The sequence below is a fragment of the Agelaius tricolor genome, unplaced genomic scaffold (assembly GCF_023055355.1).
Source record: "Agelaius tricolor isolate 1412-34295 unplaced genomic scaffold, bAgeTri1.0.p SCAF_17, whole genome shotgun sequence".
NCBI lineage: Eukaryota > Metazoa > Chordata > Aves > Passeriformes > Icteridae > Agelaius > Agelaius tricolor.
The window spans coordinates 9029803-9310856 of NW_027269277.1; the positions used below are offsets into that span (position 1 = coordinate 9029803).

The 281054-nt window shown below is 44.0% G+C and overlaps 15 protein-coding genes, 2 long non-coding RNA genes and 1 other non-coding gene across 36 annotated transcripts; 7 read left to right on the forward strand and 11 right to left on the reverse strand.

Annotated features, from left to right (window-relative positions):
• Positions 1-650: 650 nt before the first annotated feature.
• On the reverse strand, positions 651-10075 carry NKRF (NFKB repressing factor). Its single transcript, XM_071442367.1, has 3 exons — positions 9728-10075; positions 5184-5305; positions 651-3169 (listed from the first exon to the last, which is right to left on the reverse strand). Exons 1-3 carry the CDS (start codon positions 9928-9930, stop codon positions 1182-1184), a joined length of 2313 nt encoding a protein of 770 aa, XP_071298468.1. The 5' UTR covers positions 9931-10075; the 3' UTR covers positions 651-1181.
• A 961-nt stretch (positions 10076-11036) lies between these two features.
• On the reverse strand, positions 11037-37488 carry SEPTIN6 (septin 6). The gene is made up of 10 exons (XM_071442368.1): positions 37355-37488; positions 31119-31233; positions 24020-24215; positions 22722-22908; positions 22318-22479; positions 19858-19954; positions 19422-19590; positions 18357-18489; positions 17634-17824; positions 11037-11550 (listed from the first exon to the last, which is right to left on the reverse strand). The coding sequence occupies exons 1-10, from the start codon at positions 37379-37381 to the stop codon at positions 11541-11543; spliced, it is 1287 nt and encodes a 428-aa protein (XP_071298469.1). The 5' UTR covers positions 37382-37488; the 3' UTR covers positions 11037-11540.
• On the reverse strand, positions 13003-17627 carry LOC139597268 (uncharacterized). Its single transcript, XR_011681563.1, has 2 exons — positions 15692-17627; positions 13003-13974 (listed from the first exon to the last, which is right to left on the reverse strand). It is a non-coding gene; the product is annotated as an uncharacterized lncRNA (long non-coding RNA).
• Positions 37489-37544: 56 nt separating the features above from the next.
• On the forward strand, positions 37545-42044 carry SOWAHD (sosondowah ankyrin repeat domain family member D). Its single transcript, XM_071442369.1, has one exon. The coding sequence runs from the start codon at positions 40158-40160 to the stop codon at positions 41154-41156; it is 999 nt and encodes a 332-aa protein (XP_071298470.1). The 5' UTR covers positions 37545-40157; the 3' UTR covers positions 41157-42044.
• Positions 42045-45352: 3308 nt separating this feature from the next.
• RPL39 (ribosomal protein L39) lies at positions 45353-47336 on the reverse strand. The gene is made up of 3 exons (XM_071442396.1): positions 47184-47336; positions 46884-46987; positions 45353-45657 (listed from the first exon to the last, which is right to left on the reverse strand). Exons 1-3 carry the CDS (start codon positions 47184-47186, stop codon positions 45609-45611), a joined length of 156 nt encoding a protein of 51 aa, XP_071298497.1. The 5' UTR covers positions 47187-47336; the 3' UTR covers positions 45353-45608.
• LOC139597530 (small nucleolar RNA SNORA69) lies at positions 45774-45901 on the reverse strand. The gene has a single exon (XR_011681633.1). It is a non-coding gene; the product is annotated as a small nucleolar RNA SNORA69 (small nucleolar RNA).
• On the reverse strand, positions 47326-54477 carry UPF3B (UPF3B regulator of nonsense mediated mRNA decay). 2 transcript variants are annotated; one of them, XM_071442377.1, is made up of 10 exons: positions 54225-54471; positions 53888-53994; positions 53669-53775; positions 52840-52938; positions 52405-52515; positions 51676-51719; positions 50901-51089; positions 50255-50406; positions 49251-49563; positions 47326-48418 (listed from the first exon to the last, which is right to left on the reverse strand). In XM_071442377.1, exons 1-10 carry the CDS (start codon positions 54402-54404, stop codon positions 48272-48274), a joined length of 1449 nt encoding a protein of 482 aa, XP_071298478.1. In that variant the 5' UTR covers positions 54405-54471; the 3' UTR covers positions 47326-48271. The 2 variants fall into 2 exon arrangements, with proteins under 2 accessions (XP_071298478.1, XP_071298479.1); XM_071442378.1 differs by lacking the exon at positions 49251-49563 and having other exon boundaries at positions 54225-54477.
• Positions 54478-54606: 129 nt separating this feature from the next.
• NDUFA1 (NADH:ubiquinone oxidoreductase subunit A1) lies at positions 54607-55574 on the forward strand. The gene is made up of 3 exons (XM_071442395.1): positions 54607-54915; positions 55101-55190; positions 55477-55574. The coding sequence occupies exons 1-3, from the start codon at positions 54814-54816 to the stop codon at positions 55495-55497; spliced, it is 213 nt and encodes a 70-aa protein (XP_071298496.1). The 5' UTR covers positions 54607-54813; the 3' UTR covers positions 55498-55574.
• Positions 55575-56780: 1206 nt separating this feature from the next.
• NKAP (NFKB activating protein) lies at positions 56781-74916 on the reverse strand. Of its 4 annotated transcripts, XM_071442380.1 has the most exons (11): positions 74663-74916; positions 74219-74299; positions 73792-73865; positions 73456-73575; positions 72832-72877; positions 72335-72450; positions 72110-72185; positions 71502-71651; positions 65224-70201; positions 59296-60302; positions 56781-57069 (listed from the first exon to the last, which is right to left on the reverse strand). In XM_071442380.1, exons 1-9 carry the CDS (start codon positions 74914-74916, stop codon positions 70027-70029), a joined length of 1092 nt encoding a protein of 363 aa, XP_071298481.1. In that variant the 3' UTR covers positions 56781-57069; positions 59296-60302; positions 65224-70026. The 4 variants fall into 4 exon arrangements, with proteins under 4 accessions (XP_071298481.1, XP_071298482.1, XP_071298480.1 ...); XM_071442381.1 differs by lacking the exon at positions 59296-60302; XM_071442379.1 differs by having other exon boundaries at positions 56781-60302.
• Positions 66196-68966, forward strand: AKAP14 (A-kinase anchoring protein 14). 7 transcript variants are annotated; one of them, XM_071442391.1, is made up of 6 exons: positions 66196-66411; positions 66541-66661; positions 66727-66818; positions 66975-67154; positions 68092-68185; positions 68518-68966. In XM_071442391.1, the coding sequence occupies exons 1-5, from the start codon at positions 66196-66198 to the stop codon at positions 68176-68178; spliced, it is 696 nt and encodes a 231-aa protein (XP_071298492.1). In that variant the 3' UTR covers positions 68179-68185; positions 68518-68966. The 7 variants fall into 7 exon arrangements, with proteins under 7 accessions (XP_071298492.1, XP_071298488.1, XP_071298490.1 ...); XM_071442387.1 differs by having other exon boundaries at positions 68133-68185; XM_071442389.1 differs by having other exon boundaries at positions 66766-66818; positions 68133-68185.
• A 73-nt stretch (positions 74917-74989) lies between the features above and the next one.
• Positions 74990-84988, forward strand: ZBTB33 (zinc finger and BTB domain containing 33). Of its 4 annotated transcripts, none has more exons than XM_071442372.1 (2): positions 74990-75123; positions 80009-84988. In XM_071442372.1, the coding sequence occupies exons 1-2, from the start codon at positions 75096-75098 to the stop codon at positions 82048-82050; spliced, it is 2070 nt and encodes a 689-aa protein (XP_071298473.1). In that variant the 5' UTR covers positions 74990-75095; the 3' UTR covers positions 82051-84988. The 4 variants fall into 4 exon arrangements, with proteins under 4 accessions (XP_071298473.1, XP_071298475.1, XP_071298477.1 ...); XM_071442374.1 differs by lacking the exon at positions 74990-75123 and adding an exon at positions 77914-78515; XM_071442376.1 differs by lacking the exon at positions 74990-75123 and adding an exon at positions 77914-78511.
• A 1006-nt stretch (positions 84989-85994) lies between these two features.
• TMEM255A (transmembrane protein 255A) lies at positions 85995-111376 on the reverse strand. 3 transcript variants are annotated; one of them, XM_071442386.1, is made up of 9 exons: positions 111352-111376; positions 106804-106946; positions 102308-102370; positions 97653-97742; positions 95818-95880; positions 94713-94801; positions 92033-92195; positions 90674-90817; positions 85995-88692 (listed from the first exon to the last, which is right to left on the reverse strand). In XM_071442386.1, exons 1-9 carry the CDS (start codon positions 111359-111361, stop codon positions 88534-88536), a joined length of 924 nt encoding a protein of 307 aa, XP_071298487.1. In that variant the 5' UTR covers positions 111362-111376; the 3' UTR covers positions 85995-88533. The 3 variants fall into 3 exon arrangements, with proteins under 3 accessions (XP_071298487.1, XP_071298486.1, XP_071298485.1); XM_071442385.1 differs by lacking the exon at positions 111352-111376 and adding an exon at positions 110951-111241 and having other exon boundaries at positions 92033-92192; XM_071442384.1 differs by lacking the exon at positions 111352-111376 and adding an exon at positions 110951-111238.
• Positions 111377-115826: 4450 nt separating this feature from the next.
• Positions 115827-123859, forward strand: ATP1B4 (ATPase Na+/K+ transporting family member beta 4). Its single transcript, XM_071442404.1, has 7 exons — positions 115827-116017; positions 118655-118783; positions 119596-119700; positions 120371-120567; positions 121202-121258; positions 121890-121985; positions 122465-123859. The coding sequence occupies exons 1-7, from the start codon at positions 115918-115920 to the stop codon at positions 122624-122626; spliced, it is 846 nt and encodes a 281-aa protein (XP_071298505.1). The 5' UTR covers positions 115827-115917; the 3' UTR covers positions 122627-123859.
• Positions 123860-124658: 799 nt separating this feature from the next.
• LAMP2 (lysosomal associated membrane protein 2) lies at positions 124659-138597 on the reverse strand. Of its 2 annotated transcripts, none has more exons than XM_071442398.1 (9): positions 138396-138597; positions 137233-137351; positions 136507-136720; positions 135717-135878; positions 134807-135060; positions 134167-134286; positions 133819-133897; positions 132883-133050; positions 124659-127055 (listed from the first exon to the last, which is right to left on the reverse strand). In XM_071442398.1, the coding sequence occupies exons 1-9, from the start codon at positions 138574-138576 to the stop codon at positions 126913-126915; spliced, it is 1440 nt and encodes a 479-aa protein (XP_071298499.1). In that variant the 5' UTR covers positions 138577-138597; the 3' UTR covers positions 124659-126912. The 2 variants fall into 2 exon arrangements, with proteins under 2 accessions (XP_071298499.1, XP_071298500.1); XM_071442399.1 differs by lacking the exon at positions 124659-127055 and adding an exon at positions 128887-131690.
• Positions 138598-141905: 3308 nt separating this feature from the next.
• LOC139597282 (uncharacterized) lies at positions 141906-146072 on the forward strand. The gene is made up of 2 exons (XR_011681564.1): positions 141906-142024; positions 145698-146072. It is a non-coding gene; the product is annotated as an uncharacterized lncRNA (long non-coding RNA).
• CUL4B (cullin 4B) lies at positions 144599-169907 on the reverse strand. Its single transcript, XM_071442397.1, has 20 exons — positions 168718-169907; positions 165960-166075; positions 161371-161474; positions 160392-160461; positions 159836-159909; positions 158679-158841; positions 158489-158578; positions 158134-158216; positions 157039-157106; positions 155844-155962; positions 154835-155027; positions 153673-153777; positions 153269-153379; positions 152422-152507; positions 151752-151859; positions 151390-151503; positions 150371-150476; positions 150124-150296; positions 149434-149586; positions 144599-148314 (listed from the first exon to the last, which is right to left on the reverse strand). Exons 1-20 carry the CDS (start codon positions 169247-169249, stop codon positions 148219-148221), a joined length of 2664 nt encoding a protein of 887 aa, XP_071298498.1. The 5' UTR covers positions 169250-169907; the 3' UTR covers positions 144599-148218.
• Positions 169908-172851: 2944 nt separating this feature from the next.
• MCTS1 (MCTS1 re-initiation and release factor) lies at positions 172852-179180 on the forward strand. Its single transcript, XM_071442403.1, has 6 exons — positions 172852-173011; positions 173621-173773; positions 174483-174580; positions 175648-175781; positions 176808-176875; positions 178727-179180. Exons 1-6 carry the CDS (start codon positions 173001-173003, stop codon positions 178806-178808), a joined length of 546 nt encoding a protein of 181 aa, XP_071298504.1. The 5' UTR covers positions 172852-173000; the 3' UTR covers positions 178809-179180.
• A 2288-nt stretch (positions 179181-181468) lies between these two features.
• Positions 181469-183374, reverse strand: C1GALT1C1 (C1GALT1 specific chaperone 1). Of its 3 annotated transcripts, none has more exons than XM_071442400.1 (2): positions 183311-183374; positions 181469-182856 (listed from the first exon to the last, which is right to left on the reverse strand). In XM_071442400.1, exon 2 carries the CDS (start codon positions 182849-182851, stop codon positions 181895-181897), a length of 957 nt encoding a protein of 318 aa, XP_071298501.1. In that variant the 5' UTR covers positions 182852-182856; positions 183311-183374; the 3' UTR covers positions 181469-181894. The 3 variants fall into 3 exon arrangements, with proteins under 3 accessions (XP_071298501.1, XP_071298503.1, XP_071298502.1); XM_071442402.1 differs by having other exon boundaries at positions 183258-183320; XM_071442401.1 differs by lacking the exon at positions 183311-183374 and adding an exon at positions 182975-183249.
• Positions 183375-281054: the final 97680 nt, after the last annotated feature.

Consider the following 281054-nt stretch of genomic DNA (forward strand, 5'->3'; position numbering starts at 1 on the left):
GACAGAATAACCAGCATCTCTAGGCATGCATCACTCCTGGCTCTTCCAAGGTCAGCTGCTATCCTTTAAGCTTCCTAAGCACGCAGGGAGTGTTCTCCAAGGCTCACAGAGCACCTGTAACCCTGCCAGCAGAGCAGTGCAGAGGGCAGTCAGAGGCTGCTTCCCCAGAAAGGAGGGGAGTGCTCTGCCCTCACAGTGACATAAGCTCTCCAGCCCTGGAGAGCTTCCACACTCACACGTGGGCAGAGTAAGGCCAGAAGTTTCCTGGGGAATCCCCCTCACCAGACACAAGCAGCAGTACAGGGATGGAGCAGAGAAATAACCAGGCACAGATTCAGTTTTGTTCAGGATTAAAGAGCTGATATTCCAAGTAAAAAAATAAGTTATGTAACAGTCCCCACAAGCTACATGAGCATCTTTGAGCGTGGGCTCTGCATTTACCTCCAGTTTTTATATTTCACACTTCACCATGGTATCTGCACATGTCAACCGTTCTCCAAGGTAGGAACGCTGGAATTCTCTCAGTCCCATTCGCTGGCAGTGAAGGCGCCGTCAGTGACTCTCAGAATGGGAGACTCAAGGTAGAAATCTATGAATAAAACTACCACTAAACTGGTTAAGGTTTAGATACTGTACATAAACACAGCAGAGACAAGACCTTGATATATGTATTTCTCAAGAATAATCAGTTTTCACACTTTTTTAATACAAAGTGTGACAAAACCTTTTTTTTCCAGAAATAAAACTTTATTTTTGTTGTAATTAATACCAATTTTACATACAAGTTTATGCCCCCAGACTGCATTTCCTTTGCTTTTTAAATTTTTTTAAAAAGGTTTTTTTTTCTCCTTTCTTGCTCAAGAAGAGCAAGGGACCTATAATTTTAAATTATGTCAGATTCCTTCTCGTTGGACATGTGTGTTTGCTATTACAAAACTAGTAAAATGTGAAGGAACAAGTAATATTAAAGACACATACAGGAACAGCACTACTGCTTTTGGGTTGTGCTAATGCGCTTGAACAGAATTTGGTCGGTTCTAAACACCTAACAACATTTTAGAAATTATATTGCCAAAGTAAAAGACTTTAATGTCATTATTACCCACGAGAAAAATGCAGCATCTCTTTCTTTAGTCGAGTGTCCAGGAAACTCAGTCTCTGGTCTAAGGGGACACCTCACCTCAGTTTGCTTGGGGCATGATAAGCTCGTAATGCCCAACCTGGCCTTCCTGCTTCAGCTGGTCTAACAGATCTTCCTTGCGCCGCTTCCTGCTCACCACCAAGTATCTGTTGTGTCCCTGCCCATGGGATTTACTTTTAAGACCGTATTTTTGGGCAATTTGATGTATCTGCTTCCGCTCATCCATGGTCAGTTCTCTAGAGAAAGTCAAGTCAATGTGACTGTCTGAACGTGCATAGTTTCGAATGATCTCTTCAATATCTCTCTTAGCGATTCTATTCACCCTTTCCACATCAAGCCCAAGTCCTTCCCTTTTGAACTGCTCCTTTACTGAAATAGGCTCCCTAATCCCTTCACCATCCTTCCCTAGGCCACCACCTGTCCAGCCCATCTTTCTTAAAATTTGGTTCCCAATGTTGTCTTCTTTGATCTTCTGTTTGAAAGCCTCTTCTGCTGATCGACCTCGAATCTCATTTCTGGAGATGACGTCTTCAACAGTGCCTTTCTTCAGGTTATTAACAACAGTTGGCTGAGTCTTTTTGAGGATTTTCACGGCTTCCTCTGCTGCCTCATGCTTGACAGATTTCTTCACTCCAACTGCTTCTGCAATGAATTCATCTTCAAGCATCACCTTGCACTTCCATCGCATGCCTGTCATCCTCTCAAAGACGTACTCCACCGTCATCTTGTTGAACTGGGCGGTGTCGTTCAGGGTACACACCGGGTTAGTGGAGTTCTCGTAGATCACCAGGTCCTTCAGGTCCTTCTTCCTCCCGGAGCCCCGTGATGAGCAGCCCACTTTCTGCACCTGGGTCACTTTGAGGGATGCTATATTTGACTGCATCTTCTGCAGGATTTTCAGTGCCTCCTCAGCTGCCGCGTGCTTGCTGGTCTTTTTTGTGCCAAATCCCTCGGCCAGGCAGTGATCTTGGAGATACACCTGACAACGCCACGAGCGGTTGGGCATTAATTCATACTTATATTCAACAGACATTTTGTTATATGAGGCAGAATTGTTAAGTATTCCTATTGCATCGCTGGCATTCTCTGTGAGGACAAAACTAGTCCAATCTTTGTTGGCATTTGCAGAACCCTTCATGGATTCAGTACCGGGCTGCATTGGGACACAGTCCCTGTTGGCAACTACGAACTCCTCGTGAGGTTTGAGAGCGGGAGGGAAATCTGGGCGACACACACCTGCCTCACACACCACCAGGTCCTCGTGATAGGTGTGCTTGAACTTCCGCTGAACAACTCGAACTTCCACGGATTTCTTCAGCAGCTTCACTGCCTGCTCCGCGGCTCGGTCCCGGGATCCGTTCTTGCTGCCCGCGTAGCCGGTGGCCAAGTACACGTTCTGACACCGCACCTCGCAAGCAAAGCCGTCTGTCAGGAGCTTCTTGCTCTTGGGCAGGTCAGCAGGGGCAATCTCTTTCAGAGGAACATAAATATATTCAGGGTTTGTCTTGCATGCCTGAATTGAACGCGTCAAAAGATACGTGAAGTTAATTTTATCCGTCCCAGTGTTTGCATCCGGATTAGTAAGGTTTTTCCAGACAGCTGCTGACAGTTTCTCCATAAAGCTCTGCTTCAGCATTATTGCTGATGGAGGGAAAGTCTCTGATGCAGATGGGGCAGTTGAGGGGGAAACAGAAACCTGCATGGTGTTGCTTGTGGTAGAGTCCACACTATTCACAGCCTTCTTGGCTGCTGCTGCTGGGCCTGTAAAGCCAAGCCCAGCTGAGCTGGAGAGCTGGGGATTCGCCTCTCGTGCATTCACAAAAGAATTTGTACAGTTTTCAGCTGGCTGTGCCATGCTGTTTGTATTTGCCTCCTGGTTCACCTCCTGCCTTTGGTTATCCAGAGAATTGTCCTTCTTGCCATCCTTCTCAGCGCTGGTGACAAAATGTATGGGCTCAAAGCGTGGTCGCACTCGGAACTTGGGGACCACCTTTTTGGGTGGCTCAGGAGTCTCTTCTGGCTCTGGACCTATGACATGGAAGAATATTACACAGTTACCAATATGTCAGGGAGACAGTGTTTTCAGAAAGTGATCTTCAAGAGGAGCCTGCAGGCTCTGAACACAGGATTTGCATTCCTTAGTCAAAACCCAAAAGGTTTCCTTCCAAAAGACATTCACAATTCATCAAAGATAACCAGTCATTCTTGTGCAGGTCACTACAGTGGTATTTCCACTTTCACAGCTACCACACAAAAATCTCTACATATTTGGTCACATGACACTGCCTTCCAGCATTGCCCACTGACCCATCTGGTCATTTCTGAAGTTAATCCCTTCAAATCTACTAAAGTAAGTAAAACTATGGTCAACAAGACAGAACACCACAGCAGGACTAGTACCTCAGCTCTGACTCTGCTGCAGGGTTGCAGGATGATGTCAGATAAACTACTTTATCATCCTGTCTCCTCATCTGAGGTGGAACACAGTGGTACCAAACCCTCCTTTCCAAAACACACAGGGCTGTTACTGCCTTAATAGAAGGACATTTTCTCTCAGTGTAATTGCTTTGGGCTAAAGGGCAGCAAACATGAAGAAATCTGCCTGAGCCTCAAGGGACAGCTGCAGCAACTGAGGGCCCCAGTACTAACTGACCTCTTGTTTCTCCACCAGAAGAAATGCAAATGAGATGGACTATCCTGGCGTGCATGCAAAGAATCAAATAGCTGACAAGCAAATATGTTACATCTAAGAGATGGTTACACAAGGCTTCTCCTGTGGAAGATTCAGCACCCACATGCTGACGTGGTCCATGTGTGTAATTTCATCGGAGGAGCAAAAGGCCAGCTCAGTGCTGAGAAGTGCTGCCTAATCCAGTGCCAATGTGTTGGCCTTGCTGTAGGTCAGGCTGTCTAGAAATCAACCACCACAGCACAGGTATCACCACCCAGCTCACTGCAAGTGAAAACAACACCTGCACACAGCACAAACAGCCCTTCCTTCCTTCCTGCTGATATCAGGTGAAAAAGCTCTTATACATTAAATCCTTTGCCCATCAGTTTTGATGAATTATGGCAAGGTTTGCATTTCTTCCCCTGTCTGTTTTTGATGGCTGCACTGCAGCAGCACCTAAAGGCTCTTGCCAGCAGAACAGCTCATTGTGCAACAAGCCCTGGAGAACGCTCAGGGTGCTGCCTGTGACAGACAAAACACAGAAGAACAGCATCTCCTCAGCTTTGCAGCTGGCCCATGGAAGCACAGAAAGACTGCTGGCTGGCAAAGTAAGGGAAGCAACTTTGGCAGAGCTAGAAATTCTACCCAAGCCCAGAGGAGTCCTGTGCTGCCTGGCCATTTGTGCCTCCCACAGGCACTGCTGACTGACACAGGGGCCTGCACAGTTCCTGCCCCTCTCCAGAGGGAGGGCAGCAGCTCTGAAGGTGCCATGGAGCAGCCAGCAGACGGAGCCATGGAACTGCCAGCACTCCCTGCCTGCTGCATGTCCTCCACTGGAAAAGCTACAGCTGGAACACTGATCCCTAAGACCATGGACTGGGCTGACATATACAGCACTCCTCCAGGCACAGCAGGGGGGAAAAAAACCTCCAAAATTACACATCGCGTCTACTCTCCATTCCCTCAAAGCTCCAGGCAGGTTGTAACTCAAAATCAATGAGCTGAACGTCATTATGTACATGTACAACCCTTCCTAGGGTCAGAACATCACACCTCACCAGAGCAGACAAAGCCAGACAGGTATTTGATTCCAGACACCAGTCCTAGAGGAAACCAATTACCTGACAATTGAAATGAAAAATGGTATTTTCCTAGGCAAAGACAAAACTGTGTGTGAATCATGCACATGGCAGAGGAGGGGGAACTGCTCTGCAGTCCAGCAGAGCCCACCACGGGCACTTCCCCCCATTTTGCTGTGCCAGCTGTCCCAGAGGCAGCCCCATGGCACACTGGCGTCCCCCTGCTCCCAGAGCTGCCCCCCAGACAGGGACAGGGACAGGGAGGGGTCACTGACACTGCAGATGTACTCACTGTCTGATGGAGAGCGGTATCTCTTCAGCTTCTTGCTGGGCACCAGCTCGTAGCACCTCGTTTCCCCGATGTCGATGCCTTCAGCCATCTTGAGAACCTTCTCCATGACCTGCACACCGTACCTGTGAGGGGCCAACAGCAGGACACCTCAGAGCCAGCCCCAGGGGCAGCACACAGGCACACACAAGCTTTTATTGTAAAACAAGAACTAAAGCTGCCTGAGACACAGCAGCTGGTGCAAGGGAGATGCTCCTCTGCTCCTCCACTGTCCCCCTGCCACAGCTGCTCTGGCACAGGCACACAGCCACACACTGTGACCTGGCTCTGCACGAACCCACTTCTCATTAAACCATGCAGCCACCACACTGACAGTGTGCTAAACTGAAATTTAAATACATTATCTGACAAAATACAGAATTTGGCAGAGCTGCCAGGAGCACTAATGAACACTGGGGTGTGAAGGAGGAGCAGCAGCTTCAGTGAATCAAGCACAGGAGCTCAGAGTGGCAGTGGAGTCCTGTGTGGGGCAGCAGCCAGAGCCTGCACGTCACCAACACCACCACAACTGCCATGTCAGGTGACACAGGCACTGCTCAGCCTTCATCGACCGCTCTTTGAAAAGCCAAACTAAATTCTGGCTGGATGCTGTAATTGAAATGTTTTAGGTTCCTGAACCACAAGAGAGGTGAGGTGGGTGTGACAAGCTCTGAGCAAACCCTGACCCAGCTGCAGGACCCACAGTCCCACACAAGCAGGACATGCAGGGCACAGCCCTGTCCCATCCCTCTAGGCCTTCCATCCCCCACCAGGTCAGTTTTCCATTGCTCTGGGGATCTGTCACAACATTTTGAGCCATTTGCATGCTGAAGCTGAACAGGAAAGAAACCCAAACCTTTCTATCCAAGGAGAGCCTACAAACACAACGTGACACCACCCTCTGACAGCTTCACACCATGGTTCAGAGAGGAGGAAGAGCAATGCTGCACCTCTTCCATGGTATGCTCACCTTCCAAAGTCAGAAAGCACCTGTGGGCACTGCCCACAGACAGGAGCCCACAATGTCCCAACAGCCAGGGCTGCAGTGATTTGCACCAGCTTCTAAATACTGGTCTTCCAAGGACCCTGGAAATCTACTCAAGCTCCTGATTTAAAGGACCAGGCAGAAATTAGATCCATGCAAACTCCTGGGAGAACTCTTGAGCATGGACTACTGCAGTCCCTGCTTCACCAGCACAGCTCAGCCTTCAGTGGATGCAGTGGAACCAGGAATGGGAATGGGAAGAAAATTCCAGGAGGGATCAAAGGGAGATGAGATAGTGGTGATACTCTGCTGGGGGTTAGGATTTTTCCGTTTGTTTCTTTCTCTCATGGAATATTGTCCCATCTGTTACTAAGAGAAAATAATGACCAGTATTCAAGAGAGACTAAAGAAATGGGCAAGGTGAGGGAAGTGTGCAGCTTGCTACTCTCTTACCTGGGGTTTTTTCTCTTTGGAAGGGCAAAGATACCATGAGATTCTGGCCAAGGGTGAGGGGCTGGGCTCAGCTCCTCTCCCTCTCTACCTGTTGGCATGGGAGGAGGACTGCCCAGCCCCGGTGTTTTCCGCACTGCCTCGGGCTTTTTTGCTACACTTTAACCCTGCACTCCACGTCCACCCAACCCCGAAGCTCCTGCTAAGGCTGCACAGTTTCTGTTACATTTTATTTTATTTTGTTTTGTTTTCTTTGCCTCCCGGGGAACCATCGCTCCCCTGCCGGCCGGGAGCCAGCACCGCCCCTGCCGGCCGTGCCCGGAACTGCACCGAGAGCGGGAGGGGCTGGCTCGGGCTCGGCTGTTGGCAGCGTCACACACGGACACGGTGCGTGCACATGGGGACGGACACACGGACACGGGGCGTGCACATGGGGACGGACACACGGACACGGTGCGTGCACATGGGGACGGACACACGGACACGGGGCGTGCACATGGGGACGGACACACGGACACGGGGCGTGCACATGGGGACGGACACACGGACACGGGGCGTGCACATGGGGACGGACACACACACGTGGGGTGTGCACAGGGGATGGACACACGGACACGGTGCGTGCACATGGGGACGGACACACGGACATGGTGCGTGCACATGGGGACGGACACACACACACACATGGGGTGTGCACATGGGGATGGACACACACACACGCGGGGTGTGCACACACATTCGGGATGTACAGATACATTATGTGATGTACAGATACATTCTGGGGTGTGCACACGCATTCTAGTAAAGAACTGCTGCTCCTTTCCCCATACCTTTGCCTGAAAGCCCCTTAATTTCAAAGTGTTAATAATTCAGGGGGACAGGGGTCATATTTTCCATTCCAAGGGAGGTTCCTGCCTTCCTGCAAACCAGGACACGCCCCCACCCTCTCACAGCCAAAGGGGAGAGCAGTGGGAATCTGTTTCTCTCCCTGACTTACAGGGACAAGATGACATTACCTGTGATGGGCAATGTCCATTTCCAGCAGGGTGCCAGAGCAGTGTCAGATTTGACACCTGTCATTCTTCACAAAGGATAGAGACCTTTGGGGCTCATATTTCAGCTGGGGGCGGGGAGATCAGCCAGTCTCAACATGTGTTTGTCTCATCTGGCCAGAGGAACCCAGCGCCTCCAACACCCAACTGGAGTCTCCCTGCTGTGACTTTCACAGGTTACCCCTTACCCTGATCCCTGTAACTCTGCAGCATAATGATTTCCTGCACCACTGCCCCCATTCTCAGCCACCTTTAACACATCTGGGAACAGGAGCACCTTCTCTCATCCACACCTAAACTAATGAAGCCTTTTACTTAACCCCTTCCTCGCAGACCACGTGTTCTGAGCCTTCTGGATGCTCTCCCCATCATCTCCCAGCAGAACACTCAGTCAGATTTCATAGCAAAGACTCTGATCTTTTCTTCCCAGAGCCACAGAACAGACTGGGTTGGAAGGGTCCCACAGAGATTATCGAGTTCAAGTCTTGGTTGAATGGCCCATACAGGGACTGAACCCACATCACTGTCATTATCAACACCCTACTCTAACCAGCTGAGCTGCTCTGACAAACAGCTGGCAAGAAACCAGCATTAGGAAAACAAAACAAAACAAAACCCCAAATCAAACACCAGCCAAAAAACCTAAGGGAAAACAACAAAAATCCCTCAAACTTTGAAGCTATTTACTTGACAAATCAACAACATCTCTTCCCAAACACCAAAGGCAGTTCCAGGGAATGCTGCAGGTCCCTTCCTTCCCCAGGCAACTGTAAGCTAGAATTGTTTTAACAGCACAGAACATTCCCTGCAGTGCTCCCAGCCAGCCAGGCACACCAGCTCTGGGGAAACATCTTCACTGATAATGGCTCCAGACTGCATCCTGCCCAAATCTCATCTCCCCTGAGAGCTGCAGGTGAAGGAGTCCATCACAGAAAGTATGTGCACTGACAGGCTTAAACTGCAGCAGTTTTTGGGATTTGAAACCTTCCCACAGAGGTTTTCACTTGTATTAGCAGCACCCTGTAGGTGATTATTGCACCATTCCCAAAAGCCCTGGCACAGAGAAGGTCCCCATTAAGACAGCACACAAACACATTAGGATGGACCACTGTATATGACTGTATATGAAGAATACATATATATTCTCAATTTTAACATACTGCTCAAGCTTTGAAATTTGAAACTGTTTAAAATCTATGTTAAATTTTGGTGCTTGCAGGGCAGAACAGTTTAGTACTTGACCTGGGGGGGGGGGGGGGGGGGGGGGGGAGGAGGGGGGGGGAGGAAACAGGCAGATGTGTATTTAAAGATATTGATTTTGCTCTGTAGAGATTACACAAAATATTCCCCCACAAGGCTGCGGGATGGAGCATTATTAAAAGTCCATCTCTGTGCCACAGTTTGCAGAAGTTGGTCGTTAAGCAATTGCTTCCGTCCAGTTAAAAACAAAACAATCTCATCATTAAAGGCGTCTGTGAACGTGGGTGACGTTTCCGCAGATCTCCACAACCTGGCTACGGTCGGTACGGCGGATGAAAGGATTCCCCTTCCCTTCTCCACGAAAAGCTGAGCCTTCAGGGGACTGCACAGGCTGCTTTGTGCTCCCAGGGAAGCTCTCTGCTCATTTAAATGACACAGCACAGCACCGCAAGCTTAACGAGTCCTGGGGGCGGGACATCAAGAACTACTTGCAAAACACCCATAAACTTTTCCAGCGGCTTGCTCCCTTCCACATACAAACACCGGCATACTCGAGCCAACAAAACCTGCCAGGGACAGAAGTTCTCTTGCCTCAGCCCCTTCCATCCCAGCTGTTCTGCGGCTCCTTTCTAAAGCGCATCTGGGGCCGAGATTTGGCCACCACGGGAGCCTGAGCCCGTTCTCCCGGCGGGGGCTCCCGTCCCGCCTGACTTCACCGGCTCCTGCCCGCAGCACGGCCCGTCCCGCCGAGCGCCCCGAGCCCCGGTGTCCTGCGGGCACCCCGGCTGAGAGCGAGCGCCGAGAGCCCGCCCGCAGCTCACCTGCAGCCCATGAAGACGTGGTTGGTCCAGAGCACGGAGAGCGCCAGCAGCTGGTCGATGGCGCCGCCGGGGTACGCGGGGAGGTGGCGGAGGATGAAGCGGCGGCGCAGCGCCCATTGCCGGTCGGTCTCGTTGTACTGCCGCCACTGCTCCAGCGCCGGCTCGGCCTCCGCCTCCGGCTGCGGCTCTGCCGGGGGCGGCATGGCGGGCAAAGGCCGCGGGGCCCAACCCCGCCAGGGGCGCGCACCCGCCGGGCCCGGGCGCGAACCGCGGGACCAGGCCCCACGTGTGGACCAGGCCGCGGCTCGCTGCGGGCCGCCGGGAAGCGCCGGCCTGGCCCAGCCTCAGCTCCGCCGTCACCTGCCCCGGCCCAGCCCCGTTGCCTGGCGGCCCCGCCCCGCAGGTGCCGTCCCGGTTCCGCTCCCGGTTCCGCTCCCGGTTCCGCTCCCGTCACTCGCGCGGGGCCGAACGGCGCGGCCCGGCCGGCGCCGCGTCACGTGGCCGCGCGTCACGATCGCGCGAGACGCCGCGAGAAAGAGCCGCCATGGCGGGGCCAGCGCGGCAGCCTCAGCGCCCCCTGGCGGCCGCTGCTGGGAGCGGGGCCGCGGCCGGAGCGGCCCCGGGGGAGCCCCGGGCTTCACGGTGTCCTCATGGTGTTCTCACTGTGTACGCCGGGTTCCCCCGGTCCCGCCCTCCCCGGGGATCTGCCCCAGGCCTTGCCGAACAGCCGCGGCTGCCCCAGGGGCGGCGCTGCGCTGCCCGGGGCCGGGATCCGCCATCCCCACCGGGCTCCGGCCTCCCCGTGACCGCCCGGAGCTGTGCGGAGCGCCGGGCTCAAGGGCAGCGCACACAGGCACACACACACATACACACACACACACACACACACACACAGAGACACACATACACACACACACATACACACACACACATATACACACATACACACACACATACACCACAGCAGCCGCGCTGGCTTTCGTGGTTTTTATTTCAAATGTACATGAAAGTTAGGTGACAGCGGAACAGTGCAGGCTCCTCAGCCGTTGCTGTGTGTACCGAGCGCGGTGCCGGTGCCGTTCTCTCCGTGCGTGCAGAGCAAACGAGGCCGGGCCGGGGCTCGGGGGCAGCGGGGCCCGGGCGGCCCCAGCTCCGCTCAGGGCGGGCACGGAGCTCAGCCCGCACCGCCGGCTGCCCCTAACTTTAAACAAGAGCAGGTGGGGTAAGGAAGGGGAGAACACCACTTGACTCACGTCCACCAGCCGATGGGGCTCTGTTAACAGGATGGTGAGACACAGCAGGACACCAGTGAGAACACACAGTTCTTACTTTATTTCTTTGATAAAATTAAATATTTTGTGGCTGCCAACAGAGCAAGTTGCACCATGTTTGTATTTGCTTTGACTCTGAATGCAAGGTTTCCAAAACCAATCAAACCACCAGCATACTGAAAATATTTCTTAGGCTTCACACCTCAGGGAAGCCCATGACATTTATATTATTAAAGACAACATTAGAAAAAACATATGCCCATAACAACGTTTGAAAATGTATTCGCTACATCATTAGTCCCAACATCACATTTCTGTAGCTCTTCAAAATTCCAGGTCATCGGTTCCCCCCGCATCGCCCTGTCTTGTCACACAAATTACAAGACACTTCAATTTTAAGTATCATGCAAGTCAGTAAAAGAGCTTCTTTCCAAGTCACTAACACTGAAGATTTGTTCCCCCCTCCCCAGACATAAGACCCTTAGACTCTTCTAGAAGTGGCAGTCTTCTCCCTCAGACACAGTGCAGCTGGCGAAGACAGATTAAAAAAAGCTACAGAGAGAGAAAAGGGGAAAAAAGAGAAAAAACAGAAGATTAGCAAAAAAGAGAAAGACATTCAAAAAGCAAGAAAAAGAGATGCAACATGGAAACAGTTGAGAGAGGAGAGATGAAACCTCCTTGTGGTATCTCAAGTACTTCAGCAAAATCACACAAAACTTTTCTTTCTTTAAAGTCTTTAAAAAGATTTCACATAACTTTAAATAACATTCTAATAAGGCAAATGGTCAGGAAGAACAGACAGTGACCTGCAGTATGGTAAAAAAATGTCACATTCATTTGTCCTTTTAGCAGATAATTAGAAATCATTGACAGATTAATATTGACTGGTTTTGAGAGCAGGGAAACATTCAAAAGCAGAGGAAGAAGAAAATATTGCTTAAAAAATCCCAAACAAACCACAAAGCAATCAAAGAGCTCTATGAGAAATGAAATGGTACTTATGGTGAAACAGAATACCTGAGAAAATAATTGCAACCAAGAGTTGGGGCTGCCCTGACTGCTGGGAAGGGGGAGCCGTGGTTTGACCTGGGGCTGCTGCTGTGAGCAGGAGCCAGGCTGAGCCGGGGCTGAGACTGCTCCTGAGCCTGGCACCACAGAGCTCTGCTCAGCAAAACCCCAGCAGGTAAAACCTCAGCAGCAGCTGGCACTGAACAGCATCACCACCAGGGCTAGGCCTGAGTGTGCTCATCTTCTGAAAGATCTGGGGGCTGTGGAGGCTGGCAGGCAGCACACATCTGATCTTTCAGCAGGGGCAGGACAGGTGGGTTCAGCACACACAGAGCTCTGAAGGATGGGGCCACAACAAACAAGTCTGAAATGGGAACCAGGATTTACATGCTAGTCTTCAGATAGCATGAATTAGTAAAAGAAATAAAAAGCAAATTAAAAAAGACAGATGATGTCATGAAAATGACAACAAATAGAATGAGAAATGAGTGTTTTATCTCTGAACTATGTGATAATTAAACTAAGATGGTGTTGTCATTTTAATGTCATCAATAAATATATTTAAACTGCGTTGTTATTTTGCCAGCAAAAATAACTCACAGAACTTATTTTCATATCCCTTATTTAGCTGGGTGGAACGAGACCAGGAAAAAGGGGAATCCATTAATTGTAAGGGGGGGGGGGAATAGCAGGATTTAAAGTTGTAGCATCCAGAACCTTGTTATGACTAATTTTACATTGTTTAATAAAAGCAATAACCACCAGTACATAGTAAAGACAGAATCACAACGAGGACATAGGAGAGAGCAAGGAAAACACCCTGGAAAGGTCACAGCTGAAATGCTGTCATGTTTTATTAGACCCTCCGATTTAACAAGTAAATGAAGGTCCATTCCAGGCCTTGTATTCAGGGGTAATTACTCAGTACAGAGCCATGGGTTACTGAAAAAGAAGGGCAAAAAAACAAAAAACAAAAGAAGTAAATGTTAACCAGAATTCACTGTCCGATGAACTCTTTATTTAAAAACAAAACTCAGCCAGAAATACAGAGCAAAGACACTTGCAGGCAAACCACAGTTGCACTTGGCCAGAGTGAGCTCCTGGCCCAGTGAGCAAAACCCCCTCCTTTTTAGTGCAAATCTTGCAATAAAAACAAGGCTTTTGCTGAATAGAAAATATGAGAAGAAACCTGTCAACATCTGTACAGTTCTAAAGAGATATCAGATAAAAAAAATATAAAGGTATTTTTGCATTAAAACCAGGAATTGTTGGAATCACTGAGAAGAAAGTCAATGAAACAGCATGGTCTATCTTCAGAAACACTGATATGTACAGCAAGGTGACCAGCTTTCCCTGAGATTGGATCCAGGATGTGCATCCAGGTCAGCACACTGAGAGGGAGACCAGGCAAAAGATCCTTCATGACCCCTGCAGCATTCAGAGAACACTTAGTTGCAAACCATGGATCCAAATTTGAGATTTCCTCAAGCCTGGGAACTAGAGGTTTGGACTCAGGCCCATGCCTGTGAGGATGTCAAGTTTTGCAGAAAGTCCTTGAAAGTTATTTGAGTCACACATGGCAGCACAGGGGGTAATGAGGGCTTAGGAACAGCAAATTACCACGGGGAGAGGGCAGCCAGTGTCTGGAGAGAGCACATCCCACCCCAGCAGGAGCTAAATGCACCCCCGAGCAGCTCTGACAGCAGGAGCAGGGAAAAGCTGAGCAATGGGACAGGGGACCCTCGGCCAGGAGCAGTGGGCATCTGCTGCTGCCCAGGGGCAGGAGGAACCTGGCACAACCCCCCTGGCCAGCAGGGTCCCTCACAGGAACAGCTCAGCAGCCAAGAGCTCTGGTTTGAGCCCTTGGTGAGCGCAGGAGGGGCAGTGGGAAAGGTGAGCAAACAGGCACAGCCGAGGGTGGGGCATTCGCCTCTGGGGCCAAGGGAAAGGTTCTACAGGAAACCCGAACTGAAAATGAAAGAAAAAGGCAGGTTAATGGTTTTATGGATTAATGACAAAAAAAACAAAATAAAAATACAAGTTTTTCTAATGGGCACACACACACAAAAAAGAAAATGTTGCTAAGTGTTAATAAGGTTTAATCTGACTACAAAACATGCTTTATGCAGACACACACACACATTCTCAGCAGTGGGATGAACCAAATTTATTTTCTAAAACAATCCTTTCACAGTTTTGCAAGCTACAGGACTCATCAACTGTGACTTGTTTGTATCCTTGCAAAACAGTGAAGCCCTGCAACACTTTATGGATCAATATGGAGAGTATTTTTCTAAATCCTGGAAAAGTACCACATATACATATTTAATTTAGCAATGACAAATGCCCATTGAAAAAGGCACTGTCTGCATTTGTGTAGTGGGAACAAAGAACTTCATTTGATTCAAAGCCCAGCACACAACAGTGTACAGTTACGAGGACTGCCAAAAGCAATCCAAAACCAACAAAAATCAGTAATGTTCACTCTAGCTGCACTTTAGCTGTGCCTTCGTACTCAGCACCAGAATGAACACTGTTATTCTTTGAGCTTATTTTTCCACATTCAGAGCCTGATAAGCAGAGAATTGTTCTTCCCATTGTTCTACGGTTACCGTTGGCAGCAGAGACATTCACTCAACTGGGCAGCTCAGGACGACTGCAAGCGCCAGCTCGAGGCAGTGCAAGACCCTTCTGAGGCTCTTCTGTTAAGTGGAAGGTCCCATTTAAATTACATTCAAATGCCTCTCACTGGCAGCATAATGTTTGCTTGCTTTGCCATTTCCCTTGGTGGAGTTAAGAGGGAAGGAATCCTGGAATCAGCTTCACCCAGTTTAAGGGTAGACTGTAATTTAGTTTGGACTATCCAGGAGAGAATGTAAGTCTTAGCTTTGTCTGCAGGGCAGGGTGGACTCAAGGATAAGTTTTTAGGGTGTTTTAGAGTTTATTTCCAACAGGGTACCTTCTCTGAGAGGCCTGTGCCCCTCAGCCCCTGGGGCACTGTCTTGGATAATGAGTATTGCTGCTCTGTCAAGAAGTAAGACATTCCTGTGGGAGGTTTCCTCTTCCTCTCACCAGAGAATCATCAGCAAATTAAAAATGCTCAATTAAACCCACTCAACCTAGCTGTAAGTAGAGCACTGTCATTAGCAGTTTAACTAATAACCCTAATGAGGATGACAGAAACTAGTCTTGCATCTACCTTCACTGTAACCACAAGTTAACATTACAGCTTGGAGAGTGGGAGGGAAGGAGGAGCAAGGAAAGACAGAGACATTTTCATGGCTAGCTGGGCTGTATCATCAGCACCACATCTCCATAGCAATTGTTGCCATAGTGTCAACGTGGCCTGTGTGATTAAAGAATATAATTTATTTTTAAGGGAGATGGAATAAAGAGAACAGAGCCAATGAAGTGCTGGGAAGATTTAAAAGGAAGAAGACATAATCCTTAATTTTCTATGTTCCATATCCTAAGTCTCTGAATTAAACTTTGCAGAATATTTAAAGATAATTACATACGTTTTCTACAATTGCACATGTAGAGAGTGACTGGTAGAGCATGTATAGTGGGGTGAAAGCAGGGGAAGACAGAGATAATATTTATAAGCTTCAGGACTTGCACAGGGTCTGCTTTTTTTAGGAAAAAGTGATCCCACTGTGAGGCTCTATGAGTTAATGACGCTTACCAGGACAATGTGCCTCATGCACCATGCAGCCAAACAGCAGCTAACTGTAAAACAGCACACATGTGAGGCCTGATAATGATGATAATGATGTAACAACAACAACAAAAAAATAACTGAGTCATGATTAGTGCAAATTACAGAGCTTGGGTTTAAACAAGTCACCTGTGAAAGAAAAAGGTTATTGTACTGCCAGCCAGTAGTAAACAAGCTACAATTAAGCTCCAGCTTGCAAAATTCATGGATTGTTAAGAAAAAAATATGATCCAAGTACTGAAATCCACTATGAAGGATACTCAGAGCAGTTACAGAGCAAAGAAAGCAGCACCACTTCTAGCACAGCAATTTTCCCAGAGGCCAAAGAAGCTTCCTATTATCTTCTCAAGCCTTACTGAAGCACTGACCTATCTCTGTCATGGAGTTTTCTGTGCCCTTAACTGATAAGGACAATACTAAAGCTTTTCCATATCGACATGCTTGGTGTCAAGGAGATGTTCTGAGATGAGAACCACTTCAAGGACCAAGAGTCTGACTTGGGACATAGCAACTAATTGCTGATACTATAAGGCTGTTGCCTCCTTTTTCTGCATTCCTGACCCTGACTGATCTCAAGGCTGAAATCTGCAGTCCTGAGTGAGCAGATGTGTAAGGGCTCTAAGCATGAAAGAACTCAGCTAGGTATTCCTCACACAGTCCAGCCTGGGGAGAGAAGTCTGTCCCCAGTCAGTCTCAGACTCCTCAGTATGAAAATATATTAAAACCCCCTGAATGTGATTCAAATGAACAAATCAGGCAGTGGAAAAAGGAATGGGCAAGTGAGAAAAGTGCAGCACTAATTGCTCATCACAAAGAACATTCATGTTGAAGCAGCTTCAGCTTTAAACTAAAAGACTAAGCCAGGATCTCATTCTTGTAATGGGGTCTTTCGTCCTCTGTCTCATTTGATCCCAAGCTTAACAGTCACAGGTTTTTTTCCTGACAAACAGTGCTGCCAGCACTTTGGGCATGCCCTATACTTTCCAGTTTAACAGCACTGCTTCATGCACTCAGGACTGTACAGAGCAGGCAAGGACTGCCTCAGGGCTGTGCAGAGGGGAGATTATGGCAGTGGTACAAAACCGGACCCCTGTTTGTCTGCACACCTGCACAGGTGGCACAGTGCTCCTTTTGGGAAATGTGCCACAGTGAGAAGGAAGGGAACATCTCAGTGCTGGGACAAGTGTGAGATCTGTTTCACTGTACTGCTGGCTGCTCTTGAGCAATTGCAGAGCTGCAGGAGCCTAGCACAGGCACTGCAGACAGCCCAGATCCCTGAACGAGGGGCTGGATCCTGTCACACCAGTCCCTGGCACTGGGATCCCCTGCTACAGCCATGCAGTATCTCCCACTGCTGCTGTGGAGGGCAAAAAGCTGATTTAGGACAGCAGAACAGTACCAGTGCTAACAAGGTGCTATGACCTGTCCCCTCATTTTGCAGTCTCACATTCTGCAGATTCTGGAATTCAAGACTGTTAGTCTGCCTGAATAATTTCCACATTTTTCTCAAGCTAAACAAGTAAGAACCTGAGCTAAAACACACTCCTCTCTGAGGGTAATGGGACACCCCTGCTACCCACACCCTAGCCTTGGCAGCTAGTATGGTTCCACTTCTTTACAAGCACTGAGAGAGCAAGGGAGGAGCACAGAATCCTGGGGAATAAACACAAGTTCATCCTCTCCCATGCTGCCAGAAAGCAAAGAGGGAGGTTAGTACTGCTCCCTGCTCTTCAGGATGACAGCAGATGTTACAAGCTTCCAGATATTGCTCAGCCTTACTGGGGTTTAAATCTGGCTGCAAGCCTGCCCCTGATAAGGACTGGCTCTGTTGGATGGAGATATGAACACCCAGAAAAATAGTAAAGGAGAGCCATTACCAAAAGTAAATACCTCTGGGTTAGCAACTTACTTTTTCCTTTCCTTATCCCTTTTAAGAGTTTGTGATCCTCCAGCCTGCTGAGCTTGTGACTGAAGCAATTCAGCTGCTGTCTTCCTTTGTTTAAATGCATTTACTTCATCATCCAGAGACTTCTTCTTATCCTCCAGCTTCTTCTTTTCATCCTGATGCAATTTCTTCAGGCGATCAAACTTTTCATGCAGCTAAAAGGAAAGGAGAGAGGTGAGCAGGACGTGGCACTACCTGACAAAGGGCAGGGAAAGCCTCCTTCCACAACAACTTACAGGCAGTGTTCAGTAATGCATCATTGTGCAGACTGAGAACAGAGGATTGGGTGAGCATAAGTGTAAAAAAAACCCCTAATCCATCTTCAGGGGTCTCTGCCTTATTCCTCTTTATAGGTCAGTAAATTAATGGATTTTTCACAATGCTAGGAAAGTTGTATGGTGGGTGCGTTTTTTGTAAAACAAGTTCATCTCAAGGGCTGCTTCTCTCCTTGACTTTTACCACACTGCACCTCTCCATCAGAATCAAGACTCTGGTCCTTTCCTGGTGCAGTAAGTTGTGCAGAACAAGCACTGTGATTCAGTTTTGTCCTACAGACTGAACACCTTAACATCCTCATCCAAGTTAAACCTTAGACTTCTTGGTAAGAAAGTGCTTTGGCAACAACTACCTACTTGGGAGTGAATCCATCACTCACAGCCATGAAGACACAAGTACTGCAGTCTTTACCTCTTTTTCAGCCTCCTTCAACTCAGCCTCTTTTTCCTTGACCCTCTGGACAAACATCTGTCTCATTGCCTCTTCCTTTTTCTGCAGTTCTCCCAGAAACTCATTTCTTTTGGCTTCATAAGTTTCTTGTAAGCTGAAAAGGAAGGAAAGGCCAGTGATAAGACTTGGGACAAACTGCTTTCCCTCACCCTCTGATATCAGGCCCTCACCATGACTACTGCTTTGCACAACACATTTGCTACTCACTACCCACATGTAAAGGTCTTCTTTATCCAATGACTTTTGGCACTTCTCTGTACGTTGAATGTTGGGCAATTCAGAGACCAGCTGGCAACAAACACTAGTTCAGAGGAACACTGCCTTTGATGCCTTAAGGTTTCAGCCTTTATATTTTTAAATCCTGTACTGCATTAATGCGTAATTCCAAACTCCATATAAAGTGTTAGTTAACTGTCTTCACATTTTGGTCAGACAAAACAATCCCTCTGGGCCTGAGATCCAAGAACACCCTATAGGCCCCAAAATGTAAAAACAAAAGTGAATTGGGGAGGAGCAAACTGGGGGTTTATGACTTCATTACCTGAAGCCATAATTGGAGGATTAACACCTGATATGTAAATAGACCAAACTTGTATCTGTCTGAAAACCTCATGACCATTGTCCATTTTGGGTGTAGCCCCTTGGGGAGGCTTCGTCTGCCTTAGTGTACCTGGAGGCCCTTCATTAAATATATCCACTTTTATCCTTTAAGTTAACAGGATAAGTTAAGTTAAAAGGATGTCTGGCCTCTGTTTCTAGGTAAGCTCAAAATAGGCATCACTGCCTCTCTGCAGCACAGACATTTCTCTCCCATACTTGCAGATTCACAGTCAGTCCTGCAGATCCTCCCTGTATTTTCACCTTCTCCCGGTCAGAGTTTTGCTGAAGTCTGGATTTATCTGACCTGGCAGTTTTTCTTGCTGCATTGGTTTTTTCTGTGCTCCCCCAAGGACACACACACACAGAGGCACACAGTGCACCCACAATGCCTCTCTCAAGCCCTCCTGTCTCCTCCAGGGATCTCACCTGAAGGGTTTGCTGTCTGGATCAGTGTCCTTGAAACCCATCTCTTCCAGTTTACATCGCCTGTAGAGCTCGTAGTGGCGAGTGTGGGTCTGCTCACGAAGGTCCTCCATGTTCACGCGGATCAGCATCTCCCGCAGCTTCACAAAGTCACAGTGAGCTTCGTTCTCCACTGCAGGAATGCACGGGAAGGAGGAAAATGGGGGCAGAAACTAAGATCTCTTCTCACATTCCTCAATTGTCTACTCCTCCAACAGGTTTAACAGCCCTTCCAAGCAGAGAAAACTGGCACTATAGGCCTGACACAAGGATTTAACACAGGATAATTCCCCATGGATAATCACATCTTTTGCAGGCTTTTGCTCTTTTTATGAATGCCCACTGCCTCCTTACACAAGTGTCACCATTCATGCCATGAAAATCCCGAGGCTCAACTCACCCTGCACTGTGCCCCAAGGGTACTGACGAGCTTTCATCATTTTGTTTCCTATTTTCAGCTCCTCTGTACTCCCGATCACTGCAAATGGCAAGTGGGCCTGGAACACATTGGATGAGATCCACGTTAGTCCCTCTCACACCTGGCTGAGCAGCAGCACACAGAGATGAGCACAGCCACTGAGCAAGACAGTCATTATGCACATGCTAATCTCAGGGAGTCTAGTCACTGGCCACTAGTCCAAGACAAGGGGTAGCAGGGTGGATCCTTTTTTGAAAACCTTGTTAGTGCTACCACTCTATATCCTCTACCTGGCTGATCCTCCCAGCCACAGAGTCCCAGGTGAGATGCGCCAGTGCAAGACTGGCATCAGAGTGCCAGCTGGAACAGAGGGCTGCGGCTCGGACTGCGCTGCTGTCCCAGGGCTTGCCGTGCCTGAGGAGAACATCTGCACAAGCACAGAAGCAGTAAGAGGTCTTGGAGCCTTCTTGATTTCATCCCCCCACCACTCCTTCAGCTCATGCTGGAGCACAAGACACCTTGCTCCATCAGATTACGACGTGGAAGTCCATCCTTCACTCCTGGAGTAACAGCTCCTTCCTCCCTGCTTGCTTCTTCCCTGGTGAGGAAGGGCTGAACATGTCCTCAGCCACTGTGTCCAGTGTCACCCAAGGTCACACTCTTCAAGCTGAGATATGCACTCCACATTACAAAAAGGCTGACTAAGAACAAGAGGGATTTTCTTTTCAAAAACTCAGAAATCAGAAACAGTCACTTCTTAGTAAAGATGATCTCTGCAGAAGGCAAAAAGAGACTTGCCCAGTGCAAGCTCAGCAAAATTGGAACTGAAACCCTCCCAACACCTATCTAGGCTCTGAAGATCTCACCTTACAGTCCTCTCATTTCCAAAACTCAGGCAGCCAAGCAAACCCCCCAGACATTGCCATCGTACTTTGCTGCACTGGGGGAGTGAGATTTCTCCCCACCTCCCTTGCTCCTGGAGCTATACTGCATTCTGCCAAGCTGCAAGGAAGTCAAGTGCAAAGCTTCAGCACCTTGAGTTCCCAGCTCCTTGCACCAACCCTTTCTGCTGAGTTTTATGAAGTGACATTTGTTAAGCAAAGCTTTTAAAGTGCACCAAATTCTGGACAATTGAAAGGGCCTCAGGAAGCCAACTCCATGGAAGATCAGTGACCCTGGATGGCTGTCAGGAGCAGGAAGTGAATTCCACAGGTTATCCAAAAATTTGGACAAGTTCATGACAGCTGGTACAAGCAAAAGATTTCAGAGATGATGTTTTTGCTTTCAGAGTGTGGCTCACACAGTCAAACTGCAAACAAAGCAAAACTGCCAGAAAGAACTCACAGAGATGGGCTCTTCCACCTGTATTCCTCAGCCCCCTGCTCTCACATGTGACACGCACAGAGTAAGAATAATATCTGTCTTATGTTTCTAATAATATCAGTATTTGGATACAAGTTTTCCAGACCTGCAAAATTGCCTTGGTCAAATTCTGGCCTGCTTAGTCCCCATAAACCTGGTAATTCTGACTGTAATAGAGGATGTAAGAAATTATTTGTCTGTGCAGCAAATGACACAGCCCAGAATGTCTGCAACCCAAGACAGCAGTTCCCTCCCAGGAGACAAGTAAATGGCTGAAAGGAAAGGCAAGCAGAGGTTCATTCCACCCTCAGAAGGGCTAACACTGAACTGCTCTGACCAGGAAACCACAGCTCCTACATCAGGACAAACTTCATGTTTCTTCCAGACTTCTCCAGAACACTCTACAACTATTAATACTTTATCAAGAGGTGGCACAAATGCACATCAGCTAAACCTCTACCACACCCACAGCAGTAAAGCAATCAACTTCCCCTACTCGATTTCCTTTGAAAAGCCTTCTGGAAAAAGGCACCATGGTCAGGATATGCTGCCAGAAAAGCAAGGGACAGTTTGTTTCATCCTCAGGGAAACACAGACTGGCACCCACGATGCTGGGGAGGCCAGAGCCAGCTGGGAACCTGCAGGCACCTCAAGGCATGTCTGGCCCAGGTTGGGTACTGTTTTTCACACCCTGTTGGTTAAACTGTGTAATTCCTTGCCGCTGGAAGTTTACTGGTGGGAGGCCATCAGGAGATGTACAGGACAGGAATAATGACAAACCCTTGAGCTGAAAAGGATTTAAACACTGATTTCTGACATGTCCCTCAACAGATACACACAAGGACAAGGAGGGTATTAAAAGTCTGTTTTCTGACTAGAAAAGCCCACCAGAGAGGCAGCAGCCTACCACAAAGCTCTCCTAGCTAGGATGACACTACAAGGATGAGATTCTTGTGAAATCCTCTGTTTTAAAGAAACAAAATGAAAGGCAAAGTAGATTTAAGAAACATCCCAATATGGCCACCAACCCTTACACTGACAGTGCTGTTCTGGGAGAGGAGGAAGAACTGAGGCACTTACATTCATTGTCCCATTTATCTCTGCCACTGATTCATCATCTGTTGGGAACTGGTAGATCTGCACCCCATTACTGACCAGCTCACTTGTGATTTTAATTTTAAACTTGGTCAGCTCACTCTTGGAAATGGCATCAGATTTGGCAATGATGGGAATGATGTTCACCTAGAAAAAAAACATAGGTAAGAAGTAATCAACTTTGCTCCTGGGAGTTTCTCTAAGTTTGCAATACAACCTTCAAAAACTTGTAAATGCTCAGTAAATCTACAGAATTATCTGTAGAATTATCTGCCAACTCAGCCACTTCCACCAGAAGGGCTATCCAAGGTGGGGAGATCTCTGGAAAAGCAGCAGCCTTTCCACTATGCAAACAGTAAATCTGCCCAGTAAGAGTTCCTTGTGCCAACCTTGCTGTCGAGCTTCTTCATGGTTACCAAGTCCAGGGATTTCAGGGAATGGCCGGTGGGAGCGATGAAGTACAGGCAGGCGTGGATCCGGGTGTCGTGGTAGTTGTGCAAAACCCTTTTGATCTTCAGCTCTTCTTGCAAGTAGGCTTCAAACTGAGCATCAATGAACTCAACAATGGGCTTGTAGCTTTGGTGAAAGGAAAAAAAAAACCCTAAAAAGTCAGAGAGCTAAACAAATAGGACAATGCCCCTGGCTTGCTTTTAAGAAACAAGCTGTTGATAGATTTCACTTTCCATTTTTCACTTTCTGAGACCAAATCTCTCTACCTCCCTTGCTCCCCACCTGTAAGAAATTTTAAAGTTGCACTGCTAACAAGGAGACATGGTCCTACATCAGACTCTAGCAGCCTGTTTGTCAAAACACAGCACTGGGATTTAGCAGAGGACAGCAGATGCACCCTCCTCTCCAGGGAAAGCAGACTCCCATATTCTGAAATGTGAGGGTGAGAGACTTTCTAAAGCAAGTCTAATGGAGACTCATTTGCAGCACTCAGGGAGTGAATGGCTTGCTGCTCTCAGAGTCCCAAGTGCTGCTGGTGGAGACACAGCTTCATTCAGTACCACCTTTGCCCAGCGCTCTGAGGCAGGAAATTCCTGCAACTCCCTTGCAAGGCCTTCAATACAGAGCCTGCCAGAGCTATAATGTAAGTAAAGGACATTTTAAACAAACTTAAAAAAAATATCTAGCAGACCGACAAAAAAGCAATCCCATCAGCAATGTCTCTGCAGAGCACCTTGGAGACTGTCTGGTGTAACTGCACATCCCTTAACCAACACTCTGGGATCTGAGCTGCCAGAGACACTCCCCCAGGGTATCTCACTGCTCATTTATTGTGCTTCCTTTGGCTCTTTTCATGGAAGAGACCTGCCAAAAGTGGATATTAAGCCAAGCAGACACTAAACCACACTAGTGGTTTGGTCAGCAGCTTGAGGTCAGCACAAACCAAAACAAGCCCAGATGCCCTGGAGCATTTCAGTCTCCCCACCAGATGAATTTGGGCAGAAGCTTGCCAGCAGGGCAGAAATTGCTCTGACAGCATGATAAAAGCTGCTTTATAGCTGAAGCAGTGCTGACACTCCAGAGCCTTTGTCCTCTCTTCTACGTGCCCCAACCCAAAGAGGTGACAAGGACAACTCCTAAGAAGCAAGCAGGAAAACTGCAGTGCAGTCAGGCCCAACTAGGGCAGAGGGAGAATGAAAAGCCAGGTCACAATAGAGCCTCTCTCCTCCATACTCACCTGTCCTCTTTGTTGATCTGATCCCCAAAGCCCACAGTGCTCACAATAGTCAGCTTGAGGTTGACATTGCTCTCCTGCAGGTCATAGGTACTGGATTTCAACTGGACCCCAGGCTGTGAGTGAGATGCTGGGTCACCTTCAAACTTGGTGTTGAAAAGGGTGTCCATGAGGGTGGACTTACCAAGGCCAGTTTCCCCTATTGGAGAAAAAGAGAGTTGAAACATTCTGTTGAATATTAATATGGGTTGGCCTTTGAGCTTCCAAACATTAACAGGGGTGAAATTGTAGCAGATGAAAGTAGATCTCATGCTCCCAAGGGAGCGTCTGGTAAACAGAAAGCCATGAACAATGGGAGCTCTGTATTCTGGGCAAATTACATTTCACAGTCTAATGGCCATTAATGTCATTAGAAAATAGAGATGAAAAGCAAGAGGTGAAAAGGCGAAGGGAAAAGCATCGTTCAGATCCTGCTTAAACCCACAGCTACACTACAGAAGATGCTGTTTTCATTAAAAAACAGGAGAGGAAATGGGGCTCACTGCCATTTCCAAAAAAAGCTGCTCCAGATCAATGTCTCTAATAAGCAGCCACAGAAATAGCTTCCTTCCATGCAGAAACCCTGAGAGCTGGTTGGATCCCACAGCAAGTTGGGCAGTTGGTTTCTCACAACAAGTTGGACAATCAGCCTTCTACACTGGGATGGGGCATTTTCTGTAATAATCTGGTTTTGTACCTTAGGGGCTACACAAGCTGTAAAATATTGCAAAATCCGCTTCCAGAAGTTCTTCTAGTCAGTATTCTGCTAGTATTCTATCAGTACTGTACTGCTATTTGGATTTCATTTATCAACAGGCAACTATTCCCTTGTCTGGAAGGAAGAGACAAATCCCAGAGACCAGTCTTGAATTTGTTTTAGATACATCCCAGGAAGAATAAAACAAATCCCCTGTGCAAACATTCCACAGGGCAGCCTCCCTTACCAGGCTCTGATAACAGAGCCAGCTCTCTGAGCTCACAGGACCTGACTTCCTACACAGTCTGGTCTGCTGCCTTCTGAGGGCTGCTGTGTTTTGGGGAAACAGCAATTTCTGAGCTGCCCAGATGACTTTTGGAGAAACTTCAGGAGCAGCTGAACCCCACCCTCTGTGAAGGCTGCTCCTCCATCCCGCTGTGGGACCACAGGCAGACTGTGTCTGGCTGCAAGAGCATTCCCCTCCTTCCTCCAGCCCTCAGCTCCCAACCAAAACAACTTCACCATTTTCCCACTTTGCTCAGAATAAAAGAGCTTCTTATTTTTGTAGGTTTAGACCTCTGTAACAGATCCAAACTTGCATGAAATGCCCAATTCAAGAAAGGGAAACTCCTCCCCATCCTCCCCCGTCCAAATGTCCAAATCTCCAAGCCTCACTCCTGCAGGCAGGCAAATTCCTCTTCTGGCCTCAGAAGGGATTTTCCTCACTCAGAGCTGAAGTACATGGCAGAGCAAGGCAAACACAGAATTATAAAATCACAGAATGGTTTGGGTTGGAAGGAAGATTGTCTAGTTCCAAGCCCCAGATCCCCTGCTCTGGGAGCTGAGCAGTCCCTGATCGCCAGGATGTCATCCAGAGGCAGCAAGATCCATTAATATTTCAAAGTCAGTGTACACCTTGAGCTGCAGAACTGCCTGGGAGTTAGCTGAGAGCTTGTGCTCCATCACCAATCAACTCCAACTACAGCCAGAACAGTCACCAGGGCAGTTGCTCTTTGCACCCATCTGGCTTTCAATCCAAAGGGGAGAAGAAGGAGTCAGCAGCAGGAGCTGGTATGGCTGCAGTCCCTTGTGCCACCTCAATGCATCAGCTGAAGCTACAACAGCTCTGGCCAGAGCAAGGGAGGGGGACCCAGCAAAGCACAAGGTTACCTCTGTCACTGGAAGAATAAGCTGCTCCTACAAGCCCTTCACTGACCTGGAATCTCATTGCCTGGACTTGTCAGGGACCATTGGCCTCCAAAACAGAGCAGGTGCACAAATCAGGCCAGAGCACTGCCATGGTTTGGACAGGGATTTTGAGAGTTAACAGCAACAGCCTGTATGACCTCCCAGGCCGTTCTCAGGGATTCCAGGAAAACAGCAGTGTAAAAACAGACAAAAATCTAAACAGCCTGAGAAGGCTGCAGCATTTCCAAAGCCCCTGCCAAGGGATGGGTGAGACAGAGCAGTGAGCTGGCTGCTTGCCTGTGAATGCCAGGAACCCTGATGGCACATCTCAGCACAGGGGAGCCCCTCAGCCCTGCAGTGCAGGAGCATCACCCCCACACAGTCCTGCAAAGGCTCCTCCTGGGGCACTGCCCCACAGCCTGGCAGGCCCTGGAGCAGCTCCCAGGCTACAGGACAGGGTGACAGGGGAGCAGCAGCAGTGACAGGGCAGGGAGCTGCTCTCTGCAGGACACACAAGGTCATCTGTAAACCACACTGACTTCTGGGCAGACAGTAAATCACCTCTCATTTTTGCCTCTCTCCTTTTGGGTGAAAGATGTTCACATGAGGCCAAGTCTATTGTTTAAACACATCCTGAACCTGTTAATAATTGCCTACTTAAATCCATCTCAAGTGTTTTTTCCAGCAGGAGTGACTTTAACTGTCAGGGAAGAAGTGTTTAAGAGATGCAGAACATGCTTCTACACCCCACCTCATGCCAGCAACACAGGGCCAGCAAAGGCAACCTTGAACTCAACCACTGAGTTTTTCCTTTTGGAAGGGGAAGATCAGAACTGTGGCATTTTTCCACAGGTGGGAGATGCCCATCCAAACACCTTCATGATTAAAACATCCAGGCACTAACATGGCATCTTATGTGAAGCCTGCACTCCCAAATTTACATTGAGCCAGCAGATACCCCTGTCCCTGCACTGTGTAACCCCACTGACCTGACACAGAATTAAAGCCTGCCAGGGAAGGCAGAGTAGAGAGGAAAGACTGTCTCAGCTGAAAGAATGTTAGCACTGACAGAGTGACATGAAATAGTAAAACACTGAAGACACTAATAAAGTGTTCTGCTGTGTTAAATATGAGCAGACATAGGGAGCAGTGCTATTTTGAAGGCCAAATTGACAGAAGGAAGAATTTTTGAATCTTCTGTGAGTTTCTGCCTCACACAAAGGCAACTTTTTGCTGGCTGAAAGAAGTGAATGGTGCCAACTGCTTCTTGTAAGGACAGGAGTCCAGATGGAACAGATGGTCTGATAAAAAGGACAAGTGGTCTGTGCTTGTTGCAGCCAATGGCACTGGAATCTTCCCCAAAAAAACAGGAATGATGAACAGGGATTAAAAGAGGCAAAATTACTTTGAAAAAAAGCAGCAGTGTACACAAACTGAGTGAGAGGCATCCCTGGCAGGGAGATTATTCCCTGATGTCAGGCTTATGGACACATGTGATTTATCTCCAAAACCGTACTTAGGGATTATGCAACTTGACAGGGTCTGCTGTCCCAAAACAGGGCAGACAAAGCTCTCTGGGGAGGACAGGGCAGAGAGAGTGACCTTTACTGGTGGAGTTCTGCACCAGGAAGATGTGACAGCAATGGAAAAGCTTGAGTGTTGTACCTTTCATCATGGGATGGAGTTTTGCTGTTAAGACTGACAATTTTCAAGGACATTTAAAAAAAAATGGCCAGAGCCACCACTGCAGGTTCTGGACAGGCAGCAGCCCTACATCAGTGCTCAGAAAGCACCAACCACTCTTCATGCCCAACAGCCTGGCTGTGCTGGGCTCCCCACACAGCCTCTCCTTCTCCTGAGACGTTCCCTGCTCCAACTCCACGTGCACGTGGTACCTTCACTGCTCTGGGGAAGCCTCACCAAATCCCACAGCGATGGAACAGTGGTGGCACCACTTGCAAACCTACAGCTGGGACAAGCTCCTAACTCCCCAAACCAAGACAGGCATCTTCCTGCTGAATGAACTGTCATGGCTTCTTCTCACAGAACTTTTAGCATCCTAAGCAGCTGCAGTGGTGAGCTGAATTATGCACCACAAAAGCTGTACCTCCTTCTTCTGTACCTGGAAATTTAATTTGCTTTTCTCTAGCATGTGCTAAGTGAAACAAGCAACTGCTCACTGCCTCCCTTTCCCACAACACTCAGGATTTAAGAGGCCCCAATCACATCATCATCAATCGACTCTGTGGGAGGACAGAGGAGTCCTTGGAGTATTTCCCTGTTCAAAGGCAGGAGCAGCTTTCACAAGAGCTTCCTTTCATGAGAGAGCAGCACCTGCCCCTCACAAGATTAACAACTGTGGCTCCAGATATCGAATAATTCAATTTTAAAGAAAATGTATATGCATGCACAGCCTTTTCATGTGTAGAAATGGGAGGTAATCCAATGTAGCAGGTTTGCTGAGACAAGCCCTGAGGCAACTCAGACTGATAAGGCCATCTCTCAAGGAGAGAGGGGAAAATGGTTTGTTCCATGTGACAGGCAGGCAGAGACACCACACAATTCCCCACAGCCAGGCAAAGGCTGGGCTGCAGGGGCAAGGAGGGCAACAAGGGCTCACAAAATACACTGAAACAGCAGCTCAGGGGAGCACCCAGCTCCTGGTGTCCACCCCAGGGCACTGGGCAGGAGAAGGCTGAGGCTGAGGAGACAGATGGATTTTTGATTAGAGAAACTGTTCTCTCCTCAGCTGGGTGCACCAGTGACCACAGAAACAAGCACTGGGCAATTTCCAGGCTGTACAGCTCATCACCCCAGAGAGCTGCCTGCTGGAGAGCACCAGGAATCCTGTGCACATCCCTCCCTCCCTCCCTCCCTCCCCAGGGTGAGAGCCCTGCACATCACAGGCTCACTCCTTTGGAGAGACAGACCTCAAACAGTCCTGGGGGAGAGAGAAGTATTTCTGCCACAAAACAGCCTTTCTCATTGCACTGAATAGGCCAGTTAGAACAAATTCCCTGCAAATCCTGGGAGAGAGGAAGAAGCAAAATCCTGCTTAAATTGGGATACTAGTTTAATGCAACTACAATCCACCCTGGCAAAAACTGAGAAAGTTTACATCAAAAACCAGCAGCCTGTTCCTCCTCTTTTCCCCCTATCTCACTGAGCAATACAGTCAGCACAGAAAGTCCCAGCCATTAAACACTTCTCTAGCCTTTGCACTGAACTAAGAGACAACTAAAAATTTATCATGCAAGGTTTAGGAAGAAAATGGTGCTGAGAAATAAAAGAGCAGAGAAACCATCTGCAACCCCTAACATCTAATGAGAGGTTTTCTCATTCATTCTAGCTTTGGCTCTAGGCTCACAGGGGAGACAGCTTTCAGCATGGGAAGAGCTAAAAACTGCTCCACTCTGGACATGCTGCTGAGAGTCATTTCTGAAGCTTTCCTTGGCTTCTCCAGCAAGAGCTGCAGGAATCAGTGGCTCAGATCCAGTATGACAAAGAGTAGAATTATCACTGGATTTTTCCTCCAACAGATGCCACACACAGCTGAAAAAATGGGGGGAAAGAAGTCCCTTTCTGTCATGCTTAGTGGGCTGTCTACAGGATCCTCATCCAATCTTCATTTGCTTCCTTGTTCTTTCAACTTTTCATCCCAAACTCTGCTGTACAAGTGAAATCCCACAGAATAAATGACAGATGAACACTGGGAATTTTTGGTTTTTATTCTCCAGCATGTTTAAGTGTGGGGGTAAAGATTTGCAAATCTTTTTCTAATGAAGTTTATTATATTTTTCTATAAAGTTTCTTTATTTCAAGATTGTGTTATTAATATTAATAAAAAAACTGACATTAGTAACTAATGTACATTTATCTTGGCGAGTCCTTGTTATTCACCTCAACAAGTGATTAATGTATTCAATTTCTGCCCTGCAAAGAAGAAAGCACAGGCATTCAACTCCTCTCCACACATCAAAGTGAAGATATAACTACAGGAGGCACCCACTGCTATACCTAGAACTTGTAAAAAAAACATTGCAGCCCAGTAAGTGGAAAAGGAAACAGTTTTAGACTTCAGCCCTGGGAACAGGAGTTTCCTTAGGTCATATCACATTCATGTACTGTGGAAATCACCCAGAGACTCAGCCTGACAGTGACCTCCACTTGTCAGCAAAGTTTATCATCTCAGGGGAATGTAAGATGTGGCTGTAAGGAAAACTGTCTTCTCAGCTCCATTTAACAGGGCTCAGCTCTCCTCTCCTTGCTCCACTACTCTCGTTTCAGACTTAACCCTGTTGTGGGCAAACACCAGGTCCATCCCAAGAGCTGCATCTCTCATGGGAGGGGACAGAAAACTCTGTGTGGATGCAGGGCTGCCCAGCAGCTGAGTCCCCAGGAGATATCCCCAGCTGCTGCTCTGCCCCTGCACACAGGCACTGCTGGGATCATCTACAGCCATGGCCATACAGCCTCCTGCTTCCCAGGGCAGGGCATCAGCAGCAAACCCATCAATGATTAATTCACCATTTTTAACTTCCTAATTAACCTTCCTAAAGTACGGTACCAAAGCCATACAGGGTTTTACTTCTGTTACCTAAGAGAAGGGATTATTTGGGATCTTAACCCTGTGAGATGGGCTGCAGGGACAGACACCAAGTCCTGCTACAGTGCCAGGCCCCAGCTGTGACACACACCACATGGCAGCTTGGATAATTGTCAGAAGAGTTAAGACTTGGCCAGACACTATCTTAATTCAAATATGCACAGAAGGGAGGAGAAAAAAATAGCTTTTAGTGATTTAAGAGAAGCATGATTAGTATTTTGTTAAAATAACTATAATAATAATTCAATACTAAACCAAACAAGACCTCATGACAAAGTACTCTGGCATGAGTACTTATTTTCTTTTAAAAATGTGAAATTCAAACATATAAGGAAAAGAAAGATCATAATAACAGCCTGTGATTTTAGGCATTTTATTTCACTGCTTTGTAAAAACCCATACTGCAGAACCCCAGTAGGGATTTCCCAGAGCACCAGAAAATCTTGTTACTGAAAATAGAACAGTTGGGGAAATTGAAATCAAAGCTAACTTGTTAGTGCTGTAAGCTATGAGCTACATCCAGCTGCAGAAAACTTTTCAGCAAGAGAACTTCCCAAAATGGAAATACTCACCCACACACAGGATGTTGAAACAAAACCCATGATTAACTGACTTATTAACCAGCTGGTCAGGCAAACTATCAAATCCCACGTGTCCAGAGAGCGGGACAGTGCGACAGCCTTCACCCTGAAATACAATGAAATACTTGTGTCACTTTCAAGCAAAATACACTTCTCTGTATAAACCCCTACGACCTCCCAAGTGGAATCAATTGCACAGTCCAAGCAGAGATTTGCACAGATCTATCAATCATGTCAGCATGCTTCACTCCTCTCTAAAACAATTCCAGGAGGCACAAATAGAACATTTCATTTGTCAAATGTTTGAAGGTAGCCGAGACAGAATAACACTAAATTGTGCAAAACGTGTACACAAACACAGCTGCTGAAATGGTGAAAAACATTTGTTTCTTCAAAAAATATGCAGAAACTCAAGTCTCACCTTATACTGAAAACAAAAAGAATCCTGTGTGCAAAGCAATGTATTAATGACACCTCCTACAAGCCTATTACCATTCACTTTATGTGAATTGGAACTCACATGTAATTCCCATTCACAGCTGCAATTATAGAAATCAGGGAAACTGCACCTACAGGAAAACCAAGCAGAGTGTCCAGAACTGAGCTGCTCACAACCCCACAGGCCTGAAGGAGCCTGCAAAGAGGGTTTGGGAGTGGAGGTACTCAAAGCTCCTGCTGGGAGCAAGGGCTGCTCCTGCCCAGGCACCCAAAGGACTCCCTGAGGAGCTGCTCCTGCACTCTGCTCTCTCCTGTGCTCAACACCACCAACCTGGTCTCCAGAGCCCAGCAGAACACGGGTGCTCCATGCCCAGAACAGCCGTGGGCTTTGGAGGGGGTGAGGAATGTTCACCTGGCCAGTCTGTGCCAAGGCAGCCAACCCTGCCCAGCCAACAGGAAAACACAACACACAGAGGCTCAGCCTCAGAAATGGCACCAGACAAAATGAGGAGCCCGTGCTGCACCCCTGTATTGGTGTGTACTGGAGAGCTGTCCTCCTGCAGCCCCAAAAAGGTATTTCCCTCTCTGAAGCAAAGACTCTTCTGAAAAATGTATTTTAGCGTGAAAATCAGAAAATTCTCCTCCAGCCTTCCATCAATTTGCAAAAAATACTACAGCCAAAAGGCAGTAGTTTATAGGGTGTGATTTTGAATTTATTCATTCACAATCATTCTTTCACATATCTTGAAAGCCTGTTTATAGGGACAGGAGTACTGGTTTTCCCTCTTCTGCTAATGGCACTGGTATTTTAGGCTGGGAAAACATCCCCAAGGAGTACATTTACTACAGTAGCCTGTCAGTATGTTTTCTTGTCATGTTACTGTTTTGCTGTTGTGGGTTTGGAATGTTTTTTTTTTTCAGATATGAGGCTCCAAATACACTTCAATAATTAACCACATTTACCAGCCTGAGATGTGTAAATATGTTTCCCCTTAGCCATATTTTGTGTATTAGTCTGACTCTTCTTGACAAGATGTTCACCAAATATGGCACTTCATTAATTCCTGAGCACCTTCCCTCCCAATGACATGTTCATGAGGAAGGCACTCAGGCTGCCCAGCAGATTCTGGTTTTGCCAACTGACAGTGCAGCTGTGAGGCCCAGTAATGCAGAACCAGATAAAGCAGAAGAAAGTGAGAGTGTCAGACACACAGATTTTGTGACTCAAACCCTCCTAAACTGCATTCACCCAAACAAAACCCCAGCCCTGGGGAATCTCATGGCAGTGTTGGATCTGCAGTGACAGCCCCAGGTCCTGGTGAAGAACAGAGGGAGGGACAGAGCCCACAAAGGTGCGAGAGAGAACGACCCGAGACACCTCCTGGGGAAGGAGAAATATCAAGTGTATTTGAAACACCCAGCCCTAAAACCACACCACTGGAAGACTGTTTGAACACTACTCTCCCCAGGAAGCGTGGGCAGGAGTGTGGGCTCTCATTAAGAACAAATCATCCCCTCATCCCTAAATATAAGTGTGATCCAGATGGAACAAAATAAATTGTGGAAGTTAAACCGTTCTCAGCTAAGAGGAGGCATTTGCCATCACACAGAATTCAGCAAGCAAGTCATTTCCTGTAGGTTCTTTTTCTAGTCACCTGTGGTTTTACAATGCAGCTAAACCACAGTTCACATCTGGTACAGGCCAGGAAACAACTACTGCAAAATGGGATTTCCAGTCACAGCAGCTAAGCCTCCATGTTAAGTACACAGCCATGACGTAGATTGTGCTACTCTGCCTAAAAATCTACAGCCTCCTTGGCCAAGGCATCAAGAGACTGGATGCAGTGGGAAAAAAAAAAAAAAAAAAGAAATAACATTTTAAGATCAGATTTTAAGATCAGCCTGGTTTTGACACTCATCAGAAAGCTGACAGTAATTACCAAACCAGTGGAGAGAAAAGAAACATTTTCTGTGTGATCCACCAAGAAACAGTGCAAGTCACCAGTCTTCGAGCACCAAGTGGTGTCTCTGTACAGGAGCACTGCTATATATAAACAGCACCACCATAAACAACATATGAACACACTGATTAGTCATCCTGGGTGTATATTAAATGTAGGTTTGGATCCCCTTGTTCAACACTGAAGGAGAATAAGTTAAGCTTATAAGCTTTTTGCTGATAAGGTGTTCAAGACAGTCTTCCATCATTCATCCAAACCAGATCAAATTTAAAACATATAAAGAGGTACCAACAAGGTAAGCAAAGTTTAACTACTGCATGCCTGAAGGCTTTTTCCAGGAGCATCAGTGAGTGCTGGATGGCTGAGAGTCCTTTGTGCTGTCTATTTTAAGGTTACATCTTCTTGGAATGAAGACAAAGATGGAATCTCTGGAAAGCCAGTGTGAACACTGGCACCACACCAAGATACCAGATGCCTTTTTTTCCCCACACACACAGAGTGCCCCCTGCCTAGACAGAAGGGGCTCTTGTTGCTTGGGAGGAAGTAAAGCGTGTTTGTCACAAACAAGATTAAAAAAACAAAAAGAGCAACACATTCTCTTGCTGTATTACCAGGCAGGGCTATTGCAGAGTGAAAGTAAGGAGAGTAAGGAGCAGCCACTTGGATAAGCTATTTTACTTTTTCCTTTCTTTGAAGGATTTATAAAGCCTTTTGTAAGGGCTTCTCCATGCCACAGAAGCCACCACCACCTACTCTAATTCTTACAGGAAACTATCAGAATCGTATGGAAAATACAAAGATGTTATAATGAATGGTCCCAAGCCTGAAAGCACCATCCATTAACCATCAGTTTACATTAAAGGGGCAAGTTTTAGTCTTCAGGTGTTTCAATCACTCCAGGGTCCCTGGGATGAAAATACGATTAGAGGGAAATCTTGCTGAATGCACAACTGTGCCCTGATCTGCTTAGCAGGACAAGCAGGTACAGCACTGTCACCTCCTGTCCCCAGAGCCCTGAGAAGCCACTGCCTCTTTGTGGAGCTAAAGCAGAGCACAGGCAATGGGGCTGCTCACTGCAAATGTCAACACTGCACATTTGGGACTGTGTCTGTGCCCAGGTCTAAAGGAATGATGAGAAAGAATTCCATGGCAAAGGCAAGGCCTCCACTTGGTGTTATTCAGGCAGAGCACAGCAAAGAAAATAAAGAATGTTACAGCTCTGAACCCAAGGGATCCAGTGTCCAAATGAGGCCCACACAGCACAAAACTGCTCTCAGAGGTTGCAGAACAATATTTCATCAGTTGAGTGTTTCTGTTTAGGACACTGACAACTGACACTTAGTACTTCTCAAACAATTTCTCACCTCTTCCCACTTCAAACCCTGAGGCCTTGGAGACTCCCTTAGAAAGATTTCCAGACTGCCACAACCAACACAGCAGCACCATCCTGCAACAAAACCAAATAAAGCAACACTCACAGAGCTCCACCACTGCTGCCAGGGCTCACAGCAGCCACCTCCTGCCCCTCTGCTGCCCTTAATGCTGAAACCTGGGGCTCAACCCCAAACCTGAGACAACTCTTGCACAAGAAGTGAAATGGCAAAGCAAGGCAGAACCTGAACTCAGGTTTCCACACCACAGTTTTTCACATTGTCTTTAAGCCAGAACAACATCAGATCCCTTCTCGTGACCTTGGAGTTATGGCATTCACTTCCCCAGACTGCATTTGGTTCTGATTAAACAGCAAATTAGAGCAACACTTGTACCAATTATTTCTCACTTGTACAAGTATGTAATTCTCCTATGTAATGAAAGAATTATCCAGCAGACAGTGTAAACATCCTCTACCCTCTATGAGATAAATGTAAATCAGGAATGTAAAGTCTAGATAAAGACTTTGTTATTTTTCCTTGCTCAGCTGATAAAAGATCATCGAGAACATAAAACACCAGAAAAGTGGGAGGGAAATAGTTTTGAATCAGGCCCCATGGAGAGTAAGAAGTGTCTCACCAAAGGTCCTGACCATCAACCACCCTCTCCAGACCCACTGCATCACTCAGCCATTCAACATTCACAAACAGTCAAGTGCTTCCGAAATCTCAAATTCTGACAGCTCTTAAGATTACACTTCTTTATGCCCCTGACAAAAGGCTGCAGAAATGCCATGCAGTTTGGATACATTCCCAGGAGAAGTCAGCAGTTAGAAGATACATATCACTATCAGCAGTCTCAATCATGTTTCTGACCTCTGCTGGATACGGGGAGCTGGACAGTGCCTGGCAAGAGGCTCCTGTGCCCCCATCCTCCCCGCTGGCAGAGGACAGAAGGGACTCAGCTTGGTGGTGACAAGGCCACCCTGCCCACCTGGGGAGAAGGGGGTTTCACTGACTATCCCTGCAGTGAGTGTGGGTTTGATCAAGGGTTCTCTGGGACAATGGCAGGGTGGTAATTCCAGCTCCTCCCCAGACCCAGACCCAGCTCTCACACCTTCAACCCTGTTGGCACACACAGAGCCCTCTGCACCACCAGGACATTACTGCTCCACAAACCAGACATGACCAGATGCCCAAGACCTTGGCTGACAAGTTATCTGTTTGTAAAAGGACTAATTTCAAGTCTGTCTGACAGCCAGCTTTCCCTTTTGCCTCCAAAGCAAGGCTGTGTAGAACCATAAATTCATTCCAGGCCACAAGCAGATGTCTCAAACTCCTGTACATTATCTTAGGAAAGCATAACACTCAATTTCTCTAAAAGACAGGGGAGCAACTGAGTCACTTTACATATTTTGGCAGTCACATACAAGGCAATGGGTATGTCCAGGAGGAAATAACATCACAAACTGGCAAGGAATGGCTACATCTACCCGTTCAGCAAGATTAGGACCATGCTAAAACATACTGCTTTGAAGACAAAACTGGAAAGCATTCACCTCAACTATTACTTCTGTATTAACACACGGACATGAAAGTTGGAAGCCCATCAAGCCACAGACAAAACCTTTCCACATGCAAACGCGTTACAGATGCCTCCTTAACATGTCTCTGACAAGCGCAGAGGTGGCTCAACTCCCTCTGCTCCTCTTCTGGATAATTCTCCTAATTCTCCGCACACACACAGGGATCTTGTGCCGCGCTAGGCAGGCGGGCGAGCCCGGCAGCGGCCGGTGGCACGACCGGGGACCCTCGGGGACAAAGCGCAGCGGGGACACGGGGCTGGTGTTTGGCTCCCGCAGCTCCTCCGCGGGACACGGAGCCAGACCGGAGAGCTCCCTTTTCCGCATCACCGAGCACGGGCTGAGGGTTTCTCTGGGAGGAGAGCAGCATCCTCGGAGAGGCAGGGATGCCATTGCCGTGCCGAGGGGCGCCCAGCCCTGGATACGGGATGCACGGCCCGGCCTCCCCAGCGCTGCAGCCCGGCCGGCGCGGCAGGTCCGGCCGTAGCCGGGCCGGGCCCGGGGCACCGGCGGGGCAGGACCCCCGGCCCGCCGCGCTGCGGGCAGCCCAAGGTCGCCGGGCCGGGCTGCAGCGGGGGGGACCCCAACATCCTCTACCCCAGGTAACCCCAGCTCCCCTCGGGTCGGCCCCCAAAGCCCGACCCTCCGGGAGCCGCCGCCGCCGCCGCTCCGAACCGATTCTCGGAACCCGCGGGAGGCCCAGGCCGGTGTCCTCGCAGCCCGCCCGGCGCCCCCTGATCCGGCCCCACCGCCGCGGCCATACCCGGCTCTCCCGCCCGCCGCCCCGGCACTGCCCGCTGCCGGCCCCCGCTGCCGGCCCCCCGCCCCGGTACCGCCCGGCCCCCGCGGTTCGGCGGCCCCGCGCCCACCCGCACCTGCCGCGCCACCTCGGCCGCCGCCATCGCTGCCCGCCCGCCGCACGTTCCGCCCCGGCCTGCGGGCGGCTCCGGGCGCGCCCACCGCGGCACCGCGCGGGGGGGCCCCGCCGCGCCCCCGAGCCCGCCCTGCCCGCGCTGCCCGCCCCGCCCCGCCGCCTCCCCGCCCTGCTCGGCCCCACCGGTCCCGCCGGTCCCGCCGCCTCTGCCGCCGCGTTCTGTGAGGAGCGGGGCCGCCGGTCCCTCCCCGCAGCAGCCTGCGATGGTGCAGCCCGGGCTGCGGGCGGGGCGGGCGGAGGTTTGGGGCGGCGGCTGAGGGGCCAGGCGAGCGCCGAGCCCCGGCCAGGGGTCCCGAGCCCCGGCCCACCGGGCCCTCCGCCTGCCCCGCGCGCTGCCCGCTCCCAGCGCGGGGAGCTGTTCCCCGCCGCTTCCTCGGGCAGGCCCGGGGGGACCCGTCCCGTTGCCCTGCGGCCCCTTCGGTAACATGGGCCGGGGCCGAGCCGTGCAGCCCCGAGGCTGGGCTGGGGTTCGCCGTTCGGGTCCCCCAGGCTCAGCAGATAAGCTGCTGTTTCAAGCGGGATGTCCGTGCGGTTCGCACTCGCCCTGCCCCAGGTCCCAGGACGGTTCGGGTCCCGGCTGAGTGCGGCTGGGCCCGGTTCCCTCCTGTGGCACCGCCGCTCCTGCCCGGCCCCGCTCGGCCCGGCGGTGCAGCCTCAGCTCCCGGCCTGTCTGAGCACAGCTGCAGCTTCGAGGCTGTAGCTGGTGCCGCTTGGGTTTCCCTTCATTTGATGGCAGCACAAGCACCAAACGAGGCTGAGGGAGAGGAAACTCAGTCCTTCCCCAAAGTAACTTTCCTGGCCCCTGGACTCCCGAGGTTGTCACCCTGATTTTATCATGGTCAGAGCTCACCAGTGAGTCCGGTCCTTAATGCAGGCATGACCACAGTGGCCCTGAATGGGAGGCTTGCTTTGCACCATTAATGCCTTCATACCCCAAGCTCGTTATTTCCCTCCTTGTTTTCCCCGGATGCCACCCAAGTGTTTTCAACTGTTCACCAGGATCGCATGGCTGTGTGGTTCAAGTTTTCTGCCTCCCTGAGCCCACAGAAGCCACCAAAACCCAGTGACAAAATCAGGCAGCTCCAGAAAGGGAACAAGGGGGCAATTATGATTTTACCACCAGTTGTTTGGGGTTTGAGACTACGCCAACTCCCCACACATCCCAGAAAAACTGGTCCAAGTGGTTGGAAAAAGGCAAAGGCCCTCAAGGCTGACGACCAGCTCAGGGCAAGTCAGAGCAGGGCTAAAGCTTAGGGCACGCAAAGAAAAAAGCTTCAAGGGGCTGTTGTGGCTTTTAGCTGCCTGACCAGCTGCAAAACCACCTGGTGACAGTTCAGCCAGGGGTGTGTCAGAGCAGTCATGGATAAGAAACTTCTGGAGAGAAACTTCTGAGAGCTTTTGGGGCAGAAGAATTAGTCCTGATAGATAACAAAATTAGGGTACAGACTACTGGCTGCAGCTGCCAGCAACATCAGGCATGGGCTGTGCTACAAAGGGGATTATGGCAAGAGGAAGACCAAATTATCAGTGGGATGAAACAGTGGGTGGCAAGGAGCCAAACAGTGTCTCAGGCTGGGCTTCCCTTACATCAGAGAAGCCCACCAGCCACTGGGACATGGGCTCAGGGGGCAGTAACCTGGGCCTTCCTGAGCACAGCATCAAGGAGAAGCATTGCAGCCATGGGGGGCTGCTTCAGGGGGCTGTAAGGCAATTGCTTCAACCTTGGGGTGCTGCTGGGGTCAGAGGAAGTGTCCTGGGACCAGTGTCATGGATTTACACACACCAGACAATGTAACAGGGTCTGACCCTGCGAAGAATGCTGGGTTCAAGTGAATGTTTCCAATGAGTCTTTTGTTAGTTCTTTGGTTACAGCTCAGGCTGGTGCTTCCAGAGAGGAACCCCAACCCCAATTCACACCTCTCACTTATACCCCTCATTACCCAATCCACATCAATCACTAAGTTCTGGTTGGCAGTATCTTGATTTCTTGCTGGGTTTCACTGGAGCTGGGCTGGCTGCCTCCTGATGTTACCTTATTCTCCTGTGATAGTCTCCTTAGCCCTTATCATCTCCATTCTGCTCATATCTGCTGCATTCCAAGAGTTTTTTATTAGTAGCATCATTTTATCAGAAGTTTATGTCTGGTCAGCTCTTACAGCTCAAGGCTTTGGCTGCTTCAGGTGCTAATGCTGAGCCAGCAGTGTTAAACGAGAACGTTCAGGCAGGAGAACATAGTCCAGCAATTTCTGCTGTAGCGTCAGCACTGAGCTGCCCAGGACCCCCGTGCCTCTGTCCGGTCCTGCGGTTCTGCACGCTCCCTGTATTCCCTCTCCCTCCTTGTATTCCTACACTTTCCCTGTATTCCCACACACTCCCTGTATTCCCACATGTTCCCTGTATTCCTGCACGTTCCCTTTATTCCCGCACACTCCCTCTGTTCCCGCTCCTTCCTTGTATTCCCGCACGTTCCCTGTATCCGTACCCGTTCCCGCAGCCCGGAGCGCTCGCTCGGTGCCGGCTCGGGAGGGTGGCGGTCCGTGGGGGCAGAGCCGGCCGTGCTCCAGCCGTGCCTCACGGACACAGCGTGAGCGAGCAAAGGTCACCGCACCGCCCCGCCGCCGCCATGCCCCGCCGCCGTGCGGATCGGTTCCTCCTTCGCCCGGGACCGGCAGGGGAAGCGCGGGGTGAGTGCCGGGCAGCGTGAGCCGTGCCCTGCTGGGGACAGCCCTGCGAGAGGCACCGCCATGGCCCGGCAGGAGCGGGAGAAGGGCGAGGCAGAGCAGAAAGTGGCTGGCATCTCCGGGAGGTTCTCCTTCCTGGATGGCGCCCAGCCCCGAGCGGGCGGCCCGGCCCGCAGCTCCCATCTCTGGCCAGCCACGCTGGAGCATTTCCATACGCTACAGAAGACGGACACCAACAAAAGCATCAACTGGGGCAGGCACAGCCTGGGGAGCTGGGGTAGGACTTCAGGCAGGTTCTCCGTTAGCCCCAGCAGTACCCGGAGGAAGGAGCTGAAGGAAATCCTCCTGCAGAGCAACAGTCCTGGCAGCACCATGCGGTTTGCCACTGCCCAGAAGACATCCAGCAGCAGCAGTGTTCGGCTGCACCAAGAGCAGAAGCCTGAGCAGAGCCCTGATCTGCTGCCCCTTGTCCTTGACCCCCTGGAGCACGCGTGGCTGCTGACGGTGGCCGAGGGTGATGCAGACAGCATCATCAAGCTGCTGGACCTGGATCCCAGCCTGCTGACCAGGAGAGACTTTGTGACAGGCTTCACTGCTCTCCACTGGCTTGCCAAGCATGGCCACCATGAAAGCTTCATCCAGGTGATCTCCCACGCCCAGAAGAAAGGCTACCCTGTCAACATGAACATCCCCACAGCCAGCGGCGGGCTCACCCCTTTGCACCTGGCTGCCTTGCAGGGACACGAGGTGCTCATCAAGGTGCTGGTGGGAGCTTACGGGGCAGACACCACCTGCAGGGACCACAACGGGCGCAAGGCTTGGCAGTACCTGCCAGCACACACCTCCAGGGACCTGAAGGAGCTGGCAGGGGCCTTGGAGGAGGACTTGGTCCAGCTGCACTCTCACAACACCAACAACAACTGTAAGTCATCCAGAGAGGCTGGGGCAGGGCAGGACTGTGTGGACTCTGGGGCTGAGGGAAAAGCTGCCCAGCACTCCTGGGGCCTGTCGACCCTGCGAGGCTTTGTTAGACAGGCCTTTGCTTTCTTCCATGAGCGCTGAAGCTCTCCTGGCTCCATTCACCAGTAAACCCATGCTGGATAGCAGCTGGAAAAGCCTGCAGGGAGCTGAGAACTTGGCTACTCAAAATCCTGCCCAAGAGGGGGTTAAGCCATGGCACCATGGCCACCCTGGGTCTTGTGGTCTTTTGGGGCTACTCCAGTGTGTGTGTGGAGCACCATGGCCATTGGGAGCAGTACCTTGGGACAGCCCTTCCAAAAAAGCCTGTCTGCAGATGGGTTTGTGCCCTGTGCCCCTGTGGATGGGGACTCCTTGCTGCATCCCAGCATGGACATGGTTGGGGTTCACGTGTCAGCTGTGCTGTGGGGAGCTGCTCCAACACCCTGCATGCCCACAGGAGGATGCTGACCCACCATGTGTGGATCTCATGCTGCAAACGCCTTCCAGCTCCCTGTGAGATCTCCTGATCTCTGCCATAGGCACCTTCTCTGGGTTGGTGTTTGTTTATGACAGCTGATTATAAAGTGATTCTCAGTAGAGTAAGAGCTAAGGGCCCTGTTAGAAGAGTTCAGGCCAAGAGAAGCCTTTCAAACTGCAAAACCACTCACACTGGCAGCCCTTCCCTTGAGATCTCCATCCCAGGAAGACTGAAATGCTCAACCTCATTAGGAATGGGGGCCAGAGCAAAGGAGGCAGGAAGGACACAAGGGGGGCAGCATGTGGTGGCTGCTGTGGGGATTAGAGTTCAGGAACAGCTCTGGAAAGATGATTCATCCTCAAAAACTGTGGAAAAGGTATGTGAAGGCTGTGAGATTGAGATTATTTTTATTGCTACTGAAGTCATGCTCAAAAATGAAACTGATGAACATTGCTGCAGCAGTGTAACAGTGCATGTATGTCTGAGTCACTGCATTAAAAGGGCAAAGCCTCTGCTCCTGCTCACCTGTTTGTGTTTTCTTCACCAAATGAAGTTCTGCCCTGATGATTTCAACTTGCTTTTTACATTCTCAAAGGCCAGTACTGCTTCAAAATATCTTCAGAAAAACAACAGCCCCTTCCTCTTTCTCATCAGCATGAGACTATTCCTACACCCTTAAATAGCAGCTGTGTTTGAGAAATGCTTCTCAGACAGGAACTGGGGAGTTTCTGTTCCCCAGGGCAGCCCTTGCAGGGACAACTCCTTTAGGGGGGCAGTTGTGGTTTTCTTTCTTTCCAGCTGCCTTTCAGGGGGCCTGCAGGGGTGACTGAGGGACTCAAGGTGATCTGGCCTGGCTACACAGGTGCATTTGCATCTTGATGCAGAAAGATACACAAAGACACACAGGTGACTTCCTCTGGGGAACTGGAGCTGGGGGGGTTTCACAGATCCTGAGTAAACTCCAGTTATATTCAGACTGCTTGGACACCAAACCAACCCAGTCCTCAGTAATGACATGTGGAAGAGCAACCTCCACATGAATGAACAGGGATCCAGTGACTGGATAATGCCCAGTCCAGGTGCCTGGGTGGATATATAGATGTGTCTGGATGTCTTAACCCCTGAGGTCAGCAGCAGATACATACAAAACACACTAGAACTAGATTTAATGCCTAATCTACTACAGTCTTGTAATGCTTTAGCTCTAATAGATTGAAGATGTTGACAATGCAGCTCCTTCTGAACTGCTGTGGCCACGTCCATGCCATGGGAGAGCAGGCTGGCTTCTCACAAGTGTGCTCATGCCAGCACAAACTCCATGAACAGCACTGGTGTCAAGCTCTGGTAACCGAAGTGCCATTGATAAGACAGACAGGACTGACAAAATATTTTTTTACCTATTAGTCTTCTGTTACCCTTTTACAGCTGTCAGGGAAGGGGCACAGGATGGCTCTTACCTCCTCCTCTGAGTAAGACACAGAGTAAACAGTGGAATTGAAAATTTCCTTGAAGGAGCCATTTCCTTGGCAATAGTACCTGTGGCTTAGTCATGCTCCACCCAGAAACATGGACTTAAATGTTCCATTTGAAAGTAAAATTTTGCTGACAAATGCTGCACCTAAATACCACAAAATGATTTTCAGTTATTACCTCCTCTTGAGAGATAACCAAAACCCTCTAAAGACAGCTTGTGCCCTCATCTTTTGGTCATGGGTTTGACCCAGTATTCTGTGCTGAGACATATTAGGTGGGGACTTCAGAGCAAGACCAGAACTCTGCTTCTCTAGATGTATTACAACATCCTCACCATGTCACCCCCTGCCCTGGGTGGGTCCCTTTCCACTGAGAAAAAAAAAAAAAAGATTTCCTTCCAGTGACCCACCCCTTTGTCTCGCTCGGTTCATTTTCATACCTGCAGCTGATTTGGATACAGAGACATGTTTAGAAAAATATTCTTCAAGTATACAATCAGCTCCAACTTTGCTTTTCACTCAGAAAACAAAACATGTCCACAAAAATCAATGGATTAAATAGCCAAATATTTTTTCTTTAAAGCTTCTGTTGATGTCTCAGTTATCATATGTTAGCTCAGTTCTGCAGAGATTCTTGATCCCCTCTCACAGGGAGGAGAGGGCAAAGAGAGCTGCCACAGACAACAGAAAACATTCAGACCCAGAGATATTTGTTTGGTTAGGGTTCTGCAGAGGATTGACTTTAACCTAACTTTAATTTGTACTCAATTTACTTTGTGCTATCCCTTAATGTCCAGCTTGAAAAGCAGATTCAGTCATATAGGGAAAATAATACAAGGAGTTATTTTCCAAAAGTTCCTTAATAGAAGCTACTTCCACCTAATAAAAATATTAGTCATGATAGTAATAGGGAGACTTTCTAATAAAAAGTAATAAATTGTCCAATCTGTTGCTCAGGAAAGTTTTCCCACAAATGCCATGGAAAAAACTGTCTCTTTCCATTCTCAAGTCCATAAAATTGCTGTTTTCCTCCTCAGCCAGATCCCCATAGACACAATTACAGAGAAACTCTATGAGCAGCTTTGCCTGCCAGCAATGATGTGGAGAGGCTGGAGGAGGTAAGCTGGATGCCAAGGCAGAACTCCAGTTCTCAGCAGTGCTGTTATTTCCTGAACACTCACTTCAAAAAGAGTGCAGAAAAGCTTTAAAAATCATTGAGGTCAGAGTGGCTGCAGCACATGAGCCTCTGTTCAAACACCTCTGGCACTGCTGTTTGCTGCTTTCCTGCTGCAGTGACTTACTGCTTCCCCCTGATGATGGAGTCCAGACTCTTTCCAGACAGGATATGGAGCTAGAGGATACCTCTGAAGTATCTTGAAGCTGGTAAAAATCCCAGCCTTGCTCACCCTGACTTACAGAACCCTGCAGTACACCTTAGGAAGGAGGCACCTCATGACCCCTGAGTGAGATGTGTATTTCTGAGCATTTACCTCTTTGGCACATGCTGTACTAGAATTATTTTCTCAAGATTGCAATACAAAGGAGATAAATCTATTTCCCTTCAGTGTGAAAAGCAGCAACCCAGAAGGTATGGCAGCCTGAGGCTTCCTCAGGAAGCTGCCTCTCAGGACAGACCCACGAGCTGAGGCTGAAGCTGGGAATGAAGCAGCACCTTGGCAGCCCTCAGTGTGAGGATGGCTTGGCCACAGCCCAGGACAGGCTCACAGCAGCAGGGATTTCCTGCTGACCAGAGCTGCCACCCCAGCTCAGAGCAGTGAACAGAGAACTGGGTGCAGAGCCACAGCTCCTCCTCCACTCCCCTGCAGTAAATTGGTTTCACAGGCCCCAGCAGAGAATACCAGCACAGGGGAGCTGGAGTGCCAGAGACCAGAGACCCTTAATCCCCTTTTTCCTCTCCCCTTTTTTAAATAGCTGCAAACTCTCCTTTTGAACCCCATCTTAAATTTCTACCTGTCTGCTGAGAATGTTTTATACTAAGTTGCACCTTGGTGTAGTTGGTTGGTGCTGATTTATCAAACCAACACAGACTCCTCAGCAAAACTCATGTTAATATTATATAATTAATAATATATTATATACACAGACATGCACTGCACTCTACAGTACTGCATTTTGTAAGAGATTTTCTTCAGGTCTGATTTTGACTTTTTTTTTAATTGGTGCTTTGCTCCTGAAGGTTTACAGTCAGTGAAAAGGAAGACAGAGCCTACTCTACCTAAAAAGAGCTGCCAAGGTTCCTCATATTAAGTGAGAACATAACTAACATTACCATTAATTTGATTGCTACAATCCCACCACATACATATGAAATAATTTCCAAACCCAAAGTCATTCAGGTCCATATTTATTAGTAAGCCTGTACAGTGCCAATGCTCACGGTGATGCCTGAAAGAACACTAATAGAACACAGTCTCCATGTTTCAGATACAAAGATTTTCCCAGTTAACATCAACATCCCAGACCAGCTTATAAAAACCCCACACTGGGGAGTGCACTCCAGCACCACAGAAGGAATGACTTGAGGCTGTTATGGATCTGACACAGAAAGACCAATGTTCATTAGAGCTCCTGGGACAGTCTCTCTTACAAGCCCAGTTTGGTCCTCCTCCAGTGTCTCCTTTTGGAGTTGTACCTAAGACAAAAGCAGAGTGAATTAGCAAAGTGCACACACACATTTGTTAAACATGAAAGCAGAACAGCACATGGAAGAAGTCTCTTCCATGAAAGCACACTAATTTGTGAGCATGTACTTGTCCATGTTAAGAACAAATGCTTTCACCAGGGTGTGGGTGAAAGCACAGTGTTAACAGAGTTGCTCTCAGCAGGAAAATGGCAGCACTCCCACAGCAGGAAGCACTGCAATTGCAGCCTGCTTTAACACAAAGCTTGGACAGAACCCATGGCCCAGCTACTCAAGCCAGGAAACCAAGATCTGTGATTTTTTCCTATGGTCAAGTATTTCAGAGTACTGTGATTCAGCTGAAAGAGAACCCAGCTGTAACCTGGCACACAAGGATCCAACTGAGTGCACACACCATTGATCCCACCTTAGAAACAAGCTGGGAGCAGCTACAGGAACAGAACCCAGCAATGCTGTGCTGGGCCACTGCCTGAGCCAGCCAGTGCTGCTGCTGCTCTCCTCACTACTTAGGACAAAGAGAGAAAGAGAAGAGGGAATTCTGTTGCCTTAAGAAGCCCAGACGAAGGAGTGTATGAAATAAAAAACTATGCTGCAAGTTTTCAACCAGAGGGCTTGGACAGGCACGACCATGTGCATGGCCCATGTGCCCCCAGTGTGTCAGAGCACTCAGCGTTTTCCTAAGCACAATGCTCGAGAACAAACACAAGAGGAAAGCAAGGAACTATGACAAATTAATTCTACAGTCAGGTGCCAGCATTTCATACTATCAATCTAACTTCCCATAAATCCAACAAGTCCTTTGCTTCCTTTGCTCCCTGAACTCCAGAGCATCCATGCTCGGGAACCATTCCTTGAAAATGCAGGAGCCCAAAGAGGCAGCTATGAGAGAAGACAGGTATTGGGAAGGGGAACGTCAGGAACAGAGAAGCTACCAGAGAACAAAATCTGGAATAAATCATCCACACGTACAGTTCAGGTTTTCACTTTACGTGTACTACTGCTGAACGTCTGTGGGCATTTGCAGAGAACTGGCGCAAAACCACTACAGAAAAAAATGGCACGGAAGCCTCGGCTTCCCTACCATCCCTGCCCGGCCCTCCCGGGCACAAACCGCGCCTTGGCGGCACAAACGCCAGCAGCTCCCGCCCTCAGCCCGGCCCGCCCGGCTCAGCCTGCGCGGCCGCAGCTCCTCAGGAAGCCCCGGCCGAGCTCCTCACCTGATCTTGTTGCCGGTTTTCATGCGAATCCACTGCGGGATGGGCCTGTTCTGCTTCTGCTTCTTGGCGAGGAAGCGTTTGATCTTGAATGTCTTGTGCGACGACTGCAAGAGAGCGCAGCGGTCAGTGCCTCACCCAGCCCGGCACAGCCGCCAGGCCTCGGCCAGCCGGGAACGCCGCCCCCGGCTCCCTCCCGCTCCCTCCACCCCGCCGCCCGCCCGCGGGACCCCCGAGCACGGCGGCCTCAGGGAGAGGGCTCGGGGCGCGGCGGGAGGGCGCGGATGGCTGCGGATGTCTCACCATGGCGCGGAGCGGCGCGGCGTCCCGGCGATGGCGGCGTCCGAGGAGGCGGAAAGGGCGGAGCGGCGGCGGCGGCGGCGCGGGCGCAGCGCCCCCTGCCGGTCCGGCGGCCCCGCACGCACAGAGGGACGGCGGCGGCCCAGCGAGTTTGTGCGAGTTTATTTGGGTTTAGTACAAAAAACAGCTATGGCTAAAATTCGCTAGCTTGGGAGGACCTGCTACTGGCGAAGTCTCGTTCTGGACTGTAAAACAATACTTCAAGTTATGAGGGAAGAGGAAGCAGTTCCGAGAGGGCAGGAGTTCAGAAACATTTCAGACTTGAGTCAAGGGAAGATGCTGGAAAAGAACAGGATGCCCAAACCAGCTACATTTGATGAAAAATAAGCATTTCAATGTAGGGAGACTTTACATGAGAATTTATCAAGTCATATTCAACTATTAAGCCAGCTTATTCATACACTCCAACTTAAGTTACTTTATCCAGAGAACCACTGAAGAGGACGGTCTCTCCCTCCCTAACATGGTTACTGCACTGCCAGATGTTCTGCTCCTTGTGTGCCAAAAGGCTCCTATCCACTGGTACCTCAACAGCCCCAGCCTGTGTATGTGTCTCAGTGCCAGACTGACACACTTCAGCTTTCACTGCCTCACGCAGGAGCACCACAGAACACAGCAACACCTGTGTTAACTCCAGGCAACTCCAAGCTTGCTCTGCTTCAGTGCATCCAACACTGGCTCTAATTGCCTTAGAGTAGAGCTCTGGCTTTTGATCCAGGTGTCATTCCCTCCTGACCACAACTGATTTATTATCAAACTTAAGGCCATAAAGTCTTTCTATTTCGCAAGGATTCTCTTCTCTGCTGTAGTTAGATGCTGGGAAAATAAGTTCAAATAACTGAAAATATTACAATGAGAACACATTTCAAATTTGGAATCTACAACTGAGTTTCTTTAACCAGAAACATCCAACAGCACAATGCCCCCTTGTCTTCCTTTGTTCCTTGTTCGCTCCGAAGGCACTTCTGGATTGCGTAGTACATGCTCTTTGGCTGCACAGACAGTCAGAACACATAAGGCTGGCACGTCAGTCACTCCTCTTCCTTCGTGTGACTGCTCTCACCCTCTTGTTTCTTATCCACTCCCTGATCTGGGGGCTTTGCAGCACTGTCTTCATACTGACACAATCTGCTCCGGCTTCGGGCCCCGGGCTGGTACAGCTGCATTGCTGGGCGATCCTGAAATAAATCAAAACTATTTAGATTCTTTCATAACTCCCTGCTCTCAGGGTTATTATGGCATCATTTCTATGGTATTAGAAATGGCTCAAATTCAAACTTTTCAGGCTAAGTTTAATTATTCCACAGTGGTGGCAAAGTAACTTCAATTGTCCCAAATCAAGGTTGTCTCTGTTGAAAAGCAACGTCCCTGTTCAAACCACAATGAACACTGCTCAGAGTTGAGGTTATTTGTAACGAGTTTCCTGTTGAGTTCAGTTAACATCCTCTCAGAAGAGAGGCCAACTTCGAAGTTTCAAAACCTTGAATTTCATTTGTACCTGACAATGTCTTAAGTGATACAGAAAACAAGCACAGAGATACTGCAAAAACAGATTTTGTAGAGTACATAAAATTACACTCAAGACATTATTTCCTGAACCTAGAGCACATGTCATATTCTGCAAGTTGCAGTTTCCTATTTTAAGGAACCTGTTCAATCACACTCCCACTCTGAGATGCATTTTCAGGCATCATAAGATCAGCAGACACAAACAGATTACTGATACTCTACCAACACCTTAAAGACACAGCCTACGGCACAAGTCAGCAAATAAAAAGGGATCAGTGTCTTACAATTTAACCCATGTTTTCTTGGATTAGTTCTTACACAGTGACAAGAAATACCACTGTTAAGCAAATTTTAGTGCACATTTCTAGCAATGGCAGAGTTTGCTGCAGAACAGGGAGAAGTTTCAACAGAGAAACCACATGGTTCTTTCCTTGAAGTGCTTTTATCCTAAAAACCACAGATCCCTATGAATCAACACATGAATTTAAAGAAATCCAGCACCTTGTTTCTGATACGATCCCTCTTAATTGTATCCTCTTTTTTATCATCTTTGGTTACTTTCTCAGATTTGTCCGTGCTGCTGGTAAAGTCTGTAAGATCACTTTTCTTTCCCTTTTCTCTGAGTAAGTCTCTCTCCTTTTTCACCTCTTCCTCTTTTCTTCTAAAAACCTTCTCTTTCTCATAGCGCTCTTTCTGCCTCCGACGCTCCTCTTCTTGGCGCCTCAGTTTCTCTCTCTGTGCTCTCTCATATTCTCTGTCTCTGTCAAAATCTCTATCTCGGTCCCTGTAGTCCTTTACACACTCATCTTCCGATCTGTATGAAAACAAAACTGAAAATTAAGCTCAAAAGATTCATCAAACAGAGTTGGGAGATCAATGTAATAGTGGTGTAAATGTGCAATAGGAAGATGACACACTGGCAGGTACTAGGGAGCTCTTGGGAGGCTGTGATAGCCCAAGTCATGCATGACAGCCAGAGAGGACACTGACCACTAGAGCTTCCCAGCCTAATCTCTTCTAGCTTTGAAAAAACATCTGAATTTGTCTGTCTTATCTGTATTTCTCACATGGCAGAACTGAACCTCAAACAGATCATGGAGCTGTTGAGAATTACACTTTCCACTTTGACTTTTTACAAGACTTAGAGGAACTGGTAACTGGAGAACACTTCTCCTCTTGCCATGGTTATAATAATTATCTCATTGCAAGGACAGTGCTCACAGCCTGCTGCATTCACCTACATATGGGCTTCCTTAGTGGAGTTCCTATAATGAGTTGTAAAAATATTGAAATCTGTCCACTAATGAAGAATTTCCAGGTAATTCACAGAGCTTTCTGTAATCATGGGGATGTGCACTGGCACAGCGAACACAGCTCATGCCTTATATGAGAAAAAGCATTTGAAAGGAATTTCAAAACATGGTCATGGCAGAGCAGCCTAAGCCTCAGTACAATCAGGAAACAAGTTATAGATACATATATATTTATAGCAAGTACTAGAATACTTTTTTGCCTTCTCTTCTTTTGTCTCCCCATCAGATCGTTTGGCAGATGCACTACTCGCATTTTTTTCCTCCCTCAGAGTCTCTCTTTCCAGTTTCTTGGATTTTTCTTTTCTCTCCAAGTCTTTTTCATCTTTTTCAGGCTTCTTAAGTAGCTACAAAGAAAACAGAAGTCTCAACTAAAAAGCTCACTCTAACACATATTGTCTGGCACAACACCGAAATTGCATCAAAGGAACCACAGGCCAGTAAGAAGTAAACATTAAAGAAATATTACTGCAAATCACAGTATTTCTAAAAGCTGGAGTGTATGAGTAAGCATTATTCACACAGCAGACTAAGATTTTTCTCCTAAACCAGGCTGTTTTAGAAAGCTTAAAAATAGTCTCCATTCCATAGTGAATTCACAATCCTGTTTACCGCAGCATGTACAACAGTCACATGACAAAAACTTTAAATATTACTATGAAACATTACAGCATGTAAACCTTTACAATGCCTATTACTGAATATTACAAAAAATTGGTCATTTACTAACACCAAACTCATATGATTCTTCACACAATACCCAAAGTACATTTTGAGACTGATATACAAATAATAGGGGAAAAGGGAGTGTAACAGTTTATAATAAAGAACTGTTCTAGACCTTAATCTTTGGTTCTTCTTTTGATCTGTCTCTTTCTTTTTCTGGACATCTGTCTACTTTCTTCAATTTTTCTGCTTCTTTTCTCTTCCTTCTCTCCTCTTCTTTCCATTTTCTTCTTTCTTCTTCTCTTTGTCTTTTTCTTTCTAATTCTCTCCTCCTCCTCTCCTCTCTTTTTTCTTCTCTCAGTCTCTGTGTATGCAAAAACAAAGAGAAAGTGTCTCTCCACAGAAGAAAACATCTCTTTAAGCCATCAAACAACTCACCTCAAAGCTGCCTCTATTATAAAAGGAAAAAAAAAAAAGTCCTGTCATCTCTGTTGCTGCTGTGAACCTGAACATGTTGCAGCAGTATTTTTTTTTACTCATAAGCCTTAATTTGTACTTAATTTGTCTTAAAAAACTCAAATACATCAGTGGCCTCAAACTTTATCATTCCAACTTTAATTAAATCTGCCCCACCTCTGCTTTTCTCCATTGCTAAAAGTTAAAATAACATCAGGAGAAGGATCACTTACAAGGACCTCAGCCATACTGCACTAAAAATGGAAGCTCTACAATGAATCTGTTTTGTCAGTGCAAAAAGAGGTATTTTGCTGTGAGCAGAATGTATCCAAAGCACCATCATTTCAACATTCTACTCCTTTAAAATATATGAACCAGAAGTTGACAAGTCAGGTCAAAAGCTCCTTCTTCAGAAAGAAGGGCAGAAATGTATCAGCATACAATGACCAAACTGTACTTGCAAACAACAAGAAAATTCTGGAGGTAAGTCTTACCTGTTTATTTTTCAAGAAGTTCAATAAAGGAGTAGTCTTTTTAGCTGGAGAATAGATAAAACAAATGTAAATATCTTGCCTTATCCAATACTGTAATACCTACAACAGAGCTCTGTATAAAGTGACAGAGCCTTACACATCCCCCTGCCTGTCATATACATTTCCCTTCTCTCATATACAGCAACACAGCAGTGAAAAAAGTATTCCAAACCTATCTCCAAACAGTGGCAACTATTAGGATTCTATAAACTTCTTTAGGATACTAACAGGATTTTCCTTACACCTCTCTCTACATTCAGTCTGCATTAGGCTTTTCCCAGACACTCTCATTTTTAAACAGATCCCTGTAAGACACTTAAAGCAACCTGGCCATTTTTAGTGGTATTTTACCCAACCACACTATCTCAACTTGTGCCTGCATGGAACATCATGATCACAGCACTGTGCATTAAACACCATCTCACTGAAATGCAGCCACTCCACAGCCTGCTCTGGCTAACATACATCTGCAACAGGAAGGAACTTTGTCATCTAAAACCTATGCCTACAGAAGAATTTAGAGCATTGGAACAAAACAAAACACAGAATAATATTAGCCTAAATGTTTAACAAATAGTAAGCAGGCACACAAAAGAATTCAGTCTCCTCCAGGCTGAGCTTCAAATTACAAAACACGTTTGTTTCTTTGTGACCTAGGAAAATGTAACTATAGTACATAGATTTCCATACCTATTAGCTCTTTGTTTCTTGCCTCTATTTCCTCCAACAAAGTTTCAGGAGTGGAGGTTAATTTTTCATCATCTGCACTGTAACTTTCCAAAAACTTCTTGTATTCTGGATCTACACAGAAGAGAAGGGAAAAAGGGGGGGGAAGAAGTGATACTGTAGCATGAAAAGTATTTACATCATGCACTGCTCAGTTACATTTACTTCAGCTGGGTTGTTTATATGCCACCTTTTCACAAGTTAGCAGCTCAAATGAGCTGCTGTTTGTCTGGGACAATCATATTTAATAGATTTCTAGCTGACAAAGCAGTGCTCATAAACTTCACATATAATTAAGCAAACATCCTATTGGTGGAACTATAGTGTCATAATAAAAACATTACATTCAAATGAGTTTCAAGTCTACACATGCAAAAACAAACTAGTTTGCTGTTATACCATCTTCAATAGTTCCAGTTTTGGCATCCTTTTTCTTACTCTTCTTTTTTGCAGCTTTTTGGAAAGGTGCAAACTCAACTATGGCAGCATATTCCTGACCTGTTGAGAGAAAAAAATACATTAAAATAAAGATGAAACAGATATAAAATAGATTATATTGTCCATATCTAAAGCAGAAAGGTGAGTCTCACAAGAAATATGCAATACTAGAAGAGACTACTTACACAGCATAAAAACATTATTGTATTTAGAAAACCATTTAATAAAAAAATAAACCACTCTACAGACAGCAGAATTCATTACCTTAACACTGTCACTATACTAATAAACCAGCAAACTCACAGGCTGACAAGAAGGACATACTAGATTTAAGACTGCCCATGACTGTCAGTTCCACCACCTCAGCAGCACTACACCATGTAATGGCCTCATCCTACAGACTCTGCATTCACTGTGCAAGAAAGAATATTTTAAGCTAATACAACTGAGGCAAATCTCAATTTTTGACAAAATATCGCAGAATGCAACACAAGACAAGCAGGCTTTAAAGCTTTATCTTCTGACAAGAACACTACATTTATGGCTGCACGAATCCAGCTGGGTATGGCAAACACAGTGTGCTGTGACACTACAAACCAGCTCATTTAAAGGACTTAAATGTTATCAGATCTACGTATGTACGTATTTCTAGAGGCATTGGAACTGGTTTTGAGGCACTAAACACAAACAAGTCCGACGTGGCTGCTCACACACACACCTCCAAAGCTCAGGCAGCACACGGCACAGACAGCAGGGAAGCAGCAACATCCATCGAGTGCCGTTCACTTACCTTTGTGATCGACAAAAACGTAGCCGTCGAAGCGATCCCTGAAGAGGACTATGTCTTCCTGGTTCTTGAAGTTGATGTAGGCTCTGGAGAACATGTGCGGGTACAAGCTGCAGAGACACAAACCGAGAGCGCTGCGCTGACGAGGCGGCGGCGCCACTGGGGCCCGGCTGGCGGTAGCGGCGGCTCCCGGGAGCGCCCGGACTGGGCAGGCGGCCGTACCTGGAGTCGTTCGCGAAGAACTCGAAGTAGTCGTGCTCGGGCAGAGGCTGCAGGTGCTCCTCCAGCTGCTCCTTCGTCAGGCTGGGCGGCAGCCGGCGGATCACCACCTGCGGCACGGCAGGACCGGCGCTCAGGGCGGCGGCAGCGCCGGGGACGAGTCATTACCGCGCCTCCCCCGACACGTCCCGTCCCAGGCGGCCCCCGCAAGCGGCCCGTTAGCGGGGGAAGGTCCCGTTACAGAGGGGGAGCCCTGTTACCGGAGGGAGGAGGGGCCCGTTACAGACGGTGAGCCCCGTTACCGGGGAGGGCGCCGTGCCCGGCGGCGCGCAGGCCCCACCTTGCTGAGCGTCTCCTTCTTGTCCTTGGGTCGCTCCAGGCGATCGAGCTCGGCGGCGCCGGTTCTGCCGTCCGTGCCGGCGGCGGGGCCCGAGCCCGGTCCCGCGGGCAGCAGAACGCCCGGCCCGGCGGAGGCTCCGCGCCGCTCCTTGGGCCTGGCGTTCTCCTTGTCCTCCTTCATCCCGATCCCGATCCCGATCCTGACTCCGGCCCGGGCTGCGCCGCGCGCACCCAATCACCGCCGCCTCTCGCGAGACTGCGCCTTAAAGGTGCCGCTGCCTCTGCCGGACTACCACTCCCAGAGTGCACTGCGCCCGCCACCCCTGGTCCCCGGCGGGGTCAGCGGCCGCGACCGGCACCGAGAGCGCTATCGGGCGAACCGGGACACGGACACGGCCTCACTTCCTGCCAGGGACTGTTCCCCGGCAGCGCCGTCCCTCCCGCTGCCCGCTCGGGCCCGCTAGGCTGTGAGGGGGCGCGGGGCAGGCCGGGAAGGGCGCGGGGCAGGCCGGGAGTGCCCCGGCACTCGGCGCAGGGGCAGCGACAGCGACAGCGACACCGACACCGACACCGACACCAGCACCGGCGGGATGTGGTACGAGATCCTGCCCGGCATGGCCATCATGGGCGTCTGCCTCAGCATCCCCGGCATGGCCACCATCTTCATGCACCGCTTGTGTAACGGCGGCAAGGTCAGCGCAGGGCGGGGCGGCAGGTCCCGGGATCCGGGACCCTGAGGCTCCGCTTCCCCAGCGGAGCCGCCCTGATCCCCCAGTCCCTGCATCCCTGTGGGGTCCCTTCCTCCCGGGGCTCCCCTTACCCCGCCTTCCCTCGGGAGTCCCTGCCCGACCCTTAACGGGCAGTTCTGTGCCTGCAGGAGAAGAGGATCGCCCGCTATCCCTACGAGTGGACGCTGCTGGAAAGGGACCGGCGGCTGTCGGGTGTCAACAAACACTACGTGTCCAAGGCAGGTTTGGGGGCGCTGGGCAGGTACCACGGGGGAAGCGGGACCCAGGGCTGCTCCCCCATCCCCGAGCTCTGGCATGGCCGCTGAGGTGGGCACTGGTCGCTCTTGTCAGATCTCACTCGGTGCCTGCAGCTGGCCTGCCTCTGGGGATGTGCATTTTCATTTTGTTCTAATTAAGACCTGGGTAATTAAATATAGTTTGAAAATCTGCATTTTCAGGTATGCCCTATTGCACACTAGTGGAAAGAATGACACAAATATGTAGCTGTTATTTTTTCTTTTTCAGGGTCTGGAGAACATAAACTAAAGGTGTCAACGCTGTGAAAAATTCATCTGTCTATAGAAAATGATTTAACTCTTAAATAAAGCTATACATGTGTTCAACCCTTGTATTTGTGTTGCTGTGGTGGGGTGACCCTTGCTGGACACCAGGTGCCCACCAAAGCCACTCTGTCGGTCCTGTCAGCTTGACAGGGGAGAGAAAATACATTGAAAGGCTCATGAGTTGAGACAAGGAGAGGGAGAGACCATTCATCAGTTACTGTCACAGGCAAATGAGACTCGACTTAGAGAAATTAATTTAATGTATTGTCAGATAACAGCAGAGTAATGAGAAGTTAAATCATAAAACACTTTCCCCCCACTCCTCCCTTCTTCCTGAGTTCAGCTTCACTCATGATATTTTCTCCCTCCTCCCTGCTGAGCTGCACAGGGTGATGGGGACTGGGGGTTGTGGTCAATGTCATCCCATGTTTTTGTTGCTCATTCCTCCTCTGGGGAGAACTCCTCACACTCTTCCCCTGTTCCAGCATGGGGTCCCTCCTATGGGAGACTCCTTCACTAACTTCTCTATTGTGTGTACTTCCCCGAGGCTGCGGTTCTTCATGAATTGCTCCAGCATGGGTCCCACACATTCCCATAAGGTGCAGTCCTTCAGGAACCAGCTGCTGCAGCAGGGTCACATTTCCTGCCAGCAAACCTGTTCCAGTGGGCTCTCTCCACAGACACAAGGGTCCTGCCAGAGCCTGCTCCAGCATGGGCTTCCACAGGGTCACAGCCTGGGTACATCCCTCTGCTCCAGCATGGGCTTCCACGGGGTCACAGCCTGGGTACATCCCTCTGCTCCAGCATGGGCTTCCACGGGGTCACAGCCTGGGTACATCCCTCTGCTCCAGCATGGGCTTCCACGGGGTCACAGCCTGGGTACATCCCTCTGCTCCAGCGTGGGTCGTTCCTGGGATGCAGGTGGATCTCTGCTCCCTCATGGACCTGCCAGGACACAGCTCACCGTGGTCTGGCAACACAGGCTGCAGGGCAATCTCTGCTCCTACCCCCTGCCCCACGGCCTCTTGTCATGCTGAAAGAGGAACAGCTGGGAATAGGGTGATCTGCTGTGGTCTGCTAAAACATTTCTGGTTTCTCCCGCACAGTCCCAGTGATCCTTTCCCTCTGAGGGGCTGTGTGCTGCCAGCGCTGCTGTTCGGAGCCTACAGCGCCTCAGCGCACCGGGCTGGACAGAGCCTCCGGCAGGGCACAGACTGGGGGCTGCTTTAGCTCCCAAATGTTATAAAATTGACTCAAAACGAGTAATTTCCAATCAAAGAATTTATTAATTATTGAAACAGTTATACTACGTAAGCAAAAGGCTCAGCGCTGGGCGACAGGGGAGTTTCCGCTCCACCAGCTGCCGCGCCAACTAGTTTCTGATTCAGTCCTTTTATCTTCTCTCTCCTTCAGGAGTCCACGTCATCTCGGAGTACTCTGCGCCTGCGCTGGTTTTTGCTAGGGGGGTCATCCTTCTGCCTCCTGGTGGTCGGTGATGAAGGCTGCGGAGTCTTCCTCAGCTGTGTCTTCTTCACCCTATGTCTTTATTTGGTGACTTCTCCGTGGAAAATTACCAAGATCTTATGATTAACGCAATATGTTCCCTATTAAGCTTAAGCAAGCAAATATCCTGCCTTGCAAACTGTTTTGCAAATCTTTTGCAAATCTGCCCCTGCCCCTTCCCCAGCTTTTCCCTGGTCGTTATTTCTGTGAGTTATCTGCTTGTACCATTTGCTGGGTGGGACCATGTGTGGGCTCCTGCAACCCCTTCCCTGGTATCCTTGTGGCTCATATCTCATGAAGTAGTACAGAAATAGTCAGCAGACAACTCTTGTAACACACTGGTCTCTTTCTCGTGACGAACAAAATGTAGTCTCTCATCTCAATCCCCCCTTTGTTTTGATACTCAATTTTGTTTGTCAAAACGCTCTAATTCTCTTTTGCTGAGCTCTAGGGATTCTTCTGGATCATCCATCTCCTTCAAGGTTTCGTATTTTGCTCGTATGAGCATAAGGTGAGCAGCTTCTAATCTGCCTTTTACAATGCTAATCAATTTATTAAAAATACAAGGGCCAAATGTGAGTCCCAATAGTAAGAGAAGTAGTGGACCCGCTATCGTTGATAATAAAGTTGTTAGCCAAGGAGAATAGTTAAACCAAGATTCATACCAGCTTTGGTGTTCTTCCCTTTCTCTTTGTCTTCTTTCTAGCCCCTCCCTTAGTTTTGCCATTGAGTCCTGTATAATTCCGCTCTTGTTTACATATGTGCAGCATTCTTCTCTTAAAGCAGCACATAGTCCTCCTTGTTGCAGGAATAATAGATTTAACCCCCTTCGATTTTGTAAGGCTACCTCTGCTAGGGAATCTAATGATTCTGTGAGGTCTTTGATGGAGGTTTCGATCCTCCTGAGGTCTTCATCTACAGAGGCTCTTAGTTCTTGGAATCCTCGGTGTTGCTGTATGAGTGAGGCTATTCCTGTTTTTGTCCCGGCTGCACCTATTCCTAGTAACATTGCTACAGTGAAGGTTGTGAATATTTCTCGTTTCACTATGTGGGGTCCTATATTTTGATATTGTTCATAAACGTACTCTACGGGGTGGTAAAGGACTCTGGGTACTATCAATACTTGAATACAAAAGTCACTGGATTCATTAAATCGGTCTATATTTATACATGGGGTGACTCCGAGAGTGTTACAGACCCATTTAGTATTTGCTGCTGGCAGTATCCAGCTGGCAGGTTTCTTAGGGTCACTCAAATTCTCCATAACCTGACATAGATGTCGTTTTTCCACCGGTACTCGTCCTATACATCTTCCTCTCCCCGTTACCCTTGCCAAGGTTATTCCTCTTGATTCTTCTCCTTCTTTTTTCCATAGGCACCTAGCTGGGTTGGTCCCATTTACTCGTCTGCTTTTTGCTGTTACCCCTATGGCTTCATAGAACGGGGGGTTTATGGTGTAACACAGCCAACATTCCTCAGTTAGATTTGGATGAGTCTCATTCAGGACTTGGAAAGTGGCCTGTAATATTTTCCACAAGTCTCCTTCTCCTGGGTTTTCAGGTCTTCGGGTCGAATTAGTAAAGTTTTGCTTATACATTTCTGGAAAACTAGTGGTTGGGGCTATTTCTGATTCATTTCCATTATTTTCTTCTAGCATTAGTTCTCCAGCTATCACATGGTTTGGTCCAATTGGTTCGGGGTCGTGTGGCACGGTTGTCTTTTGGATCATAAAGTGCCCCCCTCTGTCTGTCCCTGGTTCCCATAATCGGGCTCCCCACATTTTCCCTAATAACCAGACTTGGTCATGTGGATTTGTCACATTAATGTAAATCATATTGCATGTTCCATCTAACCCTCCTTGTTTCAGGGTATATGTGGAAGTGGGCTGTGCACACCCGTATGGACCCCATCCAGTTCTGATAAACCCGTCCTCGTTCCCCCCAAAGGAGCTTACTGATACACAGTCCCAATAAGCACAGTAAAAGTGTCCTGGATAGTTACAATACCCTTTTCCCGGGTTTGAGCTTGGACAAAAATAATATCCAAACTGATTTAAACATGGATTTACAGGTATTAAATCACACAAAGTACATAAAAAGCTGGGTGCGCCAGACGTGATTTTGGTCTGGATAACATACTGGTCTTCCCATCTAATCAGTGACCATTTGAAGGGTTGATGTGAATACCCTTCTGCCCCTGAACTTGTTACGATGCACCAGAAAAGAATTAAGGCTTGTAATTTGGGGCTGTCATTGTCGGAGCTCAGGTTGAATTTTACCTTTGGTTTCCCCAGTGGTGGGTTACCAATCTTGGGGCAGGGCGGCCAACATTTCCTGGACATCCCATATGGGGGTCGGGGCTTCCGACGGACTCCACTGGTTATTACCTCTCTGCCTCGCCCGACGACTCGGTTGCTGCGAGCCTCGGGGTTTACCATCTTCTCGGCAGCAGGGGTATTCGTCAGGAGCCGGATAAACGTCCCGTTTCCACTTTTTAGCACTGGCGGCCCAGTTATTAGCTTTTATTAATGGGAGGTCACGCCGCAAATTGGGGGCTTTCTTCTGACACACCACTTCCAGGATGTCCAGGAGAAAGGGGATCGGTTCGTTAGGGTGGTAGCAGAACCGATCAGGATTTACCCTTTGGAAAAGGTTTCCCACCACTCGTCAGATCCAAGCTTTACCTGCCCCGTAGCAACTCTGCTACTAAGAATGATAGAGGTTAGTCTCCTCTCTTTCTCATAGCACGGCGTGCAAATTCCCCTAGGTGTTCTACCAGTCCGACAATGAGACCACCAAGGTTCGTGACACAATTTACAGGAAAAGCATACAAGGGGGTGACAGTCACAATCTAACCAGTTACACTTCAACTTAATATTTTTGTTCTGTGCTTTTTCTCTCTCTCACGCGTGCCCTTTATGTTCTAATCTCGGAGACTTAAAGTAGGGCTTTCCCAACTCGTCCTCTAAGAGTTTGCAGTATCCAAGAGCCTCCCGATTCCCTATTAGGTGGGTTTGGAGATAATGGTTATCTCCAACCCAGATTTTTATCCAAGTCATTTATTAGTTCGTTTCAGCTTTAATTTGGTTTCTCCCGGGAGACTGCAAACCTCTCAGCTGTGAGGGGGTTTTACCGGTCCTTTTATGCGACTAGCATGAGTCCATCCTTTTTCAGCGGTTCGTATGGCTGCTTCTGTGGTGAGGAGTACTTGGAACGGTCCTTCCCACCTTGGAGTCAAGGGGTTTTCTTTCCAGCTCTTCACGAGCACTCAATCTCTTGGCTGTACCTGGTGTAAGATAAAATCTAAAGGAGGCTGTTGTGCTAACATACTTTTTTCCCATAATGCCTTTCTGTATTTTGTCAATTCTACCAAATATTTTTGCGTACACGTGTCATTAATGACAGGATGTTCGTTAGGATTTTCTAGGTTATACAGCATCCCATACATCATTTCAAAGGGTGATACCCCTAAATCAGCTCTAGGTCTTGTTCTTATATTTAGCAACGCTAGAGGAATACATTTAACCCAGGTCAAATTGGTTTCTGCTACCAGTTTGGTCAATTGCTTTTTTATTTCTCCATTCATTCGTTCAACTCGTCCAGAGCTCTGGGGATGCCAGGGGGCATGTTGTTCCTACCGTATGCCCAGAGCTGTTGCTAAGTTTTGGGTAACTTGGGAAATAAAATGCGGTCCTCTATCTGAGTCAATGACTTCTGGGACCCCGTATCTCGGGATTATCTCTTCTATCAATATTTTCATAACTACTTTGGCTGTTTCTCTTACGGTTGGGAAGGCTTCCACAAAATGTGTTAGGTGGTCCACCAAGACCAATAAATATTTGGTTCTCCCTACTTTGGGGAGCTCGGTGAAATCTATCTGAATGTGGGAGAAAGGCCTTTTCGCTAGCGGTCGGCCTCCTTCCGGTAATTTTCTCAAATTTTTTCTATTTACTTGTAAGCAAATTAGGCATCCTCTGGTTACTTGTTTGGCAATGTCCCAGATTTCCACACTCACATACTTTGCAGCAAAATAATCTACCAGTCCCTGTGATCCCCAATGTGTTTTTTGATGTATCTTAGTCAGTAATCTATGTGCCAGTGCTCTAGGTATTATTTCTCTGCCATCTGGTAATTTCCATGCTCCTTGTGCATCCCTTTTTGCTCCTAGTTTTTGTATTTTATTCTCTTCCTCTATTAAACTTGATGTCGGGGTCAGGTTCTGGCGTTTGGGAGTGTTCTATGTTTTCCTGCAAAGTGAGGAGTCTCAGGGCAGCCCGTTTAGCCTCCTGGTCAGCTGCATTATTTCTCCTACTTCTCAAATCCAGTCCTTTTTGGTGACCTTTCAAGTGAACTATAGCTATTTTTCGGGGTTTTCGTAGGGCACTGAGCACATGTAATATTAATTTACGGTGAACTAAATCTTTCCCTTGTGAATTTATTAGTCCTCTTTCCTCCCATATCTTGCCAAATGTATGGACTACCCCATAGCTATATTTCGAGTCCGTAAATATAGTCCCGTCTTTTCTTGTTAACCATTTCAGGGCTCGTAGTACAGCATATAGTTCACATGCTTGGGCGGACCAGGATCCACTAAGGGGTCCCGATTCTATCACTTCCAGGTTGGGTCCCCTTATGATAACATATCCTGATTTTCTCCTTCTCTCAACTACTCTGGAGGATCCATCCACAAACAGTCTTTCTCCTTTTTCCAATTCTTCTTCTTCCAAATCTGGTCTGATTTTTGTTTGTTCTTCTATAGTCACTATACAATCATGTGTTAGTGCTTCTTCTGGTCCTCCATATAAGAAGGAAGCTGGATTTTGGATATTAGTAGTTTCTAGAGTTAAATTTGGAGCCTCAATTAATATTCTTTCATATTTTAAAAGCCTTGCATCTGAGATCCATTTTTCAGCCTTTTGCTGTAAGACTCCCCGTATGTTATGGGGCGACAGCACTTTCAGGCTGCTATTAAATGTAATTTTCCAGGCTTCTTCTACCAAAAGAGCACATCCTACAATTGCTTGTAAGCACGCAGGCCATCCTCTGCTTACTGGGTCCAAGATCTTTGATAGATAAGCCACCGGTTTCCTTTTCTCTGCCCATTCTTGAGTAAGGACCCCATACGCGACCCCCTTGTCTATGTTTATGAACAAAAAGAAGGGTCTATTAGTATTAGGTAAACTTAATACCGGGGCATGGATTAGGCTCTCTTTAAGTTCTTGCAGCCTTTCGGTGTCTTCCTGATTCCATTTTAGGAGTCCCTCTTGAGTAAGTTTCTGATACAAGAAAGTCGCCTTACTACTGTAGTTTTCAATCCATTGTCGACAATAACCAGTTAGTCCAAGTATTTGCCTGATTTGTCTCTTATTTCTTGGAATTGGTAATGCTAAAATCGCCTGTATTCGTTCGGGGTCTATTCTCTTCTCTCCTTTCTTTAGATAATGACCTAGGTATTTTACTTCTTCTTCGACAAATTGTAGTTTTGCCTTGGCGACTTTCAATCTCTTTAATCCTAAAAAGTTCAATAACTTAATACTTTCTTTCCGTACATTCTCTTCTTGCTGCCCCGCCAGGAGTAGATCATCTACGTATTGGATTAGTGTAACCCCTGGCCCCACTTGGTAATCCTGTAAAATTTGCTCTAAAGCCTGCCCGAAGAGATTAGGGGACTCAGTGAATCCTTGAGGGAGTACCGTCCATCTTAATTGTTGTCTCCTCCCCGTATCGGGGTCTTCCCATTCAAATGCAAAATAATCCCGGCTTTCTTTAGCCAAAGGGCATGCCCAAAAGGCATCTTTGAGATCTATAACACTGTACCATAAATTCTCAGGCCCCAGTTTAGTCAAGAGGGTATAAGGATTTGCCACCACCGGGAACCGGGCTACAGTTCGCTTGTTTATTTCTCTTAAGTCATGCACCAATCGATAGGTGCCGTTTGGCTTTTTAACTGGTAGGATGGGAGTATTGAAGGGAGACATACAGGGTTCTAACAATCCATTATTCAACAACCTTTCTATTTCTGGTTTTAATCCTCGTCTCCCTTCTGGGGATAATGGGTATTGCTTAATTCGGACGGGGACATCCGGATTTTTGATAGTTACCAAAAATTGAGTGATTTTTAGCTGTCCCACGCTCTCAGGCGTGTACCAGACTTCGGGGTTAATTTGCTTTTCATCTTCTACCCTTAAAGGGCATAATTTAATTTTTAATTCCTTATTATCTACACCTATACTAATCCCTAATTCTATAATCATGTCTCGCCCGAGCAGATTATAATCTGACTCGGGTACCAATAATAAATTTCCCATCCCTATTTTGGATCCTGATTCTATAGTCACATTTTTTATGATTTGTACTTCAAAAGGTTCCCCTTTCGCCCCTATGACAGTGGCAGTTTCTTTAGAGATGGTACATCCTTTTGGTAGGTTCTGTACCGTGGATCTTTCTGCCCCCGTATCTACCAAGAATTCTATTTCTTGGTTGTGGGGACCCACTTTAAGTTTTATCAAGGGCTCTTTATGATTTTTCCGGGTCCCCACCAAATAGAGCCCCTGACCCCCCTAGTCCATTTGGAACTGCTTCTCATCTCTGATTCGGACTCTACATTCTTGCTTAAAATGCCCTTTTTTCCCACAATAAAAACACACCTTCACCCTTCTGACTCCCCTATACCTTTCTCTTTTTGTTCACTCGAACCTCCCTTTCGCCCTTCTCTTTGATACCTCCCCCCACCTGTTGCTGCGACCATCAACCTTACTTGTCTGCGGTCTCTTTCGTCGTCCCTACGGACATATACTTTCTGTGCCTCCCTAAGCAGTTCATCCAGCCCCCTGTCCTGCCAGTCCTCTAACTTCTGAATTTTCTTCTTTATGTCGTCCCACGATTTTAAAACAAAATGGACTTTCAGCATTGACTGTGAAGTTTGGCTATCGGGGTCCATTCCGGAGTACAATCGTAAGTTCCACCGTAATCTCTTGAGCCATTCCGCAGGCGACTCGTCCTTCTTTTGCCTATCGTTGAATGCCTGATCTATATTTTGCCCCCTCGGGACTGAGTCCCTAATCCCCTGAATAATTATGGTCTTTAAATCCTGCATATGTGTTCTATGTGCCGCATTTTGGTGGTCCCAATGGGGGTTCTGTAGGGGCCATTTAGTGTCCGCAGCCGGGCCTTGGACATGCTGCGTGTCCCAAATACGCATTCCTTCCCTTCTTATCATATTCCGTTCTTCAGTAGAGAACAGAATGCCCAAAATGGACTGCATTTCTTCCCAGGTATAGAAGTTTGGTCCTAAGAACTGGTCGACCCTCTCGGCTACCCCAAAAGGGTCCTCTAATAGATGTCCCATGTCCTTCTTAAAGTCTCATACATCTGCCAAACTCAAGGGGACAGTAATAAATCCTATACCCGCCTGTGGTCCACCCATGGGCATCTCCCGTAGAGGGAATAGCCCCGTCTCAACCCTACTGCGGCTCCTTGTAATCGGGCCTTGGTAACCGGTTTGGTTAACCTCCCCTTGGTTACCCTCCTCATCATTGTTCGGTGCAGGTGGTTGTGGAGATGGTGGGGCATTGGGTGCTGGCGGTGGGACATATGGGGGCGGTGCTATAATTAAGTCGCCCAAATGATTGTCCCTCTTCCCCTTTTTGTCCGGATCCCCTTTTCCTTCTCTTAATTGGAAAACATACACTTCAGGTCTTACTACCCATATTTTGGCATAATCACTCTCCTCTTGCGAGAAGGGCTCTTTAGAATTTACCCATAGGTTCAAGTCCTGTCGAACCCAGTCTTCAGATGATCCAAACACGGGCCAGAAAACATTTTTGGAAATCTCTTTCCCACCCCATACTTCCATGCAATAATGTATCAGTCTGGCCTTATCCTTAGTCTCGGTCCCCGGGTAATGTTTCCATTACTAAGCATGAATCCTAGGGGACTGTCCCTTGGAATGGGGGGGAGTCTGACTTGGGTTGGGGGCTTGCTTTTGCCCTGCCCCATTCCTCCGGAGTGCCTTCTTTCACTCTCAAATTCCTTTCACTTCCCCTTTTTCGTGGCCCGAGCCCTTCGCGGGTCTACGGGAACCGCACTACTCAAGGGTCCGCACTCACTTGGAGAGTCCGGCTGCCGGCCCTCCTCTCATTCACACTTGTCCACCGCCACACTCCGGGATCCCAACCCCGCCCGAACGGATTCCCTTTTATACTCACGCCTCCTGCGTCTTCGTCCGGACTCCGTGCACAGATTATTAAGGGGTTCACCGGTATAATTTGTCCCGTTTGCTTACTAGTATATATTTTAGGGTCGTCGGTGAGAGTGGCGGAGGTTCTCCCAGAGGGGCCACCCAGAAAGCACTGGATGAGACGCCCCCCACTCTGGGTAGATCTACCCGATCCAAACTCTCATCCGAGTCACAGCACCAAATTGTTATAAAATTGACTCAAAACGAGTAATTTCCAGTCAAAGAATTTATTAATTATTGAAACAGTTATACTACGTAAGCAAAAGGCTCAACGCTGGGCGACAGGGGAGTTTCCGCTCCACCAGCTGCCGCGCCAACTAGTTTCTGATTCAGTCCTTTTATCTTCTCTCTCCTTCAGGAGTCCACGTCATCTCGGAGTTCTCTGCGCCTGCGCTGGTTTTTGCTAGGGGGGTCATCCTTCTGCCTCCTGGTGGTCGGTGATGAAGGCTGCGGAGTCTTCCTCAGCTGCGTCTTCTTCACCCTATGTCTTTATTTGGTGACTTCTCCGTGGAAAATTACCAAGATCTTATGATTAACGCAATATGTGCCCTATTAAGCTTAAGCAAGCAAATATCCTGCCTTGCAAACTGTTTATCTGCCCCTGCCCCTTCCCCAGCTTTTCCCTGGTCGTTATTTCTGTGAGTTATCTGCTTGTACCATTTGCTGGGTGGGACCATGTGTGGGCTCCTGCAACCCCTTCCCTGGTATCCTTGTGGCTCATATCTCATGAAGTAGTACAGAAATAGTCAGCAGACAACTCTTGTAACACACTGGTCTCTTTCTCGTGACGAACAAAATGTAGTCTCTCATCTCACCAAATTGTCCCGAGTGGCAAAAATACGACAGGCAGAGAACCTGCCTGGATCCCAGAGCTGTTTTCCTGCTCACACCGCCCTCCCTCCCCGGGAGGCAGTGGCTGCCGGGCAGGCCCGGCCTCGCCATGGTGACCGCGCGCCGCCCGTGCCCGCGGGGCCGCGCACAGCGGCGGGGACAGCGCCGGGCCCGGGCCCAGCTCCCCGGGCTCCCACACCCACCCCGGCACCGCAGCGCCCCGGGGCCCGGCCCCCGCCGCGCCTGGGGACCCCCGGCCTGGCCGGGCAGCGGGGGAGAAGCAGCCGCCGGCCCGGGAGCGCCAAGCGGGGTGAGCAGGGCCGGGGTACGAACAGGGGCCGTGAGGGGCTGCCCGCGGTTGAGGGACTGCCCGCTGCTGCCCGTGTTCCTCAGACGGGGCCTGCAGCTCTCAGACCACTGCTCGCTCGATGTTTGTGCGTTTATCTCTCTAAAGGTGAAACCAATGGAGGAGGAAAAGGGAGAAGCTGGCAGTGAGGAAAAAGATCACATCCCCCCGGAAGATGAGAGCAGCAGTACAGAGGAATGTCTCCCAGAGGACGAGGAAAAAGAGAAAGGTATTGTGTTTGCTCTACTAGAACGTGCTTTTCAGGAGGATTTGTTAGCATTTTATCTGTTTCAGAAAGCAAGCATGTCATCAAAAATATCCCATGGACTACAGCTAAGAACTTCACAGTGGAGATAGGACAGCAGCAAATTGAAGAACTAATTTCTGTGAGTCACAATTCCATCCACTCAGGAAGGCCACACTTTCTCACTGTTAAGAAGTATGAAAAATAAAAACAGAGCACCTCTGTTCCTTTTTAGCACCACACTCAAGTCAGCTCTACTAGACATAGGGAGTCTTAGTGTGATGTGTTTGTTCAACAGACATGGGACATTCATGAAAGCTGGCTTCACCACTCAGAATTTCTCGAGGAAGAAGAACTGAAGGACAGCAAGAGGTACCATTACAGAGCTTGCTGGGGCCTCCCAACACGCAGAAAACCCATCCCACGAGCAACAGCGAGTGTCTACTTCGTTATAGTGATCTCCAAACTCAAACCTGACGTAAGTACTCAGCAATGGTGGGGATGGACTAATCCTTTAAGGGACAAGAGTACAGTGGCATTCCTGAGGCAGGGAAGTGCCAGGACAGTGGAGAGGCTGGCAAGGAGCCAGCAGCTCTTGTGAAGATGCTGACAAGGCCTGGACATTGCCAGAACAATGGCAGGAGATTTAGATGTAGCCTAATAGAAACATGGCATTGGTTGGCAAGGGGAGCAAGGCACAGAGCAGGAGGCTGGGTTAGTTCCCAAATCATTGACTGACAGAACTTGACAAACAGAATCTGGCAGGATCCTACATCTGCCTTTCTGCTCTTACCATCTTCTCTTTCCAAGCCACAATTGTTCTGGGCGGTTGTAAGAAGTGCTAAGGAGAGGTGAGTGAGTTACAGAATGAGGGCTCAGTAGAGGAGTGGCGCTTCACTCTTCAAGCTGTCTCAGAATCCTTTTCCTGATCAGCCTGAAGTTTGCACCTGTACAATGAACTCTTGCAACTCAAGAGAAAAAAATGCAATCAATTGCACTGAGGAGACTTCTTACCTCCAGGCTTAAGTCATACTGAACCTTAGTGTTTCTACTTAACAGCTATGGATCCCCAAATAATATTCTGTGGTTTAACCCCAGCTGGCAACTAAGCATCACAGAGCTGCTTGCTCACTCCTTCCCCACACCATAGGATGGGGGAGAGAATTGAAAGTGTAAAAAAAGTGTAATAATATTAAAAAATAAATAGAATAATAGTAACAAATTGAGGAAAATAAAAACAGAGAAAAAAGCACTATGAAAGACAAGTGGTGCCAATGAAAACAATTACTCACCACTCGCCAACCAATGTCCAGCCAGTCCCTGAGCAGCATCTTCCCTTCTGCCCCAACCAAATATCCAGATTATTTTTAAAGTAAACAGTAGCTCTCACTTAATTACAATGTCTGCATTTTGAGGGGCTGTACCTGGCCTCTGCCCTGTCTCTGCTGTATTGCAGACTGCACCTGTGGAGGTGTTCTACAGACTGGAGTCCAGCAGGCTGATTCGGAGGTAAGTGTTATTACTCTTCTGATTTAGCAAGCTTTCCCATTCCAAAACCAAACAGGGGGCTTGATGTAAATAAGTTTGCAATAACAGCAGAGGAGTGGAAGCTGTCAAAATCTTGCTCCATGAAGACCTTGCTTATCACTAGCCTCACCCCCAGAGGCATGAATAGCTACCCCGTGGGCATCTGCACTCTCAGAAATTTGTCCTGCTTTACATGGGTCTAGGTGGGGGGCAGCAGATAGCCTTACATGGTGGATAAAGGCCAGCTCTCACCTGGCCAAATCTGGATTCAGTACTATGCTTACAATCTCCCTTCTTTTTATTCCATTCTCCAGGCCAGAACAGTGTGAGTTTAGAGAAAAGTGGCTTCAGGACATAATTGAAAATAAAACAGTGTGTGCAGAAAGACTTGCTTCCCGATGAGCAGCTCCAATTCACCATTACCAGTCCTCTGTTGTGGAGAACCAAATAAATATGATGGGAAAAAAAAAAAAGCTCTTCCTTAGCAGCATTTCTACTTTGTGGATAGATAAGAAGCATTGAACCTGTGCAAAATGAGCTATGCCCTGCCATGGCAGCTGGCTGTGTGTGACAGTCCCTGGTGGGGACAGCAGGATGGAACCAGGTTCCACAGTGTGAACGGGAAGAGGTACCTGGGCAGGATTTGCTGTTTGTGAATGCCAGGTCTGTGGAACTCCAGGGAAAACATTATAGGACTTTTATTTTCTTGATACAAATATGCAAGACATCTCTGTTGCTAGACTTAGAGGAAAAAAAAAATAAATTAGGAGAACAAAAAAAGAAACAACCCATCTCTAAAACCCATTTTGTTTTAAGAAACATTTGAGAAAAAGAAGTTTCAGGAGATATGTTTGGAAATAGGGAGTTGAATCAACGATAACCATCACATAAGCACTGCCTGAGCAAAGCCTCCAAGCACAGTTTAAAGCAAGCCATGTAATACTGCTGAAACAGACCAAAGTAAAATACTACAGGAGTTAAAACAAGGGTTTAATCTAGAACACTTCCATAAACAAAAACATTTCAAATAAATTGAAAGATACATCCTTGTTACCACCTGTGTACATCCAGGGGTTCCAATCACTGCACCCCACTGCACTGATGCCTATGTATAACATAGGAGAAAAAGAAGCAAGCAACTCAGTTCTTCACCATGTGTTTCAGTGATTGAATATCAGACCCTCCTACTACTGTTACTTTACACCTCAGTTGCCATCTGCTTCCTCTAAAGTAACTGAAGCCCATCTGTATTAAATTACAAACTAATTTACAAAATATGTACATGTCTGGTTTGAATCACAAACCAAACTAAACTGTTTTGAGGAAAAACCTAAATTTAAAAGACTTGTGAAAAAATAGTGGACTGTTCTGGATCTTAAAACAGGAACTCAGGAGTTCCTTCATTTTTGCTACTGGTGCTAGTAGCTTGTTAAAGGTCTTTCCCAAGCTAAATGATCCTATGATTAATAAAAATACATGGAATAAAAAAATCACACTTATAGACATTAGGTAACAAAACCTTCCCATGGGATCCTTTGGCTTGTCAGATTCAAAGCGCGTGCAGAACATTGACACCTCTGATCTTCCCCGCCTGTTCCTGCCTTGTAGCCTTTCTCTTTACAGGGCTTCCTTGTAGATGGTAAACAAACCATCCAAGAAAATCTGATGAAAATAACTCTGTTTCCTTGACACAAGTAATCCACTCCTGAGGCTTGGCCCTGTTGGGTGAAAGTGCTGCAGCACCTGCAGCTTTCTTCAAATCACAGCTGGACTGCATTAGCTGCCACGCAGTGCAAGCTATGGTGTACAGCTCAAATGAAGGATTATTTTTCCTCTTTGCCTTTAGTCTTTCTGTAGACCATCTCTCGAAAGCTTGCAAGGATCTTATTCTCTCGTTTCCTCCTCTCCTCCTGGTTGAAGGATGCCAGAGCTCTCTTCTCATCTGCGCTGTAGATCTGGTTCTCTTTCCGCAGCCGCACAGCTTCCATGCGCCGGTGCCTGTGGGGGAACAGGGGTACATCAGCTGTGCCCTGGCACAGCTTCCAGCCATCAACAGCCCTGAATGTGTTCAGGGGCTTTAAATAAAGATACTGAAGTACCAAGGGCCTGAACAACAGGTCCTGAGCCAAAGTTGACCTCTAGATGAACCTCCCAACAAAATGTTATATTTGTATCCACTCACTAAGGTAATATCCATGATCATTAGTGAAACATGCAGTGTGATAAGAATATACTTGTCTTTCTGCATTTAGAAACCAGACAAAGGCATGAAATCAGGCATCTGGCCTTGTTTGAAGGTATATGATCAAAGCCAGCTTCCTTGGTTCCTCCTTGAGCCCTGGCCAGGTTGTGGGTGGAACCCAAGAGGAGGATGAAACCAGATGTTCCTGCACTAGAAGTTGTGTAAGCTTGTTTATTCTACAGTCTAAAAGCTGGGCCCTCTCACAGTAAAGATGGAGGCCTTGCCTACAGGTGGACACACCATGTAGGAATTCCCAGGAATGGTTCTCCAATCCTTTGCTGTGACTGGGGCTCACCAGCTCATGTGCAGACTGAATGATGGTAAAGTATTAGGGTAACTGGTGATGTATCTTTCTTAATCACTCTAGGCAATCTTTTGCAGTAATGATTAGGTGAATTACTTAGCTTATCCTTTGTAATTCTTTGCAGTTTTGCACTGTAGAAAATTCACTGTAGCAAATTATACTTAGTCCTTGAAGTTGGTATCTGAATCTTTTGTGCTGACCCTGCCAACTGGCAAAACAGCTAATCTAAACTAGATAATCCAAACTGCACACTAACCTTCCCAGGAAGGAGTGTGGCACTGCAAGGAACTGATTTCTGGGGATGTCTGTTCTCAGGCAGTCAGCCAGAAGCTTCCCCTACCCCCAGGGTGTCAGCTGCTGGCTCACTAAAATTTAAGTGAGGTTCCTGCTGGTCACAGAGAAAAAAGTGCAGCCAACCTCTCACACATTGATTTGTCTCCTGCTGAAGGGCCAGCGCATCCCTAGGGCTGTCCAAACAGAGCACTTTTGAGCCACCTGACACAAGCACCTCTTCATTTGAAATAATTAGAAGAGTATTGGTTATAAAGAACTTTTGCTCTTGAGGAGAAAGTGTCTTTGAAAAACTCACTATCCATCCCTAGAGCAATGGGGAGCTTAGTGTAGATTATTGCAAGTAGAGCACCTTCTCCTCCATGCTTGCAAGCAGAGCTTTGAAGCAGTCTTCTGTTCAGCCAGCAGAGAAAACAGCTCTTGAAAATTCCACTGAACCATTGCCATCATCAAAAACATACCTGCTGCCACTCATGACATAACCAGAGCTCTCAAACGAAGCGATCTCTTCACTGGTCAAGCCGATTTCGCCTCTGCGGGGAATGCGCTTCCCTGCTTTGACGTACTCTGCCATGGCTGCACCTTCCCCGGGCAGGAGGGCATGGCCATAGCTAAAAAACAAGAGTGGTGATGTCAGTAGCTTCAGATAGAGAGAGCTTGAGCTAAACATCCAAATTCCCTCTTCACTACTATATACAGCTGCATTTTTAAACACTTTCTTATTCATTCCCACATATTGACCTGTTTCTTCCTTATGGCAACACTAGCAACAGTATCTTACATTATCAGCTCATTCTGATGACACTACAAAGTCACAATACTGCCGACCTTTAGAGTAAAGGCACTTACAATTGATTTTTCTAGGAATCAAGGCTAAAAAGCATAAACCAGACTCTTCTACCCCAGTTCAGGCCAGGGGAAAGCCTAGCACCACTAGAACCAGCCTGTGAATTTCTGGCACAGCATTTCTCCCTCTGCATGCATTATTGTTGCAACAACCCTTTTGAACAGTAACTTTCACACTTGATTTACTTGACTTGATCAAGTACCATTAGAGCTGGCTACTCACTTCAAAGGCCTATCATCCTGAGATGCGTGAGTTTTGGGAGCCTCTGGTCCAATCAAACTATCAGCTTCAGTATTTTCTGCAACAATCAAATAATGAGGAAGATTAATCTTGTGTCCATTGTTCTTTGTTATCAGAAGGGTTGCACAGGTCAGCAACACCTAACAACAAATCCACAAAAAGGACATCAAGAAGTTTCCACCCAAGTTTAAAGTCAGGTGAACCTACTTGACCTCTCTATCCAGAGATCATCCCCTTGAAGCATTTCATCATCGGAATCTTCACTGCTTGAATCACTGGATTCCTTCCTGCTCTTCTTAGCTTTCTTTTTCTTATACTTTTTCCTGCGATAAAGCCAGACAGACATGCTATTTATCAAAATTTAAGATTAAAGAAGGTGCTTGGAATCATACTCAAATAATTAGTTTCTCAAGGCAACTTCCACCTATAGGAAGAATGGCTGTCTGCTGTTTCATACTTTACAGCAAAGCCGAGACAATATATATGTTCTGTTTTAACTTTCACAGAGTGTTAGAAAGTGGCTCTACAGGGAGTTGTTTGTGCTGCACAATTGTGTAGATTTAAATAAAATCCATCAAATTAATATTATTTGCCAGCTCTTGCAAATTACCCAAGGTCCTCAGGCTCCCTCAGGTCCTGTGAAGAAAACTGAGCCACCCTCCAGCCAACAACAGCCAAAATGACACAGCAACCATGACACTTACTTTTTGTTCTTCTTTTTCTTCTTCTTGCTTTTCTTTTTATCTTCATCTGAAAAAAGAAAGTGTATATATTATCAAAACGAAATTATTAGTTTTAACTAAGTGGCTTACTGCCCTGTGAATAACATGTCATGCCTTTTACAGCCCCACTGTTCATGGAGCTGTGGGCTCTTTGACTCTTTCAACCCTAACCCTAAGCCCTAGCCCTAACCCAAAGTCAATAATATAGGTTTTCCAGGTCAGAAATATGTAGATGTAGAATGCTGGGGCCTTGCTGGGATTGCCTTGGCATGCCTTTTCCAGTCCCAGTGCTCTTGGAGCCGAAGGCTCTTTTATTCTCTCAACACTAAGTCTAACCACTCCCCTAACCCTACTGCTAAGAATTACACTAACCACTACCCTAACCCTGAGCCTATTCCCAGCACTAACTGCCTCCACCAGAATGCCCCAGTACACCCCCTGATAGGACATTGTTATACTGGAAAAGCGTAAGTAGAAAGCTCCCTACAGTATTGGTTGTATGAGAACATATCAAACAGATGTCTGGCATGAGAGGCCCAGTGGATGCTAAATTCAGAAATCCCCTTTCCTGAGGTCAGACTGCAAGCTGAAACCCTCTTGTCTTACCACTGGAGTTCTGCTCAGACTCTGAGTCACTGTCGCTGTCCTCAGAATGTTTCCTGCGCCTTCTTTTGGACGCTTTACGTTTCTTCTTTTGTTTTTTCTTCTTCTTTTTCTTCTTTTCCTCTAGAATGTTTTCAAACATAACATTAGAGAACAAAGAGCATCTAGTTCCATATATATTCCCCAATCTTCCCCAAGCAATGCTCTCCTTTGAGCTGGAGCCCACCCCAGCCACTTCCACCCATCTAAGCCAGGGAACCTCCTGCAAGCAGCAGCAGCAGATTCTAAACCACAATAGCTTCCCATTTTCAAAAAAGCTGTGCAAGACAAACAAAATACCTTCTGAGCTGGAATCCGAAGAACTACTCTTAGATTTTGCCTCTTCATCTTCTACCGGTGTGTGCTCATCGGAACTGGATAAAAGAACGGTTTGCTACTTAAAATCTGTTTTGTTGTACTCAAGATCAAAGGTATACATATGGCCAAAGACATTTTGAGTCAACCTTTGCAAGGGAGTAAAATATTAAAGAGCTAATTTAGAACCACAACACAACAGTCACCTGATCTACGATAAATCACATACTGCATAATTGGTATGTTGGAATTATTTGGTTGAAAAAATACTAGTCTCATTATGTTGCTTCAGAAAGGAACGGATACAATAAGTATTGTGACACCATGACTAATGCAGGGATAAAGCATTTTTATAAACTGAACTGATACGTCATTAATATTATAAAAAACATGAAGAAACAATATGCCTTACTCTGGGTCAGGAACTTTTGGTGACAGTCCCCAGACTTCAGGTGCCCCCAGTTCTCCAATTCTCTCTCTCTCATTGAGTCTTCTGTAAAGGAAAACACCGTCACTGGCGCCTACTTTGTAATACCCAGCACACAAACATTTAAAGTCCTACACGTCAGTGTATCTAATCGCCTGAATCAGCGGCAGGAAGGATAAGAAACAACTCGCAGCAAGGAGCAAGCTCGCAGGGGCGGTCTGGCAGCAAAGCTCCGCGCACTGCGGAGGATCGGCGGTAGCAGCTGTTACCCCCTTCCAGCCGAGCTCCGTGCCGTCCCCCCGGGACGGAGAGCCCGTGAGGGGACCGAGAGTCCGTGACGGGGCCGTACGGAACCAGGCCCGGCCGCACCCGCGGCACCTGCCCCTCCCGGGAGCGGGGCCCGGCAGGGCAGGCCCGACCCGCGCTCACCTCTGCCGCAGGATCTCCTCCTTCTCCTTCTCGTAGTACTCGGGCCATTTGCCGTGGTGGTGGTGCCCGTGGTGCGTGGAGGAGCGCGGCGCGCCGGGGCTGCGGGAGCGGCTGCGGCTCCGCCGGTGGCTCAGGCGCCTCGGGCCATTGCGCTCGCGGGACCGGGAGCGCGACCGGGAGCGGGACCGGGAGCGGCGGCCGCGGCGCTCGGAGCTGGCGGCGGGCGGGGAGCGGGAGCGCGACGCGGGCGCCATGGCGGAAGCGGAGGCGCTTCCGGCGGCTTCCGGTGCCCTCCCGGCCGGGCGGGAGCGGGGCGGGAGCGGGGCGGCCCCGCCCGCGGGGTCACCGCCCCACCCGCGCGGCCGGCAACGCGGCGGCGGTGGCGGCGGCGGCGGCGGCTCCTTTTGTGCCCCGCGGCGGCCGCCCGGCAGCGATGGACGCGCGCACGGCGGCGGCGGAAGGTGAGGCACCGACGGGGCGCAAGCCGCGGGCGGGGGGCGGTGGCGGCGCGGGCCCGGCCCCGCCCCGCTCCGCGGGCACCGGCGCGGGGCCGCGGCCCCGGGAGCTGTCCAGGGCGGGTCGGCAGCAGCACCGCCCCGCGGACAGCTCACCGTGCCCGGCGGGGTTCCCCCTCCCTGCCCGGGCCCGGCGCCGCCTGACACGGCCCGGCCCGGCAAGGCCCGGTCTCGGTGTTCGGGCGCCCGGCGCCTCCCGGCGCGGCCTGACACGGCGCTGGCGCCGTCCCGCTGCGGCGGCTCGGGGCAAAGCTGACAGGACGAGAGGAAACGGCCCCGAGTTTAGGTTGGGTATTACGAAATTTTTTTCATGGGAAAGGTTATCAAGCACAGGAATAGGCTGCCCGGCGAAGTGGTGGAGTCAGCATCCCCGGAAATGTTAAAAACCCTGTGGAGGTGGCAGTTAAGGACATGGTTTGATGGTGAACATGTGGCTGGCGCTGGGTTCACGGTTGGAGTTGATGATCTTCAGTCTTTTCCTTAACCTTTATCTACAAAGATGATACAAATTATGTATTCAGATAAGACACCCACTCTTCTGTGAGCGCCCTTCCCGCTCAGGTTTGACCACGTTGCCACGGAGCTTTCTTAAATGAACCCGAGTTTGTGCTCAGCTCTGGAAGTGCAGTGTAACACGGCTGGGTTTTGCCAGCTCGGGTAAACGGGACATTCTGGACAGCTGCTCCACCCTGGGAAACCCATGCTGGTTTATGCTGTGTAGAAATTATGTCAGGGTATGCCAGCTCTTTTTCACAAATTAAACAGTATTTTAGCTCCCAAACCTACCATAAGCAGCATAAAATTTTTTGCAAGATGGAAGAAGCCTATTTAAATTGTGTATTTTTTTGGGTGCAAAGAACCACATGCATAAAAGATTTCCCAGAGATTGTCCATGTGTGTGGTGTTACTGCCACCTGTGTCTATGTGGGCACAGCCCAGTTTCTCCCTTCTTGGGATTATTTTGACAAACTAATTTTAAATGATTTTAGATCTGACTAAATGGTAACTAAAACATCTGCCTCAGGAGCACTCTGCACCTGTGTTAGCTAATATTGTTAGGTGACTTGAAGTGCACAAGTTATAATGTCATGCAGTACATAAGAGCATCTACAACAACCTCTAATGTCAGTAAAAGGATCACTGGACTCTTAATTCAGTTATATGAGGCTTTATATAATGGGATTGGCAGGAGAAATACTTTCAGAGATTTCTTCAAGGCACAAACAGTGGAAATTTGTATTTTAGAGTCAGAAGCAGTGATGTTTTATTTGAAATTCCCACAGTGGAAGAATATTTCTGTCCTTAAAGGTAGTCTTAGGTAGGATAATATTGAATTTCAATTTTATTGAAAACCCTTTACTGTTCTGCTTATAAAGTTTAATTTATTTTAATGTAAAATACATGTTTTCATGATGAAGAATGTTACTATGTTACTTTGTTTCTCAATTTTTTCAGCTCTTTAAAAAAATTTTCTATTCTCACAAAGTGGATTTTTTAAAAACAAAAGAGCTTCTCAAACTGCTTAATTGAAAACTTGTTACTGAATTACAAAACAGTATGCAGTAACATACATAACAGTATGTTACTGCATACTGTTTTGTCTTCTTGCAAAAGCCTGCACATAAATTTCTTTAAATTTGTACTTCATATTTTCAGACCCTCCATCCCAAAGTTTTTTTGATCACTTCTATACATTAAGATAAAAGTTGCTATTGGGTCTCTTATTTTTTCAGTTCCAAAAAGACCACATGTAGTTCTGTATCCTAGATGTTTCTTGTCAGTATCTTAGATAAAATGGTTCTTTCATATTGGTATTTACATTGTAAGATTTTATGTGACTTGAATCACCAAACACTTTCTTGGCTTATCTAAACATAAAAGTGGAAAAAACAGCCTCTAAAATAGGAGATGCATGTTGACAAAAAAAAATGCACATTGAAATTCAGCTTTGAGGTGCAGCAAGATGGTGACAGCTTCAGTCAAACTGGCTGAGCTGGGGAGAGCATTTTCTGTGCCCTGACTGCAGCACTGTGACAGGGGGTTCAGATTTTATGTCTGACAGAAGGAGTTGCCATAGAGAAAAGCTGCTGTGAGAAAGGTAAAAGCCAAGGAGATGGTGCAGCTCTCCCAGCAGCTTTTAAATCAGGCAGCATTTCTGTGCCTCAGAATAAGTGGTTCAAACCTGATTTTTGAGATCTGGTGATGCTTCAGGAGCAGGGATCCTTCCAAGTCAGTGCTCATCTGTAGATGTAAATTTTCCTGTTAGATTTTTAGTATGGGAAGAGGCAGTGAGAAGAAAAGTCCTTAAAGCTGGAGGATGAAAGGTTAAGAAATTGTTTAATTTGGGCCATCACACATTTTTGGAGGAGGAAAAAAGCACTGGATTAAATATTAAAACAATTATAGTATTATTTTCATTTAATGTAGCCTCCTGTTTAAAAATTATGAAGAACCTGTATCAAAGGAGAAGAGAATTGAAGGGTCATATGAGGAAGAAAAGCCTATGTTTTTCCTGATGAGTGTGTTCTATTATTTATCCTCATCCAATTGACTCTCTGGTAAAACCTATAAATAAACAGAAACTGCTTTTGTAACATTTAAAATCTGAAGGCTCACCTCAAAAAGGAACTTTTGTTACTAACTACACAAATACAGGGAGCCTGGCAGGTGACTTTCTTGCTAGAAGAAAGATTATTATGTATTTCTTGCTCATAAACCTAGGCAGGACCATTTCATTGCTGATTTATGAGGTGAAGGATTGCAGTCATGTCTACCAGTGGCTGTGGCCTGTTACGTTTTTCGTTGAACTTGACAGGATATTTGTTCTTGTCAAAGTTTTTGAATCTTAAGAAAAATAAAAATCAGGAACCCCTGTGGTTCAAGTCTACAAAATGCATAGGGGAAAAAAAAAAGGAACAAATCAGTAACCAAAGACGCAAAATATCTTTTATGATCTTGGTGTTCTTGGAGCATTCTTGAACAGAAAGAGTTTCCAAGAGGCCGCGCTGCGGATGTGTCACTTTGGTGGCCACGTGTCGCATGGGCATTTGAGTCATTTTGGTCCAAGGCACTTTGTGTCAAAGCCGTGCATGTCCGTACAGTGCTGGCAGAGTCTAACACGTGTCTCTGTGGCGCAGAGGATTCCAAACAAATGCTCCCGCAGCAGGAGCAGGGGGGGCTTTGAGCTCAGGTGTGGGTGTGAGCTCCCCTCGGTGCCAGGCGGAGGTGCCGGCTGCGTCAGCGTTGGCAGAGCAGCGCCGATACCCCCGGGAAGGAAATGACACTCAGCGGCAAATAGCGTCTGCACGGCCCTATCCACACGCTCAGCCGCAGGGCAGGTGCCGGGCTTTGCCGCCGCCGGGACGCGGGGGAGCCGGGAGCCCGGCGGGAATTGCCGAGGCCGCAGCAAGGCCCGTGTGCGGGACCCGGGGCGTCCCACGGCCTGCGCTGGAGCGGGGTCGGGGCCGCACGCTCGGCACCTCGGCAGGCGGGGGGCGGTGTGCGGGCGGTGCGTCCCAGGCGGTGTCCGGAGCCCCGCGGCCTCGGGGCTGCTGCCGGCGGCGGGAGCGCGGGGTGGGCCCGGCCCGGTCGGGAGCGGCGCGAGCGCGGCCCGGCCCCGCCCCGGCCCGACGGTTCCCGAGGCCGCTCGGGTCAGAGCCGAGGGCAGCGCCGGCAGCGCCCTCCGGCGGCGGTGCGGCGGGTCCGGAGGTGCGGGAGGCGGCGGGGCCGCGGCCGGAGCGCGGCACAGGTAACGCGGGCTCGACTGCCCCTCTCGCCCCGCTGGGGGCTCAGCACGGCTCGGGGAGCAGCGGAGGGGCCGCCCGTCAGCCCGGGCCCGGTGCTGCCAGGCCGCTCCCCGGGCCCGCCGCTGTCAGCGCCGCCGCTCCCGCTCGGCCTCCGGCCGCGGACCGGCCGCTGCTGCCCCGGCGGCGGCTCCGCTCGGAGCGCGGCTCTCACGGCCGGGCCCCCCGGGGTCGCGGGGCAGCCGGGCGGGGCGCGCTCCCCGGGCTGGCGAGCGGCGGCCGCGGGACTCCGGCATCGGCGTCTCATCCGGCCCGGCCCGGCCCGGCCTGGCCTGCGGAAATAAAAGTTTTACGGGAAAAATTAGAGCCCGTGGCTCGCTGTTCTGTATTTTGATGTTGCTTTTTGTGGCTTATTGGGGGGCTTTGATTGGGCAGTGATAGCAGATAGGTTAGTTTGACTTAGCAGATATGTTTTGCTATGGTGCTGCTTTAGTGCCTCAGTTTGACATACATAGCCTTGCAAATATATGATATGGGGTTAAAAAAAGTTTATTTTTCTGAGGAAAGAAAAGTTTATTTTTCTGGGGAAGGAAGTGCACTATCCATAGTGTTTTCATTAACTCAGTTGACTGGTAATATGCAGACACACAGATAGATTCTGGTGTCTGGCCATAAATAACTTCATGGTATTGGGCTTTCTCATAACAATCTATGGAATAATTCACAATTAAAAATAAATTACTAATAATGTTTAAAGCTGCTTTCGGGACCCAAAGCTTCCATCTTCTTGGTTTTACAATTAACCTTACTTGCTGTTGCTTAGGATGAGGTGTTGTTTCTTTGTTCCTCACCTTGTAAGAGCAGAGGATATATTCAGAATTCCACTTACCTTGTGGAGAAGAGGAAAGGACAAACAACAATAAGAAACAAATTTGCGGAGTGCAGTAGCACATAATCTTCTGAACAGTATCTCAGATTTGTTTTTTCCTAAAGAATGAGTAGACAGTAAATATGTGAATGTTGTTATGCGGTTAAAACTGTAAATCTGCATTTTTACTAATTTGATATCTTTTGCTTTCCTTTTGTAGGAATGGAGGGGAAAAAACTTATTTCTGCAACAGACACACAATATTCTAGTGTGCTCCTTCAGTCTTTGAATGAACAACGTGGCCATGGACTTTTTTGTGATGTTACAGTCATTGTGGAGGACCGGAAATTTCGAGCTCACAGAAACATCCTTTCAGCCTCAAGCACATATTTTCACCAGCTTTTCTCAGTGGCTGGTCAAGTGGTTGAACTGAGCTTTGTTAGAGCAGAAATTTTTGCAGAAATTCTTAATTATATTTATAGTTCCAAAATAATCAGTGTCCGGTCTGATTTACTTGATGAACTGATTAAATCAGGGCAGGAGCTGGGTGTTAAATTCATAGCTGATCTGGGCATCCCTCCGGCTGAAGGCAAGAATGTGCCCAGCGAGGTCAAAGACAGTGCTTCAAAAACTTCAGCTTCTAGTCCAAATCAAAGAGATGCTGAAACACAGGTGACTGTAATCAGGCCAGAGGGTCAAGAGGCAGCAGATGGGATGCCAGTTATAACACAGTCATTCTCCTTACATGGCATAGAATATGAGACTACAAAAATTACAGTGAGCGATTCAGATGAGGAGGATGATGATGTCATTTTTTGTTCTGAGATCGTTCCTCCAAAAGAATGTACTAAAGACAAAAATGCTGCAAGCCAGAACCAGCCTTGCTCAAGTCCAGCTGGAGCTTCTGACCAAAAATCCTGTGGCAGTGGTGGCTCTCCCCATTTGACAAACAGCACAGCAGCTCAGAACCTCACTTTGTCTGCCACTCAGCTGAGCCCGAGCCAAACACAATCAGGTACTGAATCATTTGCCTCGGCAACGCCGCAGCATTTTACTCCTAATATCATCGTGCTGAACAAGCCTCTGCTTAACTCCTCACTCGGTACCAGCTCCTTGCATCAAACACATGTGACTCCTACAATTAATTTACTTGAGGAGAACCAGCAGCCATCCAATAATGGCTCTGTAACTGAAGTGGAAGCAACGGCTGTTGATGATGAAGAGGTTGTTGAAGATGATGTCGATATCATCAGCTCCTCTAGTCCTGGTTTGGTCAGCAACAGCTCTTTGGTTCAGCAATCTTCTGTTCCTAAGGCAGGGAGCACTGAAGGATCAGGTGTACAGAAAAAACAGGTTGTTACATTTTCCCAAGAGTCATCTACTAAAGCTGGAGAATTGAAAATAAAAATCTCAGATGTCCTTTCTGGAAGCAACAAGGAATTAAGTTCGGGTCTAACATCAAAGAATGTGGCAGATGGGCAGAAAATCATAACATTAGATACAGCAACTGAAATAGGAGGCTTATCCACAGGCTGTAAGGTGTATGCAAATATTGGCGAGGACACCTATGACATAGTCATCCCTGTGAAGGGTGACTCTGAGGAAGGGGAAGCCAAGCCCGATGACACACCCAAAAAGTCTGGTGAGGAATCTCCAAAGGGGAAACGCATGAAAGTGAAGCACGACGACCACTACGAGCTCATAGTGGACGGCAGAGTCTACTACATCTGCATCGTGTGCAAGAGGTCCTACGCGTGCCTGACCAGCCTGCGCAGACATTTCAACGTGCACTCCTGGGAGAAGAAGTACCCCTGTCGCTACTGTGACAAAGTCTTTGCCCTCGCAGAGTATCGCACCAAGCACGAACTGCACCACACCGGGGAGCGGAGGTACCAGTGCTTGACGTGCGGCAAATCTTTCATCAACTACCAGATCACCATCTCCCACATCAGATCCGTGCACAGCCAGGACCCCTCTGGGGACACCAAGCTGTACCGGCTGCACCCCTGCAGGTCCCTGCAGATCCGGCAGTACGCCTACATCAGCGACCGCCCCAGCAGCGTCCCGGGCATCAGCCAGGCGGGAGTTGTCTATCGGGTTGGCTCAGGGAAGGATGGCACTGAGGGAACAGCCTCCAACTCTCCAGCCAAACAAATCACCTGGGATGACATTTTCGTTCCACAGGGAAATGAAACGATTTTTAAACAAAACCCGTCAGAGGGAAGTACTGAATTTGAGTTTGTGATACCAGAATCTTACTGAAATCTTTGAAATGCTGGAAAAAAGGGTTCAGTGCAGGAGCATTGCAGCTGTTTTAACTGAACTGTTGAAATTGTTGTAAAATCAAAGGTTAAAGTCAAAAGAAGTTGTTCTACCAAGTAACCAAATGGTAACACTTAGATGGACCATGTTAACTGCAGTGATTTGTGGAAGCAATTAATCAGAAAACTTACTTGAATAGAGAGTGAGACATTCTAAGGCGCTATCAGAGTTTTCAGATATGTTAAATTTGATCAAAACATGAGGACTTGTGGCTTGAAAATGTACAATTCCTTCTAAAGAGCTAGAAATATTTCTAAACTAATTGAGGTATTTCCTGTACCCATATTTACCATGTAAATCCTTTCTTTCATGTTAGCACTTTAATGCTGAATTCTGTTTAGATGTTAACCAAGAAAACAGTAAGATTTTTTCATCATAGTCTCTTGGTCATGGAACCATTTAAAAAAAATAATCCCACAACTCACATTTGTGAACAAGGGGCCAAATACACGATCCCCTACTACACTGGAGTAGTCTGTTTTTGAGCTAGCATCCTAATTCTGCTTTTATAAATATTATGAATCATCTGTCTTCATGCAAAAAGTCTTGTCAACAAGCAATACTCAGTTAGGGCTAACTTGAACAAATTTTACTTACACTTGGCAGTGTGGTGAGCTAAGTATTCAGTGTTCTGGACCTTGTTATTTTACTCTTTTTGCATTGGGAAAAAACCAAACCCTACAAAGCTGAATAGTGAAGAAGCTTAGAACACTTAGGAAGGAGATAATTTTACCTTACAGCTTGAGAAATATTGTTGCATTTTCTTACTGCTGGAGAAAATGCCAGTAATTAGTTTGATATAAAGTGCTGTTCCTTTTTTTTTTTTTCCACTTCAAGATGAAGGGCTTCAGTCCAGAATTTTGAAATGATAAAACTATTATTTGTTTTTAGCTGAAGACTTCTCAAAACTATGAATTCATGGTTTAGCACTGAGGCTGCTGAAGATCCTGTATGCCTGTTTGGCTAGATCTTCAAGTGTAACAGGGATTTGGATTTCACCCCACACTTGCCCCCATTTATACATTTTGGAAGATGAGGACTAAACCAACAACCAGAAAATACCCTTTATTCACCATGACCCAAAGTATAATTTCTTTGCAATTGTCTAGTTGTCAGGTGTTTCCAGGTTTGGGTTTATTATGTTGCCATTTTACTCTCCTTTCATTTGGTGCCTGTTTAAACAGTTAAAAGATGAATTAGATGTCCAACTTGATCAGGAAATGGTAGAGAAAAACAGCTGTTTGCTGGAGTCCTAGTTTAGCATTTCAGAGTTAGTGACTTGTTGAATTTTTGTAAATGGTAATATGAAAACTCGAGTTCTGGAGGTGACTGGGAAAGACTATTGTGCATAGTACTAGTTATGGAAACCTTTAATTGCTTAAATTGCAGTTACAGGTTTCTCTTTTCTTTTTCATGTTTTAAGTTAGTATCTTGATTTTATGACTCTCAAAGGTTTTAGACACACAGTACTCTTCACAGAAAGGCACTTAAATGGGAAACAGTTCAAATCTAAGTTGAGCTACAAAAACGATACCAGAAATCCACGTGAGCACTGATGGGAGGAGGATTTGTTTATGTGGTGCATGTGATGCTGAGCACTTCTCCTTTGTCAGCCAAGAACATGATATACCTGATGATTTCCAGATCATATTGCAGACCCCTTTGGATACAATGGGTCATGCTTTAAATGCGGGGTGTAACTGAGGTGGCATTTCTGCAGGCACACATTTTCCTCATGGATGTGAGTGTGGATTGCCTGTGTTGCACAGCTGGCTGGTGCTGTGATGGGACTTCCTCAGCTTTGTGGAGACAAATGCAATGTTATTTTTGTTATTGATATGACACATGTTTAATCACAGAATAGTCTTGAGTTGGAAGGAACCCACAAGGATCATTGAGCCCAACTCTTAAGTAAATGGCCTGTGTTGGGATCTGGAGTTAAGCATACATTACAGAGTACAGAATTAAACATAATGGCTATCACTATTTGCTGCTGATATATTTAAAACCTTAAATTAAACTGTGCCTAGTAAAGGTCTCTTTTTGGAGGAAAACTGGAAAATTAGGGCTTTGTAACTATTTTTGCTAGAAGACTCGTGCTTGCATGTGTCTCAGGGTCTTCAGTTTTCCTTGGAAGTGATTTTAATATCCAAAGTCCAGAGGTATGTAAAGCATTTCTTTAATTTCACTTCCAGTATTTATTGGTTTGGAAACATGTTAAATCCATTCTTTGAAAACTTTTTATGGGGCCATGAGTAAGCTTTTATATTTAGATTTCTGGCTATTGCACTTACATTTGTGTTTTTGTTTGTTTTTGTAAGCATTTAACTTCCAGTTTAACTTAATGAAAAAACTTATGTAAATATTAAGAAATTGGCTTTGGGATGATGGAAGAAAAAGGTTGAATCTGACAAAGCATTTATATAGAAATGAAAAATTTCAACAGGCTAAGGTAGCAAACCTCTCAGTCGTTTATTATGCATATAAAACCATTTACAGATCTGCTGCAGAATATGGTAATGGTGGCTGCATCCTCACTGTCTGGTTTCTTTGGGGATACATACCATAACATTCCACTCTGTGAACTAAATAAATATTGAATAACATCTACTGCTTATTTATTTTGTTCTGTTAAGGCATGCAGCTTATAAAAAGATGCAGAAGCTGACAACTATATACATTGAATTCTGAGATCTACAGCTGTTGCCTAGGAAATGTTCCATGTGAACATTCCTTGGTTTCCCCAGTCTGTGGTGTATATAGTTGTACAGTCTTTCCTTAACATACTTTTTAAAGTTGTGTTCTACTTTTCATTAATCAACACGTGATATTAGTTTTAGAGCTTTCTATGGCAAAAATAAAAAAGTTTAATTCTCAAGGTGAGCACAGTATGTTTCTTTTCGATGGCAACTCTGTTTCTACAGTCTAACACTTTTGTAGCTTCCTTTTCCATGTCTTTGGGAAAAGCAGGGAACCCACTGTGGGGGGGAACGGGGCAATGTGGTTTTATTTGTGCTTTAGTTTTGTTTGTTTGTTTTGATGCTGTTTAATTTGTTCTGTTGAACACTTTCCAAGAAGGCAAATCAGCTCAAGAACCCCAGTGTGCTGTGAGCTGAGTGCTGTGATAGATGGGGTGGATGGGAACTCTGAGACTGTGCAATACTCTGACCAACTGTGGCACTGCAAATGAGCTCAAAGGCAACAAAACCCTGCCTAGGGACCAGTAAAACCTACACAGGGACCAGTGCTGTGCTTTCAGCTCACTCGTGGTGTGGGCTCTCCTTCCCAGCTGGTGAAAGGTTGTGATTTGTGAGAGTTCCATTGTTGGTGACCTGGGGCCAACAGGAAATAGTCACTTGCTTTGTGTAGACTTCTTATTGCATGTAGGAATGCAATTTAATAAGTAACATACCAAATTATGTCCTAGATGCCTTCATCTCTGTGGCATAGGGCTTCTGCCTCACTCTGCTGACATCATCAGGACAGGATATGCCCAAAGTAAGCAAAGGAGACACCAAGACTGCACTGGTTGGATTATTCAGATCTGTGTTAAGTGAAAAATCAGCAGTAATAATGTTAGAGGGCTTGAGGTCAGGGCACCACGTTATGGTAAAACTGCAGAATTATCAAGTGCAGGGGCATGAGTGCCTTCAAAAACAGAACTTAAGGAGTTTTTGGCTAATCCTGGTAGAAATATGTCTCAAATACAGAGAACAGAGATTGGTTTGGTTTTGGTTTTTTTTGTTTGTTTGTTTGTTTGTTTTTGGTTTTTTTTTTTGGGGGGGGTTTCTTTGATTTCTTTCAATTTTATTCACTTATTTTTAAAAATAACCTTAAAGATGCTTGTAAAACAGGAAGGTTGCTAAAATGTAAAATAGAATTGGTAAATGTTTACAAAAGTCACACAATTTTATTTTACTTTGGCAAAGTAATAAAAGGGTACATATGAGTCACAAACTTGACATTCTCATAAGAAATGACAAATACAGTGCAGAATGTTGCAGTTACATTAAATGCTTTGTTTTACTCAAGCAGAATGAAACAGGTAATTCAACAGAAAATACCACCAGTAAGTTTTTAAATGTGAAAATGTACTTGTCCTTTTATAGTGAATTTAAAGCAGCAATGTAATTTTTGTTGAAATATTCCTTAGAAAAAAAAAAGAGAATTTGGATAATTTCCTAAGGTTAGTATTTTTCAACTCAAAACCAATGACACAATTCATCTCCTAATTGTTTCTCTGCCACTAAGTTATGTTCTCTTCAGGATGTTCAGTCCTGTCCTGTGGTGTCCCTAAGTCCTTCTAGCCCTATTGGTTGACAGGCACAAATGGTACAGTGTTTGTCAGAAGTGGGACAGGACTCTTGGCTTTTATTTCAAAGATAAAGCAATAAAATGTTTTCTGATACTAAATTAATGTGCCCTTCTGATTCTAGTTTTGTGGGGAGTTTTATCAAGAGAAGTACTGTCTGTTTTGAAATTGCCCATGATCTCTTTATCAAGAGATTCTTTATATCTCTTTAACTCAATAAAATGTAATATAAAATGGAGGATGCCCCAGTTTATAAATTTATATCCAGTACACAAATTATAGGAGCTGCACTTCAACATTCTATAGTAAAACAAAATGCCACCGGGATATGTTCTACATACACTACTGCTTTAAATCCTGTGTGCTGCATTCCTTTCTCCAGCTGTTTATTTCCCTTCTTACTGGAGAAAAGTCACACTTGCTTCTGGATAAAGTGTCATCCTTTAATGAACTAATATACTGATTAGTATTTGACAGTGGAAATGATAAAGTTAATACATAGTCTAGCCTAAAGGCTTTGCAAATGCATAGGATTAAAAACAGCATTATAAAGTGTGGGTGTACTTTGAAAAGTGAGATCAGAGACTTCAGTGTTTGTTTTTCATGTTGACAGCATTTGAATTTTTTTTATAGATTAAAAGTAGGTGCCACAGTTTAAAATCCAACTGGGTTCTCCCCCAACCCACCAGCATGTATTCCATTTTGATTCTGAAAGCCAGATTTAACTTTTAGGTGCCTTTTTGTCTGCATCAGTTGCAAGTAAAGGAAGGCAACTGAGGATTAGGGTCAACAAACTGATGCCAAGGAAATGAGGAGTAAAATGTTAATGTTGCTTTTATCCCTGAAGTAAGCAGTTGAGAACGCTCAGGTTGAGCAGGTCAGATCTGAACACTGTCATCTGAAATCACTTCCTGGAGTAGAACCACACTTTAGAGGTCAGTGTGTCACATATCAAAGCTGACCTTTTGTTATGCAAGATGCATGCAAAATCTGCTGGAATCTAAATCAATCAGCACAGTCATCAGCTGAAGATTAAATGAAAGTCACAACAGTAATTGCAAATTCCTCAGTTTTGTCCTATATTACAGGGTGTTGAATTTCATCCATGTGAGACTTATATCTTGGAGAACTAGTAGTGGATATTCCTTATGTGCAGCCCATAATACAGCTACTAAACCAGTGCTTATTCAGGGTGCTGATTCAGTCCATTAAAAAAGTTAAAAGTACAAGCTTAAAAAGAAATTCCCAACCACAGGAAACGTAAACAAACAAACAAATAAATAAATAAATAACATTTTTACTGCACTGTTTCAGTGATTTGTAGACGGTTCCTGATGATTTATATAGGAATACAAGGACAATTTAGGCAGTGCAACCACCCAAACTGTTTGACTTCAGCATTACCTACACAGAATTCAGAGAGACAACTCCATTTCATCTTTTAACTTAAGAAGCAACCTGAAATAAAAACAGCTTGCCCCCCTCAAAAATGCAATATTCTGATTATTTTGCTACACATGCATGAGGCTATCCTATGATGTTATCCTTTTCAACAGGGTTACATTTTGAGGCACTGTCATGGTTCCCCCCAAAATTTTTCCAGTGTGTTGGGCCAGCAAGTAATGTGAGCTAGGTCCTGTGTCCTCCCAGCCAGAATCCCAGCAACTGGAGCCCAAAGGCCAAACAAAACCAGTGCTGAGTGGTGCTGTCTGCAAGCACCCTCACCTCACACAGACTGATAATCTCTAGCAACTACTGATCTTGGCTACCCTTACTTCAGCTTGGCACAAGATGGAGTAAGGCAGACCAGAATCTGTCATCTGTGTTGGATCACTAGATTAAAAATCAAGGACTACATGAACCAAAGAGGCTGAAATTTAGGTCATCTGATGCTCAGTGACTCATTAAAACATCAGAAGTCTGTCCCCTTTGTCTCAGGCCATCGTTAAAACTTCTGAAATAAGTCTTGCAAAAAAGGACAGTCCAATCTAATATTTTTATTTGCAATTATCTTCTGGATTCTCCTGCTCCCTCCCACAGTAAAATATAAATACAAAATGTTCACACTTATTTTGATGGCAAATACGTTTTTTTCTTCTTTCCCACGTTCTTTATGGCGTGTAAGGTGGTGGCTTCTCGAAAGGCGGGAAATAGGGTGGTGAGTAACGAGGGGGTGCATTGGAGGCCCACATATAGCTGGGGGATGGTGACAGGGCCTGGGGGTCATCCGAGAGGCCAGAAGGAGTGGAGGCTGGAAACACGCTGGAATGCTGCAGGGAGACGGCAAAGGATGCAATGTAACCATTCCCTAATGGAAATTATTGTAGCAAAGTGATACTTCATTACCAAACAGTTCAAAATGAACATTTCAAGGTTCACCACACACAAATAACACTTCAGATAACTTGTTGCATTCAAAGTAAGCACAGCCTGTAAGTAATGGTTTTGAAAAATGAGGCTCCTTAGATCCAAAACTGAAGATTTTTAAAAAAAATTCTCATCACTTCTGTGTGCCTGCTGTATTTCACAAGGACTGGACAACTGAAAACTCACAAATTCCTCTCAAATCTTGGGTGTCATACATTAACCAGTAGCAACAGTGAATGAGCTGCTCCAAAAACCAGGGAACTGGGTCTGCCATTTTAGAGTTGTGAGTGAAAGCCGGGTTTTTGCAAGGGCCCGGGCTTCCTCAGGAATTCTGGTGTGTTGTTTTTCTCTTGTGAAAAATGTGTGGAATGAGTGGGAGGCATTCAGAGGGAGTGCATCCTTTGGAAGGGGTTTGAGAGGCAGGGCTTGCTCCACCTGCTGTGGGGTGTGAGGGGAGAGGGGCCAGGGTGGTTCAGTCACTGCTTGGAGCAGAGTGGGGCTCAGAGCAAGGGAGTCTGCACAGCAGAGGCTCAGCTAATGCTCCCATGCAGCTCCCAAGTTCCCTGCAAGATATGCAAAGCTCAGACTTGGAATTTCATGTTAAAGAGGGACTTGGCTGTATTAAATTTAGATGAGTTGAATTTATGCCCAGCTTTTGTGCCATCTCCTGAGCCAGCACCTGTGCTCACAGCAGTGAGACCCAGACACTTTGATCTGTCTGGCTGAGCTGTGCTAGCAGAGCCCAGCAGTATTTCCAGTTACAAAGCAGGGAAATCACCCATGCTGAGCTCTCTGCAGGTGCTGGGGCTGCCACACTGGCAAGCTCTGGGTCAGACAGAGCTTAGAGTGCTGAGAAACTGAGAAAAGGACTTTGTAGCAGACCTTGGTTTGGCATGCACTGAGGTTGGCATTTTTGTAACTGCAGGAAGTTATACAGCACCAGTGACTGTCCCAGGTTTCATTAGTCTCAAAAATGAGTCACAAATACATCCCAGAAGTTCCGACTTAAGTGTTCAATTATATTTAGGAGCCCTGACAACAGCACTGTCCAGTGGCACTAACAGCAGACCCAGGAAGGTTTAGATTTCGGTTTCCTCTAATGATGAAGGATGTGGTGGCTGTCACAGAGCACACCTCTTTGTTGATGACTGAGAGCTTAAACTCTTCTCAATTAAAAAAAGAAGTTTCCTGTCGTGGTGGTTGTGTGATATGTTAATTAACATCACCCCTGTGGTAACATCCACCTGCCAGAAGAGCAGAGGAGGAAATGTCCTCATCTGCTTCAACAAGTGAAAGCTGATGTTGACAGCAAGGTTCACATGAAATCCCCATTTCCAACAGCACAGCTCCATAGCTCAAGGAGGAAGGGATGCATTACAGCAGAGGGGATGTTTGCAGGGACCCCTCTTAGGCCAGCTGAAGCATGTGGAAAATAACCACAACAAATCAGCTTTTCAGGCATCATGTGTCTTCAGGAGCTCAAACAGCTTGTTTCCAAAAGCTCTTCTATTTCTCTCAGACACAGCAGTTGGCCTAATAAAATCTAGTGCCTGAACACCTGGCTTTGCCTCTCTCCTCAGTGCCAGAGGCAGCCGAGGCAGTGCCTATGTTTAATGTGATCTCTACTAGTAAGTGATGGGCAGGCAGGCAGGCAGCAGGTCCTCCCTCTTGCCTTCACTTCAAGGACAGCTTTCAGGAAAACACTGCCTTAGTAACAGAGAGCACTGCCAACGACCAATACCTAGCAGGAAAAATTTGGTATTTTCTGCAGGAACAAGAAAATTAAACTGTGTGAATGACAGGAAGACAGGCCCCCAGAGTCCTGCAGACTGCCTGGATTTAACCTTGCTGCTAAACAAGGAAACATCCTGTAAAGTTGCCCACCTGAAAGTCATAAGCAGAGTAGGGAGGCAGGTGAGGAGTGCTGTGGTAGTAGGAGTTGTAGGATGTCACCTGTGGCCTGGAGTAGTAGGTCACTGAAGGGTGTGCATTCTCAACACTGCAGTTCAGCGTAGGGAGGGAAGGAGTCTGTCAAAACAGAAAGAAAGAGAGTATGAGGCTGCAAACCCAGTCACAGAAAGCTCAGAGCTGAATGAAAGCAGAAATTATTTAAAGGAGCACTGTGTGTCTTTAGATCTCAGCTCTGTGGCATTAGCAACTGGCAATCCAGTTCCCTCTCAGGCAGCAGCTACGTTCCAAGGTCACTTCATTCCACAGCCTCTGATTGTTTCAGATTCCAAACAAGCTGGCAGCAGCCCAGTGCACACCAGCACTCACACAAAACAGATTTACTTCCTCACAAGTAGGAGAAATTATTCATTACTTCAAAATTACTCTGTTATTTGGTGCATTGCTATTCATTTCTATAAATCTTTGTTTGCAGAGGCTTTCTGGTGTGGATTAAATCTCAAAGGGCTGTGATGCACAGCTGGGAATGTGTCTCCTGTTTTATTTGGGAAGATATTGGTGAGTCTGAAAAGAGTTCAGAGTTCTGAAACAACGTACCCTTAGTGCAGGGCCCAAGATTTCTTTGTAAGAAAAACATATAGCCAGGACAACAAATCTCTTTTCTGTGTGAATATTTTTGTGTTGTTCCAAATTGGTCACAAGCAACTGAAAAAGCCCCAAATGTATATGTTGAACATCCAGCTCTATTCCCTCATTTGTGCTATTTAGAACAAAACCGTATGGAAGGTAACAGGCAGCCTGGTTAAGTGAAGGTATTTCAAAGCTCACATTGTTAGAAAAGTATTTTTTTTTGTTATCTGAAGTTTGGTTTTGATCCCCAGTTCACCCTTCTGCACCATGATGAAATTAGATGGAGAGTTTCAGCCTAAAACAGTCTGTAAAGCTCAGACTGCTACTATAAAATCATCAATTAATGAGCAACTGCCACACTTTTCCTTGTAGAATGTGAACACTATGAAAAGGAAGATCAATTTTTAAGAGAGAGCTTATTTTCAATCATCCTGATATTGCCAATGCCTCTCTGATGGTTCCTTTTGAAAATAGAGTCTCCCAATTCTGTTAATATTTTCTAACTGTGCTCAGATGGTGACAAAATCAGAAAAGTGAATCACTTCCACTTTTTCATTATAATTATTTCTTGCCCTTCTTCCCACCCTGACTGAAGTAATGCATAGATCATTTGCATTGAAACACCAATAGTTTCCATGATTATTTTTAAAGGCAATTTGCCTGATTTGTTTTCTTTAATGCACTGAGAAATTGATATCCTCTTACCATGTCTTTAAAGCCTCCAAGTATTGCTGCTGTAATGATCCCTAGGAACAGCCCCACTATGTTCAGAATTGTTGCCGACCAGAGCAAGTGGTAAAGGTGGATGATGTCCTGGCAGCTGCTGACATCAATGTACTCATAGTACCCTCCAGAAATCTCTACTCTGCTAGATTAGGGAAAAAAAACAACAGTAATGATAAAAAACTGCACAACATATCATAAAACCTAAGCAGTACTGCTGGACAGTAAAATGCATTCTGCAGCTCAGTGATCACCTGGGCCCTGCTGCTGAGGGAGTGGGGATAAACCCTCCTGGATCCATGCTTGTGGCATCCAGCTCCCTGCACAAAGGGAGCTCTGAAACAAATTGCTCTGTTCTGAAACAAATGACTGTGTGTCTGAACCTGCCTGTTATTTCTTTCATCTGAAATCTCCACAGAGGTCCTGGAGGCTTACCAAGGACAAACTGGTCATGGAATTACCTTGGGAAATCAGAGTGTGCCCGAGGAGCAGGAGCTGCCCCCAGAGCCCCAGGAAGGGGCAGCTGGGTGGGATCCAGGGGCCAGCACAGCTCCTGCCTGGCCCGCAGGGCTTGGCCACCAAGCAGCTCCAGCTCCATGCCCTGCTCCAGCTCCAGCCCCTCACTGCTCTACAACAGCCTGGGCTGGCTGGAGCCCGGCACCTCGTCCTTCTGCACGCACTCTGAACCTTTTCCACACACAGAAAAGAGAGAGAAAGCTCGGTCAAATCTGGTTAGGTCATTATTTTGGAAAAGGAAAAGCAACTCCTGCAGCACGTGGGCTGAAGTTTTGCAGCAGAATTCTTCAGGAATGACCCCTCTGACTGCTGGGTGGGGAACAGGCTTATCAGCACAGCTTATCAGATGTAGTGGCCTGCAGCAAATAGCCCTTCAGAAAATATTTATCAGGGACAAACAGCACCAAGAGCTCATGAATGACTTATCTCCCAGCTCACATGCAGGGTTAGGCTCAAAGCACATGAGAGCTTTGGGGAAAGGGGGAAGAACTGGCTCATATTAAAGGTCAAGAAGCAGGAGATCCAGGTTCAGCAGACTCCACAAGGCCTGCAGGATAGTGCCCCTTTCACAAGAGTCACCCTCCTCTGCTGATTACTCAACTTCTGCCTCTTTACCCTTTTTACTCCCACATTTCATTTAAGGAGGCCACTGCAGGAGATGAGGAATTCAAGCAGAATCGAGGCACCACAGGTTACAAAAACCGGTGTATTGGCTGGCACAACCTCTGTGTAACCCGAGCTCTCCGTGACCCTCTAACAAAGCCTGCGTGCGCTGTTTGCAAGCGCTCGCTCCTGAGGAGATTGAGAGCATCCCGCACTGTTCAGCGGGTCCTGAGCAGCAGAAGAGGCTTGTCCCTCTGCCAGAGCCAGGGTTCCCAGCCTCAGGAGCAAGGCTGGATTGCTGACACGTTTGCCATGATTCCCATCCTTTACATGTGCACTCACCAGCCTGGAATGTGGTGCCTCTCTTACTGAGACACCATCCAGCACCTCCTCCGTGCAGCATGTTTGTGTGGTTCTAAGCAAGATTAAAATAACAACAACTGATATCTTTCATCAGTAGAGGGGAAAATGGGTCAGGGGCGGGTCCCAGAACCGGGACTGGGAAAAAAAGAAAACCAAAATACCAACAAAAACAAAAGAAATACAGAAAAGTTTCAAGCTTTTCTATTCCAATCAATTCTCTCTCCAATCAGTATCCTCTCTTCAGCTATTAAAAAGGGATTGTGATCTGTAAACTACCCAAGGAAAGCAAGAGCTTCACACCTCTTTCACACACACAAGTCCTGCAGAGACCGAGACCACCCTTCCCAGCACAGGGAGCCACCCACCCTCTCCCAGCAGCAGCTTCTGATCTTCCTCCACCACAATCAACGATTTAAGTGGAGGCCAGCCCAGCTAAGTACTGAGAGAAATGCCAAGCCTGAAACAGCCCCAGGCAAGAGCCAGCAGTAAAAAAAATCAATTTATTAATGCCTTGCTAACACACATTGGACACTCCACAAGGTATAAGCAGCACATGCTGTACATTAAGCTGGCTTAGGCCAGATCTCAGTGGTGTGATCACTCTGCAGTGGTTCTGGATTGGGAACCACCTTCTGCCTCACTGCACAGTGCTGGTTCACCTTCCATCCCTGTGAGAGCATGGCAGACACTCCCTGGGCAGGGAGGACACTGGTTCATGAAGGCACAGATGGCACCAGCCTGTTAACTCCTCTCTGCCAGCAGGGTGGGGGGTGGAATGGTGGCAAGGTAAAGAACAACAGTGTCCCGGGTTTTTTGCACCTTCGATATTGTCAAAGAAAAAACCAAAACCCAGTGCCAAAAGAGAAGGGAGGTGTTAAGCAACACTCAACAAGTGGAAAACTTGAGGAGGACACCAAGCATGAAAGTAATGGCAATTCCTGTGCTCTCATTTTTCCAGCTGGGCTCACCCATAGCCGGGATGGCCTTGGTGTATTTCACACCCACCTTTACTCGGTTAGCTTTTGTCTGGGACTCCCCCTTGCTAACAAACACAGTTCAAGGTCCCTTCCCACAGCCACTGCCATTAACTGATACTATCCTGCAAACGAGCTGCAAGCTATTGCCAGGAGCATGACCACTGCTCCCCTTCCCACGGCCAGGAGTGGCATTTTTGGCTTACTTCCCACAGTTGTACAGGTCACAGCAGAAGCAGGTGTTGGTTTTTATTTTCGGTGTGCAGGGGGCACGGCGCTGTGGGTGACAGACCGCCTGTGTGAATACAGAAAAAAAACCACATAAAGCGCAGAACGACAATCCCCAAAGACAGTTTCTGCTGCTATTTGGCCTGCTCTACATGTAGAATTCTCAGTGATCTCCACATTAGCCCCAGGCAGATTTTTCTTTCCTTATCTTGCTCCCACAAAGCCCTCCTATGGGAACAGAGATGCTCTCGGCTGGAGCAGAGCAGTTTCCTTTTGCTATGGGGAGCTCACAGACAAGCAGGTACCTGCAGAGGAAGGAGGTTCTGCAACTCCTGCAAGCAGCCAGGGCCTTGCTGAGCTAACCCACCTCACCCCAGGGCAAGGCAGAGCAGAGAGCTGTCAACAGCATGGCCCAAACTGAGAGCAGATTCCAATAGTGGTGCAGAACTGACCAAAGTGTTAATTGTGCATGCCTGAGGGTGGTAACACCCGAGTCCACATGGACAGTTATTGATCTGCAAAGAGAGTGGACCACTCCCACGCTGCTGTGTAGCATTTAGCTTTGCACCCTCAAGCAGGCCTTCTTATTTCGTATATAATGGCTATTCAGAACTACTTAACTACCTGTGGACTTGTGAGGAAAACTCTGAGAGACAATCAGTGCTCAGCAAAGGCAGCAGACATCCATATACACCACCAGTATGTGGCAGGATCATCCATCCCCAGCAGGCTTCTCTTTGGAGAAGACAGCAGGAGAGGTGCTGGTACTTGTTGCTCGAGTACACAGAAATTATTGCTGTCTGAAACCTTAACCCACCACCCAGCTCCTAGGGGTGCACAGCTGAAAACCTAGAGAAACTGGTGAATTTTCCTATCCTACACCCCCTTCTGTCCATCTGCTCTGTCACTACTGGGCAGTACAGGGAGAACCCAAGTCCCGAGTGCTCCAGCACCCTGCTCCCACCCCAGGCCCAGCCTCTCACCCCCTCCTCACTGTGCAGACCTCCAGGACACTGGAGCAGGTTCCTGCCCCTGCTCCAAGCAGCTGGGCCCTTGGCAGGGCACAGCAGGAGCTGCTCTCACCTCAGGTGGGGTGGTGCTCTTGGAGTAGTACTGACAGCGCCCCGCGTACAGCGGCCGCAGGTCCTGCCAGAGAGAAAGCACCAGGCTCAGCCCTGCAGCAAAACCAAACTCACCAGAGGGGCTGGGAAAGGGAACACACTTTAGAGGGACCCTGATCTCACACCAGCACCCTAATGCAGCAACAGCTCTGCAGCCCCCACCCCAGTGCCCTGGGTGATGTTTAACCCTGGACCTTGGAGGCATGGAATTGTTATAGCCAGCATGGGAGATGCAGTCTCTTAAGCTGGGCTTGTTGGGTGACAGTGGCCATCCTGACCTGAACAGACACATGCCAGGTCTGTTTGGCCTATTTCTGAGGGCTCTTCTTGCTGAATCAGCAATTTATTATTAATTCCTCACAAATTTGTCCTTCCTGTGCTCTTCAGTGTTTTGCGGGAAAGCTCTGGAGGATCATCAACATTCCAGCCTGCAAACATGCATTAATGCCCCCCTTTGTGGCAGTTTTATCTCCAAGGCAAAACCTCATGGAAAGCAATGCCAGACGTGTACCCACATCAGCCAGCCCTTCCCAGGAGCAGCCAGACTGGCTCTCCAGGTGTCTGAGCCAAAGCTCAGGCTGGCAGGGCAGTGGCAGCAGCTGGCAACAGGAAGAATCCTTTGGGCTGGCATGGCAGGAGCACGTTTCAGCAAGGTGGTGACATTTTAGGACTGTCAGGTGGTAAAGTGAGGCCAAAAGCCCACCTGTTCACCAAGAGGCAGAAACCAAAGCCTCTCTCTGTCACCACAGCTGCTCAGCTCTGGCCTCAGAGACGCAGCCACCCCCAGAGCCAGCCGGGAGGAGCTGCCAGCTCATGCCACAAACCAACCCATGGGTCACACCCTCCCAAAGGGGGTCAGAGATGGCCCAGACTTGCTGGCTTCATTCAGACAGACACACAGACACCCATCACACACGTGAGAGGAGCTGCCCTTTGCTCTGCCAGCAAATCCTGCCACCAACCACCTTCCCACACTGGAATACTCAGGGGCAGGAAAGAAGAGCCAGCTTCACAAGGAGAATAACCAGCCAGCTGACACAGGGAGTTTCCATTTCATGGGTAATTCTGACCTTCTGAGATTCCTTTCCATTCTGATACAAATAAACTCCAAATCTGTCTTTTCAACCCCCTTTTGCCAAAAATTTCGAAAAAAGTCATCAAACTGCAGAGTTGCAGAACAAAAAACTGTTTGCAGTTACAAATTTCAATCAAAAAGCTGAAATGGAATTGTGTCTTTTTATTTCTATAATAATAACTAAAGCTTCTGCACATCCCACTGTACTAGGGATTGGTCATGACAGCAGTAGCTCCTAATTTTTTAAGTCACCAAATGGAAACTGAGAACCTACTGCAAATGTTTCCTGTTTATACTGTAATGCTTCAGTGAGCTTCGTATCAAATTGCTTCATTCTACTACAGCATCCAGTGATTCCCTCTGCATTAAGAACCAGCTCTGCCAACATTTAAAACAAAATAGATGCTACTGCTCATATCTTGTCCCTTGGCAATAGCTGTAATTCACATTACATCTTAAGTGTTCTGATACTCAATAAACACATAAAGCCAAAAAAAAAAAACAACCCAAAGCAAAGCTTTAAGATCTTAGTGCTTTCCACTAATTTAAAAGTATTTTTAAAAAAATGATACAAATTTTCTAAAGCTTGTGATTTAAAGCAGCATTCAGCACATGATACATATTTGCAGGGTTTGGTGTGGGCTGATACAGGCTTGCAGACCCATCAGTTGTTTTCTCAGAGTGCAAGCACTGCAGGACTGTGTTTCCCTGGCAGCACTTACGATGTGTCTGGCAGCAAAGACGCCGTCCACAATGGCACAGCAGAACGCGGCGATCACACCAAAGCTGATGAAGACGATCGATGCAACCAGCTGAGAAAGGAAAACAAAGCAAAGTATCACCTGCCTCTCCACAAGCGAGTGATCAGTGCCCTCTGCACAGGGCTGTGGAAAGCACAGCCCATGGGCCCTGGAGCCATCGGTGACCCAGAGGTTGGCCCGGGCTGCACAGCCTGCCCTGCATGAAGGCACTGGGTGTGTGCTTGCCCTGGCAGTGTGGCAGCAGAAGAGCATTGTGCCAGACTGGCTCTCTGGGGACTTGGTGGAGTAATGCAGTTTCATCACTCCAACAGGCTAAACTTGGGCTGAGGATACACCTCCTCTTCTGGCTGCTGCTGTCCTTAACTCTCCCCTGGAGAGACAGAGGAGTTCTCCTCTCCTCACCCTGCAGTGCTGTGGGGAGCTGCTCCTGTGGGCACTTCCCGAGCTGTGAGGATGCAGGAGAGTGCAGTGTGTGACCCTCTCTGCTGGCACTGTGCCTTCAGGGAGCAGCACCTGGATGAGGCACGAGCACAGAGCCCTGGGAGCAGAGGGCAGTGCCCGTGCCGTGGGTGCTGCCCTCCCTCACAGCAGCCAGGCTGGGCTCCTGGTGCCAGGCTGTGCCAAGCACAGAGCATCCAGCTCCCGCTGCAGAGCCTTCCCTCCACCTGCAGCTCGACAAGGGCAGTCAGACAGGCACGATCCTTTTCCAGTGGCCCCATCCTGCCCGCTCTTAAAATTAGGGTGAAAGCATTCAGCAGGTAAAGCAGAAATAATCTCCAATCCAGGTATGAGAAACAGGGTCTATTCCCACAATGCCACTTCAAACAGCACCTCTGATAAGAGCCCTGCTCAGCTGGGGGAGCCTGCCCCAGTGCTGACACAGCCTCTGTCACACCTGGACTCAGCTCAGCTGCTGCCCCTGGGCTCCTGAGCAGCTCTGCACACACAGAGCTCCCAGCACTGATCCCCGTCCCCTCTGCCAAAGTACACTGGGGGTATCAGCAGGGCTGCAGGGGGAGGGCAAGCACAGCATTCAGACAGCCAGGGTCACCAAATGCAGCCTGGGGAACACCTTTCAATATTACTTCACATATATTGAAATATTTTATTTCAATATATTGACAGTATTTCGGTGTAAAGAACAGGGAGGTCCCTGGTGGCTTTCCAACTCTGGTGACTGAAACCTTCAAGTGTCAGCTGCTGGCAGCTGTTAAGAACTGTTTCTCCATGAGAACAAAGGTGACTCTGGTCATAGGGGAGCTGTAAGCAATAGTAAAAATCTTTACAGCCCAAATACAAAGCCAACAGTTATCCCTGCCAGCACTGACAGATACCTCAGGTCTCCTGACTTGAGGATGTTTGTTTTAAAGAGCCAGGTACTAAGTTTGCTTGAAAACCTTGGCTCTTGCCACTGCCCAAGGCTCCAGCTCTCAGAAAAACAAGCCGACCCCCCAGGCAAATACAATCCAGAAGGATCCTATGTGTGTTTTTAAAGTACCTCAGGATTTTTAGGTTAATCACACTGGTGTTATCTACATCTCCCTAGGTAAAAACAGATCTTGTTCCAGTAACCTCATGTACAGACCAGATCAGTTGGACAATGACCGGAGACTCCAGAGGGTCACTTGGGGCAGTGGAAATGGTTTATTTAAAAATGAGAGAAGATAAAATGGTTTTCTAGATGAGGCAAGCATTCAAGGCTCAGCATTCATTGGACCTGCAGCAGCAGAGAGAGCAGGCTGTGGAAGGATCCCAGGGACCCCGTGAAGGTGCCATGACCACAACAGGCTGTTCCTGCAATATCAGATGCTGTGCTACAAAGTACTTGCAGATGGCAGCAGGTGACAAGTTTTCCAGGACCAGATCCCACACTGACCCTGTTTCTGTCAGCTGTGAACTCCTGCATTTCTTCCCCACTCAGCCCCACCCTTTGCATGTCTGGATCCCAACTCACACCATCCACTACAGGGTCGCACTGTCTCACTACCAAACCAGGGAAACCACCCAGGCACAGAAAGTCCACTTTTGGTGGAAGACATGGGGTTTACTGTCTTTTGTTTCATACACACATGAAAGAGGATATTTGCCCTAAATAGCATGAGCCTTAGAGATGGGAAGCGAGCCAAACACAAAATATATACAATAGGGAATTTGTCAGTCATCTCTGCTCACAGACAGGAGTTGCTAATATGGTGGTTTAAAATAAATACAAAGGTAATGATACTTTCATAACAGCCCTACCAAGAGGTATCTGATGCTCACTTTATTTACACACAGTTTTCTCCCTCTCAGATGTAGAAAGAAAAGCCTGAAAACCAAATGCTGCAAATTTATGGTAGAGGAAAAATCAAACAGCAAATAGAAACATACAAATGGAAAGGAATGAAAAAGAAGAAATGCCTTTTAAAAGAATGTTTTTACAAACAAACTGTAGGCCTGATGGTAGATAAGGCCAGATATGGAGAGGAGAAAGAAGCAATGGGGAGAACCATAAATTCCATAGGAATTCCACTAATTGACACAGACTGTTACTCACTGGAGACTGTGTTGAATCTCTGGATTTAGAGAGAAAGAACAGAGACACAAGAAAAAGAAAAACAGGGGGGGTATACATTAGAAGGGATTATTAGGTGTTTCAGGAAGTCTGTACCTCTCATGTACCTCAGCCAATGGGGAAAAAGAGAGGGAAATGAGGCTGGGAAATGAGGATAAAAAAGAGGCTGCATCCCCTAAAAAATTTGAGAGACTCCAGGAGAAATGACCCATGGCCTCTCCCTTTATTCAATAAAGCTACAGGACTCCTCTGTCTCCTTTTGGACATAAATCTCTAGTGTTTGTGGATTAATTTTCTTGACAAAATTAATTTTAAAAATCCCAGTTTTGAACTTGTCAACAAGATTATTATTTTTGATTTGGGGTTGATAATACTGTTACAGTAGCAAGCAGAAGTCCCTCTCTGAGCTGTGAGATGTTATTGACTGATCCTCACTTGTGTAACTCCAGATGAGGTCAGCCACACCAAGCAGCACTCAGACAACAAAAGACAAACTTGGTTTGGACAGGGCAGGAGTGTCCTGGGCTGAGGTTCCCTTTAGGTGATGGTACAGCCCCAGATGAGCTGTGAAGGGGCTGGTTCTTACTCTTCCATGGCACAGCTGACTGCCATGAAGGTGTGTAAACTGCTGACTCCTCACGTGGAAGCTGCTGAGTGGGCAATGGGGTGTGTGCCAGAGCTGCCTGGGCACAAAAGCTCTCCCTTCCCTTCCCTTCTGGGCCATGGCATGGAAGTCAGTGCACCTGGGTGGGAAAAAGCAGAGAAAACCCAGAGAGGTCTGCACTGTCACAGCCTGGGGGAGTGAGGAGTGCTCCTGCAGGTGAGCTCTCCCATCAGCCACACTGGCTGGCTCCACTCCTCACACCCACCAGAGTCAGACAGATGTTCTGTCACCTCACAGACAGGAACCTGCACCAGAACACAGCTGCACAAGCTGCTTGTGGCTTTTCTGCCTTCAGCTGCACAACAAGCCAGGCCAAGGCTGCCTTTTAGCAAACCAGGACACAGGGGAAATGCAGAGAGGTTGAAAAAAATAAATCCTCCATAGCCAGTGGTATCACAGAAACATGCAATGGACAAAGCTGCCACTGTGAAGTGCTCCTGGGTAAGGAGGACATGTGACTAAAGCACAGGGACAATCAGTGACAGCTACTGCATGTCCTCTCTGCCGTCAGAGTGGAGACAGCTCGCTGCCAGCCCAGGCAGCAGTGATGCAATCCCTGCAAAGCTGGGTCATGAATGTTTTTTAGGACACAAAATGACAGAGAGATTAAATGAATAAGCTCAGGCCACCCAGGGCTCTTCAGAATAATCAAACAAGTCAGAGCCACACTGTCACTCGTGGGCACTCCTGTGAAGAGTCCAGGACTGGCACAATGTGGTCATTGCTCAACCAGACACTGACATGCTGCCAATACATGATGAGCAAGAGGCTGAAACCCTGCTAGGACAGAAAGAACAGGGGTACGTTGCTCTTGCAGAGCCAGGGTGAAAACAACAAAAATATCCAGTGGGAAACCCACCTCCCCTGCACCCTGTCTGACTGTGGGAAAGGCAAATGTCATCTCCTGCAGGGTCTGCCTCACCCTCTCCTCCTGCCCTGCAGGGAGCATGCTATGTGCAAAGCAAAGGCAGACTCTGGGTTTGGACAGGAATTTTCCCCATCTGCCTTTGCAGAACCTGCCTTGGCCTTGGCCAGCAGCACACGGGGCTAAGCTGAGCCCTGAGCCCCCTCCAGCCCTGCCCCAGCAGCTCAGCAGGACAGGCTGCAGGCACAGCCCCAGCCCTGGGCCCTCTGCAGCCCCAGGGCAGCAAGGCTGGAGGGATCTCACTGCCAGGGCCTGGGGCAGGCACCCACCAGGGGGGCTGCAGCTGCTCCCCAGAGTGAGACAGGAGGCACAGTGCCCTCAGGGGCTGCTCCTGGGCTGCCAGGAACCAGCCCAGCTCTCAGGAGGTATGCAACACTACCCTGGAAGAGTTAGGAAAAGCTAAAATAATACTCTTTACACACAGTATTTGAGTTACTGCCATTTTTTTAGAAAAGTTTTTATAAAGAACTTACCATTTGTCTTTTGTTTTCTATCAAGTTTGATCCAATTATTCCAAGGAACGACCCAAAACCAAGCTGCAAAACAATGTAGTGTTAGCATTTAGTTCAGGATGATACCCAACATATTTTACAAACAGACAAAACACAATTAAATCCAGAAGCAGCAAAAGAACATTCTGCCTATGTGTGAGCTCTTTTCCTTCAGCAAGAAATCAGTGGAGTCTCCCACTAGCAGGAACTATCAGGTGTAACCCACATATGACACTAAAAGCGTGTGTAAAACCAAAAGGATGAGTTCTGAATTCCATGCCCCCAGAGGTGCTGAGGAATGGCTGGTGGATGAGGATGTGCATTGCTGTCTTGGAGCAACCCTGCAAACACTCAGTAGCCTCCAGGTGCAAACCTAGCAGCACCAGTGCACGAAAACCCCCAGGACCAGGATTCTGTGACTGAGCTTGTGAGCAACCACCTCAGCTCTCAACTCAGAGAGTTCCTCAATGTGAAGCATGAAATAGGAAATTTATACTTTGGAAGTTGTAGCAGTTTTCTGTCTTCTCTTACTCCTCCCTCATTTCCAGGGATGAGGATGCAACAACCAGGGTGTTCTACCAGAAGAGCTCACACTGGCCCAACAGAATAAGGCACTGCAGCAAAAATATCATCTTTTCTGGCTGCTGTGACTCACAACACTCATTTCAGCTCAGTGAAGTCAGCCAGGAGAGCAATTCCCCCCCTCCTTTCTCCATAGCCTTAAGCTACACTAAGAAGTTTCTAGGACAGAGCACACCTCAGACAGGACAGAAACAGAGAATTCAAGCAGGAACCATGGACTAAGAGGGGAGATGCAAAAATAGAATTGTGTCACACTGGTTGGTGTAGAGGACATTCAACCCCACTTCCATGGGCTGGCAAAATGAGAAATACTGGAAAAGTCCTGCAGCTGGATCTGTCATACTAAGGAGGTGCAAATCCAGACAACAGAGCAAGGGCCAGTGAAGATCCATGGGAGACTGCCCAATAACTGGCCAGCTCCCCAGGAAGAAAAACAAGGCATGAAACAAGCTGTAGAGATTAAAAATGAGTCAACTAACCTGGAATCAATACTTTGAGATGCAGGAATAGAAAACAAAGGTTTGATGAATCCAGTACTAACGGGCAGAGGCACGTGCAGACATCAGCAGACACAGATGGGATGTAAACTTGGGCTTCAGTCTCCCCTGGCCCTGCTTGAGCCCAGCAACCTTTGGTGCAGTGCTGCAGGCAGGGAGGGCAGCTGGCTGAGCAGCAGGGGTTAAAGTGGAGCAGCTGATGAGGCTGTGCTGCCCCCCTGCCTGGCTGGCACTCTGAGCCCCTGAGACCCCTGTCCCCACGGCAGGCACAAGCTGCCATGGTGGGAAGCACTGCACTGAAGCCAGGGTCTGCTTTCTGCTGGGGTGGGCAGAGACCCAGGGCACTGCTGAACTCCCCACACTGACCTGCCAGTGCTTCTGGGCTTATTATTTAGCTCAGGCAAACAACACCCCCACCTTCCTAAAGTAACAGATTTATAGTTCAATTCCAAGCAAAAAAGATTGGGAGATCCAGGCATTAACAGTGATGTGGATTCAGGTGTAATTTTCAATCTGGTGATATTTAGCAGAAGGAACTTGTGTGGTAACACACACCTAAGGCGAATGCTCGAGAAAAATGTTTTGTGTCCTTGGAGCTTTAAGAGAAATAGCCACATGGTGTTTCAGAGCAGCCTCAAAACAAAAAGTGAAATGCTTTAGATAATTTAAGATAATTCAAAAAGAAGAAATTAGAGTAAGTCTGTACATCCAGCAGGTGAAGACCAAGTAAATTGATGGATTCTAATTAACAGGAATTCTCATTGCACTAATGGAAGAACTACTAATTTTTCCATGGATGGGACAAATTGATCTCAGTAATGTTCCTCAGTTACATCATTTATTTGCTGGTGGATGTGATCCCCTGGGATATCTCTCTGAAAGGAGGACAGGACACAAAGTGAATGTGCTTTTCCTGAGTAAAGCCCCAAGCCAACATCCTTGGCAAGGAACCATCACAGAAGAGGTTTGCCAGTGCAAGCCCAAGAAAGGTCAGTAATTCACACAGATTCTGGCAGCTGCTGTAACTTGGAGACAACACACACAGACCTCAGTCTCACTTCCACAGGGCTCCTTGTCTTCTGCACCTGAGCATTACTCTTGTCTGCTGAACACCACTGCTGTGCTCTGGGCTCCCCTGTGCCAGCTCGCTCATCCAGCCACAGGTGAGGGCGTTTCCCACACAGACACAGCTCAGGTATTCCCTGATGCAGCTGGGAAGGTGTGCGTGGTCATGGAGGAGAGTGAAGGCACCCTGGCCACAGGACATTCACTGAACCCTCTGCTTCAGCTTCTCCAGTTCTATCAATGAGGAATTGAGCTGCTTGAGAAAAAACAACTTCAAACCCTCAAAAAACCCAACCAAACAAAATCCTACTGATGTGTGGAAGGTCTCCAGTGCCTGGTTCTGTCCTTCCTTGGAAGCAAAGGCCTGGGAAGATAATCCCCTGCATTGAAGGACACATCTTTGCATCTTCCTCCTCTCACAAGAGGTGCTTGCCCAAGAAACACAAGCTGAAGGAGGAAAGAAGGGTGGTTTAGGCATGGCAGCAATGAAACATTTGATGTCTGAGCTCAAGAAGAATTTGGACAATGCCCTCAAGCACATGCTGTGATTCCTGGGGTTGTCCTGGAGTTGGACTTGATGATTCTGATGGGTGTCTTCCAGCTCAGAGTATCCTATGACTTTATGATTCTCTGTTCCATAAGATGATTCCAGCCATGGAATTGCTTCACACACAGAGAAGTCACCCAGCACACAAAGACACTTCTGGCTCTATCTGCTTGAGGACAGCTCATGGAACACTCACTCACTGCAGCCAGCCCTTTTTCCCCAGTAAAGGGAGAAATCCCAGCTTGTTATGAAACATCAGCTATTTTAAGCACCTTCTGAAGCACCCAGCAGCACACAGAAATGTGCAGCGAGACAGGTGAGGTCATCACACATTTCCACAGAGCAGATTAATGAACCAAGCTGGGGAATTTGGTGACAAACATCAATTGCCAGGGTGCCTCTGAATAAAGAAACTCAACGCCCTTCCCAAGCCCAGGACTTCATTAATTCCTTGAGCAGACAAAGCCTTAGAAAAGCAAAAGGGATGCTGACGTTCCTGGGCCATAAATAGCTCAGAGATGTCAAGGGGACATGAGCAGCAGACTCTGCACATTTGCATCATCTGCAGGACCTGCTCTGGAGCACGAGGCTCAGCTCGGGCTGGCACAGGGCAGAGTAGGTGGGGAGAGTCTGGAGCTGGTCTGTCATCTTTCTCAACACCTTCCTTCTACACTTCTCTTCAAAAAAGATCAGGCCTAAATGCAGGAGATACTGGGACAAGCCAGAAACTCTAAACCAAAGAGGCCCAACATAATCTGTAACAATGTTCCACACTGCAATGGCTGTAAAGGGGCTTTCTTCACCTGTAGAAGAGAACATGGGCACAGAAAGTATAAACCTCCCTGAGATCAGCAATGCATGGCAAATAAATCAAACAGCAACAAGGCAAGAACAAGCCTCCACCTGGTTTTCTGGAATGGTTTCAAACCTCCAAATTCAAGGCTCCAAATCAAATGTGCAGCATCTTACAGCTGTTACACCAGGAGCCTCTAGCCGGGGCTACTGGCTGCATTTAATCTACTGAGACACCTAATTTGATTGCAGTTCAGTGCTTCTTTTTCAGCATGTCTCAGGCATGCACAGGAACAGAGCAGGACTTGCTGTCCAGCTCGTGTTAGACTTCTGCCCATGCCAGCAGGGTTGTGACATACCTGCCCCTCATGCTTCTGTAAGAGAGCATAGATCTAATGGCAGGAAGGCTGGACACCAGTGGTCTTCTCTGAATTAAGCCATGTGAAGCTAAAAGATGGTTCTTTCCCATTTTCAGCTGCTGGTAACAAAAAAGAAGAAATGGATGTGCTCGTGGCTTTGATGTACGTGCTCCCCTGGCAAGCTGCCACAGCTCCTCATCCAGGGACTCCAATTTGTTAAACACTTCTGCAAGTAAACTTTATGACCACAAGTTCATGTTACCAGTATTTCAAAACCTGGTCTCTCAACTGCTTTTGGCAGTAAGGTCCCTCTTTGCCTTACTTCTGCTTAGTGTGATCTATGTAAACAAAGAAGTTCTAAAGTTGCTTCAACTGACATAAAATCTGTTTATCTGTCTCCCCACTAGCTCAAAATCAAGTTATTACCTAAGCTCAGAGGAAGCTGCCACTTGGATGGGATTTTTGCATGGGAATGTGCAGCAGGTGCAAAATAATAACAAAACAAATAAATCAAATGGTAATGAAGTAGCTGAGCAAAATATTCAGGACAAAATCACCCTTTATAATATTTTCAGCATTACAAGGGACTTTGTAGGCAATAAGTTTTCTAGACCTACCTAGGAGTTCTATACTTACAATAACCCCTGGGTAATAACCTCCAACAGTCACATTTTGGGTTCTTGTTGTAGCAGCTAGGCCCACCGTTAGAATCAACACTGACACAATGAGGAGAGTCACAGTTACGTAGAGGGAATTTCTTTTTCTTCTATTGAACGACCCTAAAAACACACACACACAACAGAATTTGCTGATTCCATCTGGGGAGAGTCACGGCACCACAAATTTCTCCTCCCACTGCCAACCACGCCACGGTGAATTTCCCTTCTACTGACTCGAGAATATTTTTGGGTTTGCCTGTCACTTTTCACCTTCACTAACATTGCTCTGACGTAGATGAAGAGAGCCTTAAGAACTGCAGCTCTGCAAAGCTCATTTAGACACACTGGAGTCTCCCAGCCCCTCTAGCCTGGAGCAATTGAGCTAATGAGAAATATTCACATTAGACATTTATATACTTTCTGATCTGTCTACTTGCATCAAGCTAAATAACCCCACTGCATGCTGCTTGTTCTGAGAGGGGAATTTTGACTGTAATCATAAGGCATCCACAGTTTTCCATGCAAATAAGACATCACCAGTAACAGCCACTTCTCCTCTACTTTCAGCAAGGACCAGGTATTTTTAGATGCTTGAATAATGAATTTGTGGATTAGTAAAACTCATCTACAGCTGCCTGATGATGAGGGGTTTTTTTTCTTTTCTATATTTATAGATCTCCCAAATGAGCATAAACATAAAAGAGTGATTCCACCAGCCAAGAGGAAAGCTGGCTGTGACACTACACTCAGCAACATCTTCAGAGGTGTGTTTGGTCTGTATGTGCTTTGCCATCTTTCTGTCACTTTGTGGAACAATCCTTTTGATCATATTCCATTTATTACATAGATACAACCCAGCACCTGCAAGAATGGCTGGGAGGATAATGGATTGTAGGGGTCCCTGCCTGTGGGCTGCTGGGGCCACCCTGATCCCATTCCCAGAGCCTGGGGCTCTCCAGCAGGCCCTGGGAGCAGGCAAGGGTATTCCCAGCTCCCAGCACTTCTCTGGGAGTTTCAGAGAAGGGCAGGAACATGTCCCAGGGGCAAGGAGCAGCTTTCACCACTGCAGAGTGCATTCCCTAAAGAAATCACCCTGGGAATCCCCATGGGCTCCCTGGCAGCCTGGGCACAGCAAGGTAAAAGTAAAACAGCTGCGGAAAGGCCCTGGGGGAAAACTTGGTCAGGCCAAGCACAACCTCCTGGTCCAAACTGTCCAGAAAGAGGAGCACACCAGGCCCTGCTGGGCAGCTTTCTGTCTCACAGATGCACAGCCCAGCTGCCCCCAGGCCCTTCTGTAGGATCCCTGTATTTATGCCCAGCAGATCCTTTCGCCCCAACAATGATGCAGCCACACCAACCCACACAGGCTGCTACAAATGATCTCCCTTCCTCCCCAGGACAGCTCTGCACAGGGAAAAACCCAGCAGCTCCCCTGCTCCTCCACACCAGCTCCAGCTCCAGGGGCTGTGCTGCTGGCAGCAGGGATCCCTCTCCATGCTCTGGGCTGCCATGGGCACGGGGCTGGATCATTTCACCCACAGATGAGCTTGGAATCACAGACAAGGCCCAAACTTGGGGCTTAAAAACCCAACAGAAGGAGAGCACAAAATCCCAGAAGGGTAAGGTTGGAAAAGACCACTGGAGGTCATCTAGTCCAACCTGCCTGCCCTACCTGAAAGGCAAGAGAGGTTTGTAAAACAAAATAAAGCAGCATCCTTTTTGACTGACCTGGTGTCTCTGGAAGGAAAGCTCTCCACCCACAAACTTTCTGCTCATATTCCAGAGCACAGGTCTGGCTGCACCACTGGGACATCACTGGTCCTAAGAGCAAGGAGCCTGACAACTGGCTAGATAGTTGCTAATTTCAAACAAAAAAATAGCTAGATAGTTGCTAATAGCTAAGTTAAATAGCTAGGTAGTTGCTAATTTCAAACAAACAAACAAAAGAATTAAATAACTGCTCAAGAACCCCAAGATTCAGGCTGGGTATTTTATCAATGATCCTTAGTCTTTCAAGCCATGTTTTACAGGCTGGAGATAAAGGTACATGACTGTTTACTGCTGGTCACATTTGGGGTTATTCTCCTACATCTGCCAAATAAGTTACTAATAGAAAATGTAGGCTTCTAAATCACTCAAAAATCATTAAGAGATGAAGCCATTCTGTATGTACTGCCTCACAAATGCTATCATTGTGCCACACTTCAGTTTCGATGTAACCATTTAAATGCAAGTGTCCCATTAACATCTTAAAAAATCCATAACAGTGGGGCCAAACCTGGAGAAAATTCGCTGTTTCTTACATAGATGAGTTCTGAAAGGCGAGAAAGGATGAATTCATCTTGCTTCCACAGAATCACCGAATTTGTGATTACTGCTGTGGTTTGGCTGGCAGATGAGCAGAGGGTAAATCAGCTCCAGTGGGCAGGGTCGGGCTGGGGGTGCCACTTGCACACCCCAGCCAGTGCTCCTGTACTGCCACCACAAATGCTGCCAAAAGTTACCATGAAAACCACTCTAAAAGGAGCCTCTTGAAACACCATGTACAGATGCTGTATTTGTTTCAGCACCATCGTGTTTTTCACTCTTAATTTCTATGTTGTTTCCCAGCTTAGGACTGGCACACACCAATGTTCAATAGAGAACAGAAACATAAGGTTTCAACTGGAAATTTTCTCAAATTTTCTCAAAGCTTTTCAATATTTCTCATAGATTACAAAAAAAAAAAAAAAAAAAAAGCTTTTATTTCAAGTTCAGACAAAAACAGCCATAATCTTCTAACTTGATATTGAAAAGAGATGTGAAACTGAGGAGATAAGGTGACTACCTCCTCTGTATTGGGATATTAGTTACATTTTTTCCTTCTCTGAAAACACCTTGCTATGCGTGTGGAGAGGAAGTGGTTTTGTACTTCTGTAAGGATGCCTGCAGCTGCTTCAGCATACAGACTCATACCCAGTATATCTCTAATAGCTGCTGAAGGGTTGCTCTGACAAAATCCCTTCCCTCAACAGCAATTTCTGCTGAAAATATTCCCCATCAGATCATCTTCCTGTGTGCTCCTGAGCTTGATATAGTTCTTTCCACAGAAGCTGAGCTACGGCAGCTTTGCCATCTCTGCTTTTAAGAGGCAGCAATAGCCTTTTCTCTGGGATTTATCCCAAACAGATACCCCAAAACTTACAGTGCTTACCACAACATAAGTAGACAAGGTGATCCAAAACACTGTGCTGAGCTCTGTTAGGGAGCTGTAAAGAAATTTATGCCATCCATAGCCTGGCTATTGCTTTTGCTAAAATGGCACTCCAAACGGGCACTGGTTTTAGAATGATCGTTTTTCTTTTAAGCGTCAGAAACATCCTCTTGTTATATTTGCCCTATAAGCCACTCTAAAGATAAGGCTGTAGCAGCAGGTTTTTCCAGATTACTTTAAAAGTTTGCATTAATGCATATCTTTGAACTGCCCTTGAGTCACTTTTTTTTTTTTTTTCCCACGATTATTAGAAGAAAATGGACAAGATGGCACAGAAACACGACCGACTTCTCCATCTTGTTCTTTGGGGGAAAAGCCAGAAGCGAAGAATAGGCACAGAGTAGCAGCTCAAGGAAGAAGCCAGCTCCAACTTTTACCCCGGGAGAGCCGGGGGCTGATGGCACCGAGCCTCCCTCTTCCCAGCCCCTCTCCTTTCGTCCCCTTTTTCTGCCTCGATCGCGTCACTCGGCTCGCCGTGACCCCCGGCTCCGGCTGCGGGCCCGGCTGGCCCGGGCGGGGGCTGCGGGGCTCGGGGCCGCTGGGAGGGAGGGGGAATGGCGGGGAGGGACGGGGGGTCCCCGACCCCACTGGGGCTGCGGGGGGCAGCGGCCGCGCTCCGCCCCGCTCCGGAGGATGCTCCGCGGGGCCGCAGCCGCCTCCGTGCGGGATGCCCCGCCGCGGGTCCCGCCGCAGCGCCCGGGGCTGCGGGGACACCCGGCCGGAGCCGCGCTCGGCCGGCGGGAACGGCGGGGGGAACGGCGGGGCCGGCCCGGCCGCCGCAGCCCCGGAGGGGTCCCCGGGGTCCCGGCGCCCCGCACGGCCCCGCGGCCAACCCCGCGTCCCCCGGGATCCCCCCCGGTCCGGCACTCACCCACGGAGTCGGGCAGGGCCACGCCGGCCGGGCGCTGCTGAGTCAGGGACTGCCGCATGCTGCCGCCGCTCCCGCCGCAGCCCGCCGGGCCACGGCGGCGGCACAGCCCCGGCACCGGCACCGGCACCGGCCCCGCCGCGCCTGCGCCTCGCTCCGCTCCGCCCGCGGCCGCCCCGGCTCCCCGCGAGCGAGCAGCGGTCAGCGGCTCCGGCCGGAGCGGCTGCCTGGAGCCGGGGCCGCCGCCGGGACCAGCGCAGAGCCCGGTCCCCAGGGGGGCTCGGGGAGGGACGGACGGAGCTCCCGCCCCGGCTCCGAGAGGGCAGAGGTCCCGTCCCGCCTCTGGGAGATCCGGCACACGCACCGACAGCTCGGCCAGAGCGGCTCCCCATCTCTGTCCCCACCTTTCACCATCCCTTTGCCTTCAGCAGCTCCCACCCTCCTCCAGTCCAGCGGCTCCAGGACATTCTGTCCTTCGCAAAATCTCCCTGGCACGTCTCTGTTGCCCCGTTCTCCCCATCTCCCTCCTCCCTGAGGTGCAAGTGACGGTCCCGGGCAGCCACCCCGACACCGCCCCCGGCCCAGCGCTGCATTTCTCGGCACTTCGAGATCTCCGCTCCGGTGGCAATGCCTGTTGCTGTCTGTGCCCTACTCCATGGAGACAGCAATCATCTGCAATCTCCATGGCCAAGGAGCAAGAACAGGCCTTCAACCTCTGTTTTCCACATCCCATCCGCAAAATGAGGATAAAAGCATCTTCCCAGCAGGCTTCGTAATTGCTTGTAAATCACTCTAATGCCCTGGGCTGAGAGGTGCTAAGTACAAGTCGTGTAATTATTTCAAGCATATTTCATCAACTTAAAAGAAACGAATACTATCTCTGCTTTAAACCCCCCACACTTTCACTGGATAAGAGCATAATGACCAGCTTCTCCCAGGAGAGAAGGGAAAGTGTACACTGACAGCACTGCGAGAGCCTGGCTGCATCCCATTCCACCCGCCGAACTTCGGGAAGACGACCCTCGCCCCAGGGCGCCAGCCTGGCCCGGAGATCCAGCTGTGGGCACAGCTGTGGGCACAGCTGCCGGCGGGCTGGCAGCGGCGGCCACGGGCACCGGTTCCGAGCGGCAGCCCCGGCCAGCCCGGGGCAGCTGCCAGAGCTCTCTGTCTCCCGCTGCGCCCATTTTTCAGCACAGCCGGTGAGCGGCTTTCAGCCACGCTCAGGAGAGGAGAGGGAGGAACGGTGCCTCGCCCCCGTGCAGCCCTGCGGGGGCTGGCACACATGTCCCCATGTCCCCATGTCCCCGTGCTTCGGGCACGCTCCCAGCCCGGGGCAAGGCAGCCTTTCCCCGCCCTTGAACGGGGCCCGGCTCTCTGGCAAAGGAAGGGTCACCGCTCCCATTGGAAAGGGGCCAGGAGATTCAGCAGGTGGATGGTGCCGAGCTCAGGCTGGGACAGAGGTGTAAAACGAGCCCCACTGTTCCTCGAGAGCTGCGTGGACACGGCCAGGGAAGGGCGGCCCCGCACGCTGGAGCTGCTCCAGCAGCAGGAGCGCAGCACCCACCCCGATTCCCCAGTGCAACATCTCCTGCCTGAGATTCACTGATGGAGGAAAATCTGAGCCTCCCTAGCCCCGGCCTGAGGGTGGCACGGCAAGGTGTGCCTCTGGATTGTGTCTGACAGGCTGTGGGTAGCTCTTAAACCTGGGGCTGTGAACTCCTGTCTGCTCTCGGGGATAAATATAGACCTGCCTGCCCCTCTCACTACCCCTTCCACCGCAAAAGAGATTTCGCAATTTAACCCGGCCCCGCTGTGACTGACAGGCACACATTGACCGACGCTTCTCCCATCGGAAGCCCCAGCGATTTGTTAATGTTTATTCACAGCTCCTCGGTCTCCTGGGGGAACAGCCTGGCTTCCCCATGTAGGGCGTTGGCTGGCAGAGATGGGAGCTCAAATATGAGGCAGGATGCGGTGAGGGTGCTGCAAAGGGCACCAGATGCCAGAGGACTCAAGATAGGATCCTGCTGCGTTGAGCTTACCCCCGTTAGGAAAACAAGTTATTTTTTGATCCACTCCTGGACAGCAAGGTTCTGCAGGGTAGGGAGGGAAAGCAGCATTGCTCCCCACAGTCTCGGCACAGCTGCTGTTTTAGGGGGTGCTGTAGGGCTGGGGAGCAGTGCTGGGGAGGGGGCTCTGGCTGTCTGTGAGTCTCTCAGAGCCAGCACAACACAGCACCCACACCCACAGTGCTGCTGTGCTAACACTCACATTTTTTTGTGTTTCCCACACAAGAATGGCCAGCAACACCAGCACCAGTGATGTGGAGGGCCAGCTCAGGAGCCCCAGGCAGAAGGTGGTGAGTATTTTGGGGGCTACTGGCCTCATTTCACAAGGTGAGGTGGGAGCTGCTGCAAGGACCTGCTTTGTGGCTGACAGGTTTATAACTACTTTGCTTTAGGAAATGCTGCTTTGTCTCTTAGGCAAAGCACTTTGTATGGGAGGGGGGGTAAAGGGCTGTGCCAGCTCTGGCCAGTGGTGCTGGGTGGTGAGGGGGACTAGAAGGGACAGGAACACTGGGCAGGGTGACCCTCAGCATACCTGGATTTCAGCAGGAGGAATCCAACACTGAGAGCTGACCTGGTCTGAGGAGAGAATGGGGAAAAGCTCCTGGCCTCCCCCAGGCCACCCACAACAGCCAGCACAGAATGATTTTGCCAGAGATGAGCCCCAGATTTGCTTCCCAAGCTGTCACAGCAGGCAGTGACTCAGGGCTGTCCAGTGTCCCAACACAGCCTGCTGTGGCTCTGCCTTCTCCCTGCCCCACTGCACTCCTGTCCCAGCTCCTGCCACTCCTTCTGCCCCTTGTCCAGGTGCAAGGGATTGTTCCAAGACCATCTCTGTCCTGGGCTGCAAAGAGAAACCACCTGTGCTCCATTCCAGACTTAGCTCCTGAGCTGAGAGACATCTGCCAGGGACCTGGTACTGGGATCATCCCATCCTGCCCAGCTGCCCCACAGGGTGAGCCTGGGGCTTCCTCAGCCTCCCTGGGCTGCCATGGAGCCCTCGTGGCCTTTCCAGCCAGCAGGACAGGACCCTTCACTGGGTGAAGGATCACACAGCACAGAGCCAGGAGAGCTGGAAACTTCTCTCCTTACAAAAGCCTCCTTCAGTTCCCAGAGGGAGGCCCCATGACAGGGGAAGTTGTCCCCATATCCCCCCACAGCCCTGAGCATGGGCAGCATCTCCTGAGTGTGGGCTCTTGCTGCCTCCAGGAGAAGCTGGTATGAGACTCAAAGGCCTTTCCCCAGTGCAGCACTAAGCACCAGTGTGGAGTTCATCTGGGCAGTGTCCCCTGCCCTGGCAGCCTGAAGAAATGTTTCCAAAACATCTCCTGGTAGCTCTTTTATTTAATGGGGAGAGTGGGAAGAAGAACACCTCCCCTTCCCCCTGTTTGCTGGTCACTGGTTCCCTTGTGCATGTCCTGGCAGACACAGCCCCCACACCTCCTGTCCCACGTCCTTGCTCTGGGGCTGCTGCTCCCCAGCTCCAACCCCCGCTGCTCTCAGCCCTGTACCCCGTGTTCCCTGCCCCTCGGGCCAGGCAGGAGCTGCTCGGCTCGGGCTCCAGCCCGGGCTGTGGGGCTGTGCCCGACGCTGCCCCGGCCCTGCCGGCAGCCGGGGGCATTTTCTGCCAGCAGCGCTCCCAGAGAGCCCCACCGAGCTTCGCTCGGCCCATCAGGGCAGCCAGCGGGATGGGGAGGGTTTACAACCCCCAGCTCTGCCCAGGCTCTCCAGGGGGCACGTTTTGGGGGCACTATTCTCCCCCATTCTCACTGTGCTGCAGTATTTGTGTGTCTGAGCAGAGCTCAATTTCCCGTCCCCAATTCAAAGGCGTTTCCAAGCAAGGCTTTCGCCAAGCTGCCGGCCGCATCCCGGCTCTGCCGGGGCAGCCCACGGCTTGCAAATGTCGCACACCCGTGGGTCGTGGCTCCGGGAGATGCCCGGTGCCGGTGCCGGAGCGCAGACCCCGGGGCGGTCCCGCGGAGCGGCGGCTCCGTGCCCGGTCAGCAGCCCCGGAGCGGCCGCGGGTCCGGCCGGGGCCCGGCCCGGGCGCTGAGCCCCGCCGGCAGCAGAACGCCCCGAAAGGCCGGAGGTGCCCAGGCCGTCCCGGGGACAGCATCGCCCTCTCCCCGGCCGTGCCTGCCCTGCCCCGGGCTGGCAGCAAGGTCAGCACCTTCTCCCACCCGCCTGCGTTTGGAGACCTGCCCGGATCCAAGGGGAATTAGGGACGGCTTCCGTGTCTCAAATGGCTCTGGCCCAGGCACAGGATTTGAGTTCCCGAGTTCTGGACAAACAAGTTTTCACCCCTTAGGCAAAATACAAAGTCTTGCAACCTGGGGAGATGCTTTTCCCTGGAACTCGGTGTAATTAAAAGAGTAACAACACAGGGATTTCTTCAAAGGCTGAATTCTTGCTCACAAGCCAAGGAAAACAAGCTGGTTGATCTCTTGAATACTGCTGCCTGCTATCATCTGTGGCAGCACAGAGAATGTGCACTTGAACTCAGAGATGTTGCAGAAGTGTGGGAACTGTCCCAGCCTTCCCAGACCACAGGTTTTCTCTGGTCATGTTCATGCAGGTGGGAAAAGATGAGTTTCTGTAAGTGCCAGCACAAGAAGACAGTGCCCAGTGTGACAGCAGTGACGTACATGTAATGGAAAAATGGATGCTGGGTTCTAAGTGATCTTAAGTTGGAACAGCCAAAACTGCCTCTCTTTAACTCAAGAGTGATGATGGGAAAATGGAAATTTGAAACATTTCCAGATATTAAGTGCTTTTGCATTTATTTTTGGCCAATGAGAAGTTCAGCTTGCCTGTGGGGGTTGTGTTCTGCAACTCTTCCAGGAAAATAAGCATGAGGAGAAGGTCCAGGATCCTGACAGAGAGAAGGACGAGCCCAAGGCAGACATGGGGAGCAAAACCTGGGCAGACCTGGCTGGGGAGATGAAGATATTCTTGTGGAACCCGGAGGAGAGAACATGCTTGGGGAGAACAGCCAAGAGCTGGGGTAGGTCCTTGCTCAAGCCCCTCTTCTGGGGGTTGTTGCCTTTTCTGCTTCACAACAGATTCACCTGCCTGTGAGTGTCCTTGATAGCTTGGACTGACCACCCCTGCCCATTTCTTTAGTGTTAAATGTTTCTAACTAGTGCAATAAATAACCAGTGAGGAGGACAAGCAGAAAACCATGCAGAAGGAGGTGAATGTTGAGGGAGAGTGTGAAAGCAAAGATTTCAGGCTGCCCAGACTGTGTCCCAGAAAGAAGTGTAGAGCCTGAGGAAGCAGGGGAGCTGCAGGTCAGTGTGCTGCAGCTGTGCACCCTGCTGCCAGCAGCACTCCTGCCCCTGCCTGTGTAATCAGGGACCCCTGGGACAGTGGCTTTGGAGCCATCAGGTTGGTGGGGAAGAGTGCCTGGGCTGTGGCAGGTGTTGTGTGCAGGGTGCACACCCTGGGGCAGAGCAGCCCTCCCTGCCTGACCGAGCCTGGCTCTAGAAAGGGAATGGAAGGGAAGGGCTGGTCAGCACTGTCACCCCACGGCCCCCAGGGAGTGACAGGGTGCCCACAGCAGGGCCCACAGTGCTGCCAGAGCCAGTGCACTGGGATGTGCCAGCTCTGATGGTTCTGAGTGCCCTGTCTGCTTTATCCACGTCCATGTGCCCTGCAAAAATTATTGCTGAGTCTGGAGGTGCCCAGGGTGGTTAAGAGCAGCCTGTGGGGTCAGTGCTGCTGCAGGCTTGATCCAAAATCAAGGTGCCATAAGCACACATGGTGCCACCCATCTTTGCAGCCCTGTTCTGCCAGCACCCAGCCCCCTTGGCAGAGTGAAAATCCCAGCCTGATCCAGAGGCACCTGCACACCCTCAGTGTAAGGCTGTGAACTACCAGGGGCTGCTGCTGGGTGCTTGCAGCCCTTGGCTGGCACTGGCAATGCACCACAAACCCCACAGCCCTCCCATGCCCCTGCCAAGAGCTCTGGGTCTTCTGCAAAGCCTGTGGTGGCAGCTGGGAGAAACAAAGGAAGCTGCCCACCAGCACCAGAGGAGTTTGAAAACCTGCCAGCATGAGTCTGGGACAGACCTTGACATTCATGTTTGCACTCCTGTGCCCTTTGCTGGCCACAGAGGCAGAGCAGTTTTTCTGCTTCTTTGCTGGATGGGAAGGCACAGACCAAAGTGTGGGAGCAGTAGGGTGAGTCCTTAGTGGTGTAGGTTTGGTTTTCTGGAGGCTCCTCCAGGTCCTGAGAAGATCCTTGTGAGAGGATTTGCTCATGTGGTGTGGTTGTGACCCTGGCAGGCTACTGCTGGCAGTGCTGCAGCACTGGGGTGGGTGCAGCATCCTCCTGTCCCCTGGGGCCACTGTGCTGTGCTGTGTGACCCCCCACGTGCCCTTGGTGCACACACGTGCGCTCACTTGTCTCTACATGGGGGCAGGAGAAGCTACGACCAAAATCAAAATTTATTTTAAAGTGAGAGCATTTGGAGGTGAGTGGAGCTGAACTTTTCCACTCTCATTTCATGGGTGGGGAAGAGGGAATTTGCCCAGCCTGGGGCTGCTCCCCTGTGCTGGCTTTGAAGGTGTCCCCTGAAATGGGTGCCTCAGGGGAATTGCACTCACCAACTGCAGGGAGACAACTGGCCACAAGGTCATCCCTGCAGGCCCCAGCCCCTGGGAAAGGCTGCACCCCCTCTCTGCTGGTGAAGGAAAGGCTGCTTTCCTCCCTGCTGCACTGCAGGAAACATGAAAATGGGAGCAGTAGTGGGAAGATGTCCCAACAAGCACCAGCTCTGCTGCCAGGCTGGGGCAGAGGGACCATCCAGCATCCCTCTGGCAGGGCTGGACATTGTCCCCTCTGTGCCACCAGCACGGTGCTGGCCCATCTGCCCCAGCTCAGCCCCAGCAGGACACAGCCCCAGCAGTTCCCAGCACGGTGGCCCTGGCAGAGGCACTGCAGGAGAGCACATCTGTGTTCCCAGGGCTCCCTCCAAGCTGCCGCAACGTTTCTCCTGGGAAATATTTGGGTTAGGGCTTCGCTTTGCTTTCTGAGCTGCTGGGTTTTATTCATAGGCTCTGGCCTCTTGAGACATCCTCAGCCAACAGCCTGGTCCAGAGGAAAAACAAATCCATTCCCTGAACGTCTGGGCCATGAAGCAGTGAGTGGTGCTGCAGCCCTGAGCCATGCTGCCTGCTCAGCCCAGCACCAGGGTCCCTCCCGTGCAGGGGGCAGGAACCAGGGCAGGAGCATCACCCACAGCCCCATCAGGAGTTCGGCTGAAGCCACGGGGTACCTTTGCATGTTACCATGCCAGGAGGGGGTGGGAAGGGCAGGAGGGAATGTTGGATTCATCTGTTGGAGAGAGCTGAGGCAGGCGGGCACACAGACCTGCCCCTGACACAGCTCTGGGAAGGGCCATGCAGCAAAAGGGACACAGACCCAAAGAGCAGCTCCCCCAGCACTGGAGCAGCTGGCAGTGCTGCAGCCACAGACAGCAGAGTGTGTGTGCAGGGCTGGGCTGCAAGCTCCCACCTCCAGCACGGACTCAGGGCTGCAGAGGACGCCGTGCTGAGCACGTCTGTGCATCCCTGTGGGACACATCCCACGGGATGTGCTCTGCTTGCCTTAACAGCAGCATGCCTGTCTGTTTTGCAGGCTTGATCTTACTGTTTTACTTCATCTTCTACACGTGCCTGGCGGGAATGTTTGCCTTCTGCCTGTATGTGATGCTGCTCACGCTGAGCCCCTACACACCCAGGTACCGGGACCGTGTGTCCCCACCAGGTATGTACCCCAGCCAGATGGCACCTCTGCCACCAGTGTCCTACCAAAATGGCATGGCCAGCACCTCAGGCAAAGCCCTGCTGGAGCTGTGCCCTCCTACAGTCACCCAGCCCTCCCTAGCACAGGGTGTTCTCACCTCAGGGCACTGGCAGAGCTGCAGGTTCTCTGCACAGGAGCAGACATCCTAAAAAGCCCCATGAGAAGCATTCACCCTGATGATACTAATTGTTATTCTCATTGCACTGCTTATTATTATCATTATTCTTAAGGCAAAACCCAAGTTTAGGTATTTCATAGGTGATGCTGATGCATTTCAGCTGCTGGCTCTTTATACCTCATGCCTTCAAAATAAAATGTAAATTGAGAGTTGCTTTTATGCATTATTATTTGGGGGAGTTCTGGCAAGAGAATGTTCAGAAAATCCTTTCCCTGTGTCAGACACAGCATTTTCCCCATGTTTTTGTGTTGGTGGGGAAGAGGGCCCCTTGCCCTGCTCCTTGTCTGGAACTGCCCACTGGGGACACAGGGGACCAGCAGCCACTCTGTGCAACCCCAAGCCCATCACCAACCCACAACACTACTGAGGCTCTCCACGTTTTCTGGGATATTTTGATATGTATGGTGTTCTCTGGGGCTGAAATGAAGGTGAGGGATCAGTGGGTTGAGGAGAGAGTTGATCTGTGATCTGGTACTGCCTCTCATGCCTGTGCCCAGCCCAAGCCCAGTCACACAAACCAGCCCTGCAGCACACAGCCCAAGCCCATGAATGCTGCACCTGCATCTGCCTTACCAGGGTCTGTCTCCTTCTTCAGGAGTGATGATCAGACCATACTTGAATGGCTTCACCATTGCCTTCAACGTCTCCCAGCCCAGCACATGGCAGCCCTACGTGGACAACATGCACCACTTCCTAGCAGGTGAGCTCTCTGTCACTCTTGGAGCCATGGGGAGGGTGTTTTTATCCATGGATACATGCATGCAGTGCAGGGGTCTCCTGCCTGGGCACCTCATGAGCCACATCTGGAAAAAGAGGCTCACAAGGTCATGGGAGCTTTGCCTTTCCAGGTATGACTTCCTAATGCCCTTGACATGTGGACATTCTCTGAGAGTTTGGGTCTGTGCAGGTCTCAGGGGGTTTTAACAAGTCTGTTGTGTCACCGTCACACTTTCTGAAAAATTTCTTTGCCCGGGATTTTCTCCTGGGAAGCTGAGAAGCCTCAGAGAAAAATTAAAACAATAATTATCTGATTTGCTTCTCCTGTGTTTTGCTGCTTTGGAATGTGTTTGGACATTGTTTACCAACAGGTGGTTGTTTCATTGGTTTAATGTGAATTGTTTTTACTTAATGGCCAATCATGGCCAAGCTGTGTTGGACTCTGAAGAGCAAGTCATGAGTTTTTCATTATTATCCTTTAGCCTTCTGTAAGTATCCTTTGTCTGTTCTTTAGTATAGTTTAGTACAGCATTCTTGTATATAATATAGTATCATAAAATAATAAATTAGCCTTCTAAGAACATGGATTCAGATTCATCATTCCTTCCTTCGTCTGGGAACCCCACAAATACAACACTGTTGGTCTCCACCAGCTTATGACGACAAAGTTCAGGAGGAGAAGAATATTGAGTGTGTCCCAGGCCAGTACTTCATCCAAGGGGGGAGTGACAGTGAGGAGAAGAAGGCCTGCCAGTTCAAGCGCTCGCTGCTGCAGAACTGCTCTGGCATCCAGGACCCAACGTTTGGCTACTCCAGAGGCCAGCCCTGCATCCTGCTGAAGATGAACAGGGTACAGAGAAAGCTGCTTCTTTTCATTCATTCCTTTGGGGCATCCCGGTATGATGAACACCACACAGGGACTGAAACTCCTTCACTTTTCAGGCCCAGGGGAAAAGGGAACTAGAATCCCCAAACCTGCAGGCCATATCTGCTAGAAAACATAAAAAAAACCTCTATAAAACTTGTTCTATTTGATTTGCTGAGGCCTTAGTGCTTGGAGTGTCTTCTGCCAATCCCTTCTTCATGAGGAACTGAGCTTTAGGGGAACACGCCAGACCGCAGATGCTTTACAATGGGAATTTTCTTAGAATTTAATTTAAGTTTAATAGCATGGTGGTTCAGTGCTCACTGCTGGGAAAATAAGCATGGGGAGGATGTGAACTGTATGGGGAAGAGGCTGTGTTACTCCAGGGGGTCTAGACCCTCTCTGTGTCCTCTGCTCTGCCCCTGCTCTCAGGCAGCAATCTGGCCCTCAGCCATGGGCAGGTTGCACGGTGTGGGGTGCAGACCCAGCTGCAGGGACACACAGCTCCTGTCCTGAGCAATGTGGCTGGCACCCAGAGAGGTTTAAGCTCTGGAGAAGGGAGACAGCACGTGCTTGGCACTGCATTTCACACCAGCATGGATGTTTTTTGCTGTTGCAGATCATAGGCTACCGCCCTGGTGCCGGTGTCCCCGTGAGCGTGGAGTGCAAAGTGCAGGTACTGCTTTCCTCTGTGCCCTGCAGCCTGCTGGGGACAAGGACAAACATCTCCTCCTGAGGGACCTCACCTCAGCACAGCTTGTCCTCATAATAGCCCCAAACACCCACAGGACCCAGAGCTGCCCATGTGTCTGGGCACCACCGGAGGCCAATCTGCTGACAGTGACAGAGGTCCCCACTCTCCTGCTTCCCACTCTGCTCCTGCAGCCTCATGGGCACCACCAAGCTCAGCCCCTGGGGCAGCCTGTGGGCTGGGTGCCAGCTCCCAGCTGGAGCCTGGAGCTCAGTGGGAAGATGTGGGAACTCCTCATTTCTGTCTCCAGCTGCTCTGCAGCATCCTCAGTCCTGGGGGCACCCTGCAAGCCAACAGCAATGGGGTGAAGGAAGGGTTCCCCCTGCTCAGGCAGCTCCTGGATCACTGCCTTGGAGAGCAAAGGCACAGCAGAGAATCAGCAGGCAGCAAACTGCAACCCTGCCCATGGCTCCACAGCTCCACTCTCCCCTGGCTGGAAGCAGGGCAGTGACTGCCAGGGGCTGGCAAGGGACATTTGCTCTGAGACAAACTCTGAGGGGAGCTGTATTTTGTGTCCTATGTGTGTGTGTGCCTCTGTTTTTTTTGCTGTTCACAGAAAGGCAATGAGACTCACCTCAGGTCAGTGGATTTCTACCCTGGGAATGGGACATTTGACCTCATGTATTATCCCTACTATGGCAAGTTCACCCACGTGAGTGAGGCGCTGGCATCTCTTTCTGCTTCCTTGGGAATGGGAGGGCAGGAGCTGCTGCACAGGCTCCAGATGTGCTGTCAGGATATTTTGGGCAGATGTGGGCAGGACAGAGGCCACGGGCTGTGGGATTACAGAGCTCTATTTCTGTCTCTGACAAACTGTGCGTGTGTGTAACAGTGTGTGAGTGTGTAACTAAATGTGTGTGTAACTCTGTGTGTGTGAGTGTGTAAGAGTGTGCGAGTGTGTGTGTGGTTTTTAGGACAGCAGAAAGCATTTGTGAGTCCCATGGTGTGGTGCTGTCCTGGGCAATGACCCCAAGAGGCAATGTGCAGTGATCCATCTTGCTAAGGCACAGGCACAGAAAGGCTCAGCATGCTGGAACCATGAACCATTTACAAATTATTTTACTGAACATAAAAGCCCTGCTTGTTTGTCTGCTCCCTCAAAAATTACACTTAAATCTCCTTTCTTTCCAGGTCAACTACACCTCCCCACTGGTGGCTATGCACTTTACAGATGTGCAGAGGAATTACTTGGTCCCCATCCAGTGCAGTCTGAATGGGAAAGGAATTATCAACGACCTGAACAGCGACCGCTTCCTGGGCCGAATCATCTTCACACTCAGCATTGGGAAGTAGCCCCTGCCAACTCCAGGCACTTAGGATAAGTCAATCAGAGGCTTTTTCCTTTTTAAAGCATCAAGACAGCATTTTTTTCTGCTAGGAAAAACAGGCACATGGAGATTATTGTTAATTTATTTTTGTTCATAGTTAGGAAACCAATAAGATACAATGGAGCGTGGATCCACATTTTTCATCTTCTGATGTAAATCATTATTAGTAAATATTAGAAGTTTTCCTCTGGGGAGAGAACCTGCAAAATATTTCACTTTTGATTGAAAAAAACCTCTGGTATCCAAATGCTATTTTCATAAGGTCTTTTATGAGTGATCTCTGTGGAATGCATCTTTCCTGGCTTTAAATTTTATTTTTTTAGAATAGTTTTATATGCATTTCTCAGGCAAAAGCTAAAAAGGAGGCAGTTTATTAGCACCATTCTTGTTAAAATAATAAACAGCAAAAATTCTGGATTATTCCTGCAATAACAGAGTGGAAAAGTGAAAATGTCAGCTCTCAAAATGCTTTTTAGGATCTCCAGCCCCAGAAGCATCTTGAGTGCAGCATTTTACACAACTTGTTGATCACACCCAAGGTGTTGAGCAAAGGCCACAGAAAATCGTTTGCCCTTGAACCCTTCCAGCTGTTCCTTTCTGAAGTGGGAAGATGAATGCATTTCTCCCTCCCCCCTCCTCACTCCAGTACTCCTCTCTGCCCCAGGAATCCTCACCCAGGCTCTTGGGCAGGGATGAGTGAGAGGAGCTCTCCTGTCACACCTCAATAGGTTGGCAGTGCCTCCTGATCGGGCATAGAGGTGCCCAAAGCTCTCAGACCTGTTCTTCCCCATTCCAGAGAGGTCCCAGCTGTAATGCTGCAGCAAAATGCAGGGAAATGCTCAGTCCTCTCACAGTTAAGGGGTCAGTGCTGGGGTGAGTGAAGGCATCAGTCTGTCACCCCCAAAGGCTGATGAAGCACAGGGTGCACTGCCCTGAGCAGCCTGAGCCTCCCTCGATGGGACAGACCAGCTGCACTCTGCTTGCAGGGAGCTACAAACACAGCAGGACAGGACACCTTGGGGTAAAGCACCACTGGGAAAGCACACTTACTAAAATTACTGCCTGAGCAGGGGCATTATGGTATGTTTGTCCTACATCCATAGCCAAGGAACTTCATCTGCTGTCATTTCCTGATCTATATCAGTCTCTAAGAAGTGATTTTTTTCTATTTAAAATAAAGTGACTACAGTAAAATTAACTCTATGGTGGCATTCTTGAAACACCGGTGTTAAAAGATACAGTTTGTGCTGCCAGTTAGGGACTGAATTTCCAAGCAGCATGTAACAATATCCTGGAATTCTCAGCACTTGATAAACTTTCCCAGGCCAAAGAGTTCAGTACAATAAGACTCACTCTTCACCAAGCATCACAACCATCTGGCAAAAAGGATTTATTAAGAACTATTAAATATCTGAACCAGAGGTAGTTTAGGAACTAATTCTGTTCAGTTGTCGTTATCCAGATGGCACTGATAGAACCAGGGCAATGTATTCATTCTGCCTGCACAAATTATCTGCAAGGGCATCTTCTGACCAGCAGAAACTGGCTTCTGCCAAGGAGGATGCTGCTGGGGGAGTGGCTCTGCTTTTGACATCAGAAATAAGTTAAACCCACAAGCATTTCTCTATCTGCCAATTGCTTTAGCTCTTTTAAAGCATTTGTCTTTGTGAGGTCTTGAAAGGAAACCAAACTCACTGTGTCTCATGCTATCAAATTAACAGCCTTCACACTAGCACCAAGATAAAGCTTTATTTAATATCTATTCCCTATCTGTCTGTTGGAAGGATTCTGATGGAAGAGGAGGTCCTTTAGCAGATGCTAGACCCATGCTTTGACCAAATCAACACAAAAATCAACTGATTTGGATGTAAATGTGTGAATAGCTTAGAAGCAAAAGCTTCTGGTTCTCCACAAACATCCAGATCCAAGCACATTGACAATCCCTCTGGAAAAGCTCTCAGAAATGGCATTCATGTGTACTTACACTGAAACAAAGCTTAATAAACATATTAATTAACTTTATTTTCCATACACATATTCTGCTGTCAGCATATTTGTACAGTCATTTTAAGATCTGGAAAATTTTGCACACCACTCTTCATGCTGCAACAACCTTAAAGTGCTGGATCAATTTTTGACTTCTGTTGAAGCTCAAAATAATACTTTCTATGTATATACAATATATATATATAAATATGTATGTATGTGTTTGCATCTAGGAAATGACCACATTTCACTAAGATAGCCTAGCAAAAGTGATATTAAATACTTCAGTCTGCAATCTCAGCATGAAAACATAGCTGTGATCCATCTGCTGGTGGCAGAGAAGCACCACACTGGCAAGTGGGTGTACTCATAAAATGCCACCTGAAATAACTCCATTTAACACTGGCAGAGAAATCAAGTATTGCAAGAGCAAAGGTACGATACAAGAGACCAAGACAACCAAACCTAAAGCATACAGTCCAGCAGCATTGATTTACATTCCTAAAAAAAAAAAAAAAATAGGACAACTTGTTCCAAGAGCCCATTTGTACTATGGAATCACTTTTGTCAGAATCAGGTAGAGTGTATCTTTGGTCACTGTGAGGACAAGAATAATTGAATATACTGGTATTTCTCAAACATCAGAACTAACTCTTTGGAAAACTCCCTTTCCTGGATACACAGCTATTGTGAGTTACTTAAACATCAGCGCTGTCACCTTTGTGTGTGTGAATTACTGAAGGTGCTTCCCCCACAACATGGATACAGGGTCAATGTACAGGGAGATTAAACATTGAAGCAGCTTTAGTAAACACTTGCTGCAGAGGACAAAACTTTGTGTGCCCTCAGGGTTTATTGGCTACAAAAGGCTTTTGCCAAGATGGACCAAGAAGGTCTGAAGAGCAAGAGGCTTCTTTCATTCCATCAACATGGACCCGATGGGAACGAAGCAGAACACAACCACAATGACTAAATTAGATTTTGATACAGTTTGGATATGGAACATAGAATTGCAAAGGTATGGCACTAATAACAAAGAAAGCATCTTCAAACAGGAAAGATGCTCTTATTCCTTTGGAAGTCACTTTCTTCACTACACATATATTCATTCCTGCTTTATGATCAGCATTCTTCATGCTAGAAATTTTGTGCTCTTACACTGAGACAGCAATAATGAGGAGGTTAAAAGCAGATTAATTCTATCAGACCTGAAAGGTTTCATATCTCCACTTGCTTTCAGAGATCACAGCTTTTCAGTGATGCCCTGTTAACCTATGCAAGCTGTCCAAAGGAACTGCAGGAATCTCTGAGCAACCTGTGTTCTCAGCCAGCCTGAGTGCTCTCAAAATACTTTTGGTCCTCACATGGACCAACGCTGTGTAGTTCCTTTTATGTTCAGAATCAAAGCTGAGAGAAACTGCAGCCAGTGAAATTCCAGCCTCCCACCCTCATCTCACAATTGAGCTCGGAACAAAAGGAAAATGGAGCTCAACAAAATAGCACAGGAGACATTTCCTTCAGCAGACTGTTGCTTTTTCTGAGTAGCTGAAGTTCTCCAGACCTGAACCTTATCTTGGCAAATTAGACACCAGGGTAGTGCAAAGCTGTTCAACCTACATTAGCAGTCAGCTTCTCCATAGGATGTTAAACAAAGTAATTCACGAGAAGAATCAGATGTTCTTCTCATATTATGTCAGGGTATTAGTGAGATCAGGTACTACTTTTACATTCAGAAGGAATAGGAAATTCAGGCTGATTCATAAGAACAGCCATATGCCAAGCTCCCAACAAAAGTCTGTTGAGAGCTGGGTATTCATTTTCCCACTGCATGTACAGTCCCTTTTGACACAGCATTCACACCTTTAATTATAGTTTTAGCTGTAGCATTAACCAAGACAAGCTGTAGGCATCTAGAAATTTTCTTGTACAAAAAGATTAAACGACAGAAAGTTTTGTAGATGTCTTCTTTACTAAAAATAATCACATTTCCCACAGGGACACACCAACTCTGTTCAATTCTCTGGTCCTCAGAACACTTACTTTCTCCAAAGTCATACAGTAGCTTCTGCAACTCATCTTCAGACTCATGGCATGTTATTCTGTCATGAAGTGATTGTTATTCTGCCATGAAGTGATTTGAACTTTTTTAAATAAAGAAACCTTGAATTAATTTGTTTTTCTTTCTTGTTTTTTAAGGAGCAGGCCAGGAAGTCTGGGAAAGGGAAAAGAACAGGGAAGGTGGGCAACAGAGATGGAATGAAGAGATTATACAGACTGATAGCCAGTACGACTTTTTCTTCTTCCAATGATGTAAGAGATAAAGACAAGAATGATAAGGAATCCAAGCGCCACACCCACTGCGATGGGAATAAGAAAGTTGAGGTCAGAATCAGCAATGCATTCTTCAGCTGCAGAAAGAGGAAAAACAAAAAAAACAAAAAAAAAGCAAGGGAGAATAAATTAGTAAGGGAAATCAAGCATTAGAAACCAAAGAAAGCAAGGAGCAAACAGGCATTTCTGAGAAATTACATTGTATTAGATACAATAATGCATGTAAAGTAAAATCAGTATTGAGTAAAGAATTGATGGAAAGATTGATTTCTTTAAACACATCCTACTTCACACATCCTTTATATTTGTAATACACTTCTGATTTGTACATTTAATTTCAGCTTCCTCTAGTAAGCAGAGGATAGATTAGAAATGTGAGGACAAACCAGCAGTCTGAGCATGCATTAGCTGATCACACCTCAGAGTTAGCAGCAATAAAGCAACAAAAACCCCACACTGCTGTAGTGCTGCCTTGTCCAGGGGTCTTCCCAACCCTGGAGTCACCAGTACTCCTCTGGGTTCTAGACATGAAGGCATAAGGGACGACCCAAGTAACAAAGCAGAAACTTACTGAGACCTGCAAGAGACAGCCAAGATAAATGTGCCTCTGGGCACTGCGTGGAAAACACTGGAAGGCTCTGTTGGGGTGGGTAACTTTCTTTTCCATGCAAAAGGGTTATCAGTTTCAGCTGAGAACTACACAGACCTCACTGAAATCCACACCGGAGGGGAAAATGGAAGAGACATCTGTAACACTGCAGTGGTTTTTAACACACAGCTTGTAAAAGGTGAGGAGCTCCTTGCTGGTACAAACACCCATCGATGATTAGCACACCATGCTGGGAACCAGTTTCCAGCTCGGGGGCAGGGCTTGGCACCGCAGCTGTTCGCAAGGAGAGCAGAGCTCCACCTGCCTGCGCCAGGAGGGGTGGGCTGAGGCAGGAGGCCGTGCCTGGCTCTCCAGCACTGGAACAGCGCCTGCTTTAGATGCATTTCATAAGGCAGCACCCCTGGTAAAATGATTTTGTTTGAGTTTTTAATGAGGACACAGCATCACACACAGAGTCAACGCTTCCTCAAAAGTTGGCTGCTGTTTTTCACTGAATCAGCATTAATTATGGGAAATGTATTGTCCTGCTTTAGCTTATGACAGTCCAGCACACATTTGCCATGGCCCCTCCCTGAAATACCATACCAAGCCTTTGACTAAGAGCAAGGAGAACAACACGTGGAGGCTCAACAGCTGAAAATACTGAACTCAGATTATCTGAGGGCACCTAATGCCAAGTAGAGCAACACTTGGAAGGAAAAGAAAAAAAAAAAAACAAGAGGAAAGGAACTATGTACCTTATACAGCTAGTTCAAGAAATTCTGATTGAGAAAATATTTAAACATCTTAAAGAGAGACATACATTTGAGATTTAGTCATCTTGTTCACTAAATATTAACATAGACAATTTGCTAGATGTTGGATAATGGGTCACTAAACACTAACACTAAATATGAATGATTTGCTAAGGTTGAAGGTGCCCAGCAGGAGTGACAGAAATTCCCTCTCTTCTTCAAAGGAAGGAGATGGCTGCAGCACACATCACACTGTGGCACCGTTACAGGCAATTCCCAGGGTGAAAAAGGGGTCAAGGCTTCATAGCAGGAACATTCCATGCTTGCTGGCACACATCTATCCAGGTATGGCTACCGTACAGTGGTTAGAAGCTTCAGAGGTGTCTTCAGGTGCAGAATTGGTAACTGCAGCCCAACACACAGCCGGGCCAGCAGGAACAGCTTTTTCAACTGACGTGGCTGAATGTGTCTCCATTCAAAAAAGTCAGACATTTTTGGCCCAAATTTTTTTTAGGCCCAGTATAAAAGCTGCCTTCCCTTTTAATTCCAATCATGAGATTCAACTAACAGCCCCAAAGTTTGTGTTTTATTAACATATGCTAAGGAAGAGAGAGCACTGTGGTAAATAAAAAAATTTTAAAAAACAGCCAAAGAAAAAACCAAAACAATGAACAAATGAACAAACAAAATGCCCCTTCCAAAACCTAAATCCCATCATTCACTGGCTAGAAATGGTGCTTTTGAGGACTATTAGCATGACATCTTTAATCTAAAATATCAGAAACCCTGACATTAGAATACAATATTTAGTAAACTGTGTATAAGGTACAAAACCAACCACACTCTGTAATAGATTACACACATTAATATTCCACATCCACAGGCGTTAAATACATCCACAATTTAAATGCTGTTTCCACAGACCAGAACAAAACCAGCTATGTAACAGAATCTCAGATACAGACTGATTAGAGTTCACCTTACTCATTGAGTTTATTTTCTTTAAAAAAAGACAATACAAGACGTCTGTTTTCAAATCAGTTAAAAAATGTGAACAAGTTTCCTTAAGAAATAGAACAATCTTTATTTTTTAGAGCACAGGTTAAACAGATTGACAGTTCCCTATGGAGCAATACATACAGGAAAACTAGTGGTTTTATAACAACAGGAAGTCAGGTGAAACTGATGTTTTTTGAACCAGTTACCTGCACATCAGTCTAGGAGTACTTAAAACTCTGAGCCAATGTACTTACAGGTTTTTGCAATGGTATTTCTAGTGCTGATTTTAGGAAGCAGTTTGCATGAATCTTCTATTTTATCACTTGGAAATTGTGTACAGTTCAAAAATTTGCAAGGTCAGAAGAATAGTGTGATGATTACTCCTTAACAGAGATGCATGTTTAACTGGTGCCACTGAACATCACTCACAAAAAAAAAAAAAAGCTAAAAAATCTATATGAACTTCTGCATTTGAGGATATATTAATATGAAAGTCATTAGATCCATTTTTAAAAATTAAAATGGTAAGTCTTGAAGCTTGTTTCATGATTAAACTTATAGCAGTTCCCCACTTTCATTAAAATGCATTTCAGTAACTGATGCAAAATTCAAGCTGTAGACTACAAGCTATAGTAAGCATTATCCACCCATACATGCTTCCTTGGCTAGTGTCAAGAGTAAACTGTCTTTACAAAAAAAAAAACCAAACGAAACCATTACTGAAAGAAGTGTATTTTATGATTTGTATACAAACATGCCACAGACATCTCTACAACCCTAGAGAACACTAATAAAACACTAGAGAAGCTTTGATGCAGGCTAAACTCATTCTAAATGGGGAGACAATGTTATGTTCATTAAATAACTAGCTTAGGCAGCTCATGTTATGACATATGCAAAAAAGCCACAATTATCTAAAAGTCTAAAAGACTTTTTTTTTTCCATGCAGTAAGAATATGCACAAGGAGCCCAGAGCAAAGTTGTGCATCAAGGGTTAGTCTCTACAGAGCTGCAGTTAAAGAACAGTCCAGTTGCACTGCACTTTTTTAACCTACCTATTCTTTTCATACAGCAAGGAAAAACAGGTGTTGTGGGTCCATCTCAGACTTGTTTGGCTTTTGCATTCTTAACATTAATAAATGCTACACCGCAAACAACCCAACACAAACATTCAACATTCAGAGTGCCAATGGCGGGCAGCTACAATGTGAACTTGGACTGGCAGAGAACCATTCAAGATGAAGATTTAAAAACAGCTCAAGCTGCAACAACAGATACTGGCTCATTAAATGAAAGCATCTTTAAAGGTCATTCAAAGCAACAAGACAGACCAGTTCTGTGCAGAGTATGGTATGAAGTTAAGTGCACTTTAAAGTTCTGGAATATTTAGAAAGGTTATTCCCTTTAAACTGATGCCAGCAAAAAAAAGCTTGCATTAATTTAGCAGAAGTCTGCCTTAGGTGAGTGTTTTAGATGATTGCCAAGGTATAACAAAGAATTCAGTGCCTAACAGGTTTTTTTTTGAAAGCATCTGGAAACGGCACTGAAGTCTTCCCATATATTCACCATTTGGCAAATTACCCATTTTGTTTGTACAGCCACTGTATAGGAATGATTCCTGAAATTACACCAAGGCAGGAGTAAATTACTGAAATCCTAACAAAGGCAAGTAAGTTACTGCTGCCACTTCCAGAGATCGCTTAATCACCAGCCTGAAGTTCAATCCTATGGAAAACGAAGTTGCTATTGGGCATTAGACAATCCTTGTTAAATACTGTACAAGTCAACAGAGTGACTAATGCTGCCAGCTTAACCCACAATTACAACAACAACTAAGGAACGCAGAGGAGAGAAGCAAGTACAAATTCTATGCTATTCTGGGAGATGCCCAATGCACATCAGTTCAGAACGTGTTATTGTTTCAGGCTAGTATTTGTAAAAAGCAGAAATAAATCCTAAAAGCTTTAGGACTTTTGCACGATAAAATCCTTAGCCTAGCAACTCATCCAGGATTTGACATCTTCAAGACAGCTATGAAACCCACATGGTCTTCTTAGGGCAGGAAAACAAAGTGTAATTCTGCTTCATCTGAGATAAACATTCTCCCTTTATTCTCAACTCCAATTAGCTGTGGCTAGTAATTACTCCTAAGTTTTGGGTCTTTTTTGGACTTCAGAACTTGCACTTGCTTTGTTTAGAGTGAAATTGTAACAGGAATCACACTTAGATTCACAAAGTTTGATATCCAGCATAGCTTTTTCTTCTGCCAATTATGTAAGCAACCACTATAATGGCAATCAAGACAGCAAGTGCAGCACCAACTACAATTGGGATTAGAATGCTGTCATCATCCAGCGAACACTCCTGGGCTGTAGGTGAGAAAAAGGTTGCAATAAGGAATAAATAAAGACAGAACACTTGCCAAGTGTGGTATAAAAATCTGTTTTCCTTAATATGAAGGTGTTAAAAAATCAAGTATTATTTAAACTAAGAGAGAAAGAACTGCAGAGGTCTCATCAATACATTTAGCACATTTAAACATTTTACTTAATTTAAGCATTGATAACCTATAGCAAGTTAAGGGTGTACAAGTTTTTCTGTCCACAAGATCTGTACCAGGCAAGGGAGCAGCCATTCTTCTACATTCACAAACCAGGCTTATCTATTTCATACTTAAAGCAAGTCTGGTTGGTACTTTCACTCATTAAGGATAAAAAGTGACCTAGATTTGGTATCAAAACTCTATCCAGAAAAAATACATGTTACACAGATAAAATAACTAGAAGAAAGCTAGCTGCAACTTTAACTACAGAGTGAAATGGGTCCCTAATTCTTTAGAAAGACTAAACTGTTTATCCTACACACATCTGGAGTTATCTTACTTCTGTCTAAAACCAGAACTTTTCAATCTATGTGTCGACAGATCAGTCTAGTCCAATAAGACTGTGCTGCAAGTATTAGCATTAAGCACAAAGACCAGTTTGCACTAAATATTAAGAGGTAATTTAAGACATTTCAGTTTTCTCCAGACAAGATCAAGATATTGCAGCAAACAAACATTTCAGGATCTCTTTCGTTCTGGATACTCAAGACTGCCTCTGAAGGAAGTCCTGACAGTTCATTCTTCCCCAACACTCCTATTCCTCAGACTGACAGGTAAAAAGAAACAAAACACCTAACAGTATTCCCAAAGACAACTTCTGCAAAAGTTCTGTCCAATTTTCTTACATATCTGAGCTACAAATGCTGTAAGTCAAGATGTTATCAAGTAACTTCTAACCTATTCTGCACAGCAACCCTTAAGTCCCTATTCAGTGTTTCTAGTTCATTCAAGTTTTGTGAAGAAGAACCACACACTTAGCAGACATTTTTTAAGTGAGAACAAAGCTTTGCTTGAACTTGAATGTCACTCTCAGAACTTCTCTTCATTCCATGTATATCTAAACATAGTTTAAAAAATTGGAACAAGAGCTTCTGAGATAAAGTGCTTGTACCTAATGCTGGTGCTTTTTAGCAAGTGAGAATTTTGCAAGCATCACTAAAAAAAACCATAACTCTTACCTGTAGCAAACTTATTTGCCTCCACAAGGAATGGCTGAATCCATAGATTAAAAGTATGTACTTGAACATTTTCATTAATCTGAAGGGTCTGCTCTTTTCGGCACATGTAAGAGCTACCAAGGAAAGCATCCCACTTGCTTAAGTTGTTGTTATCTGCACTTGAAATGACTAAACAAAGAAGGAAAAAAAAGTAAGAATTTGCATGTTCACTTAAAATGCAAGACAGTTGCTAATATAGTAAGACTGAGTAGCTGAATCTAGAGGGGCCAACACTTCAACACTGACTAGTCTGAAAAACAAAGTAGTGCAAAGTGGGAATGATCAGCTTAACCACCAGAAATCAAAACCTGAAGTTATTACAGTAACCTCTCTTTCACATGTACATGACATCAGGCTTTCCTTATACCTCCACTGATCTCAGTGCTGCAGAGTTGCAAGTGCTTTAGCTTTAAGGCTCTTTAATTGCTGTAGCTATGACAAGCAATTTAAAAAAAAAGAAAACATATGTTTGTTGGGAAAAAGGTATACTTTAGCTTCTGAAGGACTGGCCTTTTTTTAGTGAGAGTACAAGTGGTTGGAAGATACAGCAGCATCTTAAAACAAAGAAGACAACAACTGGTTTAGGAAAAAAGCTTCGAAGTTGGTACAATTAGATTTCACACCACAAAAAATTACATTACTGAAAAGACTTATAAAGAAGCCCTCCTGATTTACAGTGACTCCATTAGCAGAAGTTTCAGGAATCGTAGAGTGCTCCCACACTGTTTAAAGTAACTCTTACAGCCATTTCTGCTTATTATTTTTGCTCATACCAACTTCTAGACATAGAGTAGGAGCTAACAGTGAGCATGAGCAACACTGAAGAAAAGCCAGAATTATTTGATGCAGATAGTGAATAAAGTATTACCCTTGTTTAAGGCAGATACTGTTTCTTACCAGAACCATTCAGACGGTTGAGCAGAGTAACATTCACCTCCCTCAGATAAAATTTCTGTACACTTGCACTCGCATTTTTCTGTTCAAGAAGCAAGAACCAAGTGTTAGTGTGCAATTTTGCATTTGTAAATTTAAGAACACATGCTTTACAAATGCCAACACATTTACCAGTCTTACATTTTCTACCACTTTAACCCAGTTCTCCATTTGTCCTGAGGCACTCAGCTGGCCAGTTACACTTCCCATATGGGAACAGCCAACCACCAGCAAGCAACAGGAGGATTTTACTGTAAGTGATCACCATGCATGCTGTTAAATTATAAATTTAGTTTAAAATAAGTTACTTACAACAGCAAATGTGAAACCAATCAGTGTGCTATTTCCATCATTCAATTTCAGAGTGGCTGTTGTGTTACCACAGGCACCATCTGCGACAGTTGTCTTTGGATTGATGTTGATCAGAAGAGGCTGAAATACAGACAAAGCACATCAAAGACATTCAGCTGCCTTTGGAATACATTGTCTCAGTCAGGAACAGTTTGGGGTTAGAAGAGCTTGTCATAAATATGACAGCAGGGAGAGCTGAGCTTGGCTGCTGTGGAACCAAGACTGTTTGAGTTAAATTTACATGCTGGCAGTACTGAAACAAACAAATTCCTCGAGAAGTGTTACTTTGTTCCCAAACACAACAGGCTACCCTCTGAGGGGAAAGACAATATCTGCAGGGAATAAGAGCCATAACAGCTAAGGAAGTTCCAGACTTTTAATCATGTTAGAAGTATTCCAAATAAAAAGATCTGTTGAATCCATGTAAGGTTTTTGAATACCTGTATTATGCAACAAAACCATTCTGATGTCAGAGAGGTGCTACATATAATACTTAGAAGCAGTTCTAGACAGCCAGCAGTGCACACAGCAATACTCTGCATTCAGATTTCACACCAAATAACTACAGCAACTTTTACTCTTCAAAAGAAAAAAGAAGCACCTTGTCTTGGGAAACATTCAGTTGCAGCCCCACAGTTGCCAGGAAACACGTTTTATTTCCACTTTTAAGAGAATAGTTTCCTGTGTCTGGATTCTCTACAGGCTTGGGAGGAGTTGGAGCAGGAGACGCAGTAGTGGTAGGTGCAGTAGTTACATTGGCAATAGTAGGTGGAACAGTAGGTGCAGTAGTTACATTGGCAATAGTAGGTGGAACAGTAGGTGCAGAAGTAGGTCTATCAGCAGGACATCTAGTCTCTGAAAAGACATTTTAATCACCATCTCATTACTGAAATTTTATTGAAGTCCCATTACTCAAAGTACAGTTGCCACTTATTCTCAGAAATCCTGTAACACTCAGTTTTAAATCCACGCTCAGTACCACTTGCCTCTGACACATGGAAGCAAAACACAAAGACAGTTCAGTTGTTTTAAAAGTGTGACGTGTATTTGCTGTCAGCCAAGTAAGTGACCCTATTAGGCTACATGCAGCAGGATGCTGTGCTTGTCTCTTTCCTGAGCTACGAGATGAGACAACAGGCTCTGGACTAATCAAATGCAACAGCAGAGGCCACCACTGCAAGTGGAAGGCAGTCAGCTAAAACCCCTCAAACCCAAATGATTTATTCAGCAACAGTAGCTCTGAAGTGCTTATTTTTAATACCCCAATTACTGGAATACACACTTGAGAAGAATCCCACCTTGGCAGGCAAACAATCAATAGTACAGCACACTACTAAATCCGTTCTCCTAAGCTATTTTTCCAGGAACAAGGAAAGAAATACTAGAGGATATTTACATGGATATTATTAAATACAACACATCTTATAATTGGTGGATTTTTTATTATGGAACTTTGCTCCCTGCACTAAGGTGCAATACAAAAAAGCTCTTTCACAAACTGAAATGCTCACCTTTTTTACTGACTGTGCCATTCTGAACAAAAGCCTGCACAGTAACATTCCAGAAAATCTGTTTTATATTTTCTGCTTCAATAACAAAGTAATTGTGACACACGAAGACAGTATTCAGCTGAACCGGACCTGCAGGATCCTTCATAAGAACAGTAACTGGTCCTACAAATAAGCACAAATATTTTAATGCGTTATGAACTACAAGAACTTAGAGGTAGTGTTACATTTTCTATAACTTCATAAGACAAAGACTAAGTGATAATTAAGCTTAACAATCTTAATCTCTCCTCTGTATGTCCTGACCTGAAGTGATAGGTAATGCTACGAGTAAAGCTAGGAGTAACCAAGCTTACAGAACTAGACAAGCCATAAGAAAGGTGAACCCTTTTACTTAAGTTTGTAAGGAAAAAATAGTTCTATTATTAGTAGGCATTAATACACAGACAGCCTAACACTGTATTGCTTAGCAAGGTAGAAGGTCAAGCAGTGCCCACTAAAATTAATCTTCCATGAGCTTGCTGTCCACCTCACTGATCAAAGCTGTTTATCCTTCCCTTTCTCTTCCACTTACAGGAATTACACATCCAGTGAAGCCATTTGGCCTGCACTGTTACCCAGCAGGCAGGTACAAGGAACAGCAGCTGGCAGCACGTGGTACAGAACTCATTACATTCATTACTAACTCCTGGATTGCTCCTTAGTTCGAAGGAGCCAAGCCAGGTCAGGTACACAAGGTCTGTCACTTCTGGCTGAGATTGCTTTGCAAGTCAGATTCTGAACTGAATGTTACCTTTTCTCTTAGCATCAGGAAACACAGCTGTGTCATTGGTGTTGTAGGTCAGTGTGATGAAGTCTCCCTGGTAAGTTTCATTGGTTTTTGTGATGTTAATGCTCCAAGAATGACCTTCTCCAAACTGCACTGCCAGAAGGGCAGCCTGTGTGTCATTGCCACAGACGCTTCCATTGTGTGTCGCATTGGGTGACAAATTCAGGGTTGTGTTTTTCTAGAAGAAAAGGGGAATTAAAAATGCATTCACATGCAGCTCTTCCCCATGACAACTTTATAAACTTGCTGGAGTTAGCTGAAACCTTGCACAAGATAAGTGAGTTTATTTTAGGTTATTCTGGAAAATTATGGTAAAGACTCCTTGACACCTGCCTGAGAAAGGAGCTGTATCAGATTCAAGTACAAAAGTACAACTCCAACTTGCCTGTAAATCTTGATTATGTTGAGCTGCAATTACATTTACTGCTTGGGTTAAGAACATAACTACACTGATACTGGTTAGACTTGGTGAGTTTGTGTACATCATTTAAGTAAGAGCAACAGAGTACTTTCAGTAATTTGTATGTCTGAGAACTTATTCTTTACTTTATAAGGACTATATAGGAATATTCCTCTCAACCGACTTAGTAAAAAAAAAAAGTAAGAAATCAAACACCCTAGGTAAAAGAGCTTAAATTTTAATCCAGGTCAAAATCCAGTTCTCAGCAAGAGTTACTCCTAAATACTTACATAATCACCATTGTTTGATTCATATGTTATCAAGAAACTCATCATCCAATTTGCATACAGGCATGTAGCATTAGAAGCATCCTTTATATCTACTTCAACTGCATAGGACTGGAAAAAACCTGTAAGATATGATTATCAGCTATTAAGACATTGCTTTTTCTTAATTTTCTAGAACCACTTAAGAGGACAGCTCATCACAAAGCAGTAAATTATGTCAGGACCATATTCAATTTACCAGAGAGTGAAAAGAATAGCTAGATTTCTAAAAAGCATCAAAAATAGAAGCACACCACAAAGCTGTCAAAGCTGGCAAAAATTGACAGAATGTTTTATAATCTATTTACTTGACAAACTAATAATCGCAAAGTGTTGACTGCCCAACACTGGGCATTTTTAAGATTTGGCTGTACAGGGTGTTGGGCCATCTTGTCTAGACCGTGTCTTTGCCAAGAAAGGCTGGACCAGCTGAACCTTGAGGCCCCTTCCAACCTAGAATTCTGACTCTCTGAAGTAAGCATCAGCTTTCTGGTGACACAGTGGGTAAACCAAAGGGCATGAACACAGCACCTGAACAATGTGCTGCTTGTAGACCGGGGTCTATTATTTTTATTATTTTACGTGGTGTATCCGTGATTACGGCTCAAGCTGACCCCCAAGAGATGGGCTCGGCAGTGCCTTCACTGCGCTTCCACCATTCCCATCTCGAGACACACGGGCGTTAAATCCCCTCTGCCTTTTAAGAGAACTTTTCCCAGCTGTTGTGTTCCCGACGCGGTGACTCCCGGCACGGACGCTGCCGTGCCCGCGGCCCCACGCCGAGGAGCGCTGACAGAACGGCCGGGCCGGGCCGCGCGGGTGGGCCCGCGGTGCCGGCCGCCGGGGCCCGGCCCTGGGCGGAAGCGCCCCGAGGCTCCCGGCCTCCCCGGCCCCGCCGCTGTCCCCTCCCCTCCCGTGGGTGGCGGCGCGGGGGGGCGGCAGCGGCGCCTCCGCCCCGGGGCCGCCCCCTGAAGGTGCCGCGGGGCCGAGGCGGCCCCGGGACCCCCCCGGGACCCCCGGTGCCCGCGCGCCGCGTCACGCGCGTGACGGGGCGGGGAGCGGCGCGAGCCTGCGGGGACACTCGAGATCCACTCCCCTCCCCCGGGCCCTGGCGCTGCCCCGCTCACCAGAGACGCCGAGCAGCAGCAGCGGCAGGAGGAGGCGGCCGCGGGAGGAGGCGGCGGAGCGGCGCGGGCCCATGGCGGTGGCGGCGGTGGTGCTGCTGCTGCTGCCCGCGGCGGCGGGGACACCGGGGCACGGCGAGCGGCCGGGGCGAGCGGGCGCGACAAAAACCTCGCTAGCGGTCATGTGAGGGGCGGGGCGGGGCCGCCCGCGCGCCGCCAATCGCCGCTCGGCGCCGCCGCTCGATTCCGTGGATCGCGGACGGGCCGCTCGCCGCGCGCTGCCTCGGGCGGGCGGGTCTGGTCTTGTCTCATCCGCTCCTGTCCCAGCCCCGATCCGGCGGCGGCAGCGGCAGCGGGGACAGCAGCGATGGCCTCTGCAGGGGCAGGGTAGCGGCGGCTTGTTCTGGCCCTCGGCAGTGTTTGCGGTGTGCCCTGGCGCTGTTCCAGTCTGGGAAGGGGTACCTTACAAGAGGTGCCCATCCAGGGAAGTTTAATACAGAGGCTTTCACTGAGAAAAACAAATAAAGAATAAAGATATTGCCCATATTTGCAATAAATAGAAAGGGTTAGTGGGCTCTCAGTGCCCCTGTTCTGCCATGGCTGTCGCTGCTGTCCATCCACTCTGCCATGAGGGCCGCTCGGTGCTCCGGTGGCCGGGCAGAAACCCCCTCCAGACCGGCCCCTGCGGCGGGAGGGATTGGCACCTGCACCCCGAGCTTTCATGCGTTTTCTGCGGGTGCTGAAAGGCAGAAAGTGGGGCAGGAAACGATGGGAGATGACAGGAGTTTGGTGCGAATGAGGGAGAGAAGAGCCTGCGGTGCAAAGCGGGGAGAAGACGGCTGGAGAAAAAATTCGGTGGATTTGGGTCTGGAAGGTGGAATAAAGTGTGTATAAAGTGTGATGGATGCTGGATTGATGGACACTATTGATTAGGGGGAAAAAACCCGCAAAACCCCATAGCCGATGAAAACAAGTCAGAAAGGCTGGCTTGGTAGAGAAAGGGGAAATGAAGAAGGCATTGAGGCTGGGAGACAGCCAGGAGATGGCCCGAGGAGACAGGAGCTCTGTGCTCAGCAGGGAAGGGCCTAATGGAATGGCATATTCCTGTCTGGGATGCTGTGGAAGAACTGAGGATTTTCAATGGTCGGGCTCTAAGACACATCCCCAGTCATGGGGGGAGAAGATGAAGTCTGAAGAAGACAATAAAACACATTGACCTGATAATGGGACAGTTGGAGTGTAGATGGTTGATAGGGAAGCAGTTATGCAGTCTGGAGGAAGTGGAAATAATTTGTTATCAAAGGGCAGTTAATTTCTCTCAGCTGCATGCTTGCAATCCTGTACTTTCCCATAGAGTGTCACAGAACCAAAACTGGTGTGTCAGGGCCACCATAGAAATCAGGGCATCAATCAAATGAGGGTCCTACACAAGGGCTTTTGTGCTCAGAGAAGTTCACTGCTTCTTTGCATTTCTTTTTGTGCTTAGTAACTACACCTAGAGCCCACTCAGCACGTGTGTTACATACCTGCACATGCCCTTGTCTAAGTATGGTTGCATGTGACTCTCAGATTCACATAATTTCAAAACAGAGTAAATTTATATTTATTCTTAAGGCTTAATTACCAAATATTTATTTGAAGAAATAAACTTTATATTTAATAACTGACTTGCTGTAGGCTGGAGGGAAATGTCAGTAACAGCAGCACAGATGAAACCACGAATTCTGAAAGCAGCAAGTCTTTCTCAGCTCCACCACAAAGAGTGGGGCATTTCAGAGGCTAGGGAGAGTCCTGCTCTAGGGATTTTGTATTTCCTCAGGTTTCACTCCTTTAGGACAAAGTACTTTTTTTGAAAAGTGATCTCACAAGGAGTTAGGAGCAATCAAATTAGGAGGATTTGACTATTAGGACACAGACATTGAATTAAGCGTTAATTAATTGGAAGAGGAGAAAATGATTGGTCTTTTCAGGTAGTTCATGCAGTGGAATGGCACCCTTTGCATCTGCTGGAATATTTACTTCTGGACTTATGAATATACATTGATATGTTCCAACACTCCCTTGTTCAGAATTCTGAGTGTTTGGATCTCTTGCTTGCACGGTAGGAAATGGGCTCTGAACCAAGTGGATGTTCTGCAGACATAATGGGAAGGCTGATTAACTTGTTTCCTTTATGCCAATTTAGTGAAGCTTGAAATGAAATCTAATGGCAGCAAACATAACAAGCAAATCCTTTTCTGTGTAATAACACAAGAAAAATAGCAAGCAGTGTGGGATTAAAAGAGCAGTATAGTTTATTAATTTAGCTGATCCTGGTTTTCTAAGACATTCACATTCCTTATGTTTATTGCTGGATGTGAGAAGGAGGACTGTAATGTTTCTGTACAGCATAACAGTTTTACTGCATGTTATACTGCCTGACATCAGTTGTTTTAAGAAGGTATTGACATGTAATGAGAGCAAATATCAAAATATTATAATTTCTTTTTAAAGCTTTAGTTCATTGAGGAATATAATTTCATGCCTAATTTCATTTGCATCATATGCTTAATCCTTCGTGAATCCTTTAGCAGTTTCAGCAGTTTAGATACTATTTCTGTAATCAAACTTTCTTTAGCCCTGGGACTTGCCAGAATTGATGGATGCGTGTGGTCAGAAGCAAAGTGTCCACTGTTTAATGATGCACTTAGTAACTTAATGTTTCTGATTCCTGGTGCAGAAAAGTAGAGGTTGTGATAAAAAGAAGAAGGAGATAATCCCTAGGACATGTAGTAATCATGGCTTTATTCCAATGTATTTTTATTTATTCTTTTAGATATCTCTAAACAAAAGGACAACTCCTGGTGGTTTTTTTTCAGGGAAAAGATTATGGCAGAACAATTATTCCTTCCCAGGAGGCAGGGAAAGGATTTGGTTCCATTTCAATGGAAGGGGTGGAAAGAGGAATGTATTAATGCTGGCCAGAGAGGTCCGAGAGTCACTTGGCAGAGGGGGATGAACCACAGGGACCTTCCTGGGGCTGTGCCAACAGCTGAGCGTTATCCACGAGTTCTTCTCACGCAGCCTGGTTTGCAGCCTGGGCACTGAGCACGGGGGCTCCGGCCACCGCAATGAAAACCACGGAGCGTCCAGCACAGGGTGACATCTGCAGGGCCTCAGCTGCGTGTGTGACTCTGCTCGGGGGCAGGGACCGCTCCGAAAAAACCCCAAACCCTTCTTATCTAAGCCGTGCGCAGGCTCCGAGCGGCCGGCAGCCCTTTGCGGGGAGGTGGCGCTGGGAAACCAAACCAATAAAGGCTCTGCGGGAAACTGCTGAGTCAAGACCGGGGAAATCACGTGAAAAGCCAAAAAAAGAAACCTCGCTGGGGAGGTGAAGGGATCAGAGAGCAGGTTGCAGCAGAGAGCTGCGAAATTTCCTGTAAAACCTGCGTCGTGTCGCGACGCAGCTGGAAAAACATTCCCGGGGCGGGCTGGGGGCGGTGGCAGCGGCGATGGGCACGGGCTGGTACAGAAACCCAGCTCGGTTCGGCGGGGCTGGATGGAGCTCAGGGGGGCGAGCAGGGCAGGAGCTGGGCCTTGGCACCGTGCTGGGGCAGCAGCTGTCCCTGTGCTGCCCCTTCGCTGTCCCACTGGTATCCCTTTGCTCTACCACTGGTGTTCCTTCGCTGTCCCAATGGTTTCCCTTCCCTTCCCTTCCCTTCCCTTCCCTTCCCTTCCCTTCCCTTCCCTTCCCTTCCCTTCCCTTCCCTTCCCTTCCCTTCCCTTCCCTTCCCTTCCCTTCCCGCGCTGCCGGGGTGCCCGTGTTGGGATGCCCCGCAGTCCTGGGATGCCCCGCGGTGCTGAAAGCCTTTCCAGCTGCTGCTGGATGTGATGTGTGTGTGCTGCAGCTGGGTTAACATGTGGCAGCAGATGAGATTGATGCATTTTGTGAGTCAGACCAAGCTGCTTGTAGATGTAGCTCTGTTTAATGTGGAGAAAAAAAAAAAGAACTTGTTTGACTGACAACATGTTCTTTGGGCTTGTTCCAGCAAAGTAGAGGTGTGTCAATACTCTGGCTTTTGTGGTTTGATAGGCACACAGTGCTAACTTGCTGGAGATACATCTGTCAGCTTCAGAGCAGAATTTATTGTGTGAAAACGGCTCTGCAAAGAAGGCACCGCCCACTTCCAGCTCTTATGAAAGATGTGTTGGCTGTAACATTTTCTGAGAGATTTCAGCAGGAAAAGAAGTTACATCCAAAATACAAGGCAGGGAGGGAAACTGGATATTATACAGTCATTTTCATAACTGGATATTTTAACTGCAGGACTTCAGTGCTCCAGGATCCCTTGTGACCTAGAATAACATTACATCCCTTTTACAGAGAACATAATGATATTTGTAGCTAGTCTATAGTTTCCAGCTCTGACAGAGATCAGAAACCGGGTCTGGCACACACCAGGCTAATGCCTGTTCACTGCATTGTCCTGAAACAGAGCTCTTTGGGGAATGATCCCTCTCCAGTTTGATGTTCTGTGTTTGCTTTGTGCTTTTAGAGGGGGATTTGAAGCAGCCACTGCTGCTGTAGGAATAGAAAGGGAGAAACTGAAGGGATACACACACAGTGCCAGTTCTGCAAGTGACAGAATCACAGCCCTGTGGCTGCAGAACCAGTTCTGACCTACTCCCCAGCCACATCCTACAAACCAGCTCTACCTGTGCAGTGACAAGGTTCAGCTCACCTCTGCAGAGGCTGTTTTGTAATTTTTGTTCCTGTCTCATGCTTGAGAGCTGCACCTTCTCCCCAGCATGCACATGGCAGAACTTGGCCTGTGCAGTGCCCTGCCCAGCCTTCACTGAAAATTAATTAATTAAAGAGCAGCTTTGTGTTGAGCCTAAAACTAGCACCAGCTGAAGGGCTTTGTGGATGTAATTAAGGGCCTGCTTTTGAGAAAGGTATCTGGTTTTAGCCATGATAATGAATTTTTTTTCAGCTATACCTCAAACTTCAGAGACTACACAAGGGTGAAACAGAGCAGGCAAAGTGATAATTTCCTAGGAAGTTCAGTCCAGAAGGGGAAAATAAAGCTATATATTAAGTGAACATGTTGCTAATAATCTAGCCCTGATATTTCACACTGAATCAAAACTACTATTGCTCCAAATAGTAACAAGCAATCTATTCCTTATCATTTCAGATGCAATTCACTTGCATGCTAGCCCCTTTCTGCAAAGTCATAGTGACAAAGCTTTGCAAAGCAGCACAGGAGCCCTTGAGCCCTGCGAAGGCCTGGGCAGTGACCCTCTACACTCCTTAATTGCATAACACATCTAAATGTTGGATCTACTGAAAGCAGTTACTGCAACTTCCTTGTTACTGTAAATATCATTAGAAGGAACAGAATCTGTAGATTTTTTTGTTTTTCTCAGAGTAGACAGATAACCTGTCAGTCTCCAAGCAATCATCTGTTCCTGTAGGACTTTTTTTTTTTTTTTTTTTTTTTTTGGTGAAGAATGTAGGAAATATTCTCCTTAAGGAGGAAGTGTTGGTGGAAAACCCTCCTGTGCATTTAGATACCTCCAGGCTGTAAGACAGGAAGGAAGCAGCTGAGCAAGATTGGTGGCAGATGCTTCCCAGACCCATCTAAACCCACCTGCCTCAGGCCTTTGTGTGGTTCCAGCAGTGCAGGGAACTGCCAGCCTTCCCAGAACAGCTCACAGGATCAGCTCCTGCTCTGCTGCAGCCATCCCAGTTTCCAGGATTCAAAAAGGAAATCCAAAACACTCCATCTCCTCCCTCCACCAAGTCCTCAGTGCTCCTAAGCTGGGAAGGGCCAGGCTGGACACAGCCCTTCTACTCAGATTTAACCCAGCTGCTCAGGGCCAAGAAGAAAAATCAAGAAATGGCCAATTGGCCATTCTTAATATGAGAAGCAAATTCTGTATTTTGGAGAATGAAGGACAGCTCTGTCCTTCACACTTCAATAATCATTCCAGAGTCATTAAAATAATGATAAAGTGGGAGACAAGGAGTAGTCACAGCATATTCACTTGCCTCCTTCAGGAGCAACAAGGCACCACCTCTGGTGTTTTTGTGTAATTCTGCCACTTGTACACATTCTAATCCCAATTCAGGGTCTATGAGGATGCTTATTTCCTTCCCCTCCAAGAACCATAGAAGACTTAGCAAAAACCCAAAATAATAAAAATTCAGGAATGGAAGCCACTTAGAAAACTCAAGGGATTTTAATGACTGAATGAATAAAGAACTACTTATTATATTTAAGTAGCAAACAAGTATTTTGCTATCAAAGCACAAGCTAAAGAATTTAAAGAAGCCATAAACATTAGTAAGCCCAACATACAGAACTTGGAGTAAGAAGGCATTTTACACACAAGAGTTTATCAACACAAAACTGTTTAATATTTATTAAATGACACAAAATACCTAGATAACAGACTCACTCTCTGAAAGGACATGTATTTACATTATTTACCAACTTAAGAAAGACTCTCTGTACCCATATCAGACTTATGAAACATAAAAAAGGTTTTGCTGCTTTTTGCATCGAAGGATGCAACGGTGATACATGCCCTGTTTGCAAGTCTGCATAAACTATAAGTTTTTGATGCTGTGAAAAAGCACATTTTCATATTCTGGTAGCTGAGGGAAGAGGCTTCTGAAAAGTAACAGGGTTAGTTTTTCCCCCCCACTCCAGACACACTCTCAAGACTGTTATACAAAAAGTATATTACATTTTTGAATGCTGCTGTACTCTTACAATTTTAGTGTAACGTTTTAAAGAAAATGTTCTTCCTACTATATGAGAGCACTAAAAAAAGAGTGGTATTTGAATATTTTTTTAGATGCACTTTTTTTTTTTTGTTTTAAAAGAAAGCATTAGGGCAAGTGATATGTCTAGGAAAAAATGAAAGGCTGACAAAAAAAAAAAAAAAGCTGAGACCAAAATATGAAGAACAGCTAAAGCAACTTAACAATTTGCTAGGGTTTGTTTTTTTTTTTTTTTTTATTAACTATTTACTTTGGCACCTTTGTGTAAACTATAGAACAAAACAACGTTTACAACACATTTGCAATTACAGCATTTAAACAAAATGGTCACTTTTGAAACCAGCCAAGACAAAAAAATAGTCCATTTATGGGTATAAAGATTAAAAAACCTAAAATATATATTTCTAAGAATAAACTGCAATTTCTTATGAACAAGGTGCTATAAACTGCATGCAAGATTCAAGATTAAAAATGTGTGGCCAAAAGACAAGCTGTGTTCTAGCCAGATGAGTTGTGGTCCAAGCCCATTTCAGTTTTTTCTTACAGAGATATATATGGCTCAAGAAGCAGGCACATGATCCCAGCAAGAATTTGCGGAGTTGTACGACGACAGATCTTGGCTGCAGCTTTGTCATGAACCAGGAATGAGCCAGACCTTAGCAGAAGAGATGAACAAGTTCTTGGGGAAAACCCATGAAGCTACAAGGAGAAGCCTTCTGCCCTCCCCTCACTCACCCCTCTCCTGGTCTGGCCAGGGTTCTCAAAGTCCATTCTTTGGGTTGCTTTAACTGGATTGAGCTTAGGGTCTGCCTCAGATTGTGAATTCTGATGAGATTTCAGGACATTTTCTGTATAATATTTTCTGCATTAGACAGGTTAAAAATGAAATAAACCTACAGTCCTTTGCAGTTTGTTTGAGTGAATGTGACACTTGTGTAATGAGGGAGGGTTTTGCCACAATGGGTGTTCACACGTGTAGTGGTGTTAGATTTATATGCTACAACAGACTGAATGGAATCAGCTCAATGCATCAGCTCCTGTCTCCCAAAGAGTTAAGTCTTATGCTTCTTCTCCATTTCTCTTTAAAAGGAATCTTTTATTGGCTGAAGATACAAAACACATACAAGAAAAGGAACATTGAATGCAAAACACAGAAGTTTTTTTATGGTGGGAGGCATTCTTTCCTCCCCAGTGGATCTCAATTTGAGCTAGTACTTGAAGATTTGCAGGAGGAGTCTCCAAGGTTCTTCCCACATAACTCTACTGTCAGTATTTGTCTCACAGAGGCAGGGGTGGCCCTGGATGTCTACCAGTGGTTATGCTGCAATAGTGTCAAGGGGCAAGGCAGATTTTCTGCAGATCACAAAGAACTGTATGATGGTTAGTTGAGGGTGACTGCAAATAATTTAGTAGGGAAAAAAACACCCACATTTGTTTAATCTGTCAGCTGAGGACTGCATACAAAAGAGCCTGAGAGAAAACATGGCTGGAGAATATATGGAATTAAACAGCAGATAAAAAAAAGCACTAAGGATGGGATGTGTCAGATAGAAAACACACACACACTCTCACATGCACACCCCTGAATGTGGGATCACAGTGATAGAAGTTAGAGTCAGAGAGAGCTAAGTTACACTGCCACTAAACAAAAGTAACATCTTGCTTTCAAGAGATATCTGGTATTCCCCAGGACTATCAGTGCCTGAAAGAGGATGAGGTTTTTCATTGTGCTCTGCAACACAGCTGATCATAGGTACAAAGCCTGGCTGGGTAAGGAAGAACTGGTACGTGGAGGAGTTCCTTTTCTGCTGACATCTTTTTTTTTCCATATATTCCTGGCACATGCTGCTATAAGCAATAAAAAATGTATTTTGTTGAAACAAAGCTCTACATTCAAGTGACTTACTCTCCCATGTCTTATAAAGATGCAAAGAATGCTCTCTGGTCATCTAAGAAAATATATTTTAGATGCCTTGTAGCAATACTTAACTTACTATATGAGAGGTAGGCTTCTGGGTTCTAGGAGGCCTGCTAGGCTCTAGGGCTGAGTTCTTAAAGCTTTAAGTTAAAGCAATCCAAAGCAGGGCAGTCTTAGAAGAGCTGCCCTGTCTAAACCTTGAGGTTAGTTCAAGTTTAGAATGTTGCAAAGCAAAACAAGTATTAAAATCCACTTGCAATTTTTGTTCTTACAGCTTTACCACAGTAACAGTGTGGCTTTTCATCTGTTAATAGATTATCTTTATTCTAGAGTATTGCTGCCAAGAGGTGAAGGCCTCCTCTACCCATGACTAGTAAAAACTGTCACTTCTTCCATTATGGCTGTTTTATGCTTAAAATTCCCAAAGGTGAACACCAAGTCTCATAGGCAAGCCATATAAATCTAATCTGAACTTGTTTTGTTGTAGCAGTTATTTAAGAATGGTGTTTGTATATACAGTATATATGCCCACACTGCAAACTTTATACATCCTTTTATAATGGCACCATTTTGTCTTAATTGCAACCAAGAATATTTGCCATTAGATCAGCAATAAGCATAGCTTGGCTTATTCCCCATTTTCCCCCATCAAGAGAAACAAATCCAAGTGTGGGCATCAACCAAACCAATGGTATGTATAACTGAAATGCATTCTGTACAGTAAATTAAAAGTTTGCATGCAGTTTAAGCATTTTAAAGGCTATTTTCTTATATTAATGAACCTTCTGTTTCCATTTAAAGATGTGAAAGATATCTGTCATATATCAAGGGACTCCTCTTCAGACCCAGAGACAAATGGAATCAGAAAGACCAGGTACTTTCTTTCAGCTTTCTGCACATCTTACTAAATAACATGCAAAGAGTTCAACAGCATTCTTCTTAAAATGTAAATATTACTCTTTAAATGGGCATGTTAACCACTGAAAGAAGTCCACTCTACTATACTTTTCCATTACACTGCTTTCATTCAATCATCGGTAGTATAAAAAGTCAATTAATGGGATCAAGAGGCTACTTTATCCACTGGCAACTGTGTAGGACACCAAGTGTGCAGTAAAACAAAGGCCAACATATGTTTATGCAATATAGTTGTACTGATTCGGGTTTTCTTTATCTCTTTCCATGTAGTCCCTGTCAATCAAGGATTCTATTCTCTTCTTAAGGTCAGCAGGCTGTAAAACAAAGCACATGTCAGCATTATTACTTTGCAGTCAATGCTTCTTGGTTCTTTTCTTTCCACTTGAGCCAAATATCTATATTGTTTGATATGGCTGAGGAAACAGAAATCCCACTTTAAAAAATCCTTTAAAGTATCAGAGCTTCTAAAGTCTGCAATGTATAACTGATAGAAGAGAAAGTTACAAAGTTAGCTATCACCTGCAGCTAAACAGATTTTTACAGGAAGGGAAGATACTTGCTGCTGTTTGAACTGAACTCTAAATAAGTGCAGTTTGTGCATCATGTACCAAAGTGTTTCTATTTTGGACTTTTAGCCAGTAAAAGTACAAGTTTCATTTCCTCTTGAAGCAAATGAGTTGTGCAATAGTTTGTGTGCCCTGTGATTTGTTGGGGGAGGAACTTTATAAAAATGCCTCATGATAACAAGTGAGGAAAATTATTTAAATGAACTGCTATAATCTTACACAGCCCAACTGCAATTTATGTAATACTTACAGACCTGCAGGCACTCAACATGGTAATACAATGGAATTAAATAGCAGGACCTTTTGTTTTACAATTCCACTGATAGAAAGCACCATATATTTGAATTCCAACAGTGCATCACTGTCTGTTTGAAATCCCATTTCCATTTGTACACAATAAGCCAGTTATTTTATATCGCAGCTGTGGGGTTCTTCAGCTTTGAGACATTCACCAATTTTACTTTTATTCCTATACATGTGAGTATATATATTAACCAGTATAATCCATCCAGAAAAACCACTGTACTTCAAAAGCATCAACCAAGTTAAGATTGCAACACAGAATTGGTTTTGAGATCTGAAGCATTTTCTCCTTTGCCCAAGAATACCTTGCCAGAACACTGCAAACAGTGGAACAGCCTACAAGGAGAGCCAGCTGCTCCCTTACTGCTAACAAACTCCAGGGCTGAAATCCTTTGGAAATAGATTTTAGTAACAACTGGCACTTTAAAACCTCCTGAAAGTGACTATTTGCCCTTTCTAATATTAAAAAGATGCATATTTTAGAAGCACTGTTCAACTGAGGGCAGGCCAGGGAAGATAAAAAGACCTGATAGAGTTTTAGAAGTATTAAAATCAGCACAGCACCTTGACTGGGAATTTCAGCTGGTTGTAGACCTCTGACACGAGCAGGTTGTGACTCAGCGTCTTGCGCATCTTCATGATCCGCACAATGGCGGCGTCAATCTGGTACTGCCGGTCCTGGAACACCCTCTCTGTAGTGCTTGCCTGTTCCTCCACCTGAAGGACCCATTCAGAAAAGCCTTAATGACAACACCAGCACTGCCAAAACAATTCTTTCAGTCTCCAAGACAATTCTCAGTGTAAGACAGCGAAATGCCTGCTGTCAAATATCTGACATAAAACCTTTACAGATAAGAAGACTGATTGTCTATTGAAAAACACACTTGTACCAAGATTTAAACCTTTGCTCAGATTTTACATTGGACAGCTGTCAGAGAAACAAGTCCACAGTGAATTTTCCATGTTCACAAACGGTCAGTAAAGCTCCATGGAATGATAAAGGATGAAAAGAGCATTTCAGAATTGGAACTTCTCTTAACCTTACTTAGAGACATCCAGCATCACTGGTGTCTTAGTACAGAGGCACACATTTAAATCACTGTTAGGTATGTGCTGTCATCCAAATTACACCTGTAACTCTGACAGAGATATCAGTATGTACATGACAACCAGGAGGAAAAAAGCTTGTAAAAGGGCAGGCAACAAAGTTCTTAACCCAAGGATCTAAACCCCAGAGATTAAAAAAAAATATACCGTTTCTTTCATCTGAATTTGGTTGATTTTTATCCTGAAGAGCTTATGTCTGAAATCATCATTACATGTGAATTTATCACCATCTTCCACATCTTTGCCTTTGGGGCTTTTAGTCAGTACTCTGGCTTTGCCACAAGCCAGAGATTGAAGTGTCCTTCTCAGCTCTCCATCCTCTAAAGCAGAAACAAGTTGTTTAGGTTTTTTTAGTAAGAACACTTGGAAGTACTTGGCTGTTTTTGATACCAACCTATCCCAGTGGCTTGCTTTATCTCCTCTAAACTGAACTCCTCTCCTTCATTAAACATGAGCAGCACCAGTGTCTGGAACAGGGAGACCTGAAGTTCTTTTTTGCCCTGTCACAAGGGAAATAAACAGACATCACCAGGCTGTTTTTTCTGGGGGGTGGAGGGAAAGGAATGAGGGGAACATGAGAAACAAGTCACTCTTGCATGTCAGTTATTTCACTAACAGGGTGTTATTTTATTCACTTGAGAATACGGAAGAATAGAAGGTACTGGTCACTTGTATTTACTGTGAAATGCAGCACAAGCTTGAGGCCACAAGGCTGGACTATTCTATCTGTCACATAACTCACCCAAGACATGCATCAGATGACTTAAAGCACTGAGTGCTAAAAATTACAATTTGGAAGGCCTTTAAGTCAAAATCTAACACAAACATTAGTTTAAGGAACACAGTGTAAAGAACCATAGAATCTTTGAAACAACCAAGTTTGATAATACTTGTTTTACCATTAACTTTTTCTGAAAATTGTTGTGGTAAGCATTGCTATTTCATGAGAATCTTGTGTCCATGAAGAAATGCTGAAGGGAAACCCTTTAAAAACAGTTGTGTTCTTGTACAATCTGGAATTTTTCTATATTTCAGTACTGAAAAGCTTACTGTGAAGATGTTTAATGCTATCAGATGAAGTAAGGCCATTGAAGAAGCATGGCCCCCTTTTTTTTTCTCCCTACTATAAAAATGAGGGCAGTTTTTAATTTGGAGCTAAAGCCAGTGGATATTTTCCCCAACAGGTTTTTCTTTCCCCACCAATACAGAAACTGAGTGCATTTTCTTAGACATTAACACATCTGTTTCAGAAACTACCAATATCTGGAAAAGATAGCAGGAGGTTAAAAGTAATTGCAGAAACAGTTTTAAGTTTTCCATCACAGCACAAAAAAGCTTCCCCATACATCCCTAAGGTACAACCCAGACTTGCAATCAACAACACAACAGGAGCAATAGAAACAATAGACTCACCTCTTTAAATTCTGCTTTTAGCACACAGTGTCCTAGTGTTGACTGCCACTGAAGTTTCCTACCACTGTGTTTTCCTAAATAAAAGGTCTTGAAAATCTCCTGCAGTTTTACCATCTAAAGAAAGAAAAATCCCAAAACACTGAAACACAATTTCTACTTTAAAAGCATCCTTCCCTCCTCCACAATCAATTAAGCCTTAAATCAAGGCTTAGAATGATAAAGGGAATTGCAAGAAAACAAATTTCATTTTAAAAAGATAGTTCTGCATTTCCTTCTCTATGCATATTGAAAACCAAGTGTCAGTGGACCCCAAGATGCATTTCTGACAGGCCAATAGTTGTATAACCCATGAAGTTCATTACCTCTGGGGGCAGGTGGACCTCCATAGGCACATAGGTTGGCCAGTAACCCATAGTCAGAATATTCACTGTTAGTTCAATGTTGCCAGGGACATTCTGATTTTGCATATACTGCAAAGAGAAACAAAATAAATTGAAATAGAGCTATGTTAATTATACATATTTCAGGTAGAACTGAAAAGTTAGAACAGGGATTGCAAGAGCAGAGAAGACAAGTGACCACATGAAGTGTTTGCTGTATAAACTGCAAGTTACATACAAGAAAATGCAGGTAAGAACCAGCACTTTTCTGAAGTTCAAAAGACACTTCCACAGAGGAAGAAAACAGCAATTGTAGTGTTTTAGCAGACTGAGGTGAAGATCTAACTAAGTGTGAATAGAGGAAAGAATGTTAAAAATTGTTTGTAATCAAAACATTACAAAATCACCAGAACTAAATGTGCAAAAACTTCCAAGCCAGGCACCAGAATACAGTGGTGTTAAAAATGTCTCAGAGCTGGTGTTAAAATGTTTTGTAAGTTTACAATTCTCTTATTGCTGTGGGTTGTTTGTTTGTTTGAAGAAGCTTGTCTCCTTGTGGAGAAGCTTCCTTCCTTGTAAAGGAAAAACCTTTAATAAATTCAGTAATATTTTCAAAAGCACAGACAAGACAGACAGGGCTTTCCCTCAGTACCTGTTTGAATTGTATCATTATGTCTTTTGAAAGTTCCATATCTTTAAACATTCCTTCAAGTTTGCTGGTGAAAGCAGCTCCACATTCTATAAAAGAGAAAATATAAATATTAGAAATTAATCTGTTTCTTTTCAACACCTCAGAGTACTTATTCTCAGCGCCAGAATGTACTTCTAAGCAAGATGACCTTTTCCACCAGATTTTCTTACATAAAGACCTGGATTCTAATTAAGGAACAGAATAAGGTTACAAACAAAGAAAAGAAAGATGTTTTGATGTGGTAGCTATTTTGCAACCCAGTTGTTTTACTACATGGACCTGACTGTTCATCCTTTTACTGTGGTGGCCACTGGTCACACAGATGAAATTCTAATCCCTATCAGCTGCCTTTCAAACTGTGTCCTGATGGCAGAATTAGATCAAGCTCTAAAAATCTCACCCTTACCACCCAAAGGCTCCATCCAATGAAACAATGAAGACCAGACTAGAGAACAACTAGCTGGCAGTGAATAACAACTGGAAGTCATCTTTTCTCTGAGCACATCACTGATTTAATCAGCAGGGAACCTCAACTCTATCCCACAGGCTAAGATACACTGTGCACTTTTAAGTTCCTGGGTTTTGGCTTTTCCTGTTATGATTACAAAACTAAAAACAAATGAATCTCCTCAAAACCCACCAGACATTCAGGACCTGCACAGAGGCTTTTGCCCTCGTGGAAAGGGGAAATAATCAACAGTGCTTCTGTGAAAGCTCGTTAAAAATACTACTCTTAAAAAAGAGCTGATGGATAGAAATGATAGATAGATAGATAGATAAATAGATAGATAGATAGATAGATATTTACCATGTTTGAGTTTTGAAAGCATAGATTTTTCAGCATCTACTGATGCACTCTTCCCAACTAATAGTCTCTTTGCTAGATCTTTTTTATAAAAGGCCTCAAAGACATCTTTTCCTGTAAGAGATGAGATTTGAAAGTGAACACAAAGCACTGCTGGTTTTAAACAAACATGACCTACAACAGACCCAATTCAAAGCCCAGAAAAACAAAGAGTCTTCATATGAAGATTTCCACAGGTTTTGTTATTTGCAATTTGACAGGCAAAGTAGTTAAACAGCACTACACCAACAAAACACATCCACAGAGAAACACCTGAAAATGTAACCAGACTGCAAAAATAATTTCAAAGTACCTTTATGTTACTGGATAAATAACTGTATCCCCACCAAAAAAAGTCCAATACTTACCATATATGAATCTAAATATGATCATAATTTTATCCAGCATTTTTTCAAGTTCTTCATCAGTAGCTTCTTTGTTGCCTGCACGAAGCTTTGAATCTACATATTTAGCTAAAAGAGTGTTGAAGAATAGAGTTTAGCACATGCTTAATATCACAGTGAAACAAAACCTCTAAATCTAATATTATGAAATCTTGAAAAGGGAAAGGATCATGAAATCACTGTCTATCAGCCTCATAATAGCTACCTTGATACATTTTCATAGAGGTTATAAAGTTATACAAACATTACAGCCTAGTATCGTTTTTCAGATAAGCAATGACTGCATCTTAACTAAAAACATTTTGCCTATGAAAAAAAATCTTGGTTTATGTTGTGATCTCAAAGTAAAGTCACTGCTGTTGCAGATTGACATGGCTGTAATAGAAACAAAAAAATCAGATAAAAATATGTAAATCAGTTATTTAAATGTGTTGACTATACTGCTGAATTTCTCTAGCATATCATTATTTTGTTTTAATTTCCAGTTTCAATCAAACTAGATTGTTTGTTTTAATTTCAAATGGGCTGGTAAGCACATTACAGTTAGGGAATTAATATAAAAAAGGAGGGCAGAAATCATCAGTCCACAAGCCTAACAGCACAACCAATTGAAAAGCAGTTTATTTATTTATTTATTATTCATTGTGTGGGGAAATGATTCCAATGCAGAGTATCAGGAATGTAATGCACAAATCTGTAAGTAACATTCTTTGCAAACCAGAGACTCTGTCCACACACCATGAGAGGTTCAGTGCATCCTCAGCTCTCTTCCCTTCATGTAATAAACCCCTGTGCACACATGCTGGTGGCACAGTTATGTAAGCTTCTGAAAAATTCTAATTATTAGCAGTATTCTCATGTCTGGACACCAGCCAATTGCTGAAATGCCCAAATTCTGATATTCTGCCCTTTTTTTTATAGCCTAGCCAGTTTAGTGATGACCAGCTTGCTTTTAATGCTTGATGCTACCCTCCCAGACAATTCCCTTGCATCAGGTGGCACAGCAGATCCCCAGGCTGATGTGCACTGTGCATGTATTAACACAAAATTCCAGCATATCCCATCTGTAAGTGCATCAGCAACTCAGCACCCAAATTCTCACAGGAAAGAAATTGAAGAAAAATACCTATGAGTTCAGCTGGCTTATTTGGTCTTTTGTTAATGAATGTTTCAAAGGCTTCTTTCATGGCATTTACAAACTTCTCATTCTTGAGAAAGCAAACATCAATAATATGGTCAACTTTGTCTTTAAAATCAAGAAGTTCTTGGACCATGGTTTTGTCTTTTTCAGGATTAATTACTATGGTGCTACCAAATGCCTGCAAAATAAAACATATCTTTCAATTAGCCTGAATAATTAATTTAAATGACAAGAGTTCTAAAATCTTAAGTTACCTTTGCAATGTGCTGTTTCTGGTACTTATATTATTCCAGTAACAACAAAAGTATTACTTTATTCTGTATTACCGTATTATGAAGTATTTACAATATAATCATCCCTAGCCCTTGCATATTGGTTCAAAACCAACTGATGAAAAAGTGAATGGATTCAGAACTTCTGTCTAAAGAAATTAAGTTTTGCATGACAAAATTAACATATCCTTTTTAATCATCTATATCCTCAGGTTTTACATAGGTAATTATCCCATTAAACTGAGTTTTATTTTATAGTACTCTTCCTTCACAACAACCAAATTTTCTGTGACATTTTCACTGAGAAATAAAATGAATCATCCTAACTGATATTCAAGTGCTTTTTGTACCTCATCTGGTTGGTAACTTAAACAACCACTCATTCTCACAGGAAATTTTATTAGGAAGAAGACAAACATTCTGCCATTACCCAAATAACTACTGAAGAAATATGGCTGTCCCACAAACTAACTAAAAGCAAGATTATAAAATTCAAATGTATTTGGAGTTCAATAATTCCACTGAATATTCACTGTTTTCTTCAACAGAGCTAGAACAGTTATTGTACCTTTCCTGGGATGTTTCAAAAGCTGTCTATTAAATACATAAGCAAATATCTTCAATTTTTAGAAAAATGCAATAGTTTAGAGATGACTCAGGTATGTGTGTATAAACCCCAGTGACACAGCAGTGGTATCTGTTCCAGAGCTCTAGAACAATACCTTTATGTATTCAATCCAGTGCTGCAAGAGAACCTGTACTCCACCTCTCACACGACTGAACAACTGATAGAGAAGAGACAGGTCCTGAATTCGGTTTTCATCAAGAAGGTGATTTAGACCTGCAAAGGGGAGGATTTCAATAGAAATTAAAACCAGAGTAACCCAAAGAAAGCACAGCTTATTACCACAGTGAGGCCTCTTCAAAACTAGTTTTTTTAATCAAACCATTAGTAGTGGTGGTTTTTGGGTTTTTATTTTATTTTAAAGTACCTAATTTAACAGTGAAACACAAAATATCTGGCTGAAACATTAAGAATCTTATTATTGCACATGATTTTATTGCACTTAGGATACATGTACTTTATATAACAACCTTATCACTACATCTTTGCTTACTGCTTTACTATTCCCTAAAGACTTGAAAAGTTTACACTGTACTGATCAGCAGGAAAAATTCCTTGGCAAGACAGCTCTGAGTTTCAACTCCAGCTGTAAAATAAATCTTACAGATGCCTGAAGGCAATCAGCTTCAAAAAATATCTTCACCATTCAGTTTTTCACTTTCTGGAGACAGTCTGATGCTCTACAGCAAGGTTCAAATGGGTAAACATTGATACTCCACTCAGTGAAGAGTTTGTTACACATTTGCAGGAAGATGCTCACATACCTGCTTCATTCAGAATCTGGCTACTAAGGACCTGATTGTTTATTATTCAACTCTTGCTGCATCTGTTTCTATTTCCAGATTATCTCTGAGATCACCAGAGGGTCACTTGACTCCACAGAGACTATTGTAGAACTGAGGCAATCTATTCCACAGCTCAAATTATACTACATTTTTAAAATAAGCTGCTTTTTGTCAGCAGCAAGTACTCAGTATCTCCCTTTTCTGTTACAGCCATAATTCAAAGTGTATTCCTTTCTTTACCTCCAAGTCTTCAAAATGCCACTTAATACATTGAGCTTGAGTCTCCTGTTCTAATTTTCCTTTTGCTTTGCTGTGTTATCAGAAGACAGCACAGTGTCCCCTTATCTGCAACCAGAATGGCCAGTGCTATTTTGGGCACTGAGGAGCAAAGGGAGTTAAGGAATGGTGCAGCTTGTCCTCCCCCAGCAACCATGGCTTTCTTTCAGCACAGGAGCTGAAAGCCCCAAAGCAGTAATTAGAAACATTTCCATAAAGAAGAAAGATTACCTTTCTGAAGAATGGCTGTTAAATGTTCACCTAGAAGTTGCTTTTCTACAGTAGCAATTAGTGGCTTCCTACAGAAGAAATGTTTAGAATTACTTTTCCTTTTTCCATTACTGACAGTTTTAAATCCTTCTTTTGAGATTATGTTAATTACATTATCATTGGGAGTGCTCTAATTATCTGTGGCCAAAGACCTAAAATGATTATACACATTTATCCTTTTTCTCCCCAGTAAACAATATTTTTTTCTGTTTGTTGACTAATGATTTTAATTCACACAATAAGCCTGCTGTACATGACCTGCAGGCAGCTGGACAATGATTCCATCAGTTAAGAAGTTGGGGAGAATTCATCCAATAATGTGCCCAATCCTGTGTTGTGGGAGGACATTCATGTCTTGGGAGACAAACCAAGGACAGATCTCAAGTCAAGAGGTATTAAAACAAAACAGGGAATTGGCCACTAATACTGGTGTGGAAGAAGAAAGCCACTGAACAAGCCAAATGCTTTTAACAGCTGAAAGAGGAAGGAAATCAAAATGTATGACAGCAGCAATAAAACACCTCTCTCTCAGAAAGGTTTTGATATCAGTGACCTACATTTTCTCTCAGACACAACAGCTGTAGCTTTATGTTAGAAGGCCTCCACCTGACTGTGTTGGAGGAAATCCTGCTTCTAAGGATTGGAGAATGACATTATTTAAAAATTTCCCAGACTCAACATGCAAATATTTTTTGCAAATATTCAGAGGCTTTAGCTTAAGAATATTCTATGCCAAGTCTTATCATTTTCAGGTAGGACAACAGTTGACTAATTACATTTCACCAGGAAAGAGACATCTGGGCTGGGAGAGGCAGCCTATTCTTCTTCATGCAAATACTTAACAACATTTATGCCAAAATAACAGTGACTTAGAAGAAGAAAATGCTATTAGCTGTGTGAGCCAAGACAGTGCTTCATTGTAAACATGGAACCGTGGGAAGTGAAAAGCATTTGATGGTCAGTCAATAACAGAAATAAATTGCAGCTACTTAAATGGCCCTCAGCAGAGAGGAGCCAAACAGCTCATACCACCAGGCAAAGAAAAACTGCACTTACTGTGTGCTCTGATCTAAGTAAGTGATTATTCTGTCTGCTTCTTCTTCCAAGCGTTTGTTGACATGGTGAAGATATTCTGGAACCTGAAAATGCCAGAGTAGTTTTGTATGTTAAAGAAAACAAACAACAAGAAGGGAAAAAGAGACAGTACTGGTCTGACAGAAGTAGCAGCTCCAGTTTTAGTCAAAAATCATTGGCACTGTGACTGAAGGCAACTGCACGTGCATTTCCTTTTTCAGAATACTGTAAAACAAAGGTCTCATTACTGCCTTGTACACTGAGGCAGCAGAGTATTTCTACTCCCTGACACTGCTTTGGCAATAGGCACAACAAACACTGTAAACATCCCAAATACCTCTCGCTCCTGCATAAGCCTCTGTCCCTCTGCTGCATACAGGCGATTGGTCTCTTCCAAGAATCTGTGTTCGAAAGAGTCCTGATAAATCTGGGGAAACAACATGACACAAACCCAGGGTAAAGCTTACTGAGCACCAAGTAAGAATTTGAGCTATTTACTGGTTTAAAGGTGAAACAGGTGTACTCACCTGCAAGTCAGAAAGCATGCTCAGAAGGCTTCGCAGTAAACTCCTGTCGATAGCCTCACCATTTCTTTCCCTCTCAATCAGCAGCAGAATGCCATCAATGGTTTTGTTCTGAACCTTCTGATCACTGATTATATGAGTTCTGAACAATTCTAGTCCCATATCCCTACAAAGAAAGCAAAAACTGTTCAATAAATTGCTTAAGAATAAATCCCAGATATCTCTTATTAAAGCATGATCTAAATCTAATAAAGAGGCCAATACTAGCATTCTTCCAATTCCTCATTCCTCTGCCTCCAAATCACTCAAGATGAACAAATATATGAACACTAGAATAAACCATGACACTGCACCACCATGAAGCTACACATTTTAAGCACCAATGCAAAATAGCCATGTAACTTTTGCAACATCCTTATTTTTCAGTTGGTTGACAGGATGTTGGAACACCAACCTTCATGAGAAAAGAAAAATATCATCCTGGGTTCCAATTCCATGGTTATGGTGCTGGACAAGATCCCTTTTTTGTCCATCACTTATTCATCTCTAATTCTTAGGCACAGCTTAGAACTCCTCAGTGATGTGACAGACAAGGATCTCCGCAATGACCATCCCAGTTAAAACTTTCCATGAATTTGGAACTATGGGTACGGTCACGCTTAGGAAAAGTCAGGCCCTCCATCAACCTCTTCCAAAGTAATTCAGGCACCAAAGAACAGTAAGGCATATACTAATTATTAATAATAAGAGGAGCAGAAGTTGAGGTCCAAAAAAGCATATCTTGCTTCTATTTTAAATAACTCTTTCCAACTTGAAATACTGTGCCTGCTAAGGCAGTTACTGGGCACCCCAAACCCTTGCACTTCAGTTGTGGACCAGATCCCTTCCTTTAACTGTGCAAACTGGAGGCTGATATCTACTTCACTGAAATTTGGGATCACAGCTATTCCAGAACAATCCTATAATTTATGGCAAATAAATTAAAAATCTTCCTTTTTAACAAGCATTCATGCATTCACCATGTAATTTAAAGGTCACTATGAGGCTTATATTTAAAAAAATCCATCTGAAAATCAGCAAGATATAAGCAATAGTTGAAACACATCCCCAAATAATTTTATTTCTGCCCCCCCAAATAATTTAATTCTTTGTGCCCTTACCAAATGGATGGCAGCATTGAATTCTGAAGGACATAAGTTCGATCCAAGAACAGAAAGATACTTCTAATCATAATCTGTCACAAGAAGGAATAAAACAGCCACAATCATTTTACTCTTGAAACTGAAGAGCAAGACCAATTATGCTCAACAACAACTAGAAATCCCACCAGTTGGTTTCAGGCAGTGCTTTCTTGGATGCTGCTGATTTATTTAACATCTTCTGCCAATCCCTGCAAGGTGATCAATGTGACACTTTGCATATTTCTGTATTACAGAGCAGCTCCTTTAAAAATAGGTATAAAGGAGAAAGGTTTGCATAAAACTGACAATGAGAAGTTAGGGTGTCTTTGTGTCCAAGATCAGACCCATATGCCAGGAAACACACTACAGGCAAGTTATTTTCAAGGCTTGATTTCTAACAAACTAGATACAGCTGTATATCACAAAGAAACCTTACATAAATTTAAGACATTTCAGAAGTTTGAAAAAAAAAAAATCAAAGTTAAGCAAAACAGGCTGACAAAGCAACTGGCTTTCCTTAAAAAGATAAACTTACCATTTGTCTGCAGTGATCTTGCCAACATTTGTCTATTTTCTTTAGAAAAAGGACACTATCCAATGAATCCGTGAAGAAATCATTAAGAAAATCAAGATTAATAGATGGTGTAAACAATGAAATGAACCAACTTTATTATTTTTTAAAGACACTTAGCAGGGAGCACAACAAACTCACCTACTCTCAGAAAGAACTACCAGGTAATTCCTTGCAACACATTTATTTTTATTTTTTAATGAGAGTCTTTGTGTTAATAATGAGAAATCAAAATTATCTGAACCAATTAAAAAATTATCGAAATAATTTTGAATATTTTGTTTAATCCCCATCCCTGGGGAATGGAACAAACATACATATCCCCATACCTCAAAACCCAATAGTACCCAATACATGTAAGGGCTTACCACTACACTGTAATTTCAGCTCATGCTAAGAGTTAACATTAAGAAATAAATTCTGTCCTTCAAATTCATCTTTTATTCAGCTAACTGAATAGTTCTGGTACTAATTAATATCCACTTAACAGGACGTCAACCTGATGCAACTCCAAATTTCTGAAAACAAAACATCCTGATCCTCAGAACCTGACATGCTGCCAGATCACCATTATTTTTCCAAAAAACCCAACAGTTATTTGTTGGAAGACTTTAAATTTTATATAACCTTGGCAAGTTCAATATGAAAAAGCCAGACATGATAGAGGCAGTAAAGACTTTTTAAGCCTTGCTGCAAATCTAACACAGATTTCTGTAAGATGTCAAAGTGTTTCAAAAATACCAGTGAAGTTTTGTCAGAAATTTCTCAGTGGTTACAGGCATAAAGGAACAAGTAGTGTTCTCCTAGGTCCCACAAAGAAATAAAAGCAAAACCAATTACACAAAGCCTAGGAATTCAGATTATCATGGCCTAATGTCAAAGAAATCACTACATACTTGCAGGTAAAACAATTTTGGCTTGTCAACAGCTAAGAAAAGGATATTCTCTGAATTGGTGAATTTGTGCTTTAATGTGGTCTTCACAGATCTGCCTCAATTGTTTGTACAAATTTGCAGAGATCTTGTAGGAGCAGAGATTTTCAACAGCCTGAAGAGAAAGACAAACAAACAAATCTTGCTATGTTCTTACATGTGGTTTTACAAGAAAGGAGGACATCCCTTCCCAGAAAAGAATTCTGCTTCTCCCAGCTTTTAACCCAGTTAACTGCTGCATGCAAACACCAGAGACAGACATGGCACTGCAGTGTAACAGGAGATAAAGGCAGACTGTGCCCTGAACAGCTCACAGACCATCAATTTAGCTGCAGTGTCAGTCTCTCCCATGGAACTGCAGGACTGGCATCTCTAAAATCAAGGATGGTACTTTAATATCTTCCAGTAGCTTGCTGGGTTTCAGACCTCAAAGCAGTCACTTAAGGTATAATTTTATTAACTGCTGTGCTCTGCAAGTCACACTGATATTAGTGGAAAAGCATGGCCAGATTAATTTCCTTTTGCAGTCCTTTCCTTGATTAAGCTTCCCTCATCCCCAAAAGTACATATGTATACATATGTTATCTATCTATCTATCCATCCACCAACTCCCTGCCTGAATAAGTTTAATTATAATCCTGAATATTAGTAGCATGACTACATTTACAGACACAATCCCAGATTTTGAGATCTCATCAAGTATTTGAAGAATTACCACTGTGCTCACAGTAAGAAATGAAAAGAAGTTTAATGGGGCCATGTCTTGGAGACTGATCAAGAAAACAATCATTCTTAAGTCCATTAGTATATCTCAAGACTTCTAAAATTCAAACCCATTGTCCAGAATTCAAAAGCAACTAAACAACTTTAACTCTTTGCAGGCTGGTGAAACACACAGTAAGAGATTATTCTGTAAAACACCTGTAGAAGCTAGAGGAAAAGCATACTTGATTTTCAATTAATGCTTTGTGCTATTATTTACTTATTGGAAAAGATTTCAGTTGCTAGTACAACCAACTCCTTGGGAAAAAAAGGACTGGAAGGTAAAGTTTGTTCCCCAGCACCTGCAGGCAAGCATGGAGGGACAGCACAGCTCAGAAGTGCACAGAGCAGATCTATGTCATTACCCCAGAATATTTCCCAACAGTCCAAATGGAAGCACAGTGAGCAGTCACCACTGAAAGCACAGCAAGAACCCAAATAGCTCAACAAGAGCTCTTGGGTTCATCCCAGGATACCAATAGGAAACACTCTGAGTGCAAATGCACTACATCTAATACTGGCTCTAGCATACAGAGGAGTTAAAAAAACCCCAACCAAACACAAACCAAACCTTCATGAAAACCAAAACGCCACAACAAAACCATCCCACACAATAACCACAAAACTCCCCAAACCTGCATGAGCTTAGTATCAGGAGTAAACAGGTATAGCAAGAGGGTGAAAGTGCCAATTAACCAAAACAGGTCTGAATGAAGACTGTAAGGAAAGCCAGAATTAACACCCAAGTGTACACATCTTAATGTTTGGAAACAGCAACAGGTTTGACTCTCAGCCTCAACACTTAAGAAACACCAAACATAGAATAAAGTGATAGGAAAATGTGTTCTATAGCTCACTGGTCAGAGGAGGTTATGAGCACTGCTCAACTCTATCCTCCTATTGGACAAGCAGGATCAGGCAGCAAACCAGGATATAACCTGATACTTAATTCAGTGCACCAAGGGGATGGAACACACTGAGCTTGAAGAGCCTGATTAGAAATTCAGCAAGTGCAATCTTCCTAGGCTTCTTCATTTCTTCCACTTTGGAGAAGCCAACTGAGAGCTGGGAGGGATGTTTTGGCTGGAACTTGCCTGTTACCTGCAGAACCAGCACTACTCTGCCTTCAACCCACCAGCTCAGGACACCAGCAGCCTCTGTCCTGGACTTCTGGTCAGCTCACCCCAACACTGTTACAACTGCTGCTATCAAACAAGCACTGCTGCTCTAAATCCTTAAAAGAATTAGCTTCTGCACTGTAGATGGACAAATGCATACAATTAACTCTGAGGGAGATAAGCATGTATTAACATACACCTACTTTTATGGAGTGTTCACATAAAGCTCAGCTTTTACATTTGTCTACCAGAAATTCCAAAGTGTTAAACATGGCTGCTAGGATTGGGTGTTTGAACAAAGTACAAAACTTCTGCATCTTTGTTGATGACATATACAGAAATGCTTTAATTTTTAAGAGATTAACCCCCTACTGCAATATTATGCTTTGCTTAATTACTAGTGCTAGACAATAGTGATTGTATCTAAAATGTATCAACATCAACACATGTGAAAACTTTAGGGCCACTAGTTCACAAAATTATCCTGTTCTGAATTAGTGGAAAAAATGCTTCTGTTAAGGGAATCTCACCTAATGATGGTGAGAAAATCTGAACAGCCCTACTTCCTTTGTGTAACATATGCAGTAAGATGTGGTTTTCTGGTTTTCTCTTTGGTTTTTTTTTTTGGTTGTTTTTTTTTCCCATTTTAACTGCAGCATCCACACCTGGGTGTCTGTGGTATGGAAAAAGAACTGAACACAACTCTGATGAGAGAAAATCAGAACTTTCCTGAAGTACTTGAATCTGATTAAAAAAAAAAAAAAAAGCTATGTATCAGGTACCAAAGATCTAGATCTCTACTTTCAGGTACTAATATAAGGAAAATTATTCTATGAAATAAGCATTCAATTCTGTAGTACTTCAGCTACTCCAAGATGGGAATCATTTTGTTTGCTGAGGAAGAACAAAGCAAGTAAGAAGCTTGGGTCCTGCAAAGAAATAAAGCTTCAAAATGTTTGCCCAGTGGGATTTTTCTAGCACAGACAAGAGTTAAACCAAAAGCAAGAAGTTTAACTCCATTAAAAAAATAATGATCCTCTTCTGAGGTGCACAGCAGAACTTTTGCAGACTCTTTTCTAATTCCCCTCTATGTTGGATAATGGGGTCTGCCAAGGCATATTTGGGATCAGATCCTTTTACCAAGCAGCTGTTCAGAAATGACATTAGTTTAGTTAGCATCTAAAAACACTAGTGATTCCTATTACTATTTTTAAATCAAGACATTTATTTTTAGATTTATATTTAAAAAAATCATACTTCATTGCACTCTATTTCACTGAGAAGTATCTAAGTAATAACAATGTTGAAACACTGAGATTTAAAACAAAAAGCTTATTTTTTGTTTTTTGGTCACAAACAATATTAAATTAAACTTGTGGTAAGATTGAGCAAAAATTTAAGCAACACTGTTAAACAGAAGCAAGCATTTCAATAGAACTCTGTATTTTTTAACAATTTTGGATAGCCTTCAAGCTCTTAATTAACAGTTATTTGCACCATTAGTCTAGAGTAAGAAATTTACACTACCACCCAGTATGATTGGTTGTAATTTGCTATCACTTCCACCAAGTTTTGCAAAAATAACAATACTATCTATTATTCTGACAAACTGTTAAAAACAGTTTTTTTAGTTAATTAATTGAACATTTCAAAAGACTATAGTAATCTTAAGAATGCCGTGGACTGAGGAACAGCAATTAATTCTTCCTTAAATCTGTCCCCAAGCCTTGTACAAACAGGATTTTTTCCTCATATACAAATGGAGCTTTTGTTGAAAAGGGGAGGGCAGGGGAAGAAGAGACACTAAAAAGTAGTGGTGAGAAGGCTATATACACACACAGAGGAACAAATTAAACAACTAACCAGGTAATAAAGGCTTTAGAAGCAGAGGAAAAAGTTCAAGTGCTTCTTAATGCCCAGCTAAAGCAGCACAACTGCTATGCTGCTAAAACTGCAAGTGACGTTAGTAGGGAAAAGGTAAGCAGGGGAAATCTCCCCAGCACACTCAGCTGGAAAAGCAGAAGTGGAGCTTATAAAAACCATTAGGAAATGCAGTTCAATCTGATCACTTCCTAAAGTATTTAAGAAAACACAATCAGAGTTGTTGCTGGCAATAAAGTTGGATTCTCAATTGTTAGGATAGAATGAATGCTACAATGACTGAAAATTACAATCAAACCAAAATAATACAATTCATGAAGGAAAAATGGTGCTCTATTTACCTACTAGAAGCCAATAGAAAGTTTCAGGTTTTGAGTGATTTGTGATACTTGATTGTGAGCAGATACTTTCTTCAGAAAAGAAATTATATTTTAATGTAAATCACCTTATTCTTAAACACCAATATTTGAGGATTTAATCTTTAGCAGATTAACCCCTTAATCTTTAGCAGATAAACACCACAACCCCCTAAAAAGAAAAGGGAATATAGCTCCTTGCCTTAGTTAATTCTCATCAACTGCTGCAAGGGAAACTATACCTTGGGTTTTGTTGAGACAAGTAAAAAAACAAAACAAAACATGAGTTTGATGCTAGGTCTTGTGAAATTCTAACTCACAACTAAAAAATGAAGAAACTATTTGGTGACAAGTTTTTCAATGACAAAAGCAGCTACCAAGCAAAATGCCATATTCTTACCACCATATCAAGTGTTTTAAGCAAAAATATCTGAGAACAAAACAGAAAAGCCCTAACCCATTACTTTTATTTAATGCACTTACCTGATAGAGCTCTTCTAAATTGTACTTAATTGAAGTACTGTTCTGGATAGCTTCTACAGCTTCTTTCAGTTTTTGCCAGGTTTCATCTGTGTAGTTTTCAGGCAATTTGGGTTTATCTTTAAAATAAATGATATAATGTTTGAGAATGTATTTAAATAAAGCAGAACTTTTAACAGAAATTAAAAGGATGTAGCTTTGAGGGGAAAGAGGTATGGGCTGATGGTCCAGCTTTTAATTTATACTTACATGGAAAGAAAGCATTTGTGTAAAAGCAGTATCTTATTCACATTTGAAAAAGTAACATATTGAAGAAATTCAGCATTGCTCTTCATATACACACCACAGCACTTGTAGCCCAAACAGCATCTGTGGTTTACAAAAATCACAATCCTGGGCCTGAGCAGCTCAAGAAGGGCTAAAAGCAGCAAGAATGATCCATACCTTCCTTAAACTCTCATTACTAGGACAGCAGAGCCAAAAGAAAGGAACATCAAAGGCAAAAATGATGCATTAAAAGATAGACAGTTGTGTGCATCCCAGTTTTTTATTTACTGCCCATTAATTCTACTCCGTATTAACAGTTGGAAAGAACTCCTCAAGAAACACTCATGGAAACACTGTAATTATTGTACAGGCTTTATGGTCCCAAGGAAAACCTTCCAATTTCAAAGGAATCCATTTATCTCTCTCTTGGGTTTGGCCAGTGGATATTTTTTAGAGTGAAGCCTCTTTTAATGTTCCAACAGCTCCATATCTGACCCTCAGTTATTTTTTCTGTCTCTTTTCTCGAGATGTCCCTGATCTGCAGCACCTTCAGCAAGACCACAGCATTTACAACATGCTAAGATACTCCCCCAAGTCACATCCTCAAAATATAAGAGCTATTCAAAAATGTTATGTTCTTGTAACTACCTAAAGTGACCATTTTTCTTCTAATAAGGACATTCCTAAATGGAGAAGACAGAAGAAGAAAATCTGAGGAGGAAGATGACACATGCACATTCATGCTACCAACAGGTGAAACTGGCCCAGAGTTTATACTCTATTAAAATTGACTTTTACACACCTAAAAAACAAATTTTAAAGCTTTATGATTTCCTTAGAAATAACTAACAGAGAGAAGTAATTATTTTGTTCTTCCAAGCATTTCCCTACAATTTTGGCAATATCCCAACATTAGCTGCCTGATCTGGATCTGACCATGGACTTGCCTATTTTCACTAGCAGCTCCTGACTATGCTGCTCAGCAGGCAACACCAAGGTTATGGATTTTAGGAAGCTGTTTAACTTGTAAAGGATATTATTGCTATCACACTAAGATAATGACAAAAATCTTAAGATCATTATTCAGTTTAGTATCTGTGAGTAAATAAAAAGCAAGGCTGTCAGAATACCAAGACATCCCTTTTAAGCAAGGTTCAAATACCAATTCATAAGCAGTGATGATCACAGCACCATGCAATCCATGACATTTAACAGGTATTTTAAAGGTGAGAAGTTAACTTCCCTCAAAGATAACAGTGCACAAGCAACTGAAGAGCAGCCTATAATGCATCATAGGTTTCTATTTTAAAATAATCAGTCAAATTATATGATGATGCTTTGATGGGCAGAGAACATTTTTGAGAATTGGAACCTTAAAGCAAAGAGTTACACTGTGATCATGAATTCCTGCAAAACATTACAGTGGGTCCTAATCCTTACCTAATGCAATATGTCTACAGAATATTTCTGTCAATCGTGTATTTAAAAATTAATTTTAATTTCGGTAATATCTTTTACCCTCCACAAACCAAAACACACGAGGAGAAAGAAGCAACCCAAGAAAGCAAGGTAGTGGACTACTGTGGAAGACAGCAAGCAGGAAGTAAAAAAAGCCCATGTCAGCCTCATCGTTATAGAAAAAAAATGGCAGCATTTTAGCTAAGCTTTCTGCCTACCTATTTGTATTTTTATTTACTAGAAAATGAAGAAGCATCACATCAGAAAAGTTTAATTTCTCTACCTTGGTCTCTAGTAACACTACTCAAAAATCTCAGACACTTGTTTGGAGAGAATTTATAAAATAATGTAAATTTGTAAAGTAAGAGTAAGCTAAGACAGAGAAAAGATACTACAATTAAAAATTACAGCGAGGACATTACAAGGAAAAAACTCTGCAAAAATTTGAACTACGTACTTTAAAGGCAAGTGGGGAAACCAGAAAGGAAATCCACCATAATAGCCCGATAATCACCTTAGTTTCAACATTTAAAACTAAGCACAGGCAGATTATCCTATAAACAGACAACAGGGATAGAGACAAGGCATGCCGATTCAAGGCCAATTAAAAAAAAAAAAATCCACATTCTATGCAAACACTTATCGTAAACTGGACTAAAATATACACTAAGCTCTGAATCGGGATTACTAGAAAAGAGGTATCAAATGTTAAAAGTTTAAACAAAGGCGATTTACACACTTAGGCAGTAAAACCTTACACCTAACATGCAAATTAAGACCTTCTCAAGAGACAGAGTGAAGGGAGTCTGAAAAATAATTCCAAGCAGCAAAGTGTAGCCCAGGATGTGTACATGACCAGACAAGCACACATCAGAAATCATGATTCCCCTTTACATAAGTATAGAAATGTTCACCACAGAAAAGCAATTCCCACAAAACCTGGGGCTATTTGAAAGGAACCGGTTTCCAGGCTGAAAACAAAACACAAAGTCGAGTGTCAGATCCCCACAGGTTGTGACAAATTATGGCCTGTTACCTTTAAAGTTCTTGATCACTAATTTCTTGGCAGAGCCAGGTTTACTGTTGGCGAAACTGGAAACAGTAGAGGAGGCAGCTTTGGTCAGGCCATTTGCATGGTGCCCCACAGCCACTGACGAAATTAAAAGGCTTTTATTTTTAAGCTGTTGCTGGTGCTGCTGCTGAGAAGAGGCAGCAGGAGAGGAGGAGGAAGAAGACTCTTCAGCCATCTTCACATCGAGTCCAATAAAATCCACGGAGTCCTCAAAGCGCAGCTTCTTCTGGAGGTGATGGTTGGAGGAAGCAACCCCTGAGGAGGAGCACGAGGAAGTGGTGATGACAGAGGAAGATGATGAGGAGGTGTTTTTGGAAGGAGAAGAGGTGCAGGAGGAAATGGAATCAAATTCTTCTTTTTCGGAATTACTGTTGCTGCTGTTATTTAACTTTCTCTTCTTGCAGGAGGAGCTGCTGCTAGTGTTACCATCAGTGGCAGGTCTGACCTCCTGGGCTGCAGCTGGGGGGTTGGGGGAAGAGAAACCTGTGGGAAACATGAACACACAGAAGTGAACAGGCTGAGGGGCATCAAATCCTTGTGGTGTGACAAAGAGAGGGGGAGAGTTTTAGAGCCAGTCTCTGTTTGCTGTCTCTCGGGGGGGTCTTTCAACTCCTCCTTCTCATCAGCGGAGTCCTTCCGTATTCCTTCTCCTTTGCGGTCTTCTTTATCGGAGCAATCACTTTATCTCCTCTTCCCCTTTTCTTTATTACTTTGGTTCTTCTCGTAGTTTGTCGTTGCCTTTCTGCTTTTACTCCTTTCCCAGCGGAGCGTTTCCGTTCCTGCCTCTCGCCGCCCACCAGTTCCTTTCAATTCTCCTCTCCAGCCGCAGAATTCCCCACGGAAAGCCGCCCGCTGCCCCGGCTTCTCCTTGCGCTCCCCTCCTGCTCCGGCCGCCTCGTCTCCGCCGAGCAGCAGCGGGGAGGGCTGAGCGCGGCTCTCTCTCGCCTCGGCTCCAGCCCCTCGCCCCACACGGCTCCCGCTCCGCCCCGCGGCCGCTCCGCTCGGGCCCCGCTCCCCCCTCTCCGCCTGTGCCCGCGCTCCCTGAGGGGGGACGGCCCGGCCGGGTTGTTATTGTCACTGCACGGCAGAGGGAGCGCAAAAATGGCGGCGCATCCGCCCGCCGTGCATGACGGGGCGCGGCGCACGGAAGCGCTGCCGGGAAGCGCTGGGACCGCCCCGGGATCCTCCCCGGGATCCTCCCCGGGACCCGCCCCCGGCCCCGCCGGCGCCCTCGGCCTCACCGGAACTGATGGTGGCTCCGTGCCCCCCGCGCCGGCGTGCGGCCGCCCCCTGGGGCGGGAGTTCCGTACCGGGGAGTGCCGTACCGGGGTCCCGCCCTGTCTCACCGGGCCCGTCCCCGCCTCAGGCTCGCCGCAGGCTCCGGCTGCGCTCCGTGCGGTGCACGGCGGCGTTCGCACGGCTCGTTCCCCCGGAGCCTGCGGCCTAGGCCGAGGCCTGTTAGCTTGCTTTGGAAATGATTTTTCTTACACTTATTTATAAACAGTAATTTTGCGTCAGCTTTTTGATATGATTTTAATACATACAGGCTTGCACTGGGCTACAGCCTGTGGTTTGCTTTTGTTTTGTTTATTTATTTGTAACTTTTACAAACAAGAACAGAAATCGTAGGCCTTTAGAGTCACTTTTTGAATGTTGGTGGATCTGTTACCAAAGGGACTGTAAACTCCCCAGGAACGTTGTTAGGATTCAAACACTGTTGACAAATGGCTGTGGAAAAAGTAACAAACCAAGTGATGAGGTTTTGTTGCAGGAGATTCAGCCAAGAGCATACACCTCGTACAGCAGACAGCAGGGCAAGTCTAGTGGCACTTTTATGTTGGATAGGGAAAGAGGGGCTAACTTGTCTTGATGGAAACTGGTATGTAGAGATAGGAATGTAATGTTACTGAGGCTCTTCTGGAGTATGTTTTATGACTGAGTCCCTGTCAGACACCTCCTGAGGCCAGGAAGGTCATGCTTGTGATGTGTAGAAAAGTACATTTGAAAAAAAACCCAGCAAAACAAAGCTTCAGTCTGGTTTTGACTGGCCATAGAACAGCCTATGGTTCCCAAGGCTACTGAATTACATTCCAAGTCAGATGTAACAGAAATAAATAGGTTTGCTAAGTAAATAAAACTTAGGTGAGTATGCCTAAAGTTTTCCTCTGCTCCTCAGTAACTGTCATGTTCACTTATGCGAAATTGGATAAGTGGTCTAGAGATGTAGGAGATGGCAAATTTCTACACGTTCTTGGTTCATTGAAAGGATTGGATTTATAAAAAAGACGTGAGTAAGAGTCCCTTTTCCTTAAGTTGCTGTCTGTGCAATCATTCAGGGGCAGGACAGTCAATGACTTTATCCCATCAGTTAGAATATTCAGCTTTTGGATATGAGAGAGCAGGTGGAGGCAAGGTAACATTCTGGAGATCCAGGAAGGAGCCAGATGTGATAGATTTCCCCCCTTTTTGATCAAAGTTTATGGGGGGTGAAATTCTAAGTCCTTTCTATTTAGCATGTGATCCTGAGGGGTGGTTTCTGTCAGAGCGGTTGCTGGATGTTACCCTTGCTTTGTCACTCTTGTCCAGGTACCATGCTTTTAAAATTGTGGTACTTAAAATGACCCTGCAACCAGAGCAAATGTCTCCAGCCTTTTGGTGTTGAGGCTGAACAGTAACAGTGCTTTAAGGTAGCAGAAGTGTAGAGGTAAGACCTTCCTCTTGACAAAGGCAATTTTTGAAAATTTGGGCCTAATCTTGCTGTTTTAGGCAGGGGAGAAAACAGTGGCTCAGGTGACTTCAGTGAGATGTGCTTTCTCAAGAAGGGTAGAAGGTTACCTTTTGCTTCTATAATTTGAGATAGAATATGATGAACTTTTCATTACATTTAAAAAAAATGTTGTTGTTTGCATAGCAAAGTATTAGTTGATGAAAATTTTTCTGAGGATCACCAGAACATATGGAATAGTTTGTCAGTGTGATTAACTCCCATTCTCATTTTCTAATCCTGGGGATGAGCAGTGTCACTGTGTTTCAGTTAAAATTAAATTCTTGATCATCACTCAGCATTTTTAATGATGATACAAAGTAGATGAAGGTGGCATTCATGAATGAAATGCTTGACTATTTATGTAATGCTATAGTTAATTCTTATCCTTTTTAAAAGTTATTAGTGTGGTTGTTCCCAAAGCTGTTGTGCACTATTTAAATGATACCATGTATAAAGCTTGATTTTACTTTGTTTGGCTAATGTAACTTTTAAGTATTAGGTTTTAATTATGTGTTATAGTATCAAAGGTGATTAAATTGTTTTGTATAGAAAAAAGAACTCGGTTGTGAGCACAATGGTAACCTGGTGTTTTATGTCCTCTCCTCCCTCCCCTTTATGCCAGTGGTGGCATTTCCATGACTCTAAAAAGAAACTGGGTAATCACCTGCATGTCTGTTTGTATAGCAGTTACCAGCCTAAAGAACAAACACAGGTCTGCTCCTCAAAGAGTGAAAAAGCAGTGTGGTAAATTCTGTCTGCCTATGGCTTTCTATTCACAATTGCTGCATCGTGATGGCAAAACCTAATTTGATTCTAATAAACACTGTGGATGGCTCTCCCCACCAGAATCCATCTGTCTGCCTGGCACTCAAGATCTTCTCTGCAAAGCAGGCTTCTGTTCCCTCCCCACCCTAGAGATGTGGCACTGTCACCTGGGCCTGATTCCCTGCCTGGCTCCAGTATCTGCTGTTTGACAAGAACTCTATTTTTCCCCCCCAGAATGCTGCTGACAGTATCTTGTGTTCCTCTCTGAAGCTGTCCTCTCTGAAGAGGATAGCTTCTGCTCTGCTAGTTCGAAGATGGCTGTGTTTTTTCCCCTTGAAACATATTTTGTGTTTAAATGATGCCAGTAGCTATTAGCACTTTGCTCTTCTCATTTTACCAAAAATCGATCTATCACCTGGGAAAACAGCGCCATGCCTGTACGTACCAGACACCCGGTGGTTGTGAAAGCCCAATAATAATAATAATAACAATGATACTGTGTTGTGCGAGGGGCAGCGGCGGGCAGGGGGCGATGCCGAGGCGGGCGGCACAGGCCCCGCCCCGGCGCTGCCGGCAGGCCCCGCCCGTTCCGCGGGGATGGAGCGGCGCTTCCGGCGGGCGCGGAGCGAGGCACGGCCCGGCCGGAGCCGCGTGTGAGCAGCGCCGAGGCTGTGGCCGCCCGCCCGCCGCCGGCCCCGGCCTGCCCGCCCGCAGGATGTTCAAGAAGTGAGTGCGGCCGGGCTGGGGGCGCGGCGGAAGGGAAGGGAAGGGAAGGGAAGGGAGGGGAAGGGGCCCGGCGCCCCCTCAGCCCCGGGCTCGGCGCTGCGCTGGCGGGAGCGGCCCCGCGGCCTCCTCGGGCAGCGCCGCCCGCAGCCCTCGGCTTTGCCCTGGGCACTCGCTCGGTAAATGGAGCTGAGTCATTAACTTATCCCAACTTCGGGTGGTACAGAGCGCCGGTCGTGTTTCTGTGGTGGACGTGAAGGGTTCGCATAGGAGCAGGGCTGTGGGTGTTTGTGTTGCCTGCAGAGTACTCTTGGAGTTGGATAAAATAGCGCCGTGGTCCGGGCTTTATCTGTGAGACTGAACACGGGCTGTGGCCGTACAAAAAGTTTAGGGATGAAGACAGGCTACTAAGGGGGGACCCCCTGCCTTCCCCCAGCCCAAGTGTTCCCCGGGGACAAATTTAAGATTAATAATATCCTGCATTTGAAAGCTGGACAGTCAGTCTGCTATTAGACTTCTGTAGTGAATTTGTAAACACTTCTGAAGACAGCTCCTGAAAATACATATTTTGTGCAGCAAATTGTGCATTTCTAAAATACTTTCACTTGACAGATTTGATGAAAAGGAGAATGTATCAAACTGTATCCAGCTGAAGACTTCAGTTATTAAAGGTATCAAGAATCAACTGATAGACCAATTTCCTGTTATTGAACCATGGCTAAACCAAATCATGCCAAAGAAAGATCCAGTCAAAATAGTAAGATGGTAAGTATCTCTTCTGTTAAACTTTGCTTTCAAGGTGCTAGGACTGCCTCCTTTGTATGTTTCCTTTGTAGAGTAAATAAACCTACCACTTTTGATAGGCATCCATCATCCCTTAATAGGTAGTAGTCCTTGTAATGGCCAGATTAGAAAGCTGGCATGTGCTCGTTGTGCTTTAAAGGCACATGCTGGTAGGATGCTTGAGGAACTTAAAAATGCTTCCTAGTAGCTAATGTGCAGTGTACTCAGGGTCTCTCCAAGTATTAGCCTGTTGTTGAAGGGAAGCATTCAGCTTTATGCACATGGAAACTCAAAATTATTTGGATTCCTGTCAGTAACATTTTGTACTATTTTTGGGCTTCCATGTATTATCTTGATTATTTCCCCTTTTTTTTTTTTAAATAGAGGGTAGCACATTTTTACTGAATCCTCATTATTTACTCTTTGTATTGCATTTAAAAAGCAACACCAAGGAAATGCAGTTTGTGTATTTGGTCAGTAGGTTTGTTTTTTCTCAAAGGGGGAAGAAGGACACCACTGCTGAAGAACAAGTCATACAAAAAGATAATATTTTTATTTTAAATTTTGTTCCTAATTGACTGTTTTTATTCTCAGATGCTAAGATAGACCAGGCTCCATTAAGTAAAATACTGTATTTAAAGTGTAGAAGGGTTAAGTAGCTCTTGGATGTTCTTTTTTTTTAATCTTGCAGTCATGAACATATAGAAATCCTCACTGTGAATGGGGAGTTGCTGTTCTTCAGGCAAAGAGAAGGGATTTTTTACCCAACGCTAAGGTTGCTTCACAAATGTAAGTTTCCTGAGGGTGGCTGTGCTGGGAAGAGAAGGGTGACAGTGTGATTCCACAGGACATCTGTAGAAACAAATTAAAAAGAGCTTCTATTCCATGTATTCCATGCATATGCATATTCCAGAATAGATGTTAAAGACACAGTATACTTTCTTAACTTGAATTTATTTTCTGTTTCACATGTCTATGTTAATTGCTTCCATGCTATATGCTAAGCAATCTGAACTTTGATAAGTAAGAATTAAATTGTGTAAAGCTTTGTAAAAAAATCTTGAGAGGCTCTCTTAGAACAGAGATATAAGTTTGCTATTGTTGGTCCCTATCTTTTTTCTTTCAAGTCTTGTTGTTATACAAATACTTGTAAGTTCTTACTAGAAAACTATTCCTGAGTTTAATGGTAGTATCTGTCTCCTGTAGGAACTTGGGCTGCATGCTTTTTACTTTTCACAATTTACTCTTGCAATTTTTTTCTTGCTGTTCTGCTTGATTGTGTTACTCTGTTTTGAATCCCAAAGAACGTTACTCAGTCAGATCTTGGTGTTGGAAATGCTTCAAGAGTGTGCCTGCACTTGAAGGATGGCTTGGAGAGCTGACAGCTTTCATGAATTTTGTCTGTGTTTGCCTTTTTTGTTCTGTTAACATTAAACTGTTTTTCTTTCATGTTGGAGTAATTTGTAAGAGTACATGGAGTTTGCAGCATTTAAGACCCCTTGGTTTTAAGATCTCTTAGGACGGGAACTTGTGTGGTTGTTTTCCCTAGGGGAAAATTGTTGCTCAGTCTATGGGTCTGAGAGTGTGCAGGAGCCATAGCCTGAAGTGCTGGATTACCTTTGGTTCTTAGATAAAAGATGTGGTCTGGGAGGACAGTGCCTGTGTCCTTTTGGGTCAGTATTTGTGTCCTTTTGGGATGGTACCACCCAGCAGGAGCTCTGGTAATTGTTTCTCAAACTTCCTACCCTTGCAGGACACTCTATGTCTGATTGCCCTGTTTAATCTGACTTTACAGTGAGCTGTTCAAGTTGTCCTGGTGCTGTATTAATGGCAATGCTGTGTCTTTCCCCTCCTAGACCCATTTATTCTCCCGCATCAGCAGGTTGATAAAGGTGCCATTAAATTCGTCCTGAGTGGAGCTAATATAATGTGCCCTGGCCTGACATCTCCTGGAGCAAAGCTTTACCCTGCTGCTGTTGACACTGTTGTTGTATCCTTCTTAAATATGAATTATTGCTCACTGTGAGATGAGTTACATTTCTGTTCTTGTGTTCTCAGTTGGTTATTATCTGTATTACTTTGTGTTTTAATTGGATTTCATGAAATAACTAGTAATCAGAAAGGAGCTGCAGGGGTTTACATATTGCTTGGCAAGGTTAAAGTTGTTCATATTTTTTCACTTACTGTATGTTCCAAACCACATAACTATTCCTGCTGTACTGTTGGGTGGGCTGCTGTTCCATTAATCTCATTGGTAAGTGGAGCTCCTTAGTGATTTTATGCAGAATGGTAAAAGTAGATGAGGTGCAGTGCAATTTGTGCCCTGCCTCCTTAGTCAATCTTGTATTCCCTTCAGAAGAATTCTCTCCTGTTCTTAGGGAATTAGGAAAGGTGAGTAGGATCAGCTTTACTGCAATCAGGACTTGCTCTCTGTGTCTGAAGTTAGTGTATGTAAAATGAGGAAAGTGTGCTAATTCACTCCTTACATTACTGAGAAAAGAACCCTGAACAAATACAGCATTTATAACACCAAGCTGTGCTGCTTTTGTTGTTAGTTGGATGCCATTGGACAAGATCAGCAGTTAACATCACGTGTTGCTAAACTCTGAAAAGGATGCATGTGATTTCAGTACTTGTGGTTTTTAAATTGGTGTCTCAATTCTTCTGTGCCTTGGAATCTAAAATGGCCCCACAAACATGTGCTGTTTTGTTCCAGAAAGGCAGAGACTGTCATCTCTGTATTAGACACAAAGGAAGAAATTTAGCACTGGGAGATTTTTTCTGTAATTGCTGTTCCAAGTTCATAAATGCATGCTTTGTTCTACACACTGATTCAATTGTTAAATTCAGTGCATTGTTTTGCTTATCTTTAAGAACTGGGACTCTAGAATCACTAAAGGATTAAAAGTTCAACACTGGCTTTTGAAAGTGTTTTTGGAAGTAATTTCTTCATATTGCTTTGACTTTTCTGAAATAGTTTAAAAGGAACTCTCTTTTCCTTAGCAGTAATTTGTAGGCAATTATGGCAGAGGGGAAACAACATGCATTATGTGTGGGAGTAATGAAGATGTCAGCTGAGGACATGTAAGTGTTTTAAAAGCTGAAATATAACCTGTCCCATGTTATTATTCTTATGTTAGTTTGGAGTATAAGCACCACTGTCAAGGTTACTGCATTGCTGTTGCAGCACGTGTTGAGTACCGAGTACCTCCTGGGCTAGGCAAGAGGTGAAATTTGGATTTGAGAGGATTGAAAACATTGAAGAGATTTTTGTCTGCAGGTACAGCAGAGACTCAAGTCCTGCTGGATCTTGGTTGCCTGTCCAGGCTTGCTTTTTTCTCTGTGGCCTGCTCTTTTTCTTTGTGTACCCACATGCAGCCCAGCACTCCTGCTTGATGTGCTGACCAACTTAGCTGAGCCTCTTGTGAAATTTAGAGTTCTGCTCGGGATAAACAGAAAGCTATTTGAGAAGGAAAAGAGATACAGAAAATGGAAATGGATGTTAGTTGTTCTTGGCTTTCAGATAGTGCTAAATTATAAGTAGCTAAATCACTTTGTCATTTTAAGTTCTATTAACATCTTGCAGGATGTGAGGTGCACCCAGCAGGTTTGGGCTGTGTTGGTTTCCAGACCTGTCACTTGGGGCAGTGAGGAAGCTTTTTTGGTGAAAACAAGTCACTCTTTGTGTGGTTAATTCTCAACAAGCTTGTCCTAAGTCATAATAGTAGCACGAGGCAGAGAGGGGGGAATGTCTTGGAGGACAGGGATAGAGTGGGACTGCAGAAACCTGGATTTGGACCTGCTGTAGCTGTTGAGGAATTCTGTTCTTCAGGATTCTTTGTGGTGCTTCAAAAGACTCCAAGAGTAAGTGGAAAGACAAGCTACCTGTGTCCCAGTCCTAAGAGAGCAGTGTCACACTGATCATTGCAAACCAAGGTCCTTTGTATACCTAATTTCAAATCCACCAGCCTTGCAGCTGAATATCCTGTTCCTGTGAGAAGCAACGTGAACTGGAGAGGAAAATGAAATGATACTCCTCTCTTCAGCCTGTTAGCTGCTTTTTTTTGTGTGACATTTTCCCACAATTTTCTGGTTTAGGCAGTGGGATTTCAATCTCTTTGTGTAATTACTACATATAATTTGTTAATACTGTCTTTGTAGCATTTCCCTCCCTGATTACTTTTGGATAGATTATGTAAGTAATGGAACACTTGGTGTAAATAGAGTAAATTATATTCTCCAGGGGAATGAAACTTGTACTCACTCTCAGAAAGAGATTTGTCTTGTTTATTGTGGCAAAACTAGTTCATTCGTGGGTTTTTTTAAACTGAAAAAATAAACACAGACATAAACCAGTAATTTTTAAAAGATGACATAACTCAAAAGATAGTCAATACTATGGAGGATAGCATGTCTCTAACAAGCTGAAAGTCCTTGGCACATAAATTTAGCATTTTTAATTCCTTATTAAGTGGGTAGATGACCTGCAACTAGAAGTGAGGCAGCTCACCTGCATTTGATTGTGCCATTGGCACACTTGGAACCAGAACTTGTTAGATTCCACATTCCAGTCATCTTGTTGGATTGGAGGTGCACAATTGCTGTGCTACTTTGATGGAGAAATGGTAAAAATGGAGAAAAGTAGCAGAAGTGTTGTCTGAAGAACTGTGTCCCACAAAGAAGTAGTAAAAGCACTGTGGAAAGCTGTTGAAAAAATGTGGAAGGCAAATATTGTCCTCTTATCAGTCAACAATGTGGGCACATGTAATAACAAATATTGTTTCTTGTCCACCTGCTGTGGAAGATAATGACTTTGTGATTGGTAGCTTTCCCCTTCCAGTTGACAAATGTTGCAGTTTCTACTTGAAATAATGTATTTTGTAGTGCTCTCATATTTAACCTAGCTAATACTTCTGTATGTTTTTGCTCCTACAGTGAGAAGGTCAACAAAGGGATTGGTATTGAGAATATCCACTATTTAAATGATGGCCTTTGGCATATGAAGACATACAAGTGAAACAACAGGAACTGTTACTCCAAAGGAATGCACTTAGATTAAATGTGGACTGCTTTGTAATTCCTTGTTTTTAATGTGACTGAATGTACAAATTATTTTGTTCTGTGGCTATGCTAAATAAATCAGTTGAATGCAAAAGTACTGTTAGGCTACAATAGTTTTCTAGATTTCTTTTTATTACAGTTATTTTGTTTTGTCTCAAACCTGAGTCTTCAGTGACTGAAGATATTTGATGAAAGATTCTGCATGGACTGTGAGTAGACTATTTCAAGTGGAAAGGAGTAAAAAGCCAAGAAATGTTTACATTTTTGTGCTCTTCTAAAAGCATAATATAAAGTGTGTGTTAAATATAAATATGGTTTACAAAACCTCTGAAGCATTTCAGATTTTTTCTTGACATCTTGTTAGTCTACCTAGTTTCTTGAATGTGGAGAAATCAGGTTTTTTGACACTATTTTTTAACTTATTAAGAGCATTAACTTCATTTTACTTAAGGATTTTCTCTTTTTAATATGCATTTATCTGTATAGGATTTATGAACTCAGACTGATATGTGGATTAGAAATTCTTTTATGGTGGCTCATATCTGAAGACTGTATGTACATTCAGATTTCTACCTGCCAACACTTTGATACTGCTCTCCTTCTAGAGGAGTCTGTAGTACTGGTGGGCACACTGCCAGTGAAGAGTGTGCCACCCTGGTGCCTGATGCTCTCTACTCCCTGTGTGCCGCCTTATTTTAGGAGCAGAAACAAAATCACTGTTAAATAAAGGCATGACAGCAAAACATGTTTTTCAGTGTAGCCAGGAGCAACTTTTTCAGGTGGAACTTGAAGAGCTCTCATCTTGTGCACACTGCCACATGTCTCTACAGCTACAGAATGGGTTCAGGAGCACTGTGTGTCTGTCCGGATAACCCAGTCCTTTGTTCAGCATACCCAAAGCTATGCCTATGGAAAAATGGAATACTGTAATAAATTAAGGAAACTTAAGGTCTACCACTCATAACTGTCTCTGGAAGCATTTATTAATATTTCAAGGTTTTATTCTAACACATGCATTTTACAGCAGCAGAATGTAACTTTGTGTGCCAGTGCCTTGTGGTGCTGTTCTGCAGGCTTGGTTTGCCCACCCTGGACCTTTACAGATGATAGTAGCCAAGGTGTTCTCCATCTGATTATAAAGCCAAGTTAAGACATGGCAGAAGGAATGCTGCTTTTAAAATTCTGTAAAATTATTAACAAGACTGTACTTCTGAAAATGACAGAGTAAATCTGAAACTATTTATCAATGTAGGAAGACAAAATTTAAGCAGTGTTGCAGAAAGAGTTTTGATCATACCTCAGAACTTGAGAATGCTGGTGAACATTTCTGTGCATCTTAAAGATTTCATTGTAAATGTATTGATTTCTGGTACTATGGGAAATCGGTTAATGCTTCAGTGCTGGTGTTTTTTTTTTTCATGTAAAATGAGCTAGTCTTGCCTTTTGTGGTTTGCTTCCATCTTATCTCTTCCTGTTGTCCTACAGCACCCAAATCTGTGACAAATGAGATTTTTTTCTTGTTGGAATTGTTCACTCTCATTCTCCTATGACTGCTGTTGCTGCAGGGGGGTCAGAACTGTTTTTAATTATCAGAAACACTGAAAGTTTTGCTTGCTTTATCTGGTTTTGTCTAAGTTTTTGCAGCTGTATTATTCTGTAAGGAGATACAAGTCAAATCAGGCTTAATTTATATACTGGATTAGCAAAACATCAGTTTTACCTAGGATTTGGCAGCAATTGCGTTGCTGTCAGCTGAGCTCTGACTGATGGGGGGATGAGAAGGTGCTTCTTGTCTCACCTTTCAAACAGCAACTGAGCTATGGGAGTCTGAGCAGTAGTCTTACCTTGTGAAAAATCTGATGCTTAAAACAAAAAACCCAAGATGGATTTTCTCATCAGCTCTGAAGCAGCTGTTTCACTTCCCCACCTGCCCACTTGCAGCTCAGGGTAGGGTGTTACAACTGGTTGGTTAAAGCTGAGAGAACAGTCTGCTCCTGTGTTTTATGAATATTGTAATACCAACAAAGCCTGTGACAGTGACAGATGTAACAGATGGATGTAATACCTTCCTCGAGTCTTGAAACACCCATGTCAGGTCACTGAATTCTAAATGGAGTAAGTACTGAAGTGCTGTTTGCACAGGCTGTGGGTGGGTAGGAGTGTGACCCAGGAACTTGTGTAAAACTGAGTGCCCTCTATTGTTAAAAAAAAAAAAAAAAAAGAGCATGAAAAAACCCCAAACCAAACACCAAATTGTACTGACAATTTATCAACTTCTTCCTTGTGAACACTATTAGCATCCACTAACAGGAGTAAAAATAATACTGACCCTTTATTCTAACATGCTTATAGATGGAGTGAAATTTTAAATGAGTAGTTAATCTTGTGCTAACAGACTCTCTGACCATGTTAATACCTATTCAAATACAGTTTATCTTTTTCTTTTGTCTGCTTAGAAACAGTAGTCCAAAGGGCACTTGATATTACTCTGCTGCAAGATTTCTTGTCGCCTTGCTTCCTGCTGTTAGAAGGCTGTACATGAGGTGGAAGGTGCTATATAAGCTCAAGATATTGAGTGTGTATTGACTGTAAAAGAAACAGCATAAAGTTACAGTCTTTGAGACTGAATCTGTAGTCAGTTTTATTGGTACAACTTAGAAAGATATAAAGACATTCTAGAAATGCCTGGAAGAACTGAAATAATCAAAGTCTTGCAAAAATATATTTTTAAGAGTAGACTAAAGTTCATTTCAGTTTTCATTAATAAATATTTACATGTACAAACCCCCCCCTATAAACTTAATTTCCTTTTATAATAAACATTAACATCTTTTTATCATTTTCATTCCAGCACTGTCAAAAGCCAGAAGCATTTCTCTATAAAAGATTTAGAAAAAAATTCTCCTTCCACTTTTAAAATGAAGAGCTTTACCAACCCTCAGTGTGCAAAAGAACCTGTACACCAGTACCAGAGTGTGTCAGTACAACTGTGTGTTGTGAGAAGAGCCAACCCCATGGTTCCAGGCCTTCCCTGAGGCCCCATCAGTCATTGTCCGAGCCTGGAGGGGGCAGGAAGACCAGGGCGTCGCTGTAGGAGTGGCCGTAGGGCCGGAGCCGGTACACGCCGTACATCATCACGTGCATGTGGTTGGGGGCCAGCCCGCTGAAGGTGATGGCCATGTCGGAGCAGCAGCCGTCCGCCACCTGCTGCGGGTGCGTGGACATGGCCTCCTTGATGAGGGCCCCCACGGATTTAGTGTTGAAGACGTCTTTCCCTTCGGAATCTTCAGCGTTTTCGGCAAACACTCCGCCGTACTTCAGGCAGATTGCCAGCTGTTTGTCCTCTGCCAGTTTCCAGATCATACCTCCCTGCTCTGGGCACTTGTCAGGGTCTTCAAGAACACGGGAGAGTCGTCTTAGCGACTCAATGCTTAAGACGATCCCTCCCTCGCCATCTACATACTCAAGGTCACCAGATTTCACAGTGTGGCCTATGTAAAAAGGCTGAAAGGGGTCTTTTTGCAGTAAGAAATACTTGAGATTTTCAATTATAGCAAATGTTGTTGGATATGCAAGGAAAAACCAGCTGAATTGATCCTTATAGCGTTCGTACGCGATCTTGTAAGCTTTCCGCATCATCGCCCACATATCGTTTGTGTTGACGGCCACAGAATCGAACACTTTGACCTTTTCCGAGCTGTAGAATTCTGCCTTGTCACAGTGCTTGCTCCAGGTCTCCCTTGCTGCAGCCCAGTGCCCCAGATCTTTTGGTTTGACAAGGATGATACAGTAAACATTGATGTTTTTACTAAGCTCCATACGTTCCCCTTCTGAGAGGTTTAAGACATCTTCCTTGCTGGGAGCCTGGATGTGATGATGCTCGTGGTGATGTGCTTTGGTCCCATGGCCCACCTTAATGTGTCCGAGGAGCGTAACCAACATGCAGAAGACTCCTCCAAGCACCACACCCTTGATGAAGGAGCTGCTTTCAGAAATCATTTTTCCTAGAAAAGAGACGCACTGTAAGAACTCACAGGAATAAGCGCACTAGTGCAGGTTCCATACGGTTCTAATGCAGTCCTCAATCTCTAAACCCAGCTGCAGTTCCCTTATCTCCCGCACCGGGACAAGGCTGGTGTAAGCGGTGGCGACATCCAGATTCCCGGTCGGAGCTCTCGGTAACGATACGAAACGAACCCTGTGCCCCGGCCCCTCTCCGCTGCCGTGACCGCACGGCCCCGGCCCCGCCGTATCCTCGCCCGCAGCACCGAGAGGCGGCGGGACGGGCTCGGGCGCTGACGCGGCCGGCGGGGAGCCCTCCCGGAGCCCGGTCCCCGCCTTCCCCGCTCCACGGCGCTCGGTGCCGGAGCCGCCGCAGCTCCCCAGACTCCCCGACCCGCGGTACCGCCGCTCCCGCCGCAGCTCCCCGACCGCGGCCCCGCCGCTCCCGCCGCTCACCGGAGCCGCGCGCGCCGCCCCTTCCTGCGCCGCCGGAAGCGCCGCGCGGCCGCCCCGGGCTCCGCGCGCTCGGCGGGGCGGGGGCGCCGCCTGGCGGTGCGCGCGCGGCCCTGCCTCCCTCAGCTCCCCTCAGGGAAGGGAGCAGCCGCGGGCCCTGCTGTGCCAGCGCAGGTGTTCGAGAACCTTCCCACACGGACCGCTCTGACCCTTGGCAGTCACGCTCCCAGCGCCAGGAACAGTCGCTGCTGGGACAGAAGCCTGCCTCTTCATGGCGGCCCCAGGGACATCACGGGTGCCCCACTTGGCTCCCCACACACTGCACTCATTGTTCCCGGCACAGCAGCACCTACACATCTCGAGCTGGTGCCTCCGAGGAGAATCCCAGTTAAGCAATCCCTGGGCTTTCATCCCGTCACAGTGCCCCCTCCCAAAAGTGTCACTCTCCCTCCTCAGTCCCCTGCCCCTGCCCCAGTCTCTCTGTCCATCCACCTCACAAGCACCTGGAAAGGCAGAACTGGCCTTAAACTGTATCCAGGATCAAATCAAATATATCTAAGTATATGTAGGGTCAAATATATATCAAGTGTATCTGTATTTCAGGTATATCCAGGGTCAAATCCTGGAGATTCTGCCATAAATTTCCTAACCGATACAATAAACTGTGCTTAAAACATGGTACATTTCACTTGTTCCTCTGCCTCTCTGGCAGACAGCACAACACACACAAAGTTAGTTAATATTTAGAATAAACCAAAAACCTTATTTACAACTGATATAACCTTTTATTTCATTCTGTGATAATTGTTCTGATCTCCAGATTGTCAGAATCTCTTTCATCAACTGTCAAGAACATTGGAGTTGACACCTGATTTGAACAAGCATCACAGAACAACAGTTTGCTCCCTTTTTCCACCTGCCTCTTGGGAAAAAAAAAAAGAAAGAGGTTTTACAAAATTTATCTCTTTGTTAGCTGATAAACTGTACCCTTAAGCCAAGACATTGATTCGGATAAAGCCCTATACAGTTTTTCCCTATCTTGTATATATCCTGATTGGATGAATTCAGCAGATTTTATATTAGTCAATTTACAACTGAGGTGCTTGGGATTTTATGGCACCTGTCTGGGTCCCTCAGATGCCTCAGTTATTTGGTAAGGTTTTTTTTTAGGCTCTACTGTAGAATTCAATGCTTAACAATGTTATATTTGGCAAAAAGACCTGTGAGATGATTGATTGCTTAGCTCTTCTGGGCCTGGGGAACAATTGGTTGAGGTTCAGGTAAAATTGTTACAAAATAATTCCTTTGGTTGGGTCAGTGCATGTCCAAAATGGCTCAGCTCAGTGGAACTAATGCCAGTTACACATAGTGATAGGAGAGCACTGTCAGCTTGTACAGGTTGCTCTGTTGCTGTGCTAGGGGAACGCCACTCATCCTGTATTTCCCCACCTGACTGCTTTAAAGGAATAAATATGTGGACAGTCAGGTTTTTATCATATACTAGAGACTAGAGATGAGTTCAAAGCTTTTTTTAGTATCTCCTCTTTGCAGAATTAATTGTTGCTTTCAGGGCTTCAGCAGCTGCTTGATCAGGTACTTTAGAGAGATTTGAATGAGTTGCGACTCACTGCTTCAGCAGATGCTTCAGCAAATTGTTTTCCTGCCTAACTTCAGTGAGGTTCTTTCCAGGTCTCTGACAGAATGACTAATGTAGCTACAGATCTTGACTGTTGCTTTAATGTCTTTTCAACATTGCTTTTATCCAGCAGTAGATCAGTGAAGAGAAAGTCTAAGCAGTATGGAAAGCATGCTATGAACCCAGAGAGACTCTCTGGCTTCTGAAGTTGTTGGTTGGTGTTAAAAAGACTAAAATGCCATAGTAATGCATAAAGACTCCCAACAACAATTGTGAAGTATTTTGGAGCTCATTTAGACACACATGTAGTCCTGTAACTATCCATCTCAAATTACTACATGAAATTATTCTTAAGAACTTCAGGGGATTTGAACTATTCACATATTTGAAGTGACTCTGCCATTGGCTGGGAACCAACCAAATCTTGTAACCGAGAAAGGGCCAGGCCTAACATGAAAGTTAAGTGAGGAAAGTCAAGGGAAATGTTCAGTCACATTGTAGGAATGAACCAGGAGAACTGACTCCTCTAAGATCACTGTGTTAGTTTTGTATTAAAACATGCACTCCTGTATTCAAAGAGAGTATTGCCAGATTTCAGCTCTGGGTACTGACTCGCTGGAGATGTTCGTTGGCTGCAATTTCATCTCCTACTTCCTACTGTTCCTTCATAGTGTCTGTACCACCCTCTGGAACAATAGCAGCCTTTGGAACCTACAGATCTGTGTCAGGATCTACACTGCTGACAGAGCTGGTAGGGTCCATGGTTCATTGCTTATCTCCACAGACAGAACTGTTTCTTTGTTATTTTCTGTTTGTCTTTCTTCACTGGCTGTAGCTGCATTTGCCTTCTGGTTCTCCTTCTTGCCTCCAAGGAAAGACATCGAGCAGGTTCTCGCTGTGTGGTGCAAAATATCCTTGAGAGATTGGCTATTATCAAAATATATTTGATAGGAACTTTGTTCCAATTAATGTGAAATGTTTCAGCTGACATGACTTGTCATCTTTTACAGGCACTGCTTGTTAATGATCACAAATGAGTGTCCAGACCCATCTGTCTTCCTGTTATGTGTGTGTGCAGCAGGGAGGCTGGGCTGGAGCCTGCACTTGCACTCAGAACAGGTAACTGAAGCCAGGGAGAGCTATTGCAGGTGTTTCTGAGCAGTTAAAACACCAGTTGAGCTACATGTCATAGAGAAAGAACCCCTAATTAGGAGATACTGTTGGAATTAAGAGAAATGCAAAGGCGAGGTTGAAGTGGGACAGCTGATGTTGTTGTCACATCATCCATATATTTATAATGATGAATCTACTGGAAAATGCACAAATTCTACCTGTCCATTTGACTGCATCAGAAGAGGGAGGTTGTAATGAATGAAAGGGGAGAGCTTAGACAAGTTCCTGCCTTTGCTCAGCTCTCTGGCACTGGACAGTAGCTTTATTGAGGCAACCAGCACCCCATAACCCACTGTCTCTCTCAAGTCCTTAATAATGACCAATCAGGTCTATTACAACATGAATTATTCATTGAATAGACATAAGGAAAACAGACTCAAGGCTTTAACAGGTTTACTTACAACACGGGATAAACAAAAGAACTACTACTAGATAAAAATACAGTGCACAGTAATAAAGGTACCTATGTTACAGCTAGCAAAGAAATAGTATAGATTGGAGCCACTTACCAACAAATGATGGTGGTGTGCAAAGAGTCTCCTAATTTCTCTGAGTCCCAGGCAAGTATCTCAATGTGAATGCCACCACATCGAGGAGAACTCTCTACACACTCAGAGAGTGTAGAGGAGATTTCTGGTTTCATGAAAATCATAGTGGTCTTTTATAGCTGTAAAAAGTGCTTGTCTGTCAGTCACTTATTTCTGGCTTATCCTTTCCCACCACTCAAGGAAGGATGTTTATTGCTGGCTGAAGGTGTTTTCAGCTGAGATAATTCATCCCAAGACAAACCATTCTGGCCTAGCTTAGCCATGGGGGAAATAGAGATAAGCTTTGGCTGTGTCAGGAGGTGAAAGGTCCTGTCACAGGGGTCAAGTATGGTTATGGTCTGAAGGCTGCAAACTCACCTTGAGTAGCTGAACACCCATTGGAGCCAACAGAGATGGTGCAAGAAAAGGGCTTTTAAGAAGAGGTCAGCTATGTTCTATTACAATATAGTCCTTCCAATTGTTTCATGAAGCCCATAAAGTGTGTAATTGAACAAACATATCTGCTGAGGTCTTCAGTCCTATTGTTGAAAAGTTTGGGAATCCCTGTTTTGAAGTCATAAATAGTGAGGTGGAGATTCTAGTTTGCAGGAAAATAAAGCCACATTTCTTCATTTAGTTCACAGGCACCTGCTCAGCTGAGCATTACTTTTGAGGCAGATAGATTCCTGAGCCAAACTTTAGCCACCTCTTCTGAAAATTTTGCCCTGCATTCTCTTTTTCACTTCAGTTTTCCAGATTTAAGAATCTGGAATCTGAAAAGACACAAACTCTTTGTAGGTCATGTGCATCTTGAGTCATATACAACACCAAAACCTTGTCATAAGGGTAGGCACTGGACAAGGGAAGAAAGTTTTAAAGCCATCAAATGTTATGTTTTTAATACTTACTTCAGAACTCAGTTTGAAGTATCTACCTGTGAAAAAGCGTTCTCTCCAATTGTTGGACAAAATGTGGAAATTACAGTTGAAATTCTCCTGTATTTATAGGAGGTAATGCATAATATGATCTTTTAGACTTGAAATCTGTTAAATTGATGAACTATGTTAAACAAGTTTTAAATTGCTTTTCTCTCCTCTTTCTTCCATGAGCACTGTCAAGGAAGGGTTTGGCATTGAAATGGCTGTTATTTAGATGGTGCCCTCAAGCACAGGAAGGTATGTGAGAGGGAAAAGATATGTGACTCCAAAAGAACTTGGGACTGCTTTATAATTTCTTCAGTTTTTCATGTGTGTCCCTGAATACAAAGCCCATCTGATTCTCTGAGTATGCTAAATCAATCAAGTGAATGCTAATGTCCTGCTGGCTCCAGCAATTCAGCTGGAATTGAACTATCAGAGACAATGCCTGGAGCTGAGCTGACATCATTGTGAGTGGCTCCAATGCAAAAGTACAACAGAAAGAGAATATAAACTAGGCATTTTAATGTCAACTCTCTTAGAAGCACAGGAAAAAAAGAATCATCATTGATCAAATAGAAAGAGAAAAAAAAAAAAGAGGCAATGATAGGGAAATCTTATTTTCACAATCCCAAAGGAAAAAAAAAAGTTAAGATGAAAATACCATTCTACTAGAAGGAATGGGTTCTTAATAGGCCTTTAAAATAAAATGCATGAAACAGTGATGCAGTGATTTTGTGGCATCTTTAAGGAGCTTAGTGTTGTCAGTCTGGGATTATTTGAAAAAGGCCCTCTGCAGAAAATTATGGGATGCTATGTGCTGCATAGTCTTCTCTCTTCTCCCCTAATTTCTCTAGAGCTTCCATATACTTTATACTCTTTATATGGGACTTTTGTTTTTAATATGTGCAATATCTAACATACTCATAATTTGGAGAGTACACACATGGTTTAAGATGCTGATATGCTGGTACATGGGTAATTGTGCCCTAATTCCTGCTCATATCTAAACATCTATCTTAAGGTAAATAAAGCAGTAGTTGATTGCTATACCTTTGGATTTAAATTTGCTATCTCATTAATCTGAGGAATTTTAATTGAGGAAAGAATTATACATGCTTGGATCAGTTATATCAGTACAAGAGGAGGTGAGGCTGCTATGACAGAATAGAAAAACTCTCTAGGAATGTGAATTGTCAGTGATGTGCAGTATCTATTCACACACTAAAAGATTGAATTAAAAGTGATAATTATGTGCTGTTTTTGCTGCTTAAGTAGTTAATGCCATTATAACTGTGCTGCTTAATGGAAAAGCTTAGAATCAGACTAGCATGGGAATGCTAAAAATTGTAATGGATTTCTGTTCAAGTCATTCTTTCTATTATGAAACAAACCCACCAAATATATATAACTAAGTCTTTGGATTCAATTATTAATCCTCTCTTCCAATTTGAAGAACAAAATTATCACTTAACAGCAGTTCTCTGAAATAGAATTTTAATGATTCTAGTCATCTCATAGTTGAACATGTTTTTTCCTGATCAGTACAAAGTCAGAAGATTCTCAGTGCTGAATCAGTTTTAATTATTAATCTCAACCAGGTAAAAAATATAGTGTCAACAGCATGTCTTGAGCATCTGTCAAAGAATCTGTCACACATGTCCTCCATGGGTTGTCATGTGTTACCTGGCTTCTCTGCATGAGGAAAAGGCTTTGGTACATGGTATTGGAATGAGACTGTAGATACAATGCATAGGAAGAAAAATATGCCATATGCCTGGAGGGATTCTTTTGGCCTGATCCCAGCATTTTATAGTTCTAAAACAAATTTGATAGGCTTCATTATAATGCAATCCTGTCTCCCCAAGGAAATTGCAGTAGTTTAGGCGAAACGCTTGTTTTATCTTGGGAGGAAGAAAAGGAAGCAAGTAGAAGACTGAACAGTTGTGTGTCATCCTTTTACAGACTGGTGCTAAAGCAAATGGATTGAGGTGTTGTGGTGGTGTAACTTGTGCTCCTTGAATGTGTATTCATGGTTTATAGGGAGGTGCTACTGGGGGCAACTGCTGTTGCAAATTCAAAATCAGAAATAATCTCTTACAGAAGCTCTGCAAAACATTTCTAGCAGGAATACAGATAAAAGTAGAAAGACCAAGTTCAAAAAACCCTTCTGTTTTTATTCTTAGCCACAATTTTCATCTATTCATGCATCTGGTTATTCCCTGCATCTGGTTACATCCCCTCTGAAGACTCTATAACTCAGGGGAGAATCTCCTCTTTGATGCTAACTACCAAAGCTGCTTTGTTCCCAGTGTCTCATGGCAACTATCTGTGCTTTTTGATCCTGATGCTAGAGAACTAAAGTTATTTATTTAAAGCATTTATTCTACAGAGTGCATGTCATTTGACACAACAGTAATTTACCGTCAGCAACTTCCTGGCTCATCTGTAAATCAAGTCAGTAGTTTAGGCCAGTGAATTGTCAGACCTTCCTCACTGCTGCTGTTTTGGTAATTTATATAGCATAAGTCAAGACTGACCAAGATGTTTGTTTGGCCTGTTACTAAAGTAGTAAACTTCTGGGCATTCTACAGAGAATACCCAGTGTTCCAGCGTGCCAATCTGTTTAGATTATTACATACTTTTTCCTTTTCCGTGTATTTCTATTTTGTTTTGGCCCTTTCCATACCTTAATGAAAAAAAGGTGTAATAGATTAATATTTTATGTTTCTGAGGTCTTTCTGGTGAGTGTTGGGACTTCTTTACAGATGAACTCAGTTTTGCTGACCTACATCAGGAAAACAGAGCAGTCTTACAGCAGTGGACAAATATTGTGAGTTCTCATTTGAAAATGAGAACTTGATACAAGTTGGCAGAAACACTCATATGCAAACAAGAGTCTTGAAAGGCTGACTTTGAGGTTCTCTGATGCTATTGGGATCAGTGGAAATGTTGCTGCTTCATTTTCTGCTGTGGTCTGAAATTGTCTTTCTGCAGTAGCTAGGCTAATTGTGGGAGTTTTCTTTTCTGGGATTTTTCTGGATGGATGCCCATCAGGAATGACACCATGATCAACATCAATATAGATCTTAATACCATTCTCCCTCCTAAGCTTGAAGTGAAAGGGAACTGGGAGCATGGGATCAAGCCTTTAATTTGTTTCTTACACTTGATTTGAGGCTTATTGTCCACAGTCAAGCTAAAAGGGAAACAGAGTAACTCAGGCCTGTGAACAGCTCATCATGTTAGACAGAAAGCAGTTGGGTCCAAGGTACAGCATGTTGGAACTTTGTCACTTCCTTTCTCTTTCAGTACTGTTCTGCCTTCTCACTCCTCTAAACAGTCTCTTCATCCCTTTCTGTGGGTAACTGGGCTTCCTTCCTGAAACCTTCCCCAATTCAAACTGCATTTGGAATTAATTTTGTATTTGTGCTTGATACAAAAGTTTTCAAAGGAGCTTCACAGACACTAATCAGGGTGAAAATGCAAATCTAAAATCTGTCTTATTTGAAAGTTTCCTTTGGAAACCATTTAATTTCTTACAAGCACACTTTGGCAGATGATGTGGCCCTTATAGTAATAAATCACAGGAACATGAGACACTTCACTGCAGCTGTGACATGGCTAGTTAGGATCCTATTCAAGAAAAAGGCTTAGGCAATGTATTTTCTTTCCCATACTTTGCTGTGCCATTTCCCCCCCATATAGTTAAAGTGAAAAGACTCTCAGAATGCTCTTATAATTGTCTTCTTAGAGTTATAATCTGCAAATGCTTTTTGCTAAAAGATAAAAATACCCAAATCTTAATGGAGCCTTTTTAAATGGCACAGCAGTAACTCTCCAACCTCCTTCATGGCTTCCTAAATCTCTTTAATAAGGGTGAGAAGCAGCTTACAGAGGTCTCTCTGATTAAAGGTTTGACCTGGAATTACTTTGAATTTGTATTATGGAGTCAGCAGGTTTAGTCTGGTAAGTCTTAACAGAATCTTTTGAAGTGCTTTGCAGGTAGAGCTGTAAAGACTGTAAGTGTTCTATAAAACTTGCTAAAACCACAAGAGAACCAGTTAGGCATCAGGACACTCTTGTAAAGCCATATCCACAGAGCACTGGGAACAGGATCCCTTACTATTTAAAGCCTGGGTTGGCAAGTCTTGTGACTGGGATTATATGGCTCTATTTCAAGCAAAGGAGACTGGTTTCAGTCACCCATGAGGTCCCTTCTACCCTGTGGCCAGGGTTCCTGCAAGATTATTATCACTAAAAGAATAACAATTCTAAGAAATTACTCAAATCAGTTAGAAATACAGCCAGGATAGTGAGTTTCATGGAAATTAATATGTCCAGTGCTTCATCTCCATGCATGACTTGGCTCAAAGGAAGCAATCAAGGACACAAAAACCTGGGAGGTCTTTTAGCACCACTAATTTTGAGTTTTATATCTGTAAGTTTCTTAGAAGGTGATGTTCTCCTGAAGTCACCTAACTCTCTGCTAACAGATTTGTTTTATTTGTCTGTGGTAGTTCTGCTGAATGGAAATGCTTCTCTAGAGGATGGGTGACCTCTAAGGCTTGGGCAAAACTTTCACTATGGGGCAGTTTCATTGTGCAATATTTAATGGTTGGCTGCAGGTGTACTTAGGAGCAGAGTCATCCAACATCTACAGTACTTGTCAGTCTCAGAAAGGTCAGTTTTTCATTGGCAATGTCCTTTTTCTTAAATTTTTTGCTTTTGTGGTTGGACTTTTTGGTATGAATATCTGACAATATTCCTGTAACTGCCATCCAAGGACAGGAAATGGCAGCTTACAGAAGTCAGCTTGCAATATGGGTCTTGTTTGCTTTGGAGAGTCTGTTTGCTAGGTCTGTATGTCAAATATCAGCACAAAGGCAACACCATCTTGCTAACAGTGATGATATTCTTCATCCTTTTAGACAGGGTGTCAGGACCTTCCCTCTTTGCTGCACCCAGCTCCTGCTGCTCTGCTTTTTGCAAGGTGTCAGGACGTGCCCTTCTACTGGAGGCAGGTGTGAAGCAGCTCGAGGGGGCCTGGTTCTCCTGTTGTCTCTCTCACCTGCCCGAGGTCCAGGATGTGCCCCCAGAGCAGCTTTTCCTCAGCACTCTGGGCTGCTCTGCACTGGCAGTTTTCTGGGCAGAGGGGGAAGCACTGCTGATGGGGAATGAACGGAGAGGAGTGTGCTTTTCCTGTCCCCACTGCTTGAACAGAAAGACTGTTCAAAGGGGACCCAGATCTGGAGAAGGGCATCAGGGAGAACCCTCAGATGGAGTGGGCGGAACACAGATGGTATAAAACAGGACATGGAAGTGGCACAGCAGAAAGCTCTTTTAACTTTAAAGAAAAGTGAAAAGTTTTGCAGCTCATGAAGGGAAGCCTTTGTCCAGCACTCAGAGGCCAGTGGGGAATTCAGCAGGAACTGGCTGGAGTAGCAAGTGTTGGGAGAGTTGGAAAAGGCTGAAATGAAAATGCTGAGTAAGGACAACAGATTGCAATTGATGGAGATTTGAAGGCAAGTGGTTGAGAGTGCCTCCTGCAAATGCAGAATTAAACATACTGCCTTTAATCACCATCCTCAGGCCTCTCTGATGTTTTCCTGCTATGTTAAAGGAAATAGTAATCCTGGCTCAGCTGACAAATGGTAGGTCATTAGGATATGGTAATTTGATTGCTTTTGATTATCTTTCTCTGCTCTTAGTATCAGAGAAAGAGTATTCTAAATTGTAAGGGAAAGAATTTGTTCTGATTTATGCCACCCAAAAAAAAAAAAAAACCCAGAGGAAGATTAATTCCAAGGAACAAAAATGTCTATTAAAATAAATGACTCTTAGCCATAGTGAGCATTAAACTTAAACTCTCTATTCTTTCCATGTGGTGCCAGTGTTTTTAGTGTAAAGGCTTGAGTGCTGCATGAAGTGACAGAGAATAGTGGAAAGTTGATAGCTCAGCTTGGCATTGAATTGGTACCACCTCAGAACGCTTAACAGATGAGACAGGCTTGAGAAAAATAGGTGAATCAAAGCTGTAGTTAGAAAACCAGCTCAGTCCCAATACACCAGTTTCTCCTGTGCTTTAGTAACCATTTCTCTTTTGATTAGCTTGCCTCACCTTGTCTCAGGAGATGAAGTCTGTAACAATGATAGAGAACTCTCTTTTGAACTTCTGTAAACTCACTCTGCAAAAGGATTAAAACTGGATTTCAGCTGAGTAGCTCTGATGTTGTCTAGCATCAGGAAGAGCATTGCTGGCAGGATAGATATCTTGCCTGGTGAGTGCCTGTTGAGTAATGTGCCAGAGAGGTGCTTCCCATTTTTAGGGCAGGGCTGCTCAGAGTGCCACATGAGCCCTGTTGTGGCTTAGACCCTCCCTGTGTGAGCTGTCCTCAGAGCCAGTGGGCTGTGCTGGTACCAGCCCACCCCAGCTGTGTGCCTGTGCAGTGTCACCCTGCCATCTCTGCTGTGGGAGGACAGTGCTGTGCATTTGCAGTCACCATTCTATGTGCTGGCAGGCACCCACAGCATTTGCACTTGTCTGCACTTCTTCAGCTCTGCAGCAAGCCCAGCACATTTCCCTCAGCTGCAGAAGCTGCTGTTCTGCACTTGCAGAACAAAGCAATTTGCTCAGGAGGTGTCAGGGCTGTGTCAGCCCCGCACAGTGGGAGATGTCACTGTGCTCTCTGACCCTTCCCAGGCTGAAACTGGGGAACTGGAACTGACCCTGCTAACCAAAGACAGCACTTGTGTCTGTGCTGCAGCTTGGGGCAGTCTTACAAAGAGCCTTTGCATGCTGAGCTCTCTTCCCTCCATTTACATTGCTCCAGAATGTTGTGCTCAGGCTGGGTTGATGAGTACTCGGAGTCAGGACTGGGGGAATGTCCTCACCAGTACAGAAAGCAGAAAATGCCTTGGTTCTGTGTAAGCCCTGCTCAGAAATAACAAAAGCATGTCTGTATCATCAGCCCTGTGTTCAGCAAATCCAAAACACAGCCCCCTACCAGTCACTGTGAAGAAAATTAACTCTACCCCAGGCAAAACCAGCACATCTTCCTTCAGGATTAATTTTGTGGAGGCAAGTTTCTACTGGATCTTCTTTTAGATAGACCTAGAAACTGAACAAAAATGAAACTGTTTTGGGATATTGTTGCTAAAAACTGAATTGCTTTCCATCTGCCACAGGATCAAATGCATGATTGTATTTGTTTTTAAGCAAATATATTCATAAGGCAGAAAGTAAATAACAGCCAGTCAGCTTCACCTCAGTCAAAAGAGTGCTGCCCTTTCCTAAGCCTGCACTCAGCACTATCTCTGTTGTGAGCCACCCCCAAGGGCTGGATTAGCACCCTGTTACCAGCCTTTATAACACAGAGGGAAAGCAGACCCCAGAGGAACTGACTGTGTTTGGGGAGAGAAAGAATTGTCTGAAAGCTTCATCCTTGGTTAAGGTTAGCCTGTCATATTTTAACTCCAGTTGCCTTTCAAGCAGACATATAAACTCTTGCCAGCAAGAGATGTTGTGAGCCATTTTGTTCTGGTTGAGGTCTGCACCTGAAAGACTGGTGATAAAATCCCATACATTAAATTACAGTGGAAAATAGCAGCATGGTACAGAATGAGCTGCAGTGTTGTGTGTATAAGGCTCTTGGCACAGTATTAGTCTTGGTCTGTGAGGAGGATTTCCACAAAGTAAATTAAACAATTGTACAACATTTCCTTATTCAAATCATTTATTCTATCTCTGTCTGCTCTGCATTGCCTTCTACAAGATTTTAAAACAGATCTGTACATGGCATAGCTGAACAAAAACAACTTAGGTGAGACCTCTTGTTAATGAACAAACTGGCTATTGCTTCAAAGTCTTTGCTTTATAGCTTGACTGCAGAACAGATAAAAGATTTGGGAGTAACAAGGGCATGGATGTTTTCCCATTTTTTTGCTTTTTTCTGTATGATCAGTGGAGGTAAAAGTGTGTGCTGGATCCACCTCAGCAGGGTAAGGTGCAAACAGGTGAGTGCTACCTCCTAGTTAGTGCCTCTGAGCCTTCTGAAGGAGAAGATGACAGTGCTGCTGTACTGCAGGAAGGGATGAACTCCTCCTGCTCTCAAGGACTGGTGCTACTCCTCCCATTTCCTCATCATGCAATTAGAAAGATTTATTATTTGACTACAGTCCCTGAGCTTGGCTTCTTCTACATCTTAAAATAATGTCTTGAAAGTAGAAAGGACCGGGGCTGACTTTCTTGCTGTAAAGCATTTCTCTTAACTCGAGAGGCTGAGTTGCAAGTCGCAGGGACAGAGGGGCTGTGAATGACAAAGGATGACTGTGTTGGTGGGGCTGTACAGGATTTTGGTAGGCAACTCCTACAGCAATTAACCCAGGGCTCTGCTGGCTCCCACTGCTCTGGTTTGCTCCGGGTGGGTGGTGGAAATTATCTCCACTCACAGTGCACAATGGAACACAGTAGCCTATTTCAAGAACAAAAGTCAGATTTTTCTAAGTGCAGCTAATGGACTGAATGTTGGATGTAGGGCCCACATGGGTCACTCAGTGAAGCTGAAATAGCATCATGAGCCTTAAACCCTGACAGCTTCCTGGTTCAATAGTGGCCCTAGAAATAAAAATCTGTCTGAGTTCTAGTGAGTGCCAGGCTGCAAGCTAAATGTGCTCTTTGACGATGAGATGAGGTGTTAGGCAGTGAAAAGATGGCTAGGAAAGCTCTCTTGGCCCTTGGCTCCTTTCTTCTTGCCAGATCAAATAAATGACCCTGAGGCTTGAGAACACTGTAAAATAGCAGGTATATATGGGTCAAGCCTAACTGTTCTAGATGGAGTAGGGACTTACATGTTTGACTCAATTTTTCTCTTTTTATCTTTTTTTCTTCCTACAGACAGGTTATTTTGTTTCTACTTTAGTTATATTCACATCTGTTTCTCAACAGAGATGTTTGTTTTTATACCTAGGAGCTGAGGCTTTTTGTAGAAGATGAGTTATAAAGTACTTAATTAGAAGGATGGAGAGTAGCTTGAAATGAAACCTACACCTTCCAGTGAGAGTGACATTGTACTTCTCAGCTGTACAGGCTGTATTGATTAATTCATACTGCCTTGAAATGCTATTGTGCTACTTACCTTAGCTCTAGCAAATGGTGTTTTTATAATGAAGTGGAAAGGGTTTGAAATAATGAGGCACAAAAATGATCACTCTGGTGGAGCAATAGAAAACTCTGTCTTCTTCTGTACAAAGTGGCCAGCACAATGGCAAAGTAGCACATCACAGACTGCTCTGCTTTCTTCCGTCTGAGATGATGGGGAAGGCACTGTCTGAAATGAAAATGAGAACACAATAAAGGTACTTAAAGCATTCCAGACTCCTTGGTCAATGTGATGAGTAAACATGGACAAGGAGCAGTATATCAGAAAACCATTCTTGATTATGCTCTACTTGAAGAGGAGTGAGAAGAGAGCTCTTCCTCATTCCCCCCAACCCATCAAAACCAAGCCCCCAAACAGTCAGGCTATTTCTTGACTATTCTGAAAGCAAACAGTCTGTCATGCAATTAGGTCTAATCAGCTGGTTTTTGAGAGAAAGGAAATGAAATGTCTTAATATTAGTGAAATAGTGCTATAGTATCTATCTTGAGGCATATTCATTGCAGGAAGAAACTGGAGATGAGAGGAGAAAGAGAAAGGAGACTCTTGTCAATATTCTAATTGGCTATATAAAATAAGTTTGAAAATATTTATTTGAACTGAGGGGATCACACCCTTTGAACAAAGGGGGTGAAGAAAGGGTGTGTAGGCACAAAGATTTCATTGCCTTTGAAACAGTATTTACTAGCAGCAGCAACTGTCAGCTGCTAGTCAGAATTCTTAATTGCTTTTATATAAAACAGACAAAATGTCTAAAACCAAAATCCACTTTTGTGGTTCTCAACTTTTATATATCATTCTCTATTTCATACCCACAAAGTAATTCTACCAGCTCCAAGTGACTTAGTTGGCAAACCACCAAAAAGTCGTTTATTATTATTTACCCCTTACAAATGAGAAGGTCTCAAGCTCAGTTAATTTTGAATTGTAATCATCAGAGCTGTTGCCTTCTTACATTCCAGTTGAAGACAAAGGTAGCTGGAGAAGCTTTCCCTGAGAGAGGTTTCAACTGGGTTAGGTTGGGTATGGTGCTGTGCTGGCACAAGTAACTCATCTGAGAGCAGGGATAGGAGACTCTGCCTCTGTCTGCACCTACATTTCCCAGAAAGCCCTAAATGACTTGCTAGGAATAGAAACCAGTCTGTGCTGTGGTAATGATGTTTCTCTTCTCTGTGTGTATTTTTTGAGATGAACACATGTTAAAACTTACCTAGTAGCCATAAAAATCAGTAAAAATTACTTTTTGGAAATGAAAATGTCAGCCCCACTTGTGATTATTTAAATGGAAATAGTCACCATGTGCTGTGTTAGTGATGGAGCCTTTGCAGAGAGTTTTAGGAGATTCTCTGTATTCTCAGGCTAGCACTGATTGCTACTCTGGAGCACAGTGATTTAAAATAATACTTTCACTTCATTAAACTGTAAATTTCTCCCATAGGAAGTATAGCCTAGAGAGAAGTTTATAGTGTGCTCTTAAGAAGTCAACAGTCCATCACTTACTCATGTATATCCTTGACTGTGGAGAAAAATGGTGCTGTAACTACTCCGAGTCCCACCTTTGCTCAAAGAGGCAAAGTATCTGTCTAATTAAAAAATTATGATTATTTGTCTAAATTTTTCTGTGTAACATGAATTTGAGAACTGTGGATTTGGGTCCCAGTGTAATATGGATGCAATTGCAAAAATCAATGCATAAAACAGAGCCCAGAAGAGAATTATATTTAACAGGAGGCACAAAATCAAACCAGATTCCAAACAATTTAGAAATCAAGACTGCAGCAGCTTGAGCTGAGTTTGCCTTATGGGGAAAGCTTATTAATGTAATTAAGGAGATTATTTTTTTGCCAGAACTCCCCATCAGTGCTATTTGCCCAAGTCACATCTCTGTTCTGTGACTTAGTACAGTGATGCATGTAGCAGATCTTCAATGATAAAATGGCAAAAAGATAATTAAAGCTTCACAACATGCTGGAACTGTAAAGATATTGGAAGGTGCTAATACAAATTCTGAGCACCTGAGCTGTACCAATATCACCCAACAGAAGCAATATAGCTTTTAGTCTAGAGAAATATCTGTTATTTCCCAGATCTAATAAAGTATATTGGATCCTTAATTTGTTTTAGAAAATGATCCAAGTGCTTTGCATTTGTTTAACCTAATGCAATCTTAAACATTGCTAAAATAAAAGTGCTTTGTCTTCTGTGTCTCACAGAGAAAGATCTACCAAATATGTCACTTTTGAAAAAAAAAGAAGGTCACCTATGGTTACAATACAATGGAGTTTGGAAGTAAATAAAAAACAGAGGGACTGTTCCTCTATTTCTCAGTGTCAACATAGTTGAAAATGAGAGTTAAAATGACAACTTGATGGTGACTTGTGATGCTGAAAGATGATAATTGGAAAGATAAACTTGTTCTAATTAAAAAAAAACACAAGAAGAAGAAAAAGAAATTAATTCAGCACATGGAAATACATTATGAAATTGTATGGGTATCTATGGTATGATATGAGTAGGAATTTCTTCAATGTTACAAATGGAGAGTGGATTATATTTTACACTCACTTTTAAATGGATTCCAACACAGATTCACAATTCCAACACTGTTTCCACAGTGCTTTCCTTCAGTAACCTGTGTTGTAATGACAAATGTTTTATGTACTGCTCTGTTTCTATGCCCATTTCTCTGCTTGCCTTCTGGATCCCGTACCATTCCTTGGTGCAAACATTGATTAATCAGGTGCCTGTGTTTTTTATCTTTAATGATTTTAATGAGATTTTTTTTCTGTCTGAAGCAGGTGAAAGAGCTCACTCAAGGTCACCTGGTTGTTTACAGCTATTCAAGAGTCCATTAAATGTCTGCTCTGGGTACGTAAGACCTGTGGGTCCATTTGGATGGACAGCTTAGAATGTATTTAATGCATTTAAGCACCATGGGTCCTTTTCTCCCTTGAGTTACTGCAGCATTTTCTCTTTTTTGTTTAATTAATTTTGAAAAAGAAAACGTTTAACGACCCCACTTGTGATTTTCCAACTGTTTGTCTGGCTGAAAACTGTCATTTCCAAGAGGATGTATTAATGGTGCTGTTATCTCTTGATCATGTCAATGTTAATGCATGTATGTGCTGTTTCTGCCTCATTTCCACATAATTACAAGGCTGCATTTGGCAAATGAGGGTATGTTTGCTTTCTTGATTAAGAAGGTTCTAAGAAATTTTTGTATGCTTGGTAAAACATAACTTATGAAAAGAGCTAGTTTATAAGAGAAGCCCAGCAGTAGAGATTCTTAACATTTCCCTAATACTTTCCTCTGCTGGGCAGAAAGCAGTTTGTGAATGCTAATGAAATCAGCTTTGCATTACCCCAGTGAAGCAGCTGTGCATTATTCCTATGAGAGGATGGAGGCACAGCATGATTAAGTTACTTGTCTTGATTCATATGGCTGCTGGGATTGCAGCATTTGCTCAGGTGTTGCTTTCAGCACTTGGTCCAAGGACCAATCTGGAACACAGTACAGGCTGGGTAAAGTTTTTTTTTGTTTCTTCTGGAAGCTACTATTTTGTGTCCTAAAAGCTACACTCTTGTTTAAATTTAAATGTCAATGCTCTTAATGGCTTAGAAGTTAATATCCACATTATGATGTGCATGTAATAAAAGCCTTATTCCTGACATAAGTATTAGAGAGCATTGGACTGAAGGTGTTTCTACCATGATGGGTTGGTTCAAAATATTGTCATTAACACTTGGATGTTACCCAGGAAATGTTTCTCCTCCAGTCAAATAAGCCAAGAAAAGAGCAGGGTGGGCACATTAATGTGCTAGAAGAGACTGTACTTATCACATCTCCTGCATCAGAGGGAATGGATATTCTCTCTGATGCAGGAGATGTGATAAGTACAAATGCAAATTGCCTTTCTTCCCTTTCTTTCTGTGCTGATCCTTGCCTGGGTCACAGAGGGAAGAGCTGTCTCTTGCAGCTGATTGGTGCTGCCCCATCATTCAGTCACCTGGTGGAGGCTGTCATTTAATGATAGTTTTTTCTGATGGGCCTCCAACACTAGCTTTAGATTTAGGCTTTGTGGACATACAAACCTCCACAAAATGTGCTTTTTGTGACAGATAAGCAGTGAGATGCATTTCTATGGCAGCTATTATAGTACATGATGCAGCCTGGGGCAGTACTAAATTTTTTTCTTGAAAGACAGCAAGCTCTAAGTTGCACAGAAAGAGCTGGGAAACTTGTCAATAATATTTTATGGATGTGAGTTTGTTCGTGGCATAAGCCTCTCCTTGTATTGCCTAGTCTGCTGACCCTAAACTTTTAGTAGCCTCAATAACATGTGCACATGCAAGCATTTGACAGAAAGTTGGTTATGTCAGGTCAGTCTTCTCACTGTTGTGAAAAATACCTTAATAGTAGTAGTGAAATTTGGCACTAATTTTTTTTCTGGCAAAGTGCTTTGTTGCCTTAACAGCCTCATCCCTGGCAGAACCAGTTAAAATGGAAAGCTATGCCAGCAGGAAGATCAGAGCAAATAGTCAGATGGGGAGCAGCTGGTTCTAATCAGTCTTCATTAATCCATCACTAGTGGTGTAAAGTGGTTCTGCATACAGGAAAGGGCTGATGGTGGTTATTACTTGAGGGTCTGAGCTTTCACCACATTCACACCAAGCCCTAAATGAATAATACTTAAAGGGAGGCAGTGGTGTCTAGCAAAGGCTTATTCCCTTCTTTCTGAATTTAGCTGAGCTTAGATCCTCAAGAAGGCAGTTATGGGACAAGATACTACTTTTGCAACCTGGAAGTCCAAAGCTAAAATTCTTATAACTAACCCTGGAGAGCTCATGTCTTCAGGTGTTTCTGGGTTTTGTTACTGAAGTGCCACAGGTGCCTTAATTCTGCTGTTTGTCTCAGAGATCAATCCCACCTGTGCTGGGTGGCTTTACTGGGGCCACTGATCTAGGAGGTGTTTGTTAGAGCCTGTGTATGGCATCTCTGCTGCACTGTAGGAAGGAACAGTGGTACTAAGGAAGAATTAATATTAACGAATTGACTGGCTTGTGGGTCAGTGTTCTGAGTGCTGAACCACATCCCCTTTGGAGAATGGAACAGATTGCAGCCAGGAGCTGCTAAGAGAAGTCAGTGTGAGTACAATGTTTTCACTCTGGGATTTGGGCACTATTGGGATAAGAAAACAGGGAACCTTAAGCTATACATAGAATAGAATTAAATTGAGGGAGTGACAGGGGAAGGAAAGAAGGACTGTAATCTAAGTTTGTTTGCTTTGCTAGTGTACTGTGCTCCTCTCTGGTCAGTGGTTGTCTGACTACTCAACATGGAGTAGATCTGCCTCAGTTTGTAAGAGAGCAAGCAATGCTTTTTCTTCTTTGCCCCAAGCAGCCTGTTGATGAAACATCATCCTTGAAAGAGTGTGCTTGAGTTTCCGCTGGCAAAGAGGAGTCTGGACCTATGACTTTCTGTGTACTTGATCACAGGGTTAGTTAAGCATCTTTATAGCACAGTTTAAAGTTCCCAGTGACTCTGTAATTGCTCTTTTCTGGCCAGGTCAACAGCTTTTTGTGTGTTAGTAGAAACCATTGCAGGTTGCAACAATAGCTGGGGGAAGGGTGTTCAGAGAACAACCAAGAAGGAAGGAGTGGTGCTTCAAAAAAGGCTTCTTTTCATTGAAGAAATTAGTGAGACCTTTTGACTTATGTTGAGGTCCGTGTCTGTGCCTGAAAAAGAAAGCACTTTGGAGAAATGAGCTTTCTGTGATTTTGTGCCTTCCCACTGCTAGCCTTAGACCTGTTGTGCTCTTGGAAGTTCCCATTACTTACCCACAGGAGTCAGGCCAGTAATGATTGAGAACCCTGAACATCACAGATAACACTACCATTCCCTCCCAGGTTCCTCCTGAAGATTAACTGTAAGATTGTTATTTTATCATGTGGAGTGTTTTCTTACAGTTGATAAAAGGAATTAGGACTTGAAAATTTAGTGTGTTTTATCTAGTGACTCGATCAGCTGTGAGACTGGCTGTGCAAAACAGATCGTAGGCTGTTAATGAAAATGTCTCTGATATGGTTAAGACCTGGGATATGTTGACAGCAGACAGAAATCAAAGGAAAATTTGTGTGTTTCAGCTACAAACTTGAAAGAAGGTGAATTTGAGAGCAGTAAACCCAGCTTGACCATGATGTCTAGACTATATTATGGAACCTTATTTCCAGATTATTATAATGGAAGAGAAAGGGGATAGTGCTTACACATCAAGAGACCAAGTCCATAGCCTGGTCCCTCTGACTGAGTGCAGGACCATCTGGTCCTTGCCTAGTGTTGGCAAGTGTCAGCTTTTATTGCATTCCATCTTGCTTGCTGCTCAGGGAAAATCGCTTGCTAATTAACAAGAAAAATCTCAAAATATGTGATAAACATAGAGACCTTTCTTTAAAACTTTTCAGCTTTACTGAGAGGTGTCTAGTCTTTGGATATTACCAAATGATGGTACATCTCATAAATAGCTGTCATGTCTACTGTGATATGATCTACTCTGCTCAGGAAGATGGCAGCATATTTGGAAAACAGATGGCCTTAGTCATTGCTCGGCTACTCTGCTGGCCAACTGACAAGGCATCTCTTGCTTTTACTGCTTTTGTGCTATTTTTCTTGCTGTAATGCTTTCATGCTTGTTAAAATAGTATAGTTTTGCTGCATTGTAAATAGTTGTGTGGTCATACTTTAAATTCAAACTGGCTTCTCTTTGTTCCATGCATTTACTATTCAGAAATTTAATATGCTACTTGTTTGTTTTCCAGATGCTTCAGTAGAAATGTTATATAAAATGGAGGCTAATGTTAATCTTTGTGGAAGCACACTTATAAATGCCATTCTTGCTCAAAACACTGCTGCCCAATGTTGCTCACTGCTTATGATTTCCAGTTAACTTTCCAGCCATCTGACAATGCTTCAGTCCAAACCAATTTGATTCAAGCAATTTGTGAGGCATTGTAGTAGATGTTTGATGAAAGTCAAGATATTGCATCCCCTGCGTTCCCTTCAGCTACTGTTGATTTTGTTTTTTGTAATTTGATCACAAAAAGCACTCAATCTTCCTTGTCCCAGTTTGGTTTTATTGGCCACTGTGCCATTGCAAGCAACAGTGAGCGTGGGAACTTCCTCCTGGATTGAAGCAGGAAAGTTTCAGTGACATTTCCCAGGGCTGCTGTCATTTCTGCCTATTCAGACAGATGTTACTCTGCAGGTGATGGAAATAGAAAAGACCCACAGGTGACAGTGACTAAAACTCAAGATGCAGGAAATTTGAAAAATGTAGTCAAGGGAGTTTGTACTTCCTGGTTGGAATACAGTCAGAATTATAACCAACATTGGCAAATATAAATTCTCTAGCCTCCTTTCAGAGGAACCTGTGGCTCTGAAAGTGCCCCTTAGACCTGCTGTATGTTCTTCGTGTCTGTGTGTTTCAGTGTTAGCACAAGGGAATTGGACAAAATGGGTTTATAGTTAGAAAAGTGCTCAGCTGGGAAAAGTCTTCATGTATGGAAATATCACAGGAGAAAAACTTTCCAAGGTTGTTTGCAGCTCCTGAACTGAGAAGGGTTGAGCCCAGCAGCCCTCTGCTGTGCAGCTGGAGAGTGCAGGGCACAGCTCGTGTCCAGCTGGCTCTGTGTTCCAGTGTGATCTCTGCTTTCTTGGCAGAAATCCTCTGCTGACCAGGCTTCCCTTAATGCCTCTTGCATTTGGAAAATTGTGTAAAAGCTGTTGCAGCTGTTGAATGAGCAGCCTTGCAGGAGGAACTCCCTGCATGTGTCTGAAAAGTTTCCTTCTGGGGTACAGAGCAAGCTGCTGTTAGCGGTGTCATGGCCTGGTGTTGTGGTGAATCACAGCACTGCTGAGGTGGTGTGCTTAAAGAGTATGTAAAGTATTTTTTTTTCCTGGTGTCTCCTGAAAGGCAAGAATTTCTGTCTGTGTCTTGAGTCTGTGCTGCACAATGTTTGCAGCTGGCAATTTGCACAGGACTTATTTCACAAGTAGAATTGGTGGCTGTGGCTGGGGAGAGCATTGATTTCATGTACTGTACATGAAATGTATGCCATCTCTTTGGGGGTCAGGATCACTAAAACTGTGTTGAGAGCATCTTATTGCTCCCCCCCTGTACCTTAACTGGCTAAAACAGCCCAATATGCAGATTTTTCTTGAGAACTTGGGCAGAAGAGTGGAAAAAATATTCAAATGAATAACATTTCAAATGAATGAAATGGATAATGTTCCCCAGAGCAAATAGGATTTATAGCAATTTCAATATGCAAGTGTGGGGGGAAAAATACTGACAAGTGTAATAAAAGAAATATTGGTGTTTTTTTTTAAGCAATCACTGTGTAAAATATTGTCCTTGGAACAGAAAATTTACCTTGATGCTGAAATAATGCATTGGGCCTTTTCCTGTCAGCATTATATCAAAACCTCAGTATATTTTTCATTCCCCCAGGCATTATTTTCCAGCTATTGTCCTCAGTACCAAACTCCATTCATAACATATATTTATAGCTGGAGATTTTTCATAATATGTAAAAATGAGGAAGCTGCCACCAAATTGCTTTTGGTTTCTTCTGAGACTTGCAAAATAGATGTTAAAAGCAAGTGATTTAAACCAGCAATTTTATTAAAAATGTATTATTGCCATTTGTATTTTTCACAGTAATTCTCCAGAACTATCTCAGGCTTCCAAGAATGAAGTATGAAGCTTTGACTCAGCAGCTTTGTTTTTAGTTTATTTTAAACTTTGAGACAACAAATCTGCTGGACCAAGTTTATGCCAAATAAATGTGTGCCAGACTTATGCCAGCAGAGCTTCTGATTCAGTCTCTGTCTCATTTCAGTGGGAGACAGTCAAGACAGGGAAACGAAGCTGTTTTCAGGCACTTAGTTATGCAGATGAATACCCACGTATACTTACAAATGTCTAGGGAAGTTGTGTTTTCCTTTGGGAGTGAGTGACCTGCCTGAAAGCTGCAAGAAGTACCAAGTACCATTTGGGAAAATCATCTATGGGCTAGATGCATTTTTCCAAATCCCACAGAATCTGGAATGGAGCAGGAATTTCCACCTAGATTTCTGTGTTCCAGCTGGGGACTTCATTTGGAGGCCAGGCTGTGCCAGCTCTGGCTTGCTAATTTGGGGTCATAATTTGCATATTGATCAATGTTTCTTTCAGCCTTTTATTTGCTTCCAAATAATTAGCGTGTGTCAGGCTGTGTTTCACTGGTCAGTCTGTTAAAATGGTAAAAATGATGGTGTTTAATGAAGACTGATTGCATTGGCCAAGTGATGTTGTTGGTGAGTATGATTCATAATTCAATATGAAGATCACAAATACCTGAAAGAAGTTCCCCTATTGTTATTGGTGAGAGGAGTGGTCAGTACTTGAAGCTTCTGAAGTGGCAGGACAAGACTGACTCTTAGGACAATACATTCCCATTTGTGCTTTAGGATACCTGGCAAATGGGGTATATGAATAATAGTTTTTAAAATTTAAAAATGTCAGTGCTTTCTATGTACTTGTTCTGGTCCATGTGCACATATGAATTTCTTCATGCAGGCACCTTGTGAGCCAGAGATGAAACAGGCCTTTGTGATAGAGGAAGGGTTTCCTTAGTGCAAGACATAACATTGTGTCCTTTTGCTGAATGCATGTGGGACTGGGGTCAGGGTGTTGCTGCCCTGCACACCTCTCCTTTGCACAGCAGCATGAAGAGAGCTGGGAGAGAATTTCATCTCTCAAGGTTCTAGAAGGTGCTTTTCCGCCCCTACCCTTCTCTCTAATATTTGGCTTTATGTTGGCTTAGGCAGCTCATATGATTTCTTGCTCTTCAATTGTTCAGGAAGGAAGGAAAAGTAAGTGTAGAAAAGACTTTGGCAGTTCAGTATAAGCTTTTGAATAAGTTGACATTTATGTCAGAAGTAGAGGGGCAAATTCAGCTCAAGTTAGGGAAATTCAGCTCACACCTGCTTTGTGAGCCTATTTAGTGAGAGAAAACATTTCTTTATATGTCAAGAAAGATTTTCATGCTACATTGTCATCAAAAAATTATAACATAAATTGCTATTTTGTCATTAAAACTGTTATGCATTTTTTTAGGAAACCTGCACATTCATAAATAAAGCAAAATAGCAGCATTAAAGCAGACAGGATATACTTCAAGGTAGTGACTAGATCACTGCTTTTTCATCTCCTGTTTTTATTACTCTTTGCTTCTGCTGATAGCTTCTTCAGGGGAGATTTTAAAAATGGATTGCCTGTGATGTTCTTCAGTGTCGGATATAAATAAAGGAAAACTGCTGTGTCTTATTTTGTTGGAAGCTTCTTGTAGAGCTGTGTAATCAGGGCAATTAGAACTTTGCCTATAGTTTGTCTTGTGGGTTTGCAGTGCATACCAATTTCATCAGTCAGGAACTGAACATAAGTGCCTGGCCTCCTCATACATCTGGAGACTTGCTCAGAGAGTAATGGTTTCTAAGCTGGCTCCCCTGGATCCTACATCATTCGTGATAAGTTTTTCTTATGAATTTTTGGTTAAATAGCAAGACCTCTGACATGATGTTGAAAGATAACATCAAGAATAGTCCTTTATCCAGCATTATTTTCTGGCTTTTAGAGATATTTAAAACAACTTTGTCAGCTACCAGAATTTAGCAGGAGTGAACCTCTGAGATGCTTCTGTGATCCTTCCAGTGGTGTTGCTGGAGTGACAAAGCAAGGAATGGGGAGCTGACAGTGGAGTCAAAATATGGCAGGGGATGAAGAGAGCCTGGGAATAACTGTTGCTCTGGAATTCTTAGAGCTTTATTTTTCCTTGATATTTTAAAAAGTTGAGAGTTTTTTCTGTAGCAGCCAGAACAAACGACATGTATCTGGGGAGGGTTTGTGTGGATCCAGGCATCTGGTCTTACCTGAGGAAAATTCAAGGTCAAGCCAGTGTTAGTTATCTAATTTAAAGATGCAATCTGGCTGTGAATGTTGTTTTTTTCTTTGTTCAATATGAAATATTATTAAACTTGTACCTCTCATACAGGTCTGTTGGCAGTATGTATTCATATACTGCCAAAAGTAGTATATATTGGCAGTATATGAATACATTCATATATATATGTATATATATGGGGTTCTGCTTCTATGTAATTTATCAAGTTGACTATTTTTCCTTTTAACTGCAATTACTGGTCTAATCAATAGTATGGTTAACCCTCACCCCACATTTGGGGCAAGGTGCTTCCTCCTCTTGGTAGTGCCAGCACACAACGAGCATCAGGTGAAATGATGGAAGTTCAGGCACTGAAAACCACGTTTTTAAAGCCTGGCTTGGAGCTGAGTGTGTTTTTCCTGCCTCCTGTGGGTGTTGTGCGAATCTGTCCTTCCACTGTTACCACCAACAGCGGCGGTGGCAGGGCCGATGTCACAGCGTGACCTCACCCTGGGCAGAGTTTCACACCCGGCAGTGGCGGAGGGGAGGTGCCTGCTGAGTGTGAGTAGGGGTGATGGTTTTGTTGGATCCTACTCCAGATTTTTCCCAAGACACGACTGTAGATGTCAGTGTTTAACTAGCACAGTGCTACTGACTGCTCTACTGAGAGAGCTTCAGTCAACGTTTCATTCTGGCTTTTCACTGCAAGGGGAGAAATGTGCTTTCCAAATCGGGACTTGGTGCCTGAAAAGAGACATCTTGTATACTTCAGAGGAATAGTGCTTGATTTAGTAGCCAGGTTTTTCCTCATTCTTAACAAAATTCCCTCTGTGACCTTGTATCTTCCCACCAAAAAACCCTCAAAATTCAATTACAGGCTTGTAAATACCTGCTATAGATTTGGAACTCTGGTTCTTTTTGACTTGTGGCCATACTGTATTGCCAAATTTTATTCACAAAAAGCATAGAATAGTTCTGCATGCTTTTAGTGTTTCCTGAGTTTATAAATAGTATTTTGACCAAGGATTTGTATAGTTCAATTAATGTTTCTTTATGGGATAGCTGAAGGTCAGAGAAGGCTCCTGTTAATAGCAGAAGGCTATGACTGTAGGACATGATGAACAATACATTATTTTTTAACAATATATGTATTTAATTGTATAGTCTCATTAAGTCCTGATTTTTTTTTAAAGTCTGATTTGAAGGGCACTGAGCATTCCAATTAGACTCTCCTTTGCCAAACCCAAATTATGTTTTGAAAATGAAAGTGGGTTAAAATCATCAAGTTTTGGAGCATATGGTCAATTGTAGAAATGAATTATGTAAAGGCTACTGGTTAAAATATATGTAACATGTACATATTCTTTCAAAAATAGGTATGCTGTGTGTATTACAATGTAAACCACAGTTAATTGATACTCCTGTGTCTAATTTTTTTCTAGATAGCAGATATTGCATTTTATTCTGGGCTTCCAGGCAACTGCATCCATCCAGTGAAATCTTTCAGTCAATGGAATAAGGTGTAAATAGGATTTGAATGCAACATGCTCTGACTGCCCAGTGCCAGAAGTAAAACCTTGCAGAGTGCTTGTTGCTGCATACTGACTTCAGTGGTTTTTTTTCCCAGCATTCTAGTTAAAATTTAAAAAACAGGTCAATAATATTATCAGTTGTAACTCAAAAAATGAGGAATTCCAGTAAAAAAATTATAGAGAAAATTTCTTGTGAAAGAAAGGTGTTGGTAATATTACCCATAAGAAACTCTGAAAATGCTACAGGTGAGACAGGTAGGGCAGCCCTTTAACTTGTCTTGGTATTTCTATGCCTGGTGTGGAAGAAAAGTCAAAAAACCAAATTCATCTGGTTGCAGTTTTTATGTCAAGGCTCCTAGTTGGGGGAGATTTGTCCAACTTTGGCCAGACTGAGCTCTCAAATGCTGCAAAATTCCAGCTGGGACAGGACTTTACTGTAGGGGGATAGAATATAAGAAAATGATCTTACCCCTAAGGAGTTTCAGCTGAGCCAATTATCAAAGATTAGGAACAGGCCTGACTTTAACAGGCCAAAGCTGTAACCAATGAGAAGAAGATGCTATAAAAGAGTGGGGTGGCTGGGTGAGAAGGGACCTGGAGTCAGTTGGATGCTTTATGAAGGAGAAAGAGTCAGTGCTCTGAGGAGCTGCCCACAAGAAACACCAAGCAGGCATGAAACTTCTGTTATAAGGAGACAACAGAATGGAACCCTTGCAATAAGAGGACAACACTTTAGCATCTGTGTCCTAATATCCCTGCTTATTGCAGAGGGGGGAATGTCAGCTGGGTATTGCCTTCCCTGAGATCCTCACTTTGCTCTCTGGAGACTTGTGCCTTGGGTATGGAAATGGTGGCTGGGCTCTGCATTTGTGGGGACAGGAGTGTAGAAAATGGGAATGGAGTGGCTGCAGGAGGCTGAGTGGTTGGAATTTGCTTACAGTGGGGAGCATAAATGCTACTTAACAAGGACCTGAATTGATTTCTTCTGGAATATTGTGTACAGATCTGATGACCCGTGTCCAAGGAAATAAACTAGTGCAAAGAAAGCTTGCTAGTGTGATAAGGAAAACAGAGAGCTTACTTTATGAGAGGAGACTAGAAGAGCTTGGCTTGTTTGCTTAGCATGGTATTGCAAAGGCCAAGAGAGGGATATGTTTGCCTGTAAATCTATCTAGGAGATAAATATCAGGCAGGGGGAAGGCTCCAGCTGGGGACCAGCTAAAGCTTAGTTCCTTGGTAAGGAAAGGCTGTTGCCTCTGCAGGGGTATAAAACCCCCATTGCTTTGCTGGCTGTGGAAGCAAAAGCCCTGGTGCTGCTGTCCAAGGGCAGTGGTGGCACATGAACCACAGTGGTGAAGGTGGAGATCAGTCAGTAAAGGACTGACAAATGAAGTGGCCTCTGATCCTTTAGAGCAGGTTTCAGGGGAGGGTCAGACCAGCCCTTTGGCCAGGCTGGTTATGATGCACAAGGACCTTTCTGTCTTTGACAAATAGAATACACTCTTAGGGTCCTGTCTTGCTGTCCCAACATGGGCAGCTCAAGGATTTCTAAAGCAGATGCAAAATGGACCATGGGAAAACCCCTGTGCAGAGACTGTTCTCTTTCCATGTCACTAATTGCCAATAATTTAAGTTGAGTGACTTTGCCCTGTGTGTATCTGCATGCAGACACTGAACTCTGCCTGGGCCAAGATTCTGTCACCAGGAGCCCCTTTCAAGTGAAAGCTGATGTAGAGATCTGTATAGAGCAACTCCCAGGGAAAATGCTTCATAACAAAGAGAAAAATAAAGGGAAAATTCCTCTCTCTGGAAAGATTTTCTGGGTTATATCCAAGCTTTGGACTACTGCAGATCCTTCCCTGTAGGAAGGATGTGTCCAATTTTCCATGTTGAATTAAAATTTAATTTTAGCCTAAAGATCATGTGTACTTCAGCACCTTATGGAATGATCTTTTCCCTTTCAAAAACACTGCTGAGTTAACTGTAGCGCTGGAAGAGATATCTTGATCCCTAAACACTAATTGCATCCTGTTTGCATTGAAGAATTTGTTCTGCATTTGTGAATCATCTGTGAGAGCTGGTTGTGATTCAGTACCTCCTACAATCACACCTGGTCAGGCTTTCATTGGCACAATCTCCATGGCTGTGATTCAGCTGAAACAGGATTTCATCTGCTGGATTCTCAGAGTTGCTCAGAACTCAGAAGATATTTTGACTTTTCCCATCATCTGCTGGAGTATAACCAGTCCCAAAGGCAGGCAGAACAGCCTCTGGACTGGTTGTGCTCTTTTCCCTTTGTGCACAGGTACTGTCTGTTGCAACAAGTACACCCAAATCTCTTGGCACATTTAGTGCCAGTGCTGAGCTGCTTCTGTAGTGAGGGGCTTCATCCTGGGCAGGTACAGTAAGAGTGGCAGGCAGGCTGTCTGTTCAAAGCATTCTTTTCTAGGCACCTCTGCCCTCTGGGTGGCTCAATAGATGCCTGTTTTCAGGTAGTTTATCTGCAGTAAAGAAATTGTGCCCTTGTTTGGGTCATCCTCACCCTGAACTCTTGTTAGTGGGGGGAAGAACTTGCTTCTGGAATTATTCTCTCTGAAGTCCCAAGGAAGTTTGTCCTTAGCAAGTGATAGGGACAGGCTTGAAATGCAGCTGTAACCTGACTTATGTTGCTGGGTCAACTCCCTGGTATGCAGGACAGTATGATGCAAATCAGTGTTGACTTGACCTTACATAACATTTTTGTCTTGGCTGAGCCTGGACAAGAACTCCTGAAATACTTGCATACAATCCAATCATCTCTCTAAAAAACTGGAACAATAACTTTAAAAGTTAAGCTAGTGGATAACTTCAGAGATATGATGCTGATTTTTGTTAAAAGAATTGTTAATTTGAAATAATGTATTGGTTTTACCCTGTAGACAAACTTAGCAATTTCTTGTGGCTTGTTCCTAGGTACTTCGGGCTTTTTACTTACTGTGTTGGATGTATATTTGATATAATATTATTAGATTTGCTTGCAGTAATCCTTAGGGATAGTCATTCTTTCCATTAGATCAATAACACTTTCCTACTAAAGTGCTTTTTTTGAAGGATAGTCATCCCAAATGTGGTATGCCCATTATAAAACCCTGCAACTGTTAATTAAAACAGATTGAAGTTTGCACCTTCTGTTATACAGTCATATTTGGAATGATATAAAATGAGAAGTTCTGTACAGGAAAGCTTTTTGCTCAAATATTGTAAATGTTGTCTCACCATCCACTTATTTCCAAAGAGTGATAACATTACCTGTTTTCCTCTGCAGTTGTAGCTGGCAAAAGATGTGGCATGTGTCAGAATGCATTAATATTCCAATGACTGCTGCCATGACAGAACAAATGCTGATATAATCAGGCTGCAGGATGATGTTCATGCAGACCAGTCCAGTTTAGGCATGACTGAACTGCTAATCAATATGGTGTGCAAGAGCAAGAGTTAGGAACTAACCAGGTCACCAGCACAGTAATTCTCTCTAGAAATTCTCTGCTTTATTTGCCAGCCACATAGAACAGCTTTTGGCAGTAGAGCATGAGCAATGGTTTGTTGGAGACTGGGCCTTGAGAGAGGCAGCCTACAGTGCCAGTCTCCATCACAGGCACTGTGAGTAACTGGAGTTCTGGAGGCTGAACAGAAGGGTAGAATCTTTTCACACTGTCTTGAGATAGGAGAGTTTTGTTCCATGCCAAAGTGAAAATCCTAAACACCTATCCTTCTAATGGATTGTCCCTTCAGTTTTCAGCTTTTTTGAGAATGTTTTTGAGACTTTAAATGTTGTGATATATTTATTTTTGCCAGTAAGTGGGGTTTGAATCTAGGAGTTTACTGTGAAGCTACGGAGAAGAAATAAATAATGTTTTCACGTGACTTTTATATCTATCCTTAGTGCTTGGAAACCATCCCCAGACCTCAGAAAGTCACATGTGGCATAGGCAATTGAGAGTAGCTTTGTTGGTGCTTAACACCTCTGCCCTTAGCAGGTGTTAAAGTAAAAGCCTAATTTGTGGAGATTATGCACTTAAATATCAAAGGAACGCATTACTAGTCTCAGCTGCTTGTAATTTTGATAAAAGCTCTTTTCAACCCTGCCTGTGCTGAGGGGTGGAAGGAGTTTGCAGTGTGGTGTTTACTGAGTGTCTGACTGTTCAGCCAATCCTTCTCCCTCTGCTACAGCTCATATGTGACACCTGCCTGCAGCTCCCTCAGTTTGATCTGCATTTAGAGCCTTCTCCAAGGCAGGTATTTTACCACTGAGCAAAAAATAAAGGTGCTGTTTACTGGCTGTGCAGTTTGCCCAAGTAATCTTTTACAGAACAATGTTATTGGTGTGTTTTTAAATGGTAAGAGCAGGGTTTATATGTTTGGTCCCTGACTTTGCTACCTGAATTTTGGGAAGGAAAATGAGGCAAAATGTTGTCACTTCTTCAGATACAACCACTTAAATCAACAGTTTCATGTCACAGATGCTGTTCATCTGTGTCAATATTTTGGTTGGTAAATGACAACTATTGCTGGGCTTTGGGAAACATGGACACCCAGAGGCAGTGGGGAGCTGTGGTGTCTGTGAGCTGGGCTGGAAGGGCTTCATTCTGTGCCTCTTGTTAAGTACCTGAAAGTCCAGAGCAAACTTCCCCTTCTGGCACCCAGGGGCTGGCCATACTTATTGCAGAGCAGAAATACAACTTGCAATGAGCTACCTTTTCATCATCCACCATACCTCCCTAAACTTTTGGGGCAAACTCCTCTCTGCTGCAAACCTTGCATGCTGAGAAGCTGGTGTGGGAATGACTCAGTGTGGGCACAATAAAAAGGTTAAAAAAGGGTAAATATTGTCAGCTGTGGCTTCAGCTGTCTTTTGACTTCTGACTTCAGGATGAAAGGCTGCCTCATGAAACACCACCTCCTGACTTGTTCCAGCATTCATCCCTGTGAGGGGTTCCTGTGCCCTGTGGACACCGTATTGAATTTCTTCAGTGTTCAAAATATTTCTGCTTAGTGCTCTGCAGGTGCAGGGCTGTCCCCAGGAGTGGGCCAGTGCTGCACACAAGAGCTCTTGTCTCCTCCAAGTGACACCAGTGCCATAAGGATTTAAACTGGGGGCTCCCAGTGGGTTAGTGCTCAATCTGGGCATCTTCTCTTCCACCTTGCTGTGCCTACAAATCTGGCTTTTATCACACCACAGGCATTTAATTATTTCCTGGTCATTGCTGACTTCAGTAATTGTCTAGAAAATTCTGAAAGAAAAAAGGCTCTCTAAGCCTTTTTAAAAAGTTCTTTGTTTAGTCACTTATCCAAGCCTCTAGGATCTTGCTGCTTCTTTGTTAGCCTGCTGAGGGAGAAGGCAGTTGTGTGGTTTTGGGACCATTTTATCTTACAGGCCCTTGTGAATATCCTGCTGTTGGTCTTGGCATGGACAATGTTGCAAATGCATAGTTTTTTTTATGACAGTGCTATTCTTATGAAGAAAACATGGCATTGGAAGTTTCTGGACTCTTCTTGATTTGATGATAATGGAGAGTAATTTGATTTCAGGGTGGTAGTAAAACAGTTAAATGCCTTTTAGTGTAGCCATTTGTCCCTAAAACACACATACCTGCTGAGGGATGTTTTTGTCTATAATGAATACTAAATATTGCAGTAGCTTAATATGCTGTTTTCCTGACCAAGTAAGTGCTTTGTCTTTTAAACCTCCTGATTGTAACAGTGGGGAAACGTGTATGTGTGTATACACTTTTTCCTCCTTTCTGAAAGAGTTTGGTGTGAGGCAGCTGTGATACTAACAGTGGTAGGAAGTTTTTGATTGTGATTACAGTGTTGCTTTGATCTTGTTCTGGAGATGAATTCAGACAAGCAAATGATTGCTTACAATATAGGCAAGTTTCACTTAATGTGGTGGGATTTGACCTCTGATTGCTGTGGATCCCTCATGTGCTTTTTTGAGATTGATTCTGAGGCTCAAAGGGAGAATGGCTGCTGAGACTTCACTGGGTAAAGGGAATGGCTGAGTCCCTACAAAAGCATTAATTACTGCCTGAAGCAACTCAGGAAAGGAAAGAAGCTGACATGTCACTGAAACCTTCCTGTTCTAGCTCAGTTTCTGTGGAACTAACAGAGGGAAAATATAGTGCTCTTTACATAACATTTTATTGTTTACTCCTAATTAGGAAAGATCATACTACAATGACAGTTTTTCATATTTACTTTTCATTTTGCTGTTCTTGAATTGTTTTAGATTTCTGTTGTGCCTTTTAGGGATTTTTATATCTAAGCACTTCTGTCAAAGGAGAAGGAAGTATTATTGTAGTATGCTGTTGTTTTTATATCAGGGAGATGTGAAATATTTCTGGCAGTGCATTACAAACATGCAGAGTGGCTCTCTGAGTTTGGTAGTGGTGATTTGTGCTATTTGTTCTTAGAGGAATTTCATCTTGAATTTCTCTTTTCTTCAGCAGTAGCTGAGTACTTGTTTTTAAAGTTGGAAGAGGAGTGTATTTTATATCAAGTAGTCCTGGAGAATCCAAGTGGGAGTTCTTGGTGTTTAGCAGAGCAGGGTAAGATTTTAGAATGAAGTTGAAAATGTAAAGCTGTGTCAAGATTTATTTTAACTATTTATTTTAGTGGAGTAGTTCAACATGGAATTTGTTGTGAAGACTTTTCTATTATAAGAGTTTCCCTTATTCTCATTACTGTTCCTGCCCAGGTTTGAACATGCTGAACCATCTCCTCCTGCTGAATGATGTGCAATGCTCATATTTGTTATGATCTGCTCAAGGAAGAGTGATAACATAGAGATATATATATATATTTGGGTGTTGCCTCTATTGATATATCTGCTTTAATAATGCAGGATTTTCATTATTTTAGTGCCTTTAATGTACTCTCTGTCACTCTTATGGCTCAAAATGAACTTTCAAAATGTTTCTGTTATAAAGAGAGTAACAGAGGGTAAAGATGATTTGTCTGTGAAAGAATGTTGCCTGTGGATGTATTAGACCATAATATTTGCACTTGGATTAATGCAGGGATGTTACAAGGTGTACACTTGTGTACATTTCCCTTTCAGGAATCTGTGACCTGCCTCTGAGGCTTCTAGAATTCTGAAAAATATGTGTGTTTGTTGTTTGTTTGTTCCCCACCCCCTGAGTTGTACAAAAGTTTGGATGGTAGCTTCACATGCCTTTTAAAATTTTTTATTTGAAATCTCCTTGGTGGCTTTGGTGATCTTGCACAAAGGGGAAGGAAATGCCAACCAGGCTTTTCATTTAAATGAAGTTATTTGGGAGAGTGTTTCTTTTATCAAGTTGTGTAAATGAAAGAGGCCCAAAGGAAAAGGCTGTGTCTAGAAGCAGAAGAAAAGCATCAGCCTGACTGCAGAAGAGGGGAAGTAACTATAATATTTATTTCCACTAGGTTGGAGAACAATATATGTTAGGCAGGCTTGACTTCTTAGAAGGATGAACTTTACTGTGGCATGCTCTGCTACATGCAGCAACAAACACTCCCTAAAGCAGAACATCAGACAGAACATTCAGTGAGCACAGGGTGCTGGATGCAGGATGGTGTTTATTTGAAAAGAAGTTGGCGTTTCTCAAAAACCATGGCAAATATGCCATTATTTTTATTTTCTGTGCAACCTGTGATGTATCAGACATGTTCTAATGAGATTCAGAAATACCAAGCTTATAAATATTGATAGGGAAACTTTGTTCTCATCCATGGAGAGAGATTGCATTTTGCAATTATACAGTTTCACTCATGTGAACTGTATTGCAATTTGTTCTTCTGTCTCCTTCACAGGAGAAACTGTTCAGAGTTACAGTTCAATCTCTCTTCTCAATCAATGCTCTTTTTCCACCTGCATTTCCTAGTTGATGAGATATTTAAAATTGCCTGGTGTTCAGAGGGTGCCAAACAGGGAGGTTTCAAAGGCTTGAGAAGGCAGCAGTTGCTTTTCCACTGTAAAAAATCATCAATTTGTCATTTTAAGGAAAATGATGTATTTTTAACTAAACCTTCTAAAAATATTGATGTTTTAAAATGTACCTTTTCCCAAGGTTTTTTTTTTTTTTTTTTTTTTTAGTTTTTTGCATTTACTTCAGGGGTTTATGGATAAATTCTGTGGAATATCCTCTAGGAAAAGTCACAGCACGTTCCAGATAAATGTTACATGTGCAAATTTGCACATACACGTGCAAGACTGTGCTGTAACCCAGTAGTGTGCTGTAGCTCTTATATCAGTTGCAGTGAAACCATAGATGATTTTGTCTTTGGTTCATCACAGTAAAATCCATCAGACATTTCCAGGCCTTATTTAATTCAGACTTAAAACTAAAATAAAAGAAGCTCCCACATCTCATAAACTGAAAGGAAGCAGCACAATACTTAATTTTCTTTGTTAATTTCCCCCCTGCTGATATTTTATCAGGTGGACTTAATTGTGAAGTCTGTGAATATTAAAATTGGACCTCCTTTCTTTATGGAGATGTCTCTCCTTAAGTCTGACTGGAGCACTGATTTGCAAGTGACATGTGAGTGCAGAGATTGCTTTTCATTCTTTCAGCCCTCACTTAGATATATTAGTTTAGATGCATTAGAGAGAATCTGCTGTGAAAGATGGCTGACAGGTACATAGTCTCTTGTAAGCTAAGCCCTGCATGAAATCTTATGCTGCTTGTCTAATATCTTTGAAGATGAAGACAAAGCTTTTGAATCTGATTTAAAATAAAAGATATATCAAGCAAGTGCTTTCTGGGAAAAATGACTCCTCTCTGCTGCTTACATATAACCCTAGCCAGAGAAACTGAGCTTTGCAGTACCTGTTTTGAAGCAGTGGCAGGAAAACTGCAAGGGCAAAGTGGGTGGTAACACACTTCCCACCCAGAGGGATGTTTGTAAGGGCATGGAAGGCTGCTCAAGCTGTCTGCTGCCTGTCTGTCTGTGGTGCTGTCCCTGGGTTTTGTCTGGCAGAGCTATTGGGCAGCAAGGTCTGTGTGCTCCAGCTTCACACCCTGAGCACTGTTCAGGATCCTGCTGCCCTTTGCTCTTGCTCAACTTGCTCTTTTTCTTCTCTGCTGCATGGAAACCCTACAGCTCTTCAGCTGGGGGGCCCCTTTCAAGGGCCCTTGCTGGGACATAATAGGTCAAAACCATCATGGGAACTGGCTATGTGAAGATAAAGTGGGATAAGAATCCAGTGGCACTTCATTTCCTGGGCCAGCCACAGGCTGCTTGCCTGCTATCCCACAGTTGCTTGTATTTTTGAATCTGCTGACTATAATTTTCTATCATTCTGACTTTGTTCTTTAAGTAGAAAACAAGAACAGGTCACAAAGTGAATAGATCAAAGCTGCTTTAATAGTACACATTTTGTCAAACGTACATACCCATAGAAGAGTTGTATTCAAACAGAATGCTGTTAAGCTTTTATTGGTACCCAGTGAGAGCATGTAAATACATAAGTTATTGAAGTAAAATTACATCTTGAAGTTCTTGCCCTCAGAATTATGCGAGCATTGATTTTCAGTATATATTGCAGTTCCTTCATGCAGAACCACAATGTATTTACTTACTATCTTGTAGAAGGGCTTATGAAATTACTTGCTTCTGGGAGCATGAACCTGTGTCAGAAACGAGGCAAAAATCAAACACAAGCAAAACTCCAGATATCTCCAAGTGCCTGAAGCTATACTGTCCTAGGCTGTGAATTGGCAAAAGAAGCAGGGGCATCCCAGTTAAGCACTTGTACTTGAGTCACTGCAGAAATCCATACCCTGCTGCAGAAGGGCATGGCTCTTTAGGTACATCTTTTTCTTTAGATGAAACCATTGAAACTGACACACTCTTCTGTCAGTCTGCCTGGAGACTCTCCTCTTGACAAAATGAGCAGCTTCATGTGATGGCCAGGGGTGAATATCACAGTCAAGCTGCAGAGGGAAGAATCCTTGTGGGAGGAATAAGACAGAGGCTCACCTCTCTAACTTAGCAGAGCATGTCTGCTGGGTCACTGAAATATGAGGTGAAGTTAAAACAACATGAACTTAGAAATTGTTTTTTATGACGTGCAAACTCTTCTGATAAATGTACTGTGAGGGAGAAACCTGCTGTGGATGGGAGCTCCTCTGGGCTTGTGCCAACAAAAAAATCACATGGCTGTGGTGGGTACCATGCTGCAGCTGCACTAACAAATTCTAACAAGTGGGCAAACAAATGTTTATTGGCAAAAATTAAGAGAGCTTGGACTCAGCAATGCATGAATATAATTGTATATGTTTTGGTCTTCTCGGACCTTGGCTGCATCAAGTGGACATTCCCTGGATATTATCCTTGACTTTAGCATATCCATTTGGGATGAACATTCCCCTGGAATAGCACTGTGCAGGGCAGCCCAGGATACTGGAACAGCCATGAGGCTGCCTCCAAGAGGCTTTGTCCACCTGTGCTTTATTAAACTGGCACAGTAAGTATTAAAAAAACAGGTACTTTATCTTTTGTGTATAATGAAAAGGTTTTTCTGTGCAATTAAATACAAATACAGATTTTTTTTTTTTGTCCTTTGTGTTGGCAGTTACAGCCATTCATGTCTCTGTCCCTTTTTCATCCTCTTATCCCCAATACCTTTGCTTTTCACTGATGATCTCTTGAAGAGTGTGTTCCCTGCTTTAAAATATCCTTTGTGGCGGTGGGTGTTCTTCATGCACTCAACTTCAGTATCCAGGCCTGAGGCTTTTAAGAAGCCTTCACTGAATTCACCAAATGAGAATGCTGTGAAGTGTAATTAGCTTAGAGTAAACTTGAACCCTCTTGAATGAAATGCACGTAAAACTTTAATGTTTCAGTGGAGAAAATGCCGTGATGATCAGTCATGGATGTAAAACTCATCAGTGTTTCAGTGCTGTGGTTTGTGGTGGTATAGATAATTCCAAATGTGAAGCTCTGCCCAATGCAAAGCAGCAGTGATGTGAAGCTGCCTGTGCTTTATAAGACTCTTAATACAAGGAGAAATTTCCCACCCACAGGCTGTGATAAGACTGTAGGCTTTAGATGTTCCTCTAATGCACTGCAGCATGTGTGGAAAAGCTAAATGCTTTAGAATGTGTGAAATGCTAGTGGAATATCTGCAGAGAGTGTTCTCTGCTGATATTAAGGGGAAGTGACTAGGGCAGAATAGATACTAAAATGCATTCTGTGCCTCATCAGCTGAGGCTGCAAACAGATTTCTCATTGAAAGGTGGTGTCCCAGCGTGCCTCAAGGACACGTGCAGATGTGCTTCCTCACTTCTTACCTGGGAAGGTTTTTCACAAGCTGATGCATTAGCTACCTTGCATTTGGTCAAGGACAATTCACAAATAGAAAGATGGGAATTTGAACTACCCTGGGCAGTCCTTTTATTATAACTCAAAATTAGAAGGGTGACATTTTTCATAATTAGGGAAAAAAGCAGGAGCAGCTGAATGACTTCTTGTTATTAAAGAACACGTGAATATTCCTGGCAGATATGTGAATATGGAAATGAATTATGCTTTTGATTGTTAGTAATAAAGTAGTGAATATTTCTTGTTAATGTAGGAGATACTTCCCTAGAATTGTTTGCTTACTTCCAATGTAGTGGCTGTATTCTAGGACAACAGAAAAATAATACTGTATATCACTGTTTTCTTCTATATTTTTGTAGCAAATTGAAGCTCATAAATTCATAAGTTCTGGTGGATTCTAGTGAAATACAAGTGTAATAGGGAGATCATCTGTGTATTTTTGTTACCATTATTAAAATTGCAGCTCATGAAGACAAACACTGAGTAATGGAAAAATCAATGTAACAGTAACTCCTAAAACTGGGCAGTGAAGTTGTTTGACAGCAGGAAGGAGGGAAAAACATTAGTACATGTTTAGAATGATTCCCTAAGAGGTCTTTTCTACCTTTTCCTTGGGAAGGTAAAAAACTGTTTTGAATTTCAAGATTTAACTTCTATGGTTTGGATTAAATAGCAAAAAAATATTGAGATTTCCTAATTACTGAGCAGACAACACTTCCAAACTGTTTCCTGAGAGAGCTGCCTGGCGTCAGGTCAGAGCTGGCTCCAAGATCAATTTAAATACTCTTGAATACCTAGATCAAATTTGGAGTAGTGGAGCTACAGAGTCCCTGCTGCTGGATCTGTGAGGTGAGGGAAGGAGTGCACAGTGCTATTCCTGATCTGTGCCATGTGGTAAAGCTGTCTGGAGTTTCTTTTGCTGTTACAGAGTTCATCAATGACTCTTGCAAAATGCTGTTTTGTCTACCTTGCATCTGCCTGCTATTTCCTGCTGCCCAGGATGTGTCTCCTCCATGGGTTTTCATCCAGACACTGCTCAGCCAAAAGTCTGTTTTTCACCATCCACTTGAAAATTGTGGTGTGTGGCTTGAGTGGGACAAAGTGTGTTTTGCAGATGGATGATATAGAGAGGATAATCTTGCTGACAAACACAGGGTGTTTCACTTGCTAGTACAGCATCTATTAGGTATTTGTGCTCTTGTCTACTCTGAAAAGTCCCCTGTGGGGATATTTGGTTGCATCCCCTGAGTGTGTTTGACTTGCTGCTCTTCCCACAGGAGCATTCCTGCTCTGGGAATAAGCCATTCATAAACCATCAGGTGGGGGAGTCCCTTCAGGATGCTCCTGGCATAACACAAAAGCATTTGCTGTTTTGCTGCCTTGGGGTCAGTTTCATAATTGTTAAATTTGGTTTTATCCAAGTGAATCTGTTGAAAAGCAGAGAGGGATTTTTTGATATTTATATTGGACTGTTTTAAAATTTATTTGGAATGTCATTGGTAAGATAAGGCCATCATTAAGCATTATAGATGATTTATCAAGTCACTGCACACCACAGGCCAAAATATACACTATAAGTACATTTTAACTTCTTTAACCCTGTTTGTCAAGCAACAGTTTTGCAAATGGATCATACAGTTGAGAAGAAAATGTTGTCATCATACTGGCAGCTGGGGCAAACTCTGCAGTACTTAAAAGGAGTGGTTGACACTGAAAAGTAGTTATTTGTCATGTTGAAGCAATGAGACTAATCTGCTGGATACTTTATGGTAGTTAATTTTCACTCCTACTTTCTGATTATTGATACTGAGGCTGTGATGAGATGTATTTCCTTATTGTGTTTAACCAGTCACTTGGCATGTATTAAACCACTTAAAGCACATCATAACAAATGGGTCTTTATCACTTTGTATGAAGGTAGGGAGAGGAAAGGTGTAAGGTACAGACAGCTTCATATTGCTGCTGTTTGATTTGCACGGTGGCAGGGACACATGTCACCCTGGCAAGCTCCTGTGCGTGCAGGGAGAGGAGCAAAGGCTGCTCTGTGTGTGTGGCTCTGCAGTGGGTCCCTGTGTGCCCACTGTGCCCTTGCTGTGCTCCTGGCACGGAGCTTCCTGCAGCTCTCACTGTCCTAAGTTTCACTGTGGTGCTCTTAGCAAAAGTATCAGTGTGAGTATCATTGCCTTAGATCAGCAACTACTCCCTGCTTTGGTTTGCCCTTTAACATGAAACTTTTCTGTTGCTTTTTCTTCTGGAAGGAGCAAACAATTTTCCTATTGTAAAAATCATGTCCTCTGTTTCTACAGAGCTGTGTCCAATGCAGGTGGGAGCTGACAATCCCTGCTGCCTTCTGGCATGTGATATAAATAGATTCTGAAAAGGTGAGGCAGGTTCAGCAGCTGGAGATAAGGACAGCACAGGGAACTCAGCCAGGATGAAATGATGATGTTGTATGGCTGAGAATTTCTTGCTGAAACAGATATTGGCGGTGAAAGAGTTGACAAGTATTGCATGACGTCTCTTCTAGGAGAGATTTTCTAGAGATCTGTGGACAGATTTGACTTTGCTTTTACCACCTGTTTAACTTAAAAATATTTGAAATTAGAGAATGATTATTCCCTTTCTGAGAATTTTCTCCCTGAATGCTGTTGATGAACTGTTATATTAATTTCACTGGAAAGAGAAGCAAATAATTGGTTTTGGCAGGTTTGCAGGTTTAATGCTATTTTCTGGTGCTTGTCCTGTGCAATCTGAAATTAGCACGTAGGTTTATATTAATATATGACATTTTTGTCTGTCAATTACAGGGCAGTGAATATAGTGTCTGAGCAGAGTGGAAGGATAAAATAGAGGGTGCACCTGGTCACTGCAGAAGACAAGCAACATCAGCAAATGTGTATGTGCTGCCTTTCATTTCAGACTCATTGTGGGACATGGGTACTTCCACACAGATCCTATTTTCCATTGAGCACAGCAGTCTGACTGTGGCCAAAATAGGATGCCTATGGAAAGAATACATGGAACAAAGTAAATACACTCCAGTTTTCTGCCTGATATGATTACTCTGAGCAATTCAACAATTTAAGTCTTTTTGACCCTATGGGAATGCAGAAATTCCTTAATACGTTTCAAGGTATCTGACAGATGAAATCATGCTTTAGTTCTCTGTGAAATGGTTATGCTGGGGGATGAATCTTCCAGCTAGAAAATGGGCTAAGAGAATGATTTTAGAAGTTGCAACATTCTCAGTCAGAGCTGGGGGAAGCAAACTGGTGTTTTAGTAGATGGGGATGACAGATAAACAATAGCTGGGATTTTTGAGAAATTAAAAATCTTAAAAACTTCTGTTAAGAGACTGTGTGGCTCAGAGACTGGTAATAAATAATGTGCCTTTTGCCTGCCTAGATTTAGTGAGGACCTGCAACAATGCTGTTTTTTCCACTTATGACTGTCATAGAGCTGATAATGCTACTGGACTCAATGTCATGTATCATTGTGCTGAGTATTCATTTGTTTTTTGTATGAATGAATTTTCTACTTTGTTAGAATGATGGATTATACTCAGTACAGATGGGACCGGTGTTGGCTATGGTCTCCTCTCATTAGCTCAGTGAGGAAATTCCCATTGATTTCAGTGGAAACACATTTGTGCCAGGGCTGGAGTGCCTCTGAATGCTTTGGCCTGTGGCCACTTGCAGGGCAAAGGCAGGTGTTTGTGCCAAGGCAGCAGTGTGTTAAGTATTTGTGCTGTTTCTTTGTGGGTGAAATGTGGGTGCAAAAATACAAACCCTCAGTCCTTGTGAATGTCATTTTTCCACCTGTTACACTGGAATTGGGCACATTTCCACTTTCCACAAATCCTACTTCAAGTACGTGGCATTTTACAATCTGTGATGTTAGTAGTGTGCAGAGTGTTAGTAACAACAAGTTCTGCTTTTCTGATTCATTAAAAAACCCCAATGCTTTGTAACATATTAAATAATGCTGTCCAGAAACTCTCTATTCTGTCTTGAGAAGAGCACTATCTAAAAAGTGTGGAGAAACTGAGTTGTTTGGGAATTTGCCAATGACAACAGTGGGTGATCTTTACCCATCTTCTGCTCTGTGTAGCTACTCTGGACCAAGTCTGTACAGCTAAACCAGGCAAGGTCTCTAACAGAAGCTCCCCAAAGCCTGGGAATATTGTGGTATATAGTTCCTGGTTTAAGGTCTTGATTTTGTTTAATGGTTAGGAATGGACTGTGAACTTCTGTACATTGTAATCCAGAGTTACCAGAATCTAGAAAGGTAGATTTGGGTTCCCTTTCCTGTTAGTACAGAGAAGTTAGAGCTACTGAATAGTTTGCTTCATGTTTTTTGTCACAGTTGGATGTGGTTAGACACCCTCTTCTGGCTGGAATCTCAGATGCTTGGAGAGTTGAGATGAAGGGTGTTTAATTGGCTTTTGCTACAAATCCCAAGCCCTTTCTTCCTGACATCCACTAAGATTCCATTTTATAAATGCCTTTACTGGATGATGGATATTGTGTTGAAGGTCTCACAGTTGAGATTAAGGCTGCACAATTTCTTCCCTAATTTAAATCTTCTTTAGATCTTGCCAGTCTGGGGAGTATGTGTTTGAGACTTTGCTCTGTCAAATTGTCTTGTACCAGGAAGAGTTTGAAAGAAATCAGCATAGAGAAGGACAGAAAAGTGTCAGATCTTTCTCCTCTTCCCATTCTGCTTTAGTAAGAGAGGGGTGTATGATCCAACACTATCTGGGTCTATCTAGACAGTTGTCTAGAAGAATTTGAATTCGTTTTCCTGCAGTCCATCCTGCTTTCAGCCAAGGAATTTTTCTTTTTTTGTGAGGTGGTGGTGTCAGATGAACCTAAATGTGGTGGGTATTCTTGAAGGAGCAGCTGTCTCATTTAGGTGGTAGGTTGACTGTTCTTTACATACTTATAGAAGTCTGTCAGTGCTGGTTCTGCTCTTGATTTTGTTTGTGAACATTGCTTCACCTGGTATTTAAGTGGGCAAGTGATCCTGTGTGATAGAGCCACCAAATTCTCACAACATGGAGCTGATTACAAGTTGAATGAAGAACTGTATTTTCTTCACCAGTGAAAAAAGAATTGGTTTTCTGTGTGAGATGAGCTATCTTTGTAGAGCTCATTTTGGGTTTTTCAGTATGTCAGGTGTTTCTACAGCAATGCATAGGATGAAGGGGCATCTCTATAGATTGCTTAAGTTATTATTCTGTAAGTTGCTTTTGGAGGGAGAATATACATGGTGGACTACAGGACATACTGAATTGGTAAAGAATCAAAAACTCCTATCTCTTTTCCATCCTTTTGAATTGCAGATAGCTGAGTATGGGCAGAATAGATGAATCCCAGAGCTTATGACTCAAGACCATCACTTAAGCTCATAGAAGCACATTTCAAAAATACACTGAAAAATAAAGCTGTTCAACTGGTCTTTTCTAGCAGTAGAAAATGAGGTTTCCTGTGATATAGTACTAAATATTGTATAGTGAGTTAGTAAGTATTTTAAGAGTCCATTTATTCAGGGCTAGAGTTAGACATTCCTGTCTTGAGCAACATCCTGTTTTGTGGAATCCAGGTACTGCTGACAGCAGGGGCTATGTAGAGGCTGCATGAATAATTCAGTGGTAATGCTAACAGTAAAGAGTTTTGCTTCGATGCCTTTAGGGAAGGCACTATACCCGTGTGTTGCTAATTTTAACAGCAATGTTTTATTACTTACCTGTTCAGTGGTAATATGTCTTTCTCAGTTTACCTGAGCTGGAGCCTTTCACAAGCTTCAAGCTTACTGTCATCCGTGAAACTCTTCTATCTGGACTGATTGTCTCTGCCAGTTATGGTGCTTCAGTGAATCACTCTGCTGAGGAGCTTGCTCCACACCTCTGCATCTTAGCAAATTGCCTTCTGAGCCTTGCCGCTGAAATGCTATTGGTTATGCTTCATTATCTCATTCAATAGAAATTCAGTCTCCTGAAGACTGCAATTAAGTTTCTCTTTGTCTGAAAGGCACAGAATTTAACTGCAGTCTTGTTGGCTTTTCTGAAGCAGGGGAAGGGGAATGCAGAAAAACACCAAACCAGAGACAACACGCTTTAACTGACTTTTCTTTTTTTATTTGGTAACTTGCTTTTCCACTGTGTAACATTGATCTGAGATTTGTTCTTATAGCTGGGCAGTAGTAACTGGAGGCATTTATTGTTGCCTGAATGGTGTATGGTTTATTGATAGTTAAAGGAATTCTGTACTAGTATCTAGAGTACTTTTCCTGTCTTAAGATGAGCTAGAGGTTTCTAGACTTAATTTCTCATGCTTAAACTCTTGGAGAGACAAGGGTTGAGAGAAGTAGTAGAGAAAGAAATGGCTTAGTGATAGGAATATTTGGACAATCTCTTTTCCTTTAGATTGTGGAAGTCTGAACAAGAGATGCTCAAGTTCTGTGCAAAACCATTGCTGCTGTTCTGCAAAAGTCCAAAAATCCAGGTCTGTAAGCTTTAGTTCTTCCTTGTCCCTCCTAGTTCTTCCCTTTTCGTGTCTGCCTCATTCTGTCTGCTGTCCTCAGGCCTGCTGAGTTATTCCATGCCCCTGTTGTGAGCTCAGTGGATTTTTCAAAATGATGACTTTATTATTTCCCTGCTCTTCACAGTCCTGCCAGACTACCCTGCAGCAAAATGCATTTTAGGTATGAGCTCTCGCCAGCCCTCTAGGAATAAGTCACTGCTTCATTTCTCATTTGCAAAAGCAATAGCTTCCTCTATCTCATGGGACACAGGAACAGAAAATTCATTTGTATGGGATGTTGGGACTCTGTTGACACAAAGCTGACAACCTGACTCCTGCTCAGGTTTTTAGGAGAGCTGTAGATGTTATCATTCAAGACATTCCTTTTCCTTGTTGCTTTTTTCTTTTCTTTATTAGGATAGTCCTGTAAAAATAATTCATTTATCTACTGCTTTGGAGGAGAAAAATAAGACTTGTTCACAGAAGAAAATAGTATGAGGAACAGCCCCCCTTCTTAGGATCTGTGGCTATTAGTTTCCATTGAATGAGGATGAATAGTAGGTTGTACTTCCTGGTTATAATGAGAATAAACTTTTTTCCTGGGCTGTTTTTCAAGTTCAGACAATTCTACCAAGATGTTGTGTAAAGTGTTGGCTTCACTCTCCTTAAACAACTTCCCCAAACTTCATCAAACAACAAACATAGTGGTGTTTCTGGCTGTTCTCTGATTTGGGAGGGAAGATGAAGCTCCAGGAAGGTATGAGATGCTTCCCTCCACATTGCTGCACCTTCACATGGGCTCAGCTGTAATATTCCTTCTTGTCCTAGGATGGGGTAATCCTGGTTATTCATACAAACTGGGGGCAAGGGGCAGCAGTGCGGCCTCGTGGAAAGACATCTGGGAGTCCTGGTCAATGGCCAGTTAAACATGAGCCAGCAGTGGCTGGCAGCTGGGGGGACATCCCTGTCCTGGGGACACCAGGCACAGCATCACCAGCTGGGCAAGGGAGGGGATTGTCCCACTCTGCTCTGGAGTGGCCTCACCTCCAGTCCTGGGGGCAGCTTTGGGAGCACCAAAATAAGAAGGGCAACATACTATTAGTATGTTCAGGGGAAGGGCTGCTATGGGTGATAAATAGAACATTGATTTTGGTGAAAGAGCAGGTAAGAAAGAAAAAAATAAAATCTGAAAATACTGATGTAAAACATCTCAAAGTCTTAGGTGCCCTAGGGAGTGAAATGCTCAGAAATTCCAGGGAGATGTAAAGTGTAGTCCAAAATGTGTGAGGATGTCTTTCTTAACAGCAGGCAAGCCAGTGACCAGTTTTGCTGGCAGTTTTTATTCCCTCCAGCAATTTGTGTTTTGGAGGGTTTTTTTCCTGTTCATCATATGAAAAGCATTAATATTGTCTCTGAGTCTTCCCTCAGGTATGAAGTGTTGTATAAATATCTTGGCTGGCCTGTTTAATATCTTCTGAGAGAATTCTGGGCTCCCTGGCAGACATGCTTTGACAGTCTAACACTGTATTTATTCAAGGTAAAGAAATTGTCTTGTGCAGTGACCAGTGAAAGCACTTCCCCCCCCGACCCCATTGTCCCTTCTTGAATTCTTCTCTTTGTGCTTAGCTAGGTTACAACTTTACTTTTTACACAGTTACAGATGGATGTGATCTGTTTCCCATCAAGACACAATTTGAGGGAGACAGTAGATAGTGAGCTTGTGGAGGTTGTAACAGATAAACTTCATACCTGTATTGAGAAGTGACAGATAAGCATGGCTTGTGATTTCTGTAGCCTTCAAGTTTAACCTGAAAGTAGATGGAGTTGGTCTTCCCTAAATTCCCAGGACTCTGAAGAGATTTGGTCATCTAAGCACTGCATTATGCACTCAGCTCCAGAATTTAGTGCTTAAAAATCCTTGCTTAGCTCCTGTCTTTTCCTCCACTGCATTGCCCTGAGCTGGACTCAGCCTGTTTGTGTACCTGATGAACCCCACTGTGCTCTCCTCACCCTGCCCTGTTGCCACCCCTCTGTCCATGTGCTTCCAGAGGGGGTCAGCTCTGACAGTTGCTCGAGGTGGGTTCACACCTGCTGTGTTGTCTCTGATCTTCCCCAACTCAAACTTCTGCACAGATTTCTTCAGGTGTTCAGGATATAATTACTCTTTTCAAGACTTTCACCCTCAGCCTCTTTTAGGGGAAGTTGTTGCTTTTGTGTCTTGAGAGGCTTTGGAGAGAACCTTTCCTGCTTGTTGTTAAGATCTTCTTAGTACTTTCTCTTAGTACTCTCCTGCCAAGTCTTATCTTCCTGGATTCTGTAGGGGTACAGAAGATCACTTGAAGATTTTGTTGAAGACAGTACAATGCCTTGCTTTTTTTAGCAAATTCCTGATGTCTTTTCAGTCTTCAGAAACACCTGGCTAATTTCACCTCCTTCCTCACTTGTTAGCTGTATCCCCACAATGTCAGAGCTGTGAATCCCTGTGTAACCCAAAAGCAAGTTGCTTAACAAAGGTAGAAAATTAATTAGGCAGACTAGTGCATGACAGGAGCGGGATTATACTAATTTTATTTTTTCCTTTTGTCTTGTCCAAAGTCTTCTGTTGTTTCTTATGGGCAACCACAGCAAGGAAAAACATTTTGAGATTGCTTTCATTACAATGTCCTGAGGCTCACTCAGATGAGCACAGCAGTGGGTGGTCACTCTAGAGGTGGGGACCTGACCTGACCTTGGTGTGTACATGAATATGTGCCCACTTGTGTTCAATGCACTCTTGCCACACACAGCTCTTGAGATCAGTGTGGTTTTCATCTTTAAGAACAGTCTCAGGTGAGGTGTGGCAATCCAGATTGTGTACTGCTCTCCTGGGTCCTACTGCCACTTCTTGGGGGCTCACGTAGATTTTCAGAGCACTTCTTTGTCCTTTAGGCAATCACAATTTTAACTAAAGCAAACACTAGGTAACATTTTTTATAAACTCTGAGATGGTTGATTCGTTCAGTCTTTGTAGCAAAAGTAGTGTTGTAAGGAGTGCTTAGTCACCTTTTATAGTGCTGAGTCATGAATGATGAGGTTTGTTGGCAAGCTGAGAGGGGTGGGCAGAGTTGATACTGTGAAAGTGTTATTGTGGAACAGAACAGACATGTTAATTTTTGATTTATTTGTAAAAATAAATTGGTGTTCACCAAAGGGAAAGAACAGAATCAATAGGAAAAGACATTTGCTTTTCAAGCCTAGGGAGAAAGTATGAAAAAATGGATTAAAAATAAAATTAAAAGCTATAAAAATCTCTTGGCAGTGTAATTTTTAATCTTAAGATTGGCAAAGAATGCAGGTGGATTATAATATGTTTTGCAATAATGGAGAATTGATTAATGACTTGGATTTTGAGTGAATTTTTGATGTAAAGCATAGAGAATGGAGTAAATACATTGAACAGTGACAGCCCATTATTATCCTTTCTTCTTCTTGGAGTTTTACCTCTTTGGGATGTTTTTCTCCAAAGTAGAAAGACAGGTCAGTGTTAGGCAAAGAGAAGTTCATCAGAAGAATTAAAGGCTAGAGACAGGCAGAGAGAGAGGTTTATGTGAGATTGGAAAAGATCCAGCAGAGCAGAATTGAAGAAAAAGATGAAGGAGCCTCTTCCAGAGATGTGCATTGTATAAAAAAGTATCCTGCGTGGCAAATTTATCAATTTAATTCTCACCTGCTAGAAGGTGTTCTGGAGTCAGGTTTTTCCACGTTCTTCAGAACCCTAAGAAGTCTCTTTTCATTTTTGGAACCATCTCCCTTCAAGGAGAGCAAATTAAAAGATCCCCTCTTAGAAGCTTTGCACCTTTTTCCAAATTGCTACCACAGGGCTGTGCCTTACCAATATCTGGGCATGCTGTTCTTTATTATCCCAGTGCCTGCTGCTCTGGATGAGCTTCCTTTCTGCAGCATTTTCCCTGCTCACAAGCAGGTTTCTTACTTAAGAACCCCATTGCTATTACTCAGTTGATACACTTTATTTTGAAAAGTGTATTTGTTTTGAAATTTCTGAGAATTGAATTGATTTATCCCTGTGTTCTTGGTAATGCAATAGGAGGATCTAATTATGGAAAACAAACCACATCCATCTCCTCCACACGAGTCTGAGAAATGCAGCATGAAATCTTTCATAGGTTGTCTTGCAGCATTTCCAGCTGCTTTCAGCTTCCCCAGGCACAGTGGAAATGCTCTTGTGAGCTACATGGATGTTCCACCAGTGTTTCCTGCTGAGAAGTGAGAGGCAATGAGCAATATTCTGTCTGTCTGCAAGCCAAAGGCCTTAATGGTAGCCACTCCTCCAAGGCCTGGTTGGAGCAGATGGATGTGATAGCCCTTCCTGCCTCAGCCTGAATGGATGAGGTGATTTCACCCCACATGTGGTGGTGGAAGTGCTGGGAAATTGCTGTTCCAGGCCTGGGGATGTGTGTATGGCAAGGCTAATTCAATTAGACTGAGAGGACTGATGGGCAGCAGCCTGGGGGCTGAGCTCTGCCTCTCGGGTACTCTCTGGAGAGCCCACTGCCAAGTCTTCCTACATTCTTTGTGTTCTATCAGGTCCTTGGGATGCAAGATTCAGATTTTGGATGAGCTCACAAAAAACTGCTCGTGTGTCTGGTGCTGTCTAAATACTTACCTGTACAAGCCACTGAGAAATTAGCTTGTTTCTATTCTAGCACTGAGAGCCACTCAACATGTTTTTGATACCATATCTGATTCAGAAATATAAAATTCTGATGAATGCTCCTGTAAGTAGTCCTGTAGTCCAGACTGCCCCTGGGGAAAAAATGGAGCATCCTGCTTTTTCCCCCATACATTCTGACTTCCAAACATTGATGGATAAGTGCCAAAACCAGGGAACTAGTGAGTCCAGAAGATCAATAAAAAGCACATGGTGGAACTATGGATAGAAAAATCATACATCTGAGCATTTTTATACAGTTCTAATGTTGAGAGTCAGAGATACACGGACACTAAACCAGCTTTTAATAATTTGATCCAACTTTATTTCTAAAGAATGCTCTAGTCATGAATAAGCCTTTGCTAAGGATTGGAACTGTTCAGAAGGATTTGTCATTCTTTAATTAGTCTTGGTAATGAGTCCCCATTTTGAAGGAAAACTGAATTTAATGGTCTTGGTATTGAATGACCTTGATGTGGTCAAAAGACACTTGTCTATATGTGTGTGGGAAATGCAAATAATGGAAACTCAAAGCCTGTGAGTCTTTGGCTCACAGCCTGTGAGCCTCAGTAATGCACTGGATGTTACTTTAAATTTGCTTGCTTTGCAGGTCAGATTGAAGGATGCCTGAGACAAGCAATAAATTTTTTTCCTGCCTTGGGAGGTTGAGCTTGCTGATTAATGCACCTCTCATTTTACTTCAAATGCTTGAATTCACTCTCCCTTTGAATTTTCTTTGTGGTCCTAGAGGCTTCCAACACTTTTTTTTCCCTAAGTGAATGTGCATGTGGACTATGACTCATCAGGGTCTCACAATTGAATCCAAACATGTAATTTGTTTTAACTACAGTAGCTTTGAATGTGCTAGACAAAATTTCTGTAACGTGTTGCTCTGGAAAGCAAAATTGCCCTTGAAATAATAAAGGCAGTTGCTTTAATGGTTCATGCCCTACTTCATTGGGCAAATGCTAAAATAAACAGTATTTAGGATTGCATGCATTAATATTTTTGATATATAGGTATGTTTTCTTCCACCTTAAATTTATTTCTGTGTGTGCTTTCTTTCTCTCAAGATCCCACCTGTATTTTATTTTTAGCATTTTCTCCTTATTGCTTCTTTGTTTTCAGTCCTAAACTAGCTCCTTAACTCCTTATGTGAAGTGCTTTTTCAAACTTAATGGAAGCCTGGATCAAAACAGGCAACAGTGATGACTGGAACAGGCTTAAATTTGGAGAATACTCTTTATTGCATCCTGGGGACAGTCTAATTTGTGAGAAGAGAAAGCAAGCTGCTGCTTTACTGGGAGAGCAGCCTGAGATCACAGCGCAGGGGCACTGGGAATATCAGGTTTCTATATCTAGTCCTGCTATTAGTTTGCTTGGATGGTCCATGAGTCACTTTATTCTTCTGGATCTGTTTCTCCACCTCTAAACAGGAGATGCAAATCTCCTGCCATTTGAAGCTTGGTGATCTCCTGATGGAAATCTTTCATCTGGAAAACCTACTGTGATTGTCCAAGTGCTGTTAATTAGGCATTACAGTGAAAGTGGTAGTGAGGAAAATGTGAATGTCATCTTAAAATGGAACAAAATTGGTAGCAATGTGTGTGATAGAAGGATGGGAAATAGCAGGGAAATAGCTGAAACTATCCAGATCATATCTACATTCCTCTGTTTAGATGGAGGATTGCCAGTTGTGGCACATCCCTGATTATTACAGAGCTGGTGAGCCTTTGCTAATTGGTCCCAGCTAAGGCCCTGTGTCTCTCTTTACTTGAAACTGGCTTTGAACTTGTACTTTACTGCACTTCAGGACCACATCAAGCAGCTGGGAGTCACAGTTGAAAGTGCTACTTGAGATTCCATTGAGGTGAGGGATGAACATGAACCCATCTGTGTCTCACTTCTCTTGTTCTCAAAGGAGGTATTAGGCCCACTTGTGAGAACACCCTGGGCCTCATCTTATTGATCTGTAGGAAAAAGTTTTCTGTGTGTTTTGGTGAAGTTCAATTCAGACCCAGAAAGTCTGGAGCTCTGCCCAGGTGTTGCTGACTCCAAGTGGTGTGGTGCTGAATAAGGGTGGCTTCTGATCAGTGGATTCTGTGATTTCTGTGATTACATATTATTGCTTCTTGAACTCACTCAAAGTAAGCTTATGAGGCAGTATTAGCACTTGTGATGAGTGAAATGGGGTTGGGGCAAAGGCCAAGGTGAGGGATTTACAGGGTTGATTCCTTGCTCTGATGCATGGTGAGGCCTTGAATGTGTCTTCTGTGTTCTCATTGCCTTCAGGTTTGGAATGGAGTTAGGGTTTAAACCAAAGTCAGCAGAGCTCCTAAGCATGACTTGGTGCACTTGTGAAATGTCTGTGATCATTACACCTTCATGTTAGGTGTATTTTCTGTATTTAACCAGGGATCTGGTTCTGGCCATGGTGTGAATCTCCTCTAAACCACAGCTGGTGCCTTCTTTCTGTGTGTGTGGATGTGCAGGTACATGTGTGTGGGATCCTGTGATATGGCATATCTCATTTACCTCTGAGTGCTCTTGGTACTTGAGCCTTACCCATAACTGACAACATTTCCATGTACAGTGTTGCCTGTGTCACCCCGGAAGCTGCTGGGAAATTTAGTGTCAAATCTTGCCTGTTAAGATGACTCAAGTCCTGCTTCTTTAAACAGAAGGTACTTTTCTGCCCCACTGAAGCATGGCTGACATAGCTTTCAGCTGCTGTCACATAGAGATGCTTTACTGCAGGACAGATGCAGCTGGGGAGCAGTGATACAATTTGGGTTAGAAAAAGTAAAATTATATCCAGGTTTTATGTTTTTTAAAATTTGTTTTTGGGAGCACATTATCTTTGCTGCTCTGTGTACTTGCATGCTTCCTGGCTGCAGATGAGTGCTGATTAAACTTCTACTGTTACACATTTGAGCAGTACTTGTGTTGATAGGCAGCAGAGGAATGTACACTCATGAAGAACTTAACATTGCATTTCACCAGCTGGGAATTGGTACCCTGGGTTGTGCATTTGTTCTTCCTACTCCTTGATGGAGAAAAAAAGGGGGAAGAGAAAAGAGAACTTTATGGAATAAATTTCTCTGCTAAACTGGAGCCTATGTTAGGGACTGCACATGTGCTGTGTGTCTGTTCTCACGGCATCTCTTATTAATGTGCACTGTTACCTGCTCAGGCCATGCCTTTGAACTTGTGCAATGGAGCAATGATAATAAAATATTTTTAGTTAGTGCTATTTTAGTGCATGATATATTTGTCCTGCAGCACGTTTTGCTCACATTCTAAATATTGAAAAGTTAAAATGAATCTTTGTGTGTCCATAAATTATAGTGCTTAAAGATTAAAATTTTGGTCCCTGCATATCCATACCCTTAAATTTATGAACTCGTAAAAGACTCACTGTGTTTCTTTGTGATTTGTGTCTGTTTTATTCAGATGTAATGCATAAATGGAGTACACAGTTCCCAAATGACATCAGCTCTCTGGAAACCTATGAAACCTTTCTTGTGTTTAACTAACTTTACACTATTGCTGTATAAAATCAGAATTTTATGAAGACAAATAGAAAAGTTGCAGATTACATAAGGCCTGCTTTGGAGCTGCTGTGCAAGCTGTTTACGATTGCAGTCTGCTCTTTGCTCCCTTGGATGATCGTGATGGTTCATTTTTACTGACAATAGTACCTGCCACTGATAAAGAGGTGAGAGTCTGGGTTTGAGGGGAAACATTTGAATGTCAACAATATTGTATTTATAAAAATTGTCCCTTGGGGGCAGAGCATTGCTGCAGATGAGCAAAACCCGGTTTACTTGTAATCCATTACTATTGCTAATTTGTTGTTCCCGTTAGGAACCTTCTGCTGGCTGTGTGAGAAATTATTTCTTTTGCTGGCATATAGAGCCCTCTGAACTCCAAAATGTCAAACAGAACAGTAGAAATGGAAAGGGAGGGGGATCCACCCCAACCTTGCTTTTGAATTCAGCAGCTCAGCTTTGGCATCCGAAGGGCAGCTATGGGAGGTAATGCCTCCTGCCCATCTCAGTTAAGGAAAAATAATCTGTTCAAGTGAAAGCATGACAAGATGTTCAGGGTTTCTCTAAGCTCATCAGACAGCAAGGCGGCGGGATCCCCGATGAAGCTGATCATGGTGGAAGGCTCAGTCCCAGGTCAGGCAGCTCAGCCTGCTAGGAAATAGGACAGTATAGCTGGAGGAAGGGATCATGGACCATTGCAAATAGCCTGCCCACAGTAACTGCTGCAGGGAAGGAAATTCTGGATGCAGGAGATGGGAATAAAAAACACAAGTTATTTAAAAATTAAGGAGACCTGTATTGGATGTACAATGAACAAGGCCCATCTTTAAAGCTGATGGCCTCCCTCAAAATAGAATTCCTGTTCATCAACACTCCCTCAAATTCCCACTTGCCTGGGAACTGGCTACAGGCTGCATTCCTGCTGGTCTGGGACTTTGGAGACATAAGAGAAAAAGTAACTGTCTCCAAGTGAGTGATCATTCTCTTATGCACCCTGTCCACATGCAAATATTTTGGATAAAGCTGACTGCTCTCTGTCCAGCCAAGCTCTGATGCAGGCAGCTTGGCAGGACAGTCATCCTGATGCTTCTTTTCTGGTCTCTTTCCTTTTCCTCTCCCTTCCTTTGCTCCTTAGGGCAGAGGACTGTAACCTTTTATGCTCTGCACTGAATGCCAACAGCTGAAGTCTGTGGAATGGAGGCTGCATGCTGAGGGCGAGCTGAGAAATGAGTTCTGTGGTCTGTGGCTGGCAGGAAGCAAACTCTCTTGTGTATGTCAGAGCCCTGCTGTGCTTATGGGTGTTAGTTTCAGATGGTTAGTAGTGTAGGTAGTCCAGATTATCTGGGTTAGTAGTAAGAGTACCCCTAGATGTGCCTGATATGTAATACAAGATGTGAGTAGAGCACAAAATGACCACTAAAACTATAGGAGAACCAGTGTAGCCATGATTTTTTTCTTTCTTTTTTGGAGAAGAAATGGCTGGAAACAACCACTTCTAGTGACTCATTTGCTCTGTCCATTTAGAGTGTGCTAGTAAACATTACACTGACCTTCATTTGTGCCTGAAATCTACTTTTGCCTTGGTTGGAATGGTGTTAGGATCCAAAATTTTGGGACAGTATCTGTAAAGTTTCTATTTCAAGAATTCTAACATATTTATAAGTATTTTGTGGAGGTGAGCTCAAGCCATGCAGGTTTATTACCTGGTGCATTCTGTATGCCTGGGAACAGCAGCACTTTGGAAAGAGGCTCTGAAGCTTTGGGTGAGTGAGCCAGGGACAGATGGGAATAGAAGCAAGATGATCTCTATCACTTCTGGTATGTTTGAAACTGTGGATTATATAATTACCTGGGACCATCTGATTGAACATCTTCTGTTGGTCCATCTGGTCTCTCCCTACCTCATGATGGACTTAGTGACACAGTTTTTGGATCAGCCCTTGCAGTAATCTCCTTGTGTTCTTACCATTTACGAAGTTTCTCTTTTGGTTTTATTTTTTTGTAGTTTCACACAATATTCAGTGGGCTGCGTTTTGCTGTAGTCCATAAACTCAATTTCCCCTGCTTCAGTTTGTGATGGGTTGATGACTAGGTTGGTCATTATAGATTTTTCCTTTCTTATATTTAGTGGTACTGTACCTGTGACAGGAATACTATTTTGTAGCTACACAATAAAGAAGTCTGCCTCATATTTTGCGAACAAATTTCTATCATTAGTAGTTTCTTATGCTCTAAACCAAATGTTTTGCCATACAGAAGTTAGTGATGTTTCTGCAAGCTAAATGCAGTTTTCTACATTTCTTCTGTGTGTGAATTCATCTTTAAGTTCTTAAGCTTGAGAAATGTTTCTGACTCATTTCCTTTATATCTTGCTCTACTGTAGGTGGGAGGTTTATGGTTAGGATGTGAAGTTTTCCAGATCAAGCAGTGGGAGGCTGCTGCAGGTGAAAAACTCTGCTTGGTACACGGATTGCCTTTCATTCTTAGTTTATTGGAAAAGTGAAAACTGTGCAGGAGGGGAGTTTTCTTCTGCTATATTTGCAGTGGTACAGGACATCAAAATCTCTGGTGACAGTTGTTGCAGGGGAGGACAATTGTATAGGTTAGGCAACAAAAGCAAATATTATTTCAGGCCTTGTTTCTAATTCTTTAGGATAAAATTAGGGCTTAGATTGTTATGAGAACATTGTGAACAGAAGTAAATAAAACAAAGTTGCAGAAACCTGAAGCTAAGGCTGCTTATTACTGGACTTATTGAAGTATGGACATAGCACAGAGTTTATAAATACAGGATGCAATTTTGTTTCCCAAATAATAGCCTTCTACTTTCAGATGTCTCTTTGTTCTAGGTGCTAAGCCAAGTCTGTGAAAGTCACTTTTATCTGCAGTGTGTAGAACCTGCTATCAATTAAACTGAACAAAGCAAGCATTTGCTGCCTTTGGTGAGGATAAAGCAAGTGTCTTGTGTTCTCTGCCAAATTAGCATTATCGCTAAACTGCCTTCTCCCCTGGATTGTACCTTGTAAACTGCTGAAATGACTCAACAGAAAAGAGTGAGCATCCAGTGAGGTCTCTTCTTGGTCCAGCCATTCTAACTCTGGTGATAGTCAGCAGCACAGAGTTAGAATCACTGGTGTGCTCTGCTCAGAGTCTGGCTGTGAGAGTGGAGCTGCATCACAGTGCAGGGACACAGGCTGTCACCATTGGCTGCTGCTTGCAGGGCTCTGTAAATGAGTTTTGCATTCCCTGCCCCTCAATCTCATGGAGCTGATCTGGATCATGTTAGAAGAGTTGAGTGACCTGGAAAGGGATGTCCTGTACTTCCTCAGATAGGCAATCCTGCATCTGAGCAAATAAAATAGAGGGGAAGATTCCTTTACTTCTGGCTGCCCATGACAAGGTACAGTGAGGTTTTCCCACTTTGATTTGCTCTTGAATAAGTGTTACCTGAAGGTCCTGTTGGTGGTAGCCATTAGGCAGGACCAAACTCTTATGAATCCCTCAGGTCTGAACCAGGCAGTCATGTTCACTAATGATGACACAAAACACCAGAGTATTAGTAAATGTCTGGGCCAGGATCTGAGAGGTTAAGGGAGACCTGAGGGAGGTGTTACTCAGTTTTATCCTGTTCTTCCCTGTGGCCTCTGCTTATGATGCCTCTTAGGACACAGGAAGGTGAAATATTTGATCTGACCCTGTTTGGCCATTCTCATGTTTTTTCATTTCAAGTGTAACTCTGGAAGTCTGAAACAATGTCTGCTTTGCAAAGCTGTGCATCCAGTGCTCCTTTGTGGTGCCATGTGTGCTGGGCCAACAGATTTCATAACAAATGGGAGCTTGTTGGCTGTTTGGGGTCTGTGCTGCTAATGATCAGCTGCAGCCCTGAACCACTCCCTCACAAGAGACTTCTCTTGCAGCTGCTCTCCTAACCCTGACCTGAACAGCTTCACTATGCCCTCCTTGCTGTTTATCATTACATCTTGGATGGGAAGGAGTGGCAGCTGTTTGGATGGGGCTTGGGGGACAACACTGGTTCAGCAAGTTCTAGGTTCTGACTGTCTGTAATGGAAATGAGCTGTCCTAACTACCATAAAATATAGCTTGGGTTTTTCAAGTAAAAAGAATTGGTATGAATTTTAGTGAGTGTGGGTTGTTTGGTGGTTTTATTAAATTTTTTTTTAATGTTGAAGGGAACAGGCACAAAGGTCTCTCTCAGTTTTCCTCAGGGATTTGCTCTTTTCCTCTCAAACCTCTCCCATCCCCCAAAACTCATTGACTGTTATTTTCTCTGAGAGGAAAAGGTGCTTGTTCAAATAATCCTGCCTCTCTGGTGTGTTGCAGGCATCAAGGCTGCTGTCACAGGCTATTCTCCTTTGTGGTCCCAGTAGCCTGAATAAGTGGTATGTGGTTTTTTGTAGTATTTTATCCTTTCCACCTGCCCTGCCTGAGGGGCTAATCATTGTATCCCTGTGCTGTTTTTGCATAAAGTATTTCATCAGGCGGTAAAAGAGATATGGTGCTGAATTTAAACAGCTGGATGTTGTGTTGCGTATTTTTCAAGCAGACTTGAATGAGCTGTGCTCTTTTATTTCTCCTTTTCAGTGTGAGTCTGTCCATTCTGAATGTTATGACCATCACATTTCTAGCAGAGGTAACCAGGTTTTTCAGTGGAGTATTTTACCTGTAAGCCTAATGGAGATTTTCTTTTTTTGCTATCACCACATACCACCGTGCTTTTTAAGTGGGGTATATTTTACCCATTTCACATAATCAAGCATAGTCTTGATTGGTTTTGAATGTTTTGCTAAATTACTGTGTTGACTTGGCATGGCCTGGTTGCTTGGTAGCTGGGAGGCCACAGAAGTGGCTTCTGTGAGGAGCTGCTGGAAGCTTCCACCATGTCCAACAGAGCCAATATCTCTGATGGCTCTGGAGATGGACACGCTGCTGGCCCAGTTAGAGAGAGGTTTGTAATGCCTCTGTGATGTCATATTTAAGAAGAAAATCCAAACAGCACACTGGCAGTTTTTTCCCAGGGCTTCGAGGTGCCGCTGCTGGGGCCATCCTGGCACAGCCCTGGTGATGTGTGATTTGTGCCACCGCAGCCGCCGCCATCTCAGTGCGGCCTGCAGCGAGCCCGGCCTGCACGGCCGCCCCAGCCAGCCCTGCTGAGGGCAGGAGGGCAGGGCCGGCAGCAGCTTCTCCTGCCTGGGGCCCTCACCAAGAGAGGCCTCAGACAGCGCTAGTGCCATGGCAGCTGCCACACCTGTGTGGTGGTGGCAGGGGTGCCAGGCCTGTGGTGAGAGCATGGCGAGTGACTCCCCAGCATGAAACCTAGATGAGATAGACTTCTTGGTGCTGTAGGATCCTGTAGGAATCTTTGAATTGGTGAAACTTGTTGGCAATGATATCTACAGGCAGCAGTTTTATTTCTAGTCAGAGAAGAGGATGAAGCAAAGACCTGTGAGGGAAAACAACATGGCGGCACCAAGGTCAGTGGAAAAAAAAGTGGGGGAAGCTTAAAGAGTAGGAGCTGAGATTCCTCTGCAGGCTGTGGTGAGGACCACGGTGAAATAATCTGTCCCCCTGTAATGCATGAAGTCCAGAGGGGATGCAGAGATCCACTCACAGCCCACGGGAAAAGCGCTCACCCCAGGGTGGGTGGGTGCCAGAGAAAGCTGTGATCCAGTGAGTGACCCGAATGGAGAGAGAGCGCCCTTGCTGACAGAGACAGGACCCTTGCTCCCAAACTAGAGCAGCCTATCCTTAGAGTACGGCACCCTGTGGAGGGGTGACCCATGCCACATCCCTCCCATGTTTACCTGTGGGAGGGACCCCACAGCACAGCAGAGGAAAGACTCCTCTCCCTGAGCAAACAGAGGATCTCAAATCCCCATGCCCTGTCTTCCTGTGGCATTGGTGGGAAGGAGAGAAGGTCTGGGGGGAAAAAAGGTATTTTAAAGGATTATTTTACTTCTCATTACCCTCCTCTGACTTTGTTAATAATAAATTTACTTTATACCTTTGAATTTGAACCTGTTTTGCCCTTAGAGTATTTTCTCCCAGTCCTCATCTCAACTCATGAGCCCTTTGTTAACTTTTCCCCCTCTCCTCTGCCCAGCTTGAGAGCAAGAGAGGGTGAGTGAATGGCTTTTGTGGGTGCCTGGCATTTGGCCAGTGTCAAACCATGACAATTGCACTTTCTCTTTCCCTCACCCTCTGTGAAAAGTTTCTCTTGGGTTAGCATTAAGGTTAATTACTGCTGTAGGGGATGTTTATTAGGTTGTTTTCCTCTACCCTCTGGAAGGAAGGGAAACACAGCTACAGCAGTGTTTCATGGATGGTTTCTCAGCACTAACTTTCCTAGTGCTAGTCACCGTTGCAGGAATCTTGGTGTACTGCTGTCTTATATATATCTGCAGGCTTTGCATGCATCCTTAGTTTCTGGCAAAGAGAGGGATTGTCAAAGCTTTACAGAGGTGGCTTTGCATGCAAGTCTGTGGAACCACCTGTGTCTTCCCTCATACCTTTTTAATGATTGCTTCAAACTTGTCTCAAATCTGTTTGTTAGCATGATCTCTTGCTTGGCATTTATACATATTTCTCTTTTGTCATGTCAAATTATCTTTTTTTTTTTTTTGTTCTTATTTTTCATTCTACAGCATATATTTTATGTTTTTTGTAGTTGGTAAAGGTATGCTTTAAAATGAAATGGATTTTGTTATCCTGTTGAAGTGGGTCCAGAGGAAGGCCATGAAAATGATCAAAGCATGGAACACCTCTCCTCTGTAGACACAGAGCTGGGGCTATCCAGCCTGGAGAAGAGAAGGCTTGGGGGAGACCTTGTAACAGCTTTAAAGTAGATTTATAAGAAAGGTGGGGCTTGTAGCAATAAGACAACGATTTATTGTTTGATATTAAAAGAGGTTAGATTTAGACTGGATATGAAGAAAAAATTTTTATGATAAGGGTAGTGAAACGCTGCCACAGGTTGCATAGGGAGGTTGCAGGTGCTCCATTCCTGGAAACCTGGAGCACCTCCATTCAAGGTCAGGTTGCATAGGGACTCTGAGCAACCTGATCTAGTTGAAAATGTACCTGCTGATTACAGGGGTAGCACTAGATGATCTTTAAAGTTCCCTTCCAATCCAAACCATTCCATGATGCTTAGGCACAGGGTTTATCTTCATACAACAGGTTGGGATTTATTGTTTGTTTATAAGCAAAGTCAACCTAGAGGGTAAAATATGAATCTCTGATAAGCTGTCATTTGGAACAGTTGCTTGCCAGTGCAGGTAGTATGAAAATAAGTAATTTTAAGGCAGACTTAGTACTTGAATATGGCAAGGGCTAGAAATCAGTTGCTCTGAGCTGGAAGGTTACTGGCCTGTGTCAGGTCACATTTACACACATTGTTTCCTGTCTTGTGGCTCTATTGCATTCACCTTCTGGACTGCAAGAAAGGTCTTGGCAAAAGAAGTGTATCAAAACAGAGATGGAAATAACCTTTTCTGACTCTCCATTTTACTAGGAAAAAATAAAACTGAGGACTCAGGCAGGCAGCAGGAAAGCTCATCCTGGTAATGGCCAGTGCTGCCTACAGTGCAGACTGGTTGAAGAGGAGGCAAGAGCAGCTCAAAACGTGGGTAGTGAAGCCATTAGAAGTGAGAGATATACTGGGGTGTTACACAAATTCCCCATGCCCTCATCTCTTGAGACTTCTAGAACCAGTTCCTAGCACATAAAGACTTCATGTTACTGGGTTTGGTCACAGGTTGTTCCATCTGCATTAATGCTTTTTCTCCAAAGTATTATTTCTCTTATTATAATTTATATCTGAGGACTTCTGTTCCAGTATCAGGATTTGTAAAAGGGTAAATTACCTGAAGTGAAGATTACATGCATGAATGTATAAATTATATGTGAAGTCCACAGAACATAAATCTCTGTCTGGGTCAATAGATTTGAGGCGATGATTTTTTTTTTTTTTCCCAAGGCAGAAAAGTGATTTAATCTTAAATTACTTTTAAATAAAAGTAATTTAAAAGTGCAATAAGGACCACTTTTCCCCTTAATGTCAATGCTGAATGTTGTGGTGCTTCTTGTTCCAACAGGGCTGTACCATTTATATCCATGGCAGTCCTTCCCTGCTTGTTTAATGTTTAGGACAGACCACCCTGTGTAGGACAGACCACCCTGCTACCTGTGCCTGCATCCAGGCTGGATGTGCATATGGCTGGTGGCACCTGGCTAAGGACAATACTCAGCTAAGACTTCTGGTTCTGACCTAAACAGTATCTATAGGGGATCTGGAAAATGGGCTGAAACACATAACTTAGTTTTTATCTCCAGTGTTAAGAGCTCTTCCTGTTTGGCCTAAGTGTTACGATTTTGAAAGAGAAAAACACTGTTTGTGTGTCCTTGAGAGTGGACTAAAGCAAAGCTCCAGGATACAGTAATAAAACCATTTCAGGTACTCTAAAATAGGAGTATTTGTTGTGTCTGTGGTTGACCCAGGTTTTGAGCATAGAGTAGCTTGCAAATGTGTATATTTTCATAGCATGTCGTGCTATGAATCTCAGGACTCCATTTCAGCAGTACCTTCAGAGAAAGCAATATCTTTAACAGTAATGTTTAGAATTATAATCTTTGTAAGAGATCCAGCTTCTTAAAAATCTGGGGAAATTTTGGGAACTCTCTGCTTTACTTTGTCCCTCTGTAAACTAGCTATCTCTTTGCATATTGTGAAGGTTGTGAGCTTGCTATCAATTTTTCCTCTAGATACATTTTTATTAGTTTTTTTGTGATACCTTTTTGACTAAGACTCTTGGTAAAAAGAAAGGAAGTCTGTGTTCTAGGACTCTCTAAGGGTTTGGTCTCAACCTCTACAGCTCTTCATGTAAATAAATTAAAACTTTGTGGGAAGGACACTGAACCTTGTAGTCTGTCATAAACTGGCTCTAAGTCATGACTTATCTTTGTATCTTGCCAGCAGCAAACATTTATTTATAAAAGTAGCATTTATTTATAAAAGCAGCTCCAAAGGAGTCCTGTCTCTGTTAGGCACTGATAACTGGATTATATTGTTTACTGGATTGTGCCAGGCCTACATTCAAATCCCCAGCTTGAACCAGTCACAGCAGAGACTTAGCTCAGACACTCCTCACACTCAGGAATCCCTTGTTTAAGTCTTGGATTTATGCAGTTCCCTGGTCTCTCACTTTATTAGAACTGAGTGATTAACCTGGGACCTTATTATCTTCACTCTGGAAACTTCTTTGAACTCGTTCCTCTTCTTCCTTTTCCTCACTTACTGTGTGGGGCTGTCCTGATATTCACTCTGCAGGACACAGACCTCCCCCAGTCTCCAGACAGGCCTGTAGCAAATCCAAGGACGTGTGCCCTCTGTGCAGTACCACAGACCCTACTTTTGGTGAGAACTGCAGGTGCTGAGCAGAAGGTGATTATTGCTGGGCTAGAGGAGACTTTATTTATTGCTTTTGTTGGAGCCCAAACTAGGTCTGGAGTGTCTCTGTCTCTGCTGGAGCAGAAGTTTGGATGGGCTGTGGGGCTCTGCTTCCCTGCCACCCCAGCAGCATAGGACTCGTGTTACCTCTGCAGTTATACTGCTGACAGCAATAATTTGAGTTGTTCTGTTTCAATAGGATTATAATACCATATTATCTCATTACAGTAGTGTTAGTACTTGAAAAACATCTTCAGTGGGAAATTAAATGAAGAAGTTGTAAAAGTACAGTAAACTGTTCTTGTGGACGTCAGTGATGCTCAGAGCATGAAGAGGGCTGGAGGGTCTCATCTGCCCTGACGAGGTCCCTGCATTATGGAAGCTGCTGCCTTTGTCTTTGCACCATTACAGCTCATACATAAAGCTTTTTCTAAATATTTCTAGAAAAGGTAGAGAAATTAAAGTAAGAAAGTTGTTTTTCAGCAATGGTGGAAAGACAATGCTATGGGAAAAAGTGGGAAATCACCATTCCTAAGGTCTTATGATGCAGTTATTTGTAAAAATGCTATTTCTCAGCTAGAGTCTTCTTTTAACCCATGGGAGGTGATTTTTCTGCCTTGAAAATGACTTGAAACAGTTCAGCTCTGCTGATGTCAGTGCTGTCTTTCACTTTCTGGGGAAGTATAATGCATTTCTGTTTTATTAATTTCTTGAGTTGGGTAGCTTTTGTGTAAAAAGTGATCTTGGATAAACACTCATTTTTGAAGTTGTCTGTGGAATCATGTTATATCCTGTTTGAAAAAGAAGACAATGCTGTGGAAATGAAAAATGAGTTTGTGGAAAAAGTTATCTTTTCTCCAAGATACTACGGAAATAGTGTTTCACAGCAGGGTTTATTGCTTTTTCCCTAAGATATATAGACATGTGTTATCAGTTTAATACAGCTACTGGACTTACAGAGGAATAACATCACTTCCAAAGTTGCAGATAATACTGAGTGGATCTTAGGGAGTCAAAGAACTTTGCATTAGCTCAGCTTTGGCCTTTGTTGTTGGTGTCTCTTGGCTTCTCAAGAGCTTTTGTATAATTATTTTAGTAGTTCTAATTTTCTGTTCACAAAAGTATAACTAATACAGGTTATAGCCTTTTAAACGAAATTTTCCTCCCAGCAAAATGCCAGGCTATTTAAATGCAAATGGCAAAGGGAAGAAGTACGAATTATCTCACTGGATATTTGAATGCATTGAGTTGGTATTACATAGGTACTTGTTTAGCCCAGGAATCATGTTTTTTGGAAGACAGAGATAAATTTTTATTCAGTGAAGAAATTTGAAATCTTAAAGACAAGCTTAAGAAGTCTGGAGAAAAAACAGTGCTTTGGAGATTTATAGAATTTAAAACTTGAGACTATTCTTTTCCCTGTTCCAGGATTACAATAAAAATAATTTCACTCAGCTTTCCTGAATGAAAAGGATAAAAGCTCAACCCCTTTTCCTTCCTTGTCCTTGATATTAGCATTGCCTCATTGTATTTAATGCATATAATTTTCTTGGGTGTAATAATTTCTGAGAGGGAGAGTAATCTTTGGAAAGCCTAAGAAAAATCGAAAGAGACAAGATAATTACAAGGACTGCCACTATCTGATGATATGGAGGTGCACACATTCTATGCTTGAAGTGAAAAATCTAGGCATAATCAGGAGCTCATGCATAAACTCCCACGCATCTGGATGAAGTCAGACTTGAGCCTACTGTTGCAAGTGACAGTGGTTATTTAGGGTGGAAAGATATTACTGCTGATATATATATATAGTGCTGGAAACCTCTCTGCTGAACGTCACAAGGCTGTCCTCTACATTTTGATTTGAATGTAGCAAATTGCAAATGCCAACCTGTAAAAACATCAGCAGTAAATTGAGCATCTCATTTGTTAACTGTAAGGAAGAGTACTGCTGTTTCCAATATGCAAATTGAGAAGCATGAAAAGTCTTTTAAATCTACCTGGAAACTGCTGCTCTGTGGTTCCATGGCTGATGCCTTTGAGGAGTACAAATGATGAGAACAGTAACATTTGTCTAGATCACTCTGTATTTAGTAATGAGTCCCAGGGGTATTCAACCACTCAGCTGAGTGCAAATTCTGAATCCTAGAAATACAATGTGTGAAACCAATCAAAATGCAGCATCTGTCTGCTTCCTGACTGTAATGTAAGTAATATTCTTGTGCTGGCTCAAGGAGAATGCCTGAACGTGTTTGCAGTAAAAATTGAAATCATTGTTAGGTGCGCCTTGCAGGCCTTTCACAGTATGACTTACCACTCAGAGTGATAAGAGATGGGACAGCTATTAGTCCAAAATTGCTCATATGAAGTCAAACAGCAAAACCTAATTTTAAACCTTGACCTTTGAGATGCTGCTGCAGGGCATGTGTTCCCAGTGCCCTTTGGTGTCTGAAGGCTTGGTTATTCTGCCTGAGGGGGGCTGTGCTGAGGCAGGACCAATGAGGGGATGCAGGGCTTTGATGGATGCCATTAAATACAACTGCCTCAAAAATTGGTAACAGTTCTTATAATGACTTCAAGACATGTAATAGATTGCTCCTGCGCTCCTGTGGCCTCAGGCTAACTGATGAAATTAAATTCAAGCCACTCAGCTCAAAACAGTATAACCCTTATAGGAAAACATATAGAATTTAATAGATGCTTAACAACAGCTGCTAGTTCTTACTGCCTGTAAGATTCTTGAGATGTTTCTCTACATCCTACTGAACACTGGAAAAGGAGTTTACAGGAGGCAGTATGAAAAAGTCGATTTGCTAATTGGTTACATTATAACATCTTCTCATCACCATTCCCTTTTATTTTATGCTTGAAGCATCAGAATGAAGTTTTCCACTACTCCAAGGAAAGCCTGAGACTGCAGGAATGCCCTTGAGCTGGACAGAGGTTCTGCATGTCTGTAGCTGAGCAGAGGAGCTCCTGGTAGAGTTGCCTCAGGTTCAAAGCAGACAGAAGGTGCTTGGCCTTCAGTTGGTCTTGGTTGGATGCCCAAGACAGAATATTTTCAATGATTTTAAGAAAACTCTGCAGGAAAATTTTTGTTTTATTTTCTCTTAAGCCTTTTGGCCCCATGCTATACCTTTATCATAAAGATGTAAGTGATACCTGTCTTTTCCCAGCTACTGTCCTCCATTCTAGACCTAGAGGTTTATAAATCTTGGTGAACTAGAAAACAAGTTGCTCAAATGATTGGTGACAGTCTACTTTAAGATCATCCTTTGCAATGTCCCTGCTGGAATGTTTGTTGGAAAGAGTAACACATTGCTCTGCTTTTTACTGGATTGTTGCTATTCTTCCTCCTCATAAAGGTGCAAATCATGCATAGGAGTCTGTCAATCAAAAGTAGGTTGCATCAAGAATGTTGCAAATCCTCCAGAAAGAAAAATGACAGCAGCAAACTCTGTGTATTTCTTCATTAATGAGTTGATTTCCAACAAGGGCTTAATTAGCTCTTTGCTAATTTCTAATTTTTGTTCCACCTCAGCATTAAAATAGATCTCTTCTGATTCCACCCTTTTGCATCTCTGGTGTGGAAGAGTATTTAGCTTTTCTTGAGAGAAACATGAACCCACAGGGTTTGCTAACAACTCAATTCCCAGAAAAGATGTTTTAACATCCCTAGGTTCTTTGGAAGATGTAGTGGCTGTCATAGTAAAATGTGCTAATTGGCATCTTTATGTTGACACTGTGTCACCTCCCTGTTCAGCCAAGGATCCAAAATGCAGCATTAACTTGGCTGGAAGGGAAAGAACACGTTTTGCCCCAGCCAGCAGAGCTTGCAGGAAGCAGCGTGTGGTCGAAGTGCCTGGTGAGTTTGGAATGTGCTTCAAGTCCAAGTTGTTATATAAATTCCCTTAGTACAAAAGGAAGGAAAACATTTTCATAAGTTTCATATGCTGATCTTTTCCCTTTATGTACCGAGGGGTCTCCAGTCTGTGCTTGGCTGTAAGAAGATGGATGGGTTAAAATTCTGCTGATTGTTCCCAGGTTTTATGTAGAAGTGTAATAGTTGGGTTGAATTCACTGCTAAGTCTCAAAACCTTCTGAAGTTTCTGTCATGGTGACTCGCTCATGGCAGTTGCAGAGGAGCCTTTTGTCTGCTGGGACCAGGACTGAGTGGCTCATCCCACGGTGCTGCTTCCCAAGTGCTGGAGAATCAACACTTCCCTTATCTGGTCTGGCACAAAACTTTGTTGCTGAGATGATATAACTAGAAGTTAGTAGTTAGCCACTTGTTTTTTCAGGTCGTTGCTGTTAATATTGAAAAGCATGAGAAGAATCAGTGTATAAGAGAAGAAGTAAAGATAAGCATTGAACCCATCAAAGTGAAGGGAGCACAGTAGAGGAGGTACAGAAACAAGAAACCTACCCCAACCCTCCTCCCCAACAAATCCTCCCCAAAAAGCTAAGGAGGAGGTGAAAAAAGTTAAATTAATTGATGAATATAGAGTGGCAGAAAAATGTACAATTGTACACCTCAGCTCTTGTTTTTCCAACTGAGGCTCTGTCTGATTTCTCCAGTGGCTGGAGAAATCACTTGTTTGGATTGCACTTGTCTTGGCTTTTTTGAAGGTGTCCTTGGTCAGTTTGGTGGCATGAAAAGGTTCTATTTTCACACTCAGCTAGAACACATGGTGTGTATGGGCCAGCATGAAAGAAGGTGGGTGGGTGGCTTTTCTAGGAGGTCTGCAGGATAAGCAGTAAAGGGAAGCTGTTGGATGAAGAAACAAATTGGATGTGCTATTCAAGGTTATTCAAAAACAAGAGCTGTAGCTCTAGAAGTTTGAATAGAATAATTTGCAAAGCACTTTGATGTCCTTCAGCCTCTTGCAAAGTTAAATATTTCCTTGTGCCTTGGTTTTGCCATTTTCCAAAGAATCTTGGGATAAATAGCCAACTCATCTATAGATTGTCAGGAAAAGGGGTATTGATTAGATGGGCTGGAGGCTGGACACAGCTGCCAGCACTCCAAAGATGCAACACAAGTATCCAAGAATATTTTAATTGAATTAAAATTATTTTTATGGGGTAATGTTCATATGGCTTTAGGCTTGTTTAACTGTCTAGCCAGTTTTTTAATATGGTTATGAACATTAACATCTGTTCTATCAGTGATTGCCATTGTTAAGCAATTAATTTCTGATTTTGTGAAACTTCCTGTGATAATAAAGAACCTTGGGCTGTGAAGAAATTCTTCAATGTGTGCTTTAGGCATCCTGTTTCTTTGCTGTCTGAGGTCTACATTATTTGTACCTTGCAGCAGGAAAGAAATGACTGAAGCCACAGGATAACCAGGGAGCACATGGGTTGTTGAATGTGTTCTGCTGCAGTCACAGGCAGCTTTAGAGCAGAGGTTGAATTCAGAGAATTTCACAGAAATGTCTCTTCTTCTTAAATGTCTCCTAAGCCACTGCAAGCAGACCATTAAGTGGCTTCCATGTCTATTAAAATAAGGAGGATGTTTGGTACAAAGACCAACAAGTCTCCCATGCTGTATGTCAAATGCTGCAGTAGGAGAAAACAGGACAAAGACGTCTCTGGTCCACTGCAGCCTTACAGTCCCTGGAAGGCCGTGGCTTTGTTGCCTCAGTATCAAAACTGTAAATATGTCAACTGCCTTTAGATAATGGAACTGAACATTCTGGGAGGGAGATGAGCTATTTTTATGCAATGGTTTGAGAGGGTTTTAGAGCAGAGACTTCAGCTTAATGTTTTGCAGTCTGTTTTATCATTTTAGCTCTAGTGAGGTCACTGAAGTCAGAAGAGGGATGAGGTTGCTCATTTCTGTTTTACTTCCATGGAGAGCAATTTGATGCATACAGGGCTACCCAGTGTTTCCTTTCCTCCCTCTGAAGTCTCTCGTTTTATTAGTCCTCCCTGCTTCCCTCCTCCATAACTTCTCCTCCTCATGCTTTTCTTTCTTTCTCAGTTTCCAAATTGCTATATTCATCACTGTCGGCTTTCCCTCGTTTTGTAAACTCCTTCAACTTTTCTTCTGCTTCAGATAAATGGTTTTAATTTAATATTTTTGATGCTTTCAGGTTTCTTCTGAGTTTCCCTTATGCATCATCTCCAGCTTTTTTTTTTTTTAAGCTATAAATATTAGATTTGATTTTTATGCTGAGGGCCTTGAAGACTATTTTGCACTCTGATATTTCATGTGCCAAATTTCATGCACTCAGCAGTGCTTAAAATGAGAAATATCTTAAAAGAGAAGAAAATCTACAGTGGATTTTACTTTTCATGCAGTAGAGGAATAAACTTTTAGTTTGGGAAGTTGCAGAGAAAAGCATGGGTGGAATATGGCTTCAAAGCCTCATTTACCAGAAGCAGACTGAGTTATTTCTGGGTTTGTTTTGACGTACTCAGGCTGACTTTTAATCAAATGCACAGATTTATATTCTCATGAGTCTGTTATTGCTAGACTTGCTTTCATGAAGATATTGGATTTAGAAAAGGTGGAAGGGATCCAGGAAAAGCCAAGTCTTGCAGGAATATTGCATGTGGGAGCTTAGACCACTTCAGCTGTTGCTCCATGAGCCCAGTAGAAATCAGCCACCAAAGTCCTTCTCTGTTCTGCTCCTATTCTGGGGATTTTTCAAAATGGAAATCTGTGAAAACTGGATATCATGGAAAAAAGAACTGCTATGAACTGCGGTGCTCCTGGGATTCCTTCCTACAGAGCTGTTCTTTTGTTACCCCTGGGTCAGTCTTCTAGATTTTCTATCTAAAACAGTGACTAAAGCTATACAACTGACAAATTGAGGGTCTGAATCAAGAGGTTCTGGAGAAATCTGGATCTGGTCTAAAATGTCAGGGAGAAGAGAGCTGAAATGCCATTAGAAAGACTGATTGGAAGCATTGGGTAGAATACTTTAAAAAGTGAATATGGCTTATTGCATACAGATGGAAACAATTGTCTGTTTTTAGTGTTTTACCTGAAAGGTAATATATAATAAATGCCATTGATGTAAATGTGAAAATATCACTGGCTTTGTAGCAAAAATGTTGGAGCGTGGTGTTTAGTATTTTTGCTTCTCTACTAAAAAAAGTAATTTTTGGGTACAGTTTTTAATTGTTGCATTTTCTCAAAGGACGCATGCTGGAGCTCTAATTTACTGTCTTCATAACTGTGGACAGTGCAGAGTGTTTAGACTTTCACTTTTGCTACAGTGGTCTTATTAAATATGGATGTACTCTTGCTACTTAAGGGAAAACTAAATCAGACCAAATTTGTTACACTTTACATAATTATGCATTGAGAACAATGTATAATTAATAAAGTCATTATAGATTCAGGCTATGGGTTGCCATTACTAGTGAAATCTAAACTTTTTTTTTATGCTGTGTGTTTACTGTGTTTTTTTTGGAAAAAAATTCTACAAGTAGAGGTGTTGCCCTAATAAATTAAATTACTAGAATGATAAATTTCTTCCGGAAAACTAAGAAATGGTTTTAAATCAAATGAACCTGGATGATAATTTTTCTCCTATGTGTTCTGCACTTGCAAGTTTTACACCATTTCCACAAGGTTGCATAGTTAAATAATTTTGAATTAAGACTTTAAATAGTTCAGTTTTTAATGTGCCCAACACAATGTACTTCTGGACTCTTTCCCAGTTAATAAAGCAGAAAGAAGACGCCTAAAGACCAAGGAAGATGGGAAGTTGTCAAAGATTGTGAAACATAAGATGTGTGAAACATAATGGTAGCCCTTACATTTATATGTGAAGAAATAAGACTACTGTTGATGTTGAGTATTATTGGGGTTTCTATTTTTAATAATAATATCTTGCCTCTCATTGATTTACTGAATTTTAGAGGCTGGAAATAAAGAACTCAATCTTGCCTAAGCAAACATGTTTAAAATATGCAAAGGGAAATAGTGGCACCACATCAACTTTGCATCCCAGTTCTGCCCAGGTGGTTTGTTCTCCTCAGCCAGAAGGCCTGTGAGAATCAGTGCTTAGGAGCAAAACAATGCCTGTCTGGCAGCAATTCCCTTTCTGGTGACACCTTTTTTTTGAAAAAACAAGTATTCCTACTGCAAGAAGCCAGAGTGTATCCTGTCATGCTCAGGTTTCTTCCTCCTGTTTTCCCATGATCTGTGTTCTGTTCCTATTCTCCAGAAGTTTCCATTGTCCTCAGTGCATTTTGAGTGGGATTAGTGATAACCTGTTTGGGATTCCTGCTGTGGGGTCTGGGCACCAGCATTCTGGGAGCAGGTAACAAGTCTGGAGAATTTTACCTGCCATCATTCAGGAAAGCAGAATCTAAATATGTTTATTTCTCCTTGCAGACAGGGAACAGTTGATTGAATGCATCTTTTAATTACTAAGAATTTCAATATCTTAGTTTAAGACATGAAATTGCTTAAATTAATTTGATTTAAACATCAGAGGAATGACAAAACAGGTGTATTTCTTCTATTCAGGTGCTTCTTTGTTCTTGCTGCTCTGCATTTCCTACAGGCAGCTGTGAAGATCTGATCTGTTGAAACACCATGGTCTGAGGGAACCTTGGGTCATATTTCTTTAGACTGACAGAGGATTATTGTATTTATCCTTCCTCTCACAAGACCATAGCAACAAGCTGCTGCTTCTTGTTTGGGAACCAATATGGGAATATGTTCTGCACAGCAACTGAATTTTGAAGCAGTCCTGAAAGATTAAGTTTTCGGGGGACTCCTGATACTCTTTGTAATTGAATTGCTTTATTAGCTGTAGCTTCCTGCTAGAGCTGCTGCAGATTTATACTGACAACTGTAGGTGGAACAATAAGAGAAACAACACAGACAGAAGCAGAATCTGAATGGCCAAGCATCAAGGCAAAAGTTTGGGGTTTTTTTCTTTTTTTTTTTTCTTCCTTTGAGTAGTTGTTGGTGGACAGTTTGGCCTTTTAATGCAGCTGTGTCAGGGCAATTACTTGATGAATTCTTCCTTTGAACCAGGATTTACAAGATCTGTTAACAGGCATATGGTTTTTCTTGCTAGATGAAATGTATGACATTACTTTTAGAGGGGAAAATTAGATTTCGGTCATAAAGATATCTTGTCTGTCTTCACAGATTATCATAGAAAGATAAAACCAAAGTTGATCACTTCTATTTTTCCCCTAGAGTCCTGATTTCCATGCAATATTGCTGTTGTCTCAGCTCAGTCTTTTCTGTCAGGGCATGAGGGTAATGAATAAAATGGTCATTTTAAGTCTCTACATCAAGCAGGTTCAAAAGAAGTAAGTCAGATTAGAGAGCAGAATTTTTGGCAGTTACAAACAGGGAAAAGATCCTGCTGAAAATCTCTTTAATCAAGTGTTCACCAGCTCCTCTGCTACTTTTGGCAGGAATAGTTCTGTTATGTAAACTGACCTCCAAAATAATACAGTTAATGTTGTCTGATAACCCGTGTCTGCCTGTTAAAAGGTGAGTTCATGGTTCAAACATGATTTCCTTTCTGCTAATGCAGATAATGCAAGGTTAGGACAAGAATGCAGAGCAGTATTTTTCTCTCCCTCTTTTTTTTTTCCTTAGACAAAAACTCAAGGCTTGCCTATAGTTGTTACATTTCAGCTGCTGTGTTTCAGTGGGGGAGAAAGTGAATGAAATGTCAATGTCCTTGTGGGGTTGGATGGGCAGTGTTGCCTCCTGCCTTAATAAGTAAAAAGGAGTAAAATAAGGCCAGAAAGATGCAGGATTAATAGCATCTCTTAATATAGTATTCCTTTATAGAAGGTCATATTACATTCATTCTTGTCCCCCAGGAACCTATACCAAATCAGATGGAATTTTAAGCATAAGAATTATCTCTCTGAACAGCACATGGAAGAAAACTGTAAGGTAGGGAAAACTTCAGGGAGTAACTGTAATAATTCTTGTGTCTCTAATAGATAAGTGATAAGTACTCTGTGTATTTGTATTTTTCAGCATTGACTTAAAGTGGAAAAAAATAATATTTCACATATAATTCAAAAAGTAGATGTGTTGAGTTGGTTCCCAAATTATAGTTTGTTTATATTGGCATGTATTGCCATGAAGTCTGTAATTGCTAAATCCAGTGTTAGAAACTCCAGGTATTTCACACTATGTAGAATTCAAAAGCAAATCTGACTGTGAAGCAAATCTGAATGGGAATCATATTTCAAAATGATGTCAAGTGTTTTGGCTGAAGTTTGAGGAGAAACTATTTCTAATTTGATTTGCCTCCCTGCTGTATACCCTTTATAGCTAACGTGTTTGAGACACTGTGTTTTCCTGAGTTAGTGCTCCCACTTGAGTGCAGGGTGGTGGATAGGTGCTGATCCAGAGCTGTTGTACCTGCTCTCTGCTCCGCCTCCCCAGCACAGACTTCTTACAGATTTATCAGCAAGTGCAGCAAAGCTCTGGGTTAGTTTATCTAGCAGCCAGAGCATGCTTTTGTCCTGATGAAATAACCTTGCATCTGATAAAACAATAGAGTGTGACTGAGTGGGTGGGAGTTGCTGCCCTGACATTTATGCTGCAGGATGGAGGGGGTTCCCTCCCTTTCTAATCAGGCACCAGACCACTGGAACTCTGAGGGTCTTCAGGGACAGCCAGTGGGTGATCACTGCTCTTCCAAAGCCAGTGAGCTCATCAGCTTGGGGGGAATGTCTTATCTATTTCCCTTTCATGTCTGGCTTGGCTTTTCCAGCCTCTCCATTCTACAAGGTCTGTGGTGTCCCCAGACCAATGGATCATCTCACGAGGGGCACCCAGGCTTTCTTCAGGCTGGCCGAGAGAGAAACTTCAAGGCTGGTGCTGCAGGCACAGCCCCCTTCTTAGGCCTGATTTTTCAATTCAGAAACTAGAGCCCAAGATCCTAAAAAATGACCTTGAGTTTGTTTTTTCCTTTTGGACCAAGTATAGGTGCCAAAGTCTAACAGAGCAATTTATAAAATATCACCTAATTCCTCAAGTGTTTCACCAGCCCATCCTCTGCTCTTTGGCTGCCAGATGTGGAGGCTTGAGGGAAGCAGCCCCAACACCTCCCTTGTCATTTATAGGCCAGTGTGTTCCTAAAGACAGCCTTGTTTTAAACAATCTGCTGCTACTAAATATCTTTTGTTTCCTTGCCTTTCATTTCAATGAAATGTTGAAAATTTTGGAAAAACAGCCCTTTATATAGGAAGCTATTTTGTGTTTCATAACTGATACAGGGAATTTGTACAGAACAGACAAACAACAGGAAAATTCTTTTTTTCCTCCCTTGCCTTCTCTTCACCCTGCAGACAATATTTAACAGGCAAAGCAGTTAGCCGTGGATATAATGTTTCTCATCTCATTTTTCTAGCTTTTTTTTCCACTCTAAGCCTTTTAACCTTATGCTTACCTGGTGGCTTGGGAGGCAAACACATAATTTATTTTTTTCCCCCCTCTGGCATATCTTAGAAGTATGGCTATGAAATGAAAATACTCTTATAATACAGTGAATACTACAGTAGTTATATCAGGCTGTACTAACCAGCAGAAGATTTATAATCTTCTCTATGTTTTAGGTCAGTTAATTTATAAAATGAGAACATCTTGTACAAATACCAAGATAAGCTGAAATTTGAGACCTAAGATCTGTTTCATCCCACGTTTAATTAGGCACATATAACAAATTACAAATAGTGATTATGGAAGAAAGGAAAGGAAGGCCACATATTGAGAAGAAAGTTTTCTGCAAGCTACTTAGGAGTAAATGAGCCCTTTCTTTAATTATCTGCACTAGTCTTTGAAATGAGGGTGTCTGACTACAACTGTTCTCCAAAACTAAATTAAAACCCAAAGAAAATCCAGTCATTGTCAGAAAGGATTTGCCAAGATTTCTTCATGGTGTAAAATGGCAAAAAGTGAACTGAAATTTGGGTGGCAGCAATTCCCATGAAGGGCACCTCCCTCTGATCTTTGAGAAGAGAGATGGGATTTTTAGGATGATGATGAAAAAACCCCCAGGGTCTCTGATCTGATAATACAGTTATTGAATTCAGTGTGCTAAAACATGAGAGAGGTTGCCAGCCAGAGAGAGCATGTCTGGATTTTCTGCTGTTTGAGGGGTAAAAACCTTTCCTGGGCTATTAACTGTCTGATAATATTTAATATATAGTGAAGTGCACAAGGTAATAGGAAGGGGAGAAAAAGGCACTGAGAGAAAAGAAGATCAACTATTGCTGCTTTTAATATACTGTAAAATAATATGGCTCTGAGGCAGAGTGGCTCTTCTGAAAGTTCACTCTTGCTTGGTAATGAAGGGTTTTTCCAGTTCTGTTGATAACAGGACCTTGGAAATACAGCACTGTCCCTTGAGGCAGCACTTAGCAGCATCTGCCTGTTATACTGATCAATGGGGTAGTGTGAGAGATGTTTAATTCTCACAGAAATTTATTGCTGGTGGAGAATGATGATAGGGATCTTGCAGGGAAAAGAGGCTTATAAGAAATGGCTATTTATCTTGTGCTGTGTTTGTAGCCTTTTGTTAAAGGCTTAGCCTAACTCTTGGACTGAAGATTGTCAGTGATGTGGAATATAAGTCAAATATTTTTTCCCTGATGTCCTGTGCTGAATGAGGACAGTTAATGCCATCAGTTGCAGGTAAAAGGATATTAGAAGAGAGCAAGGGGAAAGGAGGAGAAAGATGAATGATCCTGAGATTTTAAAGGGGACTACCAGTGCTAGATGCTTAAGACCAATTAAAAATTAAGAACAAAATATACAAACAAATTGGAAACTCACTGTTGATGAAACTTAAGTTTCATATATTGCTTAATGATTATATGTTGCCATGTACAATAATTTTCTAGGTGGTTGAAGATCATGGGTAGAGTTACTGGGAGGAGGGGGGCTTGAGACAAAACTGCAAGTTATAGAGGCCTTAGCAAGGAGGTTCCAGTACAATGGATGCAGAAGTTGTCTAAGGAACAAAAATGAGGTGCTCTTCAGAAGAGGAAACAGCTGTGGAAGTGACCAGGCAGGTACTGCTGAGGACTGTGAGATTGACAAACATGCATTTGTCCAAATTTACACTGGAAAAAAACTTTGTTGAGGATTGACTGAGAGCTTTGACAAATTGGTGGACTTCAGAAGTGGACATGGCTTCCTAAAGAAGGATTAAATATCTTCATCTCTGTACATAAAAATCTTTCTTGTCAGTGTGATGCTCATCTATTTGTTTCTGTGACAGAGTAGCCCATAATTAGTGGGATAGAGCACCAGAACTCTGTGAGAGAAATCAACTGAACAGAAATGCACTTTTTGAATGTATGGATGGGACTCACATTTGTTTGTACCTCTTGCTGAATCAGGTATAATTTTCAAAGGCAAAAAGATGTCAGTGTATGAAAAATTATTTGGTTTTACTTCAAATGGAGATAAATTAATAGAAACCACCCCAGAGTGAACTGAAACCTTGAATGTAAGATAAAGAAGATCTAAAGGTTTGCATATTAATCAAACTGTGATACTTTGTTCCTGACTACTTGTGCTGCTGTCACTTGCCTGCACACAAAGTCAGTTTAAGGCCATTCTTAATAGAATATGTCTCCTTTCCTAATCCTTGCTAGAATCAAAGGTGCCATCAATCCTCATCTGAGTTTGGATGTTAATATAAACCCCTTTTTTCTTCCCTCTCCCCTCTTTACCTTGATATACAATTTTGTGTGGGGAACACTTTTCAATATTTTAAGCCTTTAATATATTGCTGCAAAATGCGAAATAAAAAAAAAAATCCAGCTTCTGTTTTTCTTCTAGGTAACTGACAACTTATGAACATGCTGGTCGCTTAGTATTCAGTCTAAAAGTCAGTTCAGTGGTGATCTTTCTCAAATTAGTAAAGACATCATTAAGCTCTCCAGGAAGAGAATCTGTGTGAGGATAGCAAGAACTATCATCTCTGCTTGGAGCTCAGCTGAACCCATCCCTAAAATTCTTTGAGTTTGGTTTCATTTTGCTGTTCTTTCTTTCTTTCTTTGTTCCTGTTTCTCCTGCAATAGCTCAGCCTGTTATTTTCTTTTTCCTTTCCTGACAGGAGGTCTAAGTGTTAAAATGCTTATTAACATAAGCCAAAGCTATGAATTCAAGTACACCCACATTCAAACTGGCAGTTTGCCATCTGGGCCCACCTCTGTGTGAAACCAATCACTGGTGCTGCTTTCAGACTATTTGGATTGAACACTGGGAACATCAAGACGTTTTTCTCTTTATTGTGACTTCAGATGCATTTTGGAGAGTTCTGTACAAGTTTTTACTTTACCCATCTCTAATTTGTACAGCCACTGCTCTCTTCATCTTTCACATAGATGTAACTGCATTAATATTGCCATGTAGAGGTTTTAATTTGCTATAATGTGACCCAGAATGCATAAAATGAAGGTTATCAGAATTAGCTAAGTAGTTTTCATTTGATTAAGTACATAATGATTTATTTGGCAAACTTGCTGGTTTGCTTCTTTCCTGGCAATTCTGCTTCTGTTTAACTTGCTGTTGATTGGTTGTTTGCTTTTGTTGTTGTTGTTGTTTTTATTTTTTTTTCAAAAAGGATGGAAGAAAGGAAACTTCTGAATGATTATTGACAGTACTACCTTAAATGAAAAGAGAAGTAAGGTATGATGGAAATGTGGTACTGCTTAGAGATGCTGTGCTGGCACTGGATGGAATATTTTAAGATTTGTTTTCATCTAACATGAGTTAGGTTGAAGGCTGGATTCAAGAGATAAAATGACATCGAGAGCGAGGTTATGCTGTTCTTATGAGCCTTGCATGCAAATCATGATGTAGGCTTCACTATATGAATGATAGCAAAGTTCTTGTAAATGCAAATTCTTTATAAGCAAAAGTTAGCCAAGATTTGCATTTAACTGGATGATAGTGAGCAAGGTTTGCAGAAGATTAGCAGCAAGCAATACAACTCCATTGTAGGGAGGAAACTAAATATTGTTGTGTTACTATCTTATGTGCTCACTGAATTAATTTATAGGTCTCTTTTAATAATTCTTCCTCAAATCACTGCAGAAAAAATTGTGATAACAGCGTAGAGAATGAACTGTGCTCAGAACTTAAAGGCTGGATGAGCTGGTGGATAACCTTGATCCAGGGTAGTAAGCAAAGCAGGTGTAATGGTGAATAAAATTTGTGATGGCCACTCTCGAGCACTAAGATCATATGGCACAGAGCAGCCCACATTTTCTCTTCCCTCTCTTTTGCCCAGTACCTGGTCTATACTGTTTATTGGGAATATCTCCTGCCTGTGCTCAGCTGAGGAGAGGGGTTGCTGACATGCACCAGGGAAGATGTCAGCAGTGTTGGTCATGCTTAAGCCTGGTTAATCACTGTTGTGATCTTGAAGGCATCTTGTTTCTCTGCCTCTAAATTGCCCACAGTTAAGTACTATTGTCCCTGGTTTTGTCCCTTGTACACTTGAGGCATGGCCTGTGCCATGTCTGCTTATCTGGGGTATTTATAAATACAGTTTTCAGTTGAACAATCTGTTGGTACTCTCTTATGAAGTTGATTTTTTAAATGGAGGTAATTAATGATGCATTCTCAGTTATTGCTAAGGGCACATAGTGTTGGAAGAACCTGGCTCATGTCTTTAACAACCTCGGTGTGAGGATGGGTCTGACATGGGGCCCTCTGGAGCAGCTGCTTTCCAGGCTCAGTGAGCTCAGCTGTCTGAGCCTCTCCTGGACGAGGGCTGCAGTCAGGTCATCTGCAAAGGATTAACACCAGCTTTCCTACAAACCTTCGGATTTCAAGGGGTGAGATTTATGATGTTTTGTCATGTTCTGGAGTGGTCAATGAGCAGGGTTCTGCCTTGGGTCTGCCCCATCCTTCAGCTTGTGTGTGGGATGCTGGTGGAGAAGCAGTGTCTTGGAAGATAATGGAAAAAGGATGTGAGCATATTTTTCACATGCTGTTGGTAATTGGAAGCAAATCTTCAGGCTTTCCAGCAAGACTGTTTAATGCTAAGCCTAACAAGCAGAATGGTATTGCAGGACATTTGGGACTCATTAGTGCTCGGAACTTGAAGATGTGTTACCTTTCCAGCTGATGCCTGGTTTCCTAGTCATCTGTAAAAAAAAAAAAAAAATCCCCCCCATGTTTTAGAGTCAGAAAACACAGTATTGACAATGCAAGAAAAAAAATCCATTGTAGATGGTTACAAAATTCAGTAACAAATACCCTCATCAAAATAATCCTGCTAGAAAAAAATCAGAACATAAGACTTGACTGAATGTTTTTGCTCACAGTTACATAAAACCCCTGTGGTGAGATGGAGTTAAGGCTGACATGCTTGCAGCCATTTAAGAACAAAAAATTATCAGTAAGGAATGTTACTTATCCCCCATACAAATACAGCATATCAAAAAATAATTTTCTGTCAAAGGAAATCTTAGCACTTCAAAGTGTGGAAATACAATATTAAAGGATCCAAGTAACATAAAAGTGACAGTGCTGCTCAGTAAGAAAAATAAAAATAATTTGTGTTTATGGTATCAAATGAGATAAAAAATTACGACCTTTTTCTATTCCTTCTCCTCTGCTTTCATTAGGATGAAGTGCTTGGTTTAAGGAAAGTTGCTCCATTCATGAGCAGTGAGGGAGTATGGCTCACTTTCAATCATATGTAGATGTGTTTGAGTTAGAGCTCAATGTGTGTTTGATATGCTTGTTTGTACTGCTTTATTTCATTTGTACTTGATAGCTTTGTGCACTAAGCCTCAGTAAGAAAAAATGCTCATAATTTATTGTATAATATCAAAATCAGAGGGATTAATGGGGGAACTGGGTGGATCAGGCAGTTGGTGCAGCTACATGAAAACATTTCATAGATGGTTTGATAGTATGCTAAATGCCAAAAAGTGTTCCATTGCCTAATTATCAGCTAATAAGAAACTTTGCAGCCTTTAGTGGGCAGCCACAACTTGCCTGAGAAGAAAAGCCAGTCACCAGTGGCAAACCTACTGTGTCAGTGCCAGAAGAGGTGCTTGCAACCTTGTGCATTCCACCAGCTTTCAGAGGGGATAGACTTGATCAACTTTTCTTAATCAAATGACTGGCTAAATTTTCTGAGCAATTCAAATCTGGGACTGGTTTGTGCAATGCTGCCATGGTGGATTTGCATTCTCAATACAAGAAAAAATAGCTTTTCTGTGTGATAATTTTTTCTGTGTAATTTTCCCTTTCCTGTCCATCACCCTGTTTTGTGTGCTTGTCCTTGAGCATTGGGAAATGGAGATGCTTTCTATCTGTATTTGCTAAGGTTCTTTGTATCATGCAGCCCCTCAGGTATGTCCTGGACTGAAAGGCATGGAAAATCCCTTCCAATCTGCATTATTCTGTACTCAGGGATATCCTGCATGATATTTGATTAATTTTGTTGTGGAAGTTTAGAAATCTCTGTTGTTCTTTTGGGATAGAAAAGGCCAACACATTCTATTTTTTTGTGATTTAAAGTGGAGTAATTAAGCTCAATTTAAGTAATGGTTTTGTTTGTTCAGCTCAGAGCAAGTAAGTGCTATCTTTCCCAACATGTGTGCTTTAATTTTCACATCCAAAAATATTCACATCCCTGCTCAAATGGGGAGGAAGGAAGATAATGCAGAGTTTCCTTAGCCTGTACAAACCCCACACAAACTATGAGAAATAGAAATTCCAGTATGTTCATAATATTTTTTCAGGACAAGAAGTTGATTTAGATCTAGAAAAATTGCTTACTTTCCCAGAGGAGAACTATGCTGCTGCACAATTTTGTTCCCTACCAACTCAACCTGAATGTGTTGAGTTTCAGTGTGGAGCTGCCTCAATTTATTAAATCCCCTGAGGCCTGTGTTTAAACAAAAGTGGACAGAAATGGCAGGTGAGCATTTCCCTAAACTGAGAAATAATTGACTAATTTGTGGCAGATGGCAACTATAAATTTGCAAAGAATGAGATTTTCTAGTATTTATTAAGATATTATTACTGTGATAAGCTCAGAAAGTCACTGCACTGTTATGTTTTGAGACGTGTAACAGTATTGCAAACTCCTGCATTGAGCACTGAGAGAATAACATTGAGCACTCCCTTAAAATGTAAGCCAAAATGTAAAGATTGTTTTCTTCTTTTGACTGCTTAATGGTTAACTCCTTTTTCTGAAGCCACCAAAGCTGTGAGGATTCTTAAAACAAACTGGAACTTGAGAATGTCTCAGGAACTTGAACTTGAAGAAAAATAACACAGGTCACAAGTTAGCAGCGTTTTATCACATTGCAAGTATTTCATCATGCAGCACCAAAACAATTTGGTAAGGGAATAACATAACATTATCTGAAATGCAGAGTGAGGTCTAAGTGAGTTAGACTACCTAGACTCTAAAAATAATGAAAATGAAACAACCTGCCCAAATTTACCTGTCAAAGACAGCTCCAAGCTTCCCCACCCTTGCATTTATTGTAGCATTCATCATTCAAAATTTCAATTACAGCATGTATGTCAAAGAAAAGTCTCTGCAGATAAAACAACTAATTTAAATATTTTTCTGCATTTAATATATTAATAGTTTGTTGCATAAAAGCAATTAAAGATACTGTGTTAATGTGTGGTATGGAGGCAGAGATGAAAATTGATGCATTCCAGGAAGGAGAAAATTTTTTTAAATTATAAATGCCAGGCTAATTTGTTTCACTCTGAGCCATTGTTGTTGTGCTGCTGGGCTGTTGTGGAGTCTTGTCAGCTGTTTGCCTGAATATAAATAACTGTAATTTTCACACTTGTCTCTTCCTACAGTTTGTAAAAAGCAGTTGGTTACAACATCAAATTAAATTGATATCTGCTGAGCAGGTTTTAAGACAAAAAGTTCTAAACAGTTTGGTTTCTTTTTCTTTTCAATCTTTTATTAAAAAATCCACAAATGGGCTTAGAGGCACCCAGGAGTCCTGTTTTCAAGCATGCTGTAGTTCTTTGTCAGGGAGCTTTGGTAGTGCTTTTTTCTGAAGCTCACTTCCATGCCAAGCCCCTGTTGCAGTGTCAGGGTTGTGTGGGAGTCCAACCCTCCAGGCTGCCCCTGAAGGTGCAGCTGCAGAGGGAGGGAATGTGGTGTGGGAGCATTTCCCTCCAAAAATCATCTCCCACCCTGCATTCTGATTCCTGTCAAAGGTGAAACCAAGGATGTAGCTTTCCATAAAAAAGTTTTTTTGACATATTCAAGGAGGGTGCTGTGCTAGTTGCTAATCTATTTTGTAAAACCTTACTTTGAACCCCTTTTCTAGGGCTGAAGGGCATGTAGACCCAGAAGAAGAAATATACTGGTGAGACCAAGGTGCTGTCTGGTGTAGCATCCCCCCTTGGCCTGTGCTTATCAGTGAATATTCACAGCAGATGGGCAGTGGAGGGAGCAGGCACCCTGCTCCTGTCCTGCCTCCAGCAGTGTGTGTTCTCCCCAAGCCCATGGACTGGGGTTTTATGTAGGATTTGTAACTGAGCAGACACTTGCGGGGTGTGACTTCTTTAGCCCACTACACTTTTCTTATCTCTATGCAATTTTCAAAGTGATGATTTCTAATAGTGGGGAAATATGCAAAGTTTCAGTTAGGCTTTCTTTAAGCCTTTCTTATACCTTCAAGTGAAGAAGAGTCCTGGGGAGTGCTTTGCTCCTTGGCTCTGTTTTCAAGGGCAGGTGTAGCTTGTGTGGCAAATGGCAGGACCTTGGCCTTGACCAGTGTTGTGAAACCTTACATGAGTGTAGGCACCTCTTAACTGCTCTCTTGGGCTTCCCTTAGAAATGTTTTGGTCAGATTGGCAACCCCAACAATTTAATGACCAAAGATCTCTAAGATGGTTGAGTCCAGCTGTGAACCCAGCAGTGCCATGTTCACCACTAAACCCTATCCCCAAGTGCCACACCCACACATGCCTTAAACATCTCCAGGGCTGGTGATTCTGCCATTTCCCTGGGCAGCCTGCTCCAGTGCCAGTCCTCAAGGCTTGTGTTCCCACCTTGGGTACAGGGAGACTGTAGGACCAGGTACAGTGTAATTCTTTAACTGGTGACAGGGGGAGGAAGCTTTACCAAGGTTTCTGTGCATTAGTGTTTTAGGGACTTATGGACTCATTTATCGGCTGACTAGAACAGCAAGATATCTCCTCAAACAAGCTGATTTACAAGGTTCAAAATTGTCTCTATTTTGGGAGCTACAGCTACTTTTTGTATTCATATGACTGGTGAGAGACTGGTAATTGGACTCCCAAGTAAAGGATTTTGGGCATGTAGCAAGGAAGAGCAGGTACTATTGTATCAGATGTCTGGAAAATTTCAGAGTAATGGATTGAGTTTTTTCACAGTTGAAAGTATTATTGTTTGGTGCATGAGTACAATGAAAGAAAAACCTTTAACAACAATTTATGTAATCTCTTTCTTACTCTGAACCATACACAATTTAGGAAAAATAAAAATGTTGTGCCTGCTTTTGTCTCAATTATTTGTGGAACTAAGCAGATTTATGCACTTGAAAAGCAGCAGCAATGTGACCCTTTTATTACTGATTGTAAAAATAGCTGGAAAAACTATCTGACTAGATACCAGCAGTATATGAACATCATAAAAATCCTTGGAATGGTTTGGCTTGCCTCTCCCCTACCAGTGAATTGGCACCTCTGTCAGTGAGCTGTTGGGTAACACGAGCTGCCCATGGAAACTGAAAGTGGGGAAAACAAACCCCCCACAGAAAAGCAGCAGCCTCTGTTGCTCCTTGAGCTGTTATGTGCAGGACCCTGGAGCTCCCTGGAAGGGTGGAAGTTCCCCTGGCACTAGCAGGAGCTGTGGGGGTATTAGCTGAAAATGAGTGTTTTTCTCTGTACAAATGGGAACTTCCTTTTACAGCCCTGAGCTGTGTTTCATCCCTGTGCTCTCAGGAGAGCTGCTGGAGTTGCAGGTATGAGTTAACCAGGCAGGAATTGGCTCATGGGAGAATAACAGATTTTCTTGACTATGGCTGGTCTTAAGTCACTTAAAAAGACTAAAGTAGGAGGCTGTTGGCTGCTGCTGCCTTTTGCCTCTGTATTTGTAGGTTTTCTAAAATCTGTAGGTATTGGTTGGACCTGAAAAGGTTGATCCTGAGAGGAAAAGTTTCCTGGATATTGACTGAAATACTTTTTACTAATACAATGACATCCTCTTATAAATCAACATTTATGGCCTTGACTCATGCTCTTTATATTTTTTGTCCATCTAAGAAGCCCAAAACTACTGCTGGATAAGTATTTGAATGTTCTACCTGTCAAATGTGCCCCATCACAAAACATTGTTTAATAAAGCAGATTTTCCAATGTCTTTCAATTTTTAGTAGAAATATATAACTTTAGGAAGTACTACAGGCAGTCTTCTTCTCCCAGCTTATAAATTCCATCCAGTTAAATTTTGAGCATGAACAGCAAATTATTGTAACAGAGAAAAGCAAGTGTCATAAACACGTCCAAAGCAATTAGGACATGTTTATGACACTTGGAACCCAATGCTTGCCTTTGAATCTGGTCCAGGGTACTGATGATATAATTGCATGCAGTGGCTGAGATGGGAATGTCAGATGCTTCTGTGAAACTTTGATGTTTTGGTTTATTCTGTCTGTGGTAAATGGCACAGTTCACCCAGCCTGTCCTCAATAGCAGCTCTATATAAAACACTGGCTTGTTACTGCAGCACCATTTTTAGTGATGTTCTTGGTAGACTAGAGATCCGGGACTTGCATGTTGAGAGAAGTGCTTGTTCACTGATTTCATTAAAATGAAAGAAATAATGTCCTGGAAGCTTTTTGATTGTCTTAGCTTTTGCTACAACTTGTTATGAGCCCTGAGTGTAATTTAACTTGGCAGTATGTGTCTAACTTCTCCCTTTCCATAGCTGTCAAAAAGCCCTTTATTTATTAGTGCCTACAATGTAGCTGTATCTGCACTTTAGATTTAAAACATGATTTTTAAAAGTGGCAACCAATATAGCACTGGGTGTCAGAAGCACATCCATCGTGTCAGAGTGCTGTTTAGGAAGGTAAAAATGATGAGATGTTGTTTTAGCAATATTTACATGTCTCCTCTCTCCTACCTCACTTCTGTAAAATCCGTTGCCGTTCAGAGTCTGTAGAGCTCTGCAGGTGGAAATGAGTGCTCTGCTCAAATGGCTTTGCAGTGCTGAGCACGTCAAGGACATGGCTCTTCTATAAAAGGAAACTTGGGAGGTTTTATCTTGACAAGAGTCATGAGGTTTTTGGGTTTTAACAAGTGTGAAAGCATTTAAAAGTCAAACAGAAGTCCTTAACATGAATTCCTTTCTCAAATCTGTTTTTACTTAAATCTTGGACTAGGATTTCATATTTATCTAATGTATCTTATCAGTTTATTAAGGATATCTGTAAATCTCTTTTCTCACCATGTGACACCTAAGCCCAGAGTAGGGTTTTTCCTCTTTACTGTGAACATGAACTTTTTATTCAAAGCAGCCATCTGATGAGTCATTCTTTCATTTTTCCAGTGGAAATAAATTGTCTTTTTCTGGCATATTTCCTTCTTGCAAGATCTGGAATAAAATGGATAATGTTCTTTTTCTGCCACAGATCTATAATTCTTAAAGGGAAGTTCCCTTGGAGATGGATGAATTACCTGTAATGATTTTGTTTACTTGTCCTGTAATGTAGCAATAGCTGTGTTTACTAGAGGTCTTTAAAAAACCTGATAGCTGTGTTTTTCTTCCCATCAAAGACGGAGCCCAGATACCATCAAAGTCAGTGGGAAACTACTGACTTTTTCAGGCTTGCATTAGAGCTGTGGGAACTGCAGAACACTTCAAGGCAGAGCTTATATCCAAACACCTTTCTTCAGAGCATCTTTAATGTTTTTCCTCTGTTAGCAGAGGAGCAGCATTATGGATAACCTTGGACGGGCCTATTTCTTTAGATGGGAGCTGCACTCCAGTTCAGTGTCAGAGCACAACTCATTCTCACAGAGGAGGCCCTTTCTGGAAGCAAGGAGAGCTGGTAATTATGCAATGCTCTCAATGCTCTTTCTCCAGGCTCTTGTTGCACCCCCAGCAAGCCTAGACCCTGAATGCTTTCATGCTAGGAAGGGTTGAGTGGTTTCTGCTGCATCTGACTTCATTGCTCTGGCTTTCCTTGAGCAGAGCAGCCTGCATGGTGCTCTGCAAGGCTTTGCAGCACCAAGCACTGGCACCAGCCCCTAAATACAATTCCAGATAGTGCAGAAGTTTCTTCCAAGAAGTCCAGATTTGTGAAGCTTACAGAGTGCACTCTCTCATCTTTGGGTGCTGAGGACAGTTTCTGAGCCGGTTACTGTAAATGGGTTCCAGTACCTCAGTTTGACAATCCAAGGTGGCCTGGGGGATGCTAACAAATACAGAGGTGATGCTTAGAAACCCCAGATTTTAGTGGAATAAAAGTTAAAAAAAATGTGTTAAAATAACAAGGCAGGGAATTAGAAGAGGAAAGGCTTACCTTTGCTCTCTCTCCATCTCATTTTCTGAGGGTGGTTGACAGCTGTCCTTAGGCTGCAGTAGCTGGCATCTCCTGTGGCATTCTCCAGAGGAGGATGACCCTGGTAAGGGAGGTTACTGGGACAGCCCTGGCCACCTCTCCCTTTCCTCATCTCTTCATCCCCACTTTGTGCCATGGCTGGGTGTAACCCAGATCTCCAGTACCTTCTGTCCTTGCTCCCCTGGTTTTTAGAAATTCCTGATTGAATCACAATATAAATTGAATGCATTGAAACATTCTTGTCTTTGGTTCAGTAGCTGTTCTGTGTGTCTTCCTGAATATTTAAAACAGAGCAATTTGGCTTTGCACATTGGAAGCTAAGAGAAATATGGGGTAAATTTTGGTAAAGTGTATAAAGTTTAGTTTGCTATGATGAACACTCTAAAAAAACCCCAACAAACCAACCTGATAGAAGCATATATGACATTTGGAAAACCCTTCTGAGGGACTGCTTCATAATCACCTTTGTAGATATCTAATATTTCTTGTCCTTTCTGTATTTCTTATTTTTGCCAAAATACAAGCTGTGTGGTAGGTAGTAAAACTGTAACTTGTGTATATCTAATCTGATTCTTTAGAGAAGCTGCCTGGTTACCAATGGAAACTGAAGTAAAATGCAGGTTGGTAACATCTTAAGCACTTAGCTTAACTTAAAACTCTGGAATTAAGGTCACATATGCATCTGTGTCTCTCTTCAGGCATCCTAGCATCCTGATGACTTCTGGATATCAGAAAACCCCTGACAACTGGGACAAACCTAATGATCTGAATAGAAAAAAATATCTCAAAGCCCTCTCTTGTTTCTTTTAAAATGGGAAAGAAAAATCTTCTAAAAACTCTGTGTACTTGACAGAATATGAATGCTGAAAGGTCTGTGTTAAGCTTGCTTAACCAGCCTGTGTCCTGTATAAATCTGAATTAATCCATGGAAACAATTCCACACAACAGCAATTTAAATGGCTTAGAAGTTTTGTATGAGTTTTTGGATTTGTGAGAAAATGGAAGTTCATGCCATTGATGTTTTTTCAGCACTGCTAAACATCCTTTGTCTAAAACTGCTCTGAAACAGGTTTTCTATAAATTTTTGGTCCTAGAGTATGTGATTTTAAAGGATACATTTTGAGCATTTGTATGTTGAAAGACTCTGTAAGAACATCTAATTTCTTTGTAAGATAAGCTGGTTATTCAGTTTTTCATCCAGAAAAGTATGCCTGGAGTACTTCTGATTATTCCCAGGTTCTGGGTGGTTCCCCTCATTGCAGGTTTCTGCAATACAGAGATGGAACTTCAGCTTTAATTACCTTTCTAATAGCACATGATGATTTTTAGTTGATTGATATCAATCACTTAATCTGTCTGATTATAGCATTTTGTCATTAACAATTTATTCTTTAAAGACAAATTTTTTGATGTGTCTGTACTCAACAGGGAAAACCTTTTCCTTTGTTTTTGTTTGGTAGCAGGGATTTGTCCAGTTAATTTTTGTGAGTATCTTGTAACTTGCCCTGTATTTTGGTGGATCTAGCCCTTGAGATTATAGGAATTGGCAGCAGAAACCATGGGATATGTGGGCAGATGGATGAATTAAGGGAGAACTTTAAGAATGATCTTTTAAAGGTAAACTGCTTTCAAGGAGAATTTAATTAAAGCATTTATTTTCTACACCATGCCTGGAAACCCATTTGTTTTGATCTGTGGTACCTTGTTTAGATTAATAGTTACCCTAAACCCATAATAACCATTATAAAAGTATGTAATGATTCCCATCCTAAGAGTTTGGGAATAATTGGATTTTTTTTTTTTTGGCTCCTGTTAGTAAAGTGCTCACCTACAATCAGCTGGGACCAGGGCTCTAAACTGGGGCTCAGCTGATGTGGTGGAGCCCTGGTTCCCTGTGGCTGTGGGAGTGAGCTGGGCTTTGCAGATGGATTGGCTGCTGCTGTCCCAGTCAGTGATCTCTTCCCAGCTCTTCCCTGCATTTGTATTGCTGTAAAAGAACTGCACAGGAAAAAAAATCTGCAATCATCTTACAGCAAGGGGAGCCTGGGATTTTGCATGTTCTGTGTTTCTTCTCACTGCACAAACAGGAAGGTGGGTAATGTGCACCTCAAATATCAAGTATTGGTGCTAGAAAGCCTTTTTTGATCATAAGCCTCTAAAGGGAGCTCACAATCCAATTGCTGATGCAACCTGATTGTATCAGTGTGAATGGAACTGCCAAGATACAATTAAAGAAATGCCTTGTATTCTTTGTCTCTCCAGCCAAGATATAATTGTTCATGTCACTACCACCCTTTTTATTTTTTTGCTGATACTTTACCTAATATACTATTGGAAACATATTGTCTCAGGACTGATTTATGGCATGATAGCATTTAATTTGTTACTATGCTTCAGAAGTCTGGTAAATTGAGATGCTGAATGTTTTCATAATGTATTGAAATTTCTAATTATGAAGAAAAATGTGCATTTTAGACTGAAATATTTTAAATAAAACCAGCTTCCTTTAATCATTGTTGGGGTGTGGGAGAATCCCTTGAATTGGCAAATGCTGGTCATTAGTTCACCAGTTTCCTGGCAGAACTTGCTCATCTCCAGAGCATCGAATTGCCCTGCTCATAAATTGGGGCATTTATGCATGCATAAATAATGAGGCAGATTCCAAGTCTCCTGCTGTGCAGGAGAGCTGATGTTTACTGAGATCACTTCTTTTTGTTGGGTTGCTCCAGGAGCAGCCATTGTTGGACACAGGGTAGAGCATCTGCTGAGGGATGCTGGCATCCAAGGGGGTGGGGAGAATCTAAAATCAGCCACCCAAGGGATGGCTCAGGGGAGTTTGAGACAGGACCTTCTTGGAGGTGCTTTTTGAAGGGCAAGAGGCAGCAGGTGCTTGGGGTTGAGTCCTCCCAAGGATCATCCCTATCTGAATTATTTCAGCCTGGTTCTCCTTTCAGTAGTTACAAGGCTCTGCTGCTCCTGTCTGTGAGTTTGCATCCAGCTGATTCTGTCTGGGCCCTGCTATCCAGTCACCCTGAACTTCTGTGGATGCAAATTCCCTATTTTTCAGCCTTCCTATTATAACTTCTGTATTCTGTCTTTGTGCTGCCAGGTACTACTGGAGGTATTGGTAATCCGTAAGGATTTATTCAAAGCTGTTCTGTCTGAGGCCTGGAAGAAATTTTCTCATAATTTACCAAGCTGCATACATAATAAGCACGTGTATCACGTACTGAATTCCTAGTGATATGTGTTTCCCAGTGGGCTGGTGGATATTGTTGCAAATCGTCTTCCTTCGTGAATGTCTGTGTATCGACTGTCACTGCTGGTTTTGCTGGTTTTTTTAAAGAGCATTGCACAGATAATGGCATTTGGCCCAAAGGAAAGATGCCTCAAAGAGTAATGGGGATTTCTTTAATGAGGTTTGTTATTATTTGTAATGCACTGACCTGGTCATGAATCAGGCTTTTATTGTGTACTATAAAACCCACAGGGCAAAAGAAGTCTTAGTTTTAAACTAATTCCAACCAAAGCATAGGTTAAATGTTAACAGAGCTGAATATCAAAAGAACAAAGCATATTAACAAAAAAAACTTTAGGGGTTAGGAAGGAAAACAATTAATCCTGATTTAATTAAAAAAGCAAAGAAATCAGCTGTTCTGGAGTTGTGGCTATTTGTGAGCTGTTTCTCTCTTGTACAGAATGCACATTTGACCTTTTGATAGAATACAGTATCTCATGGAAGAGAAAACGTCTCATTAAAAGTGAAAGTGACAGATAGCATCTATTAATGGTATGGAAATTCTTTGGGCCTCAGCCTTCGTGTTTAGATGTATCTCTTGGGAATCAATATTGTTTCCAAGTAAATAAAACAAAATCAATAGGAGACATGTATTTCATTTTGGTTGCAAATAATTAGTTTTCAGTGTTTCTTAACCTTAAGCTGCAAATAAAATCTTTAGAAAATTGCCTTTAAAAAATAAACAATACTTAGGAGACCTCAACATGTTAAGTCATTTGAGCTAGAGAACCTTGCAATCATCCAAGAGCTATTCCTGTGGTCACTCTTACTGGAAATAGGCTGTGTGCTGATTCTGGATAGGGTTTTCTTCACAGTAGCTGGTGTGGGGCTGTGGTTTGGATTTGTGCTGGATGCAGTGCTGATAACTCAGAGGTGTTTTTGTTACTGCTGAGCAGGGTTTACCCTGAGCTGAGCCTTCTCTGCCCCTCAGCCCACCCCAGCAGCGAGAGGCTGGGGCTGCACAAGGAGCTGGGAGGGGACACAGCCAGGACAGCTGATCCCAAGTGACCCTAGGGATGTCCCAGACCATGGGGCCTCATCCTCAGCATGGAAATCTGGGAGAGAAGGAGGAAGGGAAGGCATTTGGAGTGATGGTGTTTGTCTTCCCCAGCCACTGTTATTCCTGCTGTCCTGGGGATGCAGAACACCTGCCTGCCCTAGGGAAGTGGGGAATTAATTCCTTTTTCTGCTTTGCTTGTCTGTTCATCTCTTACTTCTTAAATTGTCTTTATCTCAACAAGCTGTCTTATGTTTACTCTTCTTTTTCTCTCCCTGATCCTGTTGGGAGGGGAGGGAGTGTCTGTGTGGGGTTGAGTTACCCCGTGGGGTTAAACCTCAGGCTGCCAGGAGGATTCTGCTTGAAAATACTCCATCGATGAGCGGCTGGGCTGTATTAGGAATAAAATCCTGTGTCTTCTCATTCTTCTACTTTTCTTTGGAGTCTGCTATTATAGAAAATGCTGATATAAATCACCAGGCTGCCAGCCTTGTTTCAGCCATTTTTCCTTTTCTCTGTTACTCCCTTCTTATATAAGTTTCTCCCCAAAATGTTGCATCATATCTGCTATCCTAAAGCCACTAGAGTTGCACAAGTGTTACTATGGCTTTGCTTTTTTCCTTTGCTGTGACTTAGAGGAGATACTGGGTTGTGGTGGTTTTCTTAGACACAAACAAACCCCACCTCGATTTGGGATGTAAAAAGCCCAAGGATAAAAAAAACCAGCTGTTTTATGTTATTCCTGAAGGCTTATGTTGGACAACCTAAAGAAAGGCCTAAAGCCTAAAGGAAGCACTGTAGTAACAGAGGATGTGGAGCAGAGCAGGATGCAAACTTCTCTGCAGGAAGCAAAGAAGCCAGTGAGTAATTTTTTCCTCAGGGACAGAAGCAAGAGTCATTTATCACACAAAAATAAACCAGTGAATTTGGGGACACTGCCTATACTGCAGTGCAGCATTACATAGTCACTATCCTGTGTTGTTTCATTGAGTTATTATGTTGTAAAGTTCACACAATCCCCTTAGCTGAGCACCTGACTGACATTACCCAGGTGCTCAGGAAAGAATGGGCCTATTGTGAAATTGTATCCTCATTAGATGTAACCTGCAGAACATTCACCCTGCTTTCCATCACAAAAAGCCTAATCAGTGTCCTTGTTTTCTTCTGTTGGATGATTCATACAGAGATGAAAGTTTTGTTGTTCCATTTTGGCTGATGTTTTTCACCATGCTGTAAACCCCTTTTCTGAAGTTAGTTTTGTTTGAAAATATATACTGGAGGAAAAGAATGAAAACTGGGTGACAGAACTTCTAGTACTTGGCTACAGAAGGTAAAGGATGTTTAAGACACACATTAAGATTAAAGTGTAAAGGAATTTTCTTTGAAAATGTTCAATATGCAGTTAACACAGAACCAGATTTAATACTAAGAAAAACAGGGACTTGGAGCAGGAATGAAACTTTCAACAAATCTGTTAAAAGCTATCAAGAGAAGAAGTAGCTGGTGGGAGAGAGAAGTAGAGCCAAATAAGCTCAGATTGGAGTTGAGTGAATATAGTAATAAAGTATTTGCAAATATTCCTGTAAAACCTGCTGATTTGATTTGCTGCTATTGCCTAACATTTTAATCACTTACGAACATCTGGTTCAGCTAATTCTTATTCACAAGAACAAAACACAGAAGACAAAAGCAGCATGGACATTTGTGTAGATTTCTGAGCTATTCCCACTAGAAGGGACTTAGTCCTTTAGAAAAGTTTTTTTCTTTAAATTTGCACAAAAGGTTATCAGAGTTGCATGTGTAATGAGGGAGCTCTTGAAAGCCAGGACCTGTTTGTAGAACATTTGTGAGTTAAAGGAAGGGAAGAGTCCCGATACGTGGTACTGATCATGCAAAGATAGGAAAAATTATCTCAGCTATGACTGTCCTGAAGGGACAGGTATGAATAAGATGTGGCCACCAGTATATGAGCAGAAGTTGGCCTGGGGATATTACTCCTTGCAGTTTAGTTAAAGGTTAATCTGAATCCTGCAAATGTTAATTGGTTAACTGCAAGCCTTGGATATCAATGCATTATATAAACTTTTAGTTCTGTACGGTTTATAGTACAATAAATCCAACTTCTCTGAAGTTGCAGCTGTTTGAGAAGTGCCACAGGTGTGTGGGTACAGCATCAATTCACAGTGACTTTGTTGCTTCCAAGTGTTTTGCTGGTTTAACTGAGAGTGATGGGGTTTGTGCAAGTTCAAGTTTTATATCTCTCCACTGTCCCAGTTTTATGCCAAATCACATATTCTTTGCCCTTTCATAGCAGGCAGTGCATAATAATGTATATTATAGTGATCTAATGGTATGTTTCCTAAAATTGTAAGAGCTCTTTCTGTGCTTGGAGTAGTGTACTTTTCTGATCTTCAGTAGAAATGCCAGACTATCTTATTGTACATTTCTCCTTTCTCAGATACACTCTGTGGTCTCTAACATCTGCTGCAGTCCCTGTGAGACCCAGCTCAGAGGGTGAAGCTTTATTAGGTCATCTTTTTTATTATTTGTTGCCAGTTTTAGAACTTCCCATGTGAGAAGTCATCTGCCTGCCCCCCCCTGAGGTATTGGAAGCCTTTTGCCCTACAGCAAGGGAAGGAACACACCAGTCTTCAAGGAGCTGCCTGGGAGGGAACAAGGCTGTAGGTCCTTGTCCAGTATGGGATCTGAGCCTATGATGTGTAGTGTCTCTATTTCACACTTGAATTTTTCTTTTATATTAAAGTAGGTGAAGAAAGGTCTAGAGCCCAAATCCATTTTTAAGGCTTGGGTTTTTTTTATTCTTCTTTTTTTTCTGCTGTAACTTTGTCAATTTGGGCTGTTGCTCTCACCAAATCTTTCAATGGCATCTCTGTGCTTGTGCAGGGGAGTGATTAGAGCACAAGGAAGTTCTCTTCCTTGGAAAACTCATGGCTCTCAAAAAACTAGTTTATACCAATTGGCCAAGTAGTTGCTGGCTGGGGTGCTTTATTTCTTTTTTAGATATTGTGGCCCAACACTGAGTTCATAAAGAAGGCCTTGGGGCCACTCTGGGCTCCCTTTGGTGTCAGCTCTGTGCTCAGCTTTCCAGCACCTGTAGGATGCTGAGGTTTATCACTGCCTTTGAGGCTTCATTAGATGTGTGGAATTCCTGGTTCAAATCAACACCAAGTGACTTTTGCATAAAATGTTGGTACACACAAAAAAATCATCAGGTGGATATACTTGGATGGGTGGGTATCAGCAGTTTCCAGGACTGAAACTGCAGCCTTTGCTGCATATCATTTGTCCAGACAAACTTTCTGCCACTCTCTCCTAGAGGGACTGAGGCCTCTTCTCCCTAGTTGCACATTCACCTTACCCAAATCTTGCTCCAAGTTTCATGGTATTTTTGAGGCCTATGCCTGAACACCCTGTTCCTCAACTGTTGCAGAAACAGAAGTTGTGACTATAGATATCCAAGTGCCTATGCCAAACTCAGGTAGCACCTGCAGCTTTCAGCCATTGTTCTTCATTTGGTTTCTGCCTCCTTTTGTGTTTTCTCTTAATTCTTCCTCAAGGTGTTAAGGGAAATGTTATATAGATATGGGAAACATTAACTGCACTTACTGAAATGGAATAAACGGTTTCCTTGATCGTGCAAAGGTTTTTGTATGTGCTTGTCATGGTTTAATGCTGGCCAAATGCCAGGCGCCCATGAAAGCCATTCACTCACCCTCTCACTCTCAGTGGGGCAGAGGAGAGAGAAAAATATTAGCAAAGGGCTCATGGGTTGAGATGAGGACTGGGGGAAAACTCTAAGGGCAAAACAGGTTCAAATTTAAAGGTATAAAGTAGATTTATTATTTGTTTAATATATTTATATATTATTATTTCTTTATATATTTGTATAAAGTAGATTTATTACTGAAAAACATTCATTTAATGTGTCTTCTTTGAGACCAAAGGTACCAATTAACAAGGAAGTATTGCAAGTTAAGAGTCCTTTTTGCTGTCAATAACTGTCACACAAGATACATTAGTTCCCTTACAGGCACTCTGCCACAGGAATTTTATGCCTCCCATAAATTTAAGCATGAATTATTGTGAGAGAGTCACACAAGGACTCCTACTAAATAATATGTGTTACAGTTAAGATAATAATTTCTTTCATGACCTGGTGACAATAATGACAAGTAAATGGTTGTCTTGTTGGTAGCAATGCAAATACATCTCAAATGGGTCTGGAGGCAGAGAGCCTTTGATCTAGTGTCCAGCTCTGTGTTGCCACTTCACCTGCTGTTTTGATCCTGAATTCATCCCAGCTCGAAATTGGTTTACTTGTAAAATATTTTAGAATATGCTACTTTTATTCCACTTAACTGTATTTTCCTGATCAGGTGAATTTAATAGATGCTGTCATTAATTTCTGAAGTTGGAAATTAAATACATCTATGTGTGAATGCGAATGTCAATTGATGGGACTGTCCTATCCTTCACCTTTATTTTTGCTTTTGTGAAAACTGATAAAGGCTTTGGTTAGAAACTGCTAGAAGCAAGTTAGTCAAATAAGAGGTAAAACCATTACAAATTCTTTTACGTTTGTTTGGGTTACTTTTGTATCATTTTAGCTTTAAAGACATCTTATTTTACTTACTACTCTGGTAAGAAATGGAAAATATAGGGATTTTCATTTCCTACAGAATTTTATTGTGAGGTGATAGTGTCATGGAAATCTGCAGAGCCTTTTCCATTTTTTGTGTTCTTCTGAATGCAAACACTAAATGTGTTGAACAAATAGATAATTCTGAAAGCATTTATTTGTCAAAGAAAGGAGCAATGAGACAGACAAGTCTTAGCAACAAGAGTTTTGCATCTTGACTGAGCAGAAGTAACCCAACTGGAGATGTATCCCCTGACTGAAGCAGTACAGATTTTTTGACAAGGAAGTCTCAAGATTCACCTTGTATCATCCAAGGCTGGATTTGAGATTCTCAAATGCCTCCTTTGGTGAAAAGTGATAGGGAAGACAGCAAATTTCCAAGAAAGCAAGAAAGCAGAAGAATGTCTCTGTAGGTGTGGTTTGGGGTACATGAGCTGCTCTTGGAGTGAACTTGGCCTTCAGTAGCACAGCCAAGGCCACCAGCACTGGTGGTGACTGCTTGGTGTCAGTGCTTATGGTATGTTCTCTCTTTGTAAGCATCTGCAAAAGCTGGAGTTGTCTCAGGGTTCTGCTGCTATTGGTTATGCTGGATAGATCTTGACAGCATTCTCCCAAATGTGATTTTGTTGCTGTGAGAGAGGAGGAAGGAGCTTAGGCTGCAAATCGTGCAGGATTATTGATTTCAAATACAATGTACACATCCTTTGACTAACTTCTGAGTTTAGAATGATTTCCTCTACCTGAAGTTTCTTGTCAGTTTTAATCAGTCTTGAAACAATTTCAAAGAACATTTCTTAGGCTATTCTTGAACCTAAGATGTAGAAGAAATGAATTTTAAAAAATTCCTCAAACAAGTCCTAAACCCCTATTTGCTTATACAATCTGGTTTTTATTCATGAAGTCATACAATTTTCCGTGGTACTGGGGCTACTTTCCTAGGCTGGATGTGTACCTACAAGCAGAGGTGCCTTAGGTGTCAGCACAGCAGTGACAGTAGTGTAGACTCTGCCCTCAATTTTACCTTAGCAGCAGCTCTGCCTGCACAGCATCTTCCTGCCAGGAGTGCTTCCCCAAGTGTTACGGAGATGACACCTCACATGGGATGTGAGAAATTGATTTTGTCAAGGAAGAGGAGAGGTGCCTGCCTTTAGCAGGCAGTCCTTCTCTTAAGCTCTTCATGGGGACAGTGGGAGATGAGGAATACTGGAATTCCTGTTATAACTGAACAGAACTTCTAGTGGTCACAATAGCTTCAGTTTTAATCTTCTCCACTATCATATGTTTTGAGTAAATATGTTTTGGTAACATGTTGAAACTACTACTTCAGTTGAAGATGCAGTTACCTGAAGAGGCGTAAACAAGTCTTTGCTGTCAAAGTTTTTTTTTTTTTTTTGAAAGCTTTCATTTAGAAAGGAAAGAGCAGGCAAGGATGGGAAGAAGAATTAAGATAAAGTGCCTTGATTGAGAACATCAGGGAGATCTGTAGTTTTAAAAGACATCTGCCACTTGAATCCCAGACTAGTACCATGTCTGCTATTGAAATTATCTGCAGAAAGAGCCATCTTTGTTTGCAAGGTTGCTCCTGCATGTCATTTATTGCTTCCCTTCCCCCAGCCTTTTGCAAAGTGTTTAGCAAGTGGCTAGGGCAAATATTGGAAAATGCTTGATTTTCCTTCCTGCTTCTTCTTTGTTACTGTTTTCTTCTTATTTTTTTGGGGCAAGGCTCCTATCAAAACATTTAGATACTTCCTTGACTGACAGTCTTCATACTTTCCAAGACTGAATTATGTTACATTAGGTGTTCCACACAGACATTGCAATGATCAATAGCATAAAAAGAAGATGCTGCTACAGTTCCCAATGAAAAATTATTAACTCCCTCTCTAGACTTAAAGGAGCAGAAAGATTTCAAATCAAGATTTGAAAACAGTCCAGCTTCCCCCAAAATGCATAGAAATACACAAAGGGCATCTCTTATGCCAATTTCCCTGTTGTATGTCTCAGAGAAAGGTTATAAGTAGGTGTGTTGGGAGCACACAAGTCTGATTTCTGTGAGCACTGGTTTGGCCTCTTGCTGTGAGTGGGTGTTTATGCTGATCCCAGGGGGTGGTTCATGACAAAAGGATGGATGGTTTTGGTTCTATTGCTCAATTCTGAGTGCCCTTGACAAGTAGGGAGATTAATGAGTTGAATGCAACATGAATGTATCAGGAGGGTATTTGTTCTTTGGAAGGTTAAGAATCTCAAATGAGAATGTTTAAGAGTGTGGATGTGTCAAGATATTTGCAGGATGCAAAGATGGGGGGATCAATGAGTCCACAAAATTCGAATCAGATGAAAGGGATCAGGAGGTGTTTGTCAGCTCAAACACCTTGCCTTTGGCTCTGCTCTGAGCTGTGCTGTAGGTGTGCCTGTGCCCTGTCAGGTGCCTTGCTGGTCCTTGTCTTGCTGACTTGGCTTCTTGGCTTGCCCTGCTGACCTGCCTCTGGTGATCCCTGTGGCCATCACAGCCCTGCTCTGCTGCCCTTGCTTGGCACATTGGGACTGTGCCCTTGTTGAGGATCCAAGTTTTGGCACTGTGTGAGTTCAGGCTCAGTGTCCTCTGTGGACTTGTGAGAGCTTCTGTTGGGTTCCACGTAGCATGGCTGAGAGAAGGATGCAAAACAGGAGCTTTGTGTCCAGTCTATGTGGCCTTGGGACATCTGGGGGGGCAAGTTGAAATTTGCTGTCTTGTACCAGTTGGGCTCTCCCAGGAATTTTCTGCAGCAAAGGTTGGGAGACCTCTCATCCTGTCCTGTAACCTGGGTGTGAAGAGTGGAAAGGAGGTGGAGGAGTAGTCAACATCTGTCTTAATGCAACTGCACTAACCTGGGTAGCAATTACCTGGGAAATGCCCTGGGTTTGTGTGAGGATGTCCTTTTTAAGAAGTGACCTTAGCAATGATAATGCTGCCATTTGCTAAGGTCTGTTATTTCCCCCTGCAAACCTTGAGTGCATAAATGCTGACAGTTTTGTGTTTGATCTTGCTAATGACCTACGGAAGATTTGTTCTCTTTGCCCTTGCACTTAATCTTCAATTTATTGAAAGTCCTACAGCTAATTACAGTCAAACAGCTGCTATTTTTTTCAGAAACATGCATGTTAGACACATGAGCACTTTGAATTATTAAATGTAGCCTGATATACCACTTAGTGTGCATGTGAACTTTTACTCTGTCTGATGCCTGTAAATGAACAAAAAAATATCATATGTTCTGAACCTTCCAAGAACAAGTGTGAAACTTATCCCTGTACTTTGGAAACAAAGTCACAGAATCACAGTATGGTTGGGGAGTCCCATCTTTGCTGGTTTTCTCTGATGTCCCCAGGAACAAAGCTGGATTTTACAGTTACCTCATGTATTTTTCACCACATGGTCTCTGTGTTTGCTGAGTGAAATTTGCTATGTTGACAATGGCTGGTAGGTTTGTTCCCCATGAATGAATATGTGCCCATTGTGCCAGCAGTGGTACAGGAAGGAACACAGTGGTACTTATGGTACCTTACTTGACACAGCTGTTGAGCCACCTGTGGCTTCTCGGACCTAGTGTGGCTTTTGAAAGCTCTCTTGGGTACCTCTGCACAGTGCTGTGTGCAGTCAGTAATGAAGAATGACTTACTGTGTCAGGAAAACAGGCAGTAGCTACATCTATGGGTATTTCCATAC

Excerpts from the sequence above, each read along its gene's own strand:
- NKAP (XM_071442381.1), bottom strand. The coding sequence starts at position 74,916 with ATGGCGCCCGCGTCGCGCTCCCGCTCCCCGCCCGCCGCCAGCTCCGAG. Across the intron at positions 73,576-73,791 it reads TTCGGATTCCAGCTCAGAAG|AGGAAAAGAAGAAAAAGAAG; the intron begins GTATTTTGTTTG and ends AAAACATTCTAG. Across the intron at positions 72,451-72,831 it reads AAGAAAAAGAAGAACAAAAA|GAAAAAGTATAAGAAAAAGA; the intron begins GTAAGTGTCATG and ends GCTTTATCGCAG.
- ZBTB33 (XM_071442372.1), top strand. The coding sequence starts at position 75,096 with ATGGACGCGCGCACGGCGGCGGCGGAAG. Across the intron at positions 75,124-80,008 it reads GCGCACGGCGGCGGCGGAAG|GAATGGAGGGGAAAAAACTT; the intron begins GTGAGGCACCGA and ends TTCCTTTTGTAG.
- AKAP14 (XM_071442387.1), top strand. The coding sequence starts at position 66,196 with ATGGTGACCGCGCGCCGCCCGTGCCCGCGGGGCCGCGCACAGCGGCGG. Across the intron at positions 66,819-66,974 it reads AAATTGAAGAACTAATTTCT|ACATGGGACATTCATGAAAG; the intron begins GTGAGTCACAAT and ends TTTGTTCAACAG. Across the intron at positions 68,186-68,517 it reads TCCAGCAGGCTGATTCGGAG|GCCAGAACAGTGTGAGTTTA; the intron begins GTAAGTGTTATT and ends TCCATTCTCCAG.
- NDUFA1 (XM_071442395.1), top strand. The coding sequence starts at position 54,814 with ATGTGGTACGAGATCCTGCCCGGCATGGCCATCATGGGCGTCTGCCTC. Across the intron at positions 54,916-55,100 it reads GCTTGTGTAACGGCGGCAAG|GAGAAGAGGATCGCCCGCTA; the intron begins GTCAGCGCAGGG and ends CTGTGCCTGCAG. Across the intron at positions 55,191-55,476 it reads ACAAACACTACGTGTCCAAG|GGTCTGGAGAACATAAACTA; the intron begins GCAGGTTTGGGG and ends TTTCTTTTTCAG.
- RPL39 (XM_071442396.1), bottom strand. Across the intron at positions 45,658-46,883 it reads AAAACCGGCAACAAGATCAG|GTACAACTCCAAAAGGAGAC; the intron begins GTGAGGAGCTCG and ends CTTTTGTCTTAG.
- LAMP2 (XM_071442398.1), bottom strand. The coding sequence starts at position 138,576 with ATGACCGCTAGCGAGGTTTTTGTCGCGCCCGCTCGCCCCGGCCGCTCG. Across the intron at positions 136,721-137,232 it reads AATCAAACAATGGTGATTAT|AAAAACACAACCCTGAATTT; the intron begins GTAAGTATTTAG and ends CTTTTCTTCTAG. Across the intron at positions 135,061-135,716 it reads TGGCACAGTCAGTAAAAAAG|AGACTAGATGTCCTGCTGAT; the intron begins GTGAGCATTTCA and ends ATGTCTTTTCAG.
- ATP1B4 (XM_071442404.1), top strand. The coding sequence starts at position 115,918 with ATGGGGAGCAAAACCTGGGCAGACCTGGCTGGGGAGATGAAGATATTC. Across the intron at positions 118,784-119,595 it reads GGACCGTGTGTCCCCACCAG|GAGTGATGATCAGACCATAC; the intron begins GTATGTACCCCA and ends CTCCTTCTTCAG. Across the intron at positions 119,701-120,370 it reads CATGCACCACTTCCTAGCAG|CTTATGACGACAAAGTTCAG; the intron begins GTGAGCTCTCTG and ends GGTCTCCACCAG.
- C1GALT1C1 (XM_071442400.1), bottom strand. The coding sequence starts at position 182,851 with ATGATTTCTGAAAGCAGCTCCTTCATCAAGGGTGTGGTGCTTGGAGGA.
- CUL4B (XM_071442397.1), bottom strand. The coding sequence starts at position 169,249 with ATGTTTCCCACAGGTTTCTCTTCCCCCAACCCCCCAGCTGCAGCCCAG. Across the intron at positions 151,860-152,421 it reads TAATGATACAATTCAAACAG|TATATGCAAAATCAGAATGT; the intron begins GTACTGAGGGAA and ends TTCTCTTTGCAG. Across the intron at positions 151,504-151,751 it reads AGGTCCACCTGCCCCCAGAG|ATGGTAAAACTGCAGGAGAT; the intron begins GTAATGAACTTC and ends TTCTTTCTTTAG.
- MCTS1 (XM_071442403.1), top strand. Across the intron at positions 173,774-174,482 it reads CCAGTCAAAATAGTAAGATG|TCATGAACATATAGAAATCC; the intron begins GTAAGTATCTCT and ends TTAATCTTGCAG. Across the intron at positions 175,782-176,807 it reads CTGCTGTTGACACTGTTGTT|GCAATTATGGCAGAGGGGAA; the intron begins GTATCCTTCTTA and ends AGTAATTTGTAG.
- UPF3B (XM_071442377.1), bottom strand. The coding sequence starts at position 54,404 with ATGAAGGAGGACAAGGAGAACGCCAGGCCCAAGGAGCGGCGCGGAGCC. Across the intron at positions 51,720-52,404 it reads AAGAAACAAAGAGCTAATAG|CTAAAAAGACTACTCCTTTA; the intron begins GTATGGAAATCT and ends TCTATTCTCCAG. Across the intron at positions 48,419-49,250 it reads GGGATCGTATCAGAAACAAG|GATCGCCCAGCAATGCAGCT; the intron begins GTGCTGGATTTC and ends GATTTATTTCAG.
- TMEM255A (XM_071442384.1), bottom strand. The coding sequence starts at position 111,008 with ATGCGGCAGTCCCTGACTCAGCAGCGCCCGGCCGGCGTGGCCCTGCCC. Across the intron at positions 95,881-97,652 it reads TCTTTGCTGCCAGACACATC|GACCTGCGGCCGCTGTACGC; the intron begins GTAAGTGCTGCC and ends TCTCTCTGGCAG. Across the intron at positions 94,802-95,817 it reads AGAGCACCACCCCACCTGAG|GCGGTCTGTCACCCACAGCG; the intron begins GTGAGAGCAGCT and ends GTATTCACACAG.
- NKRF (XM_071442367.1), bottom strand. The coding sequence starts at position 9,930 with ATGCCGCCCCCGGCAGAGCCGCAGCCGGAGGCGGAGGCCGAGCCGGCG. Across the intron at positions 5,306-9,727 it reads CACGTCTTCATGGGCTGCAG|GTACGGTGTGCAGGTCATGG; the intron begins GTGAGCTGCGGG and ends GGCCCCTCACAG. Across the intron at positions 3,170-5,183 it reads ATACCGCTCTCCATCAGACA|GTCCAGAGCCAGAAGAGACT; the intron begins GTGAGTACATCT and ends TCCATGTCATAG.
- SEPTIN6 (XM_071442368.1), bottom strand. The coding sequence starts at position 37,381 with ATGGCGGCGGCCGAGGTGGCGCGGCAG. Across the intron at positions 22,909-24,019 it reads CAGATCAACAAAGAGGACAG|CTACAAGCCCATTGTTGAGT; the intron begins GTGAGTATGGAG and ends CTTTCACCAAAG. Across the intron at positions 19,591-19,857 it reads CCCTTGGGGCACAGTGCAGG|TGGAGAACGAAGCTCACTGT; the intron begins GTGAGTTGAGCC and ends GCATTCCTGCAG.
- SOWAHD (XM_071442369.1), top strand. The coding sequence starts at position 40,158 with ATGGCCCGGCAGGAGCGGGAGAAGGGCGAGGCAGAGCAGAAAGTGGCT.